Source organism: Leucopleurus acutus, assembly GCF_964270905.1.
Source record: "Leucopleurus acutus genome assembly, chromosome: 1".
In the NCBI taxonomy this organism is placed as follows: domain Eukaryota; kingdom Metazoa; phylum Chordata; class Mammalia; order Artiodactyla; family Delphinidae; genus Leucopleurus; species Leucopleurus acutus.
Window position 1 is genome coordinate 50,360,709 of NC_139142.1, and position 288,358 is coordinate 50,649,066.

A 288,358-nucleotide genomic window follows, 5' to 3' on the forward strand; every position below is an offset into this window, starting at 1 on the left:
TGGGTTTATCTCTGGGCTTTCTATCCTGTTCCATTGATCTATCTTTCTGTTTTTGTGCCAGTACCATACTGTCTTGATAACTGTAGCTTTGTAGTATAGTCTGAAGTCTGGGAGCCTGATTCCTCCAGTTCCTTCTTTCGTTCTCAAGATTGCTTTGGCTATTCGGGGTCTTTTGTGTTTCCATACAAATTGCAAAATTTTTTGTTCTAGTTCTGTGAAAAATGCCAGTGGTAGTTTGATAGGGATTGCATTGAATCTATAGATTGCTTTGGGTAGTAGAGTCATTTTCACAATGTTGATTCTTCCAATCCAAGAACATGGTATATCTCTCCATCTATTTGTATCATCTTTAATTTCTTTCATCAGTGTCTTATAATTTTCTGCATACAGATCTTTTGTCTCCTTAGGTAGGTTTATTCCTAGATATTTTATTCTTTTTGTTGCAATGGTAAATGGGAGTGTTTTCTTGATTTCACTTTCAGATTTTTCATCATTAGTATATAGGAATGCCAGAGATTTCTGTGCATTAATTTTGTATCCTGCCACTTTACCAAATTCATTGATTAGCTCTAGTAGTTTTCTGGTAGCATCTTTAGGGTTCTCTATGTATAGGATCATGTCATCTGCAAACAGTGACAGCTTTACTTCTTCTTTTCCGATTTGGATTCCTTTTATTTCCTTTTCTTCTCTGATTGCTGTGGCTAAAACTTCCAAAACTATGTTGAATAAGAGTGGTGAGAGTGGGCAACCTTGTCTTGTTCCTGATCTTAGTGGAAATGCTTTCAGTTTTTCACCATTGAGGATGATGTTTGCTGTGGGCTTGTCATATATGGCCTTTATTAAGTTGAGGAAAGTTCCCTCTATGCCTACTTTCTGCAGGGTTTTTATCATAAATGGGTGTTGAATTTTGTCAAAAGCTTTCTCTGCATCTATTGAGATGATCATATGGTTTTTCTCCTTCAGTTTGTTAATATGGTTTATCACATTGATAGATTTGCGTATATTGAAGAATCCTTGCATTCCTGGAATAAACCCCACTTGATCATGGTGTATGATCTTTTTAATGTGCTGTTGGATTCTGTTTGCTAGTATTTTGTTGAGGATTTTTGCATCTATGTTCATCAGTGATATTGGCCTGTAGTTTTCTTTCTTTGTGACAGCCTTGTCTGGTTTTGGTATCAAGGTGATGGTGGCCTCGTAGAAGGAGTTTGGGAGTGTTCCTCCCTCTGCTATATTTTGGAAGAGTTTGAGAAGGATAGGTGTTAGCTCTTCTCTAAATGTTTGATAGAATTCGCCTGTGAAGCCATCTGGTCCTGGGCTTTTCTTTGTTGGAAGATTTTTAATCACAGTTTCAATTTCAGTGCTTGTGATTGGTCTGTTCATATTTTCTATTTCTTCCTGATTCAGTCTTGGCAGGTTGTGCCTCTCTAAGAATTTCTCCATTTCTTCCACATTGTCCATTTTATTGGCATAGAGTTGCTTGTAGTAATCTCTCATGATCTCTTTTATTTCTGCAGTGTCAGTTGTTACCTCTCCTTTTTCATTTCTAATTCTATTGATTTGGGTCTTCTCCCTTTTTTTCTTGATGAGTCTGGCTAGTGGTTTATCTATTTTGTTTATCTTCTCAAAGAACCAGCTTTTAGTTTTATTGATCTTTGCTATTGTTTCCTTCATTTCTTTTTCATTTATTTCTGATCTGATTTTTATGATTTCTTTCCTTCTGCTAGCTTTGGGGTTTTTTTGTTCTTCTTTCTCTAATTGCTTGAGGTGCAAGGTTAGGTTGTTTATTCGAGATGCTTCCTGCTTCTTAAGGTGGGCTTGTATTGCTATAAACTTCCCCCTTAGAACTGCTTTTGCTGCATCCCACAGGTTTTGGGTCGTTGTGTCTCCATTGTCATTTGTTTCTAGGTATTTTTTGATTTCCTCTTTGATTTCTTCAGTGATATCTTCATTATTAAGTAGTGTATTGTTTAGCCTCCATGTGTTTGTATTTTTTACAGATCTTTTCCTGTAATTGATATCTAGTCTCATGGCGTTGTGGTCAGAAAAGATACTTGATACAATTTCAATTTTCTTAAATTTACCAAGGCTTGATTTGTGACCCAAGATATGATCTATCCTGGAGAATGTTCCATGAGCACTTGAAAAAAATGTGTATTCTGTTGTTTTTGGATGGAATGTCCTATAAATATCAATTAACTCCATCTCGTTTAATGTATCATTTAAAGCTTGTGTTTCCTTATTTATTTTCATTTTGGATGATCTGTCCATTGGTGAAAGTGGGGTGTTAAAGTCCCCTACTATGAATGTGTTACTGTTGATTTCCCCTTTTATGGTTGTCAGTATTTGCCTTATGTATTGAGGTGCACCTATGTTGGGTGCATAAATATTTACAATTGTTATATCTTCCTCTTGGATTGATCCCTTGATCATTATGTAGTGTCCTTCTTTGTCTCTTCTAATAGTCTTTGTTTTAAAGTCTATTTTGTCTGATATGAGAATTGCTACTCCAGCTTTCTTTTGGTTTCCACTTGCATGAAATACCTTTTTCCATCCCCTTACTTTCAGTCTGTATGTGTCTCTAGGTCTGAAGTGGGTCTCTTGTAGACAGCAAATATATGGGTCTTGTTTTTGTATCCATTCAGCCAATCTGTGTCTTTTGGTGGGAGCATTTAGTCCATTTACATTTAAGGTAATTATCGATATGTGTGTTCCTATTCCCATTTTCTTCATTGTTTTGGGTTGTTATTGTAGGTCCTTTCCTTCTTTTGTGTTTCTTGCCTAGAGAAGTTCCTTTAGCAGTTGTTGTAGAGCTGGTTTGGTGGTGCTGAACTCTCTCAGCTTTTGCTTGTCTGTAAAGGTTTTAATTTCTCCATCAAATCTGAATGAGATCCTTGCTGGGTAGAGTAATCTTGGTTGCAGGTTTTTCTCCTTCAACACTTTCAATATGTCCTGCCACTCCCTTCTGGCTTGCAGAGTTTCTGCTGAAAGATCAGCTGTTAACCTTATGGGGATTCCCTTGTGTGTTATTTGTTGTTTTTCCCTTGCTGCTTTTAATATGTTTTCTTTGTATTTAATTTTTGACAGTTTGATTAATATGTGTCTTGGCGTATTTCTCCTTGGATTTATCCTGTATGGGACTCTCTGTGCTTCCTGGACTTGATTAACTATTTCCTTTCCCATATTAGGGAAGTTTTCAACTATAATCTCTTCAAATATTTTCTCAGTCCCTTTCTTTTTCTCTTCTTCTTCTGGAACCCCTATAATTCGAATGTTGGTGCGTTTAATGTTGTCCCAGATGTCTCTGAGACTGTCCTCAGTTCTTTTCATTCTTTTTTCTTTATTCTGCTCTGCAGTAGTTATTTCCACTATTTTATCTTCCAGGTCACTTATCCGTTCTTCTGCCTCAGTTATTCTGCTATTGATCCCATCTAGAGTACTTTTAATTTCATTTATTGTGTTGTTCATCGTTGCTTGTTTCATCTTTAGTTCTTCTAGGTCCTTGTTAACTGATTCTTGCAATTTGTCCATTCTATTGTCCATTCTATCTCCAAGATTTCGGATCAACCTTACTATCATTATTCTGAATTCTTTTTCAGGTAGACTGCCTATTTCCTCTTCATTTGTTAGGTCTGGTGGGTTTTTATCTTGCTCCTTCATTTGCTGTGTGTTTTTCTGTCTTCTCATTTTGCTTATCTTACTGTGTTTGGGGTCTCCTTTTTTTTTTTTTGCAGGCTGAAGGTTCGTAGTTCCTGTTGTTTTTTGAGTCTGTCCCCAGTGGCTAAGGTTGGTTCAGTGGGTTGTGTAGGCTTCCTGGTGGAGGGTACTAGTGCCTGTGTTCTGGTGTATGAGGCTGGATCTTGTCTTTCTGGTGGGCAGGTCCACGTCTGGTGGTGTGTTTTGGGGTGTCTGTAGACTTATTATGATTTTGGGCAGCCTCTCTGCTAATGGGTGGGGTTGTGTTCCTGTCTTGCTAGTTGTTTGGCATAGGATGTCCAGCACTGTAGCTTGCTGGTCGTTGAGTGAAGCTGGGTGCTGGCGTTGAGATGGAGATCTCTCGGAGATTTTTGCTGTTTGATATTATGTGCAGCTGGGAGGCCTCTTGTGGACCAGTGTCCTGAAGATGGCTCTCCCACCTCAGAGGCACAGCACTGAGTCCTGGCTGCAGCACCAAGAGCCTTTCATCCACAGGGCTCCTTAATTTGGGATGATTCGTTGTCTATTCAGGTATTCCACAGATGCAGGGTATATCAAGTTGATTGTGGAGCTTTAATCCGCTGCTTCTGAGGCTGCTGGAAGAGATTTCCCTTTCTCTTCTTTGTTCTCACAGCTCCCAGGGGCTCAGCTTTGGATTTGGCCCCGCCTGTGCGTGTAGGTCGCCGGAGGGCGTCTGTTCTTTGCTCAGACAGGACGGGGTTAAAGGAGCCGCTGATTCGGAGGCTCTGGCTCACCCAGGCCGGGGGGTAGGGAGGGTCACGGAGTGCAGGGCGGGCCTGCAGCGGCAGAGGCCGGCGTGACGCTGCAGCCTGAGGCGCGCCGTGCGCTCTCCCGGGGGAGCCGTCCCCGGATCCCGGGACCCCGGTAGCGGCGGGCTGCACAGGCTCCCCGGAAGGGCGTGTGGCTAGTGACCTGCGCTCGCACACAGGCCTCCTGGCGGCGGCAGCAGCGGCCTTAGTGTCCCATGTCCGTCTCTGGGCTCCGCACTCTTAGCCGCGGCTCGCGCCCGTCTCCGGAGCTCTCCCAAGCAGCGTTCCCAATCCCCCCTCCTTGTGCACCAGGAAACAAAGAGGGACGTAAAAGTCTCTTGCCTCTTCGGCAGGTCCAGACCCCTCCCCAGACTCTCTCCCGGCCAGCCGCGGCGCACCAACGCCCTGCAGGCTGTGTTCACGCCGCCAACCTCAGTCCTCTCCCGGCGCTCCGACAAAAGCCGGAGCCTCAGCTCCCAGTCCCGCCCGCCCCGGCGGGCGAGCAGACAAGCCTCTCCGCTGGTGAGTGCCGGTCGGCCCGATCCTCTGCGCTGGAATCTCTCCGCTTTGCCCTCCGCACCCCTGTTGCTGTGCTCTCCTCCGCGGCTCCCAAGCTCCCCCACTCCGCCTCCCGAAGTCTCCACCCGCGAAGGGGCTCCTAGTGTGTGGACACTTTTCCTCCTTCACAGCTCTCTCCCGCTGGTGCAGGACCCGTCCCTATTCTTTTGTCTCTGTTTAGTTTTTTCTTTTGCCCTAACCAGGTACGTGGGGGGTTCCTTGCCTTTTGGGAGGTCTGAGGTCTTCTGCCAGCGTTCAGTAGGTGCTCCCCCCACTATTTCTTAATGACTATACAATTCATAACCTCTGTAATCCATAAACATTGTCTATTTCCCTTTTTGTGCATGTGTTTGGCATTTCCAATCACTAGACATTCATTCATTCATTCATTCATGCTACTGCATAAGAGCAACTGAATAGCATGGGCAAAGAGAGCTGCAATTGCAACCCAGTCCACATTTTAAAAATTTTATTTATTTATATATTTAGTGTTGGAGATTGATTTATGCCTTGGAGCAGGGCCAAAAGAAGACTATTCAGCCCCTATGGTATCTGTTGCTGGGGGAGCATCAGGCCATCTGCTAGGCTTTAATGAAATGTGGCAATAACGTTTCGGTTTGAAACACAGAATGCTTTTCCAAACCAAAATTAAACTTTGTTAGTAAGTGCAACTCAGCCCCTTTCTAATGGAAACTCCCTAGCTTGCTAGAAGAACCTCACATTCTGACTGGCTTTGACGTCAAAGGGTTAGTTGGAGTCAGTGTATTTATTTTCTATTACAGCTGAGACAAATTATCACACACTTAGTGAGCTAAACAATACAAATTTGTTATTTACAGTTCTGTCATTCAAAAAGTCCAACATGGGTCTCAAGGAATAGACAGGGCTGCATTTCTTTTGGATGTTCTAGGGGAGATACATTTCCTTGCCTTTTCTAGCTTCTAGAGGCTGCCTTTTCCTCAGTCTTCCTTTGTCTGTGTCCCTCCCTCAGTCTTCAAAGGTGGTCAAGTCCTTCTAACTTTGAATCTCCCTGCACCTTCTTCTGTCTTTGTATCTCTCTCTCTAACCACAGCTAGGACAGTGTCTCTACATTTAAGGACTCATATGATTAGAATGAACCCATCCAAGTAATTCAGGATAATTGCCTCATCTCAAAGTCCTTAACCTTAGTGACATTTTTTTTTTGCCATATAAGTTAACATAGTCACAGGTTTGGGGGAATAGGATGTCAAAATCTTTTGAGCCATTATCCTGCCTCCTGCTGCAGAGTATGGAGAAGCTGTTCAACTCTGACAGTCTTTTCAATAGTACATAATTTTAAATAAAGAAAAGTGCTATTTAGTAAAGCAGTCTCCTTATTTAATAAATGAAGGATAAATCTACTTTCTTGGCTAATTTACCAAGGAGCATGTTAACAGATCTATTTGATGTTGTATTTGGCTCCTAGAGGGCAAATTCTTTTCCATCACTACAGCAGAAGCACACTGAGAAACTGAACTATTAATAACGAAAGATTCAGTAAATGGAGAATTAAACAAGATCCACAGACCTGCCAAATCCCAGGAAAATCTGGACTCATGTGCTGTATTGTATTTCCTTTCTTATAAGAAAAGACAAAGCCCAAATAGTTTAACTGAATACAGAGAATTTCACATGAACAAAGACAAGTTTCCGTTTTTCCAGCATACATACACACACTTTCTCTTTTTCTAAATAGTTTACTTTCTGGGTGAATTTGGTCAAAATGGAAGAGACTGGAATGCTTCACTGTTTTGGAACAAACTGGATGAGAAAATGTCTTATTGCAGTCTCCTAATTGGTACACACGGAAAATCTCTAAAATGGCACACTGTTTTCTGAGAAGTTAAAGGATTCCCAGTGCAGAGATGGCAGTGATGGGACGTGGATGAAGTGATGTTTGACCATGAAAAATGGACAGGTAAGGAATTCCCTGGCAGTCCAGTGATTAGGACTCAGTGCTGTCACTGCCAAGGGCCTGGGTTCAGTCCCTGGTTGGGAAACTAAGATCCTGAAAGCCTCACGGTGCGGCCCAAAGAAAAAGGACAGGTGATGGAGCTGCAGTGTCATGCACATAACTGGAGGCAGGCTTAACATGAGCCATCACTTCATTTTTTTTCTAATTTTATTGGAGTTGATTTACAATGTTGTGTTAATTTCTGCTGTACAGCAAAGTAACTCAGGAAATATATTTTTTCATATACTTTTCCATTATGGTTTATCACAGGTTACTGAATATAGTTCCCTGTGCTGTACAATAGGACCTTGTTGCTTATCTATCCTCAGTATACTAGTTTGCATCTGCTAATCCCAAACTCCCCGTCCTTCCCTCTCCCACCCCCCTCCCCCTTGGCAACCACAAGTCTGTTCTCTACATTTGTGAGTCTGTTTTTTATCATTGATATGTTCATTTGTGTCATATTTTAGACTCCACATATGATATCATATGGTATTTGTCTTTTTCTGACTTCACTTAGTATGATAATCTCTAGTTGCATCCATGTTGCTGCAAATGGCATTATTTCATTCCTTTTTATGGCTGAGTAATATTCCATTGTCTATAGATACCACATCTTCTTTATTCATTCATCTGTCAGTGGACATTTAGGTTGCTTCCATGTCTTGGCTATTGTAAATAGCACTGCTATGAACATAGGGGTGCATATATCTTTTTGAATTAGACTTTTGTCTGGATATATGTCCAGTGGGAGCGGGAGTGCTGGATCATATGGCAACTCTATTTTTAGTTTTTAGAGGAACCTCTGTACCATTTTCCATGGTGGCTGTACCAATTTACATTCCCACCAACAATGTAAGAGTGTTCCCTTCCTCTTGTTTTAAATGTAATTTCAGAACTAGCCTTTATGTTTCCTGGTTGTCAGTAGTCATAGGAGTGGAGGGAAAGAGGAAACAAAAGAGAAAATTGAAGAGTGAGTGTAAATGAGAAGGAAGGGTAAAGCTGATAGATTTTTGCAAAAACACTTGATGTGCGGCCATTTAGGATCAGAGAGAAAAAGTCCAAATTTGGATTTCAGTGATCACAGTTAATGACAATAATCATGATCTGTTATGGGGTGACAAGCACTGTGTTAAGCCTGACACTGATTTGACTTGTTTAATTCTCCATGTTCGGTGAGTAGGTATTATTATGGCCCCCATTTTATAGATGAAGAAATTGAGAGAAAAGTTAAGCAAACTGCCTGAGGTCACACACCTATCGGAGCCAGGATTTTAATTTCCATTTGGTTTACTTATTGTCCCTCTCACCCCCAGAATGGCTTGGGTTGGGTGGGGGAGATAGCATCTCAGTGGCAAATGTGTGCTGCCTGGCTGGTCTCCCAGGATTGTCCTGAGGGCTGGTGTTCTCCTGGAATTGCCCTGATGTGGCCACTTTTGGGAATTGCTGTTTCCACAGTAGACTGTTGTCATGTGTCAGTGATTGGGTCTGAACAAAGCAGAAGCTTGTGAATGAGGAGCTGGAGAGAACCCCCCTCTACCTGCTTCACTTAGGAGGCTGGGCCATCACCACCTGGCTTCCATCTGGGCAGGTTCTGGGGCATCACAGGGGAGTCAGGTCTTGCAGAGGTTGAGCAGGTGTGACTGCGCTTCTTTCAGGCTAGGGCCCTAAGCTGAGTCTGCATGTCACTAAGTGCAAAGGGCATGTCTTAAGAGAGAGTCTGTGGTTCTTCCCCTCCCCACAGTGGGACAACTTACCTGGTGTTGGTTGGATTATTCTCCCTGCCATGGCGGAGAGTATCAAGCTCAACGCTTAAAATGATGTCCTCGCTGCTCATATAGAGACAGCATCTTGCATGTGAAAAATGTAAACCGAGTGGATGTGTATGTATTTAACAGGTTTTTCCTCTCTACAAAAATAAAAAGAAACTGTGGAACCCAAATGAGGCTGTTGGGTTCTGAGTCTGTTTATTAAGCCAACAAATGTTTACTTACTTATTCAGTGCACATTCTATACTAAGTACCATTTTTGATCCTTTGAGGGACCACATGACTGGCACACAGTAGGCATTAGATGAATGTGGGGGTGAATCCACATAAAGAAGTAAACGACTTGGTTTCTGGTTTTGCAAATGTCAAATCCCAGTTGGAGGAAACTATACATATATGAAACCAGGGAGAAAAATTGGATATATAAATGGGAGCAAATGCCAGCAGGGACAGAGCATTGTAGAGCAGCAGCCCTCAGCAAAGATTTGTTGGATGTGGGTTAAATTGTAAGGAGCACCTAGAAGGAAGTGTAGGAATAAATTGAGAGCGAGTAGGAGGGGGTTTGTTCTGGGAGATTTCCGGGAAGGTGTCGAGCTGGGGACAAATGTGAAGCATCACAGGAAGAACAGAAGGAATGCTATGGAGGAGCTGTGTGGCAGTTCCGACACTGATGGAAAGCTGATGTGGTGGAGTTAACGAAAGGCGACCTTCCAGAAGGGGTGGCTGATGAGGAATAAGAGAGGATGTGGTTGGACATAGGTCGGGGCTGGCTCACTGATGGCCTTGACCTCCAGAGGAAGTGCTTGTTCTTGATCTGAGTAGATATATATCTGGGAAGGAGATATATCTGGGAAGATATAGGTTCTCAAGACATTCAGTACACACTTGTGGAACTGAATCAAAGACAAACTTGGAAACGATATATAAAATGGATTGGAAGGGATTTTAAACCTGTAGTTCTTTTTTTTTTTAACATCTTTATTGGAGTATAATTGCTTTACAATGGTGTGTTAGTTTCTGCTTTACAACAAAATGAATCAGTTATATATATACATATGTTCCCATATCTCTTCCCTCTTGCATCTCCCTCCCTCCCACCCTCCCTATCCCACCCCTCCAGGCGGTCACAGAGTAAACCTGTAGTTCTTACTTGAAAATATATCTCAAGTTGTTACAGAACCAAACTTGGGTCTGCTGTCCCACGTGCAGTAAAGCCAATCTACTGACACTGGATTGTGGTGAAGGAAAGTGCAGTGTTTATTTTAAAGGCGCCGTATAAGGAGAATGGGTGACTGGTACTCAGAAACCCTGAACTCCACGAAGGGTTTCAGCAAAGCATTTTTAAAGGCCAGGTGAGGGAAAGGGGAGGGGGGGTCTCAGGGTATGTGATCAGCTCATGCACAATTCTCTGACTGGTTGATGGTGAGGTAACAGGGCAGTGTCACAGGGGTTAACATTATCAATCCTTAGGCACAAGTAGGTCTGGGGGCTATGTGCTCATGGCCATCAAGTAGTTAATTTCTTCCATTTGGTGGTGGTTTTAGCATCTGTTAAACAACTCAGGAAATGTGCATCAGATACTATAATCTAGGTGCTTAAGAGAGGAGCTACAGCAGAGCATATGGGGCAGGGGTCTGTCCTGGGAAGGCCCTATAGGGTGCTGCTCGGTTACAAGGTGTTATTACCAAGAATCAGAGGTAGTTTTTATGGAACTCTGGTTGTGGGGAGAGGTAAAACCTAAGAACTAATTCCAAGTGTTACTTTTGTAAAGGTCCCTGCCCACCTCCCCCATTTTTGTTGGGAACAAGGAAGACAAGGTGACAATAGGAAAATAATCGGCTTTGGGGTTCCAGAGTTCCCCTGGGCCCCCATGGGCCTGTGTGGAGGCCTCGTGTGTGAGATGTGTTTTGTTAGCCTCATGGAACAAGGGGGGCAAACAGGAGTGGGAACCAGCCCAAGCCCCAGGCGGAAGCCTGCACATCTCCTCTGGTGCAGAGAAGCTATTGTTCTCCCAGGCGCTCGGCCCTGCATTTACTTCATCTGGTAAAACACTAAGCCCAGTTATTGCAGATGCCCTGTGAGGAAGTCACTCTAAAGACCTGTGCGGGGCCCATTAGTGCCTCAACAGAGGCTCCCAGTGTGCCCGGAAACAGCAAGACATCATTTCAGTGACTCTGGTCTGTCCCCACAGCGTGAGAGCCATTTAAATCTTGACTTTGCCTCTCATGCTTCATTGTATTTAGAGCTGGGTGTTTTTCTGCCATTATTTGGCGATTTTCTTGCAAGGAAGTCATTTTACGAAAAATGTCTGATTGTTGCTGCCAGAAAAATAATATCTAACCATTTCTTTAAATGACATAGTCTTAAAAGTTACCGTTCCTCAGACAAATGCAAATAATTTCAGCAATGACTCTGAACTTAATCACCACTAAATTGGTTCCTCCCCGCGTCCCTTCTTTTGCTCAGCGTGCAGTAATGGAGTGTTTCAGTGAAGTAAACACTGAACAGAATGTTAGAGGGAAGGTATTCACCCTTTTGCAGCATGTCTTGTAAGAAGCCTGATCCATTTCAGCAGAAACTAGTTGACTACTAGAGTGACCCTGGGCAAATATTGATGCTGTTACATCCCAACAGCTGATCCACGAACATCACACATTCCTTCCAAGTGGTGAGGCTGAGAGTCAGATCTCGGCGCGTGATGAAGCAGGTGAGCAGAGCACAGAGGTGGGCTATGTTAGGGAGTCCTGGGCACTGGGAGCTGAATCCTCCCTTTTTAAAGATGGAAAGTCTGACCATCAGTGAAAGCCTTTGAACAAGGGCAGGTCCTGTGTTGCTTACTCAGAGGCTGTTCGGTTGGTGCCTCTGAGAGCAGATCCTGTGCTCACTGGGGTGTGTGGCATAAGCGTTCTTAACAGCTCTCTGAAAGGGCTAAATGAATGTTTCTGATCTGCTTATATCCAAGAGGATAAATCCAAACCTTCTTAGGGCCTCAGCTCAGACCCTCACTAACATTCACAGGCAGGGTAATCAGGGCTAAGTAAGAAGATCTGGGCAACATCTTCCCACCTCAGCCAGTAGCAGGAGGAAACTCTGCTAGAAGCCTAGAAAGATATTGCCATCAGACAACTTCTCTCTAAAGAAGAACTTCAAAAACCCCTTTAAAAAGCAAGGGTGAATAAACCCATTACAAGGAAGTACTCTGTGACCTGCATTGTTACAGAGGGTCTTGTTGGGAGATGGGGTCTTGTTGACAAAAATGCGAGCTGGGTATCTGTTACCTTGAGATTTCTAAATTGCTGAAAAGTGGATATTCAATTTCCTTTGCCTTCTGGAAAGGAGATTCTGTTCACAGACTTTACTGAGCACCTACAAAGGCCAGGCATCAAGACTGGCACTTTCCATAGATAAGTCCTCCAGGTATGGCCCACGTGTGGGACTGTTTGTGTCCCCTATCTTCTGGTAAAAGGGCAGAGTACCTTTGGATGAGTTTGTACCACCCAGGAATCATTATGAGTGGACTAAACGGGGCTTCGGACTGCTGTGTGCACACTATCTTCTGTGCAGTGAGTATAAAGACAGCTCCGTTCAGCAAACCATTTAGTTTGCTAGCAGCACTCCCCTTGTTTCAGCAGAGTTTTTCCCCCCAAGTGTGGTCTGCAGACCACTTCCATTAGAATCACCTGCTTGTCAAATATGCACCCCAGGAGTGGAGCCCCATTCTTTAGCAGCCCTGAGGAGAAGGGGCTTCAGAGCAGGCGTCTGGGTTTAAATTCCATCTTTGCTCATTTACTCACTGTGTGACTTTGGGCAAGTTACCTAGCTTCTCTGAGCCTTAGTTTCTTCAACTGTAAAATGGGTTGATAACTTCATCTACTTCACAGAATGGTGGTGAGGATTACATGAGTTAGTGCACACGTGAGGCATTTAGAACAATGACTGGGACAGAGTAAGCATTCAATTAATGTTGGCTGTGTTCATGCTATTATTATAGTTTTTATTATTTTATTATTATCCTGTAGTGAGCCTTGAATCTCTGACAGGCCTTTGTATACCTACTCCCCTTGCAAACATCTACTTCCTTTACCCTATCCAGCTCATTTTCCCTATCATTTGGTCTATAAGCTTAGGGACAGATAGAGTAACTCTTGCCTCTTGCGTTGAAATATCTGTGATGCTTTTTGTATTAACAAGATTCTTTAGTAGACAATAAAATTCAGATCCATTCCTACTTTCTTACTGCTAATCAATGATGCCCTGACTTCTTCAGGGCTATCCTCTGTATAAATAATATTTTGCAATAATTTTGCATTTTCTGCATAATTCTATTTTGCTGCATAACAATGTGTCAGTTCATTTCCCCCCTTTCTGTGCCTTGGAAAGAAAGAAAGTCATCTGAAACGGCTGGCAATCTCACAAGTGTTTGCTCGTTAACATTACATCTTTGAAACATTTCCCAGAGGTATGCTAATAAGCAACAAGCAAAACAACAATAAAGAACGTCAAGGGAGAAAAAAATATACACTACTGCAAAACAGATTTGTAGCTTTCAGTGCTCACTAGTCACTCTGCTGCTCAGCCTCCAAGCTGTTAATTGTATGTAATTATGAAGTGCTGAACTGTGAGAATGGTCCTGACTCAAAATTGGGAACACAGAACGAGGCTATATTCAAATGATGCACTGATCTGTAAAGAGAAATATGCTGTTCACAATCTCAATGAGTTGTTTCTCTCATAGTTTTGTGATTCTTCAGATAATATTTTTGGTTGTGGAGAAACAACGAAAAATGGTACAGACGAGCAGGAGCATCTTCCACATCAGGAGTTGAGGGAATTGAATAAAAATGAGATCTGTTTTCGTTAGCTTATACCTCAGGACAGAGGATTTTCATTTTGATAATTTAGACCTAAATCTCACCATGAATATTATGCAAATGCTCTTTAAAGCAAAGGAGGAAGGTGCTTGGGAGCTGTAAGAACCAGGAAAGAACAACCAGCTCTAAGTGTGAGAGGTTGTAAGGTCTTAGAAGAGAAGAGAGCATTTTGAGTTGCCCTTTAAACCTGGCTTGAATAGTTTTTGTGGTTTGGAAGCCTTGAAGATGGCCACAATGGTTTCTCTTGAACTGTAGGTAACCTTGAAAGTAAATGAGAGCAAGCTAGATTCTGGAAAAACGATAATTGCTCTCGGTTTCATTTAACTGTTGTTTATCGTACTTTCTAAACCCAGAAAAGGCATTCTTTAGGTTGAATACACTAGAGAATGTTTCCATTCATGAAATGACTGAAGGGAATAATAGACCCTCTTGAAGACTCCATGCTTTTTAGTTTTTAACAAGTATTGAAATATTGGGTTCTAAAGTCAGTCATTCAAGCTCTGCTATTTACTAACTACATAACTTTATAGCCTTGGTCAGTCTTCAGTTGCCTCAGTCTGTAAAAGGGATATGATAACAATATGTTTTCTTCCTGTCTCACCTAAACGTTCAGAGGGTAGAACAAGAAATTGCCTGTGAAAGTCGTTCGTCGACTCTGGTGTTCCATTATTATCAGCTGTTACTGTACACTGATGTCTCTTCCTCAGCTGCATAACTTTTCATCCCACTGATGTAAGAGCTGTCATTTTTTTTGTGCCAGAAATTGTGGTAGACACTTAACATATATAGTCTAAGTTCAGTCTTGGAATGATTCCATGAGACAGGTAGCGTGATTTCCCACCTTTGCAAATGGGGAAATGAGGCTCAGCAAATGAAGTAAGTTACTAGGGTCACACAGCTAGAAATGGGGGTAGGGCAGGGGAAAAGTCTCTATTAATCTGTGTTGATCAGTTAAGAAATTAGTAGGAGATCCACACTTACTAGAAATAATAATGCTTTAAATTTAGTAGATACCTACATAGTGATGGCAGGTATCTACTAAATCTTCTACCATACCTTTGGTTTGATTATGCTTTGTAAGACATTACAAACCACGTGATTTGGCAAACTAGACGTACTTTAGCATTGTGACTCCCAGAAAATCACTCAAGAAGCTTGTGACATAAGCAGATTCTAGGGCCCAGTCATCCAAGATCCTAAGTTTGGAGGTCTGAGGAGGGGCCTTGGATCTGCCTTTTGAATAAATTCTTCCAGGAGTTCTCCTAGGTTATTGGGGTGACTGGTGGTCCACAACGAAGAAACATGGAGAGTCTGGCTGTTTGGGAGTTTTGGGAGAAGGATTTGTCTCTTTGCACGATGCTTTTAACTATTTCCATACAGTTCTTTCAGTTAAATAACATGGTAAGTGTTCTTATGATGACAACATCTAGGCTGATTCACCTGTGGTTAATGCAGAAGGACATTAAAAAGTCAACCTCTGATAGTTTTTTTTTTCTGTAGGCCTTTCAGGAAAGTAAGTGATAATTGCTATAAAACAAAAGCTGAGTAATAAAAAGTTAGGACCTGTTTGAATTTTTGAGCTTCAAAGATGTGTTAAAAAAATGTCCAGCAGCTTTAAGAATCATTAACTAGGATGTAATATAAAGGGCATTATTAGGGGGATCTTTTTGAAAGTTCTTCTTTTATTAGCAAAAGACATGACCAAATACTTCACAAAAGAAGAAATATATATGGAGGTGTCTTCAATCCCAATAATAGTCAAAGAAATAGAAATTAAAGCAGCGATATATTATTTTTTAACCTAGCAAATTGGAGAATATTTTGAAAACTACACAACTACACAATAGTGTAGGTGACAAGAGTGTATGCACTATTTTAAACACTTAAATTAACTAATTTAACCAGCACAATGACTTTATTAGGTACACACTATTATCCCCATTTTACACACGAGGAAACTGAACACATAGGGGCTTTAGTGTACTGCTGGTGGCATTATCTTTCTATTGGGTAATTTGACACTATGTTCAAGAACCTTGAAAACATTCACCTATTTTGACTCTGTAATTGCACTTCTATGAATTTATTCTGTGGAAACAATAAGAGGTTCATGCAAAAATCTATGTACAGGGCTTCCCTGGTGGCGCAGTGGTTGAGAGTCCGCCTGCTGATGCAGGAGACATGAGTTCGTGCCCCGGTCTGGGAAGATCCCACATGCCGCGGAGTGGCTGGGCCTGTGAGCCATGGCTGCTGAGCCTGCGTGTCCGGAGCCTGTGCTCCGCAGCGGGAGAGGCCACAACAGTGAGAGGCCTGAGTACCGCAAAAAAAAATCTATGTACAAGACTGTTCTGGTAGCTTTATATAGAATACAAAAAAACCCAAAACAAAACAAAACAATTTAGTGCTCCAAGGAGAGAAATGACTAAATAACTGATGGCTTGCTTACCCGTATGATAGAATATAAAGCCATTAAAAAAAATCATGGTTTTAAACAATGGGAAGGTGTTCACAATGGAATGTAAGTTTAAAAAAAAGGACTCAAAACCACATGCACATAACTATTCCAGTATTACTCAATGTTAATATAAATCAAATGCCTGGTGGTCACTCTAAGACGTTTGTAGGCCATAAGCACTTTTTTGCATCATATCAAAAATACTGAACTCCTACAGAACACCTACTGAATGCTGGCAGAAGACCTCAGACTTCCCAAAAGGCAAGAAACTCCCCATGTACCTGGGTAGGGCAACAGAAAGAAGAAAAAACAGAGGCAAAAGAATAGAGATGGGACCTGCGTCTCTGGGAGGGAGCTGAGAAGGAGGAAAAGTTTCCACACACTAGGAAGCCCCTTCACTGATGGAGATGGGGGTTGGGCAGGAGAGGGGAAGCTTCAGAGCCACAGAGGAGAGCGCAGCAATGGGGGTGCAGAGAGAAAAGCGGAGAGATTCCCGCACAGAGGATCAGTGCCAACCAGCACTCACCAGCCTGAGAGGCTTGTCTGCTCACCTGCTGGGGGAGGGCAGGGGCTGAGAGCTGAGGCTCGGGCTTTGGAGGTCAGATCCCAGGGAGAGGACCGGGGTTGGCTGCATGAACACAGCCAGAGGGGGCTAGTGCGCCACGGCTAGCTGGAAGGGAGTCCAGGAAAAGGTCTGGACCTGTCTAAGAGGCAAGAGACCATTGTTTTGGTGTGCGCAAGGAGAGGGGATTCCTTCCCCATCTGCCCACAGAAGACAGAGCACTGCCTAAACAAGCTTCAAAAAGGGTGCGAGCCTCGGCTATCAGCTTGGACCCCAGACCTGGGCATGAAACACAAATGCTGCCACTGCAGACACCCAGAATCCTGTGTGCAAGCACAGGTCACTATACACATGCTCCTGGGAGCCTCTGCAGCCCGCCACTGCCAGGGTCCCATGATCCAGGGACAACCTCCCCAGGAGAACACATGGCATGCTTCAGGCTGTTGCAACGTCATGCTGGCCTCTGCCGCCACAGGGTCACCTCACATTCCAATTATGAGTACCGTACCCCTCCCTCTCTGTGGCCTGAGTGAGCTAGAGAACCCTAATCAGCCACTGCTTTAACCCCCTCCTATCTGGGTGGGGAACAGACACCAGAGGGAGGCCTAAACACAGAGGCTGGGCCAAAAGCAAAGCTGAACTCCAGGAGCTGTGTGAACAAAGAAGAGAAAGGGAAATCTCTCCCTGCAGCCTCAGAAGCAGCAGATTAAATCCCCACAATCAACTTGATGTACCCTGCATCTGTGGAACACCTGAATAGACAACGAATCATCCCAAAATTGAGGTGGTGGACTTTGGGAACAACTGTAGACTTGGGGTTTGCTGTCTGCGACTGATTTGTTTCTGATTTTTATGTTTATCTCAGCTTACTTTTTAGTGCTTGTTATCACTGGTGGATTTATTGGTTTGGTTGCTCTTTTTTAAAATTATTAATATTTTTTAATGTTAATAAAAAATTTATTTTTTTAAATTTCAACTTTTTTTGCTTTTCTTTCTTTTTTTCTCCTTTTTCTTTTGAGCCATGTGGCTGACAGGGTATTGATGCTCTGGCCTGGTGTCAGGTCTGAGCCTCTGAGGAGGGAGAGCTGAGTTCAGGGCATTGGACCACAAAAGACCTCCCAGCCCCACGTAATATCAATCAGTAGGAGCTCTCCCAGAGATCTCTGTGTCAATGCTAAGACGAGCTCCACCCAACGGCCAGCAAGCTCCAGTGCTGGACACCCCATGACAAACAACTAGCCAAACAGGAACACAAACCCACCCATTAGCAGAGAGGTTGCCTTAAATCATACTAAGTTCACAGACAACCCAAAACACACCACTGGATGCAGCCCTACCCACCAGAAAAACAAGATCCAGACCCACCCACCAGAACATAGGCACCAGTCCTCTCCACCAGGAAGCCTACACAAGCCACTGAACCAACCTCACCCACTGGGGGCAAACACCAAAAACAACGGGAACTATGAACCTGCAGCCTGTGAAAAGGAGACCCCAAACACAGCAAATTAAACAAAATGAGAAGACAGACAAATATGCACCAGATGAAGGAGCAAGGTAAAAACCCACCAGACCAAACAAATGAAGAAGAAATAAGCAGCCTACCTAAAAAAGAATTCAGAGTAATGATAGTCCAAAATCTTGGAAATAGAAAGGAGAAAATACAAGAAACATTTCACAAGGACCTAGAAGAACTAAAGAGCAAATAAACAATGATGAACAACACAATAAATGAAATTAAAAATTCTCTAGAAGGAATCAATAGCAGAATAACTGAGTTAGAAGGGCGGATAAGTGACCTAGAAGATAAAAGAGTGGAAATACCTACTACAGAGCAGAATAAAGAAAAAAGGAATGAAAAGAACTGACTGAGGGTAGTCTCAGAGACCTCTGGGACAACATTAAACTCACCAACATTCAAATTATAGGGGTCCCAGGAGAAGAAGAGAAAAAGAAAGGGACTGAGAAAATATTTGAAGAGATTATAGTTGAAAACCTCCCTAACATGGGAAAAAAATAGTCATTCAAGTCCAGGAAGTGCAGAGTCCCATACAGGATAAATCCAAGGAGAAACACGCCAAGACACATATTAATCAAACTATCAAACATTAAATAAAAAGAAAAAATATTAAAAGCAGCAAGGGAAAAACAACAAGGGAATCCCCATAAGGTTAACAGTGGATCTTTCAGCAGAAACTTTGCAAGCCAGAAGGGAGTGGCAGGACATATTTAAAGTGATGAAAGGGAAAAACATACAACCAAGATTACTCTACCCAGCAAGGATCTCATTCAGATTTGATGGAGAAATTAAAACCTTTACAGACAAGCAAAAGCTAAGACAATTCAGCACCACCAAACCAGCTCTACAACAAATGGTAAAGGAGCTTCTCTAGGCAGGAAACACAAGAGAAGGAAAAGACCTATAAAAACAAACCGAAAACAATTAAGAGAATAGTAGTAAGAATATACATATGGATAATTACCTTAAAAGTAAATGGATTAAATGCTGCAACCAAAAGATGTAGACTGGCTGAGTGGATACAAAAACAAGATCCAGATATATTCTGTCTACAAGAGATCCACTTAAGACCTAGGGATGCATACAGACTGAAAGTGAAGGGATGGAAAAAGATATTCCATGCAAATGGAAATCGAAAGAAAGCTGGAATAGCAATTCTCATATCAGACAAAATAGACTTTAAAATAAAGACTATTACAAGACACAAAGAAGGATGTTATGTAATGATCCAGGGATCAATCCAAGAAGATATAACAATTGTAAATATTTATGCACCCAACATAGGAGCACCTCAATACATAAGGCAAATGCTAACAGCCATAAAAGGGGAAATTGACAGTAACACAATTATAGTAGGGGACTTTAACACCCCACTTTCACCAATGGACTGATCATCCAAAATGAAATAAATAAGGAAACACAAGCTTTAAATGACACATTAGACAAGATGGACTTTTTTGACATTTATAGGACATTCCATCCAAAAACAAGGAATACACTTTCTACTCAAGTGCACACAGAACATTCTCCAGGATAGATCATATTTTGGGTCACAAATCAAGCCTTGGTAAATTTAAGAAAATTGAAATTATATCAAGTATCTTTTCCAACCACAACGCTATGAGACTAGATATAAATTACAGGGAAGAAACTGTAGAAAATACAAACACATGGAGGTTAAACAATATCCTACTAAATAACCAAGAGATAACTGAAGAAATCAAAGAGGAAATAGAAAAATAGCTAGAAACAAATGACAGTGAAAATATGACAACCCAAAATGTATGGGATGCAGCAAAAGCAGTTCTAAGAGGGAAGTTTATAGCAATACAATCCTACCTCACAAAACAAGAAAAATCTCAAACAACCTAAATGTACACCTAAAGCAATTAATGAAAGAAGAACAACCCCCCCCCCAAAGTTAGCAGAAGGAAAGAAATCATAAAGATCATATCAGAAATAAATGAAGAAGCCACCTCTATCCACCGCCACTCCCTCCCATCAGGAAACCTGCACAAGCCTCTTAGATAGCCTCATCCACCAGAGGGCAGAGAGCAGAAGCAGGAAGAACTACAATCCTGCAGCCTGTGGAACAAAAACCACATTCACAGAAAGATAGACAAGATGAAAAGGCAGAGGGCTATGTACCAGATGAAGGAACAAGAAAAAAACCCAGAAAAACAAGTAAATGAAGTGGAGATAGGCAACCTTCCAGAAAAAGAATTAAGAATAATGATAGTGAAGATGATCCAGGACCTCGGAAAAAGAATGGAGAAGATCAAGAAGATGAAAGAAATGTTTAACAAAGACTTAGAAGAATTAAAGAACAAACAAACAGAGATGAACAATAAAATAAATGAAATGAAAACTACACTAGAAGGAATCAATAACAGAATAACTGAGGCAGAAGAACAGATAAGTGACCTGGAAGATGGAATGGTGGAATTCACTGCTGTGGAACAGAATAAGGAAAAAAGAAAGAAAAGAAATGAAAACAGCCTAAGAGACCTCTGGGACAACATTAAACACAATAACATTTGCATCGTAGGAGTCCCAGAAGGAGAAAAGAGAGAAAAGGGACCCAAGAAAATATTTGAAGAAATTATAGTCAAAAACTTCCCTAACATGAGAAAGGAAATAGCCACCCAAGTCCAGGAAGCACAGTGAGTCCCATACAGGATAAACCCAAGGAGAAACACGCCAAGACACATAGTAATCAAACTGGCAAAAATTAAAGACAAAGAAAAATTATTGAAGGCAGCAAGGCAAAAAAGAAAAATAACATTCAAGGGAACTCCCATAAGGTTAACAGCTGATTTCTCAGCAGAAACTCTACAAGCCAGAGGGAGTGGCATGATATACTTAAAGTGACAAAAGGGAAGAACCTACAACCAAGGTTACTCTACCCGGGCAGGATCTCATTCAGATTTGGTGAAGAAATCAAAAGCTTTACAGACAAGCAAAAGCTAAGAGAATTCAGCACCACCAAACCAGCTCTACAACAAATGGTAAAGGAACTTCTCTACATGGGAAACAGAAATGAAGAAAAGGACCTACAAAAACAAACCCAAAACAATTAAGAAAATTGTCATAGGAACATACATATTGATAATCACCTTAAACGTGAATGGATTAAATGCTCCAACCAAAAGACACAGTCTTGCTGAATGGATACCAAAACAAGACCCATATATATGCTGTCTACAAGAGACCCCTTCAGACCTAGGGACACATACAGATTGAAAGTGAGGGGATGGAAAAAGATATTCCATGCAAGTGGAAATCAAAAGAAAGCTGGAGTAGCAATACTCATATGAGATAAAATAGACTTTAAAATAAAGAATGTTACAAGAGACAAGGAAGGAAACTACATAATGATCAAGGGATCAATCCAAGAATAAGATATAACAATTATAAATATATATGCAGCCAACATAGGAGCACCTCAATACATAAGGCAACTGCTAACAGCTGTAAAAGAAGAAATCGAAAGTAACAATAATAGTAGGGGACTTTAACACCTCACTTACACCAATGGACATGTTATTCAAAATGAAAATAAGTAAGGAAACGGAAGCTAAAAATGACACAATAGGCGAGATAGATTTAATTGATATTTATAGGACATTCCATCCAATAACAGCACATTACACTTTCTTCTCAAGTGCACATGGAACGTTGTTCAAGATAGATCACATCGTGGGTCACAAATCAAGCCTCAGTAAATTTAAGAAAATTGAAATCATATCAAGCATCTTTTCTGTACACAACGCTATGAGATTAGAAATGAATCACAGGGGAAAAGATGTAAAAAACACAAACACATGGAGGCTAAACACTATGTTACTAAATAACCAAGAGGTCACTTAAGAAATCAAAGAGGAAATCAAAAAATACATAGAAATAAATGACAATGAAAACACAATAATCCAAAACCTATGGGATGCAGCAAAAGAAGTTCTAAGTGGGAAGTTTATAGCTATACGAGCCTACCTCAAGAAACAAGAAAAATCTCAGATAAATAATCTAACCTTACCCCTAATGGAACTAGAGAAAGAAGAACAAACAAAACCTGAAATTAGCAGAAGGAAAGATATCATAAAGATCAGAGCAGAAATAAATGAAATAGAAACAAAGAAAACAATAGCAAAGATCAATAAAACTAAAAGCTGGTTCTTTGAGAAGATAAACAAAACTGATAAACCATTAGCCAGACTCATCAAGAAAATATGGGAGAGGACTCAAATCAATAAAATTAGAAATGAAAAAGGAGAAGTTAGAGCATACACCACAGAAATACAAAGCATCCTAAGCGACTACTACAAGCAACTCTACGCCAATAAAATGGACAACCTGGAAGAAATAGACAAATTCTTAGAAAAGTATAACCTTCCAAGATGGAACAAGGAAGAAATAGAAAATATGAGCAGACCACTCATAAGTAATGAAATTGAAATTGTGATTAAAAAAATCTTCCAGGGCTTCCCTGGTGGCTCAGTGGTTGAGAGTCTGCCTGCCGATGCAGGGGACAAGGGTTCGTGCCCTGGACCGGGAAGATCCCACATGCCACAGAGCGGCTGGGCCCGTGAGCCATGGTCGCTGAGCCTGTGCGTCTGGAGCCTGTGCTCCACAATGGGAGAGGCCACAGCAGTGAGAGGCCCACGTACCGCAAAAAAAAAAAAAAAAAAAAATCTTCCAACAAACCACAGTCCAGGACCAGATGGATTCACGGGTGAATTTTATCAAACATTTAGAGAAGAGCTAACACTCATCCTTCTCAGACTCTTCCAAAAAACTGCAGAGGAAGGAGCACTCCCAAACACATTCTATGAGGCCAATATCACCCTGATACCAAAAGCAGAGAAAGATACTACAAAAAAAGAAAATTACAGACCAATATTACTGATGAACATAGATGCAAAAATCTCAGTAAAATACTAGCAAACAGAATCCAACAACACATTAAAAGGATCATACACCATGATCAAGTGGGATTTGTCCCAGGGATGCAAGGATTCTTCTTTATATGCAAATCAATCAATATGATACACCATATTAACAAACTGAAGAATAAAAACCGTATGATCATCTCAATAGATGCAGAAAAAGCTTTTGACATATTTCAACACAGATTTATGATAAAAACTCTCCAGAAAGTGGGCATAGAGGGAACCTACCTCAACATAATAAAGGCCATATACGACAAACCCACAGCAAACATCATTCTCAATGGTGAAAAGCTGAATGCATTTCCTCTAAGATCAGGAATAAGACAAGGATATCCACTCTCACCTCTATTATTCAACATAGTTTTGGATGTCTTAGCCACGGCAATCAGAGAAGAAAAAGAAATAAAAGGAATACAAATTGGAAAAGAAGTAAAACTGTCACTGTTTGCAGGTGACGTGATACTATACATAGAGAATTCTAAAGATGCCACCAGAAAACTACTAGAGATAATCAGTGACTTTGGTAAAGTTGCAGGATACAAAATTAATTCACAGAAATCTCTTGCATTCCTATACACTAATGATGAAATATCTAAAAAAGAAATTAAGGAAACACTCCCATTTACCATTGCAACAAAATGAATAAATTACCTAGGAATAAACCTATGTAGGGAGACAAAAGACCTGTATGCAGAAAACTATGAGACACAGATGAGAGAAATTAAAGGTGATGCCAACAGATGGAGAGATATACCATGTTCTTGGATTGGAAGAATCAATACTGTGGAAATGACTATACTACCGAAAGCAATCTACAGATTCAGTGCAATCCCTATGAAATTACCAATGGCATTTTTTACAGAACTAGAACAAAAAATTTTAAAATTTATATGGAGACACAAAAGACCCTGAATAACCAAAACAGTCTTGAGGGAAAAAAATGGAGCTGGAGGAATCAGACCTCCTGACTTCAGAGTATACTCCAAAGCTACAGTCATCAAGACAATATGGTACTGCACCAAAACAGAAACATAGATCAATGGAACAAGATAGAAAGCCCAGGGGTAAACCCATGCACCTATGGTCAACTAATCTATGACAAAGGTGGCAAGGATGTACAATGGAAAAAAGACAATCTCTTCAATAAGTGGTGCTGGGAAAACTGGACAGCTACATGTAAAAGAATGAAATTAGAACACTCCCTAACACCATACACAAAAGTAAACACAAAATGGATTAGAGACCTAAATGTAAGACCGGACACTATAAAACTCTTAGAGGAAAACATAGGAAGAACATTCTTTGACATAAATCACAGCAAGATCTTTTTTGATCCACCTCCTAGAGTAATGGAAATAAAAACAAAAATAAACAAATGGGACCTAATGAAACTTAGAAGCTGTTGCACAGAAAAGGAAACCATAAACGTGATGAAAAGACAACCCTCAGAATGGGAAGAAATATTTGCAAACAAATCAATGGACAAAGGATTAATCTTCAATATATATAAATGGCTCATGCAGCTTGGTATTAAAAAATCAAACAACCCAATCCAAAAATGGGCAGAAGACCTAAATAGACATTTCTCCAAAGAAGACATACAGATGGACAAGAAGCATATGAAAAGCTGCTCAACATCACTAATTGTTAGAGAAATGCAAATCAAAACTACAATGAGCTATCTCCTCACACCTATTAGAATGGGCATCATCAGAAAATCTACAAACAAGAAATGCTGGAGAGGGTGTGGAGAAAAGGAAACCCTCTTGCACTGTTGATGGGAATGTAAACTGATACAGCCCCTATGGAGAACAGTGTGGAGGTTCCTTGAAAAATTAAAAATAGAATTAGCATGTGATCCAGCAATCCCACTACTGGGCATATACCCAGAGAAATCCACAATTCGAAAAGACATATGCAACCCAATGTTCATTGCAGCACTATTTACAATAGCCAGGTCATGGAAGCAACCTAAATGCCCATCGACAGACGAATGGATAGAGAAGATGTGGTACATATATACAATGGAATATTACTCAGCCATAAAAAAGAACAAAACTGGGTCATTTGTTGAGACGTGGATGGATCTAGAGACTGTCATACAGAGTGAAGTAAGTCAGAAAGAGTAAAACAAATATCATATATTAATGCATATATGTGGAACCTAGAAAAATGGTACAGATGAACCAGTTTGCAGGGCAGAAATTGAGACACAGATGTAGAGAACAAATGTATGGACACCAAGCGGGGAAAGCCGTGGGGTGATGGGTGTGGTGGTGTGATGAATTGGGGGACTGGGATTGACATGCATACACTGATGTGTATAAAATTGATGACTAATAAGAAAAAAAAAGAAATGAAGGAAACAATAGCAATGATCAATAAAACTAAAAGCTGGTTCTTTGAGAAGATAGACAAAATTTATAAACCATTGACCAGGCTCATCAAGAAAAAATGGGAGAAGACTCAAATCAACAGAATTAGAAATGAAAAAGGAGAAGCTACAAGTGGCACTGCAGAAATACAAAGGATCATGAGAGATTACTAGAAGCAACTATATGCCAATAAAATGGATAACCTGGAAGAAATGGACAAATTCTTAGAAAAGCAAAACCTTCTGAGACTGAACCCAGAAGAAATAGAAAACGTAAACAGAAAAAACACAAGCGCTGAAATTGAAACTGTGATTAAAATCTTCCAACAAACCAAAGCCCAGGAGCAGGTGGCTTCACAGGTGAATTCTATCAAACATTTAGAGAAGAGCTAACTCCTATCCTTCTCAAACTCTTCCAAATTATAGCAGAGGGAGGAACACTCATTCTATGAGGCCACCATCACCCTGATACCAGAATCATACAAAGATGTCACAAAAAAGGAAAACTACAGGCCAATATCACTGATGAACATAGATGCAAATATCCTCAACAAAATACTAGCAAACAGAATCCAACACATTAAAAGGATCATACACCATGATCAAGTGGGGTTTATTCCAGGGATGCAAGGATTCTTCAATATACGCAAATCAATCAATGTGATACCCCATGTTAACAAATTGAAAGATAAAAACCATATGATTATCTCAATAGATGCAGAGAGAGCTTTGGATAAGATTCAACACCATTTATGTTAAAAAATTCTCCAGAAAGTGGGTGAAGAGGGAACCTACTTCAACATAAAAAAGGCCATATACGACAAACGCACAGCAAACATAATTCTCAATGGTGAAAAACTGAAACCATTTCCTCCAAGATCAGGAACAATACAACGTTGTCTACTCTCACCGCTATTATTCAACACAGTTTTGGAAGTTTTAGCCACAGCAATCAGAGAAGAATAAGAAATGAAAGGAATCCAAATTGGAAAAGAAGTAAGACTGCCATTGCTTACAGATGACATGATACTATACATAGAAAATCCTAAAGAAGCTACCAGAAAACTAATAGAGCTAATTAATGAATTTGTTAAAGTAGCAGGATACAAAATTAATGCATAGAAATCTCTTGCATTTCTATACACTAATGATAAAAAAATCTGAAAGAGAAATTAAGGACACACTCCCATTTGCCACTGCAACAAAAAAAATAAAGTACCTAGGAATAAACCAACCTAAGGAGACAAAAGACCTGTATGCAGACAACAATAAGACACTGATGAAAGAAATTAAAGATGGTACAAACAGATGGAGAGATAGACCATGTTCTTGGAGTGGAAGAATCAACATTATGATAATGACTATACTACCCAAAGCAACCTACAGATTCAATGCAATCCCTTTCCAACTACCAATGGTGGTTTTCTCAGAAGTAGAACAAAATATTTCACAATTTGTATGGAAACACAAAAGACCCTGAATAGCCAAAGCAATCATGAGAAATAAAAACGGAGCTGGAGGAGTCATGCTCCCTGACTTCAGACTATACTACAAAGCTACAGTAATCAATACAGTATGGTACTAGCACAAAAACAGAAATATAGATCAATAGAACAGGATAGAAAGCCCAGAGACAAACCCATGCACATATGGTCACCTTATCTTTGACAAAGGAGGCAAGAATATACAATGGAGAAAAGATAGCCTCTTCAATAAGTGGTGCTGGGAAAACTGGACAGCTATATGTAAAAGAATGAAATTAGAACACTTCCTAACACCATACACAAAAATGAACTCAAAATGGATTAAAGAACTAAATGTAAGGCCAGACACTCTGAAACTCTTAGAGGAAAACATAGGCAGAACACTCTATGACATAAATCACAAGATCCTTTTTGACCCACATCCTAGAGAAATGGAAATAAAAACAAAAATAAGCAAGTGGGACCTAATGAAAGTTAAAAGCTTTTGCATAGCAAAGGAAACCATAAACAAGACGAAAAAACAGCCCTCAGAATGGGAGAAAATATTTGCGAATGAAGCAGCCTACAGAGGATTAATGTCCAAAATATACAAGCAGCTCATGCAGCTCAATATCAGAAAAACAAACAACCCAATTCAAAAATGGGCAGAAGACCTAAATAGACATTTCTCCAAAGAAGATATACAGATTGCCAACAAGCACATGAAATGATGCTCAACATCACTAATCATTAGAGAAATGCAAATCAGAACTGCAGTGAGTTATCACCTCACACAGGTCAGAATGGCCATCATCCAAATATCTACAAACAATAAATGCTGAAGAGGGTGTGGAGAAAAGGGAACCCTCTTGCACTGTTGGTGGGAATGTAAATTGATACAGCACTATGGAGAACAGTATGGAGGTTCTTTAAAAAACTAAAAATAGAACTACCATATGATCCAGCAATCCCACTACTGGGTATATACCCTGAGAAAACCATAATTCAAAAAGAGTTATGTACCACAATGTTCATTGCAGCACTATTTACAATAGCCAGGAAATGGAAGCAACCTAAGTGTCCATGGACAGATGAATGGATAAAGAAGATGTGGCACATATATACAATGGAATATTACTCAGCCATAAAAAGAAACAAAATGGAGTTATTTGTAGTGAGGTGGATGGACCTAGAGTCTTTCATACAGAGTGAAGTAAGTTAGAAAGGAAAAAACAAATACAGTATGCTAACCCATATATAAATCTAAAAAAAAAGAAAAAAAAAAGGTCAAGAAGAACCTAGGGGCAGGTCGGGTATAAAGACGCAGATGTAGAGAATGGACTTGAGGACATGGGGAGGGGGAAGGGTAAACTGGGACGAAGTGAGAGAGTAGCAGTGACGTATATACACTACCAAATGTAAAATAGATAGCTAGTGGGAAGCAGCTGCATAGCACAGGGAGATCAACTGGGTACTTTGTGAGCATCTAGAGGGGTGAGATAGGGAGGGTGGGAGGGAGGCTCAAGAGGGAGGGTATATCGGGATATATGTATACATATAGCTGATTCACTGTGTTATACAGCAGAAACTAACACAACATTGTAAAGCAATTATAGTCCAATAAATATGTTAAAAAATACATAAAACCACCATTTTGTTAATATGTAATGGCACTTTGTTAATGTTAATATGTAATGGCACTTTGTTAATATGTAATATGTAATGGCACTTTGTTAATCCGTCCTCAACCATTTCAAGTTAAGGAAGTGTGGTGTCTTTGGTGGGGGGGGGGGCCAGATCTGGTAATGAGATATTTTAGACTTCTTTTACACACTCGGCTGGTCTGCTGTGGGGCGGGGATGGGGATGGAGCGTCCCTCTTATTTACATGACTTGGGGGGAGGGTCAGAGGCCCAAGGACATGGCACTGCATTCTTGGAGCTGTGGCAGAAGGTTTGTGCTTGCTTATCTTGGCTTTGGGGTGGGCTTGATGAGTAGGCGTGGGTAAAATGCAGACTCACGTGGTCTTGGGCTTATGCCTGTCACAAGTCCCACCCCTCACTTTAGCTTTGTGGTCCGACAATTGTGGAGTTTGTAGAGCTGGCTTGGCTCAAAGAACAAATGGGGACACCAAGGACCAGAGAAGAGGGTAATGAGCCCAACATCACAGCGTGGTGGACCCGGGGCTGGGAGGAGCTTCTTGATTCCTAGACTAGGATACTTTGCATGACACCAAATGGCCTCCCTGGTCCTACAATGGAAGGAGCAAACTCAGTGTCCTTTGCTGGGGAAAGTACTACTGTCTAATGGGGAGACTGGTCAAGGCACTGTGCTATGGTCTGTGTCCTTCCAAAATTCATGTTGAAGTTCTTATGCTCAATGTGATGGTGTTAGTGTGTGGGCCTTTGGGATGTGATTAGGTCATGAGCGTGGAGCCCTCATGAATGGGATTAGTGTACTTAGAAAAGATAACCCACTGAGATCCCTCACTCCTTCCATCCTGTGAGGACAAAACCAGAAGTCCATAGTCTGCAACTTGGAAGAAGGCTCTCACCAGAACCTGAACATGCTGGTACCCTGACCTTGGACTTCCCAGCCTCCAGAACTGTGAGAAGTAAATTTCCATTGTTTATAAGACACTCAGTCTATGGTATTTTGTTACAGTGGCCCAAATGGACTAAGACACTGTCTCTTAGTGTTTAAAGGAGTGATGTATGTGCTTTTTAAAAATATTGGAGGTGGAAGGCAGGAGAGTATATTGTTAATGGTTTGCATTCAATGGGAAGCACTGATTGGAGTTTTTCAGATGTATCGTTTGTGAGTTTCATGGTGCAGTAGTTCCCCACCCCTTATCCACATGGGATATGTTCCAAGACTCCCCAGTGGATGCCTGAAACCATGGATAGTACTGAACCCTGTATATACTATGTTTTTTCCTATACATATATACCTATGATAAAGTTTAAAGTTATCACACCTTGTGTCTGTAACTTTTTCAGTTTGAGGTGCAACAGTAAAACTTGTGCACATTTCTTTTTTCTTCTTTGCAATTTCATGGATAGAAGATTCACTCTTACCATAGATCGTAGCAACCTCAGCATCCGATTCTCTTTCTTTCTTTATATTTTGAGAAATTTCACCGTTTCACTTAAAGTAAGCACTTCATGGCTTCTCTTTGGCATATTTGAATTGCTGGCATCACTACTCTTGTGCTTTGAAGGGGCCATTATTAAGTAAAATAAGGGTTACTTGAACACAAGCATGGTTGATACCATGACAACCGTCTGATAACCAAGACAGCTACTAAGTGACTAACGGGGGTTGGGGGGTGGGGTGGGTGTGTGGGGAGATCTGCTAGATAAAGGGATGTTTCACGTCCAGGGCGGGAAGGAGCAGGATGGCACGAGGTTTCATTATGTTGCTCAGAACAGTGTACAATTTAAAACTTATGAACTGTTTATTTCTAAAATTTTCCATTTAATATTTTCAGACCATGGTTGGCCATGAATAACTGAAATTGCAAAAGGGGAAACCGGAGACAAGGCGGGACTACTGTATAATGGAGGTGATATAGACAGAAAATGCCTATTTTGGTGTCTTGAAGATCTGGGCTTCAGTCCCAGCCTCTGCCTTTACCAACCTTGTGGACTTAGGCCAGTTATTTTATCTTCCTCTGAATATATGTTTCTTCTTTTTTAAAATAGGCTTTATAATACTTATAATACTGATATTATAGTGTTCTTGGATTTGCTAATAAAACAGCAACCACTTGTATAGTGCTTACTCTGTGCTAAGCACTGTTTTAAACACTGTATACTTATTGATATATTAACTAAGTTAGCCTGCACATGATCTTCTTAATTGCATGCTATTATCATTCCCATTTTACAGATGAGGAAACTGAGGCACATTGACGTTAACTGTCCAGGGTCATACCTCTGAGAAGTGGTAATGCTCAGATTTGAATCCCGTCAATCTGGCTCAGATTTATACTTTAATTTTGATACTATGCTGCCTCAAATCAAATTAAATGGCTTATGTGGAGCGTCTAGTATATCATTCTCAGTGGGAATAATATCAACCCCGAAGGGAGTAAAAACTGGCTCTTAGGGAACAAAAATGCTTTATACTTTTGTGTATAAAGCACAGATATTCATACAGTACATAAACAGATATAGAGTATATTTGTGGTATTAAACATTAATGGGGGAGGGGAATGATTAGAAAAAAAATGTCTAAAAATTCTCCTTAAGGGGATCAGTAATGAAAAAAAGGTTAAGAAACACTGATCCAGTGCAATGCTAGGCACACAATAGGCTTTCATAAATTCTTCTTCCTTTTCTCATGCCAGTTCAGTTTAAGAAGTGAGAGGTGGCTGGGCTGATGTGTTCCCCAGCCCAGGGAAGAGTTTAACACAAATGGGTAAGGAGGGAGAGGGCTAATCCCACCACTTGACTTACATTGGAGCAGGAAGCAAGGTAGGAGTGAAGGAACTATTGCTGCTTAGATGCTGTTTTGAATGTATATTAAGTTTAGTTATTAAGCAGCATCTTTAAAAATATTATGCAGGATTTCAATGTCACAATCAGTCTGCTATTCAAGAATAGATGAATATTCAAACCTAACAAATACATGGGATAAATAATTTCTGCAGTAACTGTAACATATCTCTTGGGTCCCAGGAATAAATGCAAAACAAGTACAACTCTATTATAGAGTACAGAAAAAAATAACCCAGCCAAATTCCTATGTATGTTTGAAGAAGAAATTATTTTATTTACATATAATATCTGTCTATTTATATATAAAATCTTACCTTTAAAAGAAAAAATTAATACAAAAATAGCACAATTAAGTCCCTCCCACTTTCCTTTTCTGTTTGGGGGAATATTGTTTTAATTATTTTACTCTCCAGGTAGAGTTACTTATTCTTTTTTTTAGTGTTAACTTTTATTTTTAAAAAAATTTTATTGAAATATAGTTGATTTACAATGTGTTAGTTTCAGAGTTTTTTTTACATTCTCTTCCATTATAAGTTATTATAAGATATTGAGTATAGTTCCCTGAACTATACAGTAGGTACTCATTGGTTATCTATTTTATTTATCTATTTATTCTTCTTTTTGCCTCTCTGGCTGCATTAATCCTCTGAATGTTAAAACATATAAATATGATCTGGATATAATTTATGACTATATTTCCTGTTATAATTTAGAAACATTATAGAGCACATAGCAAATTTCTTCAAGGATGTTTTAAAATGAAATAAGACCTGCAGAGATGCTCTTTGTCAAAGCAAGTCCTTTAGGACTGCCTGCTTTACTTTCCTTTTGACTTTGTTAATGCACCTCTTGAGTTAAGCACAGTCTTACCAGGTACCCAAAGAGCCTCATAATGGTCATTAGGGAGCTGAAAACAGTTATTTGCCAATAAATAGCTTTCTTAGTCAACTTTGTCAGAGGGAGCCAGGGCCCCTTTTCCTGGCAAATGAGGCTCACTTGAGGGTCAGAGGGAGACCCTCTTTCACCCTTTGTCTCCTGAGGAGCTGAGAGCCAGGAGAAATTGAAGAGAACGAGTTCTCTTTGGAAAGTGAAATCTAGGTAAATGCTATCACAGATGATGTAATTCCCTCGTCCCACGTCTAGGTAGATACCAGGCAAAGTTATGAAATAGAAGAAAATTCCTTTTGGCTTCCCAAACGTACACTCTCCCTTGCCCATCCATGGTTGTCCACCTGAGTCTTGATCTACCTGATATGACAGCCTCAGAGGCCATTCCCTCTTCCTCCACCCAGAGCTTAGTGCTGCTCCAAGGGGAGAGGGGAGAAAGGAGAGAATAGAGGTTCCCCATAGAATCTTTTGTATTCTAGATCACGTCCTCTAGGGGCTCTGGGTGGGAATTCCAAGATATAAGCCAAACAAAAAAACAGCGAAGGGCTGAGGAAGATTGTTTGACCGATTGTGTCCTCATGGATTTGCTTCTGATAGGATCTGGAGCAACTTGTGGCTCTTAGTGGACTGATGAGGGGTGCTGAAAACTTACCTGTCTAATGCTGATGCAGGCAGGGCTGGTTCTAGCACCACAGGAGACGATACTGGTCTATCAACTCCCAGCCTCCCTTCCTGTGGCAGCCCTGGGATGTGCCTCTCAGGTCCCTGATGGACAGGTTTCCTGACTGCGGGAAACACAGTTGACAGAGGGCCCAGCTGCTGTGCTTTGAAACCCATCCCAAATTTCTTTTTTAAAATTTTTATTTATGATTTATTATTGTTATTTTTTCCCCAGGTTTATTGAGATATAATTGATATATAATATTGTATACGTTTAAGATATACAATGTGATGATTTGGTACATGTATATATTGAGAAATGATTACTACAATAAGGATAGTTAACGCCTCCATCACCTCACAAAATTATCATTTGTGTGTGTGTGTGTGTGTGTGTGTGTGTGTGTTAAGAACACTTAAGATCTACTGTCTTAGCAAGTTCTCAAGTCTATAGTACAGTATTGTTTACTATTTTCTGCCAAGGCCATGCTTCCGCTCATCTGCCCCCAACCAATGACTAAATGAGGCAGGGGCTGTTTCTGGGAGATGCGAGACTCCTCTGATCGGCAGCTTTGGCTCAGGGACTCCCCGATGGCCTTGCTGAACTCAGAACTGCTGTGTAAGATGCTTCCATCCAATCTTTTGTCCTTCCTTCACTCAGGCTCAGATCGGCATTGTACTCTGAGGTTCTCCAAGTCTCTCTGGCTCCCTCCTCATTTGCTCTCATAGGCATTTCCCCTACTACATTTCTTGCGTGTTCATCCCACTTTGGCTTCTGCTTTGTAGAGAACACCCCTCATGATGACCTACTGCCTGGCCAGTCACTTCCCACTTTCTGTCTCCAGCTCACTCCCCTTTCCACCCACTCCCTTAAAACTTTCTCACAGGAAAGATGATCTGATACCAGCTATTTTGGGTTACTTCTAGTCATATTCATATATAGAAATAGCTCTATTTGTGGAATACAAGTTTTTGTCCCTGATAAAGAAACCTCAGACTCTCACAAGCCTCTCGGGTGCCCCAGCGACTAGGTCCTTCAGGTGACTTCCTAATCGGCTTTTTTTTTCCCACATCAATTTTCCATTTATTTATTAAAAAAATTTATTTATTTTTTATTTATTTTATTTTTGGCTGTGTTGGGTTTTTGTTGCTGTGTGTGGGCTTTCTCTAGTTGCGGCAAGCGGGGGCTAGTCTTCGTTGTGGTCCGTGGGCTTCTCGTTGAGGTGGCTTCTCTTGTTGTGGGACATGGACTCTAGGTGTGAGGGCTTCAGTAGTTGTGGCTCGCAGGCTCTAGAGCGCAGGGTCAGTAGTTGTGGCACATGGGCTTAGTTGTTCCACGGCATGTGGGATCTTCCCAGACCAGGGTTTGAATCCGTGTCCCCTGATTCTTAACCACTGCACCACCAGGGAAGCCCCATTTCTTTATTTTTAATTTATGGGGACCCTCAAAAAATAGAAGTGGCTTTGGCAGGGAAGGAATGTCAAGGGGCCAATGGAAATCATGGTGATTCCTGCTATGGTGTGGCCAGTCTCCTGCCTCATTTTCCCCATCTGCTCCATCCAGTGCATACGGAAGTGTCTGTGTGGGTGTGAGGGGGTCTGCGGATGGGCTGTGGTTCCAGCAGCTCCCTGAGTGTAGGAGTCTAAACCAGCCTGGGCGCCCAGGGTATCTCTGTGGCTGATACCCCTGGAGGCAGTGCATCTCAAAGACCTGTCCATGGTTGTGAAAGCTTGATCTGTACAACATATGCACGGGAAGGAGAGGGTGCTACTCTTCTCTGTGCTGATCCCAGCTGTTTTAGAGCCAGAGGCAACGGCATTCTTTTATTTCCATCCAAGTGTCTGGATTCACCTGGTGTGGTACTAACTATATGTCTTCCATGCCCAACTCTCCCCTCTAATTGTGATCTGCCTTAACCCAGACCCCTTTCGACTCCCGGCTGTTGTTCAACAATGCGGTGTGATTGCTACTCTAGATGACTCTAGGGTAATGCAAAGCAGGAAAGCAGGAAAGCTGGGAGATCTACACTCCAGTCCTCAGATGGATGGTTGCTCTTTATACCAGAGGGCTAATTGAGAAACATAGCCTCCACTGGCCACACAATCATACACTCATGATACAAATAATAACAGCTAACATCTCTTGAGCACAGGCTATGTGCCAGGTATTGTTTACTGCTTTACACATACAGCCTCATTTAAATCTCCTTATACACTTGAGAGATGGGGACTATCAGTCTATCATCCCATTTTATGGCCTATAACCTAAAGCTTACTTGCTGAGGGTCACAAACCCAAGAAAAGGCTAAGTCAGGATTCAAAGCCAGGCTGTCTAATGGCTGAATCATACTGCTTCTACTTCTTGCCAGAAGTGTTGAGCATTGATATGTCACCCTCTGAATGGCATTTTCTTGGAACTAAACAAGAGCAGCACAGAAAGCTGAGGGTTCTTTCTTTTGTTTTGTTTTTGCAGTACGCGGGCCTCTCACTGTTGTGGTCTCCCCCGTTGCAGAGCACAGGCTCCGGACGCGCAGACTCAGTGGCCATGGCTCACGGGCCCAGCCGCTCTGCGGCATGTGGAATCTTCCCGGACCGGGGCACGAACCCGTGTCCCCTGCATCGGCAGGTGGACTCTCAACCACTGCGCCACCAGGGAAGCCCCAGCTGAGGGTTCTTTGGATCTATTTGTTATCTGTTTTCCTCCCTCCCTCCCTTCCTTCTTCCTAACTTCTTAAATTCCTTCCTTCCTTCCTTCCTTCCTTTACTTCTTTTTATTTTTAAATTCTGAAATGCCAATGTCCAGGCACAGAAAACATCAAGGGGGCTGCCTCCCCTCTGGAGTTAGTATCAAGGCTGGAGCCCAGGCCCTCAGTTCCTTGACCTGTGGCTGCACTGGCCGGTGATCTGGAGAGAGGCTCTGTTTGGGGTGAGGAATGGCTCAGTCTCCTGGATGGGAAGGACATTAGCCTATGGAACCTTTCAAGGATCAAGTGCAGAAGGAGAAGAAACATTTGTTGAGAGGGAGGCAGACATTTCTTAGGCCTTCTTAAAATGGAAACAGCTATAAAAGGTAAATCAGATGAAAGAGACTGTTCTGCTCACTGCCTGAGAGTTAGTTCCTGAGATAAGCTTTTCTAAATAGTTGCCTGATCGTCCATGCCATCCATGGGCATTGTCATTCTGTTGGCATTGGTGTTCCTTCCCTATTTGGGAGTCTAAAGTGTTGATCTGTATTGTTAATGACAAGCCAGGGAGACATAACATTCAGAATAAGCAGGCGTCAGGAATATTTATATGTGTCCTGTTAGCTAAAACCTCAGTTTTGTGCTGCCAATAAAACCGGGTGACAGCTTTCTTCCAAGAATTTGTGTTCTTCGCCTGCTATTTGAAAGTGTTGCTGTGTCTCAGCTGCACTTGGAAAGCAACAAATAGGACAAAGCATAAATATAGCACAGTATCAGATTCTGAAGACACTCATGATAACAGCAAGACTTGTTTTTAAATGACAAACAAAATCCTTTCTAGAGTGAAGAAAAGAGTGGGTGGGGAAAACCTGTTTCTCTAAATGAGTTTAGTGGAGTCTGTAGACTCCTGTTTCAAAACTTTCCCTCAAGATTGGGGACTTTCATTGAAGAAAAAGCATAACCTCTTCAGAAAGGAAACGGTACACACACACATACGGGGGTTACGTGCATGCCTCACACAGGGTAGGTGACCTATACATTTTTAGTGATAATGGTGACTGTATTAGTTATCTATTGTTGTATAGCAAATTGCCCCAAAACTTTGTGGCATAAAACAATAAACATTTATTATCTCACACAGTTTCTGTGGTTCAGGAATCCAGAAGGGACTTTGCTAGGCACTTCTGCTCAAGGTCTCTCCTGAGATTATAGTCAGGATGTGGCCAGGGCCACAGTCCTTTGCAGGCTTCAATGGAGCTGGAGGAGCTACTTCTAAGGTGGCTGACTCACATACTTGACACATTTGTGCAGATCGTTGGAAGGAGGCTTCAGTTCCTCACCACATGGACCTCTCCATGGGGCTGGTTGAGTGTCCTCACAACATGGCAGCTGGCTTCCCCAGAGCGAGTGACCCAACAGAGAGAGCAAGATGGAAGCCTCAGTGTAGTTCATGACTCACCCTCGGAGGTCATGCTCTATCATTTCTGCTACAAATTATTTATTAAAAGAGAGTCACTTGGCCCACACACAGGAAGGGGAGTTAAGCTCCACCAAAGGAAGGAGTATCAAAGAATTTGATTTGAAATTCTTTTATTTGAAAACAACCACAGTGACCTGTAAGATTTGTGCAAAACGGAATACTTAAATTCCTCACAAAAGCAACTGCTTACTTCTGAGGATGATAATGTCTCTGACATGAATCCAGAAAGACTGTCACAGAACAAGTCAACAAGAAGAATGATGGAAAAATCATCTTTTCATGGAAACAGATGAGAAAAGAAACTTTCTAATGCTAAATGTGAGAATCCATTCTTCAACTTTTAGATGATGGTGAATTTTATTTTGAGTCTACTAGAAGGAGACAAGTTTGAGGTATTTCATTCATAAAGAATGTTTGGGTATGGGATTCTGGCCTCATTTACTCCCTGCTTTAATATCAGGATCCTAATTGAAATCCTCTTTTCCTCATGACTTATCTCAGACTTTCTTCTTTAAAAAAAAATACCTCTGCTTTTACTATTGATGGTGAGGTGTACTCTTCTCTAGAACGGATGTGGGGATACATACGTAATTGGAAATACGAGATGCGGTTGGGTGAGAGAAGACCCTACTTCGTTTCCTCTGTGACTGGGAGCTTCTTTTACTTCAACAAGTGACCCCCCTCCCCCAAAATGTCAAATCTGGTTTTTATCAAAGACTAATTCTGAACTTTGGGAACATGAGAGCTTTGCTCCAGCTATTTAGTTAGGATCTGTTTTCTCAGCTCTAAAGAGGGATCTGATAGCACTTAGGACACTTCAACATCCTTGGCAAAAATAATCAGCACATTTTAAAACCAAGCAGAAGATGGTAATTATGATAGAGAATATTTTATGGGTGGTGAATTAGGCATGGCAATAGATTTCTGGATGGGAGAATTTCTAGGTGGTAGGATGAGATAAATGAATCAGTGTATGAAAGCATCAGGTAAATGTGAAGGGCTGTTAATCACCATTCTAGGATGCCTCCAGACCTAAAAAAAGATTTACTAGTCAAATGGCTCTCATCGACACAACTTGTTTAAAGAGGTACTTTTCTCCAAATGGGAAGGGGAGATGCTTATCCAGCATCTAACTTGGACCCCATTTTGGGCCTATTTTCATTCCAGGGGAAACCAGAGCTTGGCTGAGTCAGGGGGTCACAAATCTGGCTGTCTGACACATCTCTATTTGAGTGTTAGGGCTGGGAACTGGTAATGGCCCTTTAGTTTATCCAGGCTGGCGGTAATGTTTCTCATACTGGTGTTTCTAGTGATTCCTGGAGCTTTCATGCCCAGACCCTATTCCTGGCCTATCATTGGCTTCCCCAGGGTGGAGAAGACACTCTTTTGATGTTGGCTGTGGCGCTTCACATTGTCCCCATTAGCTGATAATTCGGTCTACAGTGATGCCGTATGTGCATAACCGTAATGAAAAGTCAGAGTTTTAACATCTCAGGGAAGCATCCTGGGAGAATAAGCACTAACTTCATCATGGAAAAATCCTATGCCAACAGGAATCTACTCATGGGGTTTTCTCTGCTGTATAGTACCTGGGCATCTGAGTAATTATTCTGCACATCGCACATGCCCTTAGCTGTATTTACCCTCAGACATGTTCCCCAGGCACTTCCAGGACGGGATCCATGGACTAGAATAAATAATGACATTGCTGTGGATAGTGATGAACTAAATTCAAGGTTGGAATTAGATTTTTAGTAGATGCCCCCACTGCATAATGAGACTGATCAAGACAGAGATTGAAGGGGCTTCGCCAGAATTTGAAAGAACAGCTGTTCAACGATAGAACAAAATTTAGGCAGCTTTTTTGACTTAAAGAAATCTGTGGTTTACCTTTTTTCTTTTTTTCCTTAAAGCAAAGCACCTGTGAACCGGAATGAGGGAGAATTTCAGTTTTTATATTTATGATAATGCTTGCCACTCTGATCTGAGCTGAAATCTTTTTCCTCTTGTCATCTTCTGTGTCCCTCTCTCTTTTAATCTCTGCTCAGTGCTTGTTGATTTGCATGTATGAATAGTAACACCTACTGACGGGCAGGGCTCAGGAGATGCAATTTGGTTGCCAGGTTTTCCTACCGCGGAGTCCTGTCAGCATCTTGCATTGGTTTGGGGTGTAATCAGTGTTTCTCCTCACTGCTGTGCCTGCTTCTCCCGGGCTCTGATTTTCATCCTCCAGCTGCCTTCCCTGGCATTGGCCTTGCAGCAGATTGCTTGGAAAGGCTCGATTTCACCCTACGTAGATACCAGAGGGGTCAGTAAGAGTGCTATTCATGTAGTCTAGAGGGAAATAGCTCACACTTTTTTTTTTTTACACTGTCTTTTTTAATCGAATGATTTCTTGCCTGTTTTATCATTTACCATATCCTTTGTCTGAAATATTATGGTGCTCTAGCTAAGAATTACAGGTCTCCATCCCAGTACACTTTGAACACTAGCTTGGAATTAGGAGGGAGATGATTTGAACTTCTAATCAAAATTCGCTGCATGAGGTTCTGGCTTTTCAATAGGGGACATTTAAAAAACCTGGGAGAGGGGAAAAGCAATAAACATCACCATAATGGGAAAGTCCATGATAATAGTGAAGGAGTCCACTGGAGGAATTTTTTTTTTTCTTGAGAAAGCAGCTCATTTTTTCAGTGCAAGGCCCCCTGTAGCCTTTGATGACTGAAGAGACTGATGTTCCGTATTAGCTTTTGGTGGGGGAAATGCATTTAAGCAGTTCCCAGCGACTGATCGCGAGGCTAATGGCAGCATCTTTCTGAGTAGGCTGAAACCCCTACAAACCTGCATCCCAGACATCTCTTCCTCTGACACTTCCCTTCTAATCCATCTGCAGCCAGCCGGAATCGCATAATAAGATGATTTGTCAGGAGGGTCTATGCAGTCTCAGGGCAAACTTCCTTTGAACTTAAAATACTTTTCCACCTTCGGACACAGGGACATATGGGCTGGGCAATGAAAACTCTGCATGAGACCTGGGGAAAGGGCACCAATATTGCTCCTCTCCATTATTATGTTTTCATCTTTTACTCACGTTGCTTCTCACATCATGTTTTTAAAGCAGCTATAGGAGCATTGTTTGAAGTTGCTGCAGCCACAGGATAATTCAAAGTACCTTTTTTTTCCTTCCTAGATATTCAAGGCTGTGTTTGTGTATTTTTAAACCTGTCCATAGTTATTTCAGATAAGTGGCTGTGTCTACTTAGCGCTTCCTCCCTCCTGCCTTGGGCTGGTTCTGAGTATACTGGAACCTCTTTAAAGATATAAAAGTGGCCTGTGAATGCTTTCAGCTGTGAAACCTTTTGTGCAGGCTTCAGGTCCCTTTGTTGTACGAATACTGCAAGCTTAATATTCCTATAAAATAGGTCTTGGACTTAAAAAAGGCTAGCTTGTCAATCTATTGATTGCCTCAGGCCGAGCCAGCTAATTCTTTAGCACTACCTCTGCCTGTATTGAACGGACTGATCCTTCTAGGCCAAATAACTCACATCGCTAAAATAATATTAAGGTTTGTTGTGGCACAAGCCAAATAGCAAAGAAAATCCATCATTATCACCTGATGCCTCTGTGCTTTAATTTATATCATTATAAAAAGATGGAGGAAGGAGCAAAGAAAAGTACAGGGAAATGTATTCAAAGTGATCTACAGTGTTCTTCATAAAAATGCCCTTCCTTTATGAGCACCTGAATAGTCATATAAATATAACCAGCAATGGGAATTTTAATCAAAGCTTTACAGCTTTTCCTTTTTCAAGACTTTGACTTCCTGACCAAGTTAACTTCCAGCCTGAGAGTTTCTGGCTTCCCTACTCATCTTGGGAAGACCTTTGCTCTATTTTTGTGTTGGCTCTTTACCAGTTTAAGTTGGTCTCCTTTTGTGTTCCTCCAAAAGTGATTTTTCTTATAAAAAGGACTATTGTGAACATTTCCTAAAAACTTTTGAGAATTACTCAGAAAACGAAAGCAACAGATTGGACATCATCTTACTTACGGATAGAGGTGCAGGGCCAGCTACCTCATGTTATGCTGTGGGGACATCTGTGAGCCTTGAGCTGCAGACACAGCATGTTTTTCCAGATTTGTTGGCTGTGCTGGCTCATCCTCAGACTTTCTCCTTTTCATACACAATTCAGAATTTAACCAGATGGCATCTCTGCCACAGTCACACCTTGGTCAATAAAGGGAGCTGGGAGATGTGAATTTGAAAAGTGTCAGAAGACCAAAGTGTGGTGTTGCTCCTTAAAGCTGTGACTGGGGGACTTCCCTGGTGGCGCAGTGGTTAAGACTCTGCGCTCCCAGTGCAGGGGGCCTGGGTTCGATCCCTGGTCAGGGAACTAGATCCCACCCACGTACATGCCTCAACTAAGAGTTCACATGCTGCAACTAAGGAGCCTGCCTGCTGCAACTAAGACCCAGCTCAACGAAATAAATAAATATTAAAGATGTTGCAATAGGGCTTCCCTGGTGGCGCAGTGGTTGAGAGTCCGCCTGCCGATGCAGGGGACACGGGTTCGTGCCCCGGTCCGGGAAGATCCCACATGCCGCAGAGTGGCTGGGCCCGTGAGCCATGGCTGCTGAGCCTGCGTGTCCAGAGCTTGTACTCCGCAACGGGAGAGACCACAGCAGTGACAGGCCCGCGTCAAAAAAAAAAAAAAAAAAGATGTTGCGATAAAAATAGTCTTAAAAAAAAAAGCTCTGGCTGGCTATGAGGAAACAGAGAAGGAAACAAGTAGGAAACTTCCATGGAAAAGAAAATGTCTAGGGAAATTTGGAGCTTTATGTAGTAACTGAGCCCAGGACTAACCACTTTATAAAGATGTCCAAGAAATAGTTATGGAAGGAAACTATACATAGAGAAAAGAATGAAAAAAAATAAGGGGAGAAAGGAAACAGACACAGCCATGCAAGACAGAGGCAAGTAGCCAGGGGTTAATTTTCTCCTGAGTTGCTTTCTCGCCTTTCCTTATATAACAGGGATCTCAGTTTGAGAAATTGAGCTGTATTTATCCCTGAATTTCTTTGTTCTCTCTGGGCAGGTAATTGGGTCACACTGCTGCTACTTAAAGACCCAACCTACTCTCTGTCTTCAGAACCTACCCTAGAGTAGAATGTCATAACAGCAAACACATTTTTTAACGTGTTATAAAGGTATTATACCTTAAAAAGACTGGAGTGTACCCTCCAAGCAGCCAGGAACATTTCCCCATTCTGATGGACAGAATGATTGGAATATGTAGGCATCTGTATCTAGACTTTCCTTCTAGCTTAGTAGTTCTCAAAATTAAATCTGCATAAGAATTCTGACTACAGAATTGAATACACAAAATCACAAACAGGGTACTTTGTGGGTGATTTTAAGTGTAATTTATATATAGAATTAATTTAGATATGATTTATATATTATAGTTATTTACATTTATTATGTATGATTTTAAGGGTAATTTTATCTATTCTATTTTGCTGTACCCCCGATTTTATTTATTTATTTTATTTTCTTATTGAAATATAGTTGATTTACAGTGTTGTGTTAGTTTCTGGTGTACAGCAAAGTGATTCAGTTATATATATATATATATATATATATATATATATATATATATTCTTTTTCATATTCTTTTCCCTTATGGTTTATTACAGGATATTGAATGCAGTTTCCTGTGCTATACAGTCGGTCCTTGTGATTTTATATATGGTAGTTTGTATCTGCTAATTCCAAGCTCCTAATTTATCCCTCCCCTACCCCCTTTTTCCTTTGGTAAACATGTTTGTTTTCTGTGTCTCTGAGTCTGTTTTTGTCTTATAAATACGCTCATTTGTATCGTATTTTAGATTCCATATACAAATGATATCATATGGTATTTGTCTTTCTCTTTCTGACTTACTTCACTCAGTATGATAGTCTCTAGGTCCATCTATGTTGCTGCAAATGGCATTATTTCGTTCTTTTTTATGGCTCCCTGATTTTAGAACCCAAGTCTCTATAAAATGTGATTCTATTGTAGATCCTTACATGCTCCAGGAGGCTGTTTGCATGAAGGACGGAAAGATGTCCTGGGGAGAGTGAGTTTGGTGTAAGACAGGAAGAGCAAGGTTGAGTACAGCGTGGTCCTCTTCACGAGGCTCATGGTCGCTTAGCCCTACAGCACTTAAGGGAACAGCAGGAGGAGAAATAGAGGGTACTTTCCTCTCCAAGTCTCTGGGAGCCCAGAATATATGTGAAGACCAAGTCTTGGGCTACACCTGCTCACCTCTGCAAACGGAGAGGAAGCAGATGAGGGTGTCGTAATTGGGTGGCACTGGAAGCTTTGATTGCATTCTTGGCAACAAGAAGAGGCAACATCATAGTGATCCTGTCAGGAGAGGAGGAAATTGGTGGCTGTTACATGGTAGGTGAGGGATCTCTTTGAGGGGACTTCCAAGGTTAGAGGCAATTTACCAAAGTGGTTAAGAGTTCTAATTCTAGAGACGGACAGACTGTGTTTATATCCCACCTCTGCCATTTAATAATTCTGCGTTCTTGGGCAAGATAGCTACTGATCTGCTCGAAGTCTCAGCTTCCTGTGTGTAAAGTGGATAATAATTTCATCTGCCTTGCAAGGTGGTGGTGAAGATTAGAGATAACATACCTAAAGCACCTGACACATATGGTAGTTATTACTATTCTTTCACTTGTTTGGGGCACCTTTCCTAAGGAACCACATTATGATTTTGAAGTGATCATCTCTCCACCCATAATTTATCGTGTATGTACTCTGCGTTGAGCACTAGGCCAGGCTCTGGGGATGTAGGAAGGCAGTGAGCTGGAAAGTAAGCATGGCTGAAGAAAAGCTATTTCATGGAAGATGTGGTATCAGAATACTTGAATTGGATTGGGTTGTGACTATGATTTGGGATAAAAAATTGCTGCTATAAAATTGGACCTTAGTGCTCAAGTGAATATTACACTTCAGCAAGGTTCAGCGACATTAAACCTTCTGTCATAAAGACAGAGGTAATGGCTTTTTGTGGGCAGAGTATTAGAAATGCTTCGATTGTTAAGTATTTATATAACCCTTTATATTTGCAATGTATGCACCTTATCATTTCCCAGAAGTTAATGTCTAGAAATATTTCCTAGTGGGAAGAGAATGTTCCCTATAGGTTCTGGGCCACGCCTAACACTTTGTGAGTTTTTGGCAAATATTAAAGGACCCCCAAGAAGGCTATGTTAAAGAAAGGAGGCAAAGCTAGCTTGAGAGTAAGGTGAGGAGGGTTGACATCTCTCTCTGATTCTTCGAGTTGTCTTCCTCTTGCCCCTGATCTGAAGGTGTCTTGGTGAGTAACACAATTCCCCGAAGATGCTACTGACTCCTCTTGGTGCGCTGGATGGAGAATTTGTCCCTGGGGCATGCCTGGTTCAGCTCCATTCTTTTTTTTTTTTTTGCGGTACGTGGGCCTCTCACTGTTGTGGCCTCTCCTGTTGCGGAGCACAGGCTCCAGACACGCAGGCTCAGCGGCCATGGCTCAAAGGCCCATCCGCTCTGCAGCATGTGGGATCCTCCTGGACCGGGGCGTGAACCCGTGTCCCCTGCACTGGCAGGCGGACTCTCAACCACTGCGCCACCAGGGAAGCCCAGCTCCATTCTTGTTCTTCCCTATGTGGTGACTCTTCTGTGACTTTCTTCATTGTTGGGCATGGAATGTGGGGCCTTGGAGTTCCCATAGGGCTCATAATGTTACATGAACAGGGGCAAGAGATTAGGGCTTAGGATGGTGTGTAAGGCTGAAGAGATTAAGAATAATGAAACTGCTTATTTTTCCCATATGAAACTTCTGTTTAATGTAACCACTACTACATTTTCAGCTAAGAATAGAGTTGATTATATTCCATTAGGCTTCCATTTGCATCCTCATTTCTTCCCAGGAATATGGTTTTGCTGTCTAGGTATAATTTCTCCCTACTTTTCTACCATATGTGAATAGTAATTATTACCGTGGTGTCTCTTCTTTCTAGCTCGAGGGACTCCAATGTGCCCAGTCTAGCCCTCTCAATAAAGTAAAAGTGTGGTAGTGCCTCTAGATTTCTAACAGGTGAGATAAAAGTATAAAGAAAATCATCTGTAAAAAAGGACATGAAGGGCTATGTGAGATGTAACTGATAATAAAGATAAAAGGAAAAAATAGTTACCATTGATTGAGTAGGTATCACATTAAAGGCATAGAGCTAAGGATCTTACACATATTATCCTTGTGTCAATCTCAAGATGATAACACGAGGAGTATATTATCACTTTTATTTTGCAGATGATAGTAAGGAAAGTGAGGCATGGAGAGAGTAAATAACTTGTCCAAGTTCACATGGCTGGGAAATGTTGGAGACAGACCACAAATGACTCCCAGATGTGTGTTTTTGACCACTATGCGATATGACCTCCCATAATGTAATGAGATTAAAAAAAAAATGTACCAGAGTATATACATCTAAACAAGGACTGTGTCCTTTTAATCATCACCTTGAAAGGTCACACAGTTATATCCGTGAAGCAGCTACTGCTCAGAATTTTTTTTTTTTTTTTGCGGTACCCGGGCCTCTCACTGTTGTGGCCTCTCCCGTTGTGGAGTGCAGGCTCAGCGGCCATGGCTCACGGGCCCAGCCGCTCCGCGGCACGTGGGATCTTCCCGGATCGGGGCACGGACCCGTGTCCCCTGCATCGGCAGGCGGACTCTCAACCACTGCGCCACCAGGGAAACCCTGCTCAGAATATTTTTGAAGCTTCTTTTGAATGTTGACAAATCTTAATCCTTTGAGGGTGGACTTGATCTTTGGAAATGTCTACAAGTCATTTGGAGTTGAGTCTGGTGAATAAGGTTGATCAAGTTGTATGGTGGGATGGTTCTAGTTTTTCGTCTAAATGAGGTGTGATTATAAAGACATGTATGGACTTAATTTCCCTTTGTGATTTATATATGTCCTGAAGGCAGTTCCGGAAACTTTTTGGGCAGTGTAAGCATGACTGAATGTGTACATATGTTGTGGCGATTCCTTTGAAGGATGTTACAGGAAGTCCACATAGAGTTTTATTTTGTGATACACCTTGCACAAACATATATACACATGTACAGACTGAGCTGATGAGCATGTTAAATCATCTTTGAACACTTTTGTGGCTTAGGAGAATTATCTTTTCAAGAGCAATGTGTTGTCTCAACAGCCATTTAGGCAGATTCCTTGCAAAATGTTCCATCTATCAAGATGTCCTGAATTGCTATGTATTGAATTGCCTTTTGACTCCTTTGTTCACATTATTTGTAACTTTTTCATTATGTAAATATAGAAAAATGGGCTTGTACGTGCTTCCTGCTCTCTTCCCATTTCATATTTATGAGCTAGAGAAAAAGTTAGAAAGGAAGTACTGAACATTAATAGACTCACATATCAACCTATGTAAAAAATATATTTTTATGAAAATTGAATTTACATGCTTTGAAGCACAGTACATTGAGGATAATGAAGCTTAAAGCAAAGTTTGAGTTCAGAAATATATGAACTAAGAACACAATAATCCACAGTAGTACAAAAGTCAGAGGTGTAGTGTATTGATGCCCTGAAGAATTTGAAATTTCAGGTAAAAATTTCATGCTATAAAAATTAGAACATACTAAGGTTAATATAAGAATGCTATCAGTTCCTCTTTCACCAGAGAAAGACAATCAAAGATGTGTGAACTGGAGAAGTATTTTGTAAAAGCCATAATTGTTTTAATATTTGTATTTCAGATAACCTTTTTCTCCCTGAAACTTAGAGGGATATTGTAAAATCACATATATTTTTAATGAAATATATTTATGAAATATATTTATATGCAAAGACTAAAAAGAAAATACTAAGGTTGCCATGCAATGGTGTCTACTGTTAAATTTTCAGGAATTTTGTGAGCCGGTTGATGTTATGTAGGTAGTTTGAAATCAGCCATGGTAGGAACATTTACACCACGGATATTGGCAAATGTCACAAAGAGAGATTTTTCTCTCAAGAACTGAGAGTAATTGTTAAACATCACTTGAACACTACTAGTTGTATGTCTAAATTTTACTTATCTTCACCCTGTATTTGGAGGAATTTTAGTTAATTGTAATGCTATTAACATACGCATAATTCTCAGAATTATGATTCTGAGGGCCTTTCTATCAATGACCCTTGGAATCATAATGGAACCCAAGGGTTTCTTAGGTCAACGGAAAAGCAAACTGATTACTTTCCAGGATTTCCCTGGTGACACACCGTGTTCTGTGGAATTTTATGTGAGTGTTATTGTGAGTAAGTCACTGAGATTCTCTGGAATTCTTAGGTTCAGCAGAGATAAAATACCACTTGGCTACCTTCAACCCAAGGAAGTTGTGAGGATTCATAAGGATAAAAGATAAAAAACTGGCTATAAAGTAATGATGTTGACTTGCATAAACCAGACACCAAGAAGACTCATGACTTGATCTTTATATTTCACATGTAGTGTGATTATGATGCAATAAGCATTGTTGAATTGATACACCAGATCTTCTACTTTTGACTGAAATTTGTCAAGCAGTATCCCTTTAACAGAATCCCTTTGGGAGGCAGTGCACTTATTTGAATGACGCTACTGTTGCCCAGAATATGTTCGGACCTCCTTTTGGAGCTAACTTCAGAATCACTTTACAAACCAAACAAGAAAACATATTTAATTATTTTAGAGCCACAGCTCATCTTGTACTCAGAATGGTGTTACCTAAGAAGATTGTGCTTTTATTTATCAGGGTTGGCTTTGAATGACTTGGGGGCAGTTTTCAGAAGTGAAACCTATTCTCAAAATATGGACATTTACCATCACCAAAGAGAGTTAAAAAAGGGGCAGAGTGGGGGAGAAGAGAGGGACCAGACACTCTCATGCATTGTTTAAGAGTGTAACAAATTACACAGTCTCTCATGCATTGTTTAAGAGTGTAACAATTTACACAGTCTCTTTGGAGGGCACTTTGGAAATACTCATCAATTATAAATGAACTTAACCTTTGACCTAGCAATTACACTTAGACTTTATCTGATAGACACACTCATGAAAGGACAGAAAGAATCTTGTACAGATTATTTACGACAATAGGAAAAGATTAGAGGAAACAAATATCCAACAATAGGAGACATGTTAAGTAATTATGGAGCACCCATAAATTAGAATACTATTCCATCATTAGTAAGAATGAGGCAGAATTATATGTGCTGATAGGGAACAATCTCTGAGATATTATATTAAAAAAACTAGGCACAGAAGAGTGTACCACCAGCTTTGTTAAAAAGGATATAAATATATTGACTTCTAAGCTTATAAGAATCTATATATATATCTATCTTTCTCTCTATTTGTATTATCTCTGGAAGGATTTGAAGAAACAGCACACTAATTCTAGGGAGGGGAACTAGGAAACCAAAGCAAAGGTCGAGAAAGGGATAATTTTTCATTTCGTAATATTTAAATTTTTAAATACACATTTTCAAAAAACAAATAGAATAAATGTCAGGTGCAAGGTGATTCTCAAGCAATTCCTGTAAGTTTTAAAGAGTGGTAGTACCACTCTTTAAATAAATAAATAATAAGTGTGCTATAAACAAAGATTTGCCACTTGGAGGGGGCCTAAGATTCATACATTTCTTGAATATATACATTCTGATGTGTCTGTTAAAGAAATGGTCCACGGCTTTAGTCTCATTTTACAGACGGATTCCACATTGGCAGGAAGGTGTTAAAGGGAGCAATGTAATGTCTGGACTTTGAGAACTCCACAAGGGCAGGGACCTCACATGTTTATTCACACCTGAGTCTCAGTCAGAGTTATCAAGTTGTAAGCAATGTAAGCCAACTCTAGCTCATTTAAGTAGGAAAGGATATCCAACAGCTCACAGAATTCTGGGAGGGATAGAGAACCAGGCTCAGCACTATGTAGCCAATCACTGAAGAGTGCAAACGCCACTACTGATATTGCTGATTTCAAGATGCCTGAGTTGGGACCACTGTCACACTCACACTGGATTCTGGATGAAGCCGCAGGTATGTATCACTTTGCTTCCATCCTATTGGTCAGAAATCAGTTACATGACCAAGAAGGAACTGTATGACTTATGCTGGGTAGCCGCGTGCCTACCTAAAACTTTGACACTCTGTTACAATGAGAGGTAGGGGGAGAATGGATATTGTGAGACAATTAGCGGTCTGTCCCACGGACAATGATTCCATGCTGAACTTAAACACGAGGTGGCCAAAAGGTGGGTTAGAGTCATCTCCATCTGGATCTTGATGTGAAGACATCAGACCGAGTCTGCTTGAATCTATGTTCCTAAGAATTATTTTTTTGTTGAAAATGTAGAAGGCCGTTGAAAAATAAGAAAGCCATTATGATTTATATATTTTTGTTTTTGATTATTTTCTTGTGGTTTTTGCTTAATCACTAAGCATGGATCCATGCATAGGCATCTGAGTTTGCTGGCAGTTGGAATAAGGCAAGGGCTATTATAGTTCTGTCCTACTGGAATGAGTATTTTTAGGTTTGACAGTTGATCAGGTTAGAATTTTATCAGATTTGAGCAAGTGAGTTTCCTTTTCTGTGGGGATCACTGGAACCCATCAGAGAGAGTTTACCATGTTGCAAGACTATTAGTGGAGTAGAGAGACCCCAATTGTTAAACTCCCTGACCTGGGAAGGTTGCCGTTTTGCATTAATGGGGAACTTCCATTTTCTGGAACATGATAAATAGCTAGGTGACATTCTGGTCCATGGGACACTCAAAGTAGCTGTGTGAATGTGTTTTCTCTTCTGAGTATTTGCATTTTCACCTTTTCTTTTTCCTTGAAGAAAATCATCACTGGATGATCTCCAGGTTATCTAAAACTTTGATAATATTTTTATCTTTGAGTGTGAGAATTTTTTCATGTATGAAAGCCTGTGTAAATTGAGAAATGGGGAGTGATAAATCCCAGAGGGTGCTGGAACTCCAGTAGAGATGCTGGTCTTTCTGCTGCTGAACAGTTTAGTCGTGGAAGCAGTCTATACCTAGGGTTGGGTATGGATATAGCAAGGATCAAACTGGAAGGTGCCTTATATTAGATAGCCCACCTCCAGAAGGAATTAAAAATAAAAGTTGTAACTTCTCTCAAAGTCAGTGGCACACCCATTTTGTTTGGTTTCAAGAAGCTATAAATCATTTATGCAAATCTAAAAGAGGGGGCGGTCTTAAAAATTCTCATTAGAAAAGAATTAAGAAATTAAGCCAATACTTCTAATACTTTAGTGTGCTAGCCCTTTAAAAGATCTCCAAATATTTACACTGAGAGCTCAACTGTAAATCTATTCTTTAGCTTACAAAAATACATTAAATAGGTTAAACAAAGTGGTCTGTACTTGGGGAAAGCGGCTTTGATCATTTCTAGTGAAGTCTGAGATTTGAAAGCGTTCACATTCTGTTTTAAATGTTTGCCTCCCAAAGGGTCTTATCTGACTCATGCTTGCTTTATTTCTTAATTTTTCCCAAAGTCCTCAGAAAAATTCTGGTTCTCAACAGTGACTGTTCAAGGAACAGCTCTCGCCACTGGGTTTTCCTTCTTTTGCCAGTTTGTCTCCTTCCTCTCATTTGTTTATTGGGAATGCTGTCTTTTGTGTCTTTTCTCTGAAAAGAGTAAATTCTTGCCATTTCTACTGTTTATTTCCTGAGACTGGGTGTGTTTCAGGAATTTACTTCAGTATCGTGTCATCCAGTCTCTCCTTCCAGGGGTGTCACTATGATGATAATTGTGTTACCTGCTTTGGGTAAATGAATTTTTCTTTGTTTTGGGGGGAGGGCATTACAATTACGCATTCAATCTCCTTGTCTGTGTCTATCTTTGTGTTGTACAGAATTGTGATTAAAACAAGGAAATATGTATTGTCACTGAATTTCTCTCTTGGCAAGGGTGACCTTGTATGGTCCCCACAATTAACTAGAGCGAGGATACAGTGTGACTGTAAATGACCAGGCTGAAGTTTAATTGAAATACCCAGCTAAAAATGGAGCAGTTTGTCTTTTAGCTGAGCTAAGGCATTTTATGATTCATAGATGGCTGTAAAAATAAAGAGTTGCAATAGATAGATACCAACTGCAAGCCCATTCTTCCCTGTATGTCTAAAGTTCAAGCCTGGCATTACTCTGAATGAGCTTGTCACCTGTCCACACGCACATGTCCCTTCCCAGCTTTTTTCTTTCTGTAAATAACCTTATTAATACCCAACTTACTCAGCATTAAGGTCTCTGGGTCACTTTGGATCTTCTGTTGTTTGTCCTGTAATTGCGGTCACTTGTCAGGTCTTGTCCACTCCTCTGTTTATAATCTGTCTCATCTTGGTAGAGGACTGTGCCTTCCGATCAGTGTCACCTCCACACTCCCGGTTCAAGGGCCAGTGTTGCAGTAACTTCTGGTTCATCTCCTTGCTTTGGTCCCTATTGCTTCAATCCATCCTGTGTTTAACATTATTAATAGACTCAGTCATTGCGATACATTGTTTCCATCAGATTCTATGATCCCTGTTCAAAAAACAAAAAACAAAACAAAACAGAAAAACCCTCCCAAACTTCTATTGGTTTCTCATAGGAAAAGCGCCAAACTTCTTCATCTAGCTTTTAAGGTTTTCTTTAATCTGACTCAAATTTATCTCTTTTTACTCCCCTACATGGATCCAATTTCTAGGAAGGTGATTTCTTTAATCTCTTCTTCTTTCACTTCTGCTTACATTGCCTTGCCCTCATCCTATGCTGTTTTCAAATCTTACTCTGTTTCTCAAGGGCACAACTCAAGTCTCACCTCTGGACGAATCCCTCCTTGTCCATTTCTGCCCATACTGACTGGGTCCTTCTCTGAGCTCGGAGGCTCCGGAGGATGTTGGAACGGCCAGAGGCCTGAGCAGCTACTGAGTCCGTTGGTTCTTTCTGCTGGTCATGTAGTTCATACCCTTAGTCCTGTCTCCTCTGCTAGACTTGGGGCCATATCACGGTTTCCCATTTCTGCCACAGTGCCTGGCACACAGTGCTGGGCACAATGATGAAATGAAAAGAAACTGAGGCCCAGACCCTCGGCAGCAGTCCCGGACCAGGGCTTCAGGAGATTCCCAGTCTATGTTGTTCTCAGCACAGCTCTTGTCTACAGAACTGGGTGGATTTTTCTCTTGTGTGGCCATTTAATAATGGTGAAGTTTAATTCTTCAAGGATCTTGAAAATACCTCTTCAAGGCCACTTCTTCTCTGTTCTCACTCTTCAGGGATAAGATCATCTTTTTCTTTTCACTTGTATCCCTCCGAACCCTAAGTCCTCACAGACCAACTGTTGTGAGCTAAACTGGTGGAAAGTTTCCTGAAGGTGTCTGTCCTTCTGTGAGACCACAAGCTTTGGAGGAGAGGACAAACCTTTGCTGAGTGCTGACCATGGCTGAGCGCCGACCCTGGGAATAGGTTTTTTTCTTCCACTTCCCATTTCTGGTGCACTTGTAGCTCAAATTTCTGGTTAAAATGGATTTTTGAGTGTTGTCTGATTTATATATCTCTACTGAGAGGACGGGCACTCTCCTTTCTCCTCCTACCAGAATGTTTGGATTTCATCTGCTGTCTGCCTTCTAGATTGGATAAATATCCAAGGTGGTCATTAGATTAGAATCCCCTACGTCCTCACTCTGACATTTAAACTTTATGGAATGAAAAGTCGCCTAAGATTTTGGAAATGTGTCATGTTTCAGCTGGTGTGGCTAGGAAGTACCTATTTTATGTATTTTCCTGTAGAAAAGTCATTTTTTTCCCCCTGTTGAGCCAGGAGACAAATCGGTGGAGCTTGCATTTAAAACTTTTAGTAGGTAATCACTACCATTTCATATTCAATGCACAACCACAGGGCGCCTGGCACTGCCATGCTGCTGTAAAGAAAGGGCCCTTTACAATTGGACCTAAAATATACTTAGCCAAATTACTGGAGTATAACAGCGTCCATCTGTGTGGTATTAGAGCACTTTAAAGTGGCCCAAGTTCTGATTTGTTTGACTTGTTAAAAAAGCACAGAATGGTTTTTACCCTGAGAAGGTGAAAGGGGCAGGATTTGAGTCACTCACAAATGATTTCCAGGATCCATTTTAGAAGAGAACCCCATTTAGACTTCACACCCCAATTAACACTCCGAGACCTGTACATTTCCATTGTTACCTTAGAAACGTCTCCTAAATGCCCCTTCTTCTCTGTTCCCACTGCTTTCCCCTTCTAAGCCTTCTTACCAAAACGCTGCCAGATCCCTCCAATTGCCTTTTCCGATGCCAGCCCCATTCTCCATTCTGTGTAGCATCTCCCTGTCACACCGATCTCTCTTAAACACCTCATTCATCACATCAGTGACAGTGGTTTCTTAGAGAAAGTCAAAATTTTCGGCCTGCTAAAATGGACAAACGTGGCCACTTTCCCTATTCTCAGAGTCAGGGCTTTGTGAGTCTGGTGCATCTTGCTTCCTTCCCAGCAACTCTTGCTGCCTGGTGAACTGGGAGGGGATCATAAAGCAAGAGGTTGAGTTAATGACCTTTCCCTAAAATCTATTAGACCTCTACACATTGCCTCCCTAAGGGAATTTAGAAATCATCTTTCCCCACGTCTTTCCAGTTCATAAATGAGTGAGCTGGACTCCAGAGCCTGTAGGAGTTCATCTAGCTATTAATGGCAGGACGTCTTGACCCCAAATCTATCATTTCTCCTCTTATTACTCTTCTGGGCTCTAAAGGCCCTCCATGACCTGATCTCCGGCTGATCTTTGGTTCTTACAACTCTCCAACTCCACCTGCTGTCCTGATCAAGGCAGATTTTTAACTGTGGTGTGAAAGTGAAAATCCTGTGTCTGTGACTATGTTCTTAGCTTTTCTTTTGCCTGCAATACTAGTCCCTCTTCCTTTTAATGGTCTTAAGTTTTCCTCATTTATGCCATGTGTTGGAAAGAGTGTGGATTTTATAACCAGATATTGAATCATCTGCAACGTGAGTGATCATGGGCAAGGTAGTGTGTTTGTTTCCTCATAGGATGGTTGGATTAACTGAAGCAAAGTGAGAAATGGAGTTGTTTAGCTCTGGACACGTAGTAGGACATCAAACGAGGTCTGTTTCTTGCCTTTATTCCCATCTCAGTGTCCACACAGTCCCTGGCGCCTTTTTTGACCATCTTCTCTCTCACCTTCTGAGGATTTCCACAGTCTCTCAGATCAGCCCACAGTTATATTTTCTGATGTTTGCTCTTTGTGGTAATTATTAGTATTGTGTACAGTTTATTCCCCCTTCCCTGTAAGGGGGTTATCCATCTCTACCTCATTGCTCTTGGGCTTGATCATGTGACTTGCTTTGGCCAATGGAATGTGAGCACATGTGACAAGTACCATGTTCTCCTTAGAGAAACTGTGTTTCTGCTAGCTCTCTCTCTCATCCCCGCTGCCACAAGACTGGTTTGTTGCACACAGGAGTTGCTTGAGTCCTAGAATGAGAAAACATGTGATGCTGCAGGAGTTGACTTAAAACGTGAGCACAAAATAAACGTTTGTTGTGTGTCTAGGAGATTGATGGGATTGCCACCACAGAAGATTTTCTAATCAATTCCTGTTTCCCTGTGGGAGTTCTGTTTCCCAAAGTAGAGTTAAACTTCTTTAGTTCATTAATGCAGGTCTTCAAGAAATTTAACGGATTTTATTTCTATAATAATTCTGTCTCTAAGCCTCTATGCTGCTGGGTAAGTAAAAAATCCAAACAATTTAATCCTTTCTTGGAATCCCCTCTCTGCAAACACATCCCTAGGATTGTGCTACAGTTATTATAGGCCCCAAGCCCAGGAGTAGTGGGTTTTGTTCAGATGGCCATCATCCCTGTGGATGTGACCTCCTTGGCCATGCTTGGGGCGTGGGAATCTTCAGCAGGGCTACCTAAGATCCAGATGCAACCCATGAACCACTCCTGTCTTTCTGGATCCCTAGGAGTGTTTCCAGTAAGCAAGGCTTAGGTTCCCTCTGTTCTTTTTTTAAATATTGATGTCTGGGTCCAAACACTGGAGATTTTTTTTTAATTAATTAATTTAATTTTGGCTGCATTGGGTCTTCATTGCTGGTCGTGGGCTTTGTCTAGTTATGAAGAGCAGGGACTACTCTTCGTTGCAGTGTGTGGGCTTCTCACTGCAGTGGCTTCTCTTGCTGCAGAGCATGGGCTCCCGTAGTTGCAGCACGCAGGCTCAGTAGTTGTGGTGCGCGGGCTTAGTTGCTCCACAGCATGTGGGATCTTCCCGGACCAGGGATTGAACCCATGTCCCCTGCATTGGCAGGCAGATTCTTAACCACTGCACCACCAGGGAAGTCCGGTCCCCTCTGTTCTTGAGACACATCAACCCTCTCCTTCTCTTCTCTCTGCCCCTAATCCAGAAGCACATCTTTCTAATCTTGGGGAAATCCTTCCACTTTCAAAATTTTGGAAGAAACTCTGTCTTTGCTCTCAGATTTTCTTCCCATAAAAATCGCAAACCCTTGTAAGCTTCTGTTTCCTGGCTGTGAGCCTACCTGCCCTGAGGCAAGGAGCATAGGGCTGACTGTACCTATTTGACTGCAGTGGAAGGAAAAGGGTAAAGTCAGGGACAAAAATAAATTAGTATTTCAAATTATTATGTAGCCACATTTCCCATTTAGGGCAGGGTTTCTCAACCTCAGTACTACTGATACTTGCAGCTGGATAAACCTTTGTGTGGTGACTCTCCTGTGCACTGTAGATGCCAGTAGCAATTCCCACCACCTCCACTGCTGTGACAACCCAAAATGTCTCTAGACATTGCTAAATATTCTGGGGGGCAAAACTGTACTCAGTTGATAACCACTGATTTGATGTATGAACTGAGTTATAACCTTTGCTTTCCCCAAGACTTAGCAGAGTATTTAACCCATAAGGAGGTACTCAACAGATATTTTCTGACTGAAGGAATTAAAGTAGTGCGTTTTATTTCTATTTTGGCTGGGGGGCTGTAGTTCATTTTAAATGGGGAAGGGAAGGAAAACAAATGAATTTGTCTTAAAAACATTTCCCTTTCCCTGCCCTTTTGCAGGTATGCAATCTCTATGGGTGAATGCTCAAACTAATTATTGTTACTGAGGGATTCTAATGAAATGCTGAATTCAGTCACTCAACCAGTGTGGTAATTAACAAAAAGTTGCTTGGGGAAGAACATTTATGAAAAGGAACTACAAAATAAATACTTTACAAACCAAAGAATAGAATTCCTGGGGAAGCGTGAGTCAATCATAGGGCTCTGCCAACATCACAGTCCCAGAGTTTGCTGCTTGAGGGATTTGTGAGAGTGAAGGATGAAAAGGTGAATTGAAATCCCACGTGCAAATAAAGCTGTATACGCTGTTGTGGCTCCCGTGCATCTGAAGACCTTTTAAAATGACCGGAGTATTAGCAGGGTGAGGATTCCATATTGGGCAAGAGAAGAGATTCTATATTCTTTGAATAGGAGAGTTGAGTCTTGGATGTGTGTGTATGTCAGAGTTGAGGAAGGCATTACAGAAAAATTGTTATTTATGTTTTATAGGAAATTAATCCCACCTCTTGTCTTGGACACAACAGCAACCCAATTATGAAAGGAAGAAAGACTAGTGAGGGATTAGCATTACTCATGTTCTGTGCTGCTTATCGCCTGGTTATAGTGAACGAGGTGCTTTTATCTTCAGGCACACAACAGATCGTCTGTCATCCCGGATTTCTGGAAATTTATATATGCAAACACTTGGCAGAGCTGGGATCTTTGCAACCTTTCTTAATAATAACAGACTGCCATTCAGCGCCTGGGGTACAATTTAGTGGGTACATCTCATTTTGGCATGTGTGTGAAAAGGAAAACCTCGCGTGGTAGGTTTACTTTACCAATATGATATTTCAGAAATTGCTGAGATTTAAATTACCATGGGGCTGTATTATTAAAGTGAGAGATTTATTCAGTTTACACTGTAAATCCCTGGAGAGATAAATGTGCTTATATTATAGGTAAAATCAGAAAGGTAAATAGCAAGTGTGGACACGATTTTCTTTTATGTAGTATTTTAGTTGTATGACGATTTTTTTTAAGGACAAGAGCAGATGGAGGAGTGTGTAATCAGAATGTGAAAAATTAGGCTCAGAGGGAACCAAGATTTTGAAAAGAAGTTTATTTTTTAGATACTAAGCTATAACTACTGACCTTAGAATAGCCTATTTTTTTAAGTAAAACATTTTTTAAAAAGACTGTACCAAGTGTGTTATGATTTCTCCTCCTTTCCAACTCTCACTGCCAACTCTAAGAGTTTTCAGACTTACCTGTCCTAGACTTATCTTTCTCACTACCCTGAAAGCATCCCTTACTTTGTCTTTCCTAGTTGTATCCATCACTTTCTAGAGATCAACCCCCAGACTCCCCTTGTTCCCAAGTCTTCCTTAATTTACACTAATCAGATACTGATGACTTTCTTGCTGGTGTGGCATCCATACTTAATTTCAGAATTTTCTCCTGGAAGAGGGTTATATCAGTGTATTTCAAAATGTGTTGTAGGGAATAACGCTTTATGGGATGTTAATGTTCATAGGTGTCACATGACAAAAGGTGCCCATGTTGAAATAAGTTGGAAATCCTGTGTAGACAAAGTTTTGTCCCCTTATCCCCCGACTTCCTCACCAGAACTTCTCAGTGATGTGAATCTCCAAGATGGGAAAGTAATACATGGCATTTCCACACATTGCTCATAGATTTTTTTTTCTTGTAACAACTATTAACATCCCACGGAATTAGCATTCCATAGAACAGAATTGCCTTTGGGAATGCTAAGTTAGACTCTATGACTAGATGGTGCTAACTGTGCACATACTGGGATGAAGGGGGGCAACTGAGCTCAGAGGTGGAGAATACAAGCGTTAGTTGGAAGTCAGTAGGGGAGCACTTCTACGAAGGTACCAGCCACGGGAGATCCAGACCAAATGGTCCATAAATCTGACCCAGTTCCAGGTAGGCACTGAGAATCTAGAGGGCAGGGTGACACAACCAGGGGCTTGTGGAACAGAGAAATGGCTTTGAAAATGCTGTGCTAAAATTGTCAGAAAGTCAAGAAGGGAAAGAAATGGAAATGAGCATGAATATTCATAAATGCATAAATTCATCAGATATTTACTATGTATTAGAGCTAGGGTTTGTAGGAATGAAGTCACCAAGTAGAGAGCCTCCCAGCTAGTTTGTTGTTCAGATGGAGTGGAGAGGAAGAAGAATGGAGAAAACCAGATACTCAAGACATCTGTGCAGGTGTTCAGAAGCGTGGGTGGGGGTGGTCTGCAGAGGTCGACTGTTCAGGAGCACACTGGCGCTTCTGCCTTGGGGCCAGGGGCATTCTCTGTAATTTCCAAACCCCATTACATAGAAGGACATGGGTGGTTAACATACAGCCTGGTGACTTAGTAAGAGCACAACCAGGTGGAGTCAGCCAGGGGCTGACATAGCTATCCATGCCAGGATGGAAACAGAGAGCAAACTCCTTCCTCCTAATGACTTGGGTTTCAAGAGCAGAGAGCCCCGTTGTAGGAGGTGAACTCCCCTTCCAATTTCCTCTTGTTTGAGAAGCACCTATCACATTTCTACAACCATTTGTCTCTTTTATCTCCTTCTTGAATTAACTCCCACTCACATTCTTTTATTTCCAATCACTGTTCAAAGACAGGCATATTGAAGTAGGTAAAAAAAAAATTAGGCAATGTGAGCCCTCTGGAACAGTTCCTTATTCTTCCTGCCAAGAATGTCCTATGTCCACAGCAGGATGTTCAGTTAGCAAATCCATGAATCAGGATTTTAATTATACATTGATCTGGAAGGAAAGTGCTAGCTTCACTTCTACCCTATACTTTACTTGTGGGAGTCACAGCGTGACATTGACTGAACCTGGGTCCCTGTAAAGAAATGTGAGATGGTGAAATGCAAAAGTGTTGGTGGAAATTCTTTATTTTTGTTCATGGTCGTTTCTGTATTTAGCAAGTAGCAAGAATTCTTGGTTGTATGAAAAAAATTAGAATTGGCTCTAGAAGGTTAAGAAGTATCCTAATTAAGAAATTTGCTAATTGTTATTCCCTGCTGTGTCTATAGACATATTTGGTTTTAAGTCATGACTAAGCATCTGAATGGTTGCCTTACTTGAACATGTTCTCTGTTGTTATCCTGCCTTCCCAGCTGAATGATATGCTCTTTATGGCTGGGGGTGTTCTTCCTTCTTCCCCTATTCCTCCTCTTCCTCTTTCTCTCTGCTCCCTCCTCGGCCCCCTCCTTCCTTCCTGATGCTGCTTCTTTCCACGGCAGCTCTTGAACCTAGAGGCCCCCAAATGCTCATTGAGTGCCTTCCATTAATATCTATAAGGGAAAATTGCTTTCATCGCCTCTATGGTTAGATACACCCTAACCTGAGTAGTAGATATTGGGGTAACCAGGCCCATCCTCTCTGAAGGCTGTGGCCCACACTGTCAAGAGTAAGAAAAGAGAAACACCATTTGTCAGACAGGAACTTAGGAGATTTTGTTGACCACATGAGCTCAATCAACTCTCAGAAGCTAGAGGCAGTTCAGAGAGAGAAAGATCTAAGCACCAGACTTAGAGTAATTCCCCAGATCCTTTCTAAAAGCCAACAGATCCATCCTTCTCATGAAATTGCTGGACTATATTCACCGTCCAGACCTTCGTTGTATATATGGCAACCCTGACCCTTGGTCCTTTGAGGTCTAATCTTGTTTTTAAAGAGTCTGAAACCATGATCAGACTCCTTGGCTCCCCATGCCAAATCTAAAAAGTATTAAATCATTGATTTTATATATCAGATGGGGGACACTTATATTCTTTTCCTTTTCCCCCTTATCCCTGTTGACAGAGGGAATTTAACTGGGCTCAAGCTTTACAGGCATATTTGACCTAGGGAAAAAAAGGAACAAAGGAAAGCCATTAAGGGATGTCTGGTCACTCCAAGTCATCTGCCTGAAGTTGTTCCCTAGCAGTGAATGGGAAGAAGACCAAAGAGTGAACATTTTCTGCTCCCCTCTGGGTTCACTGCTAATTTATCTTAACATGACGTGTAATAACACACGTCTACAGTGGCTAACCATACCTAAGACAGAAGAGAATTTGTGGGCCAGTGAGGAATGAGAACTATCTCTTCAAAAGTGTGAGTCTGAGGTGTTTAAACAGGAAATAGAAAAAGATGTAGGAATCATAATGTAGTTCTCCTAGATGCAGTACTGGGCTAAGATTTAATCAAGACATTGTGAATTTTTCGGTTATTTCTGCTAAAGACTATTCAACTTAGGCTTACAGGAATAAATACTAAGAAGGATAACGAGAGCTTTAGAGTTGGCTGAAGAGCTTATCTTTAATTTTTTCCCCTTGTGTACCTCTAAAGAATTTTGAAAAACAAAATATTCCTTCCCACATTTTAAAGTTAATTTCTAAAAATTTTAACATAAATTTGAGTAAATGAAAAAATGTACTGTACCACCTGTGAATGTGGACTTTTCAAAATAAGACTGTTACATTCTTCTTATTTTACTTTACTGCATTTCCCTTTGACTCTCTGAGTCTAAAGACCATAGCAATTTACATTGAAGTTGGATTTATCTTATGTATTTCTCTCACCATAAGTCTCAAAGTGTTAACGTTTTTTCTGTGTAGAGTTATTATTATTGTTATTATTTTTGGCTGTGCTGCACAGCACGTGGGATTGTAGTTTCCCGACCAGGGATCGAACCAGAGATCCCTGCATTGGAAGCGTAGAGTTGTAACTGCTGGGCCGCCAGGGAAGTCCTGTACAGGGTTATTATTACAGGTTGGGATAATTATTAAATAAAAAATTAATTGGAGGGCTTCCCTGGTGGTGCAGTGGTTGAGAGTCCGCTTGCCGATGCAGGGGACACGGGTTCGTGCCCCGGTCCGGGAAGATCTCACGTGCCGCGGAGCGGCTGGGCCCGTGAGCCATGGCCGCTGAGCCTGCGCATCCGGAGCCTGTGCTCCGCAACCGGAGAGGCCACAACAGTGAGAGGCCCAGGTACCGCAAAAAAAAAAAAAAAAAAAAAAAAATTAATTGGAAATGCATCACATAATGAGACAGAAATTTAAAAAATTAGTTCTTGTATCTGTGGATGAATTTTGCTAGAATGAAACAGAGTTAACATCAGTATAAAATCTGTTTTCATTTTTTATATTTGTAAGCATTTGAAACCTTGTTCATTAGAGAAGAAATGGAAAGCTGGTTATTTTTGTGTCAGTTGATTCTTTGGACTCCTTTCAAGTTAAATGCCAAAGAAAAATCAACTAGTGCTCTTTCATTAGAATAGGGGAAAAAAGTTTTTATCAGTGAGTTGTTTGACTTGGTCTTTATTTAACAAGCTTAAAAACAGGAAGTTGGAAATCATCTGATTTATAAAAGGATACATAGCTCAGTTAGAGAGTGACTTTCTCAGCAGTGTTTTGAATTGTCTCTTTGTTGCCTGAGGTTTCTACATTGCAGGGCAATGCACTGATGTGAGATCTAGCTCGGGAAGGTCTGCCTTTCTTTCATAGACTAGGAAAGGGCTCTCCTGAAAGGGGAGGAGGGAACGGAGAGTCAGCATGGTGCCCTGAGGACATTTGTTCTCAGGAAGATCGCTTTTAGACCTTTGAGGATCCTGAAATGGGCTCCTCTAAGGACTGCCTGAGAGCTTAAGGGAAAGCTTTTGCACACTCCTACCCCAGTTAGAAGACCACTCACTTAGGAATGTGAATGAAAAATATTGCCTGCCGTATCAGTTAACAAAGAATGTTGTAGCCATCAAGCAACACCACAGCCTCCATCCCCCTCCCCCAAGGTGAGCCCTGCGGGAGCTCAGGATGGAAACATAATGCCCACCATAGGATCATCTGCCACTGTAGCCATCCCTGCACTGTCCCCCCCCCACCCCCAAAGCTGTACTCTGAGGAAACTCATGAGAAAACACAGGTTACTGGCCCCAGATAGCTGAGGTGCATATCAAAGGAATGATTTCAGTGAGCCCAGACTCTTGCATGTTCCCATACATAGAAAAGCACTAAATTCCTTAACTTGAGATATCTGGTTTTCTTTTAACAGTGATCTTTTGATGTTCCAACTACCTGGTCTTTGTTGCAAAAACTCCTATATATCCTGGCTCCCCACCTTGCCTCTTCTGAGCTAGCAGTCTCTCAGAGTAATCTGAGATCCTGTGTCCCGGGCTTAAGTCCTCAGATTTGTCCACTGAATTAAACATAACTTTCGACTTTTAGGTTGTGCATTTTTCTTAGTTGACAGGAACAATGTAGATATGTTTACACTATTGGAAATGGGCCCTTTTGGAATAAAACCTTAAGGATTTGGAGTTGTTTAACGTGTGAGAAAAGCAAGAGAATGGAAAGGAATATAAAAGGATATAGTCCAGTGGGTGGTGAGCAGTTACTCTTCATTTTATTGAAAACATAATAAGAATCAATATAATGAATTTAGACCAGAGTCCAAAAGGGTTCTACCATTGGGATGTATCATTAATCCTTTTTTCTTGAGAGATGTTTTAGAAAGTTATAATAATAAAATTTTCAAGCTTTGGGAGAATGCTAGTAACATATTTCCTTTGATCAAGGATGGTCCAGGATAAAAGGCACGGATAGAGTGAAAATTATTTTCAATAAATTTTACTTGATTTGACTGTATGGGGGAGGAGTTACTAACTGATTATAGCAGTATATTGGGCTCTGTTTTCAGGTAAAGTTCTGCTTTGGTCACTTACTAGCTGTGTAACCCTAGCAGATTTATTAATTGTCTCCAAGCCTCGGTTTCCTTATCTGTAAAGCAAGACCTACTTCATACGAGAGTGAGGATTAAATGAGATAATATGAAATAATTAAATGTAAACTGTTTTGCATGCTCCTGGCACATACTAAGTGCTCAGTAAACAATAACTAGTAGCCAAAAACTGGAAGGAATTTCAGTAAAAAAGCCTTGTTCATTAGAGCTTGTAAGAAGAAATCTTTGACTTTTGACAGTCTCTTAATTTTCCAGTTTTAATTCAGCTGTCAGTTACCTGGTAACTTCTCTGTGAATAGGTGTGGATGTCAGCGTCCCCGATATGAGAAGCAGTGCTGAAATGCATGATAACAATTAGTGAATCTTCAGTGAATTCATCAATAAATTTAAGATATTTATTTTATAACTAGTACTCATAGAAAATGTTTTATTAAGAAATAAAAAAATTGAGGAACCTTTTTCTGCTATGACCAAAGATGAATTCATTTTTAACCAAGAAAATTACATTTAATCATCGAGGGAATATTTATCAGAAAATATCTGGTACTGAAATTGTGACATCCTTCTCCTCAGATGTTTCATATACCACTTCTTGGCTCTCCAATACTATGATTTTTTTTTTTTTAGCATCAGTTTGCCTTCACCAGACTGTAAGTTCTAAGAATGTATGTTCTGCTGTAACCACAAAACATTTTAATGTAATTTGAATAAATAAAAATTGATTAAATGAAAAAAAGAATTAGTGAATCTTTCAGTCCCTTGGATGTGGTGAAGGCAGTAACAGCATGGAGAGGATTGAGAGTCTCTGGTTCTCACCCTTGGTACAGTCACTAACCAGCAATGGTCATGGGCAGATGATTGGACGGCAGTGCCATTTGCTAAGAAATGAGGCTGTTGGTCAAACCTGTGTGCAAAGGGCATGTGGCATATGGTTAGTGTAAATGGGTGAGGTTGCAGGAATGTAATACAATAGATGCAAAATTGCCTGGATTGTGGTCAAAGGTGATACCTGCCCTATTACACAGCCTTTACAAAGCCTGGTCTGGCTTTGCAGAGCAGCCAAGCAAAAGTCCCTGTGGGAGAGGCGTACTGAGCAGGACTTCCAATATATGCTCTCAGGGGTAGAAGGGTCTTAAAGCTCGTTTTCAGCTCCGTAAATCTTATTCCTTGGATACATTTCATCCCTTAAAAAAGAAAACCAATTGAATTTGATGTCCTCCTGAATTTTTTGTTATCAATACTTGCAAGGAGATCCTTTCATATAATAGACCAAATAATGCAAAAAAGAAAAAAAATGCAAATATAAGAACATAAAAAGATGTGTCAGCAAAAGAATTAAAATTATGTTGGCAGCTTTCTTTTTCCTTTTAGGAAAAGAGGAACTTTTCTAAAAGATGAAAATGGTTGGTGATAGGAAGTCAACATTTAATAAAATGAATATAGGCAGAAAGTCCTTTCAGCACTGTCAGATTCTGATGAAAACATATTTAAGAATAGATGTGATTTCTCAGCCTGCAAATTTATATTTGTCAAAGAAGCACTTCTGTGAGGATTCCAGAGGTACTCTGATCTTATAGGCCTCCCTTGTCTTTTCTTAGAATAAGTCCTCAAACTGAAGTAGGAACTGCTAATTAGCACAGACACAAATCTTCACCTTGTAACACTACTTAAATCTTCAAAAGAATAAACTGGAGCTTGTGAAGACTGCAGAGCAAAGGTAATTGCCCAGTTTTCTTAAAAAAAAAAAAAGTGAAAAGCGGCGTAAGGTTAACTTTCTATTTCCTGGGAAATCCTACAGTAGGACTCTTGACGTGGCTACCTTCCCTTTGAAGAGAGAGGTAGATAAGATTGATGGTCTGGTCACTTTCAGGATGTTCCACTTGATAATTTAGAATACTTGCAAAAGCATCGTAGCTCATCTAAATACCACTTTAGAAATTTCCACTTTCTCTCACGAGGGCAAGAGAGGCAAAGGTGTGCTCATTATCACTATACCTGGCTTCTGACAATTAGCCATATTCCAGAAGCATCATCAGAAGTCAGGGTAAGCCTTGTTGCAGGGCGAGTTGGGGGTTCCACACACCTAATTAGCCAGGATCAAATTATTCAGCATCAAACGGGAAACCAGCTAGGACTTCCAATTATAGTTCAGAAATGTTTTCTGTTTTGCATTGCAATAAAAATAACAGTCTGGAGTGATAGAATCAGATAAGGCACAGTTACAGGAAATGCTGAGGGAACAATTACCAAGAAGTGAAATTAGAAAGCTGTAAATTGATGGGTGAAACCTGACTGGAATAAACAGAGCCTTCCTCTCAATACATGGTTCTCACGAAGGCAATGACATCTTTAGCCTTGTAGGTCATGAACATTCCAGGAATGGACCAGTTTTTATAAGACTGGTTTAATCATGAATGGGGTGGTGCCAGGCATTAAATTCTCACTTGATATTACACTTTGAATCTCCAGTGAGACTTAACCAGGTATGCAGGGTAGAAGCTTGTTCCTGGCAAAGCGTATTGTATTTTAATAAATGGCAGTGGTGTATTTCTTAAACTAAGGAGCTTTCAGCTGAAGCCAACTAGTGATTATAGTTGATAACGGAAGCGTGTCCTTTCTTAATTGGTAGAAGTATGAATGATTCTCTTCACGTTGGTTCAGGTTATTCATTTATGACAGAGATGTTTAACAACGCATATAAAAATCCTTCCTTTCTGGGCGATGGGAAGGAGGAGGCAAGAAATCCCATGACAATTCAGAGTTTTAGAACTGGCATCTGGAGTTATCAAGCCGATCTTTAGACTTAATTCAATTGTTTGCTATCCAGATAGAGCAACTTGGTGAGAGAGAAATGATATTGCACTTCAATGATTAAGCACTTAGAAAATGCTTAAAACTGTTGTCTGTATCTTAAGCCAAAATGTCTAAAATTGTGTATTGAAGGCTTCTCTTTACATAATTATACTTGAATGTATTTATCATAACTTATGTAATTGTATAATGAAGGGCTATTTTGAGTGGACTCTGCGGCCAAGGGCATTGAACTGGTCAGACATCCTCATACAGGGTGGTAGAGAATGCTTATAATGCTTTGGTCTGTGTTAAGAACACTCTCACACACACTCATTTAGAGGTACGCAGTATTTCTAAAGGGTAATAATGTATTAGCTTCACATTTCTGCTGTCTCATTGCTACAAACCCAGTGGCTCAAAACAACAAACATTTATTATCTTGCAGTTCTGTAAGTCAGAAGTCCACAATGGGTCTCCCTGGGTTAAAAATCAAAGCATTAGGCACAGCCACCTTCTTCTGGAGGCTCTAAGAGAGAATCCGTTTCCTTGCCGTTTCCCGCTTCTAGAAGATTCCTGCATTCCTTCAAAGCCAGCAGTCAGTAGAGTGTTGTTTCACACTGTATCACTTGGAGAATGACTCTTGTATCTCTCTTTTCCAAATTTAAGTACTCTTGTCATTAACTAGGGCCCACGAGCTAGTCCAGGATAATCTCCCTATTTTAAGGTCATCTGATCAGCAACCTTAATTCCATCTGCAACCTTAATTCCCCCTTGCTATGTAACGTACCATATTTACAGGTTCCGGAGATTAGGATGTGGACATACTTGGGGAGGGCATAATTCTGCCTTCCACAGTAAGTATTATTATTACCCATTTTCAGGTGATAAAATGCAGAGAAGTTAAGTAATTTGCACAAAGTTATATAGCTAGGAAGGATCGGGGAAGAATTTGAACCTGACACTGAAATCCATTCTTTTAATCACTCTACTATACTATGTCTATTGATATTTTACCAGCAGGAGATTGGATCATCCAAGTTCAACAATATCAACATACCCCTTAGCTAGAACCTGCACGTGCTTCACATAGTGGCCATGGGTCTCTGACCTAGAGGAGTAACTAGGGATGACTGTATCTCTTTCAGGATAGTACTTGCTGGCTTTGATCTTTTGTAGTCCCAACCTACGTAAGACAAGGTAGTTGCGTTTTTCTACCTTATTAACATACATAAAAAAATAAATTTATTTATTTAATTTATTTTTGGCTGCGTTGTGTCTTTGTTGCTGTGCACGGGCTTTCTCTAGCTGTGGCGAGCGGGGGCTACTCTTTGTTGCGGTGCGCTGGCTCTAGGCAAGCGGGCTTCAGTAGTTGTGGTGTGCGAGCTCAGTAGTTGTGGCTTGTGGGCTCTAGAGCGCAGGCTCAGTAGTTGTGCAGCAGTTGCTCTGTGGCATGTGGGATCTTCCCGTACCAGGGCTCGAGCCCGTGTCCCCTGCATTGGCAGGCAGATTAACCACTGCACCACCAGGGAAGCCCAACATACATTTATCAAATCCTTTTTGAGGGTTTATCAGACTTTATGGTTGTCTCTGAGGAACCCAGGTTAGTAAAATATTGCTCCTGCCTTCAAAAAGTTCACAGTCACTGGCAGAAAGAGACAAAGGAACAGTTACAAGGAAGTGTGGTAAGTGCTATTACAGAATAGTGTACAAGATTGAGTTCTATTAATTCTGCCTCCAAAGCATATCTTGACTCTATTTCTTCCCCATGGCCTTCCCATAGTCCAAGCCACCACTGTCTCTGTTACCTGGACAATAGTTTCCTCATTTGTCTCTCTGCTTCCCCTTTTGAATTCCTACAAGATACTCTCCAAAGATCAATTAATTATCTAGAAAATGCAAATTAGATCTTATATCACCCCTGCTTAAAACCCTCCAGGAGCTTCCACTGTACTTAATATACACTAAACTCTGTAACAAGTTCTGAAACCCCCTACAGGGGCTGACCCTTGTTCCTCTCTGTAAACATGTCTCCTACTCCCCTCCATCTTGCTCACTGTTCTCTCACCAGCCTACCTTCTTCAAGTTCTTTTCAGCCTGGCCCTTGCACATGCTGTGTCCTCTGCTTGGTGTGCTCTCCCTTCTTGCTCTGCTCATGATGGTTCCTATTCCTCTTTCAGGTCTCAGCTGACCTGACCACTTACATAGGGGCCTCCTCCCCTCATTGTTTCTTCCACAGCCCTCTGTTTCTTTCCTAAGAATTTGTACTGTCTGTAAGTTTCCTGAAGGCAGCAACCATAGCTAGAGTCCTGCACAGTGCCTGGCACACACAATACCTGCACAGGTACACAATGAGTATTAAAATAAAATCCCAAGTAGCAGAAAAGGAAGCAATTAATTCAGTCAAAAGAGATAATACTAGTACCTTCCCCTAGGGTTGTAGTGGGGGCTAGAGGAGAGTTGGACGAAAGGAGGGAATTCACAATGCGCTTAGCATGGCATCTGGAGTAAATGGGGTGTTAGCTACTGTTACTTTCATAAATGGATCAGGCCGTGTTTAAATGCAGACTTCTATACCTACTTATCTTTTTCAAGGGCATTTTAATTTTTTAAGAGTGAGAATAAATGGAGGCTTTGTCTCCACTAAAGCTGTGTTTCATCCCACTTTCAGGTCTTTGTGTTAAAGAGCTTCTCCAGAGGACTTTCCCTTCCTCCTTACATTGAGGGCAGCTTTCTCTCTGGTTCCTGTTCCATCTTTTGCCCTAAGAACTGTCTGCCCTAATTGGACACAGACCACTGCTTACTTAGCTTAACAATTACTTAGCTTAACAATAACAATTCTGCTTGTTAATAAACAGAATTAATCTTGATTAAGCCAATTTATTCAAATAATATTCTATTCTGATTCCTTGGGGGTCTGTTTCCTTAGGCCTTTAGGCTTCTGTTTTAAATTCACAATTTTTTTTTTTTCTCTCTGAGGGCATTTCCTTCCTTACTTCATTCTCAAAGTAAACATGTTTAATGTGTAAAAAAAGAGCTTATGGGGGCATCCCTGGTGGCGCAGTGGTTGAGAGTTCGCCTGCTGATGCAGGGGACACGGGTTCGTGCCCCGGTCCGGGAGGATCCCACATGCAGCGGAGCGGCTGGGCCTGTGAGCCATGGCCGCTGAGCCTGCGCGTCCAGAGCCTGTGCTCTACAACGGGAGAGGCCACAACAGTGAGAGGCCCGTGTACCGCAAAAAAAAAAAAAAAAAAAAAAAAGAGCTTATGGTTGGAAATAAATGGGAGGCAAAACTCCCCTTTGTTCCCTTGAATCCGGCTGGTTGTATTTCCTTTTGCTTGTTATTTGAACTAAGAGGTGTATTAATGGCAAAGGCAGATTTGTTTCCTTGCTTGGAGGTGGTTAGTCAGCTCAGAACAGGCCTGATTGGTTTGTTTTTACTGCCAGATGGCCCGGGCTCACCAATCCACCGTCAAAACAGGGCTCGTAGGTCATCATTTCCCTGCTGAAGTCAATGGAGATCAATTTTCCAGCCTCTAGAAACAGCTTCCACAAATCTCTGAAAGCCATTTGCAGAAAAAACTGTCCGGCCTGATTCAATCAGCCTGCTTCCAAAGTTCATCATCTGTCTTGACTCCTGATGTCATTCTTGTTCATAGTCTGAGCTGCTCTGGCTGGTCCCCTGCCTGAAGAACATTTTTTTGAGATGTTCTCCCACCTGGAAGGACTGGAAGGCACTAAACTTTTTACATTATCTTCCCTGGTCCCCACATAATGAAACATGTGGTTTCAATAGGCATATAGTCTGAGGTTATTAGTAGACTTTTTCTTTTGCTGCACTGATATATATAGAGGACTTAACCATAAGGCATTGCCCTTGTTAAGCTTGACACCTAAAAAACAAGGTTACTGTTGGAGAAGTAACTGTAAATGGTCATGGATTGCCCACTCTTTAGAGGAGTCATTTATTCAGGTCTGATATTTTGTTTTAATTCTTAAGAGGAAGCAGTTATTTCAGGAGGAGTTGTTATTCTGCATAGTAGGTCTAACGTAAGCTCTCTCATATGCATTTAGTTCTTCTCAACCAAGATTCCACAAAGGAATTATGCCCTAATGTGTTAAGGAGTCCAATGGATATAATGAATTAACTTCTTGCCTATGTCTCTAGAATGGTACTAGCCTTGTTCCATTCTTGGAAGAATTGAGGAAAAAGTTACATACCAATCATATTCTGTAGGATTCAGTTCTCTAGTGGAACTCTGATTGAGAAAAACTGTAGGGAATCTAGTGTCTACTTTAGAATCAAGTTTTCATAGAATCACCTGTTTGTGTAGTTCTCAAAGTCTTGTGTTAGAGAGGAAGCCTCTATTCTTATACGCAAGGCAACTTCAGTTGTTTCTCTTGGATTCAGGACAGTCTCTGGTCTTTATTTCCTCTTAGCGTAAATACAATACACTCACACTGTAAATTCTTGTTCTAGTCTTTGTTCTGTGAGTTACTACTTCTCTGACATTTTCTAATCCCTCCTAGTCCACATTAGGAATAATAATATGAATCCTTCTATCTCAAAGGTGGATCAAAGAAGAAAATATCCTTGAAAGTACTTCATAAAATATAAAGCCATATAACTATTGTAATGATTTAGGCAACTAGAACTGTAGGAATGGGCAGTGGACTTAGATGGATCCACATAAACATGGAGTTCAAGTCCAGATGGACATAGCAGGTTATACACCCAATTTAGACAGCCAGAAAAGTTGGCACAAAGCATCAGTGATCAGGACACTTGATACTGAAGAATGGGGTTCCATCAGCCATCTTGAAGAGGTGGTACACAGAGCAGAGGTACTGAATCTGAAAGAAGATGGGTGATAGCACCCAGCTGTAGTGAGGGGAGGTCCTGTCGGCCTGAGGAAAACAATAGGGGGACTCCTTTGGGCCAACCTGTGTTATGTTAGTAAAATTCACTAGTGGAGCAAGTGCAAGAGTAGAGCATTGAAGCTATTTAAATTAGCATATGCCTGAGTATACTAGGGGCCACAGAACCAAGCTATATGCTCAATTCAACTTTTACTTAAGGGATGTATATGGAAGTCATCTCAAATTGATGATTGTCTTAGATTCTGACATATAGGAATTTACTATCAAGGAGGACAAACAGCAAATGTATATGAAAAACTATATGTCACAAGTTGGAAATATAATGATAAAAATAATACTTAAAATTATTGAGCACATGTGATATGTTAGGTAGCATTTTAAGCGCTATTCTTATTTAATCCCTGCAACAACTTAATAAGAAAGGTATCGATTTTATCTTCTCCATATTACAGTAGGGAAATTGAACCCTAGAAAGTGTAAGTGACTTGCCCAAGGTGACGCAGGCAATGATTGGCGTAGCCATATTTTGACTGCAGAGTGAATATTCCTATCCTCCATTCTAGGCTGCTTTAAGGCAGATGTTAATAAAGTGCTTGTCAGTAGAATGACCTTAAAGAGCTGGGATGGCAAAGCCAGATAAGACCATGAGAAATAACCAGAATTTAATTGAACATCATTTTAATATATTTATGAGTTATAAGGTCCTCTCAGATGTGGAGGATATGAAAAATTGCAGGATTCTGTCATATGCAAAGATAGTTGTAACTAGATGGAAGGATATTTAAAATCTTAAGAGGCAAAGAAATTCAAAATCCAAACAAGTAATGTATAGCCTGAGTTGGTTATGAAGCACTCAAGATTCACTTCTCTTGCTTTGAAGCTCCCATTATGGACTGTAAACAGGACTCAGTAGACCACATGAGGAATTCACTGAGCACTGAAAAAAGTAAAATAAGCTTGAAGAGAAAAGGATAAAGAGCTAGAGATGAGTTGAATAAATGTTGCAAACATTATGAGTTTGAGATATCTGTTGAATTTAACATTTTATTTCAGAGAACAGAGTGTAATTAAACCAAATAGTTTAAGGACTATGAATAGTTTGGGGTAATCTTTTTTTATGAGCGTTTAATGCATTAATTTATTTGCCTACTTCGCGTCTTTACTTAATTGTCACCTTTCTAGTGAGTCTTTCTTAGCCACCCAATTAAAACTGTACACTCCTTCCCAGCATCACATAATACATGGGACTCCTTATCCACCCTCTCTGCTGTATTTTTATTCATAGCACTTATCATCTTATAATATTCTTTTTTAAATTATACTTGATTTACAGTGTTTCAGGTGTGCAGCAAAGTGATTCAGTCATCTATCTATGTAACTAGTCTTTTTTCAGATTCTTTTTCATTGTAGGATATTACAAGATATTGAATATAGTTCCCTGTGCTATACAGTAGGTTCTGTTGTTTATCTATTTTACATATAGTAATGTGTGTATGTTAATCCCAAATTCCACATTTATTCCTCCACCCACCCCCTTTCCCCTTTGGTAACCATAAGTTTGTCTTCTATGTCCATAGGTCTATTTCTGTTTTGTAAACAATTTCATTTGTATCAATATTTCAGATTCCACATATAAGAGATATCATATGATATTTGTCTTTCTCTGTCTGACTTACTTCACTTAGTATATAATCTCTAGGTCCATCCATGTTGCTGCAAGTGGCATTATTTCATTCATTTTTTTTTTTTTTTTGGCCATACGCGGGCCTCTCACTGTTGTGGCCTTTCCCGTTGTGGAGCACGGGCTCCGGACGCACAGGCCCAGCGGCCATGGCTCACGGGCCCAGTCGCTCCGCGGCATGTGGGATCCTCACGGACCGGGGCACGAACCCACGTCCCCTGCATTGGCAGGCGGACTCTCAACCACTGCACCACCAGGGAAGGCGTATTTCATTCGCTTTTGTTGCTGAGGAATATTCCATTGCATATATATACCATATCTTCTTTATCCATTTTTCTGTTGATGGACATTTAGGTTGCTTCCGTATCTTGGCAATTGTAAGTAATACTGCTATGAATATTGGGGTAAATGTATCTTTTCGAATTACTGTTTTTGTTTTTTTTTGGATATATACCCAGGAGTGGAATTGCTGGGTCATATATGGTAGTTCTATTTTTAGTTTTTTGAGAAACCTCCATACTGTTTTCCACAGTGGCTGCACCAATTTACATCCCCCAAAACAGTGTAAAAGGGTTCCCTTGGGCTTCTCTGGTGGCGCAGTTGTTGAGAGTCCGCCTGCCAATGCAGGGGACACGGGTTCGTGCCCTGGTCCGGGAGGATCCCATGTGCCACGGAGCGGCTGGGCCCATGAGCCATGGCCGCTGAGCCTGAGCGTCCAGAGCCTGTGCTCCACCACGGGAGAGGCCACAACAGTGAGAGGCCCGCGTACCGCAAAAAAAAAAAAAAAGGTTCCCTTTTCTCCACATCCTCATCGACATTTGTTATTTGTGGTCTTTTTTGATGATAGCCATTTTGACAGGAGTGAGGTGAGATCTCACTGTGGTTTTGATTTGCATTTCTCTGATGATTAGCAATGTTAAGCATCTTTTCTTGAGCATGTTCGTTTTTCTCTATTTTGCTTTAGGCAAATTAAAATCCCCTAGGAGGTCTTAAGGTAGGTAGGTGAAGCTATTTGGCTGACTGCTTATTTTATAGGTAGAGTGAGAAGAGTTTTGGTCTGTAATTTTCCCATGATAGAGCTGGTGGTAGGGCCTGCGTTCAATGATCAGAATTGCTGTGTCAGAGTATGTAGTTTCCTAGTGAAGCTATATTAACTTTAAGTTGAAATGCTCATGGTACAATGCCATGTAATATGATTATAGAAAGATCACATCACCCTAATATTTTATTCACAGGGTCATGCTTTGACTAAACCACTCAGAAAAATAATTTAAGTGGATGTACCCTAGTAGACTCAGTTTAGAAAGTATGCTATTTCTTATTTAAATATTTTTATTTTTATTAGTTAGGAAAAAATACAATGTAAACTGTGAAACTGTACTGAGTGAATTTTATTTTTTCCAGAATCAATTCAGTATGATGGTTTCTAGATTGGGTTCCCCAGGAGAAGAACTTGAGATGGCACCTTAGTAAATCATATGATTTATTGGGGGGAAAGTACTATCTATAGAAAGGCAGGGAAAAAAAGATAAGCAAGAATGTAGTCTCAGCTGTAGGCCAGCTCACTCTGAACCCACAAGGAAGCCCTGGAGTGTAAATTGTTTTGTAGAGTCGATCCCATCTTGAGGCACGTTCTATCCAGTCATTGACCAAGATCTGCCTCCTGGTGGCAGTGGGTGAAGCTTCCTGTGCAAGGCAACTCACATTTGACAGAGGGAAATTCTCCTAGAAGGGGGCAGAGTTGTCATTACTCAATACTCATAGCTAAGGGTAGGTGTGCTGGCTTAAAAAGGACATTTGGATGGAGCTGGAGGAATCAGGCTCCCTGACTTCAGACTATACTACAAAGCTACAGTAATCAAGACAGTATGGTACTGGCACAAAAACAGAAAGATAGATCAATGGAACAGGATAGAAAGCCCAGAGATAAACCCACACACATATGGACACCTTATCTTTGATAAAGGTGGCAGGAATGTACAGTGGAGAAAGGACAGCCTCTTCAATAAGTGGTGCTGGGAAAACTGGACAGGTACATGTAAAAGTATGAGATTAGATCACTCCCTAACACCATACACAAAAAATAAGCTCAAAATGGATTAAAGACCTAAATGTAAGGCCAGAAACTATCAAACTCTTAGAGGAAAACATAGGCAGAACACTCTATGACATAAATCACAGCAAGGTCCTTTCTGACCCACCTCCTAGAGAAATGGAAATAAAAACAAAAATAAACAAATGGGACCTAATGAAACTTCAAAGCTTTTGCACAACAAAGGAAACCATAAACAAGACCAAAAGACAACCCTCAGAATGGGAGAAAATATTTACAAATGAAGCCACTGACAAAGGATTAATCTCCAAAATTTACAAGCAGCTCATGCAGCTCAATAACAAGAAAACAAACAACCCAATCCAAAAATGGGCAGAAGACCTAAATAGACATTTCTCCAAAGAAGATATACAGACTGCCAACACATGATAGAATGCTCAACATCATTAATCATTAGAGGAATGCAAATCAAAACTACAATGAGATATCATCTCACACCAGTCAGAATGGCCATCATCAAAAAATCTAGAAACAATAAATGCTGGAGAGGGTGTGGAGAAAAGGGAACACTCTTGCACTGCTGGTGGGAATGTGAATTGGTTCAGCCACTATGGAGAACAGTATGGAGGTTCCTTAAAAAACTACAAATAGAACTACCATACGACCCAGCAATCCCACTACTGGGCATATACCCTGAGAAAACCAAAATTCAAAAAGAGTCATGTACCAAAATGTTCATTGCAGCTCTATTTACAACATCCCAGAGATGGAAACAACCTAAGTGCCCATCATAGGATGAATGGATAAAGAAGATGTGGCACATATATACAATGGAATATTACTCAGCCATAAAAAGAAACGAAATCGAGCTATTTGTAATGAGGTGGATAGACCTAGAGTCTATCATACAGAGTGAAGTAAGTCAGAAAGAGAAAGACAAATACCGTATGCTAACACATATATATGGAATTTAAGAAAAAATAAATGTCATGAAGAACCTAGGGGTAAGACAGGAATAAAGACACAGACCTACTGGAGAACGGACTTGAGGATATGGGGAGGGGGGAGGGTGAGCTGTGACAGGGCGAGAGAGAGTCATGGACATATATACACTAACAAACGTAAGGTAGATAGCTAGTGGGAAGCAGCCGCATGGCACAGGGATATCGGCTCGGTGCTTTGTGACTGCCTGGAGGGGTGGGATAGGGAGGGTGGGAGGGAGGGAGACGCAAGAGGAAAGAGATATGGAACATATGTATATGTATAACTGATTCACTTTGTTATAAAGCAGAAACTAACACACCATTGTAAAGCAATTATACCCCAATAAAGATGTTTAAAAAAAAAAAAAGGACATTTGGGCAGAGTACTGATAACATCCATTAAAGTACACACCCCTGCAGTGCTCAGATCATTTTGTTCTCACATTAAGTTCACTCCATTCAAATACATCATGAAAATTCTGGGTGGTTACAATTTCTGGAAAAACTTAGAAAAGGAAAGTTAGCAGGATTAGATACAGCCCTCCACTGCAGTAGTTTGTCCTAGATCATCACTGATACTCATAGTTTCCCTCCCTTCCCACCCTTACCAGACTCCTATTCCCTTTTGGTGAGTACTTGGTGAATACTTCTGCTGGTCTAGGTGGTTTGCTTGGTGAATCAGTCCAGATCCCACTGGCTTTGTTATCCTGTCTGCTTAGTTGTTTGGTGCCTTTTCTGAGAGGTCTGAGCCTTTGGCTCCAGGTCCTTATTAATCTGTGGTTGCTGTGACCTGTCCATTTACAGTTGTGATTGGGCATGGTAATAGCTGGATATGTCCATTGGATCACTTTAATGCCTAACACATTTTTTTCAAGCACCTGTTATGTTGTTGCAGCAGTCTTACCTCCCGATGATTATTGCAGTTTTTCTGCAAGTATGGTAACCTTTTTCTTTGCTGCTGGTGTATTTTATGAGGATCCCAAAGTGACCAGGAATTAGCTGTAGCTTTCAGTTTAGTGGAGCTCTCACTTTTTTCCCTAGTGGAAGGGTTCCGCCTCTGGAAACCAGGACCTCTTGACCCACGAAGACTAAAATCTTGGGGGTAGAGAAGGAAACACTCCCTAAGTGGGTCACTAGGAGTTTATAAGCGGGGTCTCTCCTATTCTGTCACTGGGTTCCTGAACCTGTGTGTTCTGGCTGTTGAGGCACAGTACTATATACTAGCCATTGGTTTAAGGTCTGCTGTATCTTGAAGAATAATGTCCCATCTCTCCAGGTGTCATCTCCAAGCTGGCACATCAGCTATGACTTCAAAAGGCTGTTTCATAGCTCTGTCAGGTTGGCAACGTCTGAATGGTGTGATACATGATAGGGTCTATAGATGCCATGGTTGTCAGCCTATACTACTTAAGTGCATTCCTGAGTCTGAGGTGATGGTATATAGGATCCATGTTGGTATATCAGAAACTTTGTGAGTCCTTGGATAGTGGTGCTGGATGAGACACCTGTAGGTGGTAAAAGCAACTCCACACCTCAAGTATATATCATTTCCAGCCAGCATAAACATTGCCCTTTCTAGGAAGGAAGGCGTCTAATGTAATTAATTTGCTACTAAGTGACCCATTGGTAGGGAAGATGGTACCATCTTAGGGGCTCATTGTTGGTTTCTATGGCTGGTAGGTCAGATACTTCTCAGCAGCTGTAGCCAGATCAGCCTTGGCGAGAGGGAGCCCAACTTGTGATCCCAAGAATAGACTCCAGTTCTGCCAAGGTGATGACTCTGCTCATGAGAACATTGTGTACATGCGAGGGTGGCTCAAGACAGAGTCTGGCTGACATCCACTGGCCGACTCATCCTGTCTGCTTGACTTTTTAGTGCTTTTTCTGAAGTATGTTCTCTCTGGTGGACATTAATGTGTGATTCAAAGGTCCTCACATTTGTGCCCACTCCCATAGGTCTATCGGCTTCCCTCTTCCCAGACCTCCTTGTTCTCGATCTTCTAGTCTTCCAGGCCCCTGACCAAGCACCTATGAGTCTTTGAATATCTTTACTTCATGCCCTTTATTCTCCACACAAATTAGGTGACTGGCTATTGTGCCCATTGGGAGAATTTCCCCTCTCCATTGTCTTTCAGGTCTACTTGAGGGGGCTACAGTGCAGCAGTGGTCCATGTCTGCCTGCCCACACATACTGAGCTGACCCACCCGTGACTCAAGCTTGGGAATTTTTGCCCTCCATCAGCTGGTCACAGGGAACACCCATTCCCACCCCCCAAGAGCTGGGAGGAAGGCATCAGAGCAACAGTGGTAGATGACATGGGGATCTGGGACCCTTGTTAGGCCAGCTTACTTGAGACCTAGGGATCAGCCTGAGCCTGATCTTAAATGTACTGCTTCCTTTTATTCTGAATTGTTGCTGGGCCCACTGGAATTTATGGTGAGTTGAATAAAGATTTAAAGAAAGTGATGGAGTGACCTGTGTGGGTATCTAGGAGAAACTTATTGCAGCTGTAAAAAAGCAATGAAGAGACTCTTTATATTGATAATGGAAAGATCTGAAAGATGCTTAGTAAGTAAAAAAAAAAAAAAAAGCAAGGAGTAAATAGAAACTGTTTAAAACTGATAAATGATGAAGTAGGCATAATTCACCATTTAGCTATATGGTGGTAACCAACAAAGGAACTACAAGCAGAAACTGATGGAAGTGAGTTTATCTGAGAAGAGAGATTATTGGTAGGTCAGAAAAGGGCCATGAACTGCTACTTTTCATTTAGTAGCTTTCTGTACTGTTTTAGGTTTTTTCTTTTTCTTTTTATTGTAGACATGGAGCAAGAAGACAGTGTAAGAGGGACTGAGGAAAAGAGGAGCAGGAGATGATATGGTTTTGGAGAATGTTCCAGGTCAGAAGCCTGGTGCGCTTTTCTGATGCTCATGCTAGAGTTACTGATCTTGACTCTATTTCAGATAGACTCTTCTGCCAATGTCCTGTAGTGGCTGTTAGGATCCATGGAAGCCCCTGGTGTCTCCTTTCCAACCCATTCCCCACCTGGTAGCATGGATGTTGGCAGATTCAAGTCTCAGTGCAAATGCTTCCACTGATGTGCTCTGTTGGGAGAATAAGCAATCATGCATTTACAAATCCTTTCATGGTACCTAGGGAAGTGTGGGGTCATTACACAGTACAGCTTCCTGCAGGAATGTGGAAGAGGCACCTCCAGTTACTTAAGTGTAAAGCATTATCCACATGAGGATCTTTGAACCTGCTTCTGCTTGAGTTGTCTTTTCCTGCAGCCTTTTCTATCTTATCCCTTAGGCCTTTGCCTTCCATGATGCTGATCCAAAGTTGCCTTGCCATCCCCCTCCTCCTGCCTGCTAGGCTCTATCTCAACCCTTTATTGCCTCCATTGTGTCTCCATTCATCCTTATTTATCTGTTTACTTATTTTTTGTCCATCTTACCCGATAGAACCTAAGCTTCACTTCAAGTTTATCATTTACTTAATATTTGTTGAGTGTTGAAAGTGGACTTGAACAAATTTACTTATTTTTTATGCCTTCCTTTACTCATCAGTGAAATGCAAGAGTTTTAAAAGCATTGGAAACATTTACATTAAATGAATAAATACTGAACTCTTTTTGCATTACTTGTGTATATATATTTGCTGCAATTCATTCATAGCAGTTAATGCTTTAAACAATCCACAATAAATGTGTTCTAAAAGGATTTGAAACAGTAAAACTCAAGCAATTTGACAAGTTGTCAGAAGGAACAAATTTCACGTGTGGTTGAAAATGTATACACGTGTGCGTTAGGTTAATGTTTGGCTGACAGTGACAGTAAACCCCAAATAACAGTGGCTTAGGCAAGATAGAAATTTACTTGATTTTCATATTAAAGTCTAAAGGTAAGTGGTGGGCCTGTGCTCTGTGGTTTCAGACATCTAGGCTTCCTACATTTTGCTTCTCTGCTCTGGATTTGCATTATGCGTCTGTGTTAAGATGCTCTTCTTAAGGCGTGTCATGCTCTGAGACATTAGACATGTCATGTAACATGACATGTAACATGTTCCTGTTCCAGCTATCATGTTAGTCCTCCAGCCAGCAGGAAGGAGGAAGGCAAAGTGGAAGCCTCCTTCCTGGAAGGACATTTCCTGGAAGTTGCATCTATTATTCTCCTTTACATCTTATTGTTCATAATTTGTCATATTGGTACATCTATCTTCAATGGTGGTTGGGAAATGTAGTATTTATTCTGGGCTGCCAGGTACTCAATTAAAAACAAAGGGTTCTTGTAATGAGGTGGATAGACCTAGAGTCTGTCATACAGAGTGAAGTAAGTCAGAAAGAAAAAGACAAATACCGTATGCTAACACATATATATGGAATTTAAGAAAAAAAATGTCATGAAGAACCTAGGGGTAAAGCAGGAATAAAGACGCAGACCTCCTAGAGAACGGACTTGAGGTTATGGGGAGGGGGAAGGGTGAGCTGTGACAGGGCGAGAGAGAGTCATGGGCATATACACACTAACAAACGTAGTAAGGTAGATAGCTAGTGGGAAGCAGCCGCATGGCACAGGGATATCGTCTCGGTGCTTTGTGACAGCCTGGAGGGGTGGGATAGGGAGGGTGGGAGGGAGGGAGACGCAACAGGGAAGACATATGGGAACATATGTTTATGTATGACTGATTCACTTTGTTATAAAGCAGAAACTAACACACCATTGTAAAGCAATTATACCCCAATAAAGATGTTAAAAAAAAAAAGTCATGAACCAATCCAAAAAAAAAAAAAAAACACAAAAACAAAGGGTTCTGTTACTATGAAAGAGTGTAGAATGGTTGTTGAGGGACAACTAGTGGTATTTGCTATAATACATGCCTACAATCATCTTTTTAGCAATGTCCTTTATTTTTTATGTAACAAGTTTTGGGTACATTGGAAGTTCTTTATGGTTACTCTGCTACATAGAAAGTAAATTTTGGAAGAACACTGTTGCTTCCATGTGTACCTTATGGTGTTGCTTTCCTACCTTTCCTGGTTTGTGATTTTCTTTTACAACCTGTTTGACATGCGTTTGACAATACACATTGTAGATGTGTTATCCGTCAAAGTATAGTTGAACCATTTTTAGTCTTGGCATTTGACATTGTATAAAAATTATCTTCATGCAAATTTGCAAGGTTAGGAATGCTAATCAGGGTAGGCTTACATTCCCTTCATACCAATTGTTTTGTTTTCATTATAAAAATCGTATTTGCTACTTCTATTTTTCTGTTACAAACTGCAGAGTTGCTATGTTACCTCAAATTCAATCTTCTCATGTTATTAAAGTAAGAACGAAAATAACTTAGTTTAATTGTATTGTTCTATAATTTGTCTTTATTGGAGCAAGGTAACTATGGCTTCTAACAGTGCATTTCACTATCACTGGGAAAATTTAAACAGTCTGAAGTAATTATAGTGTGCCTTTGTAGGGAGTAATGAATAGTGTCTCTGTTACTGAGAGCAGCTTCTCCTTTTCATAATGGTAATATATGGTAGAGAGTAATTCCCAGCTAATGGTGCATGACTCCCTAAGGTATGTGTCTTAGGAAAACTCCAAAATGGGGAGTTTGTAAAAGCATATTTACCAGAATACAGTTCCTCAGATGTCTGTATGTGGAACCCTATTTTTAAAATACAAACAGTGAAACATAAAGCATAAAAAACATTTTTTTTTTTTTTTGGTTGGTGAGGCTGCTTGGGAGATAGTATTTTTTTTTTTCTTATTAGTGATTCTCTCTGGAAAGCTTGAGATTTTACATTATGTAGAGGAGGAATGACCTAAGGGGTTACAAAGGGACTAAAGTAGTCTTTGATTATATTGGTGTTGATTCAAAATTTACTCATCCCTGCTAGAGTTTTTCTGTACTATCCAAAACCCAAATGCTTTTTCCAATTTTTTTCTTCCCTCTGTCTTCTAGAGTGATATTCTTTGTGGCTGCCTACTTATGTGTTCTTAGCTTTTGGAACTGACAGTGGTAAAAGTGAGTTATTTACCCTCTGTGGAAGCTCATCTCTATAAAGAGCTTTTCCCTAGGATAGTGTTTCCAAAACATATCTGTTATGATTTTCCTCTCATCTGTACTATTATTTACTTATTTTTCTTTAAATACACTCCCTTTCTAAAAATCTTTAAATTCATTTAAAAAAGAAATATTATTATTACAAGTAAAAACCAGTTTCGATTGTCACAAATAGGAGATAACTATAATAATAAATAAAATGAAAATAACCCCTACTCTGCACTGTCATTAAGTAAAGAACAAAGAAAAACAATAATTTCAAGTTATAAATGTAATTGATTTACAAAATGCATACCTAAAAGTAAGTTCCTTAAGGAGAAGAATGGAATTTTTTAGCAGTCAATAATAAGGAGATAGTAGGTTTAAAGTCACCTAGTTTAAAATAAAGTTGAAGTTCTACTTCAGTAGTATTGTTGTTTGATTTTGGTGTCACTTAGCACTGAGAGTGTCACTCACAGGTATATGTCGTCCGAAAGAGCCATGTTTCCATACCCTTCACTGAGTTCTTGTATGTATAAACATGGTATGTGGGGATCTATGTTAGAGATCTAGGCCATCATCATTAGTAATACTCCCAAGAAGTTAAGCAAGTCAATTCCTAAAGATGTGAAACATTCAAGCTCATGCCAGGGCACAGTGCCTTGTTCAGTCAGAATAAGATGGGTTACTGCAGTTGCAATTATTGTCTCATTCTAAGCCACAAGACCCTTGGGTGTGCTGTACTAGTTATATATAATATTTTTTCCTAAGATACTTTAAAATAAATACAGAATTATAAAAAATGTTTTCTGGTGTAACTCATAACTCGATGGTCACTGACCTCATCATATTGCCCATGAAGGAAGAGGTCCACATATATTTGGGTCAGGTAACAATCTGTAGAAGAGCACTGATTTAAGGAACTATTAAGAAATTTTCATCTGCACCAGGGTCTTTACTTGCATTTTTGTGCATGAGAAATTTCAGAGAATGATATATGTTTTAGGATATTTCAGAAAAAATTCTGGATCTCATCCCTAATGTATTTCTTCTATGCCTCATTTATCCTAAATGCAGAGGCAGATACCATTGATATTTGATAAGGCAGTGAAGATTCCTGGAAGTGTGTGGGAGACCCTATCATTGGATATTACTTTTCATACAAACAACTGCTAACCCAGAGTTAAGGTTATAGCATATGTCTTAGAGTGGTATCAATCTTCTGAGGGCACAAAGAAGGCTTCAAAACTCTCCAATTTGCAGCTTGTAGTAGCTCTTAGTATAAAAACAGGGGCTTTGAAATTCTGTTATAAAGGTTGGAAATTAGAAGATCTCCTTGCACTCTCTTAAGATCTTGTAAGGGGACTTCCCTGGTGGTCCAGTGGTTAAGACTCTGTGCTCCCAATGCAGGGGGCCTGGGTTCAATCCTGTGTCAGGGAACTAGATCCCGCATGCATGCAGCAACGAAGATCCTGTGTGCCGCCGCAACTAAGACCCGGCACAGCCAAATAAGTAAAAATAAAATAATAAATATTAAAAAAAGGATGATCTGGTAAGAAATCACTTGGCTGTGTCACTTCTATCAATAAATGACCTTCCAGTGAGCATGGTTAAAATACAGTATTAAAATCTAGAAGCTAGAAGGCACTGGCTTAATAAAGATCATGTTTGAAAATACTTTTGTCTGGAAAGAGTCTCAACTTTTGTCTGGAAAGAGTCTCAACCCAGTCTCCAGAGACTTCTTTGAGCTCTACAATTCTTATAATACTAAGACTTAGAGATCTAAGCTATTTCTACTTTCCAATTCCCCCCATGGGTTAGGGGACAGAAATGATTAGAGATGCCTATCTTAAATTTACAAGATAGTGATTTAAAAATGGTTTCTCAAATGAATTCCACGATCACTTATTGGAGATATTGTTAGTATCATCTGGCTTTTGTCCTAGAGATGTTCACTGTTGAGGATGGAGGCAGGCATTTACATAAAGCAAACCAAACTGTGATAAGTGATCTATAGCGATTTAAAATGGGAAAATGTGACAAAGAGGAGGAAGTGATTAATTCTTGGTGGTGGACAGGTTTAGAGAAGTAATAGTTTAGCAGAACTTTTGAAAGTAAGGAGTTTGCCTTTTGGAAAATGAGAGTAAGTCATTTCAGGTAGAAGGAGCTGCTCAAGCAAAAGCATGGTGGCTTCCAACACCTGTGGGGTTGGAAGTGGGTGTTGTTAGGAGTGAGGGGAAGAGGAATCTGGTGTATGTTGGAGTCACTAGGGAAGGCCATTGAATTCCACACCGGGAGTTTGGATATTATATTTTAGAAGGTGATGAGCCATGAGGAACTTGAATAGTGGAATGATACCATTCAATTGATTTTTAAAGATAACTGGGAGCAATTTGGAGGGGGGTGGGATTGGAAGCAGAAATTAGGAGCTTATGCAGTCAGGCACCTGAGAGGTTAAACTGAGCTAGTGTGAGGAAATGAGGTGAGACAGATGTGAGACACATTGAATATGAATCAATAGGACTTAGCTATTGAGGAACATGTAAATAAATAATTGTAATTTGTTGTTGTTAGTCCTGTAATAAGGGCATGTACAGGGTACTGTAAAAGGTCAGAGAGAGCTTCACAGATGAGAGGATAGTCAAGAAAAGTAGAGGCTCACCAAGCTTTAAGATCTTACAAGTGGAAGAAACAGGATAACACAATATGGTTGAACTGGCAACCAGATGTCAGGGGTTCTCAGTTGTCTTCCAAATTAGAGTTACTGGGTAGGCTTTAAAAAAAATCAATCAGTGTTTAAGGCCCACTGCTAGAGAGTCAGATTTAATTAGTCTGGTGTTGAGCTTAATTACGTACACTTTTGCAAAGCATTCCAGGTGATTTTAATGTGCAGCCAGCATTGAGGTGCACTGTCATAAGCAGCTTGTTGTGGTTGAGTATGGTGTGTATACCAGAGTGGGGTAGATGAAGTCAGAGGTTAGCCCTTAGATTCCATACTAAGAAATCATTATCTTCTAAACTGGGACATTTCTGAGAGTAAAAGAAAGATGTTAATAATAATTTATCTGCAGTAATAGGTTAAAACCAGGACTGTTTCAGGGAAATGTGGTTGTATAGTCACACCATCATATGAACTATGGGAAAACTTTGAAGGTTTCTAAGTAGGGATAGTGTATGATTAAACCTCATTTTTGGAACTATTTTGGCTACAACAGTGTAGGGAGAAATTGTAAAGGAGGAAGACTGAAATCAGGGAGATGGGTTGGGAAATGATTGTAATCATCCAGATGAGTGAGACTGCAGCCCTAATTAAAGATTTGGCTATAGAATGAGAGAAATGAAAGAGGTGTTAAGGGGTTAGGTTGGCTGGTATAATAGCAAAAGTTGTACTGGGCTAAGTTAAACAGGCAAGGAAGACTTTGTTCAAAGCTATTGCAATAGGGGAGAGAGAGCAGAGCTTATTCTGAGCTCAGCTCCCCTAAAACAAAGGTTGGGAGAATTAAAAAAAAATTTTTTTTATCGAGGTATAGTTGATTTACAATATTATATTAGTTTCAGCTGTACAACATAGTGATTAAAAATTTTTAAGGATTATACTCCATTTAAAGTTATTTTAAAATATTGGCTATATTCCTTGCACTGTACAATATATCCTTGTAGCTTATTTATTTTATATGTAGTAGTTTGTACCTCTTAATTACCTACACCTATCTTGCCCCTCACCCCTTGCCTCTCCCCACCGGTAACCTCTAGTTTGTTCTCTCTATCTGTAAATCTGTTTCTCTTTTGTTATATTCATTTGTTAATTTTAGTTTTTAGATTCCACATATGAGTGATAACATACAGTAATGGTTTTTCTCTGTCTGTCTTGCTTTTCCCTTGCTGTTCTTAACGTTCTCTATTTATTTTTAATCTTTGCTGTTTTAATTACAGTGTATTTTGTTGTGGAACTCTTTGGGTTGATCCTGTTTGGGGCTCTCTTTGCTTCCTGGACTTGGATGTCTGTTTCCTTTTCCAGGTTAGGGAAGTTTTCAGCTAGTATGTCTTCAAATGTGTTCTCAGCCCCTTTCTCTCTCTCTTCTCTTTCTGGGACTCTTTTGTTAATGTGAATGTTAGTATGCTTAATGTTGTCCCAGAGGTCTTTTAAACTGTTTTATTTCTTTGTATTCTTTTTTTCTTTTTAGTGTTTACCTTCAGTGATTTCCATTACTCTGTCTTCCAGCTTGCTGATCTTTTCCTCTGTATCATTTAACCTACTATTGATTCCTTCTAGTTTATTTTTCATTTCAGTTGTTGTATTCTTCATATCTGTTTAGTTCTTCTTTTCTAACCTTTTGTTAAAAACTTCTAACTTCTTACTCTGTTTATCCATTCTTCTCCTGAGTTCTTTGATTATTTTTATGATCACTACTCTGAACACTTTATCAGGTAGATTGCCTATCTCCACTTCACTTAGTTCTTCTCTTGGGGTTTTATCTTGTTCCTTCATTTGGAACATGTTCCTCTGTCACCTCATTTTGCCCAATTTGCTATTTTTATTTCTGTGTATCTAGTAGGTTAGTTATGTTTCCCAGGTTTGGAGTAGTGGCATTTTGTAGGAGATGTCCTGTGTGTCCCAGCAGTGCACCCCACTCTGGTGACTGGAGCATATTCTCTAGGGGTGCGTGGGTCCTTCTGTTGTGGTGGGCTGACTGCTGTGGGCTGTCTGGTAAGCATTGCTGGCCCCTGTCCAGTTGGTTGCCAAGGTCTGCTTTGTGCAGAGGCTGCCAGCCACTGGTTGATAGGGCTGGGTCAGGAGGAAGTTGGCTGCAGAAACCTGGGGGACCTGGGGCTACTGCTGGCTCACTGGTGGCTCACTGGTGGATAGAGCCAGGTACTGGGGTGGGTGGCTGTGGGGCTGGGGTTCCCAAATCTCATGTCATCCTACTGGTGGATAGGGCTGTTTCCTGCATTGGCTGACTGTGGGTTGCAGGATGTCCCAAAGCTTGTTCTGGCCTGCTGGTGAGTCAGCCTTGATCCCAGGGCAGCTGGTTGAGGAATCCAAGGTATCTCAGAGCTGGTGTTGGCATGCTGGTGGGTGGGGCCAGGGCCTGGGGGCTCCTGGGGCTGACGTTGGCCTGATGGTGGGTGGGAATGGGGCCCAGGGGCGTCTCAGGGCTAGTGCTGACTCACTGGTGGGCAGAGCTGGGTCCCTGGGTCTCTGGTTGCAGGGCCCTGGGAGTCCTGAGGCTGGTGCCATCCCTCTGGTGGGTGGTGCTGGATCTCAGGGCCACTGGCTAAGGGACCCAAGGTGTCCCAGAGCTGGAGTTGGCCTGCTGGTGGGCAGGGATGGGGCCTGGGGTGTCCCAGGGCTGATGCTGCTCTGCTTGTGTGTTGGCAAGTTTCTGACAAGGCAAGCTGCAAGGCTGTGGTGGTCTTGGGGCTGGTGTCTACCCACTGGTGGGTAGGGTGGGGATCCAGGATATTCTGGGGCTGATGCTTACCCATGGTGTATGGGTGTGTGAAGCCAGGTCCTAGGGCTACTGCTAGTCCACTGGTGGGCATAGCCAGGTCCTGGGGTCTCTGGTTGTAGGACACAAGGGTCCCAGAGCTGGTATGGAACTGCTGGTGAGACTACTTCCTGACACAGCTGGCTGTGGTGTCCAGGGTGTCCCAAATCTTGTGTCAGTCTGCTGGTGAGTGGGCCTGGATCCTGGGATGGCTGACTGAGGGGCTCAAGGTGTTTCAGAGTTGGTGCTGGACTGCTGATGTGTGGACTAGGCCCTTCCATGGCAGGCTGTGGGGCGGCGATAGTCCTGAGGCTGGTGTCTGCCTGCCGGTGAGAGGGGCTGGGTCCTGGGGCTGATGCCTGCCCACTGGTGGGCAGAGCTGGGTCCCAGGGTTTCTGGCTGTGGGGCCCTGGGTGTCCCAGCTCTGGTGCCTGCATACTGGTGTGTGGGGCCATGTTCTGGGCCCCCTGATAGACAGGGCCGAATCCTCAGATGGCTGTGGGCTTGGGGTGGGGGGCTGTCTTAAGACAGCCTGCCTGCTGGTGTGTGTAGCTGTTGCCTCCCCCTTCCCCCAGCTAGTTGGTTGGCCTGAGTCATCCCAGTACAGGTGCCTACAGGCTGGCTGGCAAGGGAGGGACCAGGCCCCAAGGCTAATAAGCTAGAGGGAGAATTCCAAAATGGCGCTTGCCAGTCCATGTGGTAGAAAGAGCTCCCCCAAATGGCTGCCATCAGTGTCTATGTCCCCAGGGTGAGCTCCAATTTCCTCCTGCCTCTTTGGGAGGCTCTCCAGGATCAGCTGGTGGGTCTGACCCAGGCTCCTTTCAAATTAGTGCTTCTGCCCTGGGTCCCAGAGCATATGAGATTTTGTGTGTGCCCTTTAAGAGTGGAATCTCTATTTCCCACATCCCTCTGGGACTCCTGAAAGTAAACCCTGCTGGCCTACAAAGCCAAAAGTTCGGGGGGCTTGTCTTCCCAGTGCAGGACTCCCAGGCTGGGGAGCCCAACGTGGGGCTTGGACCCCTCACTCCTTGGGGTGAATCTCTGCGATTGTAATTATTTTCCCTTTTCTGGGTCGCCCACCTGGGTATAGGGGTATTAACTATACTTCAACTCTGCCCCTCCTACTGGTCTCATTGTGGTTCCTTCTTTATGTCTTTAGTTGTAGAAGATCTTTTCTGATAGATTCTGGTCTATCTCATCAATGGTTGCTCTGTAAATAGTTATAATTTTGGTGTCCCCATGGGAGGAGGCGAGCTCAGGGTCTTCCTACTCCACCATCTTGGCCAAGCTCCTTGCAATGGGAGGATTTTAAGAGAAAACACAGGTCATCTGTGTTTACTAATCGGCTTTACCCACCCGCCTCCCCCAAAGTAAGCTTTCTTGTATCTCTGTTACAGGGTGTAGTTGTCTTTTTTTTTAACATCTTTATTGGAGTATAATTGCTTTACAATGGTGTGTTAGTTTCTGCTTTATAACAAAGTGAATCAGTTATACATATACATATGTTCCCATATCTCTTCCCTCTTGCGTCTCCCTCCCTCCCACCCTCCCTATCCCACCCCTCTAGATGGTCACAAAGCACCGAGCTGATCTCCCTGTGCTATGAGGCTGCTTCCCCCTAGCTATCTATTTTACGTTTGGTAGTATATATATGTCCATGCCTCTCTCTCGCTTTGTCACAGCTTACCCTTCCCCCTCCCCATATCCTCAAGTCCATGCTCTAGTAGGTCTGTGTCTTTATTCCCATCTTGCCCCTAGGTTCTTCATGACCTTTTTTTTTTTTCTTAGATTCCATATATATGTGTTAGCGTACGGTATTTGTTTTTCTCTTTCTGACTTACTTCACTCTGTATGACAGACTCTAGGTCCATCCACCTCACTACAAATAACTCAATTTCGTTTCTTTTTATGGCTGAGTACAGGGTGTAGTTTTATAATGTGGAGCTAGGTGCTAGCCAAAGTTAGGGTTCTGCCCTCCCACAGAGACCGGGAGATGGGGGCACACTTCTTGATGATTACAGTTCAAAGAGGTGGTTCCCAGGTCCTGGAGAAAGACAGTCCTGGGTTGTAAAACTGGCCCTAGGGTTTTTAAAAGATTTACATACATCTCAAATGTGCAGAAAAAGAATTTATAATTACAGGTTTTCTAAAGGAAATGTTCTAAGAAAAGGGAAGTGAAGGCCTAGAGTGAGGAAGAACTCTGCCTAAGGTTACGTCCAACGGGGAGAGTGTTAAGGGTGTCTTGGTCAGTGGACTTGGATGTGGAGGTTGAGGGGAAGAGAGGTCAGATGATTCTTTGGTTTCTGGCTTTGGTCTTGGATTTGTTGATGCCATTTACTGTCATAGAGAACAGAGGAGGCATAGAAGTTTGCTAAAAAAGACAAATTAAGTTTTGGATAAACTGCGTTTGCGGGGCTTGTGGGATATCCAAGTTGAGCTGGATGTCTATGACCCAGAAGAGGTGTGGATTGGAAGGTAGGTTTGGGAGTAGTGGATATATGGAGCTAGTGGCGGCTTTTGTTTGAGCTCACTGATTGTACAACTTATGTTTAGGTGAAAATAGCATTGCCCTTCCACACCCCCAGTTGAGGGAGAATCTGTGTGGATTAAACAGAATTTTGTGAAATAGTAAGATGCACCTAATAAATGCCCAATATATTTGGTTAGTTCTGTTATTATGGTTAGCAAGAAGCTAATGTAAATTAGAACATGTGAATCAAATGGTCAATGGATGACAGTTACTATAAAACTAATTTTCATTGTGTTCCAGAGGCTGTGACAGCTCAGGAACAGGGGTTATTTACCGGAAATACATTTTCCTTAGAATCAGCAAACAAATAAAAACAAATAAACAAACAAAAAACAGAGAGAGTTCTCCAGAGTTCTTTTTTTTTTTTTTTTGCAAGACCATGTTGCATTCAATGCAGGATTTGGACTCCCCCTGAAAGAGCAAAAGAAAAGCCCCTAATAAAATTCAAACCAAAAGTGGTTTGTTTTCGGACCAAATGGTGAAAAATGGAAAACCACATCAATCGGTCTGTTTTCTGTGACCCAGTTCCTACCTACTTTTCCTAGGGCTTTAAGGTCTGTTTCTTTGCTGGAAAAAATTTAAAGATGCCTACAGGGTTGGGGGTGGGGTAGGGAAGGACGCAAGCCTTGTTGATGTCTTCCCCTGGATTTTCACGGAGCTTCAGATGCACTGGGGAGCTGTGACTTAGGGGCAGGAATTTTTTGAAACATGGGGACCATGGACAGTTTTGCACTTTTTGTGTTATGGTTGGACAACAGCAGCAGAGTTGAGTTTAGCTGTGACAGCCTGCCACAGCTGTTTGTCCAGTAGTAGCTGTTTCTGACATTTAAATGATGAGGGATGGAGGTGTGTGGAAGGTCAAACTCTAACCTGCCTTTGACTTCAGGGACCAGTGACGCTGGAATTTGGCATTGGGATTTGTTTACCGCTAATGAAGCTTTCCTGTTATTGATACACATTTAGATTGGTATTCCAAGAATTCTCCAAAAGCTATTCACATGCATTTTGAAGAGCCCTTTGAACATTAAACGGGTCTCACAAAAGAAGGCTTTTTATTAACTGAATGTGAAGGGGAACATGATTCAAAGGAAAAAATATGTCCTCACAGCCTTTTTGTGTGGTAAACTGCAAAGGGGAGCTCTGGGTTGGAAAATTGCGTTCACTTAAGTTTATTATGGCACAAAGACTGTAGGGTTCTTATCTTCTTCCCTGTGTTCACTGGGATCCTTGAAAAAGATAGTTTTTTTTTTTTTTCTTGGCCCTGAAAAATGTCTTTCGGATTTTTGGTGTATTTTAGTGGCTGTGCCATTTCTGAAACAAGTGGTTATTGACCAGAAGTTTGTTTTCTTTAGAGTTAGTGAACAAACAAACAGAAGAACAGAGGCAGCGTTCTTCTCCAGGGGCCATTTTCTGAACTTTGCAAGCAAAATGATGAATCAGCAGGGAATAGTATAGCTCCTGGACAAGTCAAAACCAGGGAAAACCAAAAATAAAATCCCCCCAAATAAAAACAATTCTGCTGTGTGGAAGATGCTGCCCATTTTCAGTGGGAGAGGAGGTAACATCTGGAGTTTAGCTGGGAGGGAAAGCAGGCTGAGCTGGATCCTCACTGCTGGGGTCTGTCGGAAGGAAGCTGTCAGACAGCAACATGATATATTATCCTTTGCAGATAAAACAATACATGTAAAAATAAATAGCCATCAACGTTAAGATCCTGTAATGCAAGTCGACACATGCAAGTACAAACCTCACAAACAGGTTAGTCTGCCTTGCTCCCTTGGTCTCATATGATGATGGAAACCAGCATAGTACAGAGAGAGAGAGGGGAAGGGGGTGGGAGAAGGGGAGAGAGAGAGGGAGGGGGAGGCGAGAAAGGAAATGAAGAAATGTTGCTCTCTAATGACTCTAGGTGCCCTTGTGCAGCTGTGGTGGGTAAAGAAACGAATAGTCAAACGTTAGGGGATTCCCTGGTGGCGCAGTGGTTCTGAGTCCACCTGCCGATGGAAAGAACACGTGTTCGTGCCCCGGTCCGCGAAAATTCCACGTGCCGTGGAGCGGCTGGGCCCGTGAGCCATGGCCGCTGAGCCTGCGCGTCTGGAGCCTGTGCTCCGCAACGGGAGAGGCCACAATAGTGAGAGGCCAGCGTACCGCAAAAAAAAATAAATAAATAAAATAAAAAAAAATGTCAGGCGTTTTTGGAAGATAGAGTCTATTTTAAAACAATTGACTCAGGGGATATGGTTTTGAAGTGCCAGGGTGCCTGAGACTGACTTAGAGCTTCAGTAGTTGTTTTCTTTTAAAATAAAATGAGGCAGTTTAGTTTTTACCATTGTACTGAGTAGAAGTCCTATTAACTGAAGTCTCAGTAAAATTGTTTAAAAAAGGAAAACCATTTTCAGGCAGTCTTTCCTTTTGGTCCCATAGCTGACACCCGCCGACTTTTAGTTCAGCATCATTTTGTTATTAGACTCCAAAGCCTGACCTCAAAGGACCCTTTATAATGTGTGCATTTTTGACATACACCTTACTGGTAATGGCTGTGTTAATCTCCTGAGTGGTAAGAGCCAGTTCTTTGTTCCTCGAGTTTCTAAATACCAGAAGTATGTCTTCCTCTTCAAAAAAGGTGGACTATGTAATATGGAAATTCACTCCAGATGATCAATTATACAGAATGGATTTCTAAGGGATTATTTTTTTTTCCTGTTTCTGACTCATTCTATGTTTTCTGATCTGATTCCTGAAGAATATGAGCATGTAGGGGGTGGTAATAGATGCTGCAAGAAAAGAGTTCTGTGAACAAGTCAGTTTGCAGCTCTCTCACTAAACACAACCACCTGGGTGTGTGTGTGTGGGTGCGTGCTTAAAGAGCAGGGCAATTCAGAGCCTTGTTTTGTCAGTATGCATTGGATTCCAGATGCGGTACTTTCCAAATAGATTTGACCGTGGAACTTCTAAGGAACCCAGTTTGGATTCTGGATAGATGGATCTATTTTTCTTACGGTTTTTACAGAAGGATTGCTATAACACAATTTCCATAACCTTAGGTTGTTTATATTTGTAGCATTGCCAATGTTTTGAATAAAAGCAAAGAATCAGTAAAAATGTCAGAAAAGATTTTTTTCCAGGTAATCCCAAGGCCTGGAAGGACATACACTAATTTTGTAACACTTTGTGTAAATGTTATGATTCATATTGCTTCATATATGGGTTGGCTAATACTTTGTCTTTATTTCTAGCCAAAATTCTTAAATTCCAGCTATTCTATTTTCAGTGGCAAGGATAACTATTGAACTCTTAAAAATTCAAACAAAATGCTTTTTTAAAAAAAATGAAGAATGATATTTTTCATTGTAGACAGTACAGAAAAAGCTTAAACAACAAAATGGAAGAAATAAAAATCACCTGAAATCCTGACACCCAGAGGTAACCTCTATTGACATTCTGCATAAATCAGAGCTGCTAACAGTAGTTTGCAGAAGTGTTTTATTTGGCTGTGTAATATTTACATTAGGGTGTCAACATATAAAAATTGGGTCTCATAGGGCTTCCCTGGTGGCACAGTGGTTTAGAATCCGCCTGCCAATGACACAAGTTCGTTCCCTGGTCCAGGAAGATCCCACATGCCGCAGAGCAGCTAAGCTTGTGTGCCACAACTACTGAGCCTGTGCTCTAGAGCCTGTGCTCTAGAGCCCGTGAGCCACAACTACTGAGCCCGCATGCCGCAACTACTGAAGCCTGCGCGCCTAGAGCCCGTGCTCCACAAGAGAAGCCACCGCAATGAGAAGCCCGCACACCGCAACAGAGTAGCCCCTACTCACCGCAACTAGAGAAAGCCTGCACGCAGCAACCAAGACCCAACTCAGCCAAAAATAAATAAATACAATAATTTAAAAAAAAAATTGGGTCTCATAAACCCACATATCTTCTAGCTTCTGAAATATTGAGGATTAGTATCATGTGACCTGCATTCTGCATTCTGGCATATCAGGGCTCAGAACTGAGTAGGAGTTGCTGTCTTTAGGAAAGAACCCCCTAGTCCTAGTTTATCTGCCTGTATGGTGAGATATTTGCGTTTGAAATCCCAGTTATAAGTCTTTCCGGTCTTTTCCCTCTTGGATAACAGTTAATTAGAAGAGGGACTTATCCTTTCATATTCAGGTATAAGCTTTTTCCTCTTAATACTTTAGAGACATTTTCAGATGTCATTAAATGTTCTATATCATTGCTTTTGTCTGCATAACATTCTACTCTATGGCTATACCGTACTTTATATAGCCAATCCTCTACTCTATTGGGCTTTCATGTTAATTCCTTGTTTAGTCTATTAAATATACAACACAGGAGGATAAACATCCTTGTGGGAAAATCTGTGCATGTGTCCAGGATTGTTTCTTTAGGATAAAGTCCTACACTTGGAGTGGCTGAGTCGAAGACTATAAATACTTGAAAGGCTTTTGAGACTCACTGCTAAATATATGTGTTTTCACATACTTGACAATGAAGTAATCTCTTCAGAGCTTTTAATAAGTTAATGGGACTTCCAATTAACACAGGACTCTTTCTCACGGATCTCCTAATAGCTCAGGACACAGTAACGTTCTGTAGAGGAGAGTCTGAGAAATTTCAAGCTGAACTGGTGGTTGTGAGAAAGTGCTAAAAGGTGGAGGACATTCAAACGAGCTGTATTTACATTACAATTCTGTTTAGCTGTCAACCAGACTTAATGTTTATGTATATTACATTATGAATTCCTATCCAAAGGAAAGTTTTCTTGAAAAGCCTGCAAACTACTCCGGGCGGGGACTGTTCTCATCCATTCTCACTCTTACTAGCATCCTGTGACCCCCTCTTTCTGCCTTCTTCCTCACCAGTGCTGCCCTTATCACCTCTGATCGTTTTTTTTTTTTGCTTATGTGTGGAGAAACAAGTAGCCACCCTCAATTTTTTTTTTTTTGAGACCACAAACAAACTGATAAATAAATAGACTCACTGTAGAAATTTGGGAGAAACAGCCTGCTTTGCAGTGTAGAGCCATAAGCAGGTTAGTGTGTAGAGAGTGTTGAGGGTGAAGTCAGAGAAGAAGGCAGGAGAGGTGATCTGAGAAGACCCTGAAAGGGCGTGAGCTAGCGCCTTGTGGAGAAGAGGCTTGAGGGGGGCAAACCTGAGGAAGAGAGAAGAGTTAGAGGTCGTTGGAGTGGTTCAGGTGAAAGATAATGTGAGTCTGAGTGGTGAGGGTCTTGAACTTGAGCTTTGGTGGCAGAGGGATATGTGGGAAAACTGGAGAGGGAGGAGAAAGCACTGAGGAAGACTTTTCAAATATCTCGACCATCAGTGAGATATTAATTTATGTCTATGTATAACTTCCCAGAGCTTTTATATCCAAATACATTCATGGAAAGGGTCAAACAATTTTAAGTACACATGCTTAGGGTTAAGAGGCTCTTATGTACATAGTGGTCTTAAAGTTTTTTCAAAGTTAAAACAACTTCATTGCACAGGGAGGGAGCTCTAACCTTCAACACAGGGGAATGGGACACTTATGTAGGGGAATCTGGGATTTTAAGGTTTCAAAGTGCTTCAGCCTAGATGTCTACATCTCATTTCTCAGGAATCTTCCCACCCAAAGCTCTGACTTTGGCATAGGAAACTTGTCAGGGTTGAGAACTCAACCTTCTCTTTAGCTCTGCTATCCTTGTAACTAAGTCCTGAGACTAATTCTTAACTCCTTCTATCTTTTGGCTGCAGATAAAAATGTGTTTATACCTTATCAACTAGGATCTTTGATTTTCATAATTCACCTTAAATTAGTGATTAATTACCCTCAGCTTTTCATTGTCTTTCTCCAATATATTGATAAAACTCAGTAGTTGCCATCTGATTCCATTGTCCCTATAATAGCTACTTCTACACCTGTCAGTGCATTCCCTTCTGCCAGTATCCCATCCTGGTTCACTACAGTGAAGATTTTAACATTTGTACTCCTACCAGGGAGTATGCCAGGGGCTTCAGTCTTGCACCTTCCACCAGTGATGGGGCCTTTATCGCCAGCCAATTAGCAGGTAGACAAACTTCAAAATCCCATTTTAGATTCTGCTTTCTCAGTTGCTCCTGGCACCATGTACCTTAGGTTGGGTTTCCTGGGAAACAGATTGTGAGACAGAGATTTATATGCAGGAAGTTCAGTGGGGAGTGATCTTGGGAACAATTCTTGTGAGGAAGTGAAGGAAGCAGGTTTGGCAGAGGGAGAAGATGAGCTACAACACAGTCACAGCAAAGGCCTCAGCCAATTCCATGGGGAACTCTTGGTACAGGATGATGCTTCAAAGTAGTTTCAAACTGAGGCAAGGAGCCAGGCCATTGCACCCCTGCATCAACCAACTATTGGATGTGGACCATCCTCAAGGAGAGGGAATAACCTTGGATGGAGCAATTTCCTTCGGCCAAGGGCAATGTCTATGGAGGAACTCAGCTATGAGCTGTGAGCAGCCATCATTCCTGGCTGGTGAGGGAATTCGTACCTTGATCTTGATGAGGGAACTGGGACATATCATAGCATCCACTACAGTGTGATCTGAGATTGCTACTCAGATGTTCAACAGACATCAGAGGCTTAATGTACAGAAAGTATAGCCCTTGTGTTTTTTTCTCTCTAGGCCTTTCAGAGTCTTCTTTGTAAATGCTATTATAATGAATCTATGAGGTTCAGACCATAGCTCTCTTTTTTTCTTTCCTGTCTCAACCCCCACCTAATATGCCAGCAAGTCCTCCCAACAATAACTCCAAAATATATATTTTGAGTTCATTCACCTCTGCATCTCTACTGCTGCTATCTTAGTCAAGTCACTATCGTCTCTTGCCTGTTTTACTGCAACTGCCTTCTAAGTCCTTGTTTATACTCTTATCTTCTACAATTAATTTTTCATGTGGCAACACAGTGATCTTGTAAAGATATAAATAGGACCAGGTCACGTTTTTACTTAGATACTTCATGGTTTACATTGTATTTAGAAAAATATCTAAACTCTTTACCATGGCTTACAAGGCCCAATATGATCTGGTCCTTCCTAGTTTCTCTGACCTCATCTTTACTTCTCTCCTCTATCATGGCCGTCACTATTATGGACTACCTAATAGTCATTTCCTCCCCTTCTTAGCCACAGAATTTTGAGTTTTTTTCCATGGTGTCAATATTCCCAGTTGATATAACAAGACTAATCGAAGCCAATTATGAAAAATCCCTGCTTTCCAAGCCTACTTCCCTGCTAGATGGGTGGTTGGGTGGGGGGATGTTTATGAACCACTCAGGCCAATAATGCCAAATTGAATTTTGCTAGAGGGTTTCTGAGAAGGTTTTCTTTGTCCCTTTCTTGTTGAAAGGAGGTGATACATCTAGCACACTGGTCCTTCCCCATTCTTTCTGCCATGAATATAGATATAATATCTGGAACCATAGCAGCCATCTTGTGACCATGAAGAAAAGACCTACAGAATTACGGAGACGTTGACTCAAATTATTTGGCCTCTGAACCAGTCTCTTATCTTTATCACTCAAACACTAAACTCTACCACTTCCCAGCCAGGCCTATATACTTGTTCTCCCCAAGCCTGAAACTCTTTTTTCCTGTATCATCACATGGCTGGCTCCTCTTCATGAAGATAGATCTCAGCTTAGCTCCTCAAGGAGGTTGTCTCTGACCATCCAATCTCAAGTAGCACCACTCCTCCGAGCCCTGCCCAGGCACGCTATCAGGATATATATATATATATATATATATATATATATATATATATATATACACACACACATATATATGTATATATATTTAAAATAGCAATTAGAATTTTGTGAAAGTATCTTATTGGTTGTCTACTTTTTAATAATCTGTCTCTCTTCACTAGAATGTGTTTCACAAGAGTAGGGATGTTGTTTGCCTTGTTCCATGGTGTTATCTCCAGCACTTAGACTAGGGCCTGGCAGATAGTAGGTGCTAATGAATATTTGTTGAATAAATGACACCAAATATGAATCATATTTGGTCATTCTATTAACCTTGCTGAGCTTCATAGTTGTTTTTTTTTTGAATAGAGATCCTAAGTAGTACCATTTAGACGCACCACACAGTGCTATGAAAGTTGAAGAGGATCATGTGTGTGGAGGTTCATGGGAACAGAGACCACCGGACAGTGCAACCTCTGAGATTGTGAGCGACAGCTGCCCTTTCTCATTTCTGAGTGTCTGTGCTGTAGGTGTTGCAAATTCCCCTCTTTTATTAAACTCATATATGCAGAAAAGTTATGAGCTTAGGAACCTGGGACAGTAAAATCAAATGAATTGATTGCAGTGTTTATCACAGCAGGCACGTGGGAGTACTCTGGTTGCTATGTTTGAATGTGGCATTACTTGGTCTGGGGACTACAGAGTGAATGAGTTTGAATTTAATGTACCAAGGGTAAAGTCAACATATAGGCAGTTGCTAGCAGAGTGGAATGATAAAGGAGTGATTATCTGAGGAAAGTGATTGGGGATTTAAAAATCAGACTAATCATAATAATAAAGTCAGAGATCTTTTTATCAAAAGAAGGGGAAAAAAAACAGAAGGAGGCATTTGGGAAAGATGTCATTGAGTTGGTAGAAACAAGTATATAGAGGTATTTTTGACTGCTGTTTACAGAGTTGATGACAGAGGAAAATTATGAAAACTAGGGAGATTATTTTTGATAATTTAAAAATGAAAGTAGACTGGGCAACATCCATCTCTCCATTGTTCTCAACAATATATAAGAGCTTAATACAGAGAACAAAGATTTAATTATCCAGATATGAACTGATGGAAATCTAAGATGGAAGAAGTAGACATAAAAAAAGGAAAAAAAAACCCCCAAACACTTCTCTGATATTACAGTGGAAGGAGGACTGGGCTTAGAATAAGATAGTGATTAGTTAATTCACTAAATAATATTGTTTAGGTATCTTCCATGTCTAGACATTGCTGGGTGCTGAGAATACAGTATGGTTACTACCATTAGGGAGTAACTCCGGAGGAGGCTATGGGCAAGTTAGCAAGCAATCTTAATAGAGTGTGATAATACTGGAATGAGGGAGAACAGGATGCTTTGAGAACAGCTAGAATCTGCCCTTGTGTGTGTGGGCAGGTTGGGAATATGCACTAGAGGAAGTGATGTCTAAGCTGAGACAGTAAACATGCTTAGCTGTTTTTTGCCACAGGCCTTTGTACCACCTGTTTCCTCTGCCTGGAATGCTATTCCCTCTGACCTCTGCATAGCTGACTCCTTGATAATCAGTTTAAAGGTCACCTTCTCAGAGAATTTTCCCTGAGCAGCCAATCTAAGGACATCTCACAGAAAATCTACCAAATCACTCTTTTATTTTTTTAGAGCATTTATCATTATATAGTGTTTTCTGGTATTTTTATTGTTTGTCTCTTTTTAGAATATTTGCTCCAAAGAGCCTGAACCTTGTCTGCCTTTTCCATCACTGGATCTTCAGTGCTTTTAACAGTGCCTGATTCAGAAGAGGTGCTCAACAAATATTTCTTTTTTCTTTTATACATTTATTTATTTATTTATTTTTGGCTGCGTTGGGTCTTCGTTGCTGCACGCGGGCTTTCTCTAGTTGTGGTGAGCGGAGGCTACTCTTCGTTGCTGTGCGTGGGCTTCTCACTGTGGTGGCTTCTCTTGTTGCGGAGCACGGGCTCTAGGGGCTTCAGCAGTTGTGGCTCGCAGGCTCAGTAGTTGTGGCTCATGGGCTCTAGAGACCAGGCTCAGTAGGTGTGGTGCACGGGCTTAGTTGCTCCACAGCATGCGGGACCTTCCTGGACCAGGGCTCGAACCTGTGTCCCCTGCATTGGCAGGCAGATTCTTAACCACTGCACCACGAGGGAAGTCCCTAGGTACTCTCCCTTTTGTGTGCTTGAGGTAGAAAACAAAGTTTTAGCAGAGAACAGAAAAAACTTTATTTGGAAGCTATTACCTGATGGAAGTAATACCTATACATGTCTTTTATGTACATCAAATGGATATTCTTCTATACAGGAAATCTCCACTCTAATCCTGTCCTTTCTTGCTTTTCACTGACATGGGCATCATTGTCAATACACCAGGGCTTGCAAATAAATTGTGAGTCCAGAATTGGTGGTGAGATGGGGAAGAAGCTGTGAAAATCAGGAGCAATTTAGGGGAAGTGAAAACTCCTTCCCCAACCCAGGCTAGCTCCCAGGTAGGACCCTTCTAGTTAATGTTGATCCTCCAGCCCCATTATTTCACTTTGTAATTCAGCCTGAAATCCTGCCATTCAGTTACTCATTTGGGTAAATAAACACCTGTTAAAAACATGCACTTATCTGCAGAAAGCATGAGTGATGTTTTCACAGGTAGAATTAATCTCTTCCTCCTCTCTGTTTTTCTGTAGGTTACCTTAATTCTGTAAGTTTACCTCTTGTTGTATAACAAATCACCCAGGGTTTAGTGGTTTAAAAACAACAGTCATTTTATTTGCTCATGATTCTGCGTGTCAGCAATTTGAGCTGGCATTAGATGAGGGGTTCTCCTGCTGGTCTCTCTGGGGACCACCCATACCGCTGCAGTTATCTGGGGGTCTTAAGTTGGACTGGCTTCTCTCTGAGGCCTGTGGACCTATCTTCCCGCAGGCCAGCTTGAGCTTCCTCACATGGTAGCGTTGCTTTCCAAGAGGACGAGACCTCAGTCTGCAAGTCCTCTTCATACTGTGGCTCAGACATCAAACAATGCCATTCTGTCTCATTCTATCCGTCAAAGTCGGTCAATGGTCAGCCAGAACTCAAGGAGTAGAATAACAGACTCCACTTCTTGATGAGAGAACCTGTCTCATTCCAAAGGAGGCCTGCCTCCAGGGATGGGTGGAATTGTTGCCGCCATCTTTGCAGATAATCTAATGCAGCTTCTATGACACGTGGCTGGCTTCATCTCTGGGCTGCCTGAGAGCGGGAACTTTTACTTGATCATCCTGCACCACAGGGACTGGGGCTTTTCACAAAACATGTGTTTGATAGTCATTGGCTGAACTGAATTCATATGTAGAGAAAGGTTAGCTTGAGTCCCACAAGAAGCCAAAATTTGGGTGTCTGAACATCAGGTGAAATTGGGGAACTTGGGGTAGGTTCAAAGGCTAGAAGTCAAAAGCATATTGGGGCAATAGCCTCTGGTTGTCCTTGGAGGGCAGGGAAGATCAGGCTGGAGTAAGGGTCAGGGTTGAAGTCAGGCATCAGGAAATGGGTATGAGCGGAGTTCAGTGAAGAAGCCTGAGAAGGGGGTTTCAGGATCTTGGATAGGTTGATGGGTGGCTTCACCCAGTAGGGCCATCTGGGTGTGCCTATGGAACTCAGGACCATGAATCCCAGGGGTCCTCAGCTATGACTTGAAGAGGCATGGGTGGGTAAAGCCTGGCTGTATTTACTATTCCCCAGAATGAGGCAGGGTTCTGCTGACTATTTCAGTAGAAGCTAAATAGGTCCTTGAAAGATCCCCTAAAATTCTGCTCACTTCCACACTTCAGCATTCCTTCTGGTTCAAACAGTTAACATTTCCTCCCTCTAAAAAGTCTCCCTTGACCTCCCTTCTCTCCACAATGACAAAATTCTCCTCTATTTTCTTAGAGGCCACATGACCCCTAATCCTCCAGAATGCACGCTTGGGTTTGTTCACATGGTGGACTCAGGATTTAAAGCACAGCAAGGAAGAGGGAAAGCCCCTATGATTTTTGTCTCTGCTGTGTCACATTTGCCAGTATCATTTCCCAGAGCAATCATATGATTGCAATGAGAGGAATGTGAATAACTGATGGCCAAAAGGCAGGCTATGCTTTGATTGTAATAATGGCCACATTATTACAATAATAATGATGGCCCAGATTGAAGAGTGAAGAAGTAGAGTCTACCTCTTAATGGGGGTAACTGTATAGTCATACTGCCGAACTCAGGTTCAGCTGCTCGCTGCTCAAAAGCCAATACTCAAGAGGCAAGTGTTGGCTGGAAAGGAAAGGTTGCTTTATTCAGGAGCCTGGCAACCTGGGGAGATGGCAGACTTGTGTCCAAAAACCAACTCCAAAGATTCTGCTCGACCATGAAAGTTTTTAAGGGGAGAATCATTTGAGGAGGGAGTCAGAGTCTTTGTTATCTTCCACTGTGTGGATTCTTTCTTGTGATTGGTTGGTGGTGAGGTAACAGGGTGGTGCTCCAGGAATCTTGTGCTCAGCCTGAAGTTACCATCCTCCACCTGGGTAGGGGTCTTAGTTCCTAAAGAAGAACTCAAAGATACTGTTACGTATATTCCTTCAGGAGGAACCAGGACCCTGTCCCATGGCTGCACTATTGTTTCTTGACTGCTCCTTCCTTGTCTCTGCATTCCCTCCCTTTCCTGATAAGCAACTGTTTGAACATGCCCTTTGGAACTCAGGGAAGTTCAAGGAGGCTGAATGAAGCCTATTTCCTACAAACAAGAAATAGGAGACATGGAGAGGATTTGCACCTGGGAGGGCCCCACGGGGTCCCACTCGGTTTCAGTCACATTGCAAAGGAACATACTGAAATGGAGATAACTTGTGGCCATTATTACAATCAACCCATAGCCTGACTTTTGGCCATCAGTTATCCACATTCCTCTCATGCAAAATATTCCCAGCTCAGGACCCCAAAACTCTCTTCTTAATTATGTCACCAAGCTTGAGTCTAAGATCTTGTGATCCACATCAGGTCCAGATGAGGCTCTTTGCGTGGAGATGCTCTTGGTATAAGGACCTATGAACTAAAAAGATAAGTTACACAGCTGCCTTGTAAGACAGAGCCAGGATAACCACAATGGAGATATCTGTTCAAAAGGCAAAAAAGAGGAATCACATAGAGCTCAATAATAGTCCACAGCAATTCTGAAATCCAACTGAACACATGCTGCCAGGATACATTCCCTTTGGGATCGTGGAATGATCCTTGATTAGGGCTGGTTCTGCTCCCTGGTGTGGCTCCTGAGCCCATTGCTCTTCATAGCTCCCCGCTCCGCCCTTTAAGATGTCTTTCATTTCTGTAAGCAATGGCTGGTGTTAGCAACTGCATCACTTTCTGAGTCTGCTTTTTGTTTTCTTATAGACAGCTGGAGGCCCAGAGACTTTTCTTCACTTATGTCTCAGTCCATGTTAGTCCCAGCTGACATTACTTGCAACAAAACAACTCTCCTAAAATCTCTGTGGGTTTCTCTAAGACTCCGATTCAGATCTACTCCATTCAATAGAAGTCTCACCTGTGATTCTGAGCTAGGGCTCTCTCTTCTATGGGAGCTGTACTGGGCTTCAGGGGGACCTTAACTTTAGTGAAAGCACTTTGTACAGCTGAGGGGGCTGACTTGGCTGAGTGTCTTTTGTTTCTTATACTGTGGTAGCTGCAATTTACTAAAAGCAGCAGAAAAAGGCAAGCACTTTTTGAGTCTCTGCTTGTATCATGTTTGCTATTATCCTGTTGGTCCAAGCAAGCCAAATGGCCAAGCCCAGAGTCAGTGTAGATGTGACTACCAAGGGCAAAGATAGGGAAGGCACCGATTGCAGCCATTTTTGCAAACAGTCTCCCGCATTTGATATGGCCAGTGTCCTTTTCAGGATTTTAATTTGGTTCAGTATTTGTTCCATTCCACAGAAGGAAGTTCCCAAGAAGTAGCATATAATATTTTGTGATTGTATTTTTCAGTACGGCCCAAATCAGTGTATGTTTACAAGATTCATGAACAATAAAGGGAAATTTCTTATCTGTACAGGTGGTGAAGTACATATTATGAGATTTTTCTAAAAAATTAATTAATTTTTATTTTTGGTTGCATTGGGTCTTTGTTGCTGCACATGAGTGGGGGCTATTCTAGTTGGGGCAAGTGGGGGCTACTCTTCATCGTGGTGCACGGGCTTCTTATTGCGGTGGCTTCTCTTGCTGCAGAGCACAGGCTCTAGGTGCAGGCTTCAGTAGTTGTGGCGCATGGGCTCAGTAGTTGTGGCTCACGGGCTCTAGAGCGCAGGTTCAGTAGTTGTGGAGCACGGGCTTAGCTGCTCCGTGGACCAGGGCTCAAACCCATGTCTGCTGCATTGGCAGGTGGATTCTTGACCACTGCACCACTAGGGAAGTCCCAAACATTATGAGATTAAAAGAATGTTTTTTTCCCCAGTTTTTGTAAAGATCTTATTTGTGAGGAATTGCACATATTTTTATATTCCTTTCTCACAAAGAGTAGGCTTTCAATTCTTCGAAAACATTGCCGTTGATATTTAGTTAACATAAACATCTGTTTTTTTTTTTTGTTTGTTTGTTTAAGAAGCAAGAAAGGTTTTAAAGATGCTTTCACATTTACTGCTCTGTGGTATTAACAGTAATAGCTCTTACTGCTTAAAAAACCAAAAACGTGAGATCTTCTAATTTTTTTTAAAAATTAATTATTATTTTTTATTTTTGGCTGTGTTGGGTCTTCGTTTCTGTGTGAGGGCTTTCTCAAGTTGCAGCAAGCGGGGACCACTCTTCATCGCGGTGCACGGGCCTCTCACTATCGCGGCCTCTCTTGTTGCGGAGCACAGGCTCCAGATGCGCAGGCTCAGTAGTTGTGGCTCACGGGCCTAGTTGCTCCATGGCATGTGGGATCTTCCCAGACCAGGGCTCGAACCTGTGTCCCCTGCACTGGCAGGCAGATTCTCAACCACTGCACCACCAGGGAAGCCCAGATCTAAGTTTTATACTGACAGTGCCCCATTAAGAATCTGCAGAAGAAGAAACTCATAGTGATGATATCTAAATGGAAAAAAAGAAGCAACAGGGCAAGGTGGTTGACGAGAAATGGAAATCAATATGCAAGCAGTTTAAAAAAATATAGTCTGATGAAGAGGAGGTAAACCAAAAGAGTTATTTAAAAAACCAGCCTTGGGCTCTGTGATGGTTATGTGTCAACTTGACTAGGCCACAGCATTCCAGATATTTGGTCAAGCACTATTCTGGGTGTGTCTGTGCAGGTGTTTTTTTGGATGAGATTAACATTTGAATCAATAAACTGAGTAAAGCAGATCTCCCTCCTTAGGTGGGTGGGCCTTACCCAATCAGTCAATAGTCCAAGTAGAACTGAAAGTCTGACCTTTCCCTTTGTAGGAAGGAACTCCTGCCTGACAGCCTCGAGATGGGACACCAGTTCTTTCCTGCCTTTAGACTCTAACTGAAACATGGACTCTTTTTATGTCTCAAGCCTGCAGGTTATCAGACTGGAATACACCATGGGCTCTCCAGCTTGCTGTCTGCAGATCTTGGGACGTGTCAGCCTTCATAATCTCATGAGCCAATTCCTTATAATAAAGTAAACACACCACCCCCCCCCACACACACACATACACTCACGTGCACCCTACTGGTTCTGTTTCTCTGCAGAACCCTGACTACATATAGGTTAGAGGGTTAATTGGAAGGAAAACAAAAAAAATAGAATTAGAAAGAAATTTTAGTGAAATTGTCTCTTAATGGAGAAATTAACAAGTGTTATGTAGAGAGAAAGCAACTGTGTCACCTCTCCCAAGGCTCTTCTACTCTAGAATTGTAGCGAGGAAGATATGAATGAAGGTGCAGTAGCCACTATTCAGTTCACTCAGTTTTATGCCAATAAATTATATAGGTTGGAAATGATAGAAGAAAGCAAATTACAGGTTGATTTTCAGGTGCTTGGCAATACCCACCACCGACGGGGGAAGGCATGAAAACAGCGGCAGTTAGTGGGGAAGCCCAGCAGGATGGATGGCGGGGTGGCTGCAGGGCAGGAGAACTAAACATATTCAGGATCAGCTTCTGCATAAATGGGAGTTGGCATGACGGTAAAATCTCCTAAATATTTCAAAGAAAATATTAACTACTCGGGAAGCCAAGCTGACTCTTGGGCTTGAGGAAATCAGGAGATAGAGAGAATTAGGAGTTCCCTTTTAAGGGTGGACATTATCTCAGAAATGGTAGCTTAAATGTTTCTGTGTCGCTGTTGTTCACATTAGAAAGTGCCTTGAAAAATAGGAAATGATTACAATTTTTTTTGTGTGTGGTTGTGGGAAAAATTGTAGAAATAACTGCTCCAGATTTAATGAAGGAGTACTTTTAAAGGCAAGTTTTGCTGCAGTGAGCACGCAGTTATGACAGAGGGCTATTTTGTTTAATTATCCTGTTCATGGGGAGTATTTGTGCCTCATATGTAAGATGAATATGGACAGACTTTACAGATTATTTTGGATGTTCAAATAAAGAAAGCTGGAGGACTATGGTGATGAGAATTTTAAAAGAATTTATATAAATGGAGTTTGGAATTCTTATAATTAAAATATTGATATCATATAAGAAATTTGTTCATATTATAAAAGACTTAGAAATTAGGGGAAAAGGCACCAACAGTCCCAAGACCTCAACTACAATCACTATTATTATTTTGATGTATTTTATTTCTCATATTAAAATTTTTTTTTTTTTTTTTTTTTTTTTGCGGTACGTGGGCCTCTCACTGTTGTGGCCTCTCCCGTTGCGGAGCACAGGCTCCGGATGTGCAGGCTCAGTGGCCATTGCTCACGGGCCTAGCCGCTCCGCGGCATGTGGGATCTTCCCGGACCAGGGCACGAACCCATGTCCCTTGCATCGGCAGGCGGACTCTCAACCACTGCGCCACCAGGGAAGCCCTAAAATGTATTTTTAAGCACAGTTTTAGTTGTAGTCAACTGGCTTTTGTCACTAAACATTGTGTTATAAACATGCAACAGGGATTATAATTTAAAAATATTCAACATCCTTTTCTCTTTTTTTGCTTTAATGGGTACCCAACTTTTGTGCCTAACTTCCCTAGGCACACGATAGTCTGAGGTTGCTACAGAATAAATGCCAGGCCCCAAGCCAGAAGGCCAGATGCTTGCTGGTTGCTTACTCCATGTCTATTTCACCAGTCTTCTTTGCTAACAGAACCCTGATTTTGTCCGGGTATTGTCTTCCCTTACATGATTCAGGGGAGGGTGACCCAATCTGTGGCTTAAGAGTCAATCCTTAGTCTGCCTCATAAGATGTGCTGGTGGGGAGTCTTTTCTTGCTCTTATGAAGATATCAGAAGAGATGGACCTTTTACATCATGTCCAGCATTGTACCTGTGGATGGCAGACCCAAGTTATGAAAGAAACCTAGGATGGTGTTGATGAGCCACTAAATCAATTACCTCTGAAACCTCTGGCTTCTTCACTGTTGAAGCACATCTGTTTTTTTATTTTATAAATTTATTTATTTATTTATTTTTGTCTGCATTGGGTCTTCGTTGCTGTGCGTGGACTTTCTCTAGTTGCGGTGAGCGGTGGCTACTCTTCATTGCAGTGCACAGGCTTCTCATTGCGGTGGCTTCTCTTGTTGCAGAGCACGGGCTCTAGGTGCGCGGGCTTCAGTAGTTGTGGCACGTGGGCTCAGTAGTTGTGGCTCATGGGCTCTAGAGCACAGGCTCAGTGGTTGTGGCGCATGGGCTTAGTTGCTCTGCGGCATGTGGGATCTTCCTGGACCAGGGCTCGAACCCATGTCCCCTGCATTTGCAGATGGATTCTTAACCACTGCACCACCAGGGAAGCCCTGTTGAAGCACATTTGAATTGGGTTTTTGATATTCAAGGATAAAGGATCCTAACTGAATGCTGAAGGTCATATTTTGGTTTGACATTCAAAATAGAATTATGCAATAGGTCAAGAACAGTGAGAGATTGATTACATTCTTAGCTCCCCTCACTCTCTGTGTGTCCACCTCCCCCCCCCCCCCCCACGCCAGCACATCGACAAGTGAATCTGGAAGATTCAGCTTGCAGTGTTCTCCAACTGTATAGTGGAGGTATTCCTGCCAACCCCTAAGCCTTAATTGGGAATTAGAAGAAAGAAGGTATATTTTAGGGACAGTAAAGGAAAAGGTACACCTTTCTGGGCTCAGGAGACTGTGGGACTGTGGGAGGTATGAGCAGGAGAGAGAGAGAGAGAGAGAGAGAGAGAGAGAGGGAGGGAGGGAGGGAGGGAGGGAGGGAGGGAGGAAGGGAGGGAGGGAGGGAGGAAGGGAGGGAGGGAGAGGGAGGGAGAGGAAGGGAATGAGAGGACAAAGCATTCAGATATGAGTTTCCTGAGCTCCTTTCTCTAGGTTAGTGGTGGAAATACATTCTTCAGGGTAATCCTGAGCAGAAAGAAGGGGATTATTGCCTTTTCTCCCCTTGGCTATAGCCAGAGAGAAAAGTAGTGCAAGATGCTCCAGCAAAGGGCAGGGAGCTGAGATTAACTTTTGGGGGAATAGTTGCTATGCAGCACAGACGCTGAAACAAGATTAACCTTTGGGGGAGTAGTTGCTATGCAGCACAGATGCTGAAACAAGATTAACCTTTGGGGCAGTAGTTGCTATGCAGCACAGATACTGAAACAAGACCAGCTGGCTTGCCACAGCCCCACTCAAGGCAGAGGCTGGGATGCAGGCTAGGCCTTTGGGCTGGATGGGGACCCGGCTGAGGCTCAGAGTTCTGCAGTGGTGCACACTGAGGTGAGGCCAAATTACCCAGGGGATCCTAATGCACTGAAGTAAGAGAGACCAGGCTGCGTGTTATACCAGGGGCTTATCTCATCCATGAATGCAAGCAGGGCAGCGTAGAGAGCAGAGGAGGCGAGGCAGCAGTTAAGGAAGGTCCAGCCAAGGCTAGGGGCCCCGTTTGCTCCCTTCATTGCCACCATATACCCCAGTCCATTCCCTTATAGAGAGGAACAGGCTGGCTGAGAGAACAAGAAATTTTATCCAAGAAAGCCTGAATAAAACCTGAAGGGAATATTATCATTGTTATTATTAAATTATTACATTGGACAAAATCTCAGAACTGGACAGAATAGAAAAAAGTCATTTTTTTTCTCATTTTAATCAATGAGTGGGAGTTCAGTAAGATGACCAAATTAACTGTAGATAAAATAAGGATATTGCATTTTCTCTGTATTTCAAAACAAAAGTGTGAGTTAAATTATTTTTTTTCTGTGCTTCAGCAGTCTTCATCACTGCAGTTTATAAGAGTAGCACAATAGTCCATTGATGTTATATTTGATGATAAATTTTAATGACTCCCAAGCATTTAGGTTAATGTAAATAATACGATGACAGACATCTTTGAGCAGACAGATTTTTCTGCATTTTGGATTATTTCTTGAATTTGATTTCTGCAATGGGTTTGCCTTTTGCAACAGAACGATCATTTTGTTTTTATGCTGAATTACTCTCCATAAAAGCAATTCTAATTTACATGGCTACGAGCACCAAAGTATCAATTACAGTTTCACATCTTCTCTGGTATTTAATATTGTTAAATATATTTTTTTAATATAGTAAATGAAAAACGTTGGTGTCATCTTAATTTGTATTTCTTATTAGGTCAGTAGAATATATATTTTTAAAAATTCATTTTCATTTGTAGTGATTATTTAATGCTTTTAATTTATTATTTCCTGAAATGTAATATCAAACATTTTGTAACTTTAGAAAGCAATGCTTGTTTACTATAAATTAGTTAGTAGATTCAATCTTAGTACTGTGCACCTGTTGGAGGACTTTAAGAAGGACGGCAAATGGGTAGGGCTTTTCAGAAGTCCATGGTGCAGCTCTGTTTGGGGAGGGTTCATTTGGACTTGTTCTAAAGCCCATCCATGAGCTTTAGAACATTTCTATCCTGAGTTGCCCTGGTAGCCTGGCACAGTATTCTCATTTTTATTTCCTGGCCACAACTTAGAAGAAGGAAGTTTTATAAAACAAACAGTATAAGCTCCCAGTCTTGAAAGTCATCCAACAGCCGATATTGTAAAGATTCATGGCTTTGATCTCTTTTCCTTTGCTTCTTTGCCTGCAATGAGTGTGTCCCAGCAGGCGTGGGCTGCTTATTTGACCTGCTCTGTGGGCTACTGTTCTTCTTATCACATCACACCACACGGTGTGTGAGGTGCCTGTGTCATCCGACAGAGTGTCAGCACTCTCCTTTGGAAGTCAGCATCTGAGGAGACTGTAGGGAAGTCACAAGGGTGACTGAGACCTCTCCCTAACCCTGCCATCCTTCTCAACTTTCCACAAATAGTGTGATGTGACCTGTCCCCACTTATCTCAGCGACCCTCAGTTCTCTCTCATTGGACAGTGACAAGAAAATAAAGTTGCTGTCAGTGCTTGCCGTCCAGGGAGCTTACCTCCAGCTTCTTCTGGGACAAATCTGCCCTGGGAAAGACCATCCAGATCCCCAGGTACTCAGTGCTGAAGGGAGAGATTAGAGGTCCAAGTTTTGTGTCGAGTTAAACTGGGCTACGTATGGGAATATTGAAGTTTATCAGATAAAACAAATTCTAAAACAATCTTATAATGTTAAGGAAGAAAGTGACAACAGAAGGAAAAAGAACTTTTATCCCACCTAACAAAGCTATTTTAATTAGTGTATATTCCAGGTCTTTTTTTTGGCCAACTTTTATAAATCTGAATTATAATATACACAGAACCTTGCAGCTTGCATTTTTGTTTCTGTGTCTATACAAACAAGCTTTCATGCTGTTACGCAGTGTGTTACGCAGATGTGGGTGAGTTCACAGATCTGACATTGTGACCCAGCTGTGGCCAATGTGATGTGACATGGGTCTGCTGGGTTTGCTTTTAGGAAAGTGGAGATGCAGAGGAAGAGCCAGGCCTTCTTCTGCAGGGCACAGTTGTGTTTGCAAGTGGTGCTAGTTACTGAAAAACCATCTTGTTACCACGAGGCCAACTGCAAAGCCAGCAAACACACTGAAGATGGCAACTATTTCCTAAGCAGTGTTGTGTCCAAGATGTGCTGCTGTGATTAAAACGAACACACCATGGTCCCCTCTTTCCAGAATGTTACAATCTACTGGCAAGACAAAGAGTCCCAGAGAATGATAATACAAAGCCAGTGTGACGCTTCCTTTAGTGCTGTTATTATTGATTGGTGCATGGAAATAAAATTTTCCAATGCTTTGCCATTAGCAGTTCTAGGTTAGTTAGAGCCACCTCTCTGATCTGATTGGGTCACCACATATCACTGGCTTAGTCATCTACTTATTTGTAGGATGAGGAAGCTGTGATATTTGAGCTCTAAGTCTCTTTTAATTATTATTATTATTTGCGGTACGCGGGCCTCTCACTGCTGTGGCCTCTCTCGTTGTGGAGCACAGGCTCCGGACGCGCAGGCCCAGCAGCCATGGCTCACGGGCCCAGCTGCTCCGCGGCATGTGGGATCTTCCCGGACCGGGGCACGAACCCGTGTCCCCTGCATCGGCAGGCAGATTCTTTTAATTATTAATAAAATAGTATTTTATATTTCTCCCAGACTGGTAATAATAACCTGGCATGTGAACAATTGAATGATTGACTCCCCAGAGGTTTTTTTTTGGGGGGGTGTTGTTTTTTGAGTGGGTCAGGAAATTATATAAATGTAAAACAGAACAATGAGAGAAAAAAATGTAAGGTACACAGATGTTTGGTAGGCAGGTGGAATTAGATATACTTTGCGAATTGATAGAACAAAAAACAGCCAATTTTATTTTGGATTATAAAAATAAGGTAGACAATGTGTTTGGTAATAGAAAAATCATGTGTCTGGGAAGAGATAGGAATTGGAGCGTGTCCTGACTGACATCTTTAGGATAGTGAAGGGCACAGAGCTAATTGATCGTCTTTGTTTTGTGTTCCCTCCCATCAGTTCAGTAGGTCAGTGGCACTGATTGGATGGTGAGTTGGAGCAAATAAAAGGAAAACTATTTCTACTCTGGGTTCTCAGCACATAGATTTGTTGTCCCTGTAGTTATTTCAGCAACAAACATAGAACCCAGACTCAAAATGACAAGTTTACAAGCCAAGCAGGGCCTATAGTTGAACACATACCCCAGAATAATGAAATTTCCTCCTAGAAACCAGCTGTTACCCAGAAGGTTAAGGAAGAAAACCTCTGTGCAGCATTGTCTAGTTGGCTGGATACACACGTTAGATGTATAAACATGGCTTTGACATACTGTAGTTTCAGATCTTTTGATGTATCAGCTGTTGTAAGACTATCCCAAATTGCCTGACCTTGCTTTGAAAACACTGCATTCCTCAAATTACTTATTGGTAATTTATTAGAATAAAGAAAGTAAACCAATCAAATACTCACTATAAAAGCAGAAACAGAAGGAAGAGAATTTAAACTTACATTTGAAGACAGCCTTCCCTCTGTGGTGGCATGGTGGCACTTATCAGGTCAGATACTGCTCTGCACTGAGGTATATTTCTTTTTTGGTGGAAAGCTTGGAAGCTGATGACTGACATTTGGAAGATTTCCCTGACTGAATGTTTTATGATGAGCCCTAACCAAACCCTGCTGCTCTCTGGCAAAATGGAGGGTCTTTCCCTCTACAGAGCTGTTAGAATGTTTAAGCCCTTTTAGGCCACAATATATTGACCAATGAAATTTGTGCTTCAGTTATGATTGGGTTAAGAGTGAGCTTGAGTGCTCATCTGGATTGGAAACATTAAGACAGACTGAATTTAAATCACTGGATGTGACCAGAGATGAACAAAATGACAACATTTAAAGTACCATGGAGAAAGCATCTTGCTCTATGCCAACACTGCCGTACATTTTCGAGCTGCCCTGAAAAAGCAGCCTTTTTCATTTAAAGAAAGCAAATGCAAAGACACATGAAACAAAACAAAATGTTAAAATAAATGCTAATCAGAAAAATAATGCTTCAAGGCCAAAAAAAAAGCCCTCTAAATTATGACCACATTTATGGAAACAGTGTTTTGTTTAGTCTCTGTACTCACTAAAAAACAAAACAATATAAAACAGAACTTATTTTTTTCGAATTATAAAAATAACTCATGCCTGTATAAAATTTATATTACACAAATACATAATGGAGGAATGAAAATACCTCACAGTGCTCCCCTCGAAGGTAATCGTGATTGTCAATTTGCTGTGTATTCCTTCATAATTTATTATTATGTATTCTTTTAACACTTTGTTTTTCAACATATATGTTTATTTTCTTTGTTTTATCTTTTGTTCAACTCTCAATTTTTTTCATTTAATTCTTCTTTTTAATGGCTGAAACTATTTCATGGTAAGTGGTCTGTCAGTTTTGGTAGCCTATATGAAATTGTTTGTTTGCTTTTAAAAATAAAACAGGTGAGAGAATTTATGGAAATATGGAGGTAAGTTCACGGGTCTAGGAAGAATAGTCTACAATGCAATGTCCTCTTTCTCATTGCCCTTTGTGTTCCAACCTGGTTTTTGCTAGAGTTGCTAGTGACTGTGCAGAAGCCAATGAAACATTTTACCAATGTCTGCTTACTTGCCTTCCACCTAGTTGTTTGTGCCTTCCTTCTTATAAAATTCTCCTTTCTTGGGTTTTGTGACACCACCACCCTTTCCTGATTTTCTGCCTTCCTAGCTTGCCTCTCTGCTCTGATCAACCCCTACTGGAGGTCCTCAGGGCTGGATCCTGGAACTTCTTCATGTCTTTACTCTCTCCCTTGATGATGTGATCCTTTCCATGATTTTAAGTATCATCTTTATGCTGATGACTCCAAACTTTTTATCTTTAGTTGGATATTTCTTCAGGGCTCGGGGTTCATATGTGACTGCCTTCTTGTCATCTCCCTTTGAATGTCTCACAGGCAACTTAAACTTAGCATCAACACTGAGCTCTTGAGTTTCCCCTCCAAACATGGCTCTATCCAGTCTTCTCCATCCTGGCAAACGGTTTCCTTATCCACCTGGTCACCAGAGCAGAAACCTGTTGGTCCTCCTTGACTCTTTCTCTAAAATGTCTTGGATCCATCTACTTTTCCTTTACCAACCCCACGTGGTCCCAGTCACCGTAACTCTCTACTTGTCCTTTATATTCTATCCTAACTCTATTCTAATTCTAACTGTGGTAATCAGAGTTAAAGCACAAATCAAGTCATTGTACTGCTACAAATCCATCAGAAGCTTCCCAATATTACCAAGAGTACAGTCCACCTCTTTACCACGGTGCACAGGATGCTGGGTTACCCGGTCCTTGTTTCATCTTCACCCTTGTCTCATGGTACTCTCTCCCTTGCTCACTCTGCTTTTTAAAAAGGAACCTCCCAAGCTCCTTTCGTTCAGAGGGCCTTTGCAAGCATTCATTTACTTATTCATTCACTCAAATCATCCATTCAGTCAACAAGTGTTTACTAAGCCTTTCCTAAGAAGTGCCAACCACTGTTTTAGTTGTGGCCACATAGGGTGTGGACCCTGAGATGAATTGATCTACAGAGATTGCAAACATATCTATCACTCCAAGTTTGTCAGTTCATTTTTAAGATAATAAAGAATTGGCATATTCTGTTACCCTTGGTTTTGTGGTATTAGAGTCATAACCCTATTGTCTAAAAAAATTGCTTTAACAAAAACTGTGATTTCAAGAGGTAACCTATTTTCATGCCAGTTTTCTGTGCTTTAACATATGATACATATATCATAATGGCTCATGTTTATGTTTTCTGCATTGTTAAGAAGTTTTCATTAGGGGGAGGGGATTTTCTGTTTATCTTCAAGGGGACATCTTGGTTCTGTACTTCACAGTCACCAACAGAAAGTCACTGTTACACTAGGAAAGCTAATGAACCAGGGCCAATGTAGAATTTTGGCAGAATCTGAACGCAATAATTACACATTCAAACCTCATTGGCTGCTGAGGTAGCATCTAATAATGCCCGACAGTTGGCTCCCCATCAGGTGCTCTCCAAATGCAGTGATGTTCTTGAAGCTTCTCTTTACAGAATCATTTCTCGAATGTGTACAAATTGCCTTGTGCCAGCATGGAGAGCCCTTTTAGCATTTCAACTCAGATTTCAGAGGAAGACTCATTAATTGGGACTTTTTCAGACCAATTCCCTCACTGACAGGGAAAGCTGTTGACACATTACTGAGATGATACTAAAGTTCAAACCTCGTGTGTGTGTGTGTGTGTGTGTGTGCGTGTGCGTGTGCGTGTGTGTGTGTGTGTGATCTCTCTGAAGCTGAAATTTTCATTCCCAAGTTTTTGATGCTTCATTTTTGTTGATTTTATGTCTGTGTCTCCAACTAGGTTGAAAATATCTTGAGGTCAGGACAATATCATGGTGTATTATTTTTTCCTTCCTTCCTCCCTCTCTTCCTCCCTTTCTGTGTCTCCTCAACTAACGCACCCACAGTTTATATCATAGAACAGTAAAGAACAGACACTTGATGTAATTTTTCCTGTTAGACTATAACCTTGAGAGGAATTACTGACTATATTTTTCATCATTATAACCTCAGTGTCCAGTGCCTGGATATAGTGGATACTCACTAAATTTTCTGAATAAATAAGTGAAGAAGTAAATTCTGTTGGTTAGTTGATTAGCTGTTTATCATAAATATTGCTTAAAAAGCACTTATTAAAACCCCTAGAAACCCTGGAGAAGCCCCAAAGAAGTGGATGCTAAATACATAAATGGCTGCTTCTAGTTTACAGGGAAGACAGATTTCTGGCTCAGTTGAACAATTAAATTAAGACATTTGGGTATAACTACCTTCTGGCCCAACTATTTGTATAGAACCCCTCCAGAGAGAGGCAGGAAGCACCACCATATATGGGTTAGATTGGAAAGCTGTTTTTACCCTGAAGCTCTTTCAGACTCTAGCATTGGACCTACCTATGCTGACACTTTCCCTTCTTATGTCCCTTACCTTGGCAATGAGCTTGCTGTGCTGGTCTCTGTATGTTCTTGGGCATGTGGATCTGGCATAAAACTGTGCATGTTCTTAACTTGGGTGCAGCCTGCTGCCAAAATGAGCTGCCTTATTGTCTTCTTCATGTCTTTACTCTCTCCCTTGATGATGTGATCCTTTCCATGATTTTAAGTATCATCTCTATGCTGATGACTCCAAACTTTTTATCTTTAGCTGGATATTTCTTCAGGGCTCGGGGTTCATATGTAACTGCCTTCTTGTCTGCTGCAGCATCACTTTTGTGTTGTCTGCTGCAGCATCACTTTTGTGTCAAGTTAATGTATCCCTGGTTTTGTTCCTCAGGTCAACGGAGTTTCTATTAAAATTAGCTGAGCTAATACACCAAAAATTTAAAAACATATAATATGGTGAGCTCATTGAGACTTTGGTACTATAACCATCTCCTATGTGGATTTTAAAGGCCATTCAGTATGTGTATAAACATAGTTCATCAGAGTTTTGGTAGACATTTTTTTTTTTTTTTTTTTTTTTGCAGTATGTGGGCCTCTCACTGTTGTGGCCTCTCCCGTTGCGGAGCACAGGCTCCGGACGCGCAGGCTGAGTGGCCATGGCTCACGGGCCCAGCCACTCCGCGACATGTGGGATCTTCCCAGACTGGGTCACGAACCCGTATCCCCTGCATCGACAGGCAGACTCTCAACCACTGCGCCACCAGGGAAGCCCTGGTAGACTTTTTGGTGGTTCTTTTCTTCAATCATCAAAGTCTTTTTTTAAAATAAAGTAACATTTATACATTTAGTTACCTTAAAAAGAGTGTTTGCTGTGAGTAAAACATCAAAACAAAAACCTGGAAAAAAATCTTAGGCTCTCATAGGGGTAAACCACAGGGAATTCATGTAAATTTGATTGAAGTTTATTACTTGGCATTAGACCCATTTTTTTAAACATAGAACGTTAAGTTCCTCATATTATAATCCTATTTTAATGTTGAATTTCTTAGCTATGGCTCATAAAATAATGTCCAAATTCCTCACTTTTAAAATCTGGGCTCTTTAAGATTGGGTCCAAACCTATCTCTAGAAACTTATTTCTCATTACTCTCACTCACGTACTTTTCATTTTAGCCCAAACCTTTACTCTCCATACATATGCCTTTGACCATGCTATTTTCCCTACCTGGAGCTGTGTCTTTCTTGGCTTTCCTTTTTCTTATTCCTGGACCTGGAAGCACTCTTACCTTTTCCAGCTTCTCTTTTGCTGTCTGTGCTGTTTTAGCTTTATTCAGTTCCTTGCATATATCTTATCCCCACTAGACTGTAATGAGCCGTTTCAGGGGAAGATGCACGTCTTGTTCTTACTGAGGCCTCCCAAGACCTAGCACAGCATCCTGCACTTAGTAGGTTCTCAATGAATCTTTGTAAATAGATTAAACTTCTAAACAGTTGGAATTAATGTCATGTGCAGGAAGCATCCAGGGAGCTGCCTGAGCATGAGTAATCTGAGCTGGAAATGACAGTACAAATTCATATATTTCCCATTATCCAAATCCCAAACTATAAACAGCTCTGAATTAGTGACATACTTTCATCACTGACCAATGCACCTTTTGGAGGAGGTATTTAGTATAGAGTTTGGTGTCAGAAAGCCCTGGGTTAGCCTCTTGGCTTTGTGAAAATTACTGAAACCTCATTCCTCTTATCTGTAAAACTGGAAAATAGTAGTTCCCACCTAATAGAGTTCTTGTGATGACTAAATACATATGTAATGACTTTCACAGTGTCTGCCATTGCAAACAGTTAGTAAATGTCAAATAGACAAGACTTAGAATAACAGTTCAATCTAGTCCTTGGAGAGACACTAATGTCTTCGGGGCTTCTACATCATCATCTGAGCCTTGACTAGAGTTTTCATGGGTAAAATCCAGAGATTCATGGGCTACTTTTACCTTGGTTTGGATTGGGGATCAATCTGATGACCAGCTGTTTTTCACTTAGAAGTGTTACCTTTTATCCCCTTTTAGGATCAGTGCCCTAGGAAATGACGGTGGTCTTTCTCAGTGGGCACACAAAGCTCTGCAGTCCGGTGCTTCTGTCTGATGGGATCATGGGACTCTGACCTTGATCCACTGCACCCTACTTGTTCGCCCAACCCTGTACAAGAGAACTCAAGGGACATAGGGAACTCTTCCTGACACAGGACCACACTCTTCTAGGGGATGCTGAAATGTGCGTATGGTGTTTTCATGAGGCACTGTTATGTAGCAATCACATACACAATCATAAGGGCTGATGTATGATTCTATATGGGCTTATTTTATTAATATTATTCTATATTATTCTATAGAATACATATTATATTATATATTATGAATAATGTGTATACTGTTAGCATTATAATATTATTCTCTTTATTCTTATTTTATTATTTCCTATCCTATAACGTTATCTATTGTGCTAACAAAATATACTTTATTATAGTTTATATATATTCTAGCTAAATAGTATAATTTATTATTATTATTCATCCTTATATTTGTGAGAGATAAGCTGGTATTCCATTCATTCTCAAAAGATGAAACAGTCACAGTAGTGAGATAACTTTTTGTGTGGGAAAAACTTCTTATGAAAGGATTACAGCTAGGAACCTCCTTAGCTGAAGGACCATGCAGTTCCCAAATCCTCAAGCCAACTTTCTTGTCATGAACTAGATCCGGAACATGGACAAGAGGCTGTTATTACTACAGTGTGGAAACATGAGAGAATTATCACTTTAAGTGACATTCACTTCTCATGCACTCAACATTTTCATAACAATTTCTTCAAACTCTACAGAAAAAAATGCTGAAATGTGAATGCTCTGAATAAGTCATGCTGCACTCAAGGGAATTAAGTTATCCTTATTTCTGTGGGTTATAGAACCCAAGCATTTGGTTTATTTCCTGTCATCTGTTCTGTATATTGGAGTGAGTCAGGGGAGTGAATTTTCATAACACCTTAGAGTTGGAAAGAACATTAGGGATTGTCCCCAATACAAGAAGCCCTGCTATACTCTTCCTTACAGGTGGACCTGAGCTGCACTTTGCACATTTTCAATGATGAGCTAGCTTACCGCTTTGGCCTATTCAGTTTTCAAAAGGTTTGAATTGTTAGGAGATTCTTTTCCTTCTTTCCCTCCTTCCCTTTCTCTATCTTTTCCTCCTATTCCTTCTTCTGTTGTAAGGGAAAATCTCGACTTATTTATACTTCCACTCACTGGTTCTCTAAAGCTATATAGAATGATCCAGATCTTTTTTTCCACAAGTTAGCCCTTTTTGTGATTGATGCCAACCACCATGCTGGCCCCATGGGGTCTGGTGTCAGGGATAAATATCTCAGTTTCATCAGTCATTCCTCAAGGACAGGATTCTTGGCCATTCGTGCTCCTGGGAACACTTCTCTGGATGAGCTTTAGTTTATCAATGTCATGCTCAACACTTGGAATCCAGACTGGAAGGTAGTGTTGTGAACAATGAGCTATGCCTTCCAAGTCCTCAGTACTATATTCTATTAACTAGTAATAGAACTATTAAGCACTATACTACTAGATTTACATTTGCATCACTTACATCATATTATGATGGCAACTGAAATCCATGGGTCTTTTTCTTTAAGAAATAACTTCATTCTTATAAAAGATATAGAATACTGTTATTGTAGAAACTTTAGGACATGTAGGTAAAAAAATAGAAAAAATAATCACCTCATTAAATTCTTCATACTTTTAGAATGTATATATTCTTAAATATACCCACACATTTTATATATTTTACAAAAGTGAATAATGCTAGACATATCAATTTATAATCTTTTTCAACTTTTATACCATAAAAAAAATCTGTTTGAGTCAATATGAAATTACTTTATTATATTTAATGTCTTTATAGGATTCCATTGTGCAGATGTACCATGGTTTATTTAACATTTTCCCTATTGTTGGTTATTTAAGTTGTTAAAATTTTCCTTTTTATAATAAACAGTGCTGTAATGGGTATTCTTGTACATACATGTTTGCATATTTATTTGATAAATTCCCAGCAGGGGCATTGCTAATTCAGAATATGCACAACTCCAGAAACGGTCCACCAGTTTACACTTCTTCTAGCAGCACAGGGGATTGGGCTCCTGGTTGACTCTAATGACAACAAGGGTGGTTGGGGGCCAAGCGTACTACAGGAACTTGGAAATGTGGAAATGGGGACAATGTGTTTGACAAATGCTCAGGTTCACCGTTGTTGGTGTGTGTGTGTTTGCATATGTGTGTGCATGTGCGTGTATCTGGCAGATTTCCATTCATGTGGAAATAGGCAAACACCTAACTAAGTACATGCAAATGAGAGACAGTTATGTACCAGGGTTTAGGGGAGGCGAGGAGAAAGAGGACAGGGTTGATGATGCCATGTGGAGAGCATGGATAAAAATCACTTTGATACAAAAGAGAAATAGACTCACAGACATAGAGGACAGACTTGTGGTTGCCAAGGAGGGGAGGGAGAGGAATGGACTGGGAGTTTGGGCTCGGTAGATGCAAACTATTACATTTAGAATGGATAAACAACAAGGTCCTCCTGTATAGCACAGGGAACTATATTCGATATCCTGTGATAAACCATAATGGAAAAGAGTATATAAAAGAATGTACATATGCGTATAACCGAGTCACTTTGCTGTACAGCAGAGGCACAACATTCTAAATCAGCTATATTTCAATTAAAAAAATGAAAAAGAAGAGCACTCTGAGGGGATTCTTTTAGGTGTGGGCAAGTGTCCAGTAGGATCTAGTTTGTGCACCTGGATTCCTTGGTCGATCTTAGGCTATAGGGTTAAAGAGCTTTTCTGAAATTAACATCTCTGCTCAGTTCCTTCTGTTGTTCCCACGGCTCTGGCGGCCACAACTACTGGAGAGCCACCTGCCACTAGCCAGGCCATTTACCAGCCTGCCTAGCTGAACGTCCTCCTGAAGGCTGGTATCCTGTTTTCAATACCATGTTCTGGACTCCTGGATTTCTGCAGATGATCGTAACTTCTTGATGTGAAGTTTTACTCCCATGTTCTTTTAAAAATTGGAGTTTTGTCTCTGGGAACAAGAACTATCTTTCCATTGTCATATTCCAGAAATTAATATGGTATCTGTATCATAGATTTTTTTTAGGGTATCCCTAAGGATATGAAAAAGAAACAAATATGACATTTAAAAAATCTTTGTAAATATTTTTATAACAATTTATTTAAAAAATAGGAAAAATTCTTTGCTAGGCTTTCCAAGAGGCAATCCTTTGTCAGGCTAAGTAAAGCACGTTCTTAGTTTGTTAAGCATAAACTGTTATTCTTAAGTTTAACACCCCTCAGTAGCATCCTATCACTCTTAGGGGAAAATACACACTGCTCAGTGCCCTCTTCAGTCCTATGTCCCAGCAAACCCTGCCTTGTTTTTACTCCCAGTTACTCCACACTCCCTTTATCTCAAATATGCACCTTTCCTCTGTCTGGATGCTCTGCTCTTCTTTCTCTGCCTGCAAATTATTACTTAGCCTTCTAGATTGGGTTTCGACATTACCTCCTCCAGGAAGGCTTCCCTGATTTCCCCCTTACTCCAGGCCAAAGGGACCAAATGGTCCAGAGTGTCTAGTGAGACCGAATTGAGCACACACTCCTCTGAGTTGCCTTAGCTGCATGGTCTCCCCTGCTCCACCATGACGATGAAATCATGGTAAGAAAAACCATAAGTAAGTAAAATGAATATTAATCAGAGGAGGAGCGGCCGTGGTTTAGCTAGCTCCAACCAGTGGTAAGGTCTGGGAAGGAGTTTTGGAGGGGTTTGAGCAGCAGACAAACAAAATCACAAGGGAAGGGGTATTGGTTGTATGCATAAAAGGATAAAACAATCCTGCTGGATTTAGTTGTGGTCAGTGCATTTTCTGACCACATGCATGACCATTTAGTTGTGAATATGTGCATGTTCACGTTACCTCACATGCCCTGTCTGATGCCACTCTGCCTGGTGGGGAATCTGGAGGGAGAGGGGTCGTGAATCAGCACCACTAAGGCCTGGCTGTGACATATAGTAGGCTCTCCTAGAGGATTGGGAATCATGCAGGGCTAGCTCAGAACAGAATGGGAAACTATTTCATATTGGTTTCAAATGTCTGTGTTCCTAAATATGTTGCCATCATTCCCCACAACAGGCATTCTTTTTCCTAAGTCCTTTCTTGGGCTCTGCCATATTGCTGGACCCCTTCTCTCATCCCATGATGATTTTTCCTCTCCTTTATTCCTTTAAGTCTGGACACTTCAAACTTTCATTCCTTTCTTATCCTTCTGAGCTTGCCAGTGAAAAGCTCATAATTCCTCTCAATCTGTACCCCAGACTGGTGTCCTACCTTTGCACAACCAGAAAAGATCATTAATGAGCTTTCCCAAACAAAGGACTTGGTTCTCCTGTTAACCTATACAGCTGCTTCAGAAGCAATTGTAGTAATTTATTTCCAAAAGCAAATTTTCTTGGGCCCATTAGAGTGTTTTTAGGGGTGGGGTATACAGAGAAATGGGAGAGGAATCTGGTGTAGGAGAAAGAACCTTGGTTTCTGAGTCGGAAGACTTGGTTTTAAACGCCCATTGAACTGTTTGCAGTTGTGTGACCCCAGGCACACCCTTTAATCTCTCTGAGCTGTAGTTGCCTTATACTGGTTACAAAGTGGGATAACAATAATGGTTGTCACAAGGATTAAAGAAGATACGGCATGTAGGGTGAGTAGGACAGGGGCTGGTTCAGAGCAGGTGCTCAAAATTGCAGTAAAAAAAAAAAAAATTCTAATTTCTGTGCTATCGTTAGCCATTATTGTGGCGATGGTCTTATTTATCTTTTTTTAATCTCTTTTGGGTCTCATAGTCTCACACCCCAGCCAACATTTGGCATTATCCAGCTTTCTAAATTTTAGCAGTCTCGTTGTAAAGTTGCATTACATTGTTGTTTTAACTTTCCTTTGTCTGATTACTTGTGGATTTGAGTGTCTATTCTTATGCTCGTTTGCCTTATGGGTTTCCTTTTCTGTAAATTGCATTTTGTAATCTTTGCCTATTTTTCCTTTGAGACTGCTGTCTTTTTATTTTGGATTTAGGAGTTTTTTAGACATTCTAGGTATTAGTCTAGAACAGGCAAAGCTTTGTGAGTGTCTTCTCCTATTCTGTCAGTGCTCTATTAATTTTGCCCATGGTATTTTTTTTAACATCTTTATTGGAGTATAATTGCTTTACATTGTTGTGCTAGCTTCTGCTGTACAACAAAGTGAATCAGCTATATGTATACATATATCCCCTTATCCCCTCCCTCTTGAGACTCCCTCCCTCCCTCCCTATCCCACCCCTCTAGGTGGTCACAAAACACCGAGCTGATCTCCCTGTGTTATGCAGTGGTTTCCCACTAGCTAACTATTCTACATTTGGTAGTGTATATATGTCAACGCTACTCTCTCACTTCGTCCCAGCTTACCCTTCCCCCTCCCCGTGTCCTCAAGTCCATTCTCTATGTCTGTGTCTTTGTTCCTGTCTTGCCCCTAGGTTCATTAGAACCAATTTTTTTAGATTCCATATATATGTGTTAGCATACGGCATTTGTTTTTCTCTTTCGGACTTACTTCACTCTTTGACAGACTCTAGGTCCATCCACCTCACTACAAATAACTCAATTTCATTTCTTTTTATGGCTGAGTAATATTCCATTGTATATATGTGCCACATCTTCTTTATTTATTCATCTGTCAATGGACACTTAGGTTGCTTCCATGTCCTGGCTATTGTAAATACAGCTGCAATGAACATTGTGGTACATGACTCTTTTTGAATTATGGTTTTCTCATGGTATATGCCCAGTAGTGGGATTGCTGGGTCATATGGTAGTTCTATTTTTAGTTTTTTAAGGAACTTCCATACTGTTCTCCATAGTGGCTGTATCAATTTACATTCCCACCAACAGTGCAAGAGGGGTCCCTTTTCTCCACACCCTCTCCAGCATTTATTGTTTGTAGATTTTTTGATGATGGCCATTCTGACTGGTGTGAGGTGATACCTCATTGTAGTTTTGATCTGCATTTCTCTAATGATTAGTGATGTTGAGCATTCTTTCATGTGTTTGTTGGCAATCTGTATATCTTCTTTGGAGAAATGTCTATTTAGGTCTTCTGCCCATTTTTGGATTGGGTTGTTTGTTTTTTTGATATTGAGCTTCATGAGCTGCTTGTAAATTTTGGAGCTTAATCCTTTGTCAGTTGCTTCATTTGCAAATATTTTCTCCTATTCTGAGGGTTGTCTTTTCATGTTGTTTCTGGTTTCTTTTGTTGTGCAAAAGCTTTTAGGTTTCATTAGGTCCCATTTGTTTATTTTTGTTTTTATTTCCATTTCTCTAGGAGGTGGGTCAAAAAGGATCTTGCTGTGCTGTGATTTATGTCATAGAATGTTCTGCCTATGTTTTCCTCTGAGAGTTTTATAGTGTCTTGCCCATGGTATTCTTTGTTGAACTGAAAAGCGTAATTTTGTTGAAGCCTAATTAGTCAATGTTTTGCCTCTTGGTTTGTGCTTTTGCACTTTGTTTAAGAAGTCCTCTCCCATCCTTATGTCATTTTAGGTATTCTACATTTTCTTCTACTAGCCATTGTAGCATTTAGGTAATTGTTATGGGATGAATGTTTTTGTCTCCCCAGAATTCATATGTTGAAGCCCTAATGCCAATGTGATGGTATTCAGAGGTGGGGCCTTTGAGAGATAATTAGGTCATGAGGGTGGAGCCCTCATGAATGGGATTAGTGCCCTCATAAGAAGAGACATGGGGGAGGTTGCCTCTTCTCTCTCTACTCTCCACCACGTGAGAATACAGTGAGAAGATGACCATCTGTAAACCAGAAGTAGGCCCTCACCCAAACACCAGATCTGCCAGCACCTTGATATTGGACTTCCCAGCCTCCAGAACTGTGAGAAATACATACTTGTTGTTTAAGTCAGGCAGTCTATGGTATTCGATTATAGCAGCCTGAACTAAGACAGTAATTAATCCAGTTACAGTTTGTGGAGGGCTTTGCATGTGGTACTGAGTAGGGATCCAGTTTTATTTTCCTCCTTATTATCCTCTTTATATTTCTAGAACTTAATTGGTACACAGTAGTATTCAGTAAGATCTGTTGAATGAAGGAATGGAGGTTTCCTCAAATGTAAGGGAAAGGGGTGTGTGTGTGTGTGTGTGTGTGTGTGTGGTGAATGTGTGTGACTCTGTGAGTGTACGTGTGTGTACACCCTGTGAAAGATATTTCCCTCTGACTGAGGAGCAACATGGTTAGAGCTGGTGAGCAGAATCCTTCCTCTCTGCTCCAGCTCAAATATTGACTTAGGGTGTGTGGGGGAGCATGGGATGGGAGGATAGATTTAAGGAAATACTTATCTATTGATTGAAATTTACTCAGATTTCTCTTTTCAATTCAGTGTTATTGGAATCAGAATGTGATAGTCAAGGTTTATATTAAAAATGTCTAACAGACATCTAGCACAGACACTTACCAATTAGAATGACTGCTTTTAGTATGTATTACTGGTGTGTTCTGGCTAGATATTAACCATGGAAACAGTAGTTTCCTAGTTATTATTAGATATTATTAAATGATAATACATATAAAAGTGCTTTGTGAACTAAAGATTCACACAAATGTTAGGCAATACTATTCTTACCTCTATTTGACTGTTTAGAAATACAATTTAAAAACCCCTCCTTTTCTATATAATATGGATTCTGGTTGCTAAAATACAACTCTTTGGACCAGTGGTTGAAAAGAAGGTAATTAATTTAAAAAGTTTCATTTGACTTTCCTGAAAAATTCCCTGCACCTCAATGTGACCTGACATCAGGGTCAACCAACACCTGTTCTTTGACCTCTGTTGCTGCTGAAGTTTTAGTTCAGAGAAGTTTGAGGCACCTCTGTTGTTCTTCAGTCTGATTTATGAGTGTTTTCCTATTTTTAGCTGGATTTAGGGAAACCGGTTCCAGTAGGTGGAGCTCTTTCTCAATGTTTGTTCAATTTTCACCAAGATGGGGACTTGCTTCTTTTTCACCTTTCTTTTCTACACTGGCTTAGTCATAACTTGGTACAGATACTTAAAACAGCGTCTGAAATTAGCATCAAATATAGGTTATGTGTTTCTGTAAAGTGAGTTTTTCCCCAAGATGTTTAATGGAACAGCTAGAGTTAATTTCCTTCTGAGATCTGATCAAACACCATTGGCTTTTTTTTTTCCCCTTTGATTATCTGCATCAAAGACCCAAAATACCTACACTTTACTATGAAGCTGTGTCCAGGTCTAAGATCAAATATGGCATCTTTTGATGTGAATTCTAGTCGTGCGTATCAATGCCCTGGCTCTTGTCTTACATGGTCTGTGTTGCCTCACTCCTCCTGTATATTAACAATTTTGAGTGTGGGGTTTAGAAGCTGCAAATGTATTTGATCATAAATATGAATACAGCAAGAGAGTTCTTTCTGGTCTGGATAATCCATTTAGTGCCACATCTACAGGCCTCTCTATCAACTTGGAATTATTCATAGGAAACAGAATTAAAAAAAGAAATGTCTAGAGGTGGTCACTTTAAAAGCAACAGTCTAAGTTGTAAAATGGACATCCATGAAATAATGAGCCAATTTCAGGGCTTAGTAGAATTTTAATTTTTTGAAAAAGTTAGTAATGTATTTACTTTAAGAAATGTCATCTGAACTCTAGACTTTGGAGTGTAGCTTAGACTAATTTATTAGTAAACATTAACAAAATTTAAAACTTACGTATGGAAATCTATAGAAAAGTTATGATATTGTTTCTTCAGTGAACCTTCAGGAATTTTGTGCAGGAATAAAAAAAAAAAACCTCTAGCTAAAGTATCCAGCATCTATGACCACAGATGTGAGACCAGAAAATGTAACACATTCTGTTTTCATTTGTCCTGTTTTATTTTTCCCCTTTCCTGCTATTTGATTTGTGGGCAATATAGAAAGCACATCTCAAGTATGTGGTATTTTTCTACTATTAACCTTGAAGCATGAGGAGTAGATAGTAACAATGCATTAGTGGGGTGTAGTGGACCAGGTATATTAGGCTGTCTGCTAAGATGCTGAGAGATGTTTAAGGAGATTAAGATAAGGAGGAGTAGCTGCTGCTATAATGCACTGAAGTTTCTGGGTATTAGGCAGGAAGACTGGATAACACCCCAATAATCTCACTGCTGTCCACTCTTCATGCTTCGAGGCTAATAGTAGGAAATACAAGTAAAACTAATTCAACAGTTACTAAGCACTCAAAAAACAGTGATAGTAGCAAGACACAGGAATAAACATGGATTTTGCCTTTATGAAGGATACACACAAATGCATAATTATAATTGTAACTATTGTGATAAGTGTTATAATAAAGATCTCTATCTGTATCTATATATATGTATAAAATTAATTTATTTCCCTGACTCTTGGTTTTCTCATATACTGTCCCCCACCTCATATGCATCTATTATGTTCCAACCAATATGCCAGAGACTTTTCACATCTTTTAAAAATAAGTTAATTTGGGGCTTCCCTGGTGGCGCAGTGGTTGAGAGTCCGCCTGCTGATGCAGGGGACACGGGTTCATGCCCTGGTCCGGGAAGATCCCACATGCTGTGGAGAAAAGTTAATTTAATCTCCACAACAAGCTTTGAGGAGGATACTATTAACCATAGTTTACAGATGAGGTTTGAAGCAGGTAGAAAAGCAATGTTCCATTGACCACATCTTATTATCTGTAATGTTCTTTTCCAGTGTCACATACTGGGACCTAGAGAGTCAGGGGCTTGAGTATTCAAGACACAGTAGGAGCTGCCCCAAATTTTGAGTCTCTAATTCCCATGAAAGTTTTGAGTGTAAGACTGTCCTTTTCCTTCAGTGAATTTATCAGAAGGACTTCCATAAACATATCAAAAGAGCAGTGATCTCCCATTTCTTTTTTTTTAAAATTGAAATAGATATGACGTTATAACATTGTGTAAATTTAAGGTGTATAAACCCATTTCCTTTTGGATATTGCAAGAGTGTTATTGCATTGGGGTGGCATGGAGAGCTGCAAAAATCCCTCAGGAAAAAGTTTCCTATCCTTTCTTCCTTAGTCTGAAACTGCTACATCCAGGGACAATCCTGTCTGTGGGAGTCCCAGCTGAGGGTCCTGTCCCATGATTCATTGGCATTTGTTCCCAGTGACAGCAGCTCAGTGGTGAGTGGTGGTGGCACTTTTTGATCATGGCTCCTTTTGGAAACCTCTGTGGACTATAACAGCAACTACTCCTCCTTATTTCCCATCTCTTTCAACATTGCTTTTGTGTCTTGTCATGCAGCTCTCATATTTCAGCACCACCAGTGGAGGACAGCTCATGGCACCTTCAGTGCTTACTGAGTTCTCAGGGGCAGATCTGAGAAGAAAGATGGGTTTGCCAGGGAAGTGAGCCTAAGGTACAGATCTACTGTGAGGTTTCCTTTTAGCAGTTTTGAAACTCTGAGGCAAGGCATAGGTCTTCAGATTTCCTTAGTTCAGAATAAGCTTATAGGCTGCTTATGGGTTACTATGAAGTATCTACAATTTCCTCCAGGCAATATCTGAACTAAAATTCCTCTTCATAAGCCTCCTCAGTAGATCATGAAAGCTGGGAGTAGCCATAGGGAACCTCATATTTCTCCAAACTGGGTGCATAGCACTAAGCTTCAGAAGGGTTTCTGGGTTAGGTAGATGGAAGCGGCCATCTTTTGATTCTTGGTGTATGACTTCTGAGTTGTTTGCTCTCATTGACTTAGAGAACAAGATAAAAAAGTAGCTTTCTATTGTAGACAGTTCTGCTGTGAACAGTGGGGTATATGTATCTTTTCAAATAGAGTTTTCATCTTTTCAGGATATATGCCCAGGAGTAAGATTACTGGGTCTTATGGTAGCTCTATTTTTAATTTTTAAAGGAAACTCCATACTGTTTTCCACAGTAGCTGCATCAATTTACATTCCCGCCAACAGTGTAGGAGGGTTACCTTTTCCCCACAGCCTCTCCAGAGTTTACTATTTGTAGACTTTTTGATGAGAGCCATTCTGAATGGTGTGAAGTCATACTCTACTGTGGTTTTGATTTGCATTTCTCTAATAATTAGTGATGTTGAGTACCTTTTCATGTGCCTGTTGGCCATCTGTATGTCTTCTTTGGATAAATGTCTATTTAGGTCTTTCTGTGCATTTTTTTGGATTGAATTGTTTGTGTTTTTTTGATACTGAGTTGTAGGAGCTGTTTATATATTTTGGATATTAACCTTTTGTTGATCATACCATTAGCAAATATTTTCTCCCATTCTGTAGGTTGTCTTTTTGTTTTGTTTATGGTTTCTTTTGCTATGCAAAAGCTTTTAGTTCGGTAGGTCCCATTTATTTATTTTTAATTTTATTTCTTTTGCCTTGGGAGATTGATCTGAGAAAATATTGCTAAGATTTATGTCAGAGAATGTTTCGCCTATGTTCTCTTCTAGGAGTTTTATGGTAAAATGTCTTATATTTGGATCTTTAAACCATTTTGAATTTATTTTTGTATATGGTGTGAGGGAGTGTTCTAATTACACTGGTTTACATGTAGCTGTCCAGCTTTGCAAACACCACTTGTTGAAGAGACTATCTTTTCTCCATTGTATTGCCTTCTTTGTTGTAGGTTAATTGACTATAGGTGTGTGGGTTTATTTCTGGGCTCTCTTGTCTGTTCCATTGATCTTTATGTCTGTTTTTGTGCCAGGATGTGGCAACAACCCAAGTGTCCATCAATACACAGTTGGTTTAAGATTGGTATACAAATGCAATGGAATATTACTCAGTCATAAAAAGAGTGAAATACTGCCATTTGCAGCAACATGGGTGACCTAGAGTATATCATACCAAGTGAAGTAAGTCAGACAGAGAAAGACAAATATTATATGATATCACTTATATGTGGAATCTAAAAAATAATACAAATGAATCTATGTACAAAATGGAAACAGACATAGAAAACATGGTTACCAAAGGGGAAAAGGAAGGGGGAGGGATAAATCAGGAGTATGGGATTACCAGTTACAAACTACTATACCTAAAATAGAGAAGCAACAAGGATTTACTGTATAGCACAGGAAACTATGTTCAATATCTTATAATAAAATATAATGAAAAATAATCTGGAAAAAATTAACTGAATCACTTTGCTCTATATCTGAAACTAACACAATATTGTAAATCAACTGTATCTCAAAAAAACCCCAAAACAACCAAAAAACCAAAAAGTAGCTTTCTGTTGGTGCAGCTCTGGCTTTTCCTCCTGTCTCTTCTCTCCTTTATCCACCAGCTCAAAAGTTTGAAAGACATGGCTTTTTCTTAGGAGTTTGTCTGTGATGTTCTTGTTTAGTTTACCTCTTCTTCATTCCTGGGAGGACCTTCTTTTTTTCTTCAGTTTAGCTGAAGAAATTAATTTTCATGTTATTGTTTTATTCCATAGTATTGCTAGAACCCAGTAAATAGTAGGTAACTATTTAACCATTTCATGTTAAAAACTATTTAACTATATAACTATTCCATGTTAAGAAACCCCACAAAGTGAAAATGGCAGTTTCATACAGTGTTACCTGTAGAACCCTATATAATTACACATTGTAAATTCCAAATGAACAGGTAGCTGTGTGAGGTGTTGCTAATAGCATTGGCACTGAGGCAATTCCACTGGTCAACTTCTACAGGCCATTTAAGTTTGGGATTATTTATAAGGCAGAGGGAAAGTCGTCACAAACAGTCTTTCAAAAAGCCTTGTGAACCTAAGGCTCTGTGGCTCCAGAACCTGCTATCTGAATTAGGTTTTAAATTAATATTCAAATTGAAGAGGTATGTGCATCTGCCACGAGGCAGGACATAGATCATAGGAGGTTAGGGGTTATCTGCTTAAGTTTTGGTTATTTGAGAAGAGGTGACTCCAGTGGGTTCAACTATATTCACACATTTGGTCAATCTTACAGTTAAGTTCCCTTATTGGTAAAGTAGAGAGAATTAGTGCCCCCAGGGAGCTTTGGGACAGATCCCAATGCAGAGCTCTCCTCTGCTCATGCCATAATTTTTAGTGGGAGTTTTGAATTCTGCTGTATAATATATCTAGGGTTGTTTTAAAATAAAAATAGCACTTGAGTTATCCATCTAGGACTATCGGTATTCTATGTGCCATGTTTATCTTGGGGTTTTGTATATTCCTTGGCACACCAGGCACACAAACACAATTTGAGAGTGTAACGCTGGGCCAGTCCCAGGCTGCATCCCTTGGTCTAAGCCTCTTGGGAGGGGACCCAACCTGCATGGTTCCTAGGAACCACCATGGTTGGACCATATGAAAACAGCACTTCTGTGGTTGCTGAGCTTAGTTATGATCCTTCACTCTGGCCCATCTCAGACTTAACTTGTTGACTTGCTCTTATCACTGCTGGCTTTTGTTGAGCCATTTGTCTTCCTGGTTTGGTCCTTGCCTCTGTCCTCTTGCCTGGGTTTAGGACTGCTTCCTAAGCTTGGCCTTTTCATCTCTCTCATTGACTTCAGTCTTTCCTTTGCATACCCATCATTGGGCAACTAGGCAGTCCATCCCTGCCCCCAGGATACCCTATTTCCACATAGCTCACTCCCAGCAACATCTCCTCCAGATTGGCTAATGTCCCAGGAAGAGGGCCAAGGGTGGGTCCCACTCTCTCAACAAGGAAGTGGACACAGAGGACAAGAATTTGTGATTGGGTAATGCGTTTTAGCCACAGTTTCTTTCAATATGTCCTGGAGCATTGAACTAGACTAACTTTTATATAATTTTTCCAATTAGGGTACTGTTCTCAACCAAACATTAGTCTGTGATAGTTTTAAATTACCATGCCTGACTCACAGTGATTTAATATTAACAAAATTCCTGCCATCTTAATATGTTCTGGAATAGGAAGTTGATTGGGCGTTGTTTCATGAGTGGAGGAGAGCAATTTAAAATTGTTAGAACATTTCATGTATCTTAGCACTTGGTTTGGAATGGTTTGGTGCCTGCTTAATATAGAAGAATGTGAAATTTCTGCAATGAAATTTCAGTCAGGGGCTCTGTACCTGAGGGGAACTCTCCAGAAAACAGGCTGGAGTTTTCTCACCAATGGCTCTCTTTGGGAAATCTCTGGCCCTCCCTTTCACCTTGTTTGGGTGTTTTGTGCACATTTCCAGCCAACATTTAACTAGGCTTAGAATCGTAACAAGCTCCACAGTGATCTAGTCTCTCAGTTTTCAAACCTCAATTCCCTCTGTATTTTCTGTTATTTCAGAAATGGAAAAGGTCGCAACCTACAATAGTTGTGACAAAAACCAACTCCATTTCCCAAACTGCAGAATAATTATTTATTTCTCTGAAAATTTAAGCCCTTTTTTTTGGGGGTAGTATGTTAAGCATCAGTAGTATAAAGGTGTTTACACAACCCCTGGGAAGCAAAGGGTGGGTAAGCATGAGATTTTCTTCAGCTTGTACATTACTAAACATTTTTTTTTTTTTTTCCGTTACGTGGGCCTCTCACTGTTGTGGCCTCTCCCTTTGCAGAGCACAGGCTCCGGACGCGCAGGCCCAGCGGCCATAGCTCACGGGCCCAGCCGCTCCACGGCATGTGGGATCTTCCCGGACCAGGGCACGAACCCGTGTCCCCTGCATCGGCAGGCGGACTCTCAACCACTGCGCCACCAGGGAAGCCCCTTACTAAACATTTTGATATCAGTTTTATTTTAAGTTTATCACAGTGAGCTAAAGATTTCCACCTAGCTCCAAACTGTGTGAAAGGTAGATTCCAGTAGACTTGAAAACGAAGGGGCTTGTTTCTCAGTGGCCTTTGAGAAATAAATCCCTGACTTCAAAAAAATGTTCTCCTCCGGCAGCTCATCTCTGTTTGGTATGTTAAGACCTACACTGGTGGAAGTATTAGCACCTTAGGTAAAATTGAAACACAGATGAGGATATTTGTAAGGTGTCTCCATCCCCTCTTCTTTTTCTTCCCCTCCAGTTTTAACCCTAACCCTAACCCTCGCCAACTTTTCTGCCCTTTGAAATGTCATCTCAGTCTTTCCTCTTTAAATCAGTCCTCCTTCTTTCCTGTCAAAAGATTTTGGTTCAATACTTGTCTTCCAGGAATTCTGATTCCTCTTAGTACATTCATGGGTACTAATGGATTAATCTATAGTCTGTAACAGCCCACTTGTCTATTTTATTATTATTATTTTTAGATTTTATTTATTTACTTATTTTTAAAAAGGTATAAAATGTGATGACTTAATATATGTATACATTTGGAAATGATTACCATAATCAAGTTAATGCACCTATTACCTGGTTACCAATTATTTTTTTCATAGTGAAAACACAAGATGTACTTGCTTAGCAAATTTCAAGTTTCAGTGTTATTAACTATAGTCACCATGCTATACATTAGATCCCCAGAGTTTATTCATCTCATCGCTGAAGGTTTATAGCTTTTCACCAATATCTCCTCATTTCCCCCACCCCTCAGTCCCTGGTAACCCCCATTCTCTCTGGTTCTATGAGTTCAACTTTTTCAGATTCCACATATGAATGGGATCATACAGTATTTGTCTTTCTGTGTTTGGCTTATTACACATAGCATAATGTTCTCCAGCTTCATCCATGTTGGTACAGCCATTATGGGAAATGATATGGAGGTTCCTCAAAAAATTAATAGAACTACCATATGATCCAACAAATTTGCTTCTGGATATGTGTCCAAAGGAAATGAAATCAGTATTTCAAAGAGATATTGAGCTATTTGCACCCCCAGGTTCATTGCAGCATTATTCACAACAGTCAAGATATGGAAACTACCTCAGGGTCCATGGATGGATGTCCATCATGAAAATGTGATATATTGATATATATATATATGTGTGTGTTTATATATATATGTACATGAACACATATATATACTCACATATACAAACACACAATGAAATATTATTTAGCCATGAAAAAAGGAAATCCTGGTGTTTGCCACATGTTTATTTTTTACATGACACCTTGGAGACAAGGTGTTAATTCCCAGCAGTGACTCTGACCCTAGTAGTGGATATTCCTGCCCCACAGTAGTTTGAGTGATTTTTTTGGGCAGGTGGTCTTTTCCTGTGCCTTCCAAAGCCTTTGAGAAGGCCTTTACCCTTCACTGTTGACCTCAAATACAGTGGCTTTATGTAGGACAGTGGGCTTCTCGGGGCTCTTTGAGGAAACAAAGTTGAGTGCATCCAAGTTTAGGTGAAGCTGTGGAGAAAACCAAAGAGCAGAATAGATGTTGAAAGGAAGGGAGATAAGGGAAAGAGTGGCACATGTTTGCTGGAAAGAAGGGAGGGAGAGGTAAAGCTATGGGAGTGAAGGAGGCGCTGAGGCTTTGGGGCACAGGGAGGACCCCATGTCTGAGCACTGGGTTAACGCTCTACATCAGGCCACCATTCAGTCTCACAGCATCCTCAGGAGGCAGGTGTTATTGCCCCAACTGACATGTGGGGAAAATGGGACACAAGGAGAGGTTAAAAGCAGCTTGAGGTCACACAGCTAGAATGTTTCAGAATTAGAATTTTGACCCAAGATTTTCAATTCATGATTCTGCTGATTCATAACAGAAAGGTACCAGAGAAGTTTCTTTTCCTTAATTTGACCACATCTCCAAAGGATGCTTTTCTCCTTTACCTATTTATCCCTTGAGATGTTCACACATAGTGACCAGGTCTTATCTATGGGCTGGCTGTTCATGGGGAAGTTTCCTGATTTCTGTTCATCATGATGAAGGTTTTAGCCCACCTGGCCTGTACTGCTCCTCATTCAGATTCCAGGGAGAGGAGGCGTCTAGCTTTTGGCAACCCCAGCTTGGCAGAAGCTCTGAGGGGCTTCTGGAGAGAGACAATTTCAGAAACATCAGCCATTCTCCCAGAGGTTCAGGGAAGGTGACGTGAGGAGGTCTAGAATGTGTATTCCTGTGACCAGCTGTGACTTCTCCTGCAGCTGCTTTCTTCCCCTTGCTGCTGCTTCCTGCAACAGGCAGGAGCCATGGAAAGCCAGCTTGCACCTGCCGCTCTTGACAGGGTGAGTCTCTCCATGAGGTGGGACAGCCAGAGCAGATCCACCAGGCTGCAGGCTCCCTACTGCCACTGATCTGCTCCCAGAGCTCTCCAGAGAGGGAAGGATGGGGAGAGAGCAGCTGATGTACTAACGAGTTCTGATCTTGCAATTTCTATTTGGAAAAGGCCACTAGGGGATGAACATGTTTAGAGCTATACATGTTCTCCTGGGTGGGATGGTTTCAGTGCTGTGGTTGCCACCACTTTACCATGGGCTTCTGCTGTCTTCAAGAGCTAACATTGTGGACTTTGGTCTTTGTGGTTATAGGACTCAGGGAATGAGTCTTGTTTCTGTGTCCATAATGTCTGGGTCGTTGTCAGGCACATGCAGGAGTCAGGGAGAATAGTAAATATTTGTTGAATGAATGAATCAAAAATGAATGGCAAACACCATTCACTGGGATTTATTAAGAAGTGTTCTTGAAAAAATATTGTAAGAGAATAGTGGGGGAAGTTGGACAGGGAATAGAAGGAAACCAAGCAAGCAGGGTCCCACAGAAGCCAGCTAGCTTTGGCTCAATCCCACAGAAGAGCTCTTGAGACAGCATCAGACAGCATCTGTCGTACATCAGAGTTGTCCATATCAGCGGTGAGGTCACTGAGGTATTTATACCTGTATCACTGATTAAGAGCTGCCCCCAGGGCATAAAGTCTCATGCCCTCAAGGTCTCAGTGTGCTCCTGCAGCTCAAGGGAAGTCTGCTGATAATGAGACACAGGTACTGGCTGTTGGAAGGGAGTGTGCTAGGGTTTGGTGTGCACAAAAGACCCGATACTTAAAGTTTTGTCCCTGGACCAGCAGCACCAATACCACTTGGGAGTGTGTTCAAAATGCAGAGCCTCAAGCCCCACCCCAGAGTTTTGAAATCATAAGATACAATATACCAAGATTCCCCAGGTGGTTTTAAAGCATAAAGAAGTTTGAAAAGTGCCATGGTAAAGGGATCTGAGAGATGGAATGGAATGCCAACATTGCATGCTATAAAGCTAGGCTTGACAATTCTCCAAACTTTGAGAAATTCCCTGCCAACTCCCTCCTCAGGGGAGAAAATATGCTCCACACGTGCCTCCTCCCATGGGTACTAGCAGTAGAAGAGGGGTTGATGCTTAAAAACCAACCAACCAACTAACCAACCACCACAACAAAATTCTTATCCTTGAATTGCAGTCACCAGGAAATCAGTGTTCAGGTCTCTAGGAAACAGAATACTATATGTATAGCAAGTTTTACTTGTCCGAAGACCATAAACTCTATAGAGGCTAACCCATTCAATCCTCATAATAACCTTGAGGTGGGTACTTTTATAATGATTACCTACATTTTACAGGTAAGAAAATAAAAATGCAGAGAAGAAACTTGCTCTAGTCACCTGGCATGTGGTGGAACTTGTGTTACCAAGTCCAAACTCATACTGCTCGCTGCACGGCAGGCCAATAAATTAAGAGTTGAGTTGTTGGGGCAAGGAATAGCACTTTATTCAGAAAGCCAGCAGACGGAGAAGATGGTGGACTCGTGTCCCAAAGAACTATCTTGCCTGAGTTAGAATTCAATCTTCTTTTATACTAAAAGGGGAGGGAGTAAAGTCCAACATTTCCTGGTTCCAGTCACCCTCTGGAGGAGATGTGTTCATTTCTTCTTTCCTGCAGTCATTCACAGGTGGGCCTGGTTAGGATGTCTCCTGTGAGCTAAACAAAAGTATTTTAGCTTAATGTTCATTACCTGGGAGGCAGTGTTCCCAGAGATGGGCCATTATGTATAATTTAAGCTTATAGGCAACATCCCCTTAGTGATTAACTTGTAATATTGATAGAATATAAAGGTACTTTCCTGTTACACTTGGAATCAAATTTAGGTCCTCTGGCTATAAAGTCTATTTTTTGGCCACTAATCTATGCTACCTCTTGGAGGAGGGTGGGGGCTGACAGCAACCTCTTCTAGAATCCTTACGGTCACATACACTAGTTACCTTGGCTGCCTATGCGCAGAGTCAGTCTTGAATTTTACTATACATTCCCTTTCAATGACTTAATTTCAGGAGGTATTGCTCCACCTTTAAAAATTCTCGAAAGTTCCTGAAATGGAAAATCATTCAAGGCTAAGATGACTGACATTGATGCCATTGCAGCTGGAGCCTTTTTATGCTGGACCTGGAGGTCAGGTTCATGCGTTCATCTGGTCAGATGCTTCTGGGAAGAAATGACCTGTCTCCAAGCCTTGGTGGCTGGCTCCCAGGGGAAGCTGGAGGGATGCAAGTCCTTGCAGAGAGGTAGGCTCATCACCCTCACCCCTCCTTTCAGAGCTCCAATGCAGCTCCCCAACCAGTTGCCCCAGAGGCATAGCATTCTTCAAAACACCATGGGACAGACATAGAGAACAGACTCATGGTTGCCAAGGGGGAGGAGAGGAGGGGGAGAGATGGAATGGGAGTTTGGGGTTAGCAGATGCAAATTATTATATATAGAATGGATAAACAACAAGGCCCTACTGTATAGCATGAGGAACTATGTTCAATATCCTGTGATAAAACATAATGGAAAATAATATGAAAAAGAATGTATGTATGGATATCTGAATCACTCTGCTGAAATTAATACAACATTATAAATCAACTATACTTCAATAAAATAAATTAAGAAAAAATCATGGGAAAGTCTCCCTGACTGTAGGCATGAGCCATTTCCTCATGGGCCAAGCTGACTTGCAGCTGGCCTGGATGGCTACAAGCCTAAATGGGAAACACAGGTAAAGGGAGTAAAGCACCGTCTTGCTGCACATGCTGACGGGGGTGGTGATGGGAGCCTCTCCTGTCGCCTTGGTTTAATTAAGTGTGGCTAGAGGAGGACTTTCTTAAAGGAAATGCCATGAGTGTCTAAGGGATTTTTGAAGTAGGCAGCTCATTTGCAACATAAGGAAGGACGATTTCATTCCATTGAGCAAATAGGCAGGGAGATGAAGAGCGGTGGTGACTTTTAATTTTCTTTAAGGAGATTATGGAAAGCAACATGGTAATGATTCCTGAGAGGCAGCCGTGAACCAGCAGTCTCACTGTTAACGTCAGGGACTTTTGCTTACATTTAAATCTTGTTATTTGTCTCTGTTCTTCCACTTATGGGTTGTGCAGCCTTGATCCCATTCCATTGCCTCCGTTCTTCCATGAGGAAGATGGAATTATTTCAGTTCCTGGGGATCTGGTGATTCATGGGGTTCATCTGGGGAAGAAACTGGAGAACGTTCCTTCATAAACATTTCCTGAGCCTTGCAAATAGAGTGGGTTGTGGCCTTTGGTCTGGAGGCACTCCCAATCCAGCCTTGCCCACTTGTTTGATTTTGAAGACAGGAAGCTAATTTTAATTAGTATTCTTTTTTCAATTAAATTTTTGCTGCTTGGCTTAAGGATCCACCCTGTTGCTGGAAATCTATGCTTTCTTTAGAGTATGTGGAAATCCTGGTGATGCCTCTACCTCTTCTCCATGAATGGGGAGAAGAGGTTCTATTGCCTACCTAGTTTTCTATCAGTAGAATAGCGCTCTCAACGGTCTTCTCAAGTCTTCTCTGGAGGGAAAGGAAAGTGGAAGGGCTTTGATTTTACAGCTGTTTTCTTCCCCAAAGGCCTGCTTGGGAAGGGTATTGCTCCTAGTTTTCTTGAGTTCCTAGGTTGCTGGATGGATAATAATGCTGTGAATTCATGTAAGTCTGGGCACCTGGCTCTTCAGTCACTTTTCCATAATGAATTACCTCCCCCCAACACAATTCATCGGTAAGAATGAATGATTCTGTTATATAGATTCCTGAGGGCTTTCACTTGTGTCCTCTCCAGCTCTTATTTCCCATGTCACTCAAAGTCCAAAAAGGAAAACATAAATCACTCTAAGTATCAATATTTAAAATAAAACTAATTTAGTACAAGGTATTGGTTATTATGGGTTAGGGAAGAGATGGGTAGTCAAGTGGAGGACAGTAGGTATTCAAGGGATTAGAAACAACCAGAAGCTTCCCTATCCTTATGTGGAGAAACAAAGGGAGAAGGTGATGGTATTGGAGCCCATGGGTTGGGGTCACCCATAGCTGTCTGTCCAGTGTGAGCTGCGATCAAGGCAAAAGCATAGCTTCTGCTGGAGATGCTTCTTAAGACAGACAGGGAATGGAAGAACTTCTCTGGCTTCTCCCTTCCCCCTGCCTTCCAGTCATTTTTAGTGCTCCTGTTGGCCAAATCCAGCTGGAAGCCAGTTGATGAGGGGGCATGGGAAACAGCCTACAGGGGCTGGTCCCTCTGCATCAGAGTAGAGCAGAGGAAGGCTGAAAAGGACTTAGGAGCAAAGGGGCCCATGGCTGGCAACCCGGGGCATGGTACCAACATGGGTCTCACCCATAGGGTCTTCCCAAAGTCCCTAAGCAGTTCCAGCCCTCTGGATTTTGTGCATGCTTGGCTACATGTGTTTGGGAACTTGACACAAATGTCTGTGTGAGATCTTCCTGGTTGCTTGTTTGGAGAAGTGACAGGATCTGTCACCTCCCCAAGCACTTTCATCTTCTATTTCCTATTTAGTCTTATTTTCCACGCCACCTCCACATCTTCCTGCTTACTCTGGCCACACACTTCCTACTAACTAATCCAGAGCTGATCTGCCAACCTTCAGAGGATTCAATTTCATCCTAACTAATTTGGCCCTGATTTCTCTCTGCACTCCCCTATCCCCTCCTTGGTCATTAGGAATTATTTTCTTTGATAAGGTAATTGAGATGCTGGGCATAATTTATCAGCTAACATAGCTATATAAGGATTTCATATTAATGAAGACTCAGTGGTAAGACTGTGATTCTGGTTCCTGTTAAATACAAATGCATCCACGGCATTGACACTGACTGGCAGTAAACTACCATTCATTAAACACACCAAGCTTATATTATTCTCTGTAGAGACAGCTGGAAAATTATCCTTGGGTACCACAACACTAATTTTAATTTTAAAGAAATGAGTCATGAACTACTGAAAATAATAATTCTCAATGATGACACCTGAGGGGTTGTTGTGGGTATCAAACAATATATTAATTTTATCTCTGGTTTCCAAGCTGCTGAAATCCTCTTGTGCTTGTTATGCAAAAAATGTGTTAAGGCATGGCACACACAGCTATAAACACAAAAAGGTTTTTTTTTTCTTTTTTAAAAAATAGCTCTCCACTTTGCTGAACAAATCTCTGCTTCTCCTTTATGGGGTCTTCCCATTTGGGATGGTAGGGAATTGACCAGGTTCCTGTCTTTCTGATAAGCATGTTACAATAACAGTGCTAATATTCTTGTTTCAGAAGAAACGTATTTTAAAAAGATGCTATTCCTATTTAGAGAACTGTGTTTCTTTGTTTGGTTGACTCGAGCAGTTGCTCTTAGAGACGGAAAGAATCTATTTTGCAACCAAAATGAATATCCCACAATATGTTACTACCAAGTGCTATCCACTGCTAGTCTCTGAAATAGTTTGAGATACAAAAGCTAAAAAGAAAACAACTTCTGAATTCCAAAGGAAAATGAGTCTGCCTTATATTTTAATTTCAATTCATCATCACCATCACCATCCAAACTCGTTTGCCTCTCTTTTTACAATTCTTATCAGAATTTGTCCTTTTTTCAGACTCAACATATTGGAGTGGTTTCTTCAATCATCCTCAGGGTAATGACCCCTGGTACCAGTGTCTATAGCTCCCTGTTCAACTGCACCATAAACTACAAGATGGATCTTATTAGGGAGTCAGTGCAAGCCCTAAACAGTGAGAGACGGGCGCTGAATTGTTGCAGTCTTGGTGTACCCCGTGTGGCTGTTTCCGAGGCAGGAAGGGTGAAAATCGAATAATTGAATCCCCTAGGGCTGAAGGAGAAGGAGCTGCAACTGCTTGTTCTCTTTATTATTTAAATGTCTGACTTTTCCCATCTTGGAAGCACCCTCCATGGGACTAACAGTTGAACCACCAAGGAGAACATTTATTTCTCTTCCCAACGATCAGGTGGTTTACTCAGAAGCAAGCGGCCACTGGAGATTTGGATGAGTTTGGTAAAAAGCTCCCCTTTGAAATCAGTGCTTTGGTCCTCCTGCTTCCCTGCAGAGTTGCACTGAGGAGATGGGATTTTGCATGGAGCGTTTGATTTGCTTCAGAAATCATGACTTTGCAGCTATAGATAATCTTATAAGAGTTCCTTTGATTGCCCTTTATTCAGCCCAGCAAATAGTCCTAGAAACATTACTTGTTTTTTTTCCACATTAGGAGGCCAAAATCTATGCCAATGCCCAAGATAACTATGCTCAAAAATTTCCACCCAAACACAATTTTTATATCTTTGCTAGAAAACACACTTTTTTAAAAAATAAATAAACCAGACAAAAAGGACATATATTATTAGTGTGCTAATAACTCAGTTCAAATCTCTCATGCCCTGTTTCTTTTAGATCCCATAGGTCAGAGTCTTACAACTGTTATTTTATAAGTTTCCTCAGGATACAGGGAATCTAACAATTATTAATATCCTCTATAGTACCCAGGACTGTTCTGGGTATAGTGTGGACCTTGGAATATGTTGATTAGCTAATTGGATCTGATTTCATTGCAATGATGCAGATTAGTGAGAATGCCTCCTTCTTGGAGATCAGGATTCAGTTGGTTAGTGTGCTTCATTTCGCCTGTGAGAAAAGATCCAACTCAAGTTAGCTTAGAGAATAATGAGGCTTTTATCAGCTGCCGTCCTTGAAAAGGCCAGAGTCAGGTGGGCAGGGGGAGGGGGGAGGCTTTAGCTCTGAGATTCTCTGCTCTGTTTCTAGTTGGTCTTGTAAGATGGCTGCCAGCCTCAACTGGGACTGCAGGAAGAGAGAGAAAGCACTGCTTCCCATAGTCACTGAACAGAGTCCTGAGTTCACCAAGTCATCACCCCAGAGATTCAGTTTCAGTTGATCTTAGGTGAGACTCAGGAGTTTGGATGCTTGAAAAGCTCCCCACGTGATTCTAATGTGCAACTTGAAAGCCACTCGCTAGTAGAGGTATACACCTGAGTCAAGGTGGCTTAATAAGATTTTTGTCTCCTTGGAATTTGATATATGGCATGGAAATACCCAGAAACTTAATGTTGCCGGGACTGAGTCATATTGATGATAGTGATAAATTCTCCTGTTGAGGTTTCTGGATTTACTGTGGTACCTGCTTTTCTCAGTTCTTTCTCATTCTTTGGTCCTACTTTCTTCAGTTAAAGTATTAAATTCTCCCTTTGATTCTGTGAGATACCTTAGTTTTCTTCCTTCCATCCATCATCCATCTATCCATTCATCCATCTACCCATCCATCCATCTACCCATCTACCCACCTGTCTATTCATTTTCTGTCCAACCATTATCCATCTATTCATCCATCCCTCCATCCATCCACCCACCCATCCACTCATCAAACATTTATTCCGTACCTAGCTAGTTGTTCTCTCTTTCCTGGATTTCATGCAAAGAATCTATGAAAGTGGTTTAAAGTTTGACTTGAGTAAAAATTTACAGCCCGCTGTCCCAGCTCTCGTCTTGATTAACCCCAATACGTTCTCATTCTTTGGTCCTACTTTCTCCAGTTAAAAAAAGACATTCCTTATTTTGTTTTGCACTGTGTCCTCCCGAGGTCCAATTTCTTGCCTACCAGAGTAGTCGCATCCCCGAATCTGGAGACAGTTTGGAGAAGTGGTTATTAGTGGTCTGAGCTGAGCTCTCGAGCTGGTCTGTCTAGGTTTGACTCTGGCTGCTCTTACAAGATACCTAGTGTGTTTGTTTCATTTCAGCTTTATTGAGGTCTAGTTATATTGACACATAAAATTGTAAGATATTTAAAGCATACGTCATGGTGATTTGATATAGGTATATACTGTACCTAGTTTCTTTCTTAAAATGAAATAATAAAAGTGATTATAACTCATACGTTGGTTGTGACAATTAAATGAGATAATACGTGTAAATCATCGAGCATCTTTTCATGGTAAATATTCAGTGAGGAATAGCAATTTTTGGTGTAAACATCAGGTGTTGTATTGTGTAGAGCAGGTCTACCTATTGTTTCTGTAAAGGGTAAAACAGCCTCCGTGGCAACTACTCAGTTCTGCCATTGCAGCGCAAAAGCAGCCACAGACAATATGTAAGCAAATGGGCATGGCTATGTCCCATTGAAATTTTACAAAACTAGGTGTTGTGGTGGATATGGCCCTTGAACCATAGTTTGCCAGCCTGTGGTTTGGAGTCATAGGAGCTACACGTGTGAACTAATATAGTTGTGGAGGGAAGCTCTTATTCTGGATAGTGGTGGCTTATAGAAACCTGTAAGAAAACTTCTATTATTTTTAAGAACTAATAAAATTCTGGGAAGAGAAAGGATGGGTCAGGACTCCAGTCTTGGCAGGACTTTAGGCCATAAAATACAGGCTTCATCATTACCAGTACATAGTTATTGCTTATACTGTGCCAGCCAGTGGGGATGGAAAGGTCTGTAGGACCCAGTGCTCACTGGGAAGGGCTGCTCATCTTTCCCCCTCGATATACTTCTTATCACAGGCATGGGTTCTAATCGCAGTGGTATAACTAGGATTCCTGGGGCAGATAGTTGTAGAACCAAAGTTGTCTTGTGGGAAATCATTTAATAACAATAAATATTTTTCCTTTGAAACACTGGTTTAACTATGTGGAAGCTACTCTGGGGCTGTACCTAGAAAGGAATTCTTTAAGGACCTTCCTGCATGTTGTTACAGTTTCATTTTTCAGTGCAGTGGAGCAAGGCTGTAACAGTTTACCCTGCATTTAGAGGGGAAAAATGTGACACCTTGCTGTCCCATTTACCAGAAGCTTGGCACTTTTTTGGGCAGCAAGGAGACTTGTAAAAAAGACAAATAAAACCACTGGGAACAATAGTGATTCATTCCCAGAGAACTCCTTGCCCAGCTGTATCATCTTATTTCCTGGAGAGTAAAATCAGTACTGTTCCCCGTAAAGCAAGAAAACCCAAATTGAAATACCAAAGTGAGACAAGAAGAGAAGGAGAGACACTTGAGGGATAGAAACAGGGGAAGAGAGACCAGGGGAAGGAGACAGAAGAAGAATTCTTCCCCTTGTTCCAGCCTTCACCATCCACAGATGGAGACACGGAGAAAAGATACCCAGAAAGAAAGGCGAGAGAGAGAGAGAGAGAGAGAGAGAGAGAGAGAGAGGGAGGGATCAAACTAATTTTCATCATTTATGGCTTCATCTTACAGGGCTGAAGTTTAGTTTGCTACCTCATGTCTCAGAGACAGATGGACAGACAGTTAAAGGCCGTAGGATGGCATCTCGAATGTGCTTATATACTCATCCATCCTATTTAAAAAACTAGTTCATTGGTAAAATAACGGTTGCCCTGGGGGCCCTAAAGTTCATAAAATAATCTTTATTGGCTATTCATAGTTAATTCTTCTCTCTGACCAGCAGGTATCACTTCTTAAGGAAAACGCATAGCATTGAAACTTAAAATACCTTTTGCTTCTCTGGCAGCAGGTGAGAACCAGCAGTATGTGTGTACTACTTATAAATCATGGACTTTTCACAAAAGCCTTGACTGAGTCAGGGGAGGGCTATACTGTTTGTTTCAAGTTTTCTTTCTTTTCCTGTAACTTCATTTATGGAAGAAAATGTTTGTGCTATATTGCTTTAACCAATAGAAACATATTGGGTTTTTTTCCCCTTATAGATCTTAGAATTTAATAGGAGCTAGCCTTTGGGGTTTTGCATTTGTAAAGGGTAGCGGTTAGGGTGATGAGAGGGGAGAATTTTCTCCAAGGGAAGTGTAGAGAAATCTGAGATAAACATTGCTTTGTTTTTCAGATATATTTTGGGAGTTTTAAAAAGCTTTTGATGAAAATTTTTGGATTGACAGTTTTGAAGGTCAGAAAGTTTTGTTTACTCATGGAATAGATCAGCCATAACATCAATAGTTACACAGGTTCGTAGGCCATAGCATTTGAAAGACATTTGCCTAAACCTAAAAGGAGCTAGCCCTTAGCCAATAAAGGATTTCAATAAAAATTGATGGTGGTATTTCCTTGGAATACAGACTTTACTTCTCTTAGAGTCGGGTCCCACATTTGATCCTAAAGTGTGGTTGTGGCCTGATTTTCAGATTGGAATGAATTAACTAAGAGCTACTGAATAACTCACTTGTGTCTGTGTGCTGCATTTCCTGTGGTCTGTGCTTGGGATGTGTCAAGGCTATTTCTATGAGGTGGCAAGAGGATAAAGAGCCTGAATGGAAACAAGTTTTCACGGACACTGTTCATGGACAGAAGCCAAAGTCTGATGCTTATTTGGGACTAGAATAACTGCTTGGCTGGAATTGCTACTGTGCGCTGAGTTTCATACACAATCAAAAAGGAGTGGTAGGGGAGAGACAAGGAGCATTTCCACACTTGGAAAAATGGTATAAAAGCTCTTGGAGGTGAGAAAATAAACAAAAGCAGGTTTGAATCTCCTCTTCTCTAAGGACTCAGAATATTTCAAATTTCCGCTGTGAGCTGTGTTGTCTCATTAGACTGCTATAGAATTTCCCTTCCAGATATTCACTTCATTAACAGTGAAATGAAAATCAGATCTTTCGTCTGCCTCTCATCATCCCCGTGGACCACTGGTGGAGATGTTTGTCTCTTCCTGGAAATGGAAGGCACACTACCTGCTTAATAATTAACCCCTTGAGTGTCATTTAAAACATGAGACTCAACTTCTTGGCTCTGGAAATCAGTGTTTATCCAAAGGATATCCTGAACTGAGCAATATACTCTTCGTTGATTCTGAATCAACAAGAAAGTACAAACAGGAGACTGGTTCCAAAAGGGGTTGGCAAACCAAATGAATTTCTTTTGGGCTTTGTGGTGGTCTGTATAGAGTCTACCCCTGCCCTTCTTCTGAAGGACATTTTGTAGATGTGACATTCATGACTCCTGATGAAGATCCTTGTCACAAAATCAAAGCATTACCCCTAAGACTTTTTTCTTCATTGCTTTACATATTCTAAATACTTAAGAAAAGTATTCAAGCAGGAAATATAATTTTATACTTGATTAAAACCTGTGGATGTTTATTTATAATGGGAAGAGTTTCCTACTTTTAATAGTTTTGTGTTCATACTCCATTTCAGACTAAAATATTTCTTTGGGGACCAATATTCATCCCTATCTCTGTAGTCATTACGGAAATAATGCTGGAATTCTCTGTTCTTAGAACTCACTCATCATCACACAGCTGCTTGTACTGTTGTAAAGAAAACGATCCCATTATGGCTCCCGGGAAGTCAATTTTGATGCCATGTTTGATATAAACCATCAGCAATGAAGAACACACCCCAGTTATACCCTAACAGTGCCTATGCGTTGCTATCCTCTCTACCCACTTGCCCACCCTCACCCTGTTGCTGGAAGGTTATATATTTTTAACAGCATGGAAGATATTTTTACTTTTCTCTTTTAAGCAGAAGTCTCTTCTGTCCATATACCTATTTTGGTCCAGCAACTAAACAGTTACAAGCGCTCTTGAACCTGGTCTTTTGGTGCTTCTGAACCAGCAGGTGCTATGATCACAGATATGTAATAACAGAATGAGATAAAAATGCTAGCAAGTATAAATCTGGTAATCCTGGATTCGTATCTCTTCTTCCCATTTGGCATAAAAGAACTTGAGTTCTTGGGGGAAAAAAAGGCTGAAAGATATCACATCTGATGTCCTGATCCTCTAGGTGATGTTTGAATGAAAGATATTAGCGATTTGGGGAACTTTGACTTTTCCTTGTTATCCTCTTTAAGTGTAAAAATGACATAATAAGAAACATAAATCTGCCAGGAATGTGGCATTTGCTGAAAGAAACTATTGGTGTTAAAATCAAACAAACACCCTGTCTTCCCCCATTCACATCAGGGAGCATCCCAGTGACTTTAGCTCACCCAAAGCCTCCTCTGATGTCACAATGTCCCCTTGCTATGGTGGGTCAAATTTCTCTGTTTCTGAATGAAAAAACTTCTGTTAAAATTCTAGTAATTCCTATTCTTATAAGAAACTCTAGGCTCCTTGAGGGTGAATGAATATAAGTTCATTTTATTTACCTCTTTGTGAAGTGGAAAGAGGGAAAAACTGAAAATAATCATAGAGAAAATTAATCATTTTATGTAATGGGTGACTTGTTTAAAGCCATGGACATAATTTTACCTTTGAGAGATTATTTTCTTCTCTGATGTCATTCCTGATATTCCACATCCCTGACTTTCCCTCTCTGATCAGAAAGAAGTGGGTTCTCTCTCCCTGACTCTTCCTCATGCCAGCAGCTCTTTAGTGGTGTTTAAGCGTCTGTAGTCCGTTAGGTACTGTAATTTTTTGTGTTTGTATCTCTTATTGAGTCATAAACTTCTTGAGGGAGTTTTATTTATCTTTGTATTTCCTCAAACAATCAAAAAGAGTGCTTTATACCTAGTAAGCACACAATAAATATTGAATAAATTAACAGAGGTGGTTTCTCCTTGTCCATTTGAGCATTTTGAAACGATGCTTCAGTTTTCTTCTTAAGATAAATACCTTCTTTTTTAGTCTTTTTAAATTAAAAAAAAATTTTTTTATTATTATTTTTTTAAGATGAATACTTATTCAAAGATGTTATACTATGTGCCAGATACTGTCATATGTTCTGGGGATACAGCATGAATAAAGCACAGAAATCATCCCTGTGGCTAAATAAAAAAGAAGAAGTATATATATATTATTTGAGATGGTGGTAGGATTTAAGGAGAAGAATAAGTTGGGGGAAGGGGATAGGGTTGCAGAGGGGCATTGTGGGAAGTCCTCCTTGCGAAGGTGACAGTCAAGGAGAGACTTGAGGTAGGTGATTGAGGGGGCCAATGGGAGAAAGGTCTTCTAGGCTGAGGGGACAGCAAGTGCAGCCTGAGGTGGGCATGGGCCTGGAATGTTCAAGAAAGAACAAGGGGACCAGTGTGTAGCTACAGCCCAGTGACTGAGGGCAGATGGATTGGGAGGCAAGGCCAGGGAAATAACATGGGGTGAGATGGGCCCTACCGTCCTGGGCTTTTGCACTGAGATGGAATCTGGGCTTTTGCTCTGAGGTGGAAGGCTCACTGGCTGAATATTGAAGTGACATGATTTGACATATGAGGTTAAGAAAAATGTTGTCAGCAGTGAAGGTTGTGCTTTAATTATTAGAAATTTTGACTTCACGTGTGAACATGAAATTTCACTCTAGCATGGAAGGCGGTTAAACGGCTTTAGGAACCTTTGAATTGAAAGCATACTTTAGACAGATCCAGAGTTTCTAAATGCACTTAAAGTAGAGTACTGGAAACATCATGGGCATCCCGTTGTGATTCTGCACATGAATACTTAAAGCATATATTTCGTGGCCTATGTTTTAGTGTGTCTTATTTGTCTTAATTGAAACTTGATGGACGCACTACTCTGTTTTTGTTTTTACTGCTCTCTTACTTACCTGCCAAGGTGCTTCTATTTGGTGCCTATGGTAGGCACCATAATATGTTGGAAGTAAATTCTCACCAGGCCAGAAGCCATTGTAGACCAGTGGTCCCAAATCTTTTCAGATCTTGTGCCTCTATCAGTCAAATATTTTTTCAACATTCACCCATAATCTGCATATATTTACCATTTACATGTACTACAATAGCCATATATGTTTATTATAAAACATACACTTAAAGGAATTTAAAAAGATGATATAAATTAGTACCTTAAACTGATATTTAATTTGTTTATGGTTACAAAATATTTTTGCTCTCATTAAAATACTATTACCATTTTAAAATGAGAGCAATGTACTTGAATATGTTTTATTAGTTTTTAGACTGTTAGTAATAAAACTTTGTGATGAAGTAATTAGAAGGGGTGTTTCAAATTCAAGTTTGAGACTTGGTTTTCAATAGTTGTCATAGTTGAAAAATATTCCGCAAAGTATCGAATAGAAGGAATTCATCACAGACCTCAGTCACTTCATCATGTAAGTCAATTGTCAACCCCAAATTCATCTTGCAATGGTTTTTGTTGAAATATGGCTAGCAAATTTCTGTATTTTGTGATCTCAATCAGATGTTTTTGCAAAGCTAATTTGAAGGTAATGCATTTTAATGTTTTGAACAAAGGTATTCAAAACCCACTGAAACTTTCCACTTGGAAGATTTAAAAACAGTCTTCAGACAGGAGAGTGTTTATAGTGATATGCTTACAGTATTTTCTTCAACAAAATCATATAATGATGGAAAGATTTTCAAACATTCATTTTTCACAATGCTCTTTCCATACATGAATTTCTTTTGAAAAGCAGCTGCTTTCTTGCTTATTGTTGAAGCATCTAATTTACATTGAAGGGACGGATTAGGTATGTAGCTGACAAGCAGCTAGTACTGGAAGCTGGAGAAGTGTTGGCTTTGTTAGTGCCATCTTCTTATATTTTTACTTGCATTGTTAGTATGTTGGTTTCTGTGCACAAATATCTTAAAGCCATCAGAGCATTTGAAGAGGATCAGTTTGATTAAAATTAGATAATACAATCTGTGAGTACACTTAATTGGGCACATGTAAAGTGCAATATGGAGAAAAAATTCTGAAAAGCAAGGAACAAGCAAGGGCAGGGCTGACTGCTCCTCCCACACCTCTTTTAGATACATCTCCTAGAAAGGTGACATCAGACATCCTGGTAGTCGGACATCTGTGCCGAGTGAGGATGCCAGAGCTGATCCATAGATTAGATGTCAGCAGATCTTGATTCCTTTCTTCTTAAGGATTAAATATATTAAAATATAGAAGTCCTAATATTTTTTCAGCACCCTAGAGGATCACCTGGCACACCCCTGGGGGTTTGTGCAGGCCACGAGGGAGACTCTGTCCTGGGTGCTGGCATTTTCAATGGAGGGCTTGAAAGTCCTGAGGAGACACAAAGCATTAAAAAGTTTTGCTGCCCCATTGTTTGTAAGATCCCATCAACAGAAGCTCAAGCAAAAAAAAAAAAAAATGGTTTTGGGGACAGAGATAATTAATTGCATCACACTGGTAATTGAAAGCAAAGTTAATTAAACTCCTTTGGCTAGTCATCGCTTACCTTCAAATGCAAATGAGTGTCTACAGCTGTCCAAAAAGTCCTTGTGTCCCTTATGCTTCTAATAGCTTAGGCACCATGCAGATGGCTTCCAGTAAGCCTTCTTCCTTTTATAAATTCCATTTTCCAGCTAGTTTCTGTCTTGCCTCTTTTTGAAACAGGAGGGAAGGGGGCAGGGTACAACCTTTGAAAGAAGGACATAGCCATAGTATATGATGAAAACTAGTGAGAACCAACTGGGTCCAAGATGGCGGAAGATTCGACTTCCAGTAGACCTTGAGCCTCATTACACCCTCAGTGTGATACATTAGCATATGCTAAATGACACACCCACCAGTGCCATGACAGATCTGAGGCTGACCATAAAAGGCCAGAAAGTGTGTGGTGGCCCAATTCCTGGAAATCCCTGCCTCTTCCCCCAAATAGTTGGAATAATCTTCCCACTCACTAGCTTATGAGATCACCCACCCCATAAAAACTAATGATGCCATATTTTGAGGCCTCTTGCCTTCCAAGATGGCCCACACTCTCTGTGGAGTGTGTTTCTCTCTAAATACATCTGATTCTTACTCATCACTTTATCTTCAAATTCTTTCTCGACGAAGAAAGAACCTCAGATTCACTGGGAACACTTTTACTTTTCCCAGATTGGGTATGCCATTGCCCAGGGAGATGGTAGGTTCATTCATTCCTTCCTTGCTTTTGGTATCAGGCTGTCAGTGTCATCTCAGGAAGGAGAGTGGTTGGAGCCCAATCTACCAGTCATCTTAAATTAATGATATGTTTTCAGTGACATTGAATTCTGTGATGCTTTTGTTTTTTCTTTCTTTCTTTTTTATGGGCTATGGGAAAACAAACCTTTTCTTGTTTGTTTGCAAGCTTAATGGTGTGAAGGTATCTCTCAGTTTAAAATTCCCAGGGCTGCTGCAGAGCAAAAAATTTTAACCTTTTCTTTTTCACTTTTCCTGAAAAATATCTTGGGAGAAGAATATACTGTTAAGAGGTAGAGGAATTGAAAATGGTATGTGGCTGCAGTGTTGATGTGTTGCCACAGCTGAATAATGTTGGCAGTCCGGGGACATAAAAAGGCAATAGAAGGAAAAACATTTATTTTATGAGCATAAAGAGGTGTGTGGGCAGAAAATGTCCCTGGACATTTCCACCTTCCCCCCTTCTTCCCTCCTTCCTTCCTCCTTTCCTCCCTTCCTTCCCTCCTCACCTCCTCACTTCCTTCCTTCCCTACTTTCTTTCTGTAGAACATAATAACAATTTACAGCAAATTCTGTTCTGGGGGGAGAAAGAAACTATTCCAGATATGAGGAGTTTAAAGGAACCCAAGAACCCCAGAGATATTAGAGCCTGAGTGAGGTTAGAAGGGTGATCCCGTGACAGGGCAGCCCAGGGTGTGTATCAGATCCAGAGAAGGTTTTAGGTGAGCGTCCATACAGGTGGGAGACTGGTGGCCTGACATAGTGTGCCAGAGCCCGATTGGGGTTATGGGGCGTCCACAACTGATGCCTGTGGGCAGTCAGCACAGGGTAGCAGAGCCCTAAGCAGGCTAAGAAAAGTATTCACATGGGAAGAGTGTGACAGCCTTTTGTAAAACTCAGTTTTCTACCTTTATGCCTTGTAAGGGACAGGAAACATTTTTCTACTTCTCCAAGCCCAGGGAGGCATTGCTAAATCAATGAAGGGTTGCCCTGCTGCACCTTTACTTTAGACTGTCACAAAAAGGGATGTGAAAGATTAGGAGGGAAGCACTGGACACATAAAGCATATGCTGGGGGAAAAAATAGGAAACTGATATTTCAAAACGCTTGGATAAAAACATAAACAGAAACCTACAGTTCAGGACTCCCAGTAATTTTGTGTTCACGCTTACAAAGCATGAACAAAAATAGAAAATCTCTTACCTTGAACATCACCTTCAGAATGGGAAACAAGAAGCTACCTTTTTTTTTCTTTTTTTTCCCTCTCCTCAGCATGACTTTGGTATGACAGAGAGAAAAGGCTTTGGAATCAAATTTTGTATTTATACTTTACGAAGGGCATCGTTGTGGAGCTGTGGAAAGGAAAGACATTCTGGCCTGTGAAACTGGGTAGGTGTCATATAGAAAATGTTGGGTCCTTCTTGGGAACCTAGTATATGGTCCTTCCTACCTGACTTACCTATGGCACCATGTGGAGATGGTGCAAGTGGAGACGGTGAGGGGTCTGTTGTACCTTCACCATAATTTCTCTGTGCGCCTCCAGAGTGTCAACCTCTTTCCATACTATGGCTTCGTTTGTGCTCCTCCTCTTTGAAGAGGCATCTATTTTGAGCTGAAATACAGAGCAGTTTTTTATTCCTTCCTATTCTATCACTGTGGTAGGAAACATTTTGCAATCTCTGTGCTCCTTTGGCCATTTCACTGATTGTAATCCTCAAGACTCTTATTTTTCTGATCCAGAATTTACCTTTTATTTACTTATTAAAAAAAAATAGGTGGTGGGTTAGAACAAGTGTTGTGCTGGTAAATATTTAACAACCAGCTTTCAAACTAACTAACTAACTAACTAACTAAACAGTCCTGATTTCTAATGCCAATTTCTGTGGTGTAAATACTTCCACCATGACTGATTTCAAGCTACAAATGTGACACATGCAGCTCACAAAATTTAGCAATCAGCCATTGCAGGCTGGTACAAGCCAGCTCCCCACACCCCTGGAATCTCTACCCAGAAATGCTTCCTGTTTAAAATGAGCTAATTTCACTTTTATCCATTTCTCAGTAAGAACTAAAAGAAGAAATAGAACTTAAATATTCTTAGGTATCTTTTAAGCCTGATGTGGTGATGAGTTATTCCTTTTTATTTTTTTTTTCCTGGAGTGAAATGAAAATAGGGAAAAAGGGAGAGCTATTTAGATGAGACTTTCTGATTAGATTTTAAAATAAAATGAAAACTGAATGAGCCTATAGTTACCTTTTCTGGAGAATTTATAAAAATAAGATTTGAACCTATCCAAAAGCAACCATATCAAGTCTGCCTAGTGGCTGAGAATGTTTTAGAATGAATGCTGAAACTTTTATCCAGTTCTTTTTGATGTTTGATTTTATTAAAAGAGAGGTCTGTATTTTATTTTCTTATGCAGTTCTGAGACTACCTTTTCTCTTCATTGTTTTCAAGTCTTATTCAATGTGCCTTGACCCATCTGACCGCCATATGTGCTATTTTTATTTTTTGCTTTTCTTAAGGGAAGGTTCACAAGAGAGGGTTATTAATAGTATAATGAGCTCAAATTCCAAAATGGAGGCAAATTGTTAGTCAAATAGCTTCCTTTAGCTCAGATGTATTCTGGGCTTTCTTAGGGTCATTGACCTTGGATTTTCTAGGAGCTTTAAGTGAGTGGTTTTGAATCAGCTCATCTGCCCTGATTTTTAAAATTTAGAACTAAAATATTTTCTGAAGTGATGCATGAAGAAATAGCTCTTTAAAGGTACATGTGGAAGTTTCTTTGTTCTTCTAGCATTACATTTTTATTTTGAGCAGATGTGTATCATATTTTCCTAAAAAGGTTAACGTTCAAGGTTAAAATCTACACATCTACAAAATCTACAAATTTATTCTCCTGGCTTACTTTTTAATCTACTCCTTTATTTCTTTTTTTTTTTGTGTTACGCGGGCCTCTCACGGTTGTGGCCTCTCCCGCTGCGGAGCACAGGCTCCGGACGCACAGGCCCGGCGGCCATGGCTCACGGGCCCAGCCGCTCCGCAGCATGTGGGATCTTCCCGGACCGGGGCACGAACCCGTGTCCCATGCATCGGCAGGCGCCCCCAGGGAAGCCCTCTACTCCCTCTACTCCTTTATTTCTGTTTCCCTTGACTCTTTCCTTTTTCTTCCTGGGCTGTTATAGTGCTAGTGGACTGTGAACACTCTGAATGTAAGCTTCTCTTCTTATTCATCTTTGATCCACGACATTTGAAACTGCTTGGCATGTAGTAGGCTTTTAATAAATTTCATTGAAATCCATTTTTAACTTTTTCAGGTAATCTCTCTGCTCGTGAGTCAATATCCCCTGTGTCTTAGATATTTTTCCTGGAATACTTTGGATAGGAAATGAGATGTAGCATAAAGAGCATATATGGAGAAGGTGAGAAATAGTGAATTTTGATTTGAGACGGTTCATCACTGGCAAGTGTAAGAAACAGTAAAAAAAGACCTCTTTTTGATAGGGCTGAAATCTAAGTATTGAAAAAATTGTGTTCAGTATTAGATTGATCAACTCTCCTGGTTTGTTTGGGACTGAAGGGGTTCTGGGATATGGAACTTTCAGTGCTAAAACTGAGAAAGTTGCGGGCAAACCTGGATAAATTGGTCATCCTAGGACTAAACTCATATAGTAGGACGGAAAGATACTCGGCTGTAGTGGTTCTCAACCTTGAGTACACTTTGAAATCACCTAGGGAGACTTGAAATGTAATGACACACCCTTGGAATTCTGACTTACTTAGGATGCTGCCTGGGCATCTGGATTTTAGGAGCTACCCAGGTGATCCTAATGTGTAGCCAGGGTGGAGACCCGCTTATGTCAGGCAATGCTTGGTGTGGGGCAAAGTTGTTCTCATGGCTTTGGCAATGTACACATTGTCTGGACTTGGTGAGCTAGGCCTGATGACAGACTTTGGTTTGGGTTTGAAGATTGGTGAGAAGGGTGACTTGGACTATGTTAAATCTTGCCATGACTTTTACCGCTGTTTACTACTGAAGTAACAAAAAAGAAATCCAAAGCTATACTCTAGATCAGGAGACAGAAGAGTGGATGTAGTTCATCAACCTCCTCATGTGCTCTTCTTGGGAGGCATCTTGACATGGTCCATGTGGCCCTGGTGGACTAGGAAACTCTCATCAGAAGGGGTCAGAGCTGCGGGTTAGCCACTTGGGTACTGTAAGGGTGGATAAATAGTCACCTCAACACTAAAAGTCCACTGAACATGTAAGGATGTTTCTAAGGATAACCCTTAGAAACACACCTTCTGCATTCTTTTTCTTACTGAATCATTGTCTTTAACAGGCTTGGCCATGGCCAGAAAACAAGAGAAAAATATAGCTGTGAATTTTTTTTATACATTTTTCTTATGGTGCATACAAACATCATTAACCTGATAAAGACTCTGTTGAAGATGGGTTGTTAGAGAGGGAGTTTCTGTTTTACATCTTCAGAAATGGAAGCGTGTCAAGGTTAAATTTACCAAACCCAGCCAGCGAAGATGAGGATAGAATCTGCTTTCCTGGTTGCTCTGGGAAATTCTGCCCAGCTCTTTCTTCATAAAAGCTTTATGTAAGGTTGAGCTATTCTGTACTGTGTTTGTAAAGGGGCCAATCCCTTCCTAATGAGCGATGGATGGAGATAGCACACTCATTATTCATAGGCTACCGTAGAGTCATTATGTGGAAATGACTTTCACTCACTTTTGATCTGGGTGGTATGGGGATATATAAATCTAGTAATAAAAGGCCTTAGATCTTGTGGATAAGCCCAGAAGTGTTCATTCCCCTAATGGTTTACCCTTTTCAATTAAATTAGAATTATCCCTTTATCATTTAGGCAGCAACATTGCTTTCTGGTCAAGCTCTGTGAATTTTTCTAGAGGTGTGGGCATAAGAGCCTGTCCAAACTCTGCCCTCTTTCAATTTATTGAAAACTAATTGAACAGCTAAAAGTTGAAAGGGGTCGTGAAGCTTTGCAACACTCCAAATTGTACTGCTTTCAGGGTCTCTTTAGGACAAGTGGCAGGAGGAAGGGACATGTTTGTCTCTGTGTAGCCTGCCTTCTCTCCTGTGGCCCATCTTCCACCCAGCATGGTTTTTCTGCTTTGGCATCGGTTAATGGGACTGTTACTCACATGGCCACGTGGACGCAGTTTTACTGTAAATACAATTATCTTGGCTTCAGTGCGTGATTAAAATTTGGACTTGAAGGCTACTTAATGTTTGTCAATATTTTATGTCCCTTTAAGCACCTATCCTTTTTAGTCTGTCATCTATTTTCTTTTTCATATTGGAAGCACAGATTTCCTACAGTGTAGAGTTTAATAGAAAAATCAACCAGCTTTTCCTGAACTTTGACCTCTCCAGGGATGGCCACCTTTCTCTAGGATCTGTCCAGCAGTAGCAGCATCTGGGTTTTTCCATAGCAAAACTCCTTAGTAGAGGCCCAAGCTGTCTCCTGCATATCATTTGCTTTCGCACAATGCAGCTGGGGCTCTGCCTCTGATGTGGAGGGTCAGCTGTCAGAAAATTCCTAGAAAATGATCTGATTGGCTTTAATTCTTCTGGAGAGGGGCACGGGGTCTTCTTCTCCCCTCTTAAGGGCATCACCCCCTGCCAACCAAAAAAAAGGTGTAGAAGGAGAGTATTTTGCTTTAGTAATCTTCAAGAGTGATGGAGGAAAGTGTGTCTTAGACAGGAAAAAAAATCTCTTACATGACGAGGGTGACAGAGGTTCAAACTGAGAAATGATTATAAATTGTTTCAGTCTTCAAGCTATTAAAACCCTGCCCTCCTCAGTGGGTTTTCTGGAGCTTCTCTTTAGATAGGGTCACGGAAAGCACCTACCATGCCAATAACAAACTCTGCCTTTCTGATGAGATGGCGAGTAGCAGGCAGTGGGCTCGTGACTTCTATATCTGTTGTATAGGAAGAAGGATGTTTTCTCACATGTTGAATATGTTTACTATATTGTCATAATAGAAATGTCAAAATCTGAAGGACCAGGCTCTAGGCTGAAAACCAATTTTCCCTTCCAACTGCAAATCCTTATTACGAAATGTGGTCTCCAAGGAGGATTGACTTCTCTGAGGGACTTACTTGGGTTTAGAATGAAAGCCGTAATGAATATGTTGTGATGATTCGAAGGAAAACTAGGATGCGGTAAGTGGTGAAAATTTGGGAACTAGTTAAAAGGACCTTGGCTTTGCCCATCCTGCCATACAGCCCTTGAGTGTTAGACAACTTAGAAATGGAGAAATATGTGACTAGTGATTTAGAGTATTTGCTAAGACTTTTCAAAAACTGATTATTATTTATTGAACACTGATTATTTGTAAGCACTTGTTATTTATAAAAAATTATTGTAATATTTACACATGATTTTTGCTATCAAGAAACTTACAAACCAGTAGGACAGATGAATTCTATCTCCACATAAGCAGAGTTAAATTTGGTTTCTGCAAAGCACCGTGGGGTGGGTATAGTCTGAGTGCTGTGGCTGTTTGGTGGAGAGAAGACTCATCACTGTCGATCTGGAAAGTTCGTAGAGGAGGTGGCATTTGAATTGGGCCTTGAAGGATGAGTAGGTTTGACTAGGTGGAGATGAAGGAAACCAGTCTAGGCAAAGGTGACAGCATCAGTGAAGTGCAGCATGAGAGAGTGAGGGGCACGTTTGGGAAATGGCTAGTAGCTAATAAATGAGATTGTAATGTTTATATGAGGGAGGTGTGGAAGATGAAATGGGCAGATGGTAGGGAACCTTACTTCAACATGTAAGAATTTGTTCTTAATTCAGTAGTAATCACCTGGTTTCCAGCTGGTGTAGGTCAGGACAAAATGATCCCTTTAAGAGGGCAAGTCTTGACTCGCTCTATGTACTGAGTCTGGCTTGGTTGTGAGGAGAGTCAAAAGTAGTTTGCAAAGACTATTTAAGTAGTAACTAATTTACTCTAAAAAAGTACATTAGGTTTGATTAAACATTTAACTCTGAAACGATGTCCTTTTTATTCACAGCGTTCTGAATGCTTTCTGGAGGGGAGGAGGAGGGAGGGGGGAGGTGCAGAGGGTTTTGATTTCTTGGATAAGCCCAGAGACAATCACTGATTGTGCTGAGAGAGCTTGGAAGATGAGCATGGCCTTAGGACAAGCCTCCTCTAAAGATTGGAGAGATTGATGTCAGAGCATCCCAGCTGACCTTGAGATTTAGAGAAATGACCTGTAGTTCAAAATCTTGGATAATGGATAAGGAAACAGAATACAGGCCTACTAATCACCAAATCACTGAATGAAATGAAATAAAAAAAATGTTTCCTACAATGTTAAATCCTTTAAAAAAATAAAATAAAACAGTTGTTTAACTGGTTCTGAAATTGGGCATGTAGAAGTGGGAAAATCCCATTAGTTTTCTAGTGTTAAGAAGGATATTAGTGACAAAATCTCCTAATGTCGGGAGGGAACTATACTAGGGATTACCATAACCTCATTCTTTTCTGGAAAGTCTGAAACAAGAGTGACACTGGCTGCCTGTTTTATTCACCCATCTGTCAGATAATAATCACTTGTGTGATTTCAGGATTTCTCTAACTCCTTCAGAATATGTTAACATATTAACTTGCTTGGTCTTCTAATTTTCACATTGATTCTTTTTGCTGAAATATTCAGTGCTAGCACACACCTCCCATTCATGCTATTTAATGCACATTTAAAGGACATTTTGACCAAAGAGTCAGAAGATCAGAAGCCTCTCGTGGGAAGAAATGAACATTCGTTAACTATCTATAACTACTAAACGCCAGACAGTTGAGTGAGCACTTTCCATCCTAAGCATTATCCCATTTAATTTCCACCACAAAACTGTAAGGGAGATATTAGATCTTTTTTTTTGGATGAAGAAATTGAGGCTTACCCTGTGGAAGTGATTTACCCAAGGACATGCAGCAGTAAGTAAGAACACCAGGGTTTTAATCCAGGCAGATCTGAGATCCAGCTTCTTTTTTCCACCATGCTGTCTTTCAAGGTTTTGAAATCCATGAAAACTGTCTTTTCTGACCACAGGGCTTCTCACTGCAGTGACTTCTCTTGCTGCGGAGCACGGGCTCTAGGTGCGCGGGCCTCAGTAGTTGTGGCACATGGGCTTAGCTGCTCCGCGGCATGTGGGATCTTCCCGGACCAGGGCTCGAACCCCTGTCCCCTGCATTGGCAGGCAGATTCTTAACCACTGCGCCACCAGGGAAGCCCATGATTCAGTTGTATGCCATCTCTTTTTCTCCATCATCTGCGTCTCACTGGCCTGCCCGTGGACATTTTTATCCCCAGTGGTTTTGAAGGTAGGAAAATAGGGAATAATGATGATTACCACAGGCCAGGGGTAGACTTACATGTGTGCAGTTGTGGAGCCTGGAAGTTCCTTAGCAACAGAAGGATGTTTTAGGAAAATCTTCTCACTACAGTGCCAATTCTTTTACACTTGGGGCTTCCTTGAAAAGGAAGCATCTTTTGATGACAAACAATCACCTCGTAATATTTAGCTGTTTCCCCCACTGTGGGGATTATGTTTGCTTGGCTTTAGCTGCAGACAGGCCTTCTGTGTGTAGTTATAACTATGCGTGTGTCAGTGCTGATTTTATGGTGGGTCATTGACAGATAGAAGCAGGATAACGGAGAATAGAGAATGGGGTTGAGGTTACTGCCTTGACTCTCACCTTTCTGTCGTAACCAGATTGTCAGAGTTGTCAAGCATGCTGTCTCAACTTCCTGATCCTGTAGCCCCACCAGTCCATGGGAGCTGCTCTTACAATATTGTCTGACTTGTAAGTCCAGTGGACAGTTCTTACCTCTTGTCTTCCTTTACTTTTTTACGTGCTTTTCACATATTCACCACTCACTCCTTCCCAGAGAAAACTCTTTTCTTGGCTTTCCTGTGCTGCCATTGTTCTGTATTTTTGTCCTCTGACTTCCCTGGACACATTGCAACCACCTTGGGATTCTTTTGAACTATTCAGTCTTTTCATGATGAAGATTCTCAGGACAAAGTTCTCTGTTCTTTGCACTGGACATTTGGACCCTAGGTGATTTCATTTGTTTCTGTGGCTTTAGATCTTTTTGCCACTGATCCCTAAAGTTAAAATTTTAGCTCCGACCTCTCTCCAGGTCCAGGTCTAAATGATATTTCTTCTTGGATGTAAAATAGACACCTCAACATGAACATGTTCAAAATGGAACTCACGTTCTTCTACCTCAAACTCGCTCTTCCATGGTATCTCCAGCTCATCACATGGCTCTACCACTTACCTGGTTGCTCATGTCAGAAACCTAGCTGGCATCCTTCTCCCTCACTACTCACATCCAACTTGGTCATTGGCATCATATCCTACTGAATCTACATCCTAGATATTTCTGGCATCTCTCTCCACCATCCTATTTTGAGCCACCGCCATCTTTTCCCTTAGCTGCTGCTGAAGCCCCCTACTTGATCTCCAAAAAATCACTCTCTGTAACCTTCTTAATATGCAATCTGATCATGTCACACCTCTCTCTAACATTATCTCCAAGCTTCCATGTGCGCTTATGATAAAAGCCTACATTCTTTTTTTTTTTTTTTTTTTTTTTTTTGCGGTACGCGGGCCTCTCACTGCTGTGGCCTCTCCCGTTGCGGAGCACAGGCTCCGGACGCGCAGGCCCAGCGGCCATGGCTCACGGGCCCAGCTGCTCCACGGCATGTGGGATCCTCCCAGATTGGGGCACGAACCCGTGTCCCCTGCATCGGCAAGCAGACTCTCAACCACTGAGCTACCAGGGAAGCCCACTAAAAGCCGACGTTCTTGATGGGCTTGATTTCTCCTACCTCTTTGACCTCATTTTTTTTTGCTACGCTCCCCCTTATGCACTACGCCCTCAACTCATGGGCTTTCGTTCAGTTCCTTGCCCTCATCTGGTCCTCAAGTGCTGCCTGGACCACTTTTCTCCCGTTTCCACCCTTCTCCCAGCCTTCAAGCTTGATCAACTTCTATTTATCCTTCTAATCTCAGATTAGACATCGATTTCTTCACTCCTTCTAGCTGATAGGCTCACACTATTCTATACTCTTGCAACACTTTATGCATTTCTCTTATCACACTCTATCATAAACATTTGCTTAATATCTGTGTTCCTGCTAAGATGATAAACTCCAACCTCTGCTTGAGCAGAGATGTGTTAATTCTTAACCCCTTGCACAGTATTCAGCACAGAGTAGGCACTTATTATATAGTAACTGAATGAATGAAGGAATGTTCTTGGGGGGCCTACAGAGCTATAGTGTCTAGTAAAGTAACCACTAACCACATGTGGCTATTGAGCAGTTGAAATGTGACTAGCCCGAATTGAGATGTGCTATAAGTGTAATATACACATTAGATTTCAAAGACAGTAAGAAAAAAATGTAGAATACCTCATTAATACATTTTTCTATTTACTGCATGTTTACATGATAATATGTTGGGCATATTGGGTTAAACAAAATGTAGTATTAAAATTAATCTCATCTGTTTTTTTTTTTTTACCCTTTTAAATGAGGCTTCTAGAAAATTTAAATTACATGTGTGGCCTGTGTTATATTTCTGACAGTGCTGTTACAGAATATCACTTGGAACTGAAATTGAACATCAACGCTTTTAAGCTCCCTTGTATTAAAATGTTAAAACCTCCATTTTAAAACTTTTTGCATTGATCATACTGCAGCCTCATTGTTTCCCTTTCCAGTGTGCTTGGTCACCAGGCTTGCGGGGTCATCAATCTCCCTGTCTTGCACCTCCCTGCTCCGTTGCTGATTTCTCTGTGGTCACAAGGGGGCTTGAGAAAGATCTGTAATTGGCAGTCCCCTTAACGGTGACCGTGGGGAAAATGTGCCCTTGGTGCAGTGATAGTGCCCACTTGTCAAGGGATCTCTGTACTCTTAAGTCTAAAGACTACGTAGCTGGTATGTGAGGAAGAAATAAAAGGTGACGTTTGTCCTTGAAACATTTCTTTCTCTGAGTCTGACTAAAGCCACGTAGGAATGGTTTTGGCATCTGATAATAACCCCTCCCTCCTCCACCCCTCCACACTATTGCTTAGATTGTTAAAAGAGTTATTTGAAAGTATCTGTTTGATTTTTCTCTATTTTCCCTTAAAAATGTGAAGACTCTGTTGGGATGCTTTAAATTTATTAAACACGTCATATTGTTTTTGCTTTTGCTGCATTTGTGCTAGTGATCTATTTTGAACATTTGCCGTATATATATATTTTTTAATGAAAACAGTCTAGTAGCTTGACTTAATTTGAACATTGCAGGGAGAAAGTGTAATTTTCCAGTTATTTATTACCTCAATGATATTTATTATATTTGAACACTATGTGTATTAGTTAGAGTTCTCTAGAGAAACAGAACCTATATATATATATATTATAATATAATATATTATATATAATATAATATAATTATATATATATATATATATAGGTATAGATATATATGAGGAGATTTATTATAGGAATTGGCTCATGTGATTACAGAGGCTGAGAAGGTCACAATCTGCTGTCTACAAGCTGGAAACCCAGGAAAACTAGTAATATAATTCAGTCTGAGTCTGAAGGCCTAAGAACAAGGTGAGCTGATGGTGTTACGTCCTAGTTTGAGTCCGAAGGCCCAAGAACCAGCAGTGCTGATGTCTGTGGGTAGAAGATGAATGTCTCATCTCAGGCAAAGAGAGGAAACTCTCCCTTCCTCTGCCCTTTTGCTGTAACCAGGACCTCAACAGATTAGATGATGTCCATCCACATTGGGGAGGGCACTCTTCTTTACTCAGTCTGTGTATTCAAATGCTAATTTCTTCCAGAAACACCTCATAAACACACCCAGAAACAATGTTTTACCCGCTATCTGGGGGCCCCTTAATCCAGTCAAGTTGATGCATAAAATTAACCATCACACTATGGATGCTATATGGCATTCACAAAATAGAACAGAAATGCTTTGTCTTTGTCTTCAAGGAATTTATACTCAGATTCATTACACTATCAATCTGGACATTGCATATAATCCTAGATAGACCTTGCCCAGGATGGGATGCATTGCACAAGAGAAGTACACTGACAGAAATTATCTGGGTTTCGAATGGCTTTGTGTTTGCGTCCAGCAATGTCTGATTAGGCTCATCATGAATGTTTGCATTGTAACTCTGATCATGATCAGAAAAAGTTATCCTTGGTCCCTATTAATTGCCCTATTAGCAGGGCTGCTTTTTCAGTCTTCGGTTGATCAATATCCAGGACATGCATAATCCGGTTGTCTCCTTTCTGTGACTATTGCCAGCATGAAGCTATCAGAATGGAATGTTCTAAGCCTGAAGTGGTGTAAGAGAACCTCCTTTACAGGTCCCCTTGCTCTTTGTGTAATATGCTTATGAGAAATAGTTGAGTTGTTTTTAACTCTGTAGGTGTTCTGGCTGAGTGAGCTGTTTCCCTGGGGAGTTACTATCCATGTTGCCTGAGCAGAACCCAGGCCCTTATTTATTGGCCCTTCAGGTTTATTGCTCTCAGACTCACTGACTTATCTAGGTTGTCACAGTGTGAAGAGCCACCTGAAGAAAGGTCTTGCAAGCCAAGTCCCTCACCACACATCCCTTTCGTCACCGGGTATGGCAAGAAGATAAATGCTACTTGGGTATTCAGGTACTTCAGGGGTCAGTAGCACCTGTGCAATGGAGCCGTTGTGCTCCGCATGCCTGGGTAGAGGGGGGGCCTGTAGCATATTTTTGTGGGTTGAGGTGTTGGTAGGCAAGTAGCACCTGACTCTTAAGGAGATAAGAATGACCATAGAGAAAAGAATTTCCTCCAATAGAAGTGAAAATGTATGGCTTGCTACAAACTTCTAAAATATGCCAAAGACAAAATATTCTAAGTAATACACACACACGTGTGTATATGTACATTTTAAAGCTTTGAAGTGTAGTATATGTGCTCTTTGAAGATCTCTGCAGTGTTCAGTAAGTTTAGGGAGAATGTCTGAACTACCGTGTAGATGTCATTAGTGATGCAGAACTGATTCTGAAAAAAGAAATGGAAATGGATGTAATGAATGATTAAAAGTGAAGGTATAGAAAATCAGTACAGGTATATTTAACAAGTGAATGAGGAGAGATTTTACCTGTCCTAGTGTACTTTCTGATTATTAATATTATTGCAGTACAGAGTATATCGAGGATTTTTAGTTGCAGAGATTTTTCTTGTATGTGTATTTATTTAGCCTGCCTCAGAAAAGCGAGAGAGAAAGTGAGAGAGAAAATAACTCAAGTAAGCATATGAGCCCACTGATTTGTGGGCTAGTTGACTATGAATTTTAGGGCATCTCTTGACCCATTTTGCCTTACAATGTCCCGTGTAGAAATATGACTTATTTATCAAGTCTTTTAATTTATTTTAAAATTCAATTTATTTAAACCGAAACAAAGCAAAACAAGAACAGTTCACCCATTTCTCTCATCCCCCACCCCCCTGCCTGTATTTTGATTGTGCTTTTCTCCCTCTGATGCTTTATTTGCAAAGAATAAAACATGACAGTTTCCGGAAGTAACTTGTTTGATTCTTTTTCTCCCGTTGAAAAAGGAGTTTTTTTTTCTCATATCCTGAAGAAGTAGGAGTTGTGATATCAAGTAGGTGAAAACAGAATAAACCTTATTTTAAAAATGTCCATCATTAATTTGATTAAACCCATGAAGCGAAGGACAAAGTGATATCAAAGATTTGGAGTCAGGCCTGAAAAAATTAAAACAAAGCAATTAAAAAATATCACGAGCTTGAGAGAAATAATCTTCCCCCCACAAAGACTCTTTTGATCTTCACTATGCAATGGAATCAGACTGTTTTTATGGACTTCTCATCACTCTCTCTTTTGTTGGAAACTCCTTTTTTTTTCTCAGGGCAGAATCCTGTGGTAGGTGTCATGTGCTTTCAAAATCCCTGGCCAGACTTGGCCTCCTGACCTGAGCCTGGGCATTCATTTCTTCCTGGGATTTTTACATTTGCAAAGTGAGAGCTGGTGAGGTGTTCTGGCCCTGGTGGTGAAAGTCATAGGAAGTCACAAGAGATAAAGCACAAATGTGGCCCAGAACTTGGGATTTGGAGAAGTTAGTAGGCAGTGAGAGGGGATTAAGCGGGGTGGGGGCGGGGGGAATGAGAGAGAGAGAGATTTTCCTCCAGGCTGTGGCCAAGCTGCTGGGGTTAGCTCTAGCCCTGCATATTCTGCTGTTTGATGGGATGATCTCCTTGGATTTCGTGAGCTGGTCTACTTAATCAGGCTTGAATTGTCTTCTTCCCTTTTGCAATCAAGATAGCCCTGATTCACACACAGTCTTTAAAACTATTTTCAAAAGACAGTAGGGATTTGACAACATATCTTTCAAATTGCTTATCTATCAAAGTAAAAGACTTGCTAATTTAGCTTTCTTTGTTAGTAATTTCCAGTTATAGATACTCATATGTTTCACTTTAACATAACACATTACAGGATAGCAAATATTCTCTCGTGTACATTTTGGTATGGTGTTTAGTAGACAATGCCAACTAGCGTAGATTGGAAATCTCTTTCATATAAAGTCCAATTTTATGACTGGCCTTGGATATTAAATTAAATTTAGACATTAAATCATGAAGCCATTAAATCACTAAATCTTTACATCACATTGATTTCATCTTTGCTGTAAAAATGAGAGAGCTTTTGTTTCCTGAATCTTTCCGTTGCAGCTGGTGCAGGTGGAGTGAAGAAGTTCCTAGTGTTGCAGTAGTTGAGGTGAAGAATGTTGCCCAAGTAAAGCCTCAGAGAAGAGGAGAACCCAGAAGAGATTGTACTTCCAGTTCCCAAAACCCTGGACCCACCATCTTGGTAACCACACAGGTAAGACTGGTCCACTCTCCTGATGGGGGTCTCAATTTAGAAGAAAAATTACCTGCAGTAGTTGGTGGAGAATCAGTGTCTGGTTTGTTTCTTGATTTTGTTTATTCTGAAAGAAAATGTCTCTGATCCGAAATTTCAAAAGATGTCTTTATTGCAACTGAAGCAAACATGATCAATTTGACTGAGCTCAAGATGAGCAATATATAATTCATAACATCTGAGGCAATTTTTTTCCTGCAACTTCCTGAGGGTAGAGGACAGTTGCTATTTAAAGATACATTTTTCATTAGCATTCAGACCTTTACCAGAACATGAGTATAAGCGTAATAGTTCTGTCATATATCATCTTTCTGTTGTATATCATCGACACATTGAACCGATGTCAAAAGACTTTTCTTAAAACTAACAAACATTATAAAGCAATTATACTCCAATAAAGATGTTAAAAAAAGAGACTTTTCTTAGCGTTAAATACTTCTGTACTGTTTTTTTTTTAACTTATACCTACATTTTATTTGTTAAAACCTATTTTTCTAAGTTTAAGTTGTAGCATACTCAGACAAGAGTCAGCCTGCCTAAGACTTTGCTCATTAAGGATCCTCCTTAACTGGGTTTGCCAGGCCTTGAGAAACAATAGTGAGAGCAAGGCCCATCCACTATATGACTCTGTGGATCATCATATCTGGTGGAAGTGCTCTTTAAATCAGGTAATAAAATATTTGTAGAGACTTGCTGAATTAATGTGATCTACAAACAGTCTACTATATACATTTATATATGACAAAATATAAGGTTAAATAGTATTTTTGAAACAAATTTCCAACTCCTTCTTCAAAGAGGTGATAGTCCAAAACCATAGAGTTAAAAATATAATTTCTATTATGTTGTTCAAATCCTTTTCTTTGTGCCCCAATGCTTGTGTCCTGGAGTATGTGCCCTGGCTGTCCACCTCTTGTCACTGTGTCCTGGGCTTTTCTTAAATGCTCATGAGGGAGTTCCCTGGCAGTCCAGTGGTGAGGACTCTGTGCTTCCACTGCAGGAGGCACGGGTTCAATCCCTGGTCAGGGAACTAAGATCCTGCAAGCCGCAAGGCTGGAAAGAAAAGAAAAGAAAACAAAACAAAAACAAAGACACTCATGAATCACTTATTAATCAATTGATTTCTGTAGAAGATTTTACTTCCCTCAAACAGGCTACAGAAAAAACTAACTGCTTTATTTGTTTCAGCACATTGAGACTATTCTCTCTGGGGTCTTTGTTCTCTTTGTGGAAAATAAGAATTTTCTGTGTTGAGGGACTGAGAAAGAAAATTAAAAATCTTCATTGGTAAGAAGAGTCACTTCCTTCCTTGAGTCTGGGCCAGAAATAGATTTGCCCCACTTTGCATACCACTCTGATAAGTTTTCTAAAGCCCCAGAAAGCCTTCTCCAAACAGCAGCACCTCAAAATCATTGCTTAATTATTTCATGACCCGTATTATGTGGGCTTTAAAAATGAACTTTTTGGGGCTTCCCTGGTGGTGCAGTGGTTAAGAATCTGCCTGCCAATGCAGGGAACATGGGTTCTAGCCCTGGTCTGGGAAGATCCCACATACCGTGGAGCAGCTAAGCCCGTGCGCCACAACTACTGAGCCTGCGCTCTAGAGCCTGCGAGCCACAACTACTGAGCCCACGGGCCACAACTACTGAAACCCACACACCTAGAGCCCATGATCCGCAACAAGAGAAGCCACCACAATGAGAAGCCCATGCACCGCAATGAAGAGTAGCCCCTGCTCGCTGCAACTAGAGAAAGCCTGCATGCAGCAACAAAACCTCAACACAGCCCAAAATAAATAAATAAAAAGAAAATGAACTTTTTTGTTCCTGTGAAAAATGGCCATACGCAGCATTTTTTTCATGTGGAATCTAAAATAGTTGAGCTCATAGAAGCAGAAAGTAGAATGGTGATTGCCAGGGGTTGGGGTGTGGAGGAAATTTGGAGATGGTGGTCAAAGTATTCTATACTTGAAATCTTCTAAGAGAGTATGTCTCAAGTGTTCTCACCACACACAAAAAATGATAACTATGTGAAGTGATGGATGTGCTAATTAATTTGACTGTGATAATCATTTCACAATCTACATGTATAGCTAGTCATCCCACTGTGTACCTTAAATATACACAATTTTTATTTGTTAATCATACCTCAGTAAAGCTGGGAAGAAACCAGCAGTGACTGTGGTGCAGTTTCAGCTGTTTCAAAGTTAGCAGCAGCAGGTGCTGGCAGCACTCGGCATGATGTGTGCAGACAGTGATGTGGGATAAATGATACTTTCTGAGGCCCATGGCATGTGGTGATACGGTTAGGGCACTGCAAAAGGATGTAAAGGTAAGGTTGAGTGGCTTTCTTTGTCTCCTTGAATTTGTTTAAGCCATAAGACATCCTGTCTGAAATGTCTTGTAGACTGAAAAGTATGAGGGACTGAGGCAAATGGGAAAATTCAGAGGAGTTTGATGGATCTAAATTTAGATGGTAATAAGTAATTACTTTGGACGGGGTTCTTGTATGAGACCAGGTGACAAAGGACATAGTGGGGAGGTTGATGGAGAGCTTGGATGGAGAGTCTATTGAGCGATCCTGGAAAATGTTCCACAGTGTTAGTTCTGTTAGTTGAGAAATGGATTTTCTAGATATTCATTGTTTAGAAAAAGATGGTACCAGTGGGAAGGATAGAAAGTGGTGAAAGTAAATAAGACATTTTGAGATGGAACTGAGGACAATACCATGGAGGGTCATGACCATTTTCTGTAGAATGGTTCTGGAAAGTGTACAGTTTAGATTCCAGGATGATGGATGGGTCCATTGAATTGACCTCATATAGAGGCTGGTTCTTAGGTACTTGAGTGTTTTTTTTTTTTTACATTTTTATTGGAGTATAATTGCTTTACAATGGTGTGTTAGCTTCTGCTTTATAACAAAGTGAATCAGTTATACATATACATATGTTCCCATATCTCTTCCCTCTTGCGTCTCCCTCCCTCCCACCCTCCCTATCCCACCCCTCCAGGCGGTCACAAAGGACCGAGCTGATCTCCCTGTGCTATGTGGCTGCTTCCCACTAGTTATCTACCTTACGTTTGGTAGTGTATATATGTCCATGCCTCTCTCTCGCTTTGTCACAGCTTACCCTTCCCCCTCCCCATATCCTCAAGTCCATTTGGTACTTGAGTGTTTTTATTTTGTTGTTTGGTTTGAGGTATTCTAGTGACCTGCCCTTTTCTTATAATACTTACATGGTCCTTCTTACATGCAACTCAATATTAAGTAATATCAATTATTAGTATATTGGTTATTTCCATTCGTATGTTGAGAATTACTCCTGTGTACATTGTGGGAGAGGGAGTGGTTAGGGTTCATGTAGAAAATATTAGAACTTTCATTTAAATTTATTATATGTATATTATATATGTGAGAAAGAAATTAATATTTAATATGCAGATTGGTATTGGCTCCTTTCCTTAGCATATATGTCACACGTCAGGTGTCACAAAAAGATGTGATAAGAGGGCTTCCCTGGTGGTGCAGTGGTTGAGAGTCCGCCTGCCGATGCAGGGGACACGGGTTCGTGCCCCGGTCCAGGAAGATCCCACATGCCGCGGAGCGGCTAGGCCCATGAGCCATGGCCGCTGAGCCTGCGCGTCCGGAGCTTGTGCTCCGCAACGGGAGAGGGCACAACAGTGAGAGGCCCACGTACCACAAAAAAAAAAACAACAAAAAAAAACAGATGTGATAAGAGACTCAGGGGCTCCACAGGTCAGTGCTCTAACCCTTGTGTTCATGTTCTCCTGGTTAAGTAGATCTATGGGTTATCGTCTAGATGTAAATAAAAACTCTCACAAAATGGGCAAGTGGTTTAAAAAGATTCTAACCAAAGAATTTTGGCTCAAGATAAACTAGAAATGCCAGGAACTACAGGGAAATCACTGCGCTGACACTCCTTGACCTATTTTAACCCTTTATCAATCACTTCACAAAACAACCACAGTTTAAAAGCATGAAGAAGAGTTTAAAAAGTAAACTACTACGTAATCTCAGTTATTAATGATCTTATTCGAAATGTGTATTATGCCAAGTAATAGTAGGGAAGAACTACTAGGTACTTCCATACTATTACATGCATATATGTATATGAATAAATAGTACATGCATATATGTATATAAATAAATAAAATACATGCCCTGGGAGTGGATACTCACAATTTTTTCCTGAGGGGATAGATATGTGATTAACAAGTTTGGAGACTGCTGCTCTTTGTTATTTCTATATAGCATTAATACTACAGGCATGTTTTCAATCCTCTATCACCTGTTTAGAGTTATTAAGATACTTAGAACTTGCGGTTCTGTTACACGTATGTTATGAAGCCTTGACTCTAATGAGGCTAGGGTGATTATTGCTTCTTTGAGCTTCTAGGCACTGGATCAGTTACATTTTACTTTAACAGTTTATACTGTTCGGCTGTGTCTGGTCTTCCTAGGAGGCCTCCTTGCCATAACAGCCCTCCGTTTTATGCTATTAGGAAGACTGCATTTTATTTCCGTCTAAAAAGCAGCACAGGGCGTGTAATAGTGGAACACTTAAAATCAGACATGTTTTGAAAATATGAGATGTATGATAGCCATGATTAAAGTGTTATGTATAATAAAATCTCAAAGTTACTCTGTTGATTGAGACAAAGACTCTTTTTTTTTTCGGTACGCGGGCCTCTCACTGTTGGGGCCTCTCCCGTTGCGGGGCACAGGCTTCGGACGCGCAGGCTCAGCGGCCATGGCTCACGGGCCCAGCCGCTCTGCGGCATGTGGGATCCTCCCGGACCGGGGCACGAACCTGTTTCCCCTGCATCGCAGGGGGACTCTCACCCACTGCGCCACCAGGGAAGCCTACAAAGACTCTTTTTAAGTGTTAGTCTGTGTGGAAGGATTGGCTATCTGTGTTGTTTTGTTCAACACCGCATGCACTCAAACTACAGTGCAGTAATCCCCCAGCTTTTCAGGGCTTGGGTTCAGTTGGAATATGACTCACACTATGTAAATGAGTCAGTAATCATGTCTGCACTTTAAAAGGTGCTGGATCTGAGATCAAGACAAATTTGGCATGTTTCATGTCCTATGTTCTTAATTATTTGATTAGAGCTGATTACTCTTCAGTTCCACTAGGGAATGTAATTGGGTAGGCATCTGTATTTTGGTTTTGTGTGTTTGTTTTGGTGCATGTGTTTTTATGTAGACGTTTGTGTGTTTTCAGTTTTCCTCCCAATACTTGTGTAAAAGCAGACACTAAAAAAGAAGATAATTTCCATTCTGCCATGATGGCTTAGTATGGATATAAGTAGTTTTTACAACTCATGTTTCTCCCAGTTCTCAGCTGATTTATTGTAGTCCTTTCAATAGCTTTTTTGTTGTTTATTTTATTTTTCGGTACGCGGGCCTCTCACTGTTGTGGCCTCTCCCATTGCGGAGCGCAGGCTCCAGACGCGCAGACTCAGCGGCCATGGCTCACGGGCCCAGCCGCTCCGTGGCATGGGGGATCTTCCCGGACCGGGGCATGAACCCGTGTCCCCTGCATCAGCAGGCGGACTCTCAACCACTGCACCACCAGGGAAGCCCTTTGTTGTTTATTTTATAACCCGTCTTCCACATCCACTTTAAAAGTCATACTTTGCTTTTAGGATGGCTTAGAAAGAATATTATTAAAAAAATATTTTCTCCAGAGATTATTTTATGCAGTGAAAGTTTTTTTTGTCAAACAAAATTTGTGTCACTTAATAAATTCTATAATAGAAAAATATAATGAATTATACTAGATAGGTAATAAGCCCGAGGCATATCTTTGAAAGAACTCAGAATCCTTAGTTCAAAGAGAAGTGTCAATTTTAATTTAATTAAGACTTTCTATCTTAAAACCAACAGATTGTCTTTTTCATTTTACTTGTTATGAATAATATTACAGACTCACTAAATGGGTTTTCTTTTCTTTGTTACAAATGGAAATTAACCAAATGAACAAATGTCAATTGTAATAGGTTCAGATTGATCAGACACAGATCACATTTGGGTAAATCAAACAAGATTTTTTAAATCTAGAGTTTATAGAAAGAGGTCAGAGCAACATTATTCAGTGACAGACGGAGGTGTAAGTTTCCAGGTCATCTACAAAGACCTCCCCAGTAGATACACTGCTGTGGGTGAGGAGTCTGAGTGACCAGTGGTTCCATTAAAACCTCTGGAAGTTCAGCCTGTTATACCCGTGACTGGAGCAGTTCTGCATGTGTAGTTTAAATGTGAGCTGGGAACGCTCATCTGAGCCAGGTGCATTTCATCCACGCTGGTATTAAAAAATATACAAAAGGTCTCCTCTGTGTAGTTCAGTAAAGCACACTTAAGCTTGAACACGATGCTTACTTATCACTGTCAAGCTCCGTAGATCCTCACAACCTGGGCTTCCAGCTTTCCTGAACTGAGAGCGGCAAAACAAGGATGGGGTCAGTTACCCAGGCAACTCCAGTCTCAGGCTAGCAGATCTTGAGACAGTTAGGAGGGTTATCCTGCACATATAAATATAAACTACCTATAATCACCCCACCAAGAGAATTCAGCATTTACATTTCAGGGGATGTTTTCCTAGGCATTTCCAAAATAAAATCCTACTAGCATACTACTTAATCATTTGCTTTTACCTTAACAAAGTATCAATACTATAGATATCGATACCTTTTCATATTAATAAATATTGATCTACAATTACATAATTATTTTAATGGCTACATAATAGTCTATGATATGGTTTTATATTACCAGTTGCCAATCAGCTATTGATCAGCATTCATGTTTTTATCTTTTTGTTATTATAAAAATGCTACATTGAATCTCCTTATAGTTATGTTATCAAATTAATTTTTTTCCCCTCTCTCCTGTCAAATTCTCTTACCCATTTTGTGGGATGACAACTCATGATGTAATGACACTGCTGGATGTTTCATGAAGGATATTTTAACTCTGGATAGGCTGCTAAACAAATAAAGCTTAGAAACCGGCCAAGGGTATAGGGTAGTCTTAGACTAAACTAATTAAACCAAGAAAAATGATGTTCAGAGCAGGAAGGAGTTTTTTTTCTTTTATGTCAAGTTTGTCAGGTATAATTTATATACAGTAAAATTTACCTTTTTTAGGTGTATGTTTCTATGAATATCGATAAAGGCACACAGCCAGGTAACCTCTTTATTTCCTTTTTCCCTCATTCTGAATGTGCCCTCATGCCTCTTTGTAGTCATTCCTCTCCCCCAACCCCAGCCCCTGGCAACCACTAATCTATTTTCCTATTATATAGTTTTGGCTTTTCCAAAATGTCTTAGAAGTGGAATCATACAGTATGTAACCTTTGGATGCTGGCTTCTTTTAGGTAGCACAATCCATTAGATATTCAAATGTATCATTGCGTATATCAGTAGTCTGTTCCTTTTTATTTTACTCACCAGTTGATGGACATTGGGTTTTTTCCAGTTTTTGACAATTATGAATAGCTCTGTTAAAAACATGTACATACAGGTTTTTTATATGGACACATGTTTTTATTTCTTTTGGGTAAAAACTTAGGAGTAGGATTGCTGGATTGTCTGGTAAGGGTATTTTTAACTTTATAAGAAACTGCCAACCTTTTCCACAGTGGATGTACCATTCTGCACAACCACAAGCAGCGTATGAGAGCTCCAGTTCCTCTGCGTCCTCACCAGCACTTAGTATTGTCAGGGTTTTTTCTTCCTTTCTTTTTCAATTTTAGATATTCTAGTAGGTGTGTAGTGGTATTTCATGGTGGTTTCAATTTACATTTCCCTAATGACTAAAGATGTTGAACATCTTTTCATGTACTTTTTTTTTGCCCTCCATATATCTTCCTTGATGAAGTGTCTGTTCAAAAATTTCCCTAATTTTAAAAAATTGGATTTTTAAAATTAGCTTTGAGAGTTATTTACAGATTTGAGATATAAGTCCTTTCAAACACCACTTTTTGAAAAGGCTGTTAGATGCACCTTCGGAGTGGAGTAGTTAGAACTCCAAAAATCTTCTCTTCCATAAAAGCAACAGAAACACTGGCAACAATTATGAAAATCAACTTTTTTAGAACTATGAAAATTAACCAAAGACTTGCAGCAATCTGAGAGTTATTTATTCAATAAAAATGACCAACTCTCTGTAAGAACAACAAGCTTTGTGGCATTTTAACTTGCTCTATTTGCATCCCCTTTTCCAAGCTCTATGGTAGCCTTGAAACCCAGCAGCCTTGCAAACACTGTAGTTAGGGAAACTAGTAGCCTCCAGCCACTGAAGAGGAAGATATGCAGCTCCTCTAAAACCCCATTCCTAGGGAATTTTTAGTATTTGATCTGTCTAGCAGGTCCTTGGGAAGGACCACTTCACAGGGCTTGTCTCCATTTGATTTCTCTTAAAGCTCACTTAGTGTAAAAGCCTTTTACCTAGGATGTGTGTCAAAAACAAAATAATCAGTGGCAATTGTTTAATGTCCAGCTACCTGAGACAATAATACCAATTGGGGCAAACAAGAGGCTGGCCAGAAAACTTAATAGTAAAATATGGGGAATGAGAGGTACAGAGGGGGCTTGGGAAAGCTGACTTATTCCCTGGGATTGTAGAAGGCCATGTGCATGTGCAGGGCTGTGTAGTGCCCAGGAAAGAACTGCGAACATTCTAGTTTCTCACCTCCAGGGGCTCTTCAGGAAGTAAAGGCTGAGACAGATTTTCAAACTGCTAGAGTGTTGAAGTCATACCCCAACACACACGCGCATAGCCTCTCAGCAAAGGTTGGGAGATTTACTGGTTCAAGGCATTCAAGGAAATTTCGGTTCAGCCGTCAGCTGACCACTAAGCTAAACAAGCAGAGACTTCAGGGGCTGCACATGACAAAGGATACAGACTTCACAGAATTTATAGTCCAGGAAATTCACTAAACAAATAGATAGCAATAGCAACAACAACAATAAATAGCAAAACCAAAATACCCGGGGTGTGTTTGTGTGTGTGTGTGTGTGTGTATGTGTAAATCTTATTTTCAGAGTTGCCATATTATGTTATTTATAATGTCCTATTTTCAACCAAATATTATGAGACACATAAGAAACAGGAAATTATGGCCCATTTATAGGAAAAAGCAGTCAGTAGAAACTGTCCCTGAGGAAGACTTCAACAACACTAAATATAAACCAACCAGACCTAAAAGACATAAACAGAACCCTCCACCTTCAAATAGCAGAATATAAATTCTTCTCAAGTGCACAAGGAACATTTCCAGATAAACCATATGTTAGGCCATAAAACTTGTCTCAGTATGACCCAGGAGACTTCACTGGTGAATGCTATGAATTTTAAAGAAGAATGAATACAAATTCTTCACAGTCTCTTCCAAAAATATAGAAGAAGGTCACTTCCCAACTCATTCTATGAGGCCACTGTTACCCAGATACCAATATCAGACAAAGCCATCATGAGTAAAGAGAACTAAAGGTCGATATCGCTGATGAATATAGATGCAAAAATCTTCAACAAAATACTAGCAATAACATACAAAAGGATAATATACCATGATCAAGTGGGATTTATCCCAGGATTGCAAAGCTGTTCAACATATGAAATCTATTCAAAAGAAACAGTCAACAGAGTGAAAAGTCAACCTGTAGAATGAGAGAAAAATATTTGCAAACCATATATCTGATAAGGAGTTAATTTCCAAAACATATAAGGAATTCCTACAACTCAATAGTAAAAAAAAACCCCTCAGATAACCTGATTAAAAATGGGCAAAGAACTAGAGTAGACATTTCTCCAAAGAAGACGTATATATGTCTGAGAGGCAAATAAAACGTTGCTCAACATCACTAATCATCAAGCAAATGCACATCAAAGCTATCTTTTAGGATGGCTATTATCAAAAAACCCAAAAGATAACAAGTATTGGCAAGGCTGTAGAGAAATGGAACTCTTGTACACTGTTGGTGGGGATGTAAAATGGTACAGCCTTTCTGAAATTTATTATGGGAGTTCCTCAAAAAATTAAAAATAGAATTACCATATGATCCAGCAATACCACTTCTGGGTATATACATCCAAAATAATTGAAATTAAGATCTTGAAGAGAACATATCTCCTTGAACATTCTCTGTGGTTGAGGTGTTGGGAGGGATAGATAGCAGTGAACTGGATGCTCGGATGAGGCTGCCTAAACCTCTGAAAAACATCGGTCAAAATACCTTAGTATGGAAATCACAAGCTGGGAAGTTACTATGCTCCCATTGGGACATAAGATTGGCTAGTGAAATCTCTAAACAGAGATAGACTCAGTTTTTGACCTTTGTCATGGGTTAGGTAGAAATTGCCTCAATGTCAATTGCCTCTAGAGCCAAAGGGTAGACTGTGTTTCCTGAAATAAGGCCCTGAATATTAGGGTTGTGTCTGATGTTTCAGTATTAGATCCTTCTAAATTTGGAGCCCTTTTTGCTGTGTCTAATAGTTTTTATCCACTATTCCATGTACAGGAGAGCTCTGTACTATGGGAGAAACAGATGGAAAAGACTTTATGGTTAGTGTTTAATTTTGTGTCCTATTTGCCCAAGTAGAAGAAAAAGATTTTTTGGATAGTGATAACCATGCAGCAGTAATAATGACTAACATTTCTTGGGGTACTCTGCTTATACTGTCCATGAATTATCCCATGCAATCCTCAGAACAGCCCTATGATGTAGGTAGCATCATGATTACATTTTATAGATAGGAAAGTGGAGGCATGGAGGGGTTAAGTAATTAGCCCAAGGTCATGTACCTAGTAAGTGCTAGAGCTGAGATGTGATTGGACACAGGTTGATTCCAAGGGCACATTTTTTTTTTTTTTTTTTTTTTGCCGTACGTGTACCTCTCACTGTTGTGGCCTCTCCCATTGCAGAGCACAGGCTCCGGACGCGCAGGCTCAGCGGCCATGGTTCACAGGCCCAGCCGCTCCGCGGCATGTGGGATCTTCCTGGACCAGGGCACGAACCCGTGTCCCCTGCATCGGCAGGCAGACTCTCAACCACTGCGCCACCAGGGAAGCCCCCAAGGGCACGTTTTAAACTATTCATCTGTATGTGTTTTATGTGACATTCTCTCTATAGTACTGTTCAGTATCCACAACTCACAAAGATTATAATTATTTGATAGCCTACAAAATAAAAATAGAAGTCAACAGTAAATAAGGTCGTAAGGCAGCAACATGGCATCAAGCCCACAGTAAGGACTCAAATTGTTGAATTTTCTAGGAGGAGTGGGGCTTTAACCAGGTTTAAAAACAAACATGTTCTCGTCATCCCTGTTCAAAAGAATTCCTTTGGAACTGCCAGCCAAAAATGCAGATCTTCTCCCAGAGATTGTAATTCAGATCTGAGAGCAGTAACCTGGGAATCTACCTTTTAACAAACAACCCATATCATTCTGATGCAAGTAGTTGGTGGCCTATAATTTGAGAGACAGTGTCTTAAAGACTCCAAGACTTGACTCGTAAAGAGGAAGAAAAAGCAGGGCATTCAGGCAGTGATAATGAGGTGGGCCATGTAGGTGAGTAGAGGGAATAATGGGCAGACCAATTTGTACCAAGCCATTGGTTCTGACTGTTGTTGCTATATCACTTATTTATTCAAACATTTCAAGCACCAGCTATGTGCTGCTTACTACAAACACCCCCCCCCAACCAAAATACAAAGATGAACAATGGCATAGTCATCTTCCCCAGAGAGCTTCATCTTATAGAGGAGAGGAAGGCATACACGCAAAAAATAGAAATATAACAGCACAGCAATAGATGTATCTATTTGCTGTGGTGATGCTACAAAAAAGGGGCATGAATAAAGCTAAGATGAACTTTAAAGGATGGATGGGGTTTGAACACAGAGAGATATGGGTATAGGGCAGTCCAGGCTAAGGGTACTATGTGAACAAAAACATTGTGGTGGAAAAATGCAGAAAAAAATTCTGGAATGACAAATAGTGTGGTTTTGGCACAGAGTATGTGAGAAGCAATAATGAGGAAGATGGCTGGAAGGATGTTTGTAGACTAGATTGTGGAGGGCCTTATATGTCAAGCCAGGAATTTGGACTTGATTTTACCAGCAATGGGAGCCATGGAAAATTTTGGTCAAGGGCCATGAGTGTTTAATATTAATGCAGCTGGATCAGTCTGATTGACAAGTCTGATAGTACTGAGTAAACTATATTCGTCTGATTAGAGTAATCTCTGGGGACACTTAGGAAAATATAAGTTCTCAAGCCCCTCTGCTACAGATTCTGATTCAGTAGTCTTGGGCAAGGCCTAGAAACCTGTATTAAGAAACCCACTCATGTGATTCTTATCATCAGCATTATATGAACAACAGTGAAGTGAGAAAGGCCTGAAAGCAGGGAGAGAAGTTGGGAGCCCATGGCTGTACTTTAGATGAGAGGTAATGGACAGTTCTAGACTTGGTGGTGCCTGTATTGATTGTACTGCAGCAAATAGATCCAACAGCTGTTATAGAGGTAGAATTAATAAGGTTTAGTGCCTGGATATGAGACAGAAGGGAAAGACAGCGACTAAAAAGATTCTTTGCCTGAATTTCTGGAAGATGTTGGTGCCATTAACCTCATCAGGGAATCCAGGAATAGGAGAAATAATCTTTAAGCTTGAATCGAGGAATGCCAGTTCTGAGATGCCATTAGTACATTCAAGTGGAGATTTCTTCATGTCGTTGGAATGTGGGGTCTGCCTCTCTGGAGAGGGTTTGGGAACGAAGGCAAGTATTTGGGAGACATCAGATTAGAGGTAACGATTGAAGACATGCTAATAGACACCAAAGGGATGGGAACCCTCTACGAAGCCTTGGGGAAACCAGAAGGAGAAAGAGAGGAACAATCTGAGAGCAAGGAAGGCTGTAAATGAGTGCAGTGTTAGGAAATCAAGGCAGAGAACATTTTAAGAGCGAGGCAGGGGTCGACAGTGTTAAATGGTGAAGGCAAACGCGTCTGTTTCATGCTGTTGGCCTTGTAATCTAGTTGTGAATTAATTCTTAGAGCTGTGGTAGACATGAAAATTTTTAATATTAATGCAGCTGGATCAGTCTGATTGACAAGTAACTTTACAGAGGCTCCAGAATTGTAATTCTCCCCCTTATAGTCTGTTGAGGATTAAAATTGTGTATAGATCTTTAATTGTCTGCTTAATTCAAGGTGGTTTATTTGTGTGATATACTTCATTCTTTCAATTGGCCAGTCATCTATATATGTGTAGTTTTGAATGCTTTCTTGAAATAACTCAAATTTATGTAATTTAAAAAGCTTGTCCTATGAATTGCTATGCCATTTTATATCTTCCTGTTGTCATAGCAACTAGTTATATTCACCTACTTTTCACCTGAATCTCTCAGTCTGGTCACTGAAAATTACATGCAGATGTGAGCTTTCACATCTTATAGGAAGGGTAGGAAGAATGGGGAACTTATGATTTGTTTTTTTCTCTGATAAGAAGGTTAAAATTCAGAAGACTCAAGGCCAGCTTCTGTTTTATAGAAGGTTAGAGAAGAGAAAAACCTTGGTCGGAAGAAACAGGCAGTGGTAGTGGAAGGGAAGGAGATGGGCCAATCCCTGGGGCCTGAGGAGGAAAAGTAAGAGTGTGACAGGGGACCATCCTAGACTGAGGAGTGACATGTGGCAGGAGGCTGTGGACCCCCAGGCTCACCCGCTCTGAGCCCTGAAAATGTTGGTCACTAATTCAGCTTGTGGGAACAACAACCAGCACAAACTTGGAGCTGGAGGCATCCTCTTGTTTTCCTGGAGGTAGGAAGCCTGGTGAAGTGAGAGTGACTCTGCCCTTGTTCCCTGCAGGGCTGCAGAAGGGAGAGGAAGGAGGGTTTCTGCATTGGAATACAATTTGTACCATTTCTGAAAGCTGTAGGTACAACTATGATATTGTATTCCACTACATTCTGAGTTTAATAGGCTCTTGTAGACCAGTCTGACAGGTATAGTACAAGGATTCCAAGCATGGTCTTTGGAACCACATGGATCTGAGCTTAAAATCCTGCAGAACCACTTACTCCTTGTGTGACCTTGGGCAAATTACTTTAAATATTCAATGCCTCAGTTCTCTCATCTGTAAAATGGGCATAGTTACATATTTCTCATAGTATTTTAATGATTTCCTGAAATTATACAAAGCACTAAACATAGTGTCTAGCATACAATCAATGGTTAAAATGGTAATTAATGTGGTAAATGTATTCTAACAAACAACTGACAGACTTCTGTTGGAAGCTGCATGCACATGCAGTTGGTGAATGGCTAGTCTGAGACATACAGATGCACTGGACTGGCTTATATTTTTACAACGATTTAAATGGCAGGGACTTCCCTGGGCTCAGTGGTTAAGAATCCGCCTGCCAATGCAGGGGGACATGGGTTTGAGCCCTGGTCCGGGAAGATCCCACATGCTGCGGAGCAACTAAGCCCGTGTGCCACAACTACTGAGCCTGTGCTCTAGAGCCCATGAGCCACAACTACTGAGCCCACGTGCTACAACTACTGAAGCCTGTGCACCTAGAACCCGTGCTCTGCAACAAGAGAAGCCACTGCAATGAGAAGCCTATGCACTGCAACAAAGAGTAGCCCCCACTAGTGCACAGCAAGGGAGACACAATGCAGCCAAAAATATTAGAATTAAAAAAAATAAATGGCATTCTTTATTTGTTCAACATGTATTTAGTAGGGACGAGGAAAACCTGACTTTCTGGTAGCAAAAACTGACTTTCTCTTAGCAAAAATTATATAACTTGTTCTTCATGTTCAAAATAAAAGGATTATTATTTGTACTGAACACTACCCAACATTTAAATTTACTTAAAATGTTCTTATTTTATGGTGTTCCATCCTTTATAAGTGGGTAGCATTAGCCATATTCACCAAGGACTGAGACACCTTACATGGGTTTAGTTACAAAATCTTCATAAAAATAGGTGCAGCAAGTCAAACGATTTTTAATTACACATCTCTCTGGGATGTCTGGACAAAACCAATGTGCCCTTTATTTTGTTTCTAATTAATCTGGCCCTGAACAGTTAAAAAATGAACTGTTAACTCTGATTTTACTCTGTCTGCCCTCAAGATTTAAACAATTTGTTTAGGTGAAGTTCAATTTCTAGAGGTAAAAATGGTTAATCTCTTAGATTGAGTCCTTTCTCCCTCCTTGTCTCCTTTTGAGATTGTTTCTGGGTGGTGGGGAGAGGAAAGTGAGGAGTGACCACGTGGTGATGGGGGTGTCTGTGGCTTCTGAGGTCTCTGGGATGGTGGCCACCATCATCACACTGGTTACTGTCTGCCCCACATGACCCTTGCTCTTTCCCCTCTGCTGGGTAGAGGGAGTGCTACCCTAGTTCTCCTAGTGTGGAAAACAGACCCTAGGGTGACCTCCAGTAATTTCAGTGTTCATGTCTTTGTGTAATCCCTCCTCTTGATTTGGAGTGAGACCTGGGAATTGCTTCTAACCAACCAAATGTAGTGAAGGTGATGTGATGTAACGCCCATGGCTATGTTACTTTATATGGCAAAGGTGAAGGGATTTTAGATATAATTAAGGTCAAATCTGCTGATTTTGAGTAAATTGAAAGGATGGTTATCCTGGGGGGGTCGGGGTAGGGGCTGATTTAATCAGGTGAAAGCCCTTAACAGAAGGACCTCCCTCCTGGAGGTCAAAGACCTCAAGCAGGAGAGACTCTCCTCTGGATCCAATGAAATAAGTATCAAATGGTGAGGATGCCCATGGACAGAAACTGTGGGTTGTCTCTAGATCTGACGGTGGCCCCAAGCCAACAGACAGGAAAAATCAGGGCTCTCTATTTTAAGGCCACAATGAGTTGAATTCTGCCAACAGCTTGAGTAACGTTGGAAGCTGATTCTTTGAGCCTTCCAATGAGAAGGCAGCCTGCCAACACCTTGATTGTAGCCTGGTGAGACCCTGAGCAGAGGACCCAGTTAAGCCACGCCTAGACTCCTAACCACAGAAATTGTGAGATAAAACATGTGTATTGTTTTAAGCTGCTCAATTTGTGGTAATTAGTTGCACAGCAGCAGAAAACTAATACACCTGGGAAGATCGACCCTCCCACCAGCAGTTCTGTGGCTCTTAAGTCAGTTCTGATTCTTGTTCCGTGGGGATCTGGTCTTCTGCTCTGCAGCTCTTGCTTCGGCTCCACTTTGCCTCCCACCATGATGCCCCTTCTGACAGGTTCCTTGGCCATCCTTCAGCTGCTTCTGGGTCTCATCTGTGCCACAGGAGAACCAGGTAAAGTTGCTCAGAAATGCTAAATTTAACACCTTTCTTTGTCTGCCCACACCACCCTGGCAGACTGATGCGGCAACGCCTCGGGTTGGTGTGAGACCCACACAAGGACGATCTTTTTCAGAAGTCCGAAACAGAAAATGGGGTCAGATTTTCGTCTGCCTTCAGTGTTATACTTACTCATTCAATGCACAGATATCAGGGCACACACTTCCGGTTGTCTTGCACCCTCTTTTCTTCCACAGTCTCCTTGGGGAGGTCACGGTAAAACCTCCTTCCTCCGCCCCGCCACCCCCCCCCCGGTAGCACATTCTTTCTTTCTTTCTTTCTTTCTTTTTTGCGATACGCGGGCCTCTCACTGCTGCGGCCTCTCCCGTTGCGGAGCACAGGCTCCGGATGCGCAGGCTCAGCGGCCATGGCTCACGGGCCCAGCCGCTCCGCGGCATGTGGGATCTTCCCGGACCGGGGTATGAACCCGTGTCCCCTGCATCGGCAGGCGGACTCTCAACCACTGCGCCACCAGGGAAGCCTGCACATTCTTTCTTTGATAGAACATGCCTTCATTATTACAGAAGGTTGTATCTTCTACTCTATGGGAGAATTCTGAGTTTGGCAATTCCAGCCTGAACTGGCAACTCCAGACTTGGTTGCTGATACGTTAAAGGAGGAGATAAAAATATAAACTCCCTCGTTCATTCATTTGTTCATTCAGCCACTAAATACTTGTTGAATGTGTGCTATTTGTTGAGAGTCTACTACTGAGCTCTGTTCATAGGGGATGCAGCCGTAAACAAAACAGAGAGAACCCCTGTTCCCCTGGAGATTATAGTCACTCGATGAATGCCTGATGTTCAAGGTTATTTCTTGCTGCATAATCATATTTTGCATGTTAGATGCTGGAAATTACTTCATTCTTTCTCTTTGCATCTTTCAGTGAAAAAATCCTTCTCTATACCCCCTCCCCCACAGCCAGATGTCGATGAATGGGATGGTCTCATACTCAAAAAGGCAGAAGAAAAAGCACATGAAAGGCTTTCAAAATATTACCATCACTGAAAACGTTTAGAAGTGTTTATTTCCTCTGGATTTAGTGTTAGCAAGTGTTTTTTTAAAAGTATTTTTTAAAATTATTTTTCACCTTCCAGGTTTCTTTTGTAACTTTTAAAATAAGACAATTAAAACGTTTAAAATTTGGATAGTAGAGCAAGAGATCTTTTTCCAGTAACTGTATTATGCCATTTAGAGTTTCCTCAGTTTCAGGTGATTGAGAGCATGAACCCAAAATAACCATCAGGTGGCAGGAATCAGGACGGCTGGGGCTTGTGGTTGTACTGTGAATCTTGTATATATGCTGCAAAAATACTCAATAGGGGTCAGTTGGTACTGATGAGGAGTGTTTGTTTTTAATTAATTTTATTAAAAAATTTCATTTAAGGTCACTATTTTGGCAGGAATGAGGCCAATTTCCATTTCAGTAATTATGTAAGGAATTTCATGTGGAAACTTGAGATAATTGATACAATATTTTCAATTTATTCCAGTGATATTTTAGTACCTGTATGGATTGAATGTTTGTATCCCCACCAAATTTGTATGTTGAAACTCTAATTGACAATATGATAGTATTGGGAGATGGGGCCTTTGGGAGGTAATTAGGTCATAAGTGTGGATCCCCTATCATGGCGTTAGTGTCTTTATAAGAAGAGACATTAGAGGACTTGCTTCCTGTCTCTCCCCCCCCCACCATGTGAGGACACAGCAGGAAGGCAGTCATCTGCAAACCGGGAAGAGAGCTCTCATCAGAACCCGACTACCCTGGCACCCTGATCTCAGACTTCCCAGCCTCTAGGACTAAAAGAAATAAATTTTTGTTGTTTTTAAGCTCCTAGTCTGCAGAAGTTTGTTCTAGCAGCCCGAGCTGACTAAGGCGTACTGCTGCAAGATTGGTGCCTGACTGAGCCATCCTCGAATTTTCCTCTCTAAGTGGGCACATCTGTGTGTGGGGTTAGGGGGCCATAATAAAAGCATGAGACTGAGCTCTGGGTAGAGGTATTCCATTATTCCATTTCTTCTAGTCAGTGCTTAAACTAGCACATGGTGTCAGCCTATAGTTATGGTTTTGTTTCTATCATCTTCTGGATACTGTGATATTTTAAGCAAAGTAGCCTTTATAACTAGTCTAGTACAACAGCTTATAAGATTAGGATATACTTAATGAGAGAAAGAAATGCCAAAAGGAAAAATTGATGAAGACTCTAGGAAACGCCATCTCTTTTCTTTATACCGCACAATGTGTGCTGAGTACCTTTTTCATGTAAAAACATTAGTATGGCAGATTCAGGCAAGAGGGGAATGAAGGTAAAATGGCAACATGCAACCCAGTGCCATTCAGAAAATTTGGAACACTCTAAGTTAGTTACATTTTCTGCCATTGGTGGAAAGTTCCAATTTTCATATTCCTCATGGGCAGAGCAACTGTGAACAGAAGGTAAACAGGAAGGCTTATGTGATATGCCAATGTGTATTTCTTTCTGGAGTAATAAGGCAGAAAAAAGAGATCTAGTTGGTTTTCTAAATATACTACATCAACATCCCACGACTTGGATTCTCTTAAATAGAAATAAACATCTAGTGCACAGATGAAATGGGGAAAAGAAACAACTCAATAAATGAAGCATAGGTGAGAGATTTTGGTCTTTGAAGGAAATCGGCTTTTAAATTTTCAATTGTAGCCCAGTATTTAAAATCTGCAGTTACCAGTGATTAGTCTCCTCCTAATTTGAATCTTTCCTATGCTCATTGTTAACCAAATACAAGAGTTGTTAGAAGTGCAAAAGGTGGTAAGTTCTAGAAATAGGTAATAACATGATACCTCAGAGTTACATAATATAAAGATCCTTTGAGTTATTCAGTGCTTTGGGAACGTTGTCTGTTGTTTTTATTATACATTGTTTAGAGGTGTGTTAGAATCCTGATTGGGTGGTGGAAACACTGGGGACCCAGTGAAGAGAAGGTGGGTCCTGGGTTGTGATAGATAAACTGATAGTGAGACAATGAGAGCAAAGATGGCTCCTACCAATAGACAGAACGGTTTCCTTACTCCTGGTAGTAGAGAGGGCTTTGTTATTGATGTACCTCAGGTGGAGAGCAGACACTATTTCCAGTACAGCCTGCGGTTCTCTAGAAGGGGAGGCATTACATGCCAGGTTTTCATGGAGGAGAGCCAGCAACGAAAGAAAGAAGGAATGGCCCTTTGAGGAGGAGCTGAGAGAGATTTTCTGGCTTTTTTTTTTTTTGCGGTACGCGGGCCTCTCACTGTTGGGGCCTCTCCCGTTGCGGAGCACAGGCTCCGGACGCGCAGGCTCAGCGGCCATGGCTCACGGGCCCAGCCGCTCCGCGGCATGTGGGATCTTCCCGGACCAGGGCACGAACCCGCGACCCCTGCATCGGCAGGCGGACTCTCAACCACTGCTCCACCAGGGAAGCCCTTTCTGGCTATTTTTAAAGATTTGGCACAGACAGCAGGGTCCTGGCAAAGCTGGGAGATAGAACACAGAAGCAAATCTTGCTGCTGGGTCTCGCGTGAATGTTAGAGGAAAGGAAGAACACGTGGTCAAGGACGAAGATATGGCTTTTGCAGGCTGAGGTCACTTGAATTTTCAAGGTCAAGGAGCAGTGTATTCTCTTAATGTATGATCCGTGGATGTATCTGGGAATTATTTTCGCTGTTTAAGTGCTCATAACTTTCTAACTCCTTAGCCTGTTTTATCATCATTTTTTGACATGGCATTTATCACCACCACATTATATATTTACCTGTTTTCTCTTAATTTCTTTCTCCTTGCATTATAAGGGCAGGGACTTTTTTGGCTTCACGTATTTGTGTGTCGAATGGTATCAGATGCACAGTAAATACTGAAATAAGTGTATTTATATATGATTGTGGTTAATGCTGCTTCAGGAAGTCCAATACATTGGCAGGGGTCTTAGCAAGAACTGGCGGAGGGGCAGAAAAATGTGTTAGGGGGTGTGGCCGTTTAAAAAGATGCCCACAAACTATTTGATACTCCTCCCTTCAAAATGTGGAGCCGTATTCCCCTCCCCTTGAGTGTGGACTGTACTTAGTGATTCTGACACGCTGACTGTGGCAGCACCGATGGGTGTAACTTCTGAGTCTGGGCCATGAAAGACACAGTGGTTTTTCCTTGGTTCTCTCTCTGTCTGGTACACTCACTCTCTGTTTACTCACGCTGGGGGAAGCCACCTGCCGTGTCCTGAGGATACATGAGCAGCCCTGTGGAGGGGCCCAGGTGGCAAGGAACCGTTGCTCTGGCCTATGGCCAGCGAAGAGCTGAGGCTCATGCTAACAGCCACATGCCTGAGCTTAGCGGCGGGTCCTCAGTTCTAGGCAAGCCGTCAGCTGCCTGCAGCCCCTGCCGGTACCTTGTCTGCAACTTCATGAGAGACCTTGAGTCAGAACCACCCAGCTAAGGCACTTCCTAATTCCTGACCCTCAAAACTGAGATCATAAATGTTTGTTGTTTTAAGCACCTAAGTTTGGAGGTAATTTGTTCTGCAGCAGCAGATAACTGCTATAGGGAGGAATCTGCCACCCAGAAATAGTTCATGTAACGTTACCTCGGCGATTAAAGAAAAAATGCATGAATGGAAATGCACACACCTACTCCTACATATTTTTATTCTTTTTTTCCTTTTGATCTCTTTTTTTTGGAGAAGACCATATTTTTATAACATTCTGCAATGCCTCCTATCCTGCAAGTTATCAATGGCTAATAAGTGGTGATGACAAGTTTTATATATTTATGATAAAATTCTCAGATAGGACAGAAGTCAGTTTCTACATCAAGATGTCCTTCCCTTCTTCCCTTTTTCTATTCGGTTCCATTACGTAGATTAAGATTTGTCATATCTGGGGAATGAAGAAACATGGCTGTGTGTGTGTGTGTGTGTGTGTGTGAGTGAGGGGGAGAGAGAGAGAGAGAGAGAGAGGGAGAACAACCTCTAACAACCACATTGTAGCTTTTCAGACTCACATCACATACATACAGCTTGAAAACATGTACAAAAACTGATTTAAACTGCTTCGCAGTCAATCAGTATTTTTTCTTGAAAATTTGCTGGAAACATGGTTCTTACCTAAAGGGGATTTAATTAACTCCTGGCCAGGAAATTTTGCTGCAGAAATATGTTTTCTTTTAACTAACAAATATGACTTATTTCAAAATGTGAATGCAGAGTATTGAATGATAGTACACATTGTTATGGATTTGGAAAAGGATTTCTCTTAGATTTTGGAAGGAAAAGTGTATAGTCCCTTTTTGAGAGCTTGTTACCCCACGATCTCCTTCTCAGCATTCAGAAATGGAAAGCACAGAAGTCATCTATCTTAAACCTGGGCGGTGATGTTGGCCTTGGGGTCGGAGTCATCTGGGTCTCACCATTTACAAGTTATGTGACCTTAGGCAAGTGATTTAGCTTTGCTGATGCTTAGCTATCTCCTCTGTGGCGCCTCTCCCAACCATTCACTCGAACAAGTCAATGGAAAATAACAATGATGATATATGTACTATATTTGAAGCCAAGTCACATGGAGATGGGTTGTTAGTTGGTCCTTAAAATGACCTTCAAATCGGAAAAATGATTCTACTCCCCTCAACCCCCCCACTCCCGGCCACCCATGAGGTAATCTATAGGAGCAAAAGAGTATAGTTTCAATTATACACACATGATATGAAGAAAGGCTAAGTGGGCTGAACACAGTCTTGGGGTTAGAATTGGCTGTTATTTGAATGTGTCAGCAGAGCTGTGGTATAAAAGGGCGCAGCAGTGCTCCTTCCATCACTCTTGACATGTGTCATGCATGTTTTAGAGTGTGAACCCAAGTTAGGTTTAGTCATATAATTTCAAAGTTGTGGGTAAATATGAGTGACCAAGAAAAAGTGTGTGTGTGTGTGTATATATACACACCAGTATGGTATGGCTCAGCAAAGCCTAGATGGTGACTTAATTCCATCTTGACAAGCTTGGCAAATCCTGATTTCCAGACAAGCATATTCTGTGCTTGAGGCTTCCTTATTACTGAAGAGATGAGGATTTTCCTCTCATCTGTAGGCTCATCCCTCTGACCAGATAGCAGTGTGATATGGACTTAAGAGCGATGAAGTTGCCTTAGCCCTCAGTGTCTCTGGACCAGAGCAGTGTGAAAAATATAGAAAACGGCACCAGCTAACACTTACCACTTAACTATGTGCTGGGCAACACTGGTTTTCACATGTGTTGTGTAGCTTGACACTCCTGATCTCTCTACCCTCTGACTTTTTTTTTTTTTTTTTTTTTTTTTGCGGCACGTGGGCCCCTCACCACTATGGCCTCCCCCGTTGCGGAGCACAGGCTCCGGACGCGCAGGCTCAGCAGCCATGGCTCACGGGCCCAGCCGCTCCGCGGCATGCCGGATCCTCCCGGACTGGGGCACGAACCCGTGTCCCCTGCATTGGCAGGAGGACTCTCAACCACTTCCCACCAGGGAAGCCCTACCCTCTGCCTCTTGACCATCTTAAGAGTGAGGTGGTATTTGTAGCTCCTACTGGCATGGTGGTCATTACCCTGTGCTTCATCATTTCACTCACCAAGCCCAGTGACCCCGCTTTCTACTAGTTAGCATTCTTGAACCTCTCTTTTCTTTGGATTTCTGTCACTATTCACTCTGGAACATTTCCATCACCTATTTTTTTTTTAATTGAAGTATAGTTGATTTACAATGTTGTGTTAGTTTCAAGTATACAGCACTGTGGTTCAGTTATACATGTATATGTATCTATTCTTTTTCAGATTTCTTTACCTTTAGGTTATTACAAAATATTGAGTATAGTTCCCTGTGTTATACTCAACAAGTAGGTCCTTCTTGGTTATCTATTTTATACATGGGAGTGTGTATATGTTAATCCCAAACTCTTAATTTATATGTCATCTATTTTTTTCTTCTGCTTCCCCCCCGCCAAATAACTCAGTGCTATTGAAAAAGTCATTTAACTTTGATAACTGTCTCTCATACAGAGGCAGTCATTGATTCAATGTGCTTTGTGCTAGGCACTGAAGAGAGAGTGGTGAAGAAACAGACAAAAATCCCTGCCCTTGCTTACATTCTGGTGGGCGGGGGGAAATGGGTAATAAATAAGACCATAAAGTAAAATATAGCCCAACAGAGAGAATAAGTACCAAGGAGCACCTATAGGTAGTAGTGAAAGCAGGAAGCAGGAATAAGAGGTAGAGATGGGTGGAGAAGTTGCAGTTTTAGATGTGCAGGGAAGATCTTACTGAGAAAATGGCTTCTGAATAGAGTTGGAGGAAGTGGAGAGCAGGTTGTTGCTATAACCTTAGTTGGGCCCCCACGAATGAGCGGCGATTATTTTATCCATCTCATTTTAACTCAGTGTCACATACTACAGAACTTTTCCAAATCCCTCTCTTTAAGCTCCTGCCAAGTCCTTAGCTTTATGAGATCAAGATGCTTCCACCTTTATCTGGTAGGACTGAGAACAGGGAATTTATTCTGCTGATAGTTATTGAAAGCCAGTCAAACAGAATGATCAAATAATCCTGATCTCCTGGAGCTTATATTTTAGTTTATGGAGCTTATATTCTTTAATGGAGCTTCTATTCTAGCGTCATTATGCCATCCCTACTTTCTTTCTTTTTTCTTGAAAATGTCCCCATCTTTCTATCTTCTCCTCTTACCCTGCCAGATTTATTGTGGTGTAATTGGCAAAATAAAATTGTAAGATATTTAAAGTGTACCATATGCTGATTTGATATACATTTATATTGTGAAAGTATTCCCACCCATCTAGTTAATTAACCCATCTATAACCTTACATATTTTTTCTTTACTTATTGCTATTTAAAAGAAGTAACATACCATCCATCTGTGCTATCGATCTCAACTTCTTCTGCCTTCCTCTGAAACTTAGTGCCGTCAATAAATGCCCTTTTGTTAGTCAAATCTTTACTTTCCTGCTTCACTAGTTACTCACTTCCCTACTGCTTACAAATGTGTTGAGGACTTCCTACTCCTAAAACACCTTCTCTTTATTCTCCTTCAAATGATAAGTACTTACTGCTCACTTTTCTTTCATTGACAAGCATCTTGAAAGCTTTAACTGCATTGTTTCTATCTCTTTACTACGACGTTACCATCATTTCAAATGGAAAATCAAAAAACATGGTGTATTATGAGACAGAATAAATTGAAATTGGGAGTATTCCAGAAAATCTAGAACAGGTTACCCTGATTCCTATGAACTGAACTCACCCACAATTTTACTGAAAATGTTCTCTTAATAGTCCCCAGTATCCTTCTAGCATCAAATCCAAAATAATTTTATCTCATTGCCCTTGAACTCTTTCTGGAAATTTACGATTGTTGATATTTTTGATATCCTTTCCCATAGTATGTGACAGTTAACCCTCTCTTCCTCCTCTTGTGGCTTCTTCATCTTTCACTAACTTCCTTTCCTCTTATTCCACAAGAGTGCACATTCTTTAATGCTCCTATTCATGGAACTCTACTTTCAATGTTTGATGAATAAATCTAATGTCTTTAACTAGTTGTTTGACAGCCACATTTGCAACTGCGTCTCCCAGATTTGTATCCAATTGCCCGGATTTTCTGTGAACTCAGGCCAACGTTTCTTTTTCTTTTTTTTTTAAAAAATTATTTATTTATTTTTGGCTGCGCTGGGGCTTCGTTGCTGCGTGAGGGCTTTCTCTAGTTGTGGCAAGCGGGGGCTACTCTTCGTTGTGGTGCACGGACTTCTCACTGCGGTGGCTTTTCTTGTTGAGCACGGGCTAGGTGTGCAGGCTTCAGTAGTTGTGACTTGCAGGCTTCAGTAGTTGTGGCTCGCGGGCTCTAGAGCACAGGCTTAGTAGTTGTGGCGCACAGGCTTAGTTGCTCTGTGACATGTGGGATCTTCCCAGACCAGGGCTCGAACCCGTGTTCCGTGAATTGGCAGGCGGATTCTTAACCACTGTGCCACCAAGGAAGCCCCAGGCCAACATTTCTAATTGTGGATTATTCCCACAATTTAAGTATCTCCAACTTAACACACCAGAGGTTAAATCACTCTCTGTTGTGCCGGCCATAAAATCAGTTTATCTTTATTTCTGTCAATGATGCCTCCATTTGTTCAGTCATCCAGGCTTGAGTACTCAGTGGCATTTTTTTTTTTTTGGCGGTACGCGGGCCTCTCACTGCTGTGGCCTCTCCCGTTGCGGAGCACAGGCTCCGGACGCGCAGGCTCAGCGGCCATGGCTCACGGGCCCGGCCGCTGTGCGGCATGTAGGATCTTCCCGGACCGGGGCACGAACCCGTGTCCCCTGCATCGGCAGGCGGACTCTCAACCACTGCGCCACCAGGGAAGCCCCTCAGTGGCATTTTTGATGCCATTCTTTTTCTATCTCTCCACAACCTATCCATTGCCCTGGCCATCTTATCAGCCTCCCTTGTGTTCTTTATTATTTGTTTTCTTCACAGTTTGTAAATATCATGTTTATTTGCTTGTCTACTTATTTATTCCCTTGCTGGAAAGTAAATTTTGTGAGATCAGGGACAATACCTACCTAACTCAACATTGTATCTCCAGCTTCTAGCACAACGCCTGGTTTGTAGTATTTCTTAATAAAAATCTGCTGAATGAATGAATGAATGAGTGGACGTTTGTTGATTATTTTCCAGGATGTTTCCAATTTTTCCATTCTTTTGAGTTGCCATTCCCACCACTTTAGTTCAGCCCTTGTCACTGATTGTTGAGATTATTGCAATAGCATCCTACGTGGTCCATCCTCATTCCTTCCCCTGAGCTGTCCCTGCTATGGGACAGAATTCCTCTCCTTTTTTTTTTTTTTTTTTTTTTTTTCTGTACGCGGGCCTCTCACTGCTTTGGCCTCTCCCGTTGCGGAGCACAGGCTCCAGATGTGCAGGCTCAGCAGCCATGGCTCACGGGACCAGCCGCTCCACGGCATGTGGGGTCTTCCCGGACCGGGGCACGAACCCATGTCCCCTGCATCGGTAGGTGGACTCTCAACCACTGCGCTACCAGGGAAGCCCTTCCTCTCCTTTTAATAAAAGATGTTCTTGTAGGAAAAAAGTTAGTTCAGCTCCTGTAGATGATCATTAAAGGTCTTCTGTACTTAGTGCCAACTTTTCCATTCACTGTCCCCATTCGTCCCCATTCATACAAGTCAAGAGGTACTTGGCACAAGACCACTTATGTAACTTTTGGTTAACTTTGATCAAGAGTTGTTATTCCTGGGAAAGGGACTTTGACAAATGTAGTCCAAAGGCTAATATGATCATTATCAACTCTGTAGTTATGAGAAATTATTAATATGAGTTAGAACTCCACCTTTATTTTCAGACTCTTCTCTAGAATCTATTTTACCAACAATAGGAAGGGGAAGTATAGGAGGAATAGAATTAAGACAATACTTTAGAAATATGTAGTGGTTATGGAGGGAGGAGCTATAAACAAAACTGCAAAACTGCCAGAAAAGTACGTGAGCATATATTATTTCCCTAAATAGCAAGGAAGAAGGGAAATCTGTGTGTTTGGGAAGGTTGGTTACAACAAGGAGACTCTGGAATAAATTTAATGTAACTTAATCACTTAGATGATTCTTTTCCTTTCTAAAATTGCAATTGCAAAATCCCACTTAATTTTATTTATGGTAAAGTCACCTGAACCTGGATGGAATTAATGATTTGGCACATTGCTGGTCAAACAGATGGTCCCACAGTAGACATAGAGAAACATTGTTGAATGAATAGATAACTCTCCTATCTAGGCACAGTGTTTGGCATAGCAAGTGAAGAAAGAAAATGTAACTGGTGAATAAGTAACTTGGAATTCTAGGAGGGGCAGATTAAAAAAGGTCAAGGGCACAGTAATATGGAGACTTTATAAATGATACTTAGAGACTGAGTATTTATTTATTTATTTTTTAGAAGATGTTGGGTGTAGGAGTTTATTTATTGATTTTTTCTGTGTTGGGTCTTCGTTTCTGTGCGAGGGCTTTCTCTAGTTGTGGCAAGCGGGGGCCACCCTTCATCGTGGTGTGCGGGCCTCTCACTATCGCGGCCTCTCTTGTTGCGGAGCACAGGCTCCAGACGCGCAGGTTCAGTAGTTGTGGCTCACGGGCCTAGTTGCTTAGCAGCATGTGGGATCCTCCCAGACCAGGACTCGAACCCGTGTCCCCTGCATTAGCAGGCAGATTCTCAACCACTGTGCCACCAGGGAAGTCCCACTGAGTATTTATTGAGTGAAGTAAATGTAGGGAAACTGATTGGGTAGCAAGACTTTGGAAGACTACAGTGATGTTTGGAATTCTGATCTGTCCTTTACTTTCTCTATTGCCTTGGATTTTTATTCCTCAGTTTTCTCATCTGCAACATGGGGAATATTTGTTCTTGCAGGATTATTATAAACTTGGGATGATAAGTAAAACACCCAATTTGGCACCTGGTACTTTGCATGTCACCTTTTACCTGGTCGACAAATGGTAACTATTGTCGCTAGTATTTACCTAAGAAGTCTAGAGAACATCTCCCTGGAAATACTCAAGGTGAAAATAAATAATAGGTGATATGGATAGTTTAGATTTCCTCACTTCCCTGGTGATAGACCAGGTAATCTTTTATGGTGCATCACAACTATGAAGTAGCATTTTATGTGAAACACACAAGCCAATTTACAAATAATACTGTGTAATTATTGTTTTGGTGACTTTCATCTAAAATTTGGAGATGTGGAATTAAATCGTGGGTAAAAATGTTGCTTGCCAATTGCACACATAACTGAGTGCAACAGTGTTGTTAGGATGGAAACGGCCAGGATAATATTTCTGTTCTCACAGAAAAGCAGTGAGAGGTGGCTGCCCAGATAACATCCTATGGGATAACTTTGCAGAAGATTCTGATATTAATGACTGATTACCTTTATCTCTTGTGCCCTTGTAGCAGATCCCCAGAAGTATTTGCTTTCCCTTCATTCCAAGGAGTGATTGCTGAGTAAAGCTAAGGAATCTTGTGATATGCAATTTCAACTCTTTGAGAGACATTTTGAAATATCTTTATAGAGTGTTTATTTCTAAAGAATCTAATTGTGCTTTAATGGCTAATAAATCACGTTCACCTGAAAGGATGTTCAAAACCATCATCCCCTCTTCAAAGGTTCAAAATTTGCTTTACTTATCTCTATCAACCACTTTTCACTAAAAGGTTAATGGTATTTCATTGATTTCCCAGTAAAGATACTCTCTACAGACTGTGTGAATACCAATAAAATTTTATATGTATTATAGCAGAAATGTATCAAGACTAATAGATTTTTCTTTAACTGAAACATATTTTAAACCACAAAACATTTTAAAGATTCATGTACTCTGGAAAATATTTAATACTATGCAAGGAAACATGAATTTTCATAGCATTCAGAATGTATGGTAGGCTGTCTACGTTGTTTTCTTAAATATATTTTTCTCTCCCAATACACGTTCCGTCCTCTGTACTATCACTTGAAGTTTGGAAAATATGTCTTGCTTTAGGAAATTGTGATTAAAAAAACCTGAATTCATAAGCTAGGTACATTTCTTTACCAAAGAATTCACCATGACTTGTATGATGTGATTTTGAGAGTCACAAGTCCTTGATTCAGGTCCTCCTTCTACTACTTATTAGTTGAATCAACTAAAGAAAATCATCTAGTTTATGTTTGTTTCAGTTTTCTAATCCATACAGTAGGGATAATGATATATTTGCTTATTTAACTTACACAGCCAGCACAGCCAGCATGAGGATCACATTAGAAATGCTTTGTAAAATTTAAGTATAAGTAAATTAATGGTGTCATTTATTATTATTTGTATTAATTAACCCACCCCCCAGTCTGAGATATAATTGACATTTAACATTAAGTTTAAGATGTACAATGTGATGATTTCATGTATGTGTATACTGCAAAATGATTACCATGTTAAAATTAGTTAACACATCAACTCAGATAATCACCATTTTTTGGGGGGTATGGGGAGAAGAGTTTAGATCTACTCTCTTAGCACCATTCAAGTATATCAAGTATATCATACCATATCAAGTATATCAAGTATATCAAGTATATATCATACCATATGAAGTATATCAAGTATATCATACCATATCAAGTATATCATACCATATTGTTAACAGTAGTTACCAGATTTTCTGTCTGGATGATCTGTTGATTGTTGGAAGTCAGATATTAAAATTCCTATTATTATTATATTGGTGTCATTTCCCCCTTCAAACCAGTTACTATTTGCTTAATCTATTTAGATGCTCCAATATTAAGTGAATATATATTTACAATTGTTATGCTCATGATAAATTGACCTCTTTATTATAAAATAATGACATTCTTTTTCTCTTGTTATGGTTTCTGATTTAAAGTGTATTTTGTCTGATATAAGTATAGCTATCTCCATTCTCTTTTGGTTTCCACTTGGATAAAATATCTTTTTCCATCCCCTCAAAGGTGAAATGATTGTCCTTAAAACTGAAGTGAGTCCTCTGTAGGCAACATTAGTTAGGTCTTGTTTTTTAATTCATCCATCCATTCTGTGCCGTTAGATTGGAGAATTTAATCCAGTTATATTTAAAGTAATTATTGATAGGTAAGGACGTACTAATGCCATCTTATTAGTCGTTTTCTGACTGTAGTTTCCTTGTTTGTTCTTCTCTTGCTATCTTCCTTTGTGAACTGATAATTTTCTATAGTGGTGTGTTTTGATTTCCTTATTTTTTGTGTATCTACTGTAGCTGTTTGCTGTGTGGTTACATCTAAAATATCTTTAGATATAGTAGTCTATTTTACACTGGTAACTACTTAACTTCAGCTGCACACAAAAACTCTACACTTCCCCTGACATATTATATTTTGTCGTGCTTTACCTTTTAAAATTCTGCATTAACATATTACTATGTAGCATAGTTATTTTTAATACTTTTGTTCTTTAACCTATATACTGGGGTCAAGTGGTTAACATACCACCATATCACTTTAGTAATCTGAATTTGACTGTATATATATATATATTTTACTGTTGTTTTTTATATTTTCTTGTTACTAATTAGTATCCTTTCATTTCAGCTTGAAGAAATCCTTTCAGCATTTCTTATAAGGTAGATCTAGTGGTGATTAACTTCCTCAGCTTTTGTCTGTTTGGAAAAATCTTTATCTCTCCTTAATTTCCAAAGGACAGCTTTGCTGGGTAAAATATTCTTAGTAGCAGTTGTTTTTTTTTCTTTCAGCACTTTGAATATATCATCCCACTCTCTCCTGGCCTCTAAGTTTCTACTGAGAAATCCACCGATAACCTTATTGTGGTTCTTTTGTATGTGGGGATTTTTTCCCTTTTGCTGCTTTTAAAATTCTCTTTTGTATATTAAATTTTACAGAGCTTTATTATAATGTGTCTTAGAGAAAATTGGGTTGAAATTTTGTCCTATTAGCTTTTGAATTTGGAAGCTCACTTCAGATTTGGGAAGTTCTTAGCCATTATTTGTTTAAATAATCTTTCTGCCCCTTCTCCTTCTCTTCTTCCTCTAGGACTTCAGTAACATGTAGATTGTTTCTTTTAATGGTATCCTGTAGTTCACATAGTCTGTCTTCCCTCTTTTTCATTCTTTTTTCCTTGTTCTTCTCTGACTGAATATTTCAAAGGATTTGGCTTTGACTTCACAGATTCTTTCTTCTGCTTGATCTAGGTTGAGATATTGATCCTCTCTATTGCATTTTTCATTTAATTCATTGTATTCTTCAGCCCCAGAATTTCTATTTGGTTCTTTTTTATGACTTCTGTCTCTTTGTTAAACTTTTCATTTTGTTTATGTATTTTCCTGATTTTTTTGAAATTGTCTTTCTGTGTTTCCTTCTAGCCTACTGAGCTTCCTTAAAACAACTATTCCAATTCTTTACTGGGTAAATTGAGGGTATTGGAAAATCATTATATTACTTTGGTGTTGTTTTCTTGGTTTTTCACGTTCCTAGATTCTTGTTTTGCTGGCTTCACATTTGAAGAAGCAGTAACCTTCTCAAGTCTTTAATGACTATCTTCAAAAGAGAAGTACCTTCCATTTGCCCTGTTAGGGATTCTGAAGCTTTCTCAAACTTTTTCTATGAATATGCCTGCTAGCAATTTTTTCTCTCTTGTGGCAGAATTCTTAAGTTTGTATGCCTTATCTTGATCCTGTAAGGCCAGGCTGGGTGCTGACAGCTTCCCTTTTGCTTTCCCTAAGGTGGTGCCATATGCTCAAGTTCGTGTAGTTTCTCCCATGTCTGCAAGGTTGGGCTGCTTTCTGTGGATTCTCACTAGCTGTCTGCAAAAGCTTGCTCTTCCCACCCTTGGAGGAGTGCACAGATTGCTGTTCTTGGGTTTGGGGGTTCTGTGGGTTTGGCGCATGGAGTGTTGGTGGTTTCATGGGCTAGATGCTAGAATTTGCAAGTGAGGCATCCCCAGTGATTTGTTGGCAGGCTTCCTGATGGAGTCTGTGAAACACCTGGTAGGACCCACCTACCTTTGATAATTCTGTTCTGACCCTTGGCTGCTGTTCTCCCAGCCACTCTCTGCCCTAGTCCTGCAGTTCATGACTCAGTATTCTGGATGGGGTGAGAAAGAAATTGGTCTCTTTAGCAGTGTCCCACACAGCTGGGGAAGCTGGGGTGCTCACTCATGCATTCTCATTTTCCCTCATGTGAGAAATATGGGACAGGAAGGACTCTTTTGGCACTAAGCTGTGCTGTTTTGGGGGACAGGTGTTGCAGGTAAAGTGAAGCTGTTCCTCTTATCCTCTTCAGTACTTCAAATCTCAGATTTTTTTGCTCCAGTGGTGTGCTTGAAGTTCTCTGCTGAACTCCTGGATTTCCCCAAAGGCTCCCTTGTCCATGGGAGATTTTCTAAATTGGTGTTCTTCAGGGGCAAGATAGTAGAAAACTCTTATTTTGTCATGATGATAACATCATCACTCCATAATTTAAATGAAACTTCTGGCTTGCTTTATATTAAAAAATGAGGAACATTATAATGTTATTAGTTAACAAAGCCATTTTTATTTCAATTTAAAGTGACATGGGGCCTTGACTCTAAACTCTAATTCAGTTTTTGTTTCCATTAATAGTGAGTGACATGAAATTACATGAAATGAAAAAGTCTTGCATTTATTTGAATCAGATTTAGTTTTGCAAAATTGCATAGGGACTAAGGATATTCCTTTTGAGATTCAAAATTATTAAAATATCTCTGATGGTTGGAAGTAGCCCCAACTAAGGTCAGCTGTAAGAAGGTACCGGCTCTTCAGGAAAAACTCATTATAATGTAAAGGCAGTTCTGGACTAGTGACTTGGGATCTCTACTAGGTCCTTGAGGGTTAAGGAGGAGGAATGATATGAAACTAAGACTATGAGGATGTTTTCTTATCAGTTCACCTTACTGTCAGCATGCCTTGAGAAAACTGGCTGTACATATTTGCAATGAAAAATTTTAATGCTCATGGAAGGAATGACCTCCTTCTGCAACCTGAGGAAACTTGCTACCTTGGCAGAATCTCGGCAAGCAGGAGGTGGTAATGACAAGGATAAGAATCTTAACCCCAGTTGCAAAGCTTCAGCTTTCTAGGTTTTGTCAAGTGAAGACTAGAAAAATTGTCATTAGCAGGGACAAGGGGAGGAATATTTTCTGATTACCCAAATTTTGACTGTGTGTAATTTTTTGAGTGGTAGGAGCAGCATCTGGCAATATGTTCTAGACTTATACATATCCAGTGCTTTTCTGGACATCACTTCACCCTGAAGACCAGACTTCAGTGTGTATATGAGTCATCTGAGGATCTTGTTAAAGTGTAGGTTCTAATTAACCAGATATGGGGTGAATCCTGAGATTCTGCTTTTCTCACAAGTTCCCAGGTGTTGTTAATACTGCTGGCCTAAAGACCACACTTTGTGTAGCAGAGAGTGGTAGAAATATTTATGACCCCCAAGAAGATCCTATGCCCTAATCCCCAGGAGTATATTTCCTTACATGGCAAAAGAGACTTGGCAGATGTAATTAAGTTTACTAATCCATTGACCTTAAAATAGGAAGATTATCCTAGATTATCTGAGTGGGTCTAGTACAATTACGTGAGCTCTTAAAAGCAGAGAGCAGAGGAGAAGAAGATGTCAGAGAGATTCCACAGGTGAGAAGGACTTGGAATATAATTGCTGGCTTGAAGATGAAAGGACTAAGTGGAAAGTATGAGAAGGAATTGAATTCTGCCAACATCCTGAATGTGTTTGTGAGTATTCTTTTCCAAAACATCCAGTAAGGCATGGAGCCCTGCCAACCCCTTTAGTCAGAGTCCAGTTGAGCTATTCTGTGCCCAGAGTTATGAGATACAGAAACTATGAGGTAATAAATAGGTATTGGTTTAATTGCTTCATTTGAGGTAAATTGTTATGACAGCAACAGAAAACTAATACACGAGGTAATCTAGAGCACCTAGAATCTAGGGGAGCATGAAATCCTCTTGCATTAACAGGGTGAATCTGAGTTCCAGATCCAGGGAAGATGTGAGAACAATCACAGTTGGCCTTTGCATTGACTGACCCCTAGGTTTCTCTGAGTTATTAAGGAAGGCAGGAACCTGACAGACCAAAGATCCTCTCACAATAGAGAGGTAGGGCCTTGGAGTCATATTAAAATAGAATACTCAGAGAAATAGGAGGTTCTCCAAGTTGGCAAAATGGGACTAAAAGGTCATAAACTCTCTGTATATTACAAATAACATCTATGTGCTGGGAGACAATTCTCTGTGAGCCTCTTGTATTTTTGCACTCTTGCAAGCAAAAGCACTGACAGCTTTTCCTGCAGACAGTCCTTTCAAGGATGTTTGTATAGTGAAAAGCCTTGGTAGATGGAGCTAGTGATGTCCTCCTCTGGAGCAGGGGCAGGTTTATTTACTGTCCAGTATAATAAAGATAATGTTTCCCTCTAGGGCAAAGGTAGAGCAGATTTGCTTGCTGTCTATTATAAAAGATTGGGTTTGCTTTAGCTTAGTATCCCTTGGCTTGATGAAAACCAACTCTGTGCATAGCATTTATGTGAGATGCTCAACATTACTGTGTTGGGACTTGGGGAGCAAGGAGAACCAAAGTAAATGTGAAGCTCATGCTTGCTGTGCTGTGAGTAATCAAGTCCTTTGTCTCTGACCTAGAAGTCTCTTCTGTCATTGGCCATGAAGCAGTGACAGGCTAATATGTTTGCTTGCAGGTAGGTTATAACCTCAGACCTTCACAGTTCTTAAGTACGTATGAGTAAATTTGTGTGTGTCTAGGCTTGTGTATGTGTGTGTGCATGCATGCAGATTCCAAATTTCATTTTTTTATCTGTCAACAATTAAGTTGAAGAAGATTTACATATCGTGGGTTGTCTGAAGTTTCTCAGTACCATGAATTTAATAGGTTTTTGGCTCTTAAGCCGTGCAGCGTGTACTGAATCTATTGCCATTAAAGAAATATTACATTCAATTAGCAAGACTCCAGCAGTTTTACTGAAATAACCACCTATTTTTAAAAGTTATAATAACTTTTTTGATATTTATTTTATCACCATGGTTAGCATTGTTAAGTACCATTATCTTTCCCAAATATTATATTATTTGAACTTTTTGGTTTTCTTGTAACCTTCCCATTAGTGGTTTTTTTGTTGTTGTTATTGTTGTTGGAAATACCTTTGCTTCATTTAAATAATAATGATAGTAATGATAATGAGCTAGGGTTTTTTTTAATATCTTTATTGGAGTATAATTACTTTATAATGTTTTCTTAGTTTCTGCTGTATAACAAAGTGAATCAGCTATATGTGTACATATATCCCCATATCTACTCCCTCCTGAATCTCCCTCCCACCCTCCTTATCCCACCCCTCTAGGTGGTCACAGAGCACCAAGCTGATCTCCCTGTGCTATGTGGCTGCTTCTCACTAGCTATCTATTTACATTTGGTAGTGTATATGTGTCAATGCCACTCTTACTTCATCTCAGCTTACCTTTTACGCTCCCCATGTCCTCAAGTCCATTCTCTAGCTCTGCATCTTTATTCCTGTCCTGCCCCAGCTTCATTAGAACCATTGTTTTTTTCTTTACATTCCATATATATATGGTAGCATACGGTATTTGTTTTTCTCATTCTGACTTACTTCACTCTGTATGACAGTCTCTAAGTCCACCCACCTCACTATAAATAACTAAATTTTGTTTCCTTTTATGGCTGAGTAATATTCCATTGTATATATGTGCCACATCTTCTTTATCCATTCATCTGTCGATGGACACATAGGTTGATTGCATGTCCTGGCTATTGTAAATAGAGCTGCAATGAACATTGTGGTACATGACTCTTTTTGAATTATGGTTTTCTCAGGGTATATGCCCAGTAGTGGGATTGCTGGGTCATGTGGTAGTTCTATTTGTAGTTTTTTAAGGAACCTCCATACTTTTCTCCATAGTGGCTGTATCAATTTACGTTCCCACCAACAGTGCAAGAGGGTTCCCTTTTCTTCACACTCTCTCCAGCATTTATTGTTTGTAGATTTTTTGATGATGGCCATTCTGACTGGCGTGAGGTGATACCTCATTGTAGTTTTGATTTGCATTTCTCTAATGATTAGTGATGTTGAGCATCCTTTCATGTGTTTGTTGAGGATTTTTGCACCAGTGTTCATAAGTGATATTGACCTGTAGTTTTCTTTTTTTGTGACATCTTTGTCTGGTTTTCATATCAGGGTGATGGTGGCCTCATAGAATTAGTTTGGGAGTGTTCCTCCCTCTGATGTATTTTGGAAGAGTTGGGGAAGGATATGTCTTTTCTCTTTTCTAAATGTTTGATAGAATTCACCTGTGAAGCCATCTGGTCCTGGGCTTTTGTTTGTTGGAAGATTTTTAATCACAGTTTCAATTTCAGTGATTGTGATTGGTCTGTTCAGATTTTCTATTTCTTCATGGTTCAGTCTTGGAAGTTTGTACTTTTCTAAGAATTTGTCCATTTCTTCCAGGTTGTCCATTTTATTGGCACAGAATTGCTTGTAATAATCTCTCATAATCCATTGTATTTCTGCCATGTCAGTTGTTACTTCTTTTTCATTTCTAATTCTGTTGATTTGAGTCTTCTCCCTTTTTTTTCTTGATGAATCTGGCTAATCGTTTGTCAATTTTGTTTATCTTCTCAAAGAACCAGCTGTTAGTTTTATTGATCTTTGCTATTGTTTATTTTGTTTCATTTATTTCTCATCTGATCTTTATGATTTCTTTCCTTTTAGTGACTTTAGGTTTTCTTTGTTCTTCTTTCTCTAGTTGCTTTAGATGTAAGGTTAGGTTGTTTATTTGAGATTTTTCTTGTTTCTTGAGGTAGGATTTTATTGGTATAAACCTCCCTCTTAGAACTGCTTTTGCTGCTCCCCATAGGTTTTGGGTCATCGTGTTTTCATTGTCATTTGTTTCTAGGTATTTTTTGATTTCCTCTTTAATTTCTTCAGTGATCTCTTGGTTATTACTAGCATATTGTCTCCATGTGTTTGTATTTTTTACATTTTTTTTTTGCTGTAATTGACATCTAGTCTCATAGTGTTGTGGTCGGAAAAGATACTTGATAGATTTCCATTTTGTTAAATTTTCCAAGGCTTGATTTGTGACCCAAGATATGGTCTATCCTGGAGAATGTTCCATGAGCACCTGAGAAGAAAGTGTATTTTGTTGTTTTTGGATGGAATGTCCTATAAATATCAAATAAGTCTATCTTCTTTAATGTGTCATTTAAAGCTTGTGTTTCCTTATTTATTTTCATTTTGAATGATCTGTCCAGTGGTGAAAGTGGGGTGTTAAAGTCCCCTACTATGATTGTGTTACTGTCGATTTCCCCTTTTATGGCTGTTAGCATTTGCCTTATGTATTGAGGTGCTTCTGTGTTGGGTGTATAAATATTTACAATTGTTATACCTTCTTCTTGGATTGATCCCTTGATCATTATGTAGTGTCCTTCTTTGTCTCTTGTAGTAGTCTCTTTTTTAAAGTCTATTTTGTCTGATACGAGTATTGCTGCTCCAGCTCTCTTTTGATCTCCATTTGCATTGAGTATCTTTTTCCATCTCCTCACTTTCAGTCTGTATGTGTCCCTAGGCCTAAAGTGGGTCTCTTGTAGACAGCATATATATGGGTCTTGTTTTCGGATCCATTCAGCCAGTCTATGTCTTTTCATTGGAGCATTTAATCCATTTAAATTTAAGGTAATTATCCATATGTATGTTCTTGCTACCATGTTATTTGTTTTAGGTTTGTTTTTGTAGGTTTTTTCCTTCTCTTGTTTCCTGCCTAGAGAAGTTCCTTTAGCATTTGTTGTAAAGCTGATTTGGTGGCCCTGAATTCTCTTAACTTTTGCTTGTCTGTAAAGTTTTTAATTTCTCTGTGAATTCTGAATGAGATCCTTGCCAGGTAGGGTAATCTTGGTTGTTGGTTTTTCCCTTTCATCACTTTAAGTTTGTCCTGCCACTCCCTTCTGGCTTGCAGAGTTTCTTCTGAAAGATTAGCTGTTAACCTTATGGGGATGCTCTGGTATGTTATTTTTTGCTTTTCCATTGCTGCTTTTAATATTTTTTCTTTGTATTTAACTTTTGATAGTTTTATTATTACGTGTCTTGGCATGTTTCTCCTTGGATTTATCCTGTCTGGAACTCTCTGCACTTCCTGGACTTGCCTGACTATTTCCTTTTAACATGTTAGGGAAGTTTTCAACCATAATCTCTTCAAATATTTTCTAAGTACCTTTCTGTTTCTCTTCTTCTTCTGGGACCCCTGAAATTCGAATGTTGGTGCATTTAATGTTGTTCCAGAGGTCTCTGAGACTGTCCTCAGTTCATTCTTTTTTCTTTATTCTGCTCTGTGGTAGTTATTTCCACTATTTTATCTTCCCAGTCACTTATCCGTTCTTCTGCCTCAGTCATTCTGCTATTGATTCCTTCTAGAGAATTTTAAATTTCATTTATTGTTCATCATTGTTTATTTGCTCTTTAGTTCTTCTAGGTCCTTGTTAAACGTTTCTTTTATTATCTTCATTCTATTTGTGAGATTTTTGATCATCTTTACTATTGTTACTCTGAATTCTTTTTCAGGTAGACTTCTTATTCTTCATTTGTTTAGTCTGGTGGCTTTTTACCTTGCTCCTTCATCTGCTGCATATTTCTCTGTCTTCTCATTTTGCTTAACTTACTGTGTTTAGGGTTTCCATTTTGCTGGCTTCATGTTCGTAGTTCCCGTTGTTTTTGGTGTCTGCCCCCAGTGGGTGAGGGTGTTTCAGTGGCTTGTGTAGGCTTCTTGGTTGGGGGGACTGGTGCCTGTGTTCTGGTGGGTGGGCCTGGATCTTTCTGGTGGGCAGGCCCATGTCCAGTGGTGTATTTTGGGGTGTCTGTGAACTTAGTATGATTTTAGGCAGGCTCTCTGCTAATGGGTGGGGTTGTGTTCCTGTTTTGCTAGTTGTTTGTCATGGGGTGTCCAGCACTAGAGCTTGCTGGCCGTTGAGTGGAGCTGGGTCTTTGCATTGAGACACAGATCTCTGGGAGATCTCTCGCTGATTGATGTTACATGGGGCTGGGAGGTCTCTGGTGGACCAATGTCCCGAACTCAGCTCTCCCACCTCAGAGGCTCAGGCCTGACAGCTGACTGGAGCACCAAGACCCTGTCAGCCACACAGGTCAGAAGAAAAGGGAGAAAAAAAGAAAGAAAAAAGTTTATTAAAATAATAATAAAAAAAAGAAGAGAGCAACAAATTCAAGAAACAAATCCACCAATGATAATAAGCTCTAAACACTAAACTAAGAAAAACATAAAAATCAGAAACAAATCAGTTGCAGACAGCAAATCCCAAGTCTACAGTTGCTCCTAACATCCACCGCCTCAATTTTGGGATGTTTCGTTGTCTGTTCAGGTATTACACAGATGCAGTGTACATCATGTTGATTATGGAGATTTAATCCACTGCTCCTGTGGCTGCTGGGGGAGATTTCCCTTTCTCTACTTTGTTCACACACCTCCTTGGGTTCAGCTTTGGTTTTGTCCCCACCTCTGCGAGTAGGCCACCCTCAGGTATCTGTTACCCACCCAGACAGGAGGGGGTTAAAGCAGCGGCTGATTAGGGGACTCTGGCTAACGCAGGCTGGGGGGAGGGAGGGGTACAGTAGTCATAATTGGAATGCAGGGCGAGCATTTGGTGGCAGAGGATGGCATGATGTTGCAACTGCCTGAGGCATGCCGTATGTTCTCCCAGGGAAATTGTCCCTGGATGACAGGACCCTGACAGTGGCGGGCTGCACAAGCCCCTGGGGGCATGTGGTATTGACGTGTGCTTTCACACAGGATTCTTGGTGGCTGCAGCAGCAGCATTAGCATTTCATACCCTTCTTTGGGGTCTGAGCTTATAGCTGCATCTTGTGCCCATCTCTGGAGCTCACTTAGGTGGTGCTCTGAATCCCCTCTCCTTGTGCACCCCGAAACAATTTTCTCTTGCCTCTTCAGCAGGTCCAGACTTTTTCCCAGACTCCTTCCTGGCTAGGTGTGGTGCACTAGCCCTCTTTAGGCTGTGTTCATGCAGCCAAGCCCAGTCCTCTCCCTGGGATCTGACCTCTGAAGCCTGAGCCTCAGTTCCCAGCCTTCACCTGCCACAGCAGGTGTGCAGACAAGCCTGTCAGGCTGGTGAGTGCTGGTCGGCACCGATCCTCTGTGCGGGAATGTCTCCGCTTTGCCCTCTGCACCCCTGTTGCTGTGCTCTCCTTTGTGGCTCCAAAGCTTCCCCCTGCCACCCCCATCTCTGCCAGTGAAGGGGCTTCCTAGTGTGTGGAAACTTTTCCGCCTTCACACTCCATCCCAGAGGTACAGGTCCCATCCCTATTCTTTTGTCTCTGTTTTTTCTTTTTTCTTTTGCCCTACCCAGGTATGTGGGGAGTTTCTTGCCTTTTGGGAAGTCTGAGGTCTTCTGCCAGCATTCAGTAGGTGTTCTGTAGGAGTTGTTCTGCATGTAGATGTATTTTTGATGTATTTGTGGGGAGGAAGGTGATCTCCACATCTTACTCCTCTGCCATCTTGAAGGTCCCCCTAAAAAGTTTTCTTAAATAATACATTCTAAATTTTGGAACTTGAATAAGCCTTTATAAACATTGTAAAAGGTAATTATTATTCTTAACATTTTTTAGGAATAATTAATTTTGCAGGAGGGTCTCAGTATAATACTATCTCACGGTGAAAAATATGAAAATTTAGCAGATATTTATTGTTCTTTTTTGGTAGACTGGGAAATTCTCTGAACTGTAAGAGCCCTGTTTTCACTTTTTCGTCTATCAAGGAGGAATATAAGTATGAGTATAACCTGAAGAACATTCAATGAGTTTCTTTTTTCAAAAATGTATACTTGAGTGTGGAACATTTCAGCTATTCATAGTTTAGCATGTTTGCTATCAGATGCTACTTGATGTTTTTCCTTGTCAAAGCTGTCTTTTTTGACTATGCCTATTGAAAATTCATTATGTCTTCCAAGACAGATGAAATATTTGCATGCGGAATTGTTCCAGTTTTTTGAAGACTATAAATGATTATATGTGTATTTGTGTTTTTAACCACCACTATGTCTCCATCTGTTCTTTGTAGGTTTCTGCCAAGAGGAAAAACATGACAAAGAATCTAGACCTAGTGCTACCATGTTTCTGAAATTTTGTGTTTGTTTATAGAGGAAAAGCAATTACACGTAATTGTATAATAAGGCATTGCTCCTTTTTACTGAGTGGAAGATGATTGCTACCAGACCTGGCTGAAATTAGGGTGGAGATGGTGAGGGAGATGATGGAGAAATATCGTTCCATCCAAAAAAAAGTTGTCCTCATTGTTTGGCTGGGCTGACCTGATAAATCAGCTTTTTAATTTAAAAATTTCACAGTTAAAAAATAATTAATTCTTTTACTAAGTATTTTTTGAGCACCTTCTATATACAAAGCACTGTCAGCTAAGCAATATAATTATTTTCTTTTAAGAACCTAGCAAGTCTTACCAACTTCTGTCTTTATTCAGCAAAGGAAAAGAAAAGCCCAACCTTTCTTTGCTGCAATGGTACAGATTTGTTTTCAGTATATTGAATCCAAACCTTGAATAAGATAATTTTTCTTTTCCAAAAGATCATTGTCTAGATGCAGTTTGTTTTGGCTGTTATATAATATCTTCCTGGAGAGGCATTCATTCACTATTTCTAGATTATTAAATATCGATTTAGGAGATTAATAAAAGGTCCCCGAAATGACCTGATAGTGGAAAAATCATTTCTAAAAAGAAGAGTAGTTCTTGTTGCAATAAAATGTTAGAACCATTAACCTTATTTTCAATGTTCTGTCTCCCCCTTTGATTTTCATTGGGCTAGTAAAGTGCTGTGATTAGAGACTGGACGTATTTTCAGCTGGTAATGTGATATTTTAATATTATGAATCCTGCTTCTCTTTTTCTTTGTTGATTTGTTTTTTCCAAACTATTTCATAACATGTGAAATATGAATTTGACACACATTTCTGAAAATATAGCAGTGATTTTGCTGTTAGTTTGATATCCACTGCAACCTGACAGGGGTGCTTTTATTCTGTGAATTATTAGGGTTATGTAATATTCCTAGAAATGATGTTTTATAAAATCATGAAAATGAGCCTTATACAATTGGAGGAATGGAGTTTTGTGCCTTTGTTGGTCTCTGGTGTCTCTTATTGGCCCAAACTAATAGAAGCCAGGGTGTCTTATTTGTATTGTCATTTCCACACAAAATGTAATTTGTAAATACCAGTAAAAGGAGCATTTTTTTTCATACGGGAGAGAATGTTCTCTCTTTATGGTAGTTTGTAGAAGGATAGTAGATTAAAAGTTCAAAGCACTTCTGTTATTGAAATAATGGAATAAGATGGAAGTTGAAAATGTTAATGTTCCCCCCTTAAAATAGAAAGTAATATTTCCTTTCCAAGTGTTACTCCATGAGTAGTTTTTCACATACCCTATCCCCCCAGGATATTTTCTATATTGTCTTAGTTTGAGAGAAATAGTTTCTTTAGCAGTTTCTTTGATTAAAGTGGAAAATATCCTAGGCAGCCTTCAAAATGCTGTGCAAATTCTCATCTCAGCACTGGCTCCTGTGTTTTCTTTTCCTGTAATGCAATCCAATACTTCACCACACCAGACAGAATGCTCAGCTCAAGCAACAGGTCTTCTGGACCTCCTATAGCTTATTTGGCTTAGTCCACATTGAACCCTTATCTACCTTGAAAGAAGCTTTTCACTTGGCTCTTTCTCTTGTTCTTTCATGTTTATGCATTTTGATTTTCTGACTGCTGTGTAAACTCTGTGGGAGCAGGAACCATGTTTTATAAGTCCTCTGTAATGCTGTGATGCTGGGAAAAGAGTAGCTATTCAGGAAATTATCTTTCTTGATTGGGAGTGACATCTGGAACCCCAGTATGAGCAGTGGTATTGGGTCCCATATGCTTTTGGCTTCTGTCTTAGCTTGGCTGCTGCAATGAAAATACTATATAGATTGGGTGGCTTGTAAACAACAGAAATTTATTTCTAACAGTTTTGGAAGCTGGGAAGTCCAAAATTTTATATCTGGTGAGGACCTGCTTCCTGGTTCATAGGTTCATCTTTTTGCTGTGTCCTCGCATGGTAGAAGGGACAAGGATCTCTTTGAAGTTTCTTTTATAAGGGCGCTAATCCCATAAATGAGGGCTCTACCCTCATGATCTATTCACCTCTGAAAGGCCCCACTTCCAAATACAATCACATTGGGGATTAGGTACCAACATGAATTTGGGGGGATAAAAACATTCAAGTCTATGGCAACTTCCTTTCTGAAAAGGCCCAGTGCCTGTATGCAGAAGGAGGTTAAAATGTGTTAATTCCATAAATGAATGAGGTAATGGATGGGATGTAATTGGTCTTTGTTGAATTAGGTAAAATAATCTCCTAAAGAAAGCCTTAGAAATGGTGTAAAACCTGCCTGAAATGGACTAAGCCTTGCAGATGGGCATGTCAAGTGTGATGACAACCAGTAGTATAGGGCACTGGAAACTGGGAAAAACAGTGAGATGGCAACAAGTTTCTGCTTAAAGGTAGAAGATAACTTGCTTGGACCCATGCCCTATGGGAAATACAAGCTCTGATTAAGAATCTAAGTTTCCTAGTACCATACCTGAAGCCTGACCATTAAAATTTTTTTTTATTATGTTTTAATAGTCTGACCTTTTTGTGTAAAAACAAGCCTTTATAAGTATTGTTGGAGAAAGTGACTGGAGAGAAAAACTAAACAAATGAACCTAAAGCTGCTGATTCAGCAGCAGGTGCTTCCACTAGCGCTGTTTTGATCCGTTGTTTCTTGAGGGGGGAGAACAGCTCTCTTAGAAACATGGACTGGAGGAGAACTTCTGCGTGAGCTTTCAGAGCGTGTTCCTTGCCAGGTGAGTTGTGTTGCCCTCTTAGAGCACATTTTTTCTGTAAAGTTCTTTTACCATCAAAATCTGTCAACATCGGAGGCTTTTTGACTCCACAACTAGGGTAGGGAGTAGTGTCAGTGAGGTACCTTTATATTGATGCTCTTTGAGGTGGTGTCTCCGTAAAAGTTTCCTAATATTCTTTTATTTCTGCAGCGTTTTGCTTGTCATCTCATCACCACTGACTTAGTAGGGATGGGATTTTCTAGTAAACCTGGGTGTGTTTTGCTCATGAAAAATACATTTAAGAGAAAATATCTGAGGTACTGTGGCATCACAAGTTCTGGAATTAGGACATGGACATGTTTGGAAGGTCATTATTTTGCCTACTACATAAGCTGTTTGAATTCATCCTGAAGGCAAGGAGAAGCTATTGACGTATATTTATCCAAAGAATATGGTGGTGCTTTAGAGAGTTATGCTTCAGAGGGGTCACTTTGTTGGAAGTGTAGATATTTGAGGCAAGGTGAAAAAGGATACTGCAATTTTCCATGCAAGCATTATGGGATCCTGAAACATGGCAGGTAGCAATGTGGCTGGAAGGGGACAGGGCAGTCTTAGTTAGAAAATGGGTGTAGGGACTGATTGAGGTATTTGGAATGAGTCATCCTGGATGACTCTGAAGCTCCAGCCATAGGGAGCCTAGGTAGATGACAATTCCATTAGCCAAGATAGACAATAAAGAAGGAAGTGCCAGCTTATCTGGGGAGACAAAAGACTTGATTTCAGTTTTGGTTGTGTTCAGTTTGAGCTGAGAGGTATGGTACCCAGTTGAAAAAGATCTGGAGCCCAGGAGAGAGGACTGTATTTGGAATCATCAGACAACAACTGCATGGAAATGGAAGAGGTGGCTTAAGGATAGAATATAAAATGAGAAGACTTGAGGCTACTTCTATGAATAATTTCAAGGTCTATATTAATGACTGGTTTTACAAAGCTCTTGATATACTTTTACAAGTGCTATTGGACATAAACTCATGCGTGCTCCATATTTTGTTCAAACTCATGATAAATAAGAGTTGAGGTCCTTTAGGATGTGGCTAAACCTTTATATATCTGAATTGCCTCTTGTGTTCTCCCATTGATTGAATGAATACCTATCCACACTCAAGCATAAATTTAGTTTGGAGTTACACTGGAATTCTTTGTGTTAAAATATAAATCCCAAATTATCAAAATCAATTATTTGTCTTTGGTTTATTGATGCCTTTTATAATATAACTTACAAGAGGAATATTTGGTGTTTCTCTGTTTGAGATTTGTTTTTCAAAGTTACAATAATTACCCCTGTTACAATCAGGTTAAATATAGATACTTCCTAGGGCAGTATTTGAAATGTGTGTGTTGTCAATGCTGAACACTCAAAGTGTCTTTTCTTTACCTTAAATCAGTGGATAGGGTTATTATCACAAAGTTTTATACTAGTTCCACACAACTTTATGATCCTGTTAGTGTCAGAAAGAAGCTGTGAGAGACAATCTGAAAGTTCCTCAGGAATGAGCACCTTTCCCAGGATTTATTTTCTCAGCTGATAACATCATCACTCTGTCTTTTTTTTTGACTGTAGACCTTCACGGTCAGCTTTGGCCTCACTTTCCTTCTCTTTGTTCAACAGGCCACCACGTTTTGTTAGTTCCCCTTTTGAATTGACTTATCGTTTTCTACTCTTATTTTTCCCAAACTCTTGAAATAGGCTGGATGCAGGGAGAATTATTAAAAGCTTATCTCCAGCTCATTTATTTTAAACATTGTCACTAAGTAAGTTTTCTGAAACAACTGATCATATCCCGTATAAACCCTTCGGTAGCTCTACTTTGCCTGTAAAATAAAGCCCCAAGCCTCTGACATCCGAGGCCCGGTTTGCCCTCCTCCAGACACTTCCCACTGGGGACCTCCCACTCTGTGCTTTGTCACTTTTCTCCTACTGTTCTGATTGGAAGAGCCTTTCTTCCTCTGCCTTCCTGGCCTCCACATTGGCTTGGGGAGCGCTGACTTTTTTTCAAAAGTCCAGCTCAAAGGGCATCTCCTTTGTGTGACTTTGACTCTTACCTATGACTGCTCTAAGTGTTCTCACCATATTAACCCTTTCTACTTTAATTCTTTAGGTGTCCACATCCCCCCCCTCACTGCTCTTGCCTCTGTATCCTTAGCATATAATTAGTATTTAATAATAATTTGAGTGGATTGAGTGGTTTGATGGAAAATCTGGTGAGAGTCTAGTTTCAGCCCCTCCCCTGATTGACTATGCATCTCTGGGCCTCTTTTCTTTGCCTATAACATGGGAGGAAATTCAAGTACATGTATATCAGCTCAATTCATGATATCCTGAGATCTCTACTATAAGTGTTCAATTTACATCATGAGGTTTTAAGATGAGGAATGTGCAGGTTAAGGTTACTTGAGTTTCAGAAGCAGGCATTCTTATTATTTTCTTCCAAGAATGCCTGGTGAAACAATTCCACAGGACTCTCTGTTCTAACCTTATCCAGTTTTCTGGGTTTCTCAGGAGACTTGCTCTTTCATGTACACAAAGGCTATTGACCAAGGTTAACGAGCAGGTGGGGCTGCAAGTAACCCTTGTTAGTAAAACCTGGCTTCCGTTCAGGAACATGAAAATCTAGCCTGTCCCAGGCTTTGGGAATCTGTGGGTGTCCAGCCTTTTTTTTTTTTTTTTTTTTTAACCTTCGATTCTCAAATCCCCTTTAGTTCCTAAAGGTGCTGGACTTCTGATTGAGTTATGAGAATGTACTCAGACGGCTGCACAATAATCTTTTATCTTCCCAAGATTTGAGGAATTGTGCTTAGGTTTTATGAAAAGTCCAGGAGGTATATACCACCTCATGGAAAGGTATAATTAGAAATGTTGTATTAGTTTGCTAGGGCTGTCATAACCAAATACCACAAGCTCAGTGGCTTAAGGAACATGAATTTATTGTCTCACAGTTCTGGAGGCCTGAAGTCTGAGATCAAGGTGTCAGTGGTGTTCGTTCCTTCTGAGTGCTATGCCTCTCTCCAAGATTCTAGTGGTTTACTGGCAATCTTTAGAGTTCCTTGGCCTGTAGAAGCATCATCCCCATCTCTGCCTTCATCTTCACATGCATTCTCCTTGTGTGTATATCTGTCTTGATGTCCAAATTTCCCCTTTTTATGAGTACACCAGTCATATTGGATTAGGGCCTGCCATAATAACCTTACTGTAACATGATTACTTCTGGAAAGACCCTATTTCCAAATTAGATCATATTTTGAGGTACTGGGGGTTAGGACTTCAACATATTGTTTTTTTGGGACCTAATTCCACCCATAACAAGTGGTATGTGCTGGTATACATGCTGGCTGCAGCTCTGGAGTCAGTCCTGGAGGTCCCTGGCTGAGCTTGTGTCAGGGCTTAGCCCTTTGGTGCTGGACTGTGGCGGTGTCTGGGGGGCTGGAGGGGTGGCTGGGGACATGTGTGAGGCAGAGGCTATTTACCAATTGGTAGGGAAGTATTTTAAACCTTTTCTAGCCAATTACCATCCTTGGGTTGAGAGATTGACTTACTCTGCAATATATTTTAGGGGTGCTGGAAAGACCATTACTTCTTAAAATTCCCATTTGTTGGTTGATACCTGAATTTATATTTTCAGTCACTCATCACAGTAACTTAAAATGTCTGATCACTGCTAAAATGTGAATTCTTCAGTTATGTTTTAATCTGAGGCCCCAACTATCAAGTCTCTGCTCATTTGTTTGAAAGTCTAGTGCTTGTTTTCATTCCTCGGTTTGCATTTATGTTGTATGAACCAAAATGGCTGGTAGCTTGACTGATTACTGTCTAGTTTTCTTGAGTTTCAACTAGAGAAGTTGTTCCTTACTAAGTGTACATTTTGTGCCATGCACTATTCTTCCTCATGGCAACTCTAGGAGGAAGGTGTTTTACTGTCTCCTAAGAGATGAGACAACAGAGGCACAGAGCAGTTAAGCAACTTGTCCAAAGCCACAAGTAGTAAGGCTTCCGGAGTCTGTGCTGCTAACCAGTGTACCATCGTGCCTCTGTGTAAATAACCTGTGTTAATAATAAGCAAGAGTGACTATTTTTGTTTTTCTTGAGTCGGCCTTGTGATATATTTTAAAATGATTGTGGCATAATCTATTTTAGATTTGCTTGGTAGTAATGAAGAGCATAACAGAATATATACAGAAATAAAGAACAAATTCCCCTCTTTTCCCTTTCTCCAGCAGAGGTCACAATGTTTGGCTCCAGGCATAGCCTTGTGGATTAGGGAAAGGTGTCTGTGATCTGAGGGATTCCCCTGGCCTCAGCTTTTGATAATATCTGAAAATTTAACCCTGGACATTCATTGTATTTATGGAAACTGTCAGGTAAAAAGTTATTGATTAATTTATCTACCCTGGAATAGTCAAATTTGAGTGCCTCCCCCTGTTGTGAGCATTTTAATGGAATCTGAGATGACTTTCTGAGGATGACTTTCTGTGGTAAGTTGTGATAGTGGCCATGTTTTATTGCTGCTGTGGAACTTGGCTGATGGTGGCTAAGGAATCCAGGAATAGAAACTACGTATTAATTACTCAATTTGTTGATCCTACAAATATTTATTGATACTTCCTCTGGGCTCCACATTGTGCTGTCTGCTGGGATAGAGCCAGCCCCTACTGTGGATAAAATGACATGCTGAAAGGATTATGTAGGGCTCTGAAAATAAACTCATTACCTTGGGAGTTTTGCCTCAGGCTAGCTTGGTCTTCTCCAGTACAATACTTACCACCAGTGGATAAAGTTCAAGACAAGACTTTGCCAGAGAGAGATGACGGGTGGTGATCTGTAGAATCCTGTAGTTTTGCTGCCCTTCTTTTGTCTGACTTTCAGTTCTGATACAGCCCATGAGACCAGAAGGGAAAGAGGCAAGGGAAGATGAGGACTCCCACCAACATCAACAGGTCTGGAAAAGACCTGGTTCATCAGTGGTTAGTTTGCAACTTTGGCTACAATAAAGTTTTGGAATTAACTGTGATTAGAGTTTTCTGTGTTCTCATGTATTATGTTTCCTGTTAACAGAGGATGTGACACACAGTAAGCATTAATTAAATGTTAACTGATTTACAATTGAGTTAAATATCATTTCTCTTGTAGGTGCAGATAATTGCTTTTGCTTTCAAGCATACCTGAGTTTTTCAATTCCATAGATTATGAAACTTAAAGACCTACAATAATTAAAGAAGTAAAAAAAAAAAGACACACACACACACAAGTGAAGGGAAAGGCACATCCCTTATTTTAACACTCATAGAATGGGTGGGATAAAGATAGGGCTACAGAGGAGTAACAACTTACTGGTCTAAGGCTTTCATACTAGACTCTTCAAGAAGACTGCTTAATTTCAGCATGGGAATGCAATAGTGTTAAACTTTGCTTCTTTTCTGCTAGTACCTTTATGAGTTAACTACTCAAAATTTCTAACCGTAGTTAACTGTCCCAATTTTCTCATTTAAAATATTTCAAATAGGAGAACCATGAAGGCACACTCTGAACACTTGCAAACAGTAGATGTCAAACCTGGATGATGAGTTTGGCTTCTTATGCACTGCTGAGTTGATGAATGGGAACTGCTGATAAATCCGTACATATGAGAACTTTCTGGAAGGTGGGACAGTGATGAAAGACAACTTTTTTTGTTGTTGTTGTTGTTGCCTGGTGATTCCAAGTTAGCCTGTTTTACTACACTCTTGTCTCTGCTTGGTGTATACACATCTCTGTGCTGCTAATGGTTGATTTCTTTTTGGGAATGCTGGTTTCCAAAAGAATGGTCTAAGTAGGAATTTGGGGGTTAAGGAAATTCTAACTCAGAGCTATCCTTAATATTTTTGATTCATTTGCTGCTTACCCTATATGATGCTTTCAAAATAGTCCTTCAAACATACATTTTTAATGAGTTAGGTGACCAAACCAATTTAAAGAAAAACCTGTATCTGCTGTGCTGACTGTAGAATAGTCATTACTCTGTCTAGCAGTTAACTCCATCAATAATGTTCATTAGTAGAATTTATATATTATTGGTTTTTACTTTTACCAGGCATCTCTAGTTTTCTTTATGAATATTTAAAATACAATTGTAGAAAATGCCTTATTTCTCTTTCTTGAGAGAACTGGTTTTCCCCTCCTTGAATCTCCTATTTCTAGGGTATTTTACAGTGCCAAGCTGCCTCTTAGGGGTCTCTTATTACCAACCCTTAAGCTCATTAATAATTCATGCTCCAGCTGTGTGAATTGGGAGCTTTAATTAGCTATTACTATTTTCCAGAAAAGACAGTTTCATTTATGAGTTTTATTTCATGGGACAAACTACTTAAGGAATATGGACATTTAAAAATAACTTTATCTGAACTGTGTTTCAGGATCCAAATTCATTCTTCATTGTATTTCCATTTTATTTTAGGTTTGAAAGCTTATTTATAAAATATTATTTTTGTAGATTAGCATATTTTTTCCATTTAAATGCTTACAGTATTCGACAAATGCTTTTGCTTAACCTTTTCCCGATATCCCATTTTGATTGCCCATCAAATCTCAAGTGGTTAGTTTTATGTATATTTTTTTATGGACTGTAAATTTGTGAGATGTATAAAGAGCCGCTTCTGTTTCTGTCTAATATTTCATGAGCTTTTGTACTTAGTCTAAACACAATTAAAGTAGCCTTTAAAGATTTGAAATGATTACTTTCTGTTGTCATATTTTGACATTAATCAACGCTAAGGGTATTGGACCTTCAATCAGGCAGAACTTGGTCTCAAGACCAATACAGTCCATGCATCTCCGAGGAAACACAGTTAGGGTCACTCTGAGAGGGCTCTGCACACGCTGATCTTGTGATCAGAAGGTATGGCTGTCCAATTATTCTAAAAGCACTCATAAAATTTTTTAAAAAATTAAATTACTTTGAATTCAATTTAAATGCTTCAAAATTCACAGGAAATAGGAAGAGCAAGGATGTTGCAAAATCTAATACCACAGTTTGCCAGATCTTTGGGCTTTGAGCCATTGGGTCTGACCAATATTCCTCTGAGCTCATCTTTTTAAAGAGATGGTGAGATGATTTTATAAGGTAAAAGTGCTGCAATTAAGTGTAGTACAAAAGAAAACCTTTGGAACTGGAGAAATTTAGAAAACTGTGTAAATTTGAGTTTAATTTACTTGGATGAATTAACTCTTTATTTCATCTGAATAAGTGTCCCTAGATAAACTTGAGAAAACCCAAGAACCCATTCAACAGATATATTTTTATTTGCCTCTGGAATGACAGTATGTAAGTCAGTCTGGGAAAACATTCCAACTAAGGCAATTTCTTAGACATTTGAGATGTACACATATTTACTTTCTTGTGAACTATTATATTCAGGCTGAAGACATCTTGGAAAGATTGTCCCATAAAAAGTAGCTGATGTTTACAGCTACTTTATCAAACAATCTCTCTTCTACTTTTAATTTCACAATATGCAGAATTCTGTACATGGTCAGTTCTCAGCTTCTTTTGCTGCTATTTTAATTGTTTACAATGAAAACTTTTACTGTTAGGCAAGTAGTTTTATTTATTGACTGATTAATCATCTAATTTCAAGTTAGGTGTGACTGTGTGTGTCTGGTTTACCACTAGGACATTGTATGTGGATTAAATGATTACAGAAAGGACTGTGCTAAATAATGATTTACTGAGTACCCATGAGTGCATTGACCATACCAGGGAAAGATATATTCCTTTATCTGGCTTCATTTCTGTCTCTGCTATAAATAACCTTTAAGTCTTTTGGGATCTTGGTTTGGTTTTTGGTTACTTGCTAATTGGCATTTGAATTATAATTTCACAAATTATAAACAGAGGACTAGGTCTCAAGGTATAAAGCCAGTTTTTTCCTTATGCAAATATTATTTCTGTGAAAAAGGTGACATTAATTTTCACACCGATTTTAGTTTCTTGCGATAAGTGAAACTGGAAGAAGGTCTGTTTCCTCATTATGCTATAATACCCCCTGTTCAAAAACCATGGCCATATTACATTTTATATTCCTTTTGCTTCTTTACCTTGGTGAGGTTTCTGTGAAAGATTTCAAGAGCTGATTGTATTTCAGAGCATGTTTTAAATGGAAATCTGGATCCTCCAAGGAATTTGTGTTATCTTGGAGGTACTTTAGAAGAGGGGAAAGAAGCAAAGATATAAGTGAGGAGAAAAGTAGGTAAAAGGACTTTCACATTTAGGTGAGCATAGATTGATGGAGGTTTACTTTATGGGGACTCTAAGTGGTAACCGTCAAACTGTCATTTTGTATCTTCACCTTCTATTTTAGTCAGAATTCTTTTGGTTGCAAGTGACTGAAAACCCAACCCAGACTGGCTTGGCTTGTTTAAAAGATGGAATTTATTGGTACCTATGAGTGAGATGTGATGGAGTCTCAAGTGTGCCTTGATTCATGGCTCAACCCACACTACCAAGAACTGAGCTCCTGTTATCCGATGTTGGCTTTATTTGGGGACTTCGCATAGTTATGTGGTGCCTGTCAGCAATCCAGAGATTTAGATCCGGGGCGAGAAAACAAGGATCCTTGTCTCAGTGTTGCAAGAAATATCCTGAGAGTCACAAGGACTAGACTGGATTAGGTTACCCTCCTACCCTACGCCAGTGATTGTGGCCAGGGAAGGTCTGACTCTGACCGAAGGAGCTTTACCCCCAGAACTGCAGAGGCGGCCTGTCCAGATCACGTTATTTGAGAGGAGGAGCTGACCTCCAAACAAAAATTGAGGCAGTTTCCAGAAGGCGAGAAGGAGTTTGGGGAGGCAAAGGGCAATGTCCACTACACACACCATATGGACCCCCCTTCGACTGGACTTACTAGGTAGGCATTAGGTTATGTTTTTGTTCCCAGGACTCCATAAACGTCCAAAACCTGAATACCATCTGAAGTATACTCATTCAGTAGGAGGAGAATTTATCCCTTATTTACTTTCAGGCTCCCAAAGAGCAAGGATTAATCCTAGCTACAACTTTTAACCTTTAATTATTGAATACCAAGTAAGAAAGGAATATTTCCCAAATCCAAATATTTGGATTAATATCCAAAATCCAATAAACATGCATATAACACTTGAAGAGGGCTTCCCTGGTGGCGCAGTGGTTGAGCGTCCCCCTGCCGATGCAGGGGACATGGGTTTGTGCCCCGGTCCGGGAAGATCCCACATGCCGCAGAGTGGCTGGGCCCGTGAGCCATGGCCACTGAGCCTGCGCGTCTGGAGCCTGTGCTCTGCAATAGGAGAGGCCACAGCAGTGAGAGGCCCGCGTACTGCAAAAACAAAAACAAAAACACCTGAAGATGTTTGGAAGTTCATCTAAAACTTCAAACCTTTTAGAATCTGATAAAAGCTGTCAGCTTTCTCTCCAGAAAAACGTGCATGGGCTCATACACACAAAATATGACATATAATTGGAGGGCTTAGCAATTTCAACTGAAAACTGACAAAATCCCATTACTTATCCAAAGATGGCATACCTTCTATGATACCCTAGCAAAACGTTGTCCAGTTTAAATTTGAAATCTCCAGGACCTGGCCCAACTTTGGTCCTGGCAACCCTGGACAATATGGCCGCCTCAGTCTGCTAGTCACCTCAGAAGCTTCCTCAAGGCTTCACTTTCATCCTTCACTTAAATCTAGGCTTTTGCTTTTGTTCCTTTGTCTTTGAATAAGGATTCTCTCCCCTGTGTCTCTAAGCGATTGGACGTCCACTGATGGAGACCTCATGGCCCCTGGAGGGTGTCAGCACCATTCTTAGGCTGCTCTGTTAGTTCCTGCTTATATTGAACCCCAAATTGCCCTTTTGTAGCTGCTGCCCTTTTGGGTTGCCCCACCTCTTGAGGCCGCATGGAGTAAGCTCCAGACTACAGAGCGGTGTGGGGTGGGGGACACGTTTACTTTGTCTATGTTCCTCTGGTAGCTTCACCTCCAGAACTGAGCAGGGCCTCTACCCAAATAACACCTGAGAGTTCTCCCACCCCGTGTTCTTTCTGATGAAAATACTCAGGTCTCTGTTACAGGAGAAACATTACTCTTTTTAGCTGCTGCCTCTGCGATTCCTTTTTCTGTCTACGCAAACCAGTGCTTCTGGAATGGGAGCTCAGTTTGGAGGTGGTCTCTTAATTACTAGTAATCTACCTGCAAGTTGTATTGGTGGGTATAGGAAGCTGGTGCTATAATCTTATGGGGTCAGTGGTCCATGTCTGCTTGAGGTGAAGTGATTTCATTTTCACTTTAAAGAGTGGATCACATAGACTTTTAACATGCATTCTTCTCTTTTAAGCCCTTATTTGCTCTGCAATCAGTAGATAAGTGAAGGGCCACAGGTGCTGCCAGCATCATTGCAACCTCTTGCTCTTTGTTTCCCAGACAGACTCTCTGTGCCAGTGGAATGAGCTTTATTTTTGAGAATCTAAAATATGGAGCTGCTTAAACATACTGGCAGGGACGCCAGTGGCAGTAGCTTTTCAAGTGGTCCTCTAGACTGGTTAGGAGAGAGCATTCAGGGGTAGCTGCTGCCAGAGTGTTACTTGGACATTCCTCTCTGCCCATGGTAAACGTAGCTTCTCAGCTTTGGGCTGGAACTAACCTGCTGTAGGAATTCTTTGAGCACATAAGCAGGATTGACAGGGGGCAGACATGGAAGCCCAGAGGCTTTTTGTGCCCTGTATTGGAGTCAGCATTTCTAAAATCCCCATCGGGTGGGTACCAACATCACATAGGAAGAGGTGTAAGCTAGGAGGCAACTCAGGGGGAGTTAGAAGCGAAGCCAGATGAAGTTGGCTCACAGCAGGCACCACAGGAAATAAGGGAAGAGGGAAGGTAATACTGCAGGGAGAAATTCTAAGGCAGCACTGAAACTGGATAGTAACGAGGAGATGCACAAATATAGAAAAAGTTAATGCTAAATAGCTGAATGGGAAAAAGCAACACAACCCTAACTTGACCAAGTACTTGGTAGGAACCAAGCTTGAACAGATAAAGCTTACATAAATGTGGTCAGTTTCAGGCCAATGCAAGATATTCATGTTTTCTCAGATCCTACCTACTGTCTGATCTTGCCTCAAATAAAAGTAGGACAAATGTTTGAAGAAATCCTATCTGGGAGATTCTGGCTTACACAGGGCAGCCTCAGAGGTGGCCAAGCATGTGGGTTCCCAGGGAGGGTAGAGCGGACCTGTTGACAGCCCTCCCCATAATCAGCTCCTATCCCACTCTTAGTAAGCAAATGGGCTCTTCCCAAGTTCCACCCTAATTCCCAAGCCAGTCCTGAGACTTAGGATACACATGAATAGTCTTCACCACATTCCTTCCTTCCTGCCTCCTTCCCTTCCATTATTTGTTCTTTCTGTCATCTACAGATATTTATTAAGCACCTACTAGGTGTCAGGAATTGTGCTTGGTGTTAGGGATTCCGAGGAGAGAATGAAGATGCAGTCCCTGCCTTTCTGGAGCTTCCAACTAAGTAAAAGAGAGAGAGAATCAAATAATCATATAAATCCATGTGTAATGATAAACCTTGATAAGTGCCATGAAGGGAAGACACAAGATGCTATATAAGTGTCTAACAACAGGGCCTTAGTTTTAGGGCTTAGTGGAGGCTTCTATCAGGATGCACCATTTGAGCTGAGGTTTGAAGGATGGATAGGAGTTGCTAGTTTTACAAACTCATAGGTCAGGGTTGCTAAGGAGAAATATGCCTGTTTCCCTCTCCTCTTCCTAAGTACCCAGGGATGTATGACTTAACGCTGCTCAAGAGTGCAATTCCATGCCATGATGTAGCAGAACCTGTCAACCTGCTCATCCAGCACCTTCTCTAAGACAGATAAGAATGTAGTCCCAACAGGACTCCTCTCTGTCTTATTTTGCTTCTGTTTCTTTCTTTTTCCCGAAGCTGCATAGCAAAAATATGTACTTTGGTTCTTCCATTCACTTTAACTTCATTTTATTTTGTCAGTTCCAATATTCATCTTTCCTAATCATTACTGACAGTGCATGGGTCACCTTGCACAATGCCTGGCATGTAGAATCTACTCAGCAGTCATCATTCCTTTTTCAGCAGAAGCCCAATGTCTTGCATTTACAGTGACTTTCTTTAAGGACTTAATTGCTCGCATCTGAACGGGTAGATAAGTCACCCAGGGGAGCAGAGCTTTCCTCCCACATTTAGTCTGACATTGGTGTGAGATGCTTTATAAATGGTAGAAGATCTTGAACCGTGGTGAGATTCTGCTTACAAGTTGGGGTCCCTAAGCCCAGTCTCCTGCTTGGCCAACTACTAGACTTCAGAGATGTCGTTGGATTTCAAGGCTTCCAGGGATATAACAGGGCCTGGGGGAATTTTAATGCGTTGCTCCTGCAAGATGGTTTTGGCCATTCTGTATGGAGCCTGGGCTTCAGACCAGTCTTTTGCTCTAGGAAATTTCTCCCAAGTCTTTACATAACTATTAATATTGAATGTTGAATTCATCTTTGTTGACTCAGTAAATGCTGCTGATGCAACAGTAAAATCCTATTCTTGTCAAATTTAGTTCTGTTCTTTACATATATTCCTAGTGCTGGGAAATTTGACATGATTGTATCTTATTCTCATCAATGGGAAGGTGCGGAATTATAAATTTTCATTTACATGTTGCTAACTAGATACCTTGACGTAACATTTTCATGGTCTCTTGGGTATTAGGCATGGGACTTTGTTCTTGCTGCTTGATTTTGGAACGGAAGGGTCAACAGGGAAATATAAAATAGGTAATTCAAATTTGTTTAACAACCGATTTACTGAAGATTAGTTTCTTGACACTGTTCTTGCCCTTTTCCATGAATGTTAGAAAATGTTATTCCATAGGAAATTTTAATGTAATACGTAGCCAGTCTCCATGCAAATAGGAAATTTGCTTGTAGTTTTGTGTTCCTCACTAGAATTATTTTTCAACTGAAAGGCTTTTCTGAAATCAGAGTTTGGCCTTTTTAATCCTGTGTGATTTTCAGGGGGAAGACCTCTCTCAGTGTTTCCTGAAATCCTTCCCCAGTGGTTGAACCTCGCACAGCTCCCATTGGCCAACACATTTCTGAGCAAGGGCTTTACAAAAGTGGCTGCAAGAGTTTTCTTTTTAAACCAGTCTAAACACCAGGTTCTACTAAATGCAAATGGGATGCACATGATTGGAGTGATATCATTTTATTAAAACTCTTCTCATAACCCATCTCTAAAAGGCCTTTATGATAGCTAAGTTATTTTTTATGATAGCTAAGTTATTGATGCTGAATAGTTCAGCAAATTGGGTTGTTGTGAAGCACACCTGCCATGCCTTATGCATGAAGCATGTCTTTCACAGATCAGCGCTGTCTGTTGCCTGGTCCTGGAGTCCCAGTAGCATCACTTCCCAGGGTAGGGGAGTGTGCCTCTCTTGGGAGCCAAGAACTGGTGTCACAGACACAGCCATCAGGCCAACACTTGGTTACACTGTTGTCTTCGAAATGTAGTGCATAATGGGGAAAAAGTTTAATTAATGTGCTACAGTAATGTGTCTGTTTATAAAGAAATAATGTACTATAAAATTAAGCCACGTATAGTGAATGTCCCTCCTAATGGTGAGGCTGACATTTTAAGTGATCAGTAAATCACTTAAATATTAAGACTTTCTTGAAGAAGGGTAATAAAAGGAGACATTTGGAAATGGTAGATACTGGTACATACAATTATCCACGAAATAAAACATTTTTATTGTGATCCCAGTGTTAATCACATTGTAGAACAGGCTGATCGGGAAATGTGATAAATTGTATCTGAACAATTTCATTTCCAACATGATTAACCTACATGAGAATGTAAGTCCCAAATATTTAAACCTGACTTTTCTCAGAGGGCAGCCGTGCTTTAGTTTCCTGAGGCTGAAAGATTACTTGTAAAGCTGCTAAGGCTACTTTGTCACATGGTTTAATCCTTCTTTATTTGGATCATGGTATCTAGGTTTATAACTTCTCCCAGCTTCCTCCCTCTGGGCCGTCTTTCCAGCTCGTTGGGCAGAACTCTATTCTCAGGTCTTTCCTGCTCCCCTCACCATAAAGGGTTCTCCCCCACTTCTGGCATCTGCTGGCATGATCAGTCCTACGTGGTCTCCTTGGCCTAGTTCTTTGGTAGGTGATGCCCTATTGCTTCTAAGGAAGTCATCTGAGGGCTGACCTATAAGGCTTTATGTTGCCCAGCTGTCCCCTGGAGCTGTTTAATACTTCCTCTATGACCAGCCTCCTTGGATCATGGCGTTCATATCCAAGGAAACCAAATGGACCAGGTGGCTGTACCATTTTTCTCCAAGGGTTCAGGCTTTTCCACTAAACTCCTCCTTTCTGGCATAATACAATTTGATTATCAAAATCATCTACTTTAAGCCTTATTAGACAACATGCTCCCAAACCATCATGTGTATTTCCCTCCCTCATTAAAAAAATTTTTTTAAAAAGTTAACATATGGTTACACTAAGTAGTTATAATCAAAAAACAGACAAACAAGAACTTGGATTCTCCAGCTTTGCATATTATATATGATTAAGTGTATTCTGCAAATGGAAATTGTAAGGTGTTAAGCCAATAATAATATATTCAAAATGTTTTAGAAAACATCCATTTATATTTAATCTTTTTCTAGGTTACTGTATGCAAGCTAGATTATCTTTAGGGGGTTTTGTAAAACAAAATTGTAAATTTCAAAATGTTGTGCTTAATGGGCTGTGGTCCTGAATCCCGGATCTCTACTGATGAAAATTTGGCAGGTTGGGAAGTGAGATGAGGGTTTAATGAACAAAATCTAATCTAAGAGATGGAAATGCTGTTCCTCTTAAATACAGAGAAATTAATGGGCTGGAAAAGGCACAAACAATTTCCGCCACGGCACAGAGTGATTTCCGTAATGGAGAGCATGGAGGCTGGCTGGTTGGGGTGTATATTAGGCAAGTACTGCTGGTGGCCAAACCTGGCCAGTGGGAATTATGAAATCTTTGTCATTCCCACTCAGGATCCCTTGCTTTAGTTCATACTGGTGTTCCAGGGCCCTGCAAGGAGGTGCTTTTGATTGGTTTAAAGGCCAATGGATGTTTGTTTCTTTAACTCAATAGAACATCATGTAATCAGGAGCTTTCTTATTGTGACCTTGAGTAATTAGGACATGACCACTGTTAGAAGATGAGGATTTAGAGATTTTTTTTTTTTTTTTTTTTGCGGTACACTGGCCTCTCACTGTTGTGGCCTCTCCCGTTGCAGAGCACAGGCTCTGGACCTGCAGGCTCAGCGGCTATGGCTCACGGGCCCAGCTGCTCTGCAGCATGTGGGATCTTCCTGGACCGGGGCACGAACCCGTGTCCCCTGCATCGGCAGACGGACTCTCAACCACTGCGCCACCAGGGAAGCCCGGATTTAGAGATTTTAATCAATGGAAAAGATTTTCTCTTACCTCCAGTTAACTTTCTGCTCTAAATGCTGATAGACTTTCTCTTCTAGTATAAGTTAACCAAATCTCTAAGAAATATCTCTAGTTGCGATTTAGTTATGAGCCAAAGTCAGTTGCTAGGGGCAACCAGGACAGAAGCAGTTAATTAATTCACTTCTGTCATTGTGTATGGATTAAGCCACCGAGTCCTGGTTTGAGAGAAAATGGACCGGGTGGGAGTGCTTAGCTGGGCTTGGGGAGTGGTGACGAACAGCCTGGCTTCAACCCCATCCCACCCTTTTCCACCTCCATTTCCCAACAGGAAGTTAGTAGCTTTTTTCTAGGAGTCGGTAAGGGAAGTAGATGAGGAGGCAGGGCATGAACTCAGCATGCTTGTGGAGAAAAGATCCTCAAAGGGAATAAAACAAAGGCATGAAACTGACATAAGCTATTGGTTAGTGCCTAGCAGGTGGCAACGGGGCCCTATTAAGAGTGTGTGTGTGTGTGTGTGTGTGTGTGTGTGTGTGTGGTAGGGGATGGTGAGAGCTGTGAAACTTCTGGATAGCTAGGAGTGAATTCCAGCTCTGGCAGTGAAGAGCATACAGCACTGTGCAGTCCAGGAGGCCTGGATTCACATAGTATCAGAGAATCACAAACATGGCCCTAGAGAGCTAGTGACATAGGCACAGGTATTTGCCGACTGGACTGTCCTTCTCCAGGTGGCCCATTTGGGTGGGGAGTGGTGAGTAGTGGGTGGTCCAGGGCCTGCAGTGCTAATTTTCACCAGAACAACATCAGAGGATGGCAGGTGAATTTGCTCCTGAGAGGAACAAAGCAGAAATATTGGGGGCTTTGAAATCTTAACCTAAACCAAGGACAAAGCCAGAGAAGAGAGTAATGGCTTGCTTCCAAGTTAAAATTTGGAATGAATTAATAAGAATTATAAATGAGATGATGACCAGCAGTCCTGGGAACTGTTGGAAGTGGTCTGTATCTTAGGCTTCAGATTTACTTTTTTTTTTTTTTTTTTTTTTTGCGGTACGCGAGCCTCTCACTGTTGCAGCCTCTCCCGTTGCGGAGCACAGGCTCCACATGCGCAGGCTCAGAGGCAATGGCTCACTGGCCCAGCCGCTCCACGGCATGTAGGATCTTCCCGGACCGGGGCACGAACCCGTGTCCCCTGCATCGGCAGGCGGACTCTCAACCACTGCGCCACCAGGGAAACCCCAGATTTACTAAAAAGTAAATGTTACTTTTTAGTAATGTTACTCCAGAGAAGAGTTATTTTTCCATTTGAAGCTTTTTTAATTGTTCATAATGTTTTCTAAAAAACATTTTAAACTGAAGTATAGTTGATTTACAATATTGTGTTAGTTTCAGGTGTACAGCAAAGTGGTTCAGTTATGCATGTATATATGTATATATATATCTATTCAGGTTCTTTTCCATTATAGATTATTACAAGATATTGAATATAGTTCCCTGTGCTATACAGTAAGTCCTTGTTGTTTATCTATTTTATGTATAATAGTGTGTATCTGTTAATCCCAAACTGAAGTTTGTTTTAATTTTGCTAATGATTTCTTGCTTTAACACAAATAGAAATTCTTGACATTAAAATGTGTTTTGCTGTCGTTACTGTTAAAATACACCTGATGCTCTACATTGGCTCCCTATGAGCTGTGAGATTCTGGGTCAGCTATGCTCAGGGAAAAATGGGGGCCAAGCCATTTTATTTCCTGTAGAATATGGTCTTGCTTCCTCTACCGACTGGGGAAAGATGATGAAGTTGCTGGAGGATTAGGAAAGGGTGAGGAAAGGAAGTGGAGCGTGTGTGTGTGTGTGTGTGTGTGTGTATCTACTAGGAGTAAACTCTGTATAGCAGGGACCTTAGCTGTCTTTTTTGCTGCCATGTCCTCAGTGCCTGGCTTACAGCAGACACTGAAGAATAGTTCTTTACAGTCAGCTGCAAGGCCCTGCACGATCTTGTCCAGCCCTCTGCTTACAATCTCTGTCCTCATTTCCTACTGTTTTTCCCACTGCTCATTTCAGCATCAGCTACGTTTTCCTTCATGTAGCTCCTTATACACCCCAATCCTAGTCTCACCTCAGGGTCTTTGCACTTGCCATTATTTTAGCCTGGAATATTCCTCCTGGATTTAGGAATGGCTCTTTTCTCCCCCTTGAGGTTTCTGCTCAAATGTCACCTCATCAGTGAAGCTTCCCTGACCTTCTGTTTAAAATAACTCCCTCATTCATATGGCCTTCCCTGTCTCTCATTTTAGCTTTATTTTTCTCCTTAGCATTTATTGCCTCTGGCATAAACATACACATGTCTGGCTTGTTGACTGGTCTGTTTGTAGTCACTAGAACATAAACTGCAACAGGGGAAGGGGTTTTGTCTGTTTTCTTCACTGCTACTTTTCAAGGCCTGGTACAGAATAGGCCCCCCAGAAAATTTGTTGAATGAATAATGGAATGAATGAATCTCATGTATTGTTTTGACTATACTTACACATATTAATAATATAGCAATTCTTGCTCTATTTTTCTACTTTATTCACATGTAACTTAAAACGAGTGATTTCACTGGGACTTATTCCACAAACATATTTGACAAGCTTGAATGGTTATTTACATAAATATTGCAAAATAGATAATTACTTCAAGAATTAAAAAAGTGATGCAACTGAAAACACAAAACAGAAGTTCAAAATAGAAATTTAACTTCCTAGTCTGCTAGTATGAGATGAGAATCAATTAAAAAGCACCACCTCTGTCCTCCAACAATGACTTTGACTGCAGTAGGGTTTACAGTAGGTTTTCCTTATTCCTGTGCTGGTTATAATGCTTGTTCCTGAACACGGAGTAGAGACCTGCTATCCTGTCTCTCCAGCAAAACATAACCTCTATTTAGATCTTGGGTATGAGTGACTTTCCATTACTATCCAGTGACACCACACTCAAATTGCAGAGGATAAGACTGTGAGAGCTGAAATTGCAAAAGACATTTCAACCAAAGAGTGATTCTTTTGTGATATAAAATTTCCTAAAAATATCCAGAATTAGAAGTGAATAAAACTATTTTTAATTCTTTTAAACCAAAATCTTGCTTTAAAAAAGTGTGGGCAATTGCTTTCTTTTGCTTAATTTCTAGAAACGTTTTCCCTATATAATTCTTTGAGAGAGTGCGTGGATTAAGGCGTTTAGAAACACATTCTCCCACAAAATAATCTGCCTCCTGATAAATAACTCCTGGGAACAGTGGAGAATGTGGAATCCCCCTTTGCGGGCAGGGTGATAGGGTGATGGGCTCACGTGCACTGTGTGAACAGGCATTAAGATGCTTTAGCTCTAAGCAGTGATTTTGAAGTAAGCTTCTCTGCATCTCATCTGATATTCTGCTCCTGGCAGCATTTGCTGAGTTCAAGTAGTTACTGACTCCTGTGAAGCTGACAAAGGAACATTTCGGAGAGGGGAAACTAATTTATTCTGACTGCTTGTCAAGCATCAGCCTAACTAGCCTCATCTTTTTTGCCCTGAAAGTTGCAAGATTCTAACCTTTGCTTTTACAGCATCCACATTAAATAACAAAATGGCCGAGAAGTTCCTATCAGGAGGCTTATGCATTAGTACAGCACCATTAAGAGCTGGGAGTACTTAAAAGCAGTACTGATCTTTTGAAATCAGGGGCCAGATTGTCAGATGAATTGACCTTCATTGTTCTCTTATTAGCAAAAGACGTCTTTTCTTTTTAATTCAGAATGGTTATCAGGAAAGTGACTGAATTCTCTGAACTTTTAGGTTCGAGAGGCAGAACTCTTGATCACGTGGCTAATTGAGACATATTTGGGAGTAATATTGTGCCAGTTGTACTTCCCATGACTTTCTTCACAAAGAGCTTGAAGAATGCATTCCTGAAGTGGGGTGTGTGGGGCTACGGATTTGGGAAGTTCTCTGTTAACCAGAGGAAAATTCTTTTATTAAAAAAATTTTATTGACGTATAGTTGATTTACAATGTTGTGTTAATTTCTGCTGTACAGCTAAGTGTTTCAGTTATATATGTATATATTCACAGCTAAGTGATTCAGTTATATATGTGTATATTCTTTTTCATATTCTTTTCCATTATGGTTTATCACAGGATATTGAATATAGTTCCCCGTGCTATAAGTAGGACCTTGTTTTTTATACATTCTATATATAATAGTTTGCATCTGCTAATCCCAAAGTCTCAATCCTTCCCTCCCCCAGTCCCCCTCCCACTTTGCAACCACAAGTCTGTTCTCTACGTCTGTGAATCTGTTTCTGTTTTGTAGATAAGTTCATTTGTGTCATATTTCGGATTCCACATATAAGTGAAATCATATGGTATTTGTTTTTCTCTTTTTCACTGGCTTCACTTAGTATGATATCTCTAGTTGCATCCATGTTGCTGCAGATGGCATTATCTTGTTCTTTTTTATGGCTGAGTAGTATTCCATTGTATATATGTACCACATTTTCTTTATTCATCTGTCAGTGGACATGTAGGTTGCTTCCATGTCTTGGCTATTGTGAATAGTGCTGCTATGAACATCAAGGTGCATGTGTCTTTTTGAATTATAGTTTTGTCTGGATACATGCCCAGGAGTGGAATTGCTGGATCATATGGCAACAACCAGAGGAAGATTCTTGAATCATTATCTTTGTTGTTGTTGTTGTTGAAATTCACTCTAACTGCACTTCATATGCTGTTAATTCAGCCATCTCAGGGGGCTGGTTATATGTGCTGTGTGGTAGTGGGATCTACGGGGAGCCACAGGGTCTGACAGCAGCCAGAATGACCTTTAAAAGAAGTGGATTGGATCATGTCTGTGGCTCGGCTGTTTAGCGTGAAATTCAGAAAAACCCTTCCCATGGCCCCAAGGGGCTCTGGGACCAGCTTCTTCTCACTTCTCTGAGCTCATCTGCTCTAGCCACTCTGGCCTGGGGTGTCCTTCAAGCCCACTGAGCTCCGTCCAGCCCCAGGGTGTTCCCACCTGCTTGTCTCTCTCCTTGGAGAGACCCCTTAGGCCCTCATGTTCCAGGGCAGGTTCCTCTTACTCATTCCAGTCTCAGCTCAGCATCCCCTCATTCCTTAGTCTTCCCTAAACATCCAGTGTAATATTGTCTCTTCTTCCCTCAGTCTCTGTTTCACACTGACTTCTCCTCCCCATTGCATTTATCACTCTCTGAAGTGCCCCCCGGACAAAGACTTGAGTTTAAGTCATTTTTCTAGGAGGTGATCCCAGGAGGTGCAGGTGGGGGAGTGTGGAGGGAAGGATGGGAAGCAAAAGAAGCCGATGCAGGGTATGTTATTGATCGGGTGCCGGCTATGGGCATTTGGGGCTCATTACCCCTGGGGAAGCTGGGTTAGAGTATAGAAGTACATACTTCAAAGCTGTTGCCTCCTGAGAGGGAGGAAGCTGGAGTATTTACCCACTGACTCTAATCTGTTCTTGGCCCAGAGCTGTTGCTGAGGCTATCAAGTCCCCAGCGCTTTGGGCCTGTCCTGAATGAGGGCCGGGTAAGGCAGAGAAAGCCTCAGGTGCCAAGTCACAGGTGCTTACAGGAGGGAGCTTGTGAGTGGCAGGGGTGAGAACAGTGGGTGCAGAGGCATAGGTGCTTGCAGGTAGAGCCCTCTTGCTCATTTAGGTGTTTTCTAGTTTATCAACCGTTCTCCTGCTCTAGAATGTAAGCTCCATGAAAGTAGGGATGTTGACTATTTTGAGTCCCCCAGACATGGTGCCTGGAACAGAATAGGCACCCAGTAAGCATTAGTTGAGTAAATGAAAAGACATGAAGTTTCACTGGAAAATACATGGCCTCTAACATGTATTTCATTCTGATGTGGCAGATCCAGAAGGTAAGATGCATCACATGAGACTTGGAAATGGCCAACCAGATTGAGGATGTCTGGAGAGGGAGGAGGGGATTCAGAAGGATTTGCGTGGTATATTAAAGAGGGTATTGGAGTCAGGTCCCGACCAAGATTTAAACTTCATAGGAATACTTTCCTTTGTAAGTGGTCACGGCCTAATCCTTCATTCTCTCTGGAATTCTGTTCCTTCACCTACTTCACCTGCTTCACAGAGATGTTAAGATAATAAAAGGAGATAATAGATTTGAAAGCACTTCTGAAAAATGTACTCTTATGGAGAAAGCTACTATTTAACTGTTGAAAATACCTTATATTCAAGTTAAAATTGTTCCCAAGTGCTTAGTCCCTTTAAAAAGTGATTGCTGCTGCCAAGAGCCATTTTAATGGACAGTTATTGCCTCTCAACTGAAGTGAGTAGAATAATCAATTTCCATGGTGTGTCTGATGACCTGTGGCTGAAAAGAGAGCCTCAGGGGTGATCGGCTGACTCTTATCTCATAGGAAACTGGCAGCCTGGGAACAAGGGGCCGTGGGAGAGATGTGCTCAGGTAACAAAGGGAATCCATATCTCTGGCTGATCTGGAAATCCATTTCGATAAAGTAAATAAGCCAGGGGAGTAGGGAAAGTAGAACTGCAGGGGAAACAGCTTCTTGTTGCAGGTAGAACCAGGTGGAGAGGAGAGTTTTCATTTTTAACTTTTGGCGGGACAGTTTGAGTATTCCGGTTGATCGCTTGAAAGGCTTTGACACCTAGTCCACTGGACACTTGAAGGGCGGGGGCTGGAGTATGAGTGGCTCCACCCACACCTCAGGGGGCCTCCAATCAGAGCGCATGGTGCCCCTGCCCCAGCCTGAAAGACCAAGCTCTGTCCCCCTGCAAGCAGCAGCTCTTGGCCATCCTTGGCCTGGGGGTTTGCACACTGGGGGGTCTTGGCCTGGCTTAGGGAAGGTGGACCAGGAGAAGAGGGCTGCACAGGCCCTGGGCATGAGAGGCTTCTGTTTGGGTAGAAAGTTCCTGGGCATTGGAGTGTGGTCTAGACAGAAGGAAGAGGATCTGGGTGAGCAAGTCCCTTGACCTCTTGGACTCCTCACCCCAGGGGGAGAGGTGCCACTAGGAGAGGGCCAGAGCAGGATGGGATCTCTAAAAAATGGGACCCAGGACAGGGGCCTGGGTTCCAGATCTAAGGGAAGAACATCGGATATGAAACTGACTTTGGCCTTGGTAGTTAAAGCTATAAAAGACAGGTTAACTGCAAAAGCCCCTAACTGACCAGTGAGGGATAGGACGGCAACTCTAGGAAGCTGTTTATTGGAAGGGAAAGGAAGCCAAGGAAAACTCTCCGAAGGATTGCCACGTGACTCAGAGGAAAGTCGTAGTCTTTGCAGTGGCTACAAGGCTGTGCGTGAGCTGCCACCCCTCTGTCCCATGACCTCCCTGACCTTATCTACCTTCTCATTCCCTCCTGCCACCCCTCTGTCCCATGACCTCCCTGACCTTATCTACCTTCTCATTCCCTCCTGCCAGCAACTGGGCTCTGTCCGCACTGGCCTCCTCACTGCCTTTCGTGGGTGCCGAGCCTGTTTGCCGTGGCTATTCCTTCTGTGTGGAACACTCCCTGAGAACTGCTGGTGTACTTTGTTCAAATGCCCCCCTCCCAGTCACCTAACCTGACCAGACTATTTAAAATTGAGCCAGGCACTCTCATTCCCCCATCCCTTCTGTCTCCTCCCCCTGCCCCACTCCTGACCCCATCTGTTAGCTAGTAATTTACTTATTGCTTTTTCAGTCTCTGTCTGCCCTTGGGAATGTAAGCTTCATTAGGCAGGCTTCAGTCCCCAGAAGAATGCTTGGCACGTTGTAGGTGCTCAATAAATCTTTGTTGAATGAATGAAGTAAACTTGATTAAGGTAAGTAGTAAACAATGAGAGGAATTCCTGAAAAATCATCAGAGATCTTAAAATGCATAGAATGTACAATTTCTTAAATTCTTGCCTTACGAAGAGGGATAATATCTAAATATTTAAATGAAGGCTTTTCTTTCTCACCACTTTTCTTGTCGCTTCATGGGTCTCACTTATTGAGCCAGTAGCATTCACTGTCTTCTGAGAGTGAAAATTCAGACCAGAGCGAAGAGTCAGAGAATTCCAGGGGAAGCTCTTGAAATCAATAAAAGCCTCTGAGAACAGAACCTAGAAATGTTTAATGGCGATTAGATTGTGCACAGTCTGCCTCTTTTCTCTCTATTCCTCTTAATTTTTCCTTTTCCCTTTCCTCTGCTCTCTTTTCTCTTTCCCTTCCTCCTCCTTCAAATTTGGAGCAAGGGGCTGTGTTAGGACTGTAGGACTCAGAGATGGTTGGGGTCAGTTCTCAGGAGTGGACAGTTAGGTGGGGGAGATTTCTGTGGGAAGAAATCGTTTCAGCATCATGTGCAAAGTGCTGTCATGGAAGTATGCCCAGACACTGTAGGAACCAAGCTCTTGAAAGATAACTAGATTGGCCGATGGAGATGTAAGAGGCTGCCAGGGGAGCCCTGGGGTACATGGGTGGAATTCTATACATTGGAGACTGGGAAGAATGTAGAGTTATTGTTTAGAAATTCTGAAACCACTTTAGGTGTGAAAGACAGTCTTTGGTTATTTCTAAAATTCACTATCTTTCAGCCCCCTTTTCTACCCATTCTGCATAAATTCTCTCTGTCTCTGATTGTCTCTCTCTATATATAGATAATATATATACACACATATATACATATCAATTGTGCTATTGGTAAAGATGTTATCAATATAGCAACAGCACTTATAGTAAATAGTAATTTTAGCAACCGCCATCAGGCACAGTGCCAAGCCCTTGACATTGATGACCTCATTTACTCCTTATGACATGCCTCAGCAGAAGACACCAACACCATCCTCATTTTATAGATGAGGAAACCAAAGCATCATGAATAAATAACACACAGAGATATCATTATTTGAGTCTTTCTGATTTTGACTGTCCACGTGTTCTTTCACATCACCAATACGTGTCAAAAATACATTTACATCCTAAGATGTAGGAGAAACACATATGCGAAAATATGCTGCTGAAAAAGTGACAGAATGAACAGGCAGCAAATGTATCCATTCTGGAGAAGCAATAGCTGTAAGAAACCCCCCAAGACTGAAGAGGACTTGGTGACTGCTGCCTGTATCTTAAATGCCATGAACTTTCCTATGCCTTACTTTTATGAACAGAAACATCTGCTTTATAATTATGCTCACTTTCCTTATAGGAGAGTATTTAAATGAAGTTATAAAAATTTTATTTGATGGTTTTAGACAATTTTAGTGCTCAGAGTTAAAGAAATGGTGGCAGGTCTTTGGGCTGGCCTGCTATAGTGGGCATTTCTTTGCGGTCCTTTGTCAATGAGATTTAATCATGTTATCTAGGCACCTCAGCTTTTCTGTTCTTATGCCTTATGCCTATTGAATTGTGACAATGGATCGTGGTTTCAAATACTTTCTAATTATTCCCATGGTACTTCGTGCTAGCCAAAATCTCTAAGGACACACGCTCACTTTTCAATTATTATTTCCCAAAGCTTTGTAATTCACATAACTGTTTGATAACCAGACAGTGATTCCCAATCATGGTGTTTAAGACATTTTAGATGATCTCCAGTTATTTGCAGGGATGCAGGGAATTTAATATTTTCTAATGAAATTATTAGAATTTGTTTATTATTTTTCTAAACATAGGATGAATTGTCTATATATGGCTGAAAAACTCAATGAGGGACCAGTAGCCCTTTTTGCTTTAATTACAAGTAACTTTGGCCACTATTCAAAGTGCCCACTGCCACTTGTCCCACTGTATACCTGCAGCTATGTAATGTTTTTAATGAGAAGCTGAAATCTTAGAGAACCTGAAATACAGGATTGTGCTCAGTGGGTTTTACTGTATGTGTCTTTGTATTGGGGGTTTCTATTATGCATAGAGTTGTTGACTAAACAGTAATTTTATAGCCCATTGATGGAATCAAGATATGTACATTAGTCCCATCATAGAACTTTCTTAAATTCCATCCCATTCAATTCTCTGCTTTGGCCCACATATATGGTTGTGTTTAACGAGAATAACTGAAGTTTCCTATTCCCACATTGTTTTACCTGTAACAATAATATGCTTATCAAGATTATGTGACAAAGAGGTTCTATAGTGACAACAGTAGGTGTATCCACTGAACATTATCCTGGAGGAAATAAAAGAGTTTTTACAATTTATTCTGAAAACTGTAAGAGCAGATACAGAAATAAAGTGTGAACCCCTTAAGCATAAGGGCCATTTATGTCTCATTCACAGTTGGATTCCAATATGTGACACATATTAGGTGCTCAAAATGTTTGAATGAACGGCTCACTTATAAAAGTGGTGTTTAGCATGATGCTGGACATGTGATAGATTTTCAGAAACTATGTATTGATCTAGTTATGAACCTTGGGCCCTCGCCTAGGGAAACTGGATCAGCTTCCTAAGGCTTGGACGTGGGCATGGCTGCTGTTGGGGAACGCAGTGAGGTTAGACATAATTTTTCACATACTCTTTTCTTCCTCTCCTTCTTCCCATTCTCTCCATTTATTATCATCCTGCTGTTGCAGCCAGCTAATACAAAATCCTTTGTGATTCACGACCACAGGCGAGTATGTTTCGAAGTTCCTCCTTACAGTAAAACCTTGAACTTCCTAACGTAGTATATTTGAAATTTACATCTCAAAACTCACTGAGAAGTGACCCCTTCAATTCTGGACTCTGCCCAGTGCCCAAAATAGTGTGAGTGCTAAAAATACATGCACTCTGCCAAAAAGAGTTTGCTATGTTCTCAGTAGAAGCTTTAAACTCACCCTTAAAGGTTAGAGAAAGTTGGCTTGATGGCAAAAAAAAATTTATTTAAAAACCATTTTTACACTCATTTCATAATAGTAACATTTTATCTTTTTTACAATGATTTATAGGCACTGGAGCGGAACAGGGGAGTCATGGAAAAAAGCAATTAACGAATAAAGAAAAAAAGTACCAATAGTGAAGGGGAAAAGAAATCTGAAAGCTAAAGAAGAGAGAATAATTGATGGTTCCATTTTAACTTAATGTTATTTCTGGATCTCTTTTATATACTGTGTTATTTACTGCATAGTTTATAGTTGACAGAAATAAACAGCATTTGCAATATAATGTCTTTAGCCCTGCCATCCACTTGCTCATCCCACTTGCCTGTCAAGCTAGAACTTCAACCAACATCCGTCAAAGTCTCCTGTGATGGAGTCTGTTTCCAACATCCGTCAAAGTCTCCTGTGATGGGGTCTGTTTTTAATAAGCCCAGCACTATAATTACCTTATTGCAAAGTTAAAGCCAAATGACACTTACGATGAAGGTTTCATGGCTAAACAGTAAAGTCAATGAAGCATAGGCATACCAGCTGTCAGACAGGAAATAGCTGCTCAAGGATTTGTTTCTTTATTGCTTGATGAGGGTCACTTCATTTGTACTTGGAAACTTTGTCACATCTACAACAGGTAGGAGAGAAGGAAAAAGAATGAGTGTCATGGAAGATAACTTAGAAACATACCCTTATTCATAGATTTAGGGGAGATTTGTACTGGGCTTCTGTGCTCAGGAACATCTGTGCTAAGTGTTTCCACAAATATTTTCTAACTTCAAGCTCTAATGATCCAAATGGTTAAAGTATTGTCGGAATTGCATAAGTGAGGAACCTGAGGCTCTGAGAGTTTTTAAACTATGGGCTTGAGGCTACCCAGCTGGTAAGTGATAAAGCAAGGCCGTGAACCCAGGCTAAATGTTTCCAAGTTTGATGCAGTTGGCCCTTGTATTATAGCTGCCATCAGGTGAAGTGTTTGGTCTAACACGGTCCAGATTGTGGTCTGGATGGAAATGGAAGGCAGTTTAGACATGTCCGCGTGCTGAGTTACTGAAACTAAGAGGGCGAGACACTCAGACGAATGATTATCCTCTGTGTTTTACGGCAGAGATCTATCTCTATTTTATAGTGTTTGAAGTTTTACATTTCTGTGACAATCACAACCAATTGTGAATTGATATGTCAGTGAATATCGCATCACACATGGCATCCTTCACCAAAGCAACTCTGGAGATAAATGGAGTCTTGCTCTCATCTTAGTGTGTGTGGATGACAATGACAGAATGTGTGTCTAAAAGCTTAGGAGCATCATTTTTACTTAATGGATAATACAAAATGGCTCATTGAATCATTTGGCTCATTCAGAGCCCCAGGACTACTAAATCTGGGATCCTTTTTTTCCATCCAATATCTCAAAGCAGAAATATGGGGCTTCATTTCTATTCCTCTCTTGAATTACTTCTGGGCAATACTAAAAGCGTCATTCTTTTTCCAGTTCACTTGAGAGTTAACATTGCATCAACCTCAAGAATCTCTCTGCTGGCACATCTGGGAAGAGGAGTGCCCTGTAGTGGCTGTGCTTCTCAATGGAATGTTAACCTTGGTGGCAGCGGACCTGTAATTAATTTACTAAACAAGTAGGGTATTTTGATTTTCTGGACTAAAGCCTATAAGGACAGGGTTTTAAAAGAATGAATTGATGAAGTGTAAAAATAACTTAACTATTTGACTCAGTCACAGGTTTATAAAATCTATGTAAAAGAAAGTTGTATTTCAGGCTATGGGAGTTAACATTCAGTCATTGCCATGCTATATTGGCAAAGATGGAAACTGTTGAAATTGAACTGTTGACTCTTGGGTGACATCTTTGTACAGTGCCTGGAAATGTCCTCAGCTGAGCCATCAAGTACCATGCAGCATACAAAGGGCAATGAGGATGTCAGTTACCTCGTGTGTTGTTTGAAAGCTGGAGGTTCCTCACTAGACAGAACACTTACTGTTCTCCATTTCCCCTCCAGCCCTTAGCGGGTTGCCTCTCAGGTTGAGCGGGGGAGAGGGTCTGGGGATTGGAGTGATCACTGGGAGTTTCAGGACTGGTTTTTCTTGCGCTTAGTAGCCGTGGAAGGGGGATCTGGCTCTCAATTTTCTGCAGATTTCTCTAAAAGGTAGAATATTTAATGTCTCTGTCATCAGCTTTGTCTTCTTTCTACCACTTCTGAGGTAACTGTCTAAATTCTTCCTCAATGTTTTGCTATATTCATATGCTCTACCTAGATACTCTGAGGTTTCCTACCATTTCTAGTAAGAATACTAGCACTGTAGCTACAATTTTTAGATCTGGTAGCTTTACATGTTTCTCTACTACTTCCAGTCACATATAGTCCCTTTGTAGTGTTAAACTTGCTCATGAGTAGACCAAATGTGTTCCTGATGTGAACAGGATGCAGTTAGTTTAGAAGGAGAAACATTGGTGAGGCGCTCATGGGGACGCATTCCAGCCCAGTGTCAGAGGGAGAGTAGATTCACTTCTGTTTGTGCCCTTCACTTGGATGAGCAGATCAGATGTCCCTCGCTGTTGCAGGGGCAGAGGCAGGGAATAAGGAGCTAGTGCCTGGGACAGAGCGAAGTCTGAATTGAATTCTAAGGCTGTAATAGTAAAAGTCTGTAATTACTATTAAAAATAAGATTATAAAAATCACTTGATAATTCCACATTAATGCATATGCCTCATTTATGGACACCATTTTTAGTGTTTACATTGAAGAATGTTTCTTAAAGTCACATCAGCATCACCTGGAGTGTTTGGAAGAAAAAAAGCATATTTCTGTGCCCTCTCCCAGACTTTCTGGCCTCTCTTAGGATGGGGCCCAGGATTCTGCATTTAAGATAATCTCTAGAGATGATTCCTATACTCACTAAAGTTGGAGGATCACTGGTATAGAGTAAGCTGAAAGTCCATGTGCATTTATAATGGAAGTGACTTAGGAAGATGTTACTGGGTAATAGAAATCTTGTCACATGAGGGCTAAGTGTTGCTGATAAATGGCTTTTCTTGCATCTAAGAATTGTCGAAGAGATATCATTTGGCTGCTTCAGGCAGAGCCTAATGGGATGGAGTCTTCATGGGTTTGGGGCCTGGGCCTCAACCTTGCATATGCAAAAATTAAATTGGATATATTTGCCTGCAGGGAGACTGACATGCTAATAGATTCGCAGGGGACTTACTGATTAACTAGAATACTGCTCTATTAATTTGCGGTAGAAGTTACGTCTGACTCAAGAACCAGGACCATATTGGTAGGTCCTCAGGAGAGACAATATACATCAACAAGTGACTCAGTGAACAAAGAGTTATCACAGTGCTTTGAAATTGTCTGAGTACTCATCTCCTTCTCTGTCCAGACTCATTGAGCATCTTATTCCTGGTATCCTCTTCATGTACTGTGTGGCTGGCCACAAAGTCAACACTTAAGAGAGCTGTTAAATAAACAAGTGATTCTAAACCATGGGGATTATATAAGCATAAGGCACAGGTACGTTGCTCCAGGCCAGTAGGATGGGTTACTCTTCTGCACACTGGATATTTCTGCCTAGTAAGAGAGTATTCTCTGTCCTGGGCTTCTGTGGAAACTGACAGATTCTTGCTTCAGAATCTCCTTTACTTCTCTCTCTGCAGACTCCTGCTCTGTGTTTTATATATATAGCTCTATCTCATATTGCCAAGGTAAATTCTGAGTAGTTAATTCTTTGTTGATTTGTTTAATAAGTTATGTGTCAGTTGCTTGCCTGATGTCAACCCTGACTGCCTTATTAAATATGAGAACTGTAATCTCATTTAAATAAACATTCTTTTTAGGGTGGCTTTTTGCTTCTCACTTCAGAGAATATAACATTTCTGGCCTTGCTTTCATATTCTGAAACATTTTTAATTTATAATTTTCACTTATAACAGATTGTTTCTAGTGTTTTTGATGAACAATTATTTATTTGTGCAGAGGTTTTAAAATAAGATATACCAATGGTAGATGCACAGGGACAGAGTTATAAACGTTTTAAGGTAGGGAAAGAGTTGAATTGTTCAAAAGGACAATGCATGTTCTATGTCGGATATAGGTTTGTGTATTTATACATAGGAAGATTTCTCCCTTCTGAAATCTAGATGGTGAAACCCTCTTAAAGTGATGAAAATCTCCTTATCTTGTTGATTCTTATAGAGATGGGGCCTTTCTCACAACCTTCATATACTTGAAAATACTTCATAAGGCTTGATGCCTTCTCATCCTCTTCATTGTCTAAACTCATCTGGAAGACTTCAAAGAACAAAAACAATCTGAAGAGGAACTTCTCCAAGAAAAGAAAATTATCATTGCTGAGACACTGATAAAATCTTTAAAACATGTAATATACAGAAAAAAATTTTGAAAATGACTGAATATCTATCTATCTATCTATCTCTTAGGTTAGCAGAGAATCTTTTTTTTTTTTTCATTTAATAACAGCAAGATCTTACCCGCCCACAATTTCTAGCCATTTGGGCTAGAGAATAGGAAGTGTGTGTGTGTGTAAAGGTAATAAATAAATAAATAAGTCTAAAACATGAAAGCATTGAAACTCAGTGAGGCTATTGCATATAATGTAGTAGAATATCTTGTCGGAGTAGAAAAAGAGCAAGATTAAGTCAGTTTTCTTTAGCTGTTGGTAAATAGCTGAGTTTTAGTAAAGAACACAGGCAACTTTTTTTTTTATCAAAATAGGTATAAAAAATAGATTCTCAATTTTTGAGTTTGCCTATTTCATAATAAAAGAAAAATATGAAAATAATTTTTGTTAGGATTTCTGTAGGAGATATTTCCTTTACTTCCTATTTCTTCTTTTGACTGTGACTTAGCTGGTCAAAAACATAAAAGTGCAAGTTCAGGAAGTGATGATGTGCATAATATGCCAGACTAGTAGTGACGGATGAACCAAAAAAAAAAATTTTTTTTTATCTACAATAGAACTGTGTTTTTTTTCCTCCCCTGATGGTTTTTGAGTTATTGGATTTCCTTATTAGATGTTATACAGTAAATTGTGAGGTGCACTTTTCAGGAAGTGACATATTTATCACTGACAAATACAGCAAATGGCATGTTGGGAAACATTTATTAAAAGAGAATCTATATCTATTAGTGCTGTTCTTTAAAGAAGAAAAGAATCCAAAGACGTTTTCATGGTTTGCCTTTGTTTGCAAGTCTATTAAGAGCTAAGTATTTCAGCTGCCCACATCTTGGTAGGGGATTGCAATTGTGGATGGCATTGAAATACTATAATTTCATAAATACCTCAATTGACTAAACAGCAGGAATTTACTGAGCTTTTTATTAGATGCCTGGCTTAGTAAAGTCTTGTGCATGTGGAGGAAGAAGGTGAGTTTCAAAAAGAACTGAATGAATTGAAAACAAACTGCACATCCAGAAGTATCTGTGGAGTTTTGGAGGTGAGAATATCAATCTCAAAACTCTCCTGTAGGGCTTCCCTGGTGGCGCAGTGGTTGAGAGTCCGCCTGCCGATGCAGGGGACACGGGTTCGTGCCCCGGTCTGGGAGGATCCCGCATGCCGCGGAGAGGTTGGGCCCGTGAGCCATGGCCGCTGGGCCTGCGCGTCCGGAGCCTGTGCTCCGCAACGGGAGAGGCCACAACAGTGAGAGGCCCGCGTACTGGGAAAAAAAAAAAAAAAAAAAAAAAACAACTCTCCTGTAAATCCTTGCTCTGCAGCAAATCCCTGGACTATGTTTTTGTTGGTCTCTGTGAAACTCTGCAAAAGTACATTCTATTTTGTGAAACTGTTGAAAGAAACACCAAGAAGCATCCCTGGGGAGGAGGATCTGGAGTTGGAATTGGGATATGTCCTGGCTGAAAATGTCCCATTGTTTTAAACATAGTTCAGCTTGTTAAATGCCAGAGTTCTCACTCACTTGGTAAAAAAACAATTAACGATGAATGCTAAGCCTAGATTGGCACTTACATCTAAATAAATTTGACTCCATTGGAGACTGCTTTTCAATCCATGTTTCTGATAAGTTCCTTGCATTGTAATAAAATTAATGGGGCTTAAACAGCTGGATTTCTGATTATGTGACCCATAATTGAAAGTGTATGACATCTTGAGTATGGAAGTTCAAGGCCAAGAACATTCAGTGTGTGCTTTGGGCAAATGCAGAGGTGTGCTGAGAGAGACAGATTGACAGCAAGGCTCTGAAACGAGGGCACGATTTTGGAAAGACTGAGGGGGCAGAAATAGTGGGGGAGAGAGTAGCAGAGGTGAAAGCATAGAGCTGGAAATGTGAATTGTATCGGGTGTGTATGTGTGTGTGTAAATGGACTTGATAGGAAGAGACAGTTTCTAGTGACTATAGACTACAGGTTGACACTCTATGGTAGAGGGCTTTAAGGGCTTGTAAGAGAAGATTGTATTCAGCAAGGTAGGCAAAAAATATTGCCTTGTAAATTATTGAAGGAGAGAGAGAAGGCTGTGAAGAATGTTCTGGCCTAATGATTGGAACAGATGGGGAGAGACTGAAGTCAGTTTTTTTTTTTTTTTTTTTTTTTTTTGCGGTACACGGGCCTCTCACTGTTGTGGCCTCTCCCATTGCAGAGCACAGGCTCTGGACGCGCAGGCTCAGCGGCCATGGCTCACGGGCCCAGCCGCTCCTCGGCATGTGGGATCTTCCCGGACCGGGGCACGAACCCGTGTCCCCTGCATCGGCAGGTGGACTCTCAACCACTGCACCGCCAGGGAAGCCCTTTCTGTTTTTTTTTTTTTTTTTAACATCTTTACTAGAGTATAATTGCTTTACAAAGGTGTGTTAGTTTCTGCTTTATAACAAGGTGAATCAGCTATACATATACATATATCCGCATATCTCCTCCCTCTTGCATCTCCCTCCCACCCTTCTAGGTGGTCACAAAGCACCGAGCTGATCTTCCTGTGCTATGCGGTTGCTTCCCACTAGCTATCTATTTTACGTTTGATAGTGTATATATGTCCATGCCACTCTCTCACTTTGCCCCAGCTTACCCTTCCCCCTCCCCATGTCCTAAGTCCATTCTAAGAGGCAAAATTAATCAGACTTGAAGAGGGAGATTCCAAAGATGATTCTCAAGGATCAGCCCTAGGACTTCTCTTTGTGAGCATTAAGTGGCTGGTAGACTAGAAGGCCTACAAATAAAGACGAACAAATAAATACGAACTAGAGGGGGAGGAAGAAAACCAAGGGAGTGTGATCCAGAGGCAAAAAGAAGGTAGATTTCAAGAAGAATGTTTCTGAGATAGTGAATAAGACAAAGAGTGAGAAATATCCTTTGGATTTAACAACGTGGAGATCATTGGTAACTTTAGCAAGTATTGTTTCAGTAAAGCAAGGGAGGCAGGGCCCAAAATTAATGGGTCAAGAGGAAATGGATAAAGTAAATATGGGTAACTCCAGAAATCTGGCTGAGACCTGAATATGATATAAAGGTCTATATGGGTGTGAAGGAGGATTTTTTAAATATCATAGCGACTTGAGGGTGTTTAAATTCTCTTGGAGCAAGACCCTAGAGAGAGAAAGAAATTGAATATACTAGAGAAGGAGGCCTCTCCTTATCTCATTGTCCACCAGTAGTCATTGTTCCACGAAAGCCTTCTGTTCTCTGGAAGAATTCTGAGGGTAGGAATTGAGAACTTTGAAGCAATAGCAGTAAGAGTAGGGATTTTGCTGGGGGCAGAAAAAACATCAAGGAGAGGAGTGACAGCTCTGATAACTGAAGGATTGATTTAGAATTCAAACATTGTTTTGCAACAGCAGAGCTTGTGATTATGCTGAGTGGGAATGTGACTTATATAGACCTTTTTCACAGAGTCTTTCATTCCTTGGGGTTCCCGGAACAGTGCGACTGTAAGTATCTGTGCTAGTTTCTGAAGCTTGACTTACTCCATTGAAATCACAGGAAGAATGTTATTTGATTTATGAAAGGAGTTAGCCAGCCATTCACCTAATTTTGAAACAGTGACAGGAATAGGAGGAAAGAAAAAGGATATTGAACCAGAATTGTACAACTTGCAAGTTATTGAAATGCCTAAGGAAGATAAAGATTTTTTAATATTTAGAGTCATAATTCATTCAAATGAAGTTAAGAAATCAGTTTTCAAGACAATGCAAACTCGCTAATGCAGACAAACTTTGAGTGGATATCTTTTAAAAAGTTTGAGCTATAGAATAATATGGAAATCTAGGTTAGTTACTTTAAATTCTTCTTGAAATGAGAAAGGGTATGAAAAAGAAAAAGGATATATTTCTTTAAGTTCATGAAGTTACTCTCTAACTGTTAAAGCAAAGCATTAGCATTTCTATCTAATAAGTTGGTGTGACATATTTGTGTAGTAATGGTTATAACCGACCATTTGTGATCTCTCAGTTTCTGTGGGAGAGAAGTTGGGTATGAGCTAGCTACGTTTACTGCTCAGGGACTCACAAAGCTGAAATGAAGGTATTGGCCAGGGTTGTAATCTTATCTGGAGCTTGGGATCTTCCTCCAAGCTTCTTCCGGTTATGGTTGTAGGATTGAGGTCCTGTTTTGTTGCTGGTTGTCTGCTGGGCTGAATCTCCTCGAGGCTGCCTGCCATTCCTGGCCATGTGGCCTTTTCCATAATATGTCAGTTTTCTCCTTCAAGGCCTTCAGAAGAGTATCTGCTGTAGCTTTGAATCTCTCTGACTTCCTTCATCTCTGACCCCTAGACCCTCTTTTTAAAGGGCTCATCTGATTAGGCCAGGTTTACCCACACTCAGGAGTAGGTGATTACAAAAGGAGTGCACACGAGGGGGTCAAGAACCTTGGGACCCATTTTAGAATTATGTCTCCCACAAATGGTTCAAATGCATAGATGTTAATAAAGAGACCATGTACAGAGTGAGCAGGGTAAAGGGAGCAAAGGAGGAATGATGAAGCAGCCAGAGATTAGCAACAGCAGGACATCATTATCAGAACCTGGTGAGAGTGTGGACGGTGGGGGACAGCTATAGCCCTGGAAGAGGGCAGCTGCTGCCAGGGTCTTGCACTGAAGCGGGGAGGGAACAGAGAAGAAATCCCCTCCCTCTCTTTTCTTGCCTTCTGATCTCCTGTGGATGGCGCCCGGGGCCAAATCGAACTTGAAACCGAGGGCTCCAAGCCTGGGTCAAACAGTCCTCAGAGGTCAGCCTTTCAGGGCCCAGAGGGCAGAGAAGGTCAGTGAATTGACCATCACTGTGCCCAAGAATTGTTAGTTGTTGTTATTAAGGGATCTCTGGTTTACGAACATATTCATAAGTCTAGAAGTATGAGGGACTGGTCTCCCCTGTCAACATTCTAACTGGTTCTGATAGGTGAGTGATGACATAAAGGTGGGAGAAAGGAACTGGCCAAATTGTTGTGAGTAGAGCTGTAATAATGAACTACCTCTAGCACATTCCCTTACATGGAGGAGATCCTTGACATATATTTGTAGCAACTGCCGATGTAATGATGAAATTGTAGAAGTTCTTAAAGAATAGAAACTTATTTCATAAACATGTGCCAACAAGAACAGAATGCTAACTTTCTTTTTTTTACTTAAAAAAAAAGCACATTGATATTAAAAAAAAAAAGAATTCATTGGGCTCCACTGACAAATTTTGTGCTACAGTATGGTATGAACTTGTTCAGAGGCAGGAGGCGAGAGTGTTTAATTTTTGAATTCCACTGACTGAAATATATAATAGTATTTACTATATCCATAATCAGTGGCTTATTGAAACTTTTGAGTAAATTTTGGAATCAAAATTATAACTCCTACAGCAATCACATTGAACCCACAGCTATCCAATGAGAACACTCAAAGTTAAGATAAAAGTCTCATTTATGAATTCCTTCTGTTGCCATAGTGAAAGAAGAAGCATCTATAATAAAGTTTTCGGCACCACGATTATAAAAGTTATAGGAATCCTTCCTCTGGCAGAATTTAGTTTTCACCTTAATGTGTAAAACACAACGCATTTCTGTTTTCTTTTGAAAGTCTAATTTTTAAACTCCACTGAGTCTCTCTGTAGGGAGAGAGCAAGAGGGGCATGGCTTGTCAGTTTCCACCACAGTTAACAGCTGAATCTGGAAATTTAGTCATTTACATTGGACAGGTCAGAGGGAGACTCAGATTCTGATTTTCATGTAGCATCTCTCTCTATTACATATTAGAAATTGAAAATAGAAACAACTTTACTGTGGGACTTCTTGTTTAGTATTTCCACTAAAGTACAGATTATTCGTTGGCCGTCAATGGATTTAGATTTCTGGTTATTCGTTGGGCATCAATGGATTTAGATTTCTAACCAATTAATCATGCATTTAGTATAGTTAGAAATAAAAGAAATAACACATATTTCACATTTCTCTCCAAATGTGCAAAGGCTGATTTAAGAACTTTGAGTGTTCCACCACCTGTAATGCTTATTTTTATATTCATTTTGCATTGAAAACATTGCCTTAATGTTCTAATTAGCATTTCCATCATATTTGCTAACACACTTTCACACTTATCTTATGCAGTAGAAAACTACAGTTAAACATTCCCCTCGGAAAATTAAAAGGTTCTTCATCTGGATACATTTTTCTGATGAATATTACAGCAGGGACCGCAGAGGGAACACTGGTTAGGTATTCTGAGGACAGAACAGAAAGTCTGAAGCATGGAGACAGTCTAATATTATGTTAATTTCATTTTTTAATATTGGACTTGGAAATTTTTCTAATCTACTTTCTGCTTTGCCTATACCCATTTATGTTATTTAAATTGTCCCAGTAAGTGTAAAAATTCCTCTCTGAAATGTATGTAGAAAATAGGATTGTACCAATGACCATCTGGTATTGTTTGAGTACCAGTGGAAAAGTTGCTCTGTCTTTACTAAAAAGACTTATTCTTTACTTCCTTAAGTTTGATGAGTTGTTCAAACCAATCTAAACCTTTCCTTTTCTCTTCGGATTTTCATTATTCTTGGATATCTAGCCTGGATAACAAGAATATAATTTTATTTCATGATTACTGCTACTCTATTTTAAATTTTCCCTCAATTTAACTCTAGTTATTATAGAAACAATGATCATCCTTAGGTAGTTAGAGTAATTCAGCATTTTATGGTAACATAACCTATCACTTTATAATTTAAAAACTGTATTTTAATATATTTTTAAGAATGAAAACTTTAAAAATGATGAATGTTACACCTTTGTTAACAACGTAAAAATCATCAAGTATCTTTTACTCTTTGAACTTTTTGTTTTCTGTTTCCTTCTTCAGATTTCAAGTTCTCTCTAGATAACATTCACCAAAATAGGTTGGAATAACTCCAGAAGGAAGCACTACGTTAGTATAATTGGGTAGTTCTCTCTCTTTGCGAATTGGGAGGAAGGGCAGTAGAAAGTAGCAATATTTTGTGTCCTTGGAAACACTGTTCAAGAAGTTACTATTTTGGGAACTTCCTGACTTCATTTGGGCAGTCCTGTGGCCATATAGATGGTGGAAGCCTTGTTTTGCATACTACTTCTGTCATGGATTCCGAGGGTTCACAACCCTTCTGGAGGTGGGATTTGTGATCCTCCTGTCCTGGGATCCCACCCTCATTATACACAGTGTGATTTACCTTTAGCCCTCTGGTGGAAAAAATGTGGTCGTGTCATAAAATGGAAGTTGTAATCTTTTGAAAATTGAAGGGAAACTGGGTAGCCAGATTATAGAAAATCCATTTTTCTTTTTCAGGCTGTTTGACTTCAACAGAAGTAATATGTCTGTGGGTGCTAATAAATTGTAGCCAGTCAGGGTTTAACACTGATGTATATTGTGCAGATTTAGATTCCCTTAATGTTTGCTTAACTTGCTCTCTGCACCAGAATTGCAGCATTTCAGATGTGATAAGAATGTGAATATTTCCATAAAGTGCAAATGCAGGTGACTGTTTAGTAACTGTTATGATGAGTGCTTGGCAATGAACTTCAGTGTTTTCCTATAATTCTGATTTCTGGAGAAACAATAAGCTTAATTGTTTTAGGAAAACTATCTAGGGGCTTGGTATTTATACTCTAGAAACTGTGAAATTTAGGTAGACAATTGAATTGGCTAGCCCTGCATTTACTCATTAAATTTGTCTAGGATAATCTTATTTTGATTAGTGGGCTAAAGCTATTTTATCTTTACGCCCTTGTTGTTTCTGGCATAAATTCTAGGTCAAGGTAACTCTCAAACTGCTAAATGAGTATTTTTCAGTGGAGTCTTAGAAATTGGGGACAGTGCTCTTAAATCTTCTCGGCTGAGTTGCCATTCATTAAATTACTGGGCTGAGATAGGATCAAAGTCATTTTTTATACCTAAAAATTTTCTATTTGAAAAAAAAAAAGACTCAGTCCAGAGAGTATCTTCAGTCATTGAAAGGGAAGGTCACTCGGTATTTGTCATTCTTATAAATTATTAGCTGAAGCATTTGGAACAATTCTAGAGAAGAAGAAATTCACATTTCTTTCTATGAGAAATTATAGCTCACACTAAAGCATTCTCATGATTTGTGTTTTTAATCAGTTTACGGTTACAGTTAATCTGCCTACTATCTCTGAGAAGTAGGTTAAAATTATTAACCCTATTTTACAGATTAGGAAATGGAGACGCACTCTTGTTAAGTGGGACCACAAGCTGCCACAGTAGGTCACTAACGCAGGGAGGATTGGTCCGATATTCATGTGTTGTGTTTAGTCCACAATGTCTTTGATTTTACTTGTAATGAATCACACTGTTGTACCCTGTTCCTGTTTGGAAAGGAAGCACTGACATTTGACCATCTTTCTTTTTTCCCCTCAATGATCTTTATGAGCCATTGAAGATAAACAATTGCGGTTTTTGATAGACTATAGCGTCTTTTAATCTTTTGTAAGATGTGCATATATTATGGTTATAATCAACTTTCACTTTCATGTTAATGTTAAAGATCTTAGACAAGTTTGGAAATTAAATTTAACCCATAGGGCTTCCCTGGTGGCGCAGTGGTTGAGAGTTCTCCTGCCGATGCAGGGGACACGGGTTCGTGCCCTGGTCCGGGAAGATCCCACATGCCCATAGGTATATTTAATTGCTAGTCTTTTCATTTCTATATATTTGGAGACAGTTAACCAAATAGTGTTTACTGAGCAGCTACAGGTTAAAATTTGTGTTGAATGGTTGTTGACCACAGACTTTGCTAGGTAACTGTTGTGACATCTTTCTCTCAGGCGAGATATTGACAACACCTGTGGCAAATTTGGGGTCATAACTCAGCCTTCCTCAGATGGTACTGGATGACTTAACTAAGATAAGATCATGTTATAAAATTTCAGGGTTGGAGGGCTTAAGAGCCATTAGTTCATTCTCACATCATATTGCTGCTCTCTTCCCCCACCGCCCTCTTGGAGGCACAGCTTATACTTCAGATACAATTTGTTCTGCTTGACCCTTCACACTCCAAGCTCCAGCCATCTGGAGCAGTGCCTTGATGATACTATGCTCTCTCCTCTCACAACCCGCTTCTGTACATGAGTTTCTTTAATCAGATCACGTTTCCTCCCTCCGTCCCCCCCACCCTCTGTCCCATGTCCCAGGCTGACTCCCTAACTCTTAACTCCTATTCAGTTTTCAAGTCTCAGCTTAAGTGCTGAGATTTTAAAATCAGATCCTGGACAGTGTAAACAAAAATTTAAATTTGTGGTCTATTTCATAATCCCAAACTGAATCTTTCCCTTTTCTTTCTAACCAGTCCTCTATGGAATTTTTCTTAGAAGCAATTAACCCCAAATCCCCAAATCCTTTCTCTAGTAGTTGCTGCTAAAAAACTGGAACTCTATATCTCATGTCCAGGAAAGATATGTAAATGAACTGCTTCTTTGTCCACTTTGTCTGATATTATTAATATTATCCCTTTGCGTTCTTTGTTCCCCTTTGGTTGGTTTACCTTGACTATCTGTTTATTTTAGTTTTGTGATTTTGTTCTAATGAGATTGGTTTTGGCTTTTTACTCTGACAGTTGTCATCTTTTAACTGAATTAACTATTTAAGACTAACAGGCAACATCATGTTTAATGGGAAAATATGAGTGGCTGCTCTAAAATCAGATATAAAGCGGGACTCTGAAATCACTATTATTGTTTGAACATACTCTTTTTTTTTTGTAGTCTCTGTCCCAAGAAGTTTATAATTTAATTGTGAAGATAAGATTAAGATTTATGGACAAAATAAAACGTTACAAGACACTATACACATCATAATATTCAAGAAATACAGAAATTCCTTGTCTGCCTAGAATTCAGTCTATAGTCAACCTCACCTCTTACAACCCAGGGACCAAGCACAAAAAACTTTTATCACATTGTACATTTCAAGGCCTTTACAAGAGGGGAAGCCTTGAGTCCTGCGATGAGTTATGAAATAGAAGTAGGAGATATCAGTATTTGAAAATTATAGATTAAAATATCATCTTATCTAGATGATATGAATTTTTGGTTTCAAAAAGCATGAGAGAACCATTTGAAACTATTATGATTTTTAAGTAATTTCAATAAGCTAGGGAAATAATATGTTAATAGTTTTCTTATAAACCAGCAGTAACTAATTAAAAGACAATTGATAAAAAGTACAGTAAAGTTTCCATTAAGAATAGCAACATCCATTCTATCAACAAAACTTTTTGAGAGCCTTCTGTGTACCTGCATTGAGCTACAAAGTCTTTGCCCTCAAGGGCTTAAATTGTGGTGGGTGAGACTAACGTGCAAACCTGCAACCACAGTACAATATGTTCAGTGCTATGGTACAGATAACATGCAGGATGAGGATGCTCCAGCTGAGTTCCAAAGGAAAAGTTGAATTTTAATAGGGAAATGTTGTTCAGGTATAGGGAGCGATGATGGACAATAGTATCGAGGTGTGAGAGGGAACCTCATCCATTTGGTAAGGCTGGACCATCGGGTGCAGGGGAGGGACTAAGAGTGATGAAGCTGGTGAGAAAATGTGCGGTCAGTTCACTAAAGGTTCTGTGAGCTGTGTGGAAGGCTATAGGGAAATCTCACCTGTGACCCTCTCCCCTTCTGTGGGCATCTTGAGGGTGGCAGTCACTTGGATGATATTTGTTCAGTTTCTGTCATTCTGTTCTGAAGATATTTGGTGTAAGGCTGGTTGTAGAGTTTTCCTTGCTCCTAGACTCTGCCTATATAACCAGGGTAATGTATCTGAATTACCTTCTGATTGACCGGTGTGCTGAGCAGGGTGTTTCTACCGCACCAAGTTCCTTCCCAGGGATTGGGTATCTATTGATAAGAACCTAACAGTGAGCCTTGGACCCTGAAGCAAGGTTTTAAGATGTCTTTATAGTCAAGATGTCTTTATAGTCAACCCGTTGTGGTGCCTCTGAGGTCACCTGAGGTCCACAAAAAACCTAGAAGAGGACTTAATACAGACTGTGTGATCCCACTGGGTCTAGCAGACCATGGCATAATGGAACTGTAAATTTCTGGGTTTGCCTGATAGCTACACTCTGGAGAAATGCATGTATGAAAAGTCTTTTGCTTAGGGAAGTGCTATTCAGGTCTGACACTGGGTTTTCACAAAGAATAGTGAGTTGCTGTTGAGAAAGTAGGGTGGTTCATTGCTTCTGCCAGTTGAAGGTAATGAAATTCTAGCTGGGTGAGAAGACCATGAGTTTATGTGCATGGTTCTATGGTGGTCAGACATGCCACTGGCCTTCTGGCTTTTAAGATTTATAAGTTAAATTTCACAAGAGAGGTCATCCATCTTACTTGGCATTGACTGAGCCACCTGATGGTAATATTAATAATAGCAGTTAAACTTTATAGAGCACTTAATATTTTTCAAGGCTCCATGCTAAATGCTTTCTTTGAATCTTCACACCCCTATGAGGTAGATATGAATCATTATCCCCATTCTACCAAATGAGTGGATCGAGGCAGGGGAGATGGTATCTTGCTCATGGTTATATAGGTAATGCTTTGTGGGAGTGGATTTCACACCCACATCTGTCAGATTCCCAGATGCATCCCCTTAATCAGAATGCTACACTGCCTCAGGTGTGTTTGGGGTTATGCGAAGTGGAATTTTGATATGGAGTGGTTGGTCAGGCTGTCATATTTTATTCTATAGATAGACATCAGTACGCAAGTTGAATGTGACTTTGTTGACTAGGAAGTTTTTCTCCACCCAAGAAATCTTGTTTTTGTCCACTTTTTAATAAAAAACATGCATATGGAGTCCTTGGGTTAAGATGGCACTGGTGATCATTATGGATATATTTGTCTTCTTTCTAAATAGGTTTTGTCAACTGGTCTGGAATGGAAATGCAGAGTGGGAGGTACAGATATAGATGAACAATGAATACAGATGTGCAGAGCAGGATCTGAGATGTAGACTAGGTGTGGCTGATAAGGGTCAGAAAGAAGAGCTCATGGAAGAGCTCACAGCTTGCCCCAGAAGCATGAACGTGTGTTCCTATGAGCAGGCATTCTCCCTATGAAATCCATGTCCATCTAGCCCTGCTGATTAGGCAGAAGGGACTAAAGAATGCACTTGCTCAATAAAACCTCAGTGGTACCTGAAGTGCCAAGAACCTGTGCACAAAGTGCTAAACACAATAACCTTGTGCGGGAGTTGAACTTGGAAGCTGGGGGAGGTAGGAGAGTCATGTACTTGGTACAGAACTGTGACTTTGTAGATTGCTGGGAAGCTTGGCAATTCTGCCCAGTGCATACTTTTTTTGGTTACCCGTTTGTTGTATTTTTGAAGCCTGCCGATCTCTATATGAGGATGAGCCCTAAAAATGTAGAAAGACTATTTTATAACGTATTGGGTTGGCCCAAAAGTTCATTCGGGTTTTTCCATCAGATGTTACAAAAAATCAGGAACGAACTTTTTGGCCAATCCAATATCACCTCCTTATTTTAGGCACAATATTGTTTTGGGCAGTGTGTTTAGCTAACTTTCAGATGTTTGTCTTTTGAAATAAAAATAATAAGAAACAAAATGAAGTTTAGTTATTTATTAAGAGAAAGTGAATGTCACTTTATTATAGTTGACATTAATAAAAACCAAGTACCGTGTTAGAAAAGTTACTGTCTCAGGACTCTTTATTTACCTATTTTAAGTGGAATTGTAAGATCATCTTGATATATATATGTATGTTTTTTTTTTTCTAAAGGGTAATATTTTAAATCTACGACTTGATGGGGTTAAGCTAGGCTTGAAGTGTCCTGTGTTTTTACGATCTGAAACACACGGTTTGGGATCTGTGGACAGGTATCCTGATGATGACAGCTCATGATTTCTGAGCCATGATGAGAATAATGCATTGGCTGGAATACTTGGAAATGGTGGTGGTTTAATTCCCACTATTAAGTTTATGATGTTGTCCAGGGTTAGAACTTATGCCTATAATGGCAGCAATATCTCATGTTTACAAGGCACTTTCCTCATGAAGGGTCCCAGAGTGCCTTTTGAGCATATGTTTACCGGAATGACTATTCTCTGTGATGCAGCCATTTCTTCAGAGAGCAGCAACACCCATAAGGTCACAGCTGTGTGGTACCCACCAAGACAAGGGTGATGATAACAGTCACTCAGGCCTTAATTTTAAAGCAACATAATCTACTCACCCAATGTGACTGGCATACCAATATTAATATCCTTCAAAAGGTTTTGAGAGAGGCTGTGATGATTATGAAATCGTCTTTGACTGTTATATGGCTCTTGATAGAACACTGTCTCTTAACATCTTGCCAACTTAGTATTTGTATTTTCAGAGGCAATATTTCTCTCTTCTGACTTAATAAAAAAAGTAGATATCGTATGTCCCCTCTATTACCCAGGTGTTCTTTGGAAATATCTAATTTCTGTATTGCCTTTGTGTTTGAGTGGGTTTCCTCACTAGGAAATAATTGTCATGTCCAGGAAGGATACCAGAGAGATTTTAAAACTCCTCCCAGATATCTGCCTTCGTAAAGGCAAATACAAATAAAAAATAAGAGGCTTAATTCTACCTGTTGAAAATAAAGAGACTCGTCTTCTTCCTTTTCTTAAAGGATTTATTTTAGAAAATGTGTAATTTCCAGTTCCTTCCCTGTCCCTTTGAAATGCACGTAAACCCTTTTTAAAGCTAAATGCATCTCCTATCAGTTTCTTTTTTGACCCACGAATGTCTTTCGCAAGGACCTTGGAAACAATTCTTGGAAATATCATCATCAAGGAAGTTGGTGCCCCGAATTTCCCAGTTTCTGTGGGAGGCTGGAGGCCCACTTCAGAGGGTACCTGCCTCCAAACCCACCTCACAGCATAAAGATATGAGCAAATTACTTTTCCTTTGGATAAAACCATCTAGCTAACACAGGGGGTCACCTCCATTACCGGATGAATCTAAGACGAACTGTGTGTGACAAATGGTGCTGTCAAGTCCTCTTACCTGAGGACTAGTTACTTCTTTTGAGAACATGTATGTAATGGGTTGTGGCTGTTTGGCTACATAAAAAGGGTGAGATTTCTTTCTGTCTTTGCAATCTCTTAGTGGATTAGTGTGCTTCACATTCTGGTTTAATGTTTATTCGGTAATAAAACTGATTTCTTTTTCATTTACCTTTGCTGAGAGCTTTTCTAGGTTGGCAGGAGATTTTGTTTTTAATTCTATTTCCCCAACATCGTCCTTTGTGGCAGTGCCATTGGGCGATTAGTAAAGTTTTATTAAAATAGCCTAGGCACAGCTGTTAGAATTACTCGTGTCATGGAAAATTAGTAGCTAAACTTGCTGGGGACTGTTTTATGTGCTTAATATATTTTTCTTCTAATTCTGTGAGAAAACCTGAGAGAGGTCAGTTTAATTTTCTCGTGCATTTTAAAAGATAAAAAGGTAACCATTTAAACAATAATACATTAGTTATCATTATACACAAGTTATATATTTTATAAAATACCATGCAGGGCTAGTGTGGAAATTTCCTAAATTTCACTTCTGAGTATCTTTTTCTTTTTTAAAAAAATTGAAATGCAGTTGATTTACAGTGTTGTGTTAGTTTCAGGTGCACAGCAAAGTGATTCAGTTTATATAAATATATATATATATAATATACTTTTTCAGATTTTTTTCCATTATAGGTTATTATAAGATATTGAATATGTATCTTGTCCTATACAGTAGGTCCTTGTTGTTTCTCTATTTTATATATAGTAGTGTGTATCTGTTAATCCCAAACTCCTAATTTATACCCCTGCCCCCACTGTTTCCCCTTTGGTAACCATATATTTCTTTTCTGTCTGTGAGTCTATTTCTGTTTTGTAAATAAGTTCATTTGTATCCTTTTTTTAAGATCCACATATAAGTCAAATCATATGATATTTGTTTGTCTCTGTCTGATTGACTTCACTTAGTGTGCCAATCTCTAGGTCCATTCATGTTGCTGCAAATGGCATTATTTCATTCTTTTTTTATGGCTGAGTAATATTCTATTCAAGTGTCTTTGATTCAGCCTTTGACTCTTTCTCTGGTCACCTGCCTCCAAGCCTTAACACTTGATTGGAATTCTTTTCTTCCTCCCTTCCTCATTGATTTTGGGGGAAGTCACCTAGATGGGAAGAGTAGAAGGAGGGGCAGAGGCTACATGCCTGTAGGCTCTACTGTTGCTTGATGGCTATGCAATATGCTATGTCATTAGACCAGCGTAAGGCTAAAGGCTACCTAAAGGAGATTCCTCCTGATCTTATGCCAGCAGCACTTGGGCAGGATAAGCACACCTCTTTTTATTTAAATTTTTTTCTTTTGCCATGTTAAAATCCTTAATTAAAAAATTTTCAAATCTTTTCCAATAACTTTTAGACTTCCATTTTTCATTAACATTTACTAGGATTTAAATAATAATCTATACAATATAGTCAGCACAGAGCACATGGGAGGGGTTCAGCGTTAGCTGTTATTTATTATTATGGGCCAAACAATTGGGGACGTAGGGGTGGAGGGAAGACAGGGGGGCACAGAGTGACCTTAAATGACCTGCTGTTATATCACTTTTATGTAAACTTAAGAACAATTCTACAATCCCCCTCTGAGTCTGTGTCCTCATTTTCTGGGTACAGATGATGCTAGGTGACATATTAAAATCGACAACAGTTGAGGGGAAGGTCAGAAAGCAGAATGGCAGAGTTGAGTTCCCAGAGTGGGCTTCGGTGGGCTTCCCGCTAGCTTTCTGGATAAATCCCAGGCACAAAGGTCCAGGGAAGTATGTGATTCAAGCTTCCTCCTCAGCCGAGTCCGCTGACTCACACACAGGTTTTTACCACCAGTGCTTGAGGCACTTAATAGTGCCCCTCAGCACTGGTCCTCAAATGAACTTCATCAGAACGGTGCAGACTTCCAGTTATAGACGATGTAATGGGGATGTATGGGGATGTAAGGTACAGCATGTATGGGGATGTAAGGTACAGCATGATGGCTGTGAGTTAACAGTACCTACTGTACACTTGAAAGTTGCCAAGAAATCTTAAACATTCTCAACACACACACACACACACCACGCAAATGGTAACTGTGAGGTAATGAATTTGTTAATTGACCTTACTGTGGTTATCAGTTTGCAATATATAGGTATATCAAATCATCACATTGTATAACTTATACAGTGTTATATGTCAAATATGTCTCAATAAAGCTGGAAAAAAAAAAAAAAAGAATTACCTGGGGGGAGGTTGCCAAGCTGATGAAATCAGAATCATCAGGGCTGGGGCTTAGATATTTGCATTTGAAAACTGTCTCAGTGATTCTTATGTTCTTTGTATTTGAAAATTACTTTTTTCTTTTATTTTTTTTCCAGTAGAGGTAGGCAACTAAGGTGAGCCAGCTCTCCACATTAATCTCAGTCTGGTTTCCTTCTGCTGTTCGGTATCCCTTTTCTCACCACTCATTGGCATTTGTACTTAAATGTATGAACTAATTCTAAAATCAGCTTCAGCTCATTTAGCAATTTTGCTGTTAAATTTTTTTAATTGAGGTATAGTTGACTGACAATATTACATTATTAGTTTCAGGTGTACAACATAGTGGTTCAAATTTTTCTAGATTATACTTCATTTAAAGTTATTATAAAATATTGGCTGTTTTCCCTGTGCTGTACAATATATTTTTGTAGCTTATTTATTTTACACAGTTAGTTTGTATCTCCTAATCCCTACCGCTATTTCACCCCTCCATGCTTCCCTCTCCCTACTGGTAACTACTAATTTGTTCTCTATATCCGTGAGTCTGTTTCTGTTTTGTTAAATTCATTAGTTTTGTTTTTTAGATTCCACACATAAATGATGATATAGAGTCAAGCATTGTATAGGATTCATTCTTAGGTCAAAAGTCTGTCTTACATTTGAATGCACTTCTTTTTGTGCTGTGTTATCACCCAGTCCAGGCACCCGCCCCCAACCCTTTCAGCTTGTTTCAGGTGTAGAACAAGAAACTGCATTCCTGAGACCCGCCTTTGCAAATATATTTGTAGCTCTACAGTGGTAGCACTGGCATGAGGCTAAACGTTAAAAATGGAATTTTCTCGGTGAAGCAAGCAAGCAGGGGATTTTTCATTTTATCCATCATTCGCCACTACCACAGCAGTTTCTCACAATCCCTCCCTAATTGTTTAACACAAAAGATGAAGATGGGAAAGTGTGTGAGGCATTGATGCCACAGTTAGAGAGTTCAATATATTGAACAGAAGCAGAGCGATTTCATTTTCCAAACAGCAGCAGCAGCCAGCCCTGACCAGACAGCTCTCCTGATTTGATGGCAGTAGCAGGGAGAGAGTCTGCCTAGTTCCTGAGGTGACTGCCACAGAAGGAGGCTGGAGAGAGGCTGGCCTGGTCTGCGTGTGTTCCGACACATTGAGAAAACATTACTCCATAAAGTAAGTTTATTTCTGATATCATTTGGTTTGTTCAGGATCATTCCTTTGCTTCACGCTTGAAGACAGATAAACACAAGTGTGGAGAGTAATACTAAGAAGTACTGTTTATTGAGGGGCCGTATTGTGCCAGGACTACACAAGGAGGAATAGGATACAGCCTCGTGGAGATTCTGGCAGAAGCTACTTCATGACGTTTTAAACATGAAATGAGACAATGAAAGTGAGATGTTTAACGTAGTACCTGACACAAAGAAAGCGTTCAATAAAAGCCAGCTATTTGGTTTTATTATTGATGCTTTGAGAAGCAGCCTAGTGTGGTAAGGTTAAGAGTGCAAGCTCTGACTCTAGCCTGCCTGGGCTTAAATCTTGGCAAGTGAAAGTCACTGGGCCTCAGTTTCCTTATTTGCAAAATGGGAATAATAATACTGTTTACATCATGAGACTGTTAGAAGGACTAGCTGTGTTTAGAACAGTGCCTGGTATGTATTGCAGCATAGAGTTTGTCATGTAAAAAATGATCTAGGGCTTCCCTGGTGGCGCAGTGGTTGAGGGTCCACCTGCCGATGCAGGGGACACGGGTTCATGCCCCGGCCCGGGAAGATCCCACATGCCACGGAGCGGCTAGGCCCGTAAGCCATGGCCGCTGAGCCTGCGTGTCTGGAGCCTGTGCTCCACAACGGGAGACGCCACAACAGTGAGAGGCCCACGTACAGCAAAAAAAAAAAAAAAAAAAAAGATCTGTTTTAAAACATGATCTGACTGGCCCAGACACGTGGTTTATAAGTGCTAGAGGCACAACTTGAACTGTAATCCTCCTGCTTCCTAAGCTCACACTGTCTCCAGAAGCAGGGCTGCCATTCCAGCAAACAAAAAAGCATTTCTAAATTCCATTAGTGTTTCTTTTCTTTTATCCCACATTTGATTTCTTTGACTTATTAGCCAGAGAAATTACTGGATTACCTTCATGAGAGGTTTTGTCCACAACATCTGACTAGGCCATCACTTGATTTATTTGAGGGTGAGCCTGAGTTTTTATCATCATTGTGGTGGTTATTATGACTATTTTTAGAACTTGGTTGTATGGGCCTCTAAAAAACAAACTTAATTTGTTTTTTTGGTTTTTTTTGCTGTACGTGGGCCTCTCACTGCTGTGGCCTCTCCCGTTGCGGAGCACAGGCTCTGGACGCGCAGGCTCAGCGGCCATGGCTCACGGGCCCAGCCGCTCCGCGGCATGTGGGATCCTCTGGGACCAGGGCATGAACCCACGTCCCTCGCATCGGCAGGCAGACTCTCAACCACTGTGCCACCAGGGAAGCCCCCAAACTTAAAATTTTTATTGCTAAATGATAAATCTTTTGAGGGGGCAAACTGAAAATTAGTAAAGTAAATTGAGAGATATTTATTTTTTATTTTAATAATTTATTTTTACTCTTTTATAAGCATATTTTATGACAGTTGAGCATTATTTAATACTTTGTATTTCTATGCAAATTTTCGGAAATTAGAATATTAGGAAAGGTCTAAGAGAGGTTTACCCTTTTTTGGTCAGTTTCTATTTGATGAAGGGATTGGAGAAGAAGGACTTAATGGCTTTGAGGACAAGTTAGGTTATAATAAACTCATATGACAAGCTAGAAAATTGGAAAGAGCAGTTCATTCATACACCCAAGATTGGGGTGACCTCAAAGTGCAGATGCCAAGCTTGGTGAGGACCACGTTACCACGTTATCAAGGCATGGCTCTGTCCACAGGGACGCCGTGGGAACTGAGGTTATGTAAAGCAATACATCCGTGTTGGGGGCTGTTAGCACCACCTAGGAGAAGTAAGGCTACTTACTCATTGGTTTCTCTCATCCTATTAAACACCTAAAACCTGGGCTTCAGAAGTGAATTATTTTTTTCCTCATAATGGTAAGGCCATGAGGTAGCTTAGCTACCAACTTCCTCCTCACATCCCATTCTTTGTAATGGATAATGATAGGTCTTAAGTCTTATGTAAAGTCTACCCAAACACGATTTAAGATAAGGCTCTTAACCTCACTCTCTCCCAACTAGATAATTCCCCCCAAGTCCCTACTGTAAGGAAATTCCTGAGCTGCCACTGTTTCTCACTGTTAGAGCATTTCTGTAGAAATTCAGCTTGCAGAAGGGATCTAACTTTGGTCTCTATTATTTAAGACACTGTAATCTGATCTTTTATGGTGTTTTCCTACCCGTCTATTTTGTAAGCTAAAGTTTCGCCTCCCAGTTACTCTGGAACATGTAGGTATTGATGAATTTGAGCTGATATTTTTTTGGAACATTGCTGCTTTATTACAAAGCTCCTGGATTTCTCCGCTTTTGTCAGCTCTTGGGTGAGCCTTGGTGATAGAGTTATGTTAACAGAATTAACTGCCCTAACTCTTTGCTTATGAGGAAAGTAAATTTCAGTGATAGATCAATTAAGCAGATGTATTGATTTGTTGTGAATGTTACTTTAGTCTTCTTTTCTCATATTAAGACATTGTATAGATTCAAAAATATATAGGTTATCAAAATTTTACTTTCCATAGATTATTATCTCCATCTCCTCCACCCCTGTCCTTGGCTCTGTATTTGTCCTTCTAAGTTAAAATGCACACATATACTATTTTACTTGCAGAGTTAGAGATAAGATATCCATATATATTTTCTATCTCTACCTCCAGTCTTTTTTTGAGCCTAAAATTCAGCCTCATTTATCACTCATAAAGGTACTTTGAATAAAAGGGGCATATAGTATAAATGCCAACAGTGTGTCATTTCACTACACCTGTAATGAAGTTATTGCTAATAGTTCTGTCTATCATCCATCCATCCACCTATCTATCAAGTGTGAAAAAGATAGCAAAAAATTTATAAGAAGTCATCTTTGTTACTTTTAGAATTCTGTCTCATCATAAAATCTTATAAGAGGTTGAGACAGCTTAGAGCAAGTGAAACATCAGTGAAGGATGCTATATTAATGGTTGTAGGGACAATGAAAATGATGTGTCTGAATGAGGAATAAATTGGTTGACTTTGGTGGTGCATAAATTCTATCAGGCCATTTGGACACACTTTAATAACCTTTGTTTCGTTGCATGAAATGCTTACCCATTAGCTGGAAAGAGTGGCAGTGTCTCTGAGAAGGAAGAAACAGCTACAAGAGTAAACTACAGAATGTGCAGAGATCAGATTAACCCACCAAACTGAGTCAGTAAGATTTTGAGGAAGAGAAAACATGGGGTACAAAGCAATGTATTGCTGGTGAAGTCTGGTGCAGAACTGGTCTAATATCCTGGTTTGGCATCTCTACCAACTGAAGTCCTCTTATTTTAGGTCTGGTTAGTGTATTAATTTTCTATTGCTGTGTAACAAACTACCACAGATTTAGTGGCTTAAAAGAGCACACATTTATCGTCTCACAGTTTCTGTGGGTTGGGAGTCTAGGCAAGACCTAGCTGGGTCCTAAGGAATAATACAATCAGAGTGTTGGCCAGGGCAATGGATCATTTTCCAAGCTCACTCAGGAAACTGACAAATTTCACTTCTTGCAATTGGAAGACTGAGAGCTCCACCATGTTGCTGGCTGTTGCTGAGATGACCACAGCTCCTGGAGCCCTTATAGTTCCCTGCCACACTATTTGTATGGGATTTCTCACAACATGGCAGTTCGCATCTTCAAAACCAGCTAGAGACAGAGAAAGCAGCAAGTCTGTTAGCAAGATGGAATTTGATGTAACGTAATCTCTGGAGTGACATCACATCCCCTTTGCCGTAGTCTGTTGGTGAGAAGCAGGTCACAGGTCCTGTCCACACTCAAATGGAGAGGGCAAGAAAACCAGGAAGCAGGATCATGGGGTCACCTTGAAGTCTGTCTGGCATATTTAGTCAGGACATGTTGAGTCACACAGAGAAGTGGAAATCACCCCCTGTGTAGGGCATAAAATATCTCCAAGACAGTGATCTATATGCAAAGTCACTTGCCTAGGGAAGGAAGAGGAAAGCCCTCTTTGGGGGCGGGGCTGTAGAGGAGGCAGCTACTCTTTAGCTTTTCATGCTTTAATACCTGAATTTATTATTATCAGTTGCTATGTTTATGTTTACAGGTTTCATTGAGTGAGAGAGTGGTAATGAACTAAAAGCTGCCTTAGACAGCTTCTATATATTTGAGATTTTCTTAGAGGAAGGAGAACAGGGTTTTGTTCTGGTTTCTTTTTAGGTTTATCAAGGCGACTGGTATTCTCTAGCAGGCAGTGTAATTCTTACCTAGTTACTGGAAAGAATCGATGTACAGTGATCTCCTCAGATGTAACCACTGCCACTTTGGCTAACATCTTTTGCAGAACCTTTGGCTAACATCTTTTGCAGAACCTTTGGTATACTTTGTTTTGTTTTTGTTTTCTTAAAAATAAAGGTAATCATTTGCAATCAAAGGTAGTAAATTTATTGACCCTAGGAACAAGGAAGCTTTTACTGACTGATGTTTAGTCTGGTGATGATTTATAGCCAAGATGGTGATTATTTAGCTACTTAAGGATCTGAGAGTGGTTTATTGCCCACTGAGGGCCTGGCTTATATAATGTCGCTCCTAACTATGTTTTGATGGTTTTTCTTTCATAACAATTAATCACATTTTTTCCTCCCCATTCTTAGTTGCCCCATTCCCTGTCATTTGTTCTCCAAATTGCTTTTGGGCACTCCTCAATGCTTCTGTTACCACATCTACAGACCTAATATGAATAGCACACTCTGCTTGGAACGTGAGCACTAATTGAATTTGCTTACATTCAGTGATTTTAATGGGGCTCTGGAGGGTTGTTTAATGACAACTTTTATATGGAAGACACTGAAAAAATTAACATGTTACATTTAGTAAATTGGCAATTACTTAGCTCCATTATATCAAAACCAGTCACCTACATTTATTAATATTATATTCAAAAAGCACAGCTTTAATGCTAGGCTCCAGGTGTCTGTTTCCATGGGGCAGTGTTTACGTCAGCATTGTATTTCCACCCACCCACCACCAAAAATGTAGTGACTGAATTCTTAAGTGGAAAAACTCTAAAATGCAGCAACTACTGTAACTCACTTCACCCTTCTTTTCTGACAGACCCCTCCAAAGTGGTCTCATTGAAAGCTGATCTATCCCCAATTACAGAAATGATTGTTGGTTGTCTCAGCTCATCTTTGGGCCACATTCTTCTCACCAGTAATGTTTAGGAAAAGGTACTGAGATGTGAGATGAAGTCTGCATGTAGGCTTTTGGGAAAATTTATTTTGCTGTTGTAAAGAGGCATAGGAAGAAACAGTCCCTTTTTTTCTTTTTGAAGTTGTATCTACATATGACATCTGGAACTCTGGCAGCCATCCTGAGGCCACGAGGGCAGTTGACATACTTAAGATGTCAGAGTGGAGGCAGGGAAGGAAATGGAATATCTATGACATCATTTAACTTCTGAGTTAGCCTATCCCGAGATGCCCCACCTTGACATCTTAATATCTAAGATAAATATATTTATTATTTAAGCCATCCCAGTCATTATTTATTTCCTTCCTCCCTCCCTCCCATCCTCCTTCCATTCCTGCTACCATGCCTCCTGCTTTCTCTCTCTCCTTTCTGTCTTTCTGTCAACTAAAGGCATCGTGATTGAGTCACAAAAGTGTCTGGGAATCAGATTATAAAAGTAAGTATCTTATCAAACTTTCCACCTTCCTTCTGCTTTTCTCACTGATTATGTCAGTGAGGATTTGTTCATGCTTGTTTATGGAATGGGTGAAGGGGCTACCGCCTACTTTATATTATTGTGAGAATGACAATAATCAGGGCAAAACATAAGCCTAGTACTCAATAAATGGCAGCTACAATAGTTATATTAAAAAACAAATAAACAAAAAATCTAGGACCTGGAAACTTCTACTCATTGCTTATCTTTAGATCAATAGAAGCTAGAAAATTCTCATTGCTTATTTTTAGGTCCATTGTCATAGCCACTGCCCCTCAAGTTTTTAATATGTGAATAAGACTAAGTGGGAAAGACCAAATGTATCCACTGCCTGTATCTACCAAGCAGCTATTTATCTACTGAATGGATTTAGAATCAGCTCTTTTTTGGAAAAAAGTTTCACAGAGTTTTTTTTTTTTTTTTTTTTTTCAAACTCTGACATAGGCTTAATTAGCTACCAAAGCCCAATTTAGAGCCAGTAAGTCTGGGATCCATTTCTGCTCCTTCTTATGGATCAAGGGCAGGTCGCTTTCTAAACTCTGGGTTTTGGATTCCTGTCTAGAAAATGAAGACTACATCAGTGTTTCCCTGATACTAAAAATCACTTTTTCAGTTTGGGGTAGTGGTGGGATTGTGGCATCCAGCTTGTCTACTTACAAACTGTGTAATCCTGGGCATATCAGCTAACTTCGCTGAACTTCAGAGTCCTTGTTTATAAAATGGAAATAATGCCTCACAAGACTGTGGTGAGTGAGAATCAAATATAATGTGTATGTGAAAATGCTCTTATGAATAACAACGTGCTATATATATGTGAGGTGAGAATGTGTTAGGATTATCATCAAAGACCCTCTTTTGTAGTTCCTTGTGAAGCCTGTACTGTCTTTTTAGCTTGCTTTGTTACTCATTATCTCACAATTGGAGTTTTCCAGAGGCTCCATAGTTGATGATACCATGACAGATTGAATATAGAAGCAGATATGAGACTTCTTTCTTTTTTATGCAAGCAAATTTTTAATAACAAAGATACTATTTTTAACATGGGCAAACATACTTGGCTAAGTTCAGATCTTAACCAAAAAAAGTATCTAGCCCAACAGTGCAACCATACAGCTTCGTACAGAACATTCCATAGATCAACACAAAATACATCTGAGCACAAAAATAAAAAATATTTAAAGAGAATCTCTAAGGAGTATTTTATTTCTGCAAAGCAGACATATAGTACTGATTAAATATCTACAAGTGCTTTTCCTTTACAAAAATACATATATTCTTAATAGACTAAGTCATTAATAAAGACCTGGTAATCTTTCACTTCAATTTGAACGATTTATAAGCTAAATCTGACAACCACAAAAAGGTTTTTATCTGTATTAAGATGTTACCACTCTTGACCAAAAAAAAGCTTAAAATATTTTATATTTCAAAAGAAAATTGGCAACATAACTGTACAATATAGTCTATGATGGTTTTAGTTAGTGTGAGGGCTACTCTGTTAAAAATTGGTACTTGCTGTTGTGTTGCCAGATGCAGAAATGCAGCAGAACACTGGTGCTCCCTCACAAACTCTTGTCGACCACAGCTTCATAAGGACACTTGGGCCCCCATCCCCATTCAAAAAAATACAGCAGAAGAAAACCAACCCCAAACAATGTTATGCTGATCCCATTCCATTTCTAATGTGCAGAACTCCTGCTCTTCTGGACTGATGTGAAGTCCACGGATACATAATCTATTCACTATCTCTGCATTGCCCAGAAATATTTAATCTTCAGTTTGTACTAGATTAGTCTCTTTTTTTTTTGGAATAATGAATGTTTTTATTTATTTATTTAATACATCTTTATTGGCGTATAATTGCTTCACAATACTATGTTAGTTTCTGTTGTACAACAAAGTGAATCAGTCATATGCATACATACATCCCCATATCCCTTTCCTCTTGAGCCTCCCTCCCACCCTCCCTATCCCACCCATTCCAGGTGGTCACAAAGCACTGAGCTGATCTCCCTGTGCTATGCTCCTGTTTCCCACTAGCTGTCTATTTTACGTTTGGTAGTGTATATATGTCAGTGCTACTCTTTACTTCGTCCCAGCTTACCCTTCCCCCTCCCCGTGTCCTCAAGCACATTCTCTATGTCTATATTCCTGTCCTGCCACTAGGTTCATCTGTACCATTTTATTTTTTTTAGATTCCATATATATGTGTTAGCATACGGTATTTGTTTTTCTCTTTCGGACTTACTTCACTCTGCATGACAGACTCTAGGTCCATCCACCTCACTACAAATAACTCAACTTCGTTCCTTTTTGTGGCTGTGTAATATTCCATTGTATATATGTGCCACATCTTCTTTATCCATTCATCTGTCGATGGACACTTAGGTTGCTTCCATGTCCTGGCTATTGTAAATAGAGCTGCAATGAACATTGTGGTACATGACTCTTTTTGAATTATGGTTTTCTCAGGGTATATGCCCAGTAGTGGGATTGCTGGGTCATATGGTAGTTCTATTTGTAGTTTTTTAAAGAACCTCCATACTGTTCTCCATAGTGGTTGTATCAGTTTACATTCCCACCAGCAGTGCAGGAGGGTTCCCTTTTCACCACACGCTTTCCAGCATTTATTGTTTGTAGATTTTTTGATAATGGCCATTAGGACTGGTGTGAGGTGGTACTTCATTGTAGTTTTGATTTGCATTTCTCTAATAATTAGTGATGTTGAGCATCTTTTCATGTGCCTTTGGCCGCCTGTATGTCGTCTTTGGTGAAATGTCTTTAGGTCTTCTGCCTATTTTTGGATTGGGTTGTTTGTTTTTTTGATATTGAGCTGCATGAGCTGCTTGTATATTTTGGAGATTAAGCCTTTGTCCATTGTTTCATTTGCAAATATTTTCACCTGTTCTGAGGGTTGTCTTTTCATCTTGTTTATGGTTTCCTTTGCTGTGCAAAAGCTTTTAAGTTTCATTCTGTCCCATTTGTTTATTTTTGTTTTTATTTTCATTACTCTAGGAGGTGGGTCAAAAAAGATCTTGCTGTGGTTTATGTCAAAGAGTGTTTTTCCTGTTTTCCTCTAAGAGTTTTATAGTGTCTAGTCTTACATTTAGGTCTTTAATCCATTTGGTGTTTATTTTTGTGTATGGTGTTAGGGAGTGTTCTAATTTCATTCTTTTACATTTAGCTGTGCAGTTTTCCTAGCACCACTTATTGAAGAGGCTGTCTTTTCTCCATTGTATGTTCTTGTCTCCTTTGTCGTAAATTAGGTGACCACATGTGTGTGGGTTTATCTCTGGCCTTTCTATCCTGTACCATTGATCTATACTTCTGTTTTGTGTCAGTACCATACTGTCTTGATTACTGTAGCTTTGTATTATAGTTTGAAGTCAGGGAGCCTGATTTCTCCAGCTCCATTTTTCTTTCTCAAGATTGCTTTGGCTATTCGGGGTCTTTTGTGTTTCCATACGAATTAAAAAAAAATTTTGTTCTAATTCTGTGAAGAGTGCCATTGGTAGTTTGATAGGGATTGCATTCAATCTGTAGATTCCTTTGGGTAGTATAGTCATTTTCACAATATTGATTCTTCCAATCCAAGAACGTGGTATATTTCTCCATCTGTTTATGTCATCTTTGATTTCTTTCACCAGTGTTTTATAGTTTTCTGAGAACAAGTCTTTTGCCTCCTTAGGTAGGTTTATTCCTAGGTATTTTTTTCTTTTTGTTGCAATGGTAAATGGGAGTGTTTCCTTCATTTCTCTTTCTGACTTTTTGTTGTTGGTGAATAGGAATGCCAGAGATTTCTGTGCATTAACTTTGTATCCTGCAACCTTACCAAATTTGTTGATTAGTTCTAGTAGTTTTCTGGTGGCATCTTTAGAATTTTTTATGTATAGTATAATGTAATCTGCTGACAGTGACTGTTTTACTTTACTTCTTCTTTTCTGATTTGTATTCCTCTATTTCTTTTCTTCTCTGATTGCCGTGTCTAGGACTTCTAAAACTATGTTGAATAATAGTGGCAAGAGTGGACATCCTTGTCTTGCTCATGATCTTAGTGGAAATGCTTTCAGTTTTTCACCATTGAGTATGATGCTTGCTGTGGGTTTGTCATGTATGGCCTTTATTATGTTGAGGTAGGTTCCCTCTATGCCCATTTTCTGGAGAGTTTTTATCATAAATGGGTGTTGAATTTTGTCAAAAGCTTTTTCTGCATCTATTGAGACGATCATATGGTTTTTATTCCTTAACTTGTTATTATGGTGTATCACATTGATTGATTTTTGTATATTGAAGAATCCTTGCATCCCTGGGATAAATCCCATTTGATCCTTGCATCTATGTTCATCAGTGATATTGGTCTATAATTTTCTTTTTTTGTGATGTCTTTCTCTGGTTTTGGTATCAGGGTGATGTTGGCTTTGTAGAATGAATTTGGGAGTGTTTTTCCCTCTGCAATTTTTTGGAAGAGTTTGAGAAGGATAGGTGTTAGCTCTTCTCTAAATATTTGATAGATTTCACTGTGAAGCCATCTGGTCCTTGACCTTTGTTTGCTGGAAGATTTTTAATTACAGTTTCAATTTCATTACTTGTTATAGGTCTGTTTATATTTTCTAATTCTTCCTGGCTAAGTCTTGGAAAATTGTACCTTTCCAAGAATTTGTCCATTTCTTCATGGTTGTCCATTTTATTGGCATATAGTTGTTTGTAGTAGTCTTTTATAATCCTTTGTATTTCTGTGGTGTCAGTTGTGATTACTCCTTTTTCATTTCTAAGTTTATTGATATGTGTCCTCTCCCTGTTTTGCTTGATGAGTCTGAGTAAGGCTTTATCAATTTTGTTTATCTTCTCGAAGAACCAGCTTTTAGTTTTATTGATCTTTGCTATTGTTTTTTTCATTTCTGTTTCATTTATTTCTGCTCTTATCTTTATGATTTCTTTCTTTTTACTGACTTTGGGTTTTCTTTGTTCTTCTTTCTCTAGTTGCTTTAGGTGTAGGGTTAGATTGGTTTTTTTTTTTTTTGTTGTTTTGTTTTTTTTTTGCAGTATGCAGGCCTGTCACTGCTGTGGCCTCTCCCGTTGCGGAGCACAGGCTCCAGATGTGCAGGCTCAGCAGCCGTGGCTCACGGGCCCAGCCGCTCCACAGCATGTGGGATCTTCCCGGACCAGGGCTCGAACCCATGTCCCCTGCATTGGCAGGTGGACTCTCAACCACTGCGCCACCAGGGAAGCCCTAGATTGTTTATTTGAGACTTCTGTTGTTTCTTGAGGTAGGATTGTATTGCTGTAAAATTCCCTCTTAGAACTACTTTTGCTAAATCCCATAGGTTTTGGGTCATCATGTTTTCATTGTCATTTGTTTCTGTGTATTTTTTGATTTCCTCTCTGATTTCTTCAATGATCTCTTGATTATTTAGTAGTGTATTGTTTAGCCTCCATGTGTTTATGTTTTTTACAGTTTTTTTCCTGTAATTGATTTCCAGTCTCATAGCATTGTGGTCAGAAAAGATGCTTGATACGATTTCCATTTTCTTAAATTTTCCAAGGCTTGATTTGTAACCCATGATGTGATCTATCCTGGAGAATGTTCCATGTGCACTTCAGAAGAAAGTGTATTCTGCCACTTTTGGGAGGAATGTCCTATAAATATCAGTTAAATCTCTCTGGTCTACTGTGTCTTTTAAAGCTTGTGTTTCCTTATTTATTTTCATTTTGGATGATCTGTCCATTGGTGTAAGTGGGGTGCTAAAGTCCCCTACTATTATTGTGTTACTGTCGATTTCCCCTTTCATGGTTGTTAGCGTTTGCCTTATGTATTGAGGTGCTCCTATGTTGGGAGCATAAACATTTATAATTGTTATATCTTCTTAGATTGATCTCTTGATCATTATGTAGTGTCCTTCCTTATCTCTTATAACAGTCTTTATTGTAAAGTCTATTTTATCTGATAGGAGTATTGCTACTCGAGCTTTCTTTTGATTTCCATTTGCATGGAATATCTTTTTCCATCCCTTCACTTTCAGTCTGTATGTGTCCCTAGGTCTGAAGTGGGTCTCTTGTAGACAACATATACATGGGTATTGTTTTTGTATCCATTCAGCCAGTCTGTCTCTTTTGGTTGGGGCATTTAATCCATTTACATTCAAGGTTATTATCAATATGTATGTTCCTATTACCATTTTCCTAATTGTTTGGGGTTTGTTTTTGTGGGTCTTTTTCTTCTCTTGTGTTTCCCGCCTAGAGAAATTTCTTTAGCGTTTGTTGTAAAGCTGGGTTGGTGGTGCTGAATTCTCTTAGCTTTTGCTTGTCTTGGAAGCTTTTGATTTCTCCGTCGAATCTGAATGCGATCCTTGCTGGGTAGAGTAATCTTTGTTGTAGGTTTTTCTTTTTCATCACTTTAAATATGTCCTGCCACTCCCTTCTGGCCTGCAGAGTTTCTGCCCAAAAAGCAGTTGATAACCTTATGGGGATTCCTTTGTATGTTATTTTTTGTTTTTCCCTTGCTGCTTTTAATATTTTTTCTTTGAATTTCATTTTTGTTAGTTTGATTAATATGTGTCTTGGCGTGTTTCTCCTAGGGTTTATCCTGTATGGTACTCTCTGTGTTTCCTGGACTTGGGTAACTATTTTCTCTCCCATGTTAGGGAAGTTTTCCACTATAATCTCTTCAAACATTTTCTCAGACCCTTTCTTTTTCTCTTTATCTTTTGTGATCCCTATAATTCAAATGTTGGTGTGTTTAGTGTTGCCCCAGAAGTCTCTGAGATTGTCTTCCATTCTTTTCATTGTTTTTTCTTTATTCTGCTCCTCAGCAGTTATTTCCACCATTTTGTCTTCCAGCTCACTTTTTCATTCTTCTGCCTCAGTTATCCTGTTATTGATTCCTTCTAGTATATTTTTACATTTCAGTTATTGTGTTATTCATCTCCGTTTGTTTGTTCTTTAGTTCTTCTAGATCTTTTTTAAACATTTCTTGTATTTTCTCACTCTGTGCCTTCATTCTATTTCTGAGATTCTGGATCATCTTTACTATCATTAATCTGAATTCTTTTTCAGGTAGACTGCCTATTTCCTCTTCATTTATTTGGTCTTGTTAGTTTTTTACTTTGCTCCTTCATCTTGCTCCTTCATAGTTTTTTGCCATCTCATTTTTCTTTTTTCTTTTGATGGGTGGGATTTTGTTCCTATCTTACTGGTTGTTTGGCCTGAGGCTTCCAACACTGCAATTTGTAGGCTATTAGGTAGAGCTGGGTCTTGGTGCTGAGATGAGGACCTCCAGGAGACCTCACTGTGATGGATATTCCCTGGGGTCTGAGGTTCTCTGTTAGTCCAGTGGTTTGGACTCAGAGCTCCCACTGCAGGAGCTTTGGCCTGACCCCTGGCTCTTGAACCAAGATCCTGCAACCTGTGCGCAGTGGCAAAAAACATAAAAAGGTGAACAATTACAAAGACTGAAAACTAAAATTAGACTAGGAAACTAACCGATATGTTAGAAAGAATATAAAAATAAAAATATAGATGAAACAACAACCGGAAGGTAAAACAGAACCACAATAGTAAAAAAGAGTAGAAGAAGAAAAAAATAAGGTGGAAAAGGCCTTGGCGGTGGAGAGTGGGGCCTAAGTAGGGGTGGGATTTGGGCAGTGGGCACAGCCTATGTTAGGACTCACAGGGCTGGAAAAGGCCCTGGGGGTGTGGGGGGTGGGCCTTAGGCTCAAGGGAACAGAATGGGCCAAGGCTTGCCTCTGGTCTCAGAGGGTGGGGGACCCCACTTGGGAGTCCACCTGGCTTTCTGGGCCCAAGTGGGTGGGGCAAATGCCCTCCTCTCCTCTCCCACTCCTCTGGTCCTGGAGGGCCCCTCCCACCTGCCTCTCTTGCTCTTCTCTGCTGCCAGGACCAGTGTAGCACAGAGGGGGCCTCTGAGGGCATAGGATCCATCCCGAGAGCCGGGCAGACTTCCCTGGCCGATTGGGCAGGAGAAACGCTCGGCATGCTCTCCCTGATCCGAGCCCCCAAGGGTCCTTCCATTCATGGAAGTCCCTCAGGGGCTCCGGTCCTGTCTAGCCTTCACTTCACCCCACTCAGTCTCCCCACATCCTACCAGTTCATTTGGGATTTCCTCCCTTCTCCTTGGGCATGGAGGTCCCCCACCAGCATCTGGCAGGCGCCCTAGTTGTGGGGAGACGTGAACTTCGCGTCTTCCCATGCCGCCATCTTGACTCCACCCTCTAGATTAGTTTCTTATTCCATGGAACCTGAAAGTTGGAAGAAAACTGGACGCAGTAATTAATGTTTCACTTGATTCTAGATTTAAAGATAATTAAAATTAAAAAGTATTTCTGAATAATGACTCAAGTTTTGAATCCTAGGAAAAGGGGCATAAAAAGTATTTGGACACTTTCTAATGAGCATCTAAAATAATTTATTTTTGTTTAATTTCATAACTTTGAAAAGGAAGTGTTTGAGCATGTTAATTCTATTTGAAAGTATAGTAAGGATAGCAAATAAACACAAAACCCTGTAATGTATATTTGAGTACATTTTAATGAACTTTCAATCTGAACTTTTTTCAACAGAATACTACTGAACTAGGTATATTAATTAAATCCAGAATTATTTGGTTATTTTGTGCTTTCAAAGGGTTTGAGTTTCTAGTATATTTAATATTTTTCAATTTTTATAAACCAGATCTGGCAGACATTTTATATTCCTTATTGTAGGGATAGATATATATCTCAAAATAATAGCGTTTCACATTTTTATGTTTCTAACCCAGAAAATTAAAGTTATGGCAAACTCACTCATTTTTGTAATTCCCACAAGCAATATCTATATCTCACTGGTACAGAGTATAGCCTGCTGGAAAATTCCTTATGGTATACCAGAGTATGTAATGGAGTGCATCCATCTTTATCCTATCCAAGGAGGTTTACCTAGTGACCTGTCAGGAAGACTTCATAATGTGAGCTTTACTTGAGGTGGCCCACAGCATGGGCTCCCCAAGAGATTGGTGTGAGGACAGGGCTTAACCTGGTCTATATGCTCTTCATCTGGGGCTTATCTTGCTGAATTTGGCTGTATGGCTAGATTCTAAAAGCAAAGTAATTGCTGAGAAACGAGACAAAGAATTACTTTTAAAAAACCACAGGCTTTTAGGAAAATTTTGCTTTTGAGTACAGAAAAAGCATTTACTTATGTGAGTCCAATAGAATGTACTGTTTTTTATACAAGTAAGCATGTTTGCATTTTTACCAAAGTCTGTCTTTAATAAAATTTCTCATATTACTAAGAACCCAGAAACTAAATAAGCATAATTTTAGTCTATATTGCCTCCATGGAATAAAAAGCTTCTCAAATTAGAATTTAAAATCTCAATTTCAGTTTTCTTTTCAAAGTATGTATTTCTCCCACTTTTCATCCAGAAGGAGGCTATTTGTTGTGTTAATCTCTTTTTCATCTTTGAGGATTTCCTAAGATCTGTCAGATGGTGCTGGAGAAACAAGAAATAGAGCTGAAAGGAAGTATGTTCTGATTATTGCAAGAAAAACCTGCACTTGATTGATGTTACCATGAAAATTAAGTTTAAAGTCTTTCTTTGGTGATATTTTAGCAATTACTCAAGGTTATTGCCTAATTATATAGAAGTAAATTGCAGTCTAAAAATTTCCAACCTCCAGACAGTTAAACTGTCTCTCTAACATGGTTATTAACAGTAAAATGTCTTTGGTGAATTATTTTCTTATGAAAATCTTTCAAAAAGAGATTACTGTAAGTTACAAGAGCCTATTTAGATACAAGACCATTGATAAGAGACAGGGACAGAAAACTCAAAATATATGCAGTAAATCTAAAACAGAAATGCACTTTAGCAATTAGGCACTTTCTCTTAAATAGTTCAATAAAGCTAAACAGTTCACAATATTATATAACATACTGTTCTTCCCTTAAAGAGTCATTTCAAGTTACATATAGTTGAGCAAACTCATTACATTTATAAAATGTGGCCTATTAATATGGGATAGATTTTTAATGAATAAAGAAATATACTTTTCTAAAAGTAGTTAAAAGACATCACCCCAACGTATCTGGACCCCAGACTGAATGACCTAATACTGCCTCATCAGTGAAACTTTTAGTTTATTTGTTTTTATACTTTAAAGCATAATCTGGAGAAAGGGCCATATTTGGATTTTTCTATTAACTAATGTAATTTCTTCAGTTAAAGTGATGTCTGTAAAGTACAGTCCTTCTTTAGATCCAAGGTTCCTTGACCCTTGTGCATCTATGATATCTAAAGCAGACAAAACAGATTACAAAATCTTTTATGGAAGTAAAGTTCTTTCAGTTTGTTGCTTAAGAAACAAGAGATTAAAGAAAAACTTAATTTAGTTTTATTCTCCAATTTTGCAGATTCAGATGATTATTCCTATAGGCTATTTGTCTAAGGAGTTTATCTTATTAGCACCCCAAGTTTGTAAAACTAACCACCTGTGTATTTTTGCCTTTAAATTTTTCTATACCTGGTTTCTTACAAATTCCACAACCTGACTAGGGATAATTAACTAGGGATTAGTGTATTACTAGATATGAAAATAGTACCATACTTAGAAAACCATAGTTGAGTATATGAAGAAGTCTGTGGTTCTAATAGTAATACCATGTTACTTAGGACCATCATAAAATGTGTACCTTTCCCCATGTAACTGATGCCCTTCTTTATGCAAGGTTTTCACATGTTTTGGCACATACTCCATTGCATTTCAATAAAAATGTTAATACATTAACATTAAATAGAGGAATTTTATATAAAACTATTCTCAATGCCATAAATGCTTCCTATATGTTTCCTTGGAAAATAGTGACATTACATAAGATGAGGCAGCAGGCCAAATTTAATAAGATCATGTATATAAAATTCATTTAAGGCTTTAAGTTTTGGCTGGGAACCCCAAAACATCCAGGTCTCATTTGTGGTTTCTTAAAACACACTCTCAATTCATTTTGAGTTAATTAAAATCAACTTCCATAAGTAATCAAGGACATTATCATAGCTCTGACCTTAAAGAACTTATGTATAAAAAAATAATCCCAGTTCCCCCTGATTACTACAGGATCTAAAATGAAATATCCTCAACCCATTAATTCTGGTTAAGCATATTTATCTATGACACTGCATTTTTTCTATTTTATACATATGGTATGGGAATGTGACAGGTTACTAACAGTTTTAATCTACAATTGCTTTGAGATTTTTGAAATCCATAAAATAGCTAATGTTATCTGCCCTAAACATCCTAATACTTAAATCATCATAACCTTCTGCATGCCACAATGACGCACACTTAAGGCCAACTGAAAAAAGGGAAACAGTGTACTCATTAGATAAAAGCCACAATATAACGATGCACCACGTTTCATGAAGCAGCACTGGCTCGTCATCAGGCCTTATGAAGGATTAACCTCACTTACTCATTAATTTTGTTAGAAGTAAATGTGATCAGCTGCCAACATTTCAAATGGTTGCGAATCTCACTTCAGCTCTCCAAGAAGTCACGTACATTTTCTGGAGGGTGAACAGGCCCTCCCTGTGCGACTGGTAGACAACACAGACAGATGACGCAAGATGCCTATAATTATAATGGACTTTAAAGTAAAGAACAGTTGGAATTCTTCCCCAAAGGACTTGCACACTCAAGAGTGAACTGTTTTGCACACAAAAAGCTTACTGAGAACAGGACAGTGGCTCAAGGACCACTTTTCTAAATATATTTCCCATACAAAATAATTCCAAGATATAATAATTATTAGTTCCTTGTACAGTACTCTATTTAAACAAGAATTAATCAAATAGTAAGTATGTGAAAACTGCAACACCACAAAGATTGAGGCATGTTACTAGTGTAATCAAACAATAGAACAGGCAAGCAAAATATTTAGAAGGCTGGATCATGGCTGCATATCTAACTGATTTCAAGCGTGACTTGTACACTGTGAGACAGCACAGATAACTTATGCAGATGGTTCAGTAGCAGAATGGCACTTGGTTTGCTCTTAATAGAAACAACATAAATGCAGCTGACAATTTAGAGACAGACAGTAGCCTTATTCGCATGCTGAAAATCTGGTTGTGTCCCTCTAGTCCACACACCGTTCACTGTGCAATCTGTTGATGAGTAAACACATAGTGCAGGATTCCTTCAGTGGGATCTAGGCCCCTTGGTCTAACCGAAATCAATTCTTGGTCGATACTGCAATACCATGGGGTATGACTGATACAAAGGGCAATCCTGAGGGCAGACTTGCGAAGCTGAGCAGTTCAGACACCGAAAGTTTTCGCCTCTTAGTCGCCATCTTGTCATGTCGATGAACTCCACAGTATGGTCCTTCCCCATAATTTCACCATTGCACAGCACATCCAACTCATAAGAACTTGGAAGTTTTAGTTTTAAACTTAGAAATTTTTTAATAGTTCCCACAGTTACACGTGTAGAAAACCAAATGAATTCCTTCATTAAACCTTTTACTGCATTGTCCCGATTGTCCATTATTTTGTAAACGATCTAGACATATAGCAATTTGTGGGTCAATTCTGTGATAGCCTTTTTTTTTTTTTTAATTTATTTAATTTACTATTTTTGGCTGTGTTGGGTCTTCGTCGCTTCGTGCAGGCTTTCTCTAGTTGCGGTGAGTGGGGGCTACTCTTCGAAGGTTCGGGGGCGTGGGCTTTTCACTGTGGTGGCTTCTCGTTGCGGAGCTCAGCTTCTAGGCACGTGGGCTTCAGAATTTGTGTCACATGGGCTTCAGTAGTTGTGGTTCGCGGGCTCTAGAGTGCAGGCTCAGTAGTTGTGGCACACGGGCTTAGTTGCTACATGGCATGGGGGATCTTCCTGGACCAGGGCTCAAACCCATGTCCCCTGCATTGGAAGCGGATTCTTAACCACTGCACCACCAGGGAAGCACTGTGATAGTCTTTATCATCTTGATTTTCATCACCTTCTTCGTCTACTTTAGGTTTGTCAACTTTTGAAGTATCATCTTGTCCATTTTCTTGAGGCTTGTTTTTCTTCCAAAATTCACTCTCAAGTTCTTGTTCTTGTAGTCCAGGGACCAACTTAAATATAATTTCCTCTAATGTGTTATCCAAGCTCAACCTTTCTGATGAGTTTGTCTCATGAACCTGGTTGCCACACCTTGGACAACCATTGCTATCTTCAAAGTGCTGGATGGTACAGGTCTTACAGAAGGTGTGGAGGCATTCCGTCACTGTAGTTGGCTTGATCAGATACCCTTTATAGATACAGCAGATGATGTAAGGATTGAAATCTTTTACCAAGTGTTTCCTTTGGGTAGCCATTTGTGGTTAGCTAGGACTGGCTCTAGTAGTTCAGGCAAACAGGGGTATTAAGTGGATGAGAGTTTGATCCCAGGAGTTCCCAACTGCATGTCCCGAGGCATTAGAACTAACATCCAGACTTCTCATGTAATCGCTGGTCATCACTCCTTTTGGTGGTTCTGCTTTTCCGTATCCTGGGGCTGCGGCCACCGCTGCTCCTCAACGCCAGCATGCCGGCCTCAGAGGGAAGGAAACAGAGAAATAGCACCTGCTGCGGCCTGGCCAGTCCCTGGGCCCCGTGGAGACTTGTATTTTCTAAATTTAATATTTACTTTATATTGGAGTAGAGTTGATTTACAATGTTGTGTCAGTTTCAGGTGTACAGCATAGTGATTCAGTTATACATATACATGTATCCATTCTTTTTCAGATTCTTTTCCCATATAAGTTATCACAGAATATTGAGCAGAGTTCCCTGTGCTATACAGTAGGTCCTTGTTGATTATCCATTTTACATATAGTAGTGTGTATATGTTAATCCCAAACTCCTAATTTATCCCCCCCATCATTCCCCTTAGGTAACCATAAGTTTGTTTTTGAACTCTGTGAGTCTGCTTCTGTTTTGCAAATAAACTCATTTTTGTCATTTTTTATTAGAGACTAGAATTCTAATAAGCCAGAGTCACAAAGAGATAAAGCAGTACCACTCTTCCCATTACATTTTTTTGGAAGAAAATATAGTTGTTTTCATGAAAATATGTCATTTATGTTAACATATATATTTGAATTATTTTAAAATGACAATATAATGCTTGAAATTTATTGGTTTAATTTTCAGTAAGGCAAGCATCCAGTGATATCCATATAAACACCCACATGGAACTCCACATAAACAAAGGATCTTTGAAGTTGCAGCAATCTTTAAGATTGTGAAGGAGTCCCAAGACCAGCATATTTGAGAATCACTGGTCTAGACTAGGCTCCTTTTCTCTGACTCTGGGAGAGCCCTGTGCTCCCTATGTCCTCTGCCTTCTAGGCTGAATTTCTTTGTCCACTACACTGATAGTTCCTACTTAATGGCCAGCTTCTAGTTTCTTTCTCTTTTTCTGTGACTCTTCCATGAACCCTTGTGGCGTGGATTTTGATCTCGGTTTTCCAGATCTCACATTCCTTCTTCTTTCTCTTCCTTGATGGGGGTCAGGAATTTCGGGTAAGTTCTCTTCCAGGCAATTTAACACAGTAGTAGACTTCTGTTTTGTTTTTTTCTGCCTCACATCCAAGCTCCCTTCCTGTTTTGGGGAATCCCATATTGTTGAATCTTGGTGGGAGACAGCTGCATCTCCCACTTCAGTAACTAACGGCAGCAAATACCCCTCCATACTCATGTTCCATTGGATACAGCCATGTGAACTGGGCTTGACTAACTGAAGGCCCTGCCTGGGGCTTTGACTCTGGAGTGGGTGATGGAAGGAGGAAGGATGGATTCAGACTTATTTGTGGCAGCATAAAGTATTCAGTGGTTAACAGGGGCCACACGCAGTGCCAGCAGTAGCAGTGTCCTGCGGTGATGTGGACAGTGCTGTTGGCAGTGAGGTTCTGCACAGCCTGGGAATCCTAATGCATCGATGCCTTTGTCTCCGCCCATTTTATGTGCTTTCTCCAGCTTTTCTGTCAATTCTGCAAGCTACCTGATTTCCTTTCAATATATTCCTTTTCTGCCTACGTTAGCCAGAGACCATTTCTATTTACAATCAATAATAGCTAACACTTCAATAGTGCTTTCTGTGTGCCAGGCACTGTTCTTAGTACTTTGCATGTATTAGCTCCTTTAATACTCACAGCAGTGCTGTAAGAAAGATACCATTATAAACCTCTTTCTACGTATGGGGAAAATATGATAGAGGTTAAATCCTGTTCCCCACATCACACAGCTAGTAAGTGGCCATGCCAGGCTGCAGGCCCAGGCAGACTGGCTCCAAGCCCAGGCTTTTATACTCTCTGTACCACTCTGGCTGAACACATACGTGACTGAGACAAAGATATAAGTCTAAATTACCACTGAGCAAGCAGTAGGGGCCAGTGCTACATGAAATCTGGGTCTTTCATCAGCTCTTACAAATATCCTTTTGACAAACAGGCGTGGGCCTTCATTTGCATATGAAGCCGAATTTAAAACAGTAATAGCAAATTAATTTGTGGTTAGCCATGGCAGGTATTTTTCTAAATATTTAAAATTTTCCTTTCTAGCTGGGCTTTATATGGATTATAACGAGAGTCTATTTAGGATCTGTCAAATAAGGTGGTAACATGCCCTGTACCTTTAAATATGTGTACATATGCATACATACACATATATATTAAATGTATGTTAACTGGCAGTTGCATGTAGTACTGATGGCTTGCTGGTGGTTGAAATGGAGAAATGACCAATGGTGTAATGTATCAGCACTTCAGTGTGTGCTCCTCTGGAACTCAGAATAATCTGAGTTGGTTAGATCCTCTCCACCTCCTTTCTCACATTCCTCCACTCTCCAGGGCTAAGCAAGGGAATATGGATGCTGTATTTTATTTTATCTAAACCATAAAATGAACATCAGGCAGTGATGTTCAATTACTAGATGTTTAATTACAAGAAAGGAAAAAAATCAAACAATAAAAAGATTTCAGGGCATTAGCTCAGTTCTATACACTGCATTGTATAATTACTACCCACCCAGCTTCTCAGCAATTACATCATCACAAGCAGTGAAATTACATTTCAGTGATAATTTTAAAAGTATAGCAGTAGCAATCCAGTATTAATAAATCTGAACATGAGTACGGAAAACTAGTGTCTATGGTTCAGTAAATACTACCGCTTGTAGTTGGAGTTAAATCTTCATTTAGCGTAGATTTAATATGTTACCTCTTCACCAGTGTGTTCCTTGTTCTCTAAAAATTTCATGATCCCATTCAAACAAAGACCAGATGTAGTGCCACGGACCTCTGACAGGGAACGGAGAGCTTGACTTTGAGAGCAATGGAAGGGTACTCAGGGAGCTTGTTTTGCAGTGTTCCAGGGAGATGGTGGTGTAATTGTGCCATATTGAAAGCTTTGATAGCTTGGGGAGGACGAGGCAGCAGCAGCAATGAATTCTAGTATGATGAAAAGAGATGTGTTTTGAATACAGGCAAAGCATTGAACTCGCTGGTCAGTCTCTTGCTCCACGTGAAGATAACAGCACACCATGTTGTCTTTTGGAAGACAGAGACACAGGACTTCCACTCATTTGAGTGTTCATCATTTTCCCATTAATTTTCACAAACTATTCGGCAGCCTAAAACTCATATTCTGAACTTCAAGAGTGGCCAAAGTAAGGGCTTCAGGCAAAATTTCACCCTAGGGATATTGAACCATGGGAGGGTTCAGTTTAGATTTTGGTGTTTGGTCCAGTTTTACCAGAGGGCCACTCTTTGATCAACACTGTGGTCAAGGCTGTGTAATTCTGAGCCTTTCAAGTGCTGCTTGTGGAATGCCCTAGTGGAGGTCAAGCATAACTATGCTTCTCATGGAAAGAATTTCATAGAAGTATTCTTCTGTCATGACTACGGAAAATCAGGAAAAGTTCTTGAAATAATACAATTGCTTGATGGCACTTATGGCTAATGCAGAGTAACCATATTTCTCTATTAGCCACAGAGAAATCAAACTAATATTCCCTGTCTTCCTTATTGTGTTTGACCATTACTCCTCACAATGCACACACATATCTCCCCTAAGCATTCTTTAGTTTTACAGTTCCTGGTCTGTTTTATCTCTGACCCTGTGTTAGGCACGTCTTCAGAATTTTAAGAGGGATAGGAAGTTGATGTTGTCTACTCTGTCTTGTTCCCTTCCACTGTGTTTTGAAAAGTGTCTTGGGACTTCTGTATGTCCTTCAAAAGTGTTTCTCCTGTTGACTTTTCTAGAAGTTGGGTCACCCAGATATGCCAGGGTAGATAAGAGGACATTGAATTGGCTCCCTGGAGTAAAGAATCAGGGTGATAAATTGGACTTTCAACACCTACAGGACTAGGAATTGCTTTTGATTTATGTAGCTTGTTTACCTGAGCATACCTTTCAAACCAACGGCACATTTTGCAACAGATGCTCACATAAGACAAAAGCAGTGTTGAAGTTTGAGGGAGGAGATCAAACTAAGTTCAAGCATTTTGAAATGGAACTGATGGGAATCCCAGAAGATCCAGGATAATAAAAGTGGTAAGATGAGAAGGAACCCATGTCATAGATTTAAAAGAATTAATGTCTTAACTGTAAGAATCCACGGGCCTTGGAACTTGGCAATGTTAACAAAGTACTGCAACCCATTGTGGGGTGATCATGAATTGTTCAGAGCTCTGGGTAAATCAGTGCAGTTGAACTTATAGCAGCTGAGTAGAAGGAATGGTAGAAAAAAATGGAACAATTCTCCAGTAATCTCCATGACATACTTTGAGAGAGGGAGTTGCTATCTGCTAGCTGTTGGGAGAAACTGTCACACTAGTGGTAACTGCTGAAAGATTTGCCAGCAACTGACAGTCCAACCCATCTGGCCTGATAGCCAACGCAAAGTTGGAAAGTATTCAGAAGTAGAGTCTAGCACAAGGGAATCAACACAATTAGTTTGACGTGGCAGACATCAGTGGGATCTGTCAAAGAAATTCATTTAACAAACTCAGTAACAAATACTGAGTACCTAGAATAGGTCAGGCATTTTTCTAGACACTAGAGATACAGCAGTGAACAAAATAGTGAAAATTCCCACCCATGGAGCTTACGTTCAAGTAGGAGGACACAGACAGTAAATAATGTAAGTAAACTATTCAATAAGTTAGATAAGTACTGTATAAAAAATAAAGCAGGGAAGATGGATTAGGGTCATTGTGGGTAGGGTTGTAATTGTACGTAGGGTGGATATTGAACCCAGCCCTAAGCAAGAGGAACAGCCAACGTGGGAAGTGTACTAAACCATACTTAACTTTTGTTTTCCTGGTTTGAGGAGAAAGTGAAAAATGTTTAACAGTATGTTCTTTCTTTTCTGGCTTATTATCTAGAATAAAGAGGAAATCTGAGGAAATCATAAAAATGAGGATCCAGGAAATGGAAGATTCTGAGGCTAGAGGGGGAGAATCAGAGTTAGAAATAAAAGGGAATGATGGGAAGAGACAGAGTCAGAGGAAAAACCGTATCACAGGAGTTTCACCCATAGTGTGGTATTCCCCAACAGTGGAGATATCAGGATCTTCTGGAGCAGATGAAGATTTAGAATGTGGGACTTAACATGTAAAGGGAAATGAACCTTGCCCACCTCCTCAGTGCGCATGTCCCAGTAGTACCTCCAAGTCAACCCCAGATGCATTAAAATAATGTGAAAATCAAAAGAGCAATCTGTGCTTTTCTTAACATGTCAGTCTCACTGTATATGCAGTACTTTGTCCAGTTCTGGATGTCACAGTTTAAGAAAGACAGTGGCAAACTAGTGTGTATTCAGAATAGCCTGATTAGTATGGTGAGGAGAATTGAAAGCAGATTACAGGAGGAATAACTGAAAGCGTTGGAGATGTTTAATGTATTGAGTAGCGTTAGGGGCGCGGCCTGTTAGCTATTTTCAGGTATTTCAAAATTTTTGTATGGTAAATAGTTTCAGTTTGTTTTATACAACCTCAGAGGAGAAAACCAGGATCAGCCAGTAGAGATTTCTGGGATATAGATTTCAACTGAATACTAGGAGGTACTCTCACAGCTAGATCTCTCAAAACTGGAATGACATGTCTTAAGAGACAGTGTGATTTTTGCTATGAGAGGTGGCATCTTGTCAGAGGTGGAGTGGCCACTTGAGGGACTATTCGAGTGGGTCAGAGCCTCTACTGCAAGAGTCAAACCCACAGTTGAGAGAGATGATGGTGGCGTGGATCAGGGTGGCTGTTCTGGAAGAAGATCAAAGAGAAAGCTTTCTCTTTGTCTCATGTTGCAAGGGTTGGATTTAATCTTTGGCCTTCGCATAGCCACTGTCTAGAACTGGTGTTCGTAAACTGACTGCATCAGAATCATCTGGTCCCATACCTGGGAATTCTGATGATGATGGTCTGGTGGGAGTTCTTAAGAAGCTCTTCAGATGATTCTAACGTGCAGACAGAGTTGAAAACTACTAGTTAGAGGAAAGCCCATCCCTGGCGTTCAGAACCTTCCACAATTAAAGTCCCACCCTATTCTTTTCACTTTGTCTCCCACCATTCCATGAGGAAACCTTGGGCTTGAAACCAGTTCTACTCATTTGCCGTTTCCCATACTTCTGTTGAGGTTTTCTGTGCTTGGCGTGTGATCATGCCCTAACCTCTGCCAGGAATATGGCCCTCCCACACCCTTATCCTGCTCACCACTGCCAGTCCTTCCTAGTCATGGACACACTTCTCAAAATCCTCCAAACTTTCAGGTCCATCTTCTTAACTGCCATGTCCTATGCGAGCTTCTTCAATTTTTTGCAGAGTTTGAGAAGGATTTGCATTAATTTTTCTTTAAATATTAGCTAAAATTCACCAGAGAAATCATCTTGTCCTGGGCCTTTTTTGTTGGAAGGTTTTTTTTTTTTTTTGTTTTGTTTTTGCGGTACGCGGGCCTCTCATTGTTGTGGCCTCTCCCGTTGCGGAGCACAGGCTCCGGACGCGCAGGCTCAGTGGCCATGGCTCACGGGCCCAGCCGCTCTGCGGCATGTGGGATCCTCCCGGACCGGGGCATGAACCCGCGTCCCCTGCATTGGCAGGTGGGCTCTCAACCACTGTGCCACCAGGGAAGCCCTGTTGGAAGGTCTTTGATTAATGATTTAATCTCCTTACTCATTATCGATCTATTCGGATGTTCTATTTCTTCATGATTCAGTCTCGGTACATTTCTAGGAATTTATCCATTTCTAACGGAGTATCCAATTTGGTGTCTTATAGATTTTCACAGTAGTGTCTTATGATCTATGTATTTTTGGTGGTATCCATTTTAAAGTCTCCTCTTTCATTTCTGATTTTATTTATTTGTGTCTTCTCTCTTTTTTTCTTAGGTAGTCTAGCTAAAGGTTTGTAAATTTTATCTTTTCAAAAAACCAGCTTCTAGTTTCATTGACTTTTTTTTTTGTCTCTATTTATTTCCTTACTTCGGCTACCTTTAGGCTTTGTTCTATTTTTAGTTCTTTGAGGTGTCAAGTTAGGTTGTTTAAGATCTTTCTTTTTTCTTAGTATAGACATTTATTGTTATAAACTTCCTTCTTAGAACTGATTTTGCGGTATCCCATAGTTGTTGGTATGTTGTATTTCCATTTTCATTTGTTTTAAGATATTTTCATTTCCCTTTTAATTTCTTCTTTGACTCATTCACTGTTCAGGAGAGTGTTGTTTAATTTCCTCATATTTGTAAAATTTACGGCTTTCCTTCTGTTATTGATTTTTAGTTTTGTACTACTGGAAAAGATACTTAGTATTATTTCAGTCTTCTTAAGTTTGCTAAGACTTGTTTTGTAGCCTATCATATGATATACACTGGAGAGTGTTCCCTGTGTGGTTGAGAAGAATGTGTGTGTTGCTGCTGTTGGATGGAATGTTCTATATATGTCTGTTAGGTCCCTTTGGTTGAAGGTGTGTTTCAAGTCCAGGGTTTCCTTGTTGATTTTCTGGATGATCTAATCTTTGTTGAAAGTGGAGTAGTGAAGTCCCCTACTATTAGATTTTTTCTACTTCACCCTCTAGATGTATTGGTATTTGTTTAATATATTTAGGTGCTCTGTTATTGGTTGTGAATATATTTATTATTATTTTATCTTTTTGATGACGTTGTCATAATGCAATGACCTTTGTCTCTAGTTACCATTTTTGGCTTAAAACCTATTTTGTCTGATGTAACTATAGCTACCCCTGCTCTCTTTTGGTTTCCACTTGCCTGGAATATCTTTTTCCATACTTTCACTTTGAGTCTATGTGTGTCCTTAAAGCTGAAATGAGTCTCTTGTAGGCAGCATACAGTTGGGTCTTATTTTTTGAAATCCATTCTGCCACTCTGTGCCTTTTGATAGAGAATTCAGTCCATTTAATTTAGAGTAATTATTGATAGGTAAGTACTTACCAATGCCATCTTATTAATTATGTTCTGTTTTGTAGGTCCTTGTTCCTTTCATCCTCTCTTGCTACTTTCCTTTGTGATTTTTCATAGTGGTATGCTGCAATCCCCTTCTCTTTTATCTTTTGTGGATCTAATATTGGTTTTTGCTTTGTGGTTACTATGAGGCCTACATTAAACATTTTATAGATATAACAATCTATTTTATGCTGATAACAACAAAACTCTACCCTCTTACTCTCTCCATTTAATGTTTTTAGTGTTACAATTTATCTCTTTTAATATTTTTTGTTAACAAATTATAGTAGCTATAGTTATTTTTAATACTTCGGTCCTTTAACCTTTATACTATCATTAAGTGGTTAACACATCACTGTAGCACACTCTTAGGGTATTCTGAAGTTGACTATATATTTACCTTTACTAGTTGTATATTTTCATATTATTTTCACGTTACTAATTATAGCATCCTTCTATTTCAACTTGATGAACTCCTTTCAGCATTTCTTGTAAGGCAGGGCTAGTGGTGATGAATTCCCTCACCTTTTGTTTGTCTAGGAAAGTCTTTATTTTTATTCATTTCTGAAGGATAACTTTGCTGGATAGAGTATTCTTTACTGGCAGGCTTTTTTCCTTCAATACTTTGAATATAGTATTCCACTGTCCCCTAACCTGTAAGATTTCTTTCTGCTGAGAAACAGATAACCAAATGGGGGTTCCTGTGTAGGTTACACTTTTTTTCCTCTTGCTGCTTTTAGAACTCTCTCTTTGACTTTGATTTTTGACAGTTTCATTATAATGAGTCTGGAGAAGATTGCTTCAGGGTGAAATTATTTGGTGAGCTGTTAGCTTCAAAAATTTGGGTGTCGAAGTCTTTCCCCAAGCTTGGAAAGTTCTCAGCCATTAGTTCTTTAAATAATCTTTTTGGTCCCTTTCTCCCTTTCTTCTCCTTCTGGAATTTCTATAATTTGTGCATTGGTTCTTTTGATGATGTCCTACTTTTTATTCTCTCTCTCTCTCTCTTTTTTTTTTTGGTTCTCCCTTAACTGAATAATTTCAAAGTTCCTACCTTCTAACTCATTTATTCTTTCTTCTGTTTAGTTTTTCTTATGTTGATGCTGTCCATTGTATTTTTCATTTCATTTACTGAATTCTTCAATTCCAGAATTTCTGTTTGGTTCTTCTTAATAATTTGTATCTCTTTGGTTCATTTCTCATTTTTTGCATGTATTATTTTGCCATTTCATTGAATTGTCTCTGTGTTTTCTTTTAGTCATTGTGTTTCCTTAAAACAGCTATTTTGAATTCTTTATCAGGTAAATCATTGATCTCCATGTCTTTGGGTTCAGCTACTAGAAGATTATTGTGATCCTAAAGTGATGTCATGTTTCCTTGATTTTTCATGTTCCTTGGAGTTTGGCACTGCTCTCTTTGCATTTGAAGTAGCAGCTACCTCCTTAATCTTTACTAACTTCCTTCAGGGGAGAAATACCTTCCATAAGTCCTGCTAAAGATTTTGAGGCTTCTCAGACCTTGTATAGAAACATCTGCTCCATGCTTCCTGTTCCCTCTTGTGGCTGAATTCTTAGGCTTGTATTTCTTGATCCTACAAGCACCAGCCTGGCTACTGATAGCTTCTTTTTTGTTTTCCTGAAGGTGGCGTTACAGCTCAAGTTTGTGTTTTCTCTCTGGCCTGCTTTTCTGTGTTTGTGCTCTATAGATGTCTGCCGAAGCTAGCCTTCATAGCCACTCTCAGGACAGTGCCCAGGGAGCCTGCCACAGAGTGGGAGGATGTGTGGGTGAGGCACACAGAATGCTGGGGATGACTCTGGGCTAGTTCGGGGAATCTGCTGGGTAATGCTTTCCCACTGGCTCATCTAATGCCACCATGATGCTGACATCACTCCAAAACTCCATGTGAGACTTAATCTATAGATGATTTGGGGTTGAGTTACATCTTAAAAGTACTAAGATTTCTGGGCTTCCCTGGTTGCGCAGTGGTTGAAAGTCCGCCTGCCGATGCAGGGGACACGGGTTCGTGCCCCGGTCCGGGAGGATCCCACATGCCGCGGAGTGGCTGGGCCCGTGAGCCATGGCCGCTGAGCCTGCGCGTCTGGAGCCTGTGCTCCGCAACGGGAGAGGCCACAACAATGAGAGGCCTGCGTACAGCAAAAAAAAAAAAAAAAAAAAAAAAAAAAGTACTAAGATTTCTAATCCATGGACGTGGTTTTTAAGTTTCCATTTATTGAGATTGTCACGCTTTTCTAAGCTCTGATACTATTTTATATGCTTCAGTATCTATCCAGTCACTCCATCCCCACAATCCTGGCAACAGACAAAAGGAGAATTTTATCTGATCTAGAAGCTTTTTTTCCCCTTCATAGTCCAAGGGTTTCTAACACCACCAGTAATTAGACAATGTCTAATTGAATGTCTCAGCTTACCAAAATTTTATCTCTCGGGAGCTAAGTTCCCATTTGAAGATTTTTGAAAATATCAGAAGTATTCTAAACCAATGAGTAGAGAAAGAACAAAAGGAACTGGGAAGTCATTATGCAAACATATGGACAGTTGAAGCTATTCTGCCTTGAGGACATGATGTCAGATATCAAACCAATGATCTGAGTGAGCAGATTAAAAATTATTTTTGCACTTCTTGTCCACCTCAGTTCTTGTTTGAATGTTGATCTGTTCTATGGTTTCCAAAGAGCTCCAGTAACATCAAACTTCTACAGCTGTAACTCTTTAATAGACCTCAGTATTTCCATTCCAACCAGGCAGCTGTCCGTTGATGGCTGCTTTTTTCATTCTTCTGAAATCCAAACTTGCTTCTTTACTGACATATAAGAACTTGGAGGTATTTCTCTGCCCTCTGGCTTTTTAGTTTTTATTCAGGGAAAGCCTTGTTTGAAGTTGACTGTAGACAGATTAGCTGATGGGACTCTACAGCTGTGATTTTTCAAAACGTGTACCATAGGAAGAGGCAGTGTTTTCCAGCATTAGGTTTAGTGCTTTTTAAATGCAAGTTCATTAAGTGGTAATGGACCTATAGATTGGTTTAGCTCTTTGTTCCTACTGATGCTGTAAAACAGACTCATAGTCTTTTCAAGCACAGAGGTTGTTTGTAGCTTTTATGCAAGGCTAGGGTGGCCAGACTTTTAATGCTGCCTAGCATTTCAAGGCTCATGATGGATTTACTAATATTATTGTACTTTGGTAGGAGAACTTATGTTTTGAGATATTTGTTATTCATTTGTTGTATCCTTTACACGTGAAAATTAAAGAGAGACCCAAACACACTTTTCCAGTTGGGAAGAAGTTATGTTTTCTGTCTCCAGTGTGAAACATGTATCTTAATTTTGGCTAGCATTAAGCTAAGGTGGAGACTGAGCTGGGCCTGGGTTAAAATGTCTGAGTTCCCCACTCTTTGCAGCCTCCTCTGGTGACTTGTGTTGCTCAGGCTAAGGTCACAAGTTTTATGGGATCTGCCAGGTCAAATGGTATTTTCATACTTTGTACTGGTTGGGAGAGGATAGTGG

The 288,358-nt window shown here is 40.4% G+C and overlaps 1 pseudogene across 1 annotated transcript; it reads right to left on the minus strand.

The window, feature by feature from the left end:
• Window positions 1-275,566: 275,566 nt before the first annotated feature.
• On the minus strand, window positions 275,567-276,724 carry LOC309958154 (polycomb group RING finger protein 5-like; annotated as a pseudogene). Its single transcript has 2 exons — window positions 276,312-276,724; window positions 275,567-275,959 (listed from the first exon to the last, which is right to left on the minus strand). The product of its transcript is annotated as a polycomb group RING finger protein 5-like (transcript).
• Between the last annotated feature and the right edge of the window lie 11,634 nt (window positions 276,725-288,358).